Source organism: Podarcis bocagei (assembly GCF_964188305.1).
Source record: "Podarcis bocagei genome assembly, chromosome: 2".
Classification (NCBI taxonomy): domain Eukaryota; kingdom Metazoa; phylum Chordata; class Lepidosauria; order Squamata; family Lacertidae; genus Podarcis; species Podarcis bocagei.
This window is the reverse complement of record NC_138126.1, coordinates 75,646,816-75,935,173: the sequence shown is the minus strand read 5'-3', so window position 1 is coordinate 75,935,173 and position 288,358 is coordinate 75,646,816. Positions and strand designations below refer to the sequence as shown.

General features: G+C 41.6%; 3 protein-coding genes and 2 long non-coding RNA genes across 16 annotated transcripts; 4 read left to right on the top strand and 1 right to left on the bottom strand.

Moving 5' to 3' along the window:
- Positions 1-7,775: 7,775 nt before the first annotated feature.
- MEIKIN (meiotic kinetochore factor) lies at positions 7,776-24,900 on the top strand (the record flags this gene model as incomplete). Of its 2 annotated transcripts, none has more annotated exons than XM_081185628.1 (12): positions 7,776-7,959; positions 11,842-11,932; positions 12,374-12,452; positions 13,447-13,507; positions 15,123-15,263; positions 16,042-16,161; positions 16,794-16,830; positions 17,708-17,763; positions 18,524-18,618; positions 20,313-20,471; positions 22,840-22,965; positions 24,664-24,900. In XM_081185628.1, the coding sequence occupies 12 exons, from the start codon at positions 7,776-7,778 to the stop codon at positions 24,883-24,885; spliced, it is 1,371 nt and encodes a 456-aa protein (XP_081041754.1). In that variant the 3' UTR covers positions 24,886-24,900. The 2 variants fall into 2 exon arrangements, with proteins under 2 accessions (XP_081041754.1, XP_081041755.1); XM_081185629.1 differs by lacking the exon at positions 7,776-7,959 and adding an exon at positions 8,028-10,592.
- A 749-nt stretch (positions 24,901-25,649) lies between these two features.
- Positions 25,650-28,202, top strand: LOC308582316. Its single transcript, XR_014005622.1, has 3 exons — positions 25,650-25,675; positions 26,208-26,347; positions 27,821-28,202. It is a non-coding gene; the product is annotated as an uncharacterized lncRNA (long non-coding RNA).
- Positions 28,203-33,470: 5,268 nt separating this feature from the next.
- Positions 33,471-124,043, top strand: FNIP1 (folliculin interacting protein 1). Of its 4 annotated transcripts, none has more exons than XM_081185485.1 (18): positions 33,473-33,678; positions 76,240-76,366; positions 84,406-84,549; positions 89,534-89,634; positions 90,503-90,577; positions 90,845-90,936; positions 96,180-96,263; positions 97,260-97,331; positions 98,220-98,355; positions 99,613-99,814; positions 100,639-100,724; positions 111,134-111,280; positions 112,902-113,071; positions 113,801-115,223; positions 116,005-116,173; positions 118,341-118,538; positions 119,375-119,490; positions 120,854-124,043. In XM_081185485.1, exons 1-18 carry the CDS (start codon positions 33,584-33,586, stop codon positions 120,930-120,932), a joined length of 3,516 nt encoding a protein of 1,171 aa, XP_081041611.1. In that variant the 5' UTR covers positions 33,473-33,583; the 3' UTR covers positions 120,933-124,043. The 4 variants fall into 4 exon arrangements, 3 of the variants coding, with proteins under 3 accessions (XP_081041611.1, XP_081041612.1, XP_081041613.1); XM_081185487.1 differs by lacking the exon at positions 33,473-33,678 and adding an exon at positions 66,915-67,724; XM_081185486.1 differs by lacking the exon at positions 96,180-96,263.
- On the bottom strand, positions 94,267-96,173 carry LOC308582512. Its single transcript, XR_014005721.1, has 2 exons — positions 95,888-96,173; positions 94,267-95,840 (listed from the first exon to the last, which is right to left on the bottom strand). It is a non-coding gene; the product is annotated as an uncharacterized lncRNA (long non-coding RNA).
- A 23,602-nt stretch (positions 124,044-147,645) lies between the features above and the next one.
- RAPGEF6 (Rap guanine nucleotide exchange factor 6) lies at positions 147,646-286,880 on the top strand. 8 transcript variants are annotated; one of them, XM_081185473.1, is made up of 31 exons: positions 147,646-149,606; positions 168,814-168,884; positions 169,356-169,412; positions 171,097-171,180; positions 184,677-184,746; positions 190,154-190,297; positions 223,792-223,923; positions 230,028-230,208; positions 231,816-231,952; positions 232,728-232,886; positions 233,328-233,480; positions 233,840-234,004; positions 236,078-236,185; positions 236,783-236,986; positions 237,514-237,622; positions 239,384-239,627; positions 243,092-243,249; positions 244,710-244,724; positions 246,991-247,231; positions 248,856-249,239; positions 249,750-249,961; positions 252,130-252,253; positions 253,017-253,040; positions 258,341-258,561; positions 262,766-262,957; positions 263,785-263,919; positions 265,140-265,253; positions 269,797-270,025; positions 271,653-272,164; positions 278,901-279,212; positions 281,357-286,880. In XM_081185473.1, exons 1-31 carry the CDS (start codon positions 149,538-149,540, stop codon positions 281,380-281,382), a joined length of 4,986 nt encoding a protein of 1,661 aa, XP_081041599.1. In that variant the 5' UTR covers positions 147,646-149,537; the 3' UTR covers positions 281,383-286,880. The 8 variants fall into 8 exon arrangements, with proteins under 8 accessions (XP_081041599.1, XP_081041603.1, XP_081041600.1 ...); XM_081185477.1 differs by lacking the exon at positions 278,901-279,212; XM_081185474.1 differs by lacking the exon at positions 244,710-244,724 and having other exon boundaries at positions 147,647-149,606.
- Positions 286,881-288,358: the final 1,478 nt, after the last annotated feature.

The following is a 288,358-nucleotide window of genomic DNA, read 5'->3' as shown; positions in this document are numbered from 1 at the left end:
TCACTTAAGTTAGGTGTGAGCAGAGAGAGGGATTTCTTTGTTGTGGCACTACAATATGTCAAATGTCCTCCCCAGACTGCTACCTGTTGAATACCGTTTTTATTATTTTAATACATGTCCAGTGTAGATTGCTTTAAGTGACATTTTATTGGTTCTACTGGTTATTAATATGCACTATTATACTTCTGTTGATTTGATTTTCTGATTTTTTAAAACTGAGTTTTATTGTATTAGGTATTTTCTTCCAGCTCTTTTTACCTGATGGCTAGTATATAAATATTTTTAATTAAAATAAAAAAAATTGAGGGCAAGGGAACAAAAATGGTGATCCTCTCCAGTTATCACTCTGCAAGGCAAGACCATCCACAGATCAGGTGCTTAGGTGGACAAAAGAAGACTTCCTCAAGCTAGTGCCCTACAGGGGTTTTGGATTACAATTTCCATCAACCCCAGCCAGCATAGTCAGTGGTCAGGGATAAGGGGAGCTCTAGTCTAAAATGTCTGGAGGGTCCCAGGTTGGGGAAGCTTGAGCTAGCTCACCTCAGGTTCTGGTAGGAGGGATGGGAATAATGGTCATGCCCCATGACCCTGAGCAGATAAGATGAAGCAAGCTGGTTCTACGTTCCTAGAACTTAACTAAGGAAATGCACAGTATTTAAAGATGAGTTGTGTTCTTAGTTATTAGAGGGAATCTCTGTGTTAGCTGGTTCATACATGCATGTTCATCACTTGATGACTTGTGGTTATTGTGTGAACTGTGTCCACCAGAAAAGCATGGCATTTGATACGAGGTAAAGTAAGACAATATGGAGGTTTTGTTCCTGGTCAATGACATCTATTTTCCACACACGTCATCTCTTCATTTTGGAACCTCATCAAAGTGATAAACTTGCATGTGTAAATCTGCGATGGGCTGAACCAGGGCCTAAGTAAATTATACAAGAAAATTCAGTCATTACTGCAGGTTTAAAATCATATTACATAGTTTTGTATTATGAATACCTGTTGTTAAAGTCTTCCCCATAAAATATCAAAGCGCCAAAAAGCATATACAAGTGAAATAAAAAACACTATTAGGACCTATTTATTTGACAAATCACCCTGCAGTCAAATGAGGATTTTCAGCGTATCCTGCATGAAAAGAAGCTGCAATTCCTTTACAAACATTTTTGCAGCACACGACTGGTAATGACAGTAAAATCTTGTATCTTGTCAATATCTTGGATTTGATTATTATTGCATATATCAAAAAAGCAGCTTCTATCTTTTAACAGGTTTGTTTTTTTTGAATGAAACAAATTAACTTGAACATTATAAACTATTGTTTTCCATCTGTGAAAAGCACAAACTGGTGATCTATATGTAAATAAACTATGACATGAATGTAAACTTTAAAAGTAATAATACTATTTTTGCATGAAATCTGACAAAGAGATGTACTGGTTCTCACAGAAAACTATGGAAATATTTCATCTAGGGATTGTTAGTACAATAGATGGAACACTGTTTTCTTTTGAAGTAAACAAGCTTTTGCTAAAACAGAATTTTTCTTGCTTTGTAGAATTTACCAAAATGAAAGCTGGAAGCTTGGATGCTTTAGAACTAATGCTACCCAAGCACTAGTGAGATTCAATCTGCAATCTTATATATGTTTGCCTGGGAGTAAGCCCTGCTGAAAATAAGTGGAGCAGTTTTATGTAGAATTAGAAATTTGGCCTGATAATGGCCCAAATGACGTCTGCACACAATGAATCAGGGTTAGATATGTTAGGAAAAATCCCCCCTCCCGCCACTGAACTAGAATGCCTACTCTTTCTGCTGCTACTGGGGAGTTTTTCCTGACTACTGTTTTCCTCATAAGAGTTTCTATGCCACAAAAGTATTTATGTGAAATCTGTCTCTTTGTCCTTAAGAGTACACTGATTGACAGGGACAAAGGAATGAATGTCTTATGAATTTGCCCATCAAAGTCTCCCCCCACCCCCGCCCTTAATACCACTATGGCAGGAGGTGTTGTAAGTTAAATGATTGAGCTCTATTTTCAAACCAAAATGAGGTCAAATTGCCAACTGCCTTGTTCATTTCATCTCCTTTGGCTTGAATGTGTAGCAGAATGGGCTGGTGTTTTAACTCCAAAAATGCCAGAAGAGGCATTATAGAGGCATATGTAGTAGGCATGGTGGTAGGGTGGCCAGGTAATGGTGACTGGTGGGGTTACACACTACTACAACACTCATTCCACTCTAGGCAAGGCACTACACCCATGAACTTTGATCTTAAAAGGACTGCACTAAGTGCAATGAAAGCTCCCAAAATAGCTATAACCACCTTTTTAAAAAGCAAAAGAAAAGCGGGACAGCAGTTAGAAAAAGATGGAAGTAAATGGCTGGGGAGATTTACCTGAAATCTTGCAAATACTGTAAAGTGAATAAGCAAATGGCTTTTACTATAGAGAAAATGACTAGTGTGGAAGCATGTACTTATCAGTGCAGGTTAATGAGAACCACCACCTCCATACCACCAAAGTACTGATCTAGTATTGATAGCTTGATGAACTGAAATGGAGAGGCAGCATTGCTGAGTGGGGCGCTGAGCATATTCATTCTGCTTTCCTGTTTATAGCAGCATCCCTAAGTTCTGTAGAAGTAGTCAATGCTTCTTTTTTTATTTTAAAAAAATGAGGTTCTGATGCTTACATTGATAAAAAGTGCTGCCATGGACAACCAAAAAAGAGGTGATGGTACTCTGTACCAGAGAGTACAGAGAGAGAGTACAAAATTATTGCAAGTAGTGAAACTAAGTAGACCAATAGCAGCTCCTGCCAAAATCCTATCTTAAGTTCCAAAAGTTATCCTGGTGTGGGGGAAGCAGATAATCACTGAAGGTTGCTCCAATATCCAATAACACTAAATTAGCCAGAAAGCGCTGTACTAAATACAAATTCACTAAGATGGCAGTCTCTGTAAGCAAAAGGTGGCTGCATGTTTAGGCATCAGCAATCACTAGGAAAGTAAAGACTAAGTACCTGAACTCAAGTATGCAATTCTGCTTTGTGTGTGTGAGCGTGTGTATGTGTTTTAAGGCCAACAGCTTCAATAACTTGCAAAAAGCCAATTTGGACCTCTGTAGTAAGATGTACATATTTATTTCAATGGGATTTGCTTACAAGTAGGTTTTGGGCTTCTTAAAAAGTAGGGGCAGGGGGAGGTTAATTAGCATTACTTAGGTTGCAATCCTGTGCACTTACCTGGAAGTATTCCATAGGATTGCACTGTTAAGACTGTGAACCTGATAGATGATGAAGTTAAGCAATAAATAGTCTGTTTTAAGGGTGTCCAGTTGTAAGGGATAACAGAATTATTGTAACTTTAGCACTTTTGAAAAAAAAAGAGAGAAAGACAGTAATTTAAGCAAGTGTAGCTTTCCTTGATGCTGCATGATGAGTTGCATCTGCCAAAAATGTAAATCCCAGCAGCCATGGGGAATCGGTAGCTGTCCAGATGTTAGCTAATGCCTACCTGACCATTGGTTGCGCTTGTTGGGTCTTCTGGGAGTTGGGAGACAAACAAACTATGGAGGGCCTACATTTTCCCCATCCCTGTGTTAAAATGTGCAGGAGCTCAGCACTCTTTCACATTTGGTCACACTAAAGGACTTGCAGCAAAAGCAGTTCATAATCAGGGAAGAAAACAAAGAAACAAAAAAGACCCCAACAAACACCAGCCACAATTGTTCCCAATTAGGATTTTTCTGTGAGACAACAGCACTTCTGTAAAAACCTTACCCTATCTATCATACCACAATAGAACAACATGCCTGCATTCAAATAAGAGTAAAACATTGCAAGTCAAACAGCCATTTCCCCTAAATATACTGCTTATTCTATTTTCAACTAAAGAAAAATGAAGAGATTAAAATGCAAGGACTTATTTGTTTAAGAACAATTGTAATTAAATATTCTATCCTCCCTAGTTTTGGTATATCCGCATGTATACCTAAAATACAAAGAAGCAAATGTGGGATTTTTGTTTTGTAAAGAACTGAAAGACTGTCAGGTTTCTCAAATTTGTTAATATTCCTCTTGACTGACAAATAAAATATTTTATACAAAAATTGTTTTATTCTAGTATTTTGTCTGTGTGGTCAGTAACTAGTCATTCAGAAACGAGTGCCTATACCTATACTATATTATGCTTGTTTTCTTTTCTTTTTTTTAACAACCAAAGAAATACTGCATTCTGAGGTCCATTTCAGAAATCTATGCTTTCTGACTTCAATGTCTTTGCAGATAAAGAGGAACCTGTCTGCAGTCGCTTGAATTTATTCTCGTTATAAAACTGGCAGTAACAACAGAAGAAAATGTATGAGCTTGTCTAACATGAATAGATGGGAATGTATAGTATTTTTTCAGACCATGTGTTTAAAAGAATAAAGTCAATAGAATTATTCAGCTTATTTTCCCACTCTGTGTATTAATGTAGTCTTCAACTGATCCCCTTTTTATATATTTCCCCCCTCATGGTTTAACACAAACGGACAAGAGGCTCACTATTTTCAGTTGTTCAAAGTCAAAGCAGCCTTGTATGCTGTAACTTTAGCAGAGCAAGAGAAACAGATGCCCAAACAGGTGTGGGAGCACTCAAGGACTCAGAGAGGAAACTTCACGCAAAATCTATCACCGCTATATATAATTCAATTTTATTAGGTGTGCTTCATGCTGGTGGATCCTGTTCCATAAATTGAGAGTTAACTTTGGAACTCTCACATTGCACTGCTCTTCTAGGGCTTCCCCATCTTAGAAAACAGGTAGCGAATTGCATGTTTGAACACTTCCTCTGTAACAACAAACAACAACAGCTGTCTGTGGGATGCCCTGATTTGCACAAGAACCAGGGGGGGGGGCAGGAGATGGAGGAGAATTCCAACATGCAATATCTCACATGGATTCTGAAGTAGTACCATTCCAAGAGCTTGGGACCTCATGACTCATAATCACAGAGACAAGGAAATATCATACATCTAATAATACCATTGGTCTGTTTAGCTGAGAACTCTCTATAACTGGCAATGGGTCTCCATGGTTTCAGATAAGGGTCTTTCTAAGCCCCACCTGAAGTGGCTAAGGATGGAGTCTGTGACCTTCTGTATGCACCATAAATTCTCCATCTATTTAGCTATAGCATCTTCCCCTGAAGGAATTCAATTAAGAACAATTGTATGCCAGCCCTAGTATCTTTATAGAGTCACTAGTTTGAATACTGGAAAGATGTCATTTCCTCATCATGTCAGGATTACCAAATTTGAAACACATAGAGGAATTATTGTCAACACCAGTTCACAGTGCCACCTACTGAACAACAACATTGCTGTGCATATACATATGTGTGTGTGCATGCACACACCCCCACACACCCTCAGCTTAATTCAACATACAATTCACATTTCACATTTTAATTATTGTTTAGGTTTCCCCCTCAAAACTCAGCTTAGTATTTCATGCCAGTTTGGTGTTTGCAAATAGCAAACATACTGCTTTCATCAACACCTATTCACATAGCGTTTGATAGATCGTATGTACTCAAAAACACTGCCTCTATTCAAAACCTCATTACAACTTCTGCGTCAATTAATCTGTCAGCAAAATCACAATAAAAAGTAAAGGTTTGCCTATGTTGTTCCAAATTGGTCAGCACTACTAATCAAGACTATGCTATTATATTACTCCCTTAATCACACTCCCTTAATCATATGATAATTTCTGTGCAGACTAGCTTGATATTGGGAATGTACTGCTGCTAGTCTGAGGTTCTTTTGCCAGTGCAATACCATATTTACTAAAGTCTAATGCGGCATCAAATCTAATGTGCACCTCAATTTTCAGAACCTTGAAACCAAAAAATGTATTTGCTGGCAAATGTAAAGGTGCCATCAAATCTAACTTTAATTTTTGCAGCGTAATTTAGCCAAAAAAGGTGAGCATTAGATTTGAGTAAATACGGTATTTGATATTTGGTGGGATGGGCATGTATGTTGCCATGGGCAACCTCCAAGGACTCTGACCCTTCCTGGTTCTTTTATTTGCACAGGACTAATCCTTATTACTGGGTCCCAAGAAATGCCCTTGTGAAGAAACTACTCCTAGGCAAACAGCACCCTTCCTTCCCAAAACAAGCAAAACACACTAAGACAAAACCATACACATCAAACCACACACAGTTGGCCAAGCACAATGCCTGTCCAATAATCTAAAACATAAAGGAAAGGACACACAACCTTACCATGCAGTGACAGTTTTCTTTCTTACCAGACAGTGACAGTTCTCTCTCTTTTAAAAATTATATTTTTCTTCTTTTCAGTGTTTTTCTCTTTTCCATCCCAAATTTAAGACGGTTTGGCTGGGAGGCAAAGCTAACTCTTGCCCTCCACCTGCCCCACCCTCTTCCTTTCCTAATAAATTTGGGAGTCCTCCTAGAGGTATTCTGGGAAGAAGAAAGGAAAATGGCCGAACGGTTGAAAATGCCTCCTACAGGTAAAAACAGAATGGGCTCGAGGCCTGCAGGGGACCCCTGACTTAAAGTATTTATCAACACAGGTGCAGGTATGGATCAGGTCCTGTGACCTGCGTTTTGGTTTGACTCCTTTATTTCTGCCACGCCAGAAGCCTCAGGACCTCCTGGCTCTTTGATCTGCCATTTGTGTTCTCTCAGAATGGGGCTGAATTTGAAACCTGAGGCAGTTCTCAGTAGGGGAAGGGGAATAACCTGAGGCGAGACCGCCGCCTCCTCTCAGTTGCTCAGGCAGTATTTGTATTTATTTAATCCAAATGTTTCATTTTCTTTTTGCTTGGTTGCATGATCTTTTGCCCATAGCACTGCAGGCAGTTCCAGTTAAAGGCATATCCACGCTGAAACAAAAAGTGGGTTTGGACGTAGCTTGCAGCCTGAGGAACCTTGGGAAGTGTAGTTCTGTGAGGGAAGCAGGGCTGCCTGCCTGACAGAAAATAGTCAGCACCTTCAAAAAGTTATTATTCACAGAGTGGGTAGGGAACAGTAGCAAGTAGGTGATTTTTAGGTATGTGTTGCAGAAAGGGTATAAGTGTGGTGCGAAGGAGGTGGTAACATTCAGCAACAAAATACTATCATAACTAGATTTAAACCATCTTAATAGTCATCCCATTTCCCCATAGAACTTCAGGAAGCAGAAACTATAGTCTGAGGGATGGAAATGCTTGGGATCTTTAACCAATAACTCAGTCTTGTTTACTAATCGACAGCTCCCAGGATTCTTTGTGGATTCATGCGAGAGAAAACTGCCAAAGGTTTATATAGTAATTTGAGTGTAGGGTGTTTGGCGCTTGAAATTATATTCTAGCCAATGTTTGTTTTTTGAAGTGTGTATGTGTGTTTAATTTGGTGAGGGGATCTTTGATATTTGGGTTTAGAATTGAACATACTCTCTGGCACACTGAGCTCCAGTGAAAACATTTCTGTTCTGTGGGGCTGACAGCCCCTTTATACAGTGAGGTAATATTGGGTAATACAGGGGTAAATATGGATTTGTTTAATCCTTCAGGGCATAAACCACAGGATCTTAAACAAGTTTCAAGAAAGCCAGCAATCCACCAATAAGACTCTTCCCTTCCCTAAAGGTCATGGTTTTGGTTTTTCCTGGCATCTATGCTTAGATTATATTTTACTTGTCAGAACCTCTTTTCTTAGTATTGCCTCTTACCGCTTTGTAGGCAGCACTGCTGTGAGGAAAAGAAAATAAAGAGGATGGACTGGGTGAAATTGCGTTCCTATTCCCGGAAGAAGCGGGCTCAACAGAATGTCCATTGTGCATCTCCTATCCCAGCTGTGGCAGCATCTGCTGCTGTAGGTGCAAGGAATGCTAAAGCCAAAGGGAGTCGGCTGCGCCTAGATCTGCTTTCTGGACCTCGGCAGGAACCTCACGTCAGAAGTAATTGTTCATGCAACTACCTTGTCCTTCCCCATCACATCCCTGTTTGTCTGGATTAATTACAATATTTATTGTGTCTTTGCGTAGTGGCACAAAGGCCCTAACTACTCTACTATGTACTGTCTAAAAATATGTAGGGGTGAGAATATATTCTTAATGTAGTCACTTTATGTACTCTTAATGTAGTCACTCTTAATGGAAACACTTTATTGGTGAAATTGGTAGTGGGGAAGAGGGTGAGGTGTTTGTGAATGAGTTGGGGGCTTATCTCACCTGCTATGTCTTGATGAGTATTGTAGAAAGCTGCTTGGCCTGCTAAATGCATTACATGGGACTCACAGAGATGGGGCTCATTGCTTTCCTTAGCTTGGTTTGTATTCATAGTTTTTGTCACAGTTGCTCAGACCCTGACAACACTGAGCTCATTAGTCCAGCATGTGCTCCTTCCGCAACACTGAATGTTAACAGTGAACTCGGTCCTGATGTCAATCTTTGCCATCCCAGCTAAAAATCAGCAGCTGCAAATACAAATCAACTGTCCCCAGGGCACACAAGGATGAATCCTACCCTTTGAGCCACCTCACAGTGGAATCCTGTCTTAGGATGCAAGCACCATTGAACCTAGTGAAACTTACTTCTCAGTAAACAGGCATAAGATTGGGTCTTGAGCCAGTTGCTGTTTTGCTTTTTCCAAGGTTCTCACTGTTTTTGAAAGCAACACTCCTATCACCTGGTGTTTTTCCAAGCTGTTGAATCCCCACCCTCTCAGGCCACTTTCTAAATTTATGGTGCTTTCTGGGGCTCCTCTGCTCAGCGCCATTCTCTTACAGTAGGCAAAGACTCCTGTACACTACTGAGTATTCACATATGGTCTGCTGCTGCATGCTAGGATTTGTGGGGTGATGTAGTGTGCCCCAAACTGACATTAGAAGTCTCGTGGAGCAGCCCTATGTCTACTCAGAAGTAGGTTTGTAGCATTGTGCTGAAACACCTGCATTGGCTGCCCATGTGCTCCCAGACCAGGTTCAGGTTCAATGTGAGCCCAGGATACCGTAATGATGCCCTTAACCCTTATATACCAGCTCAGTCACTGAGATAATCTGGAGAAGTACTGCTGGTTGTCCCCCATATTTCAGAAGCCTGATTGACTTCAACTAGAATTTAGGCATTTAGGATACCTGGTTCCATTCTGTGAACTCTTCCAGCCTAGATTATTCAGGCATCCTCACAGTTAATTTTCAGACATCTCTTGAAGATCTTTTTATGCCAGAAGGCCTATGCAGCTACTTAAACTTTTCAAGATGAGCCACCCATTTTGTGATTATCTTATATTTTTATAGTATATGTTTTATTGTACATGCATATTTTGTTGATGCTTTATGTGAGGGAGTTTTCTATAAATATTATACATAGCATACATACGGTCTTTATGCAAACAGAGCACTGATGTTGCCATTCAAGAGTGGTGGTTCATCCAAGTCTCCTCTTTTGGAAATTTTTGGTGGTATTCACAATTATTTTCCCCATACCGGCAATGGTTATAAACAGCCATTTTTATAAATTGTGTGTGGGTGCCACTGACAACAACACCTGTTCTCATCTGTTGCCAAAATAATTTGCCCCTCTTGAAATGCAAAGAGCAGGTGGTAAATCTGAATATAGTTATGCACACTTAAGTCAGTGGTGGACTTTGGTCTTTCAGATTTCAGTGTCGCCTTGTGGGCGGCCAAAATTCAGCACCCCCCTTCCTCTCACCACCTGTTTGGCTCAATTCAGTACATCATAGTTGTGGTTCCCCCTATTGCGGTAGAACCAGTCATGCTGCCCTAAATCCACCTCTGCTTAAATCCTGTTGTTCCCAGAGGGATTTGCAGATTATTCTCAAACATTTTTGAAGTGAAGTGTTGCTTCATTGTGATATATCCCTCAGTCACATGACAAAAAGATCCTTGTTTGGGGGAGGAGGAGAAAGACTATGTATGGCTGCAGTCTTACCATATGGAGTATTTACCTGTGTGAAGAATAGGTGGAAATGTAACCTGTTGATGATTATTCTACCCAGTGTTTTTTTTCTGGGGGGACGCAGGGGTACGCATACCCATAAACATTTTGTGAATCTAGGTTTGGCCTCATTGAGGGGCAGTATTTCAATATGAGTAGGAAAATGAGAGTACCCCTAAACATTTTTTAAAAGAAAAAAAAGCACTGATTCTACCTCAACAGCTCTTAAAACTGCGCAGCAAAAGTCTTTGATCCAGATAGGCTTGGTTTACCAAGTGCATTAAATTGGACTGTCAGTAGGGGGAGCTTTTTGCCTTCTGATATTGTACTAAGTCTTGAGAGTATCAAGGGGATGGCCTTAATTTCTTTTTTAAAGAATCTGATAGCAAAACCTGATGAAAATTAAAAGGTGCAAAGGAGTTGTTCCTGCAAATCTCTGGAGAATGAGAGTTTAACAGGTGTCTTGATTTCACAGTTGTACCAGGACCTTCCTTTTGAGAGCAGTAATTCCATTCTAGTGGTTTTCTTTTGCTCATTCTTTGTTGACTTGCTAGAGTTGTGTTGTCCTTAGCTGATACACAAACAAAACAAATGTGGCGTAATCTACTGACCTTGAAGAGAATATGTTCAGGGTGAGTTAACTTGCTTTTTAATGCACCCAACTGTATGTGCATATGTCTTTGCTTTGTTTGCATGCCAAACTATGGTGTATCAGGGCTGTGCAGACTCCTGAAGAGAATCTCACAGCTGCCTTACTTCCCCCAAGTCATTTTACTCCTGTACTGTGATGAGTTTGGATTGGCTTAGCATGTCATACAAACCTAGGCTCACGGGTAAGCTCTTTCCTCGTTTACCATGAGCTGCAGCCAAGAACAAACCATGTAGTTACTGTGACATATGAACTAGACCTGCATATATTCCCATACATGCTAGGGAGCCTCACCAATTGCAGAGTGAGGAATGGCAGGCCAGCCCAGGCAAACTGTTTAATGGAGCACCCCCTTCCAATAAATGATCCCGCAGTGAGGTTTAACAGAAGGGTAATAGGCCCTTCACCCAGTGTTTTCAACCTGCTGGGTGAAGTGCTTGCCGCCCTCCATTAAATGCAGTTGCAGCAGGGAAGGGTGTTTCACCAAGCAGTTTAGCAAGAGGCTCTTTGAAGGCCCTCTCCATTAAACCTCTCTTCAGGCATGTTTGGTAATCTGATGGGTAGATGGGAGCTTGCATCCAGCGCACCATCTCCTTCAACCCTTGCCCCCAAGGTTTGAAAGCCCCGTGGGTCACTTGAAGTCCCAACAATCAGGGCTTCAAAGGGAAACATTGTCTGGTGTCACTATGATGTCAGGTGGGCAGCATGGAGGGGGATGGACAGACTATGGGGTTTATGGGTGAAGTTTAAAGAATGGGTAGTTGGCTAGGGGGTTGGTGAGCAGAGTGAGCATGGGCAGAACCCCTTGTGTGTGTAAGTGTGTGTGTATGTATCTATGGAAATGTAGGTTGAGTGGTTAATATACACTCAAAGAAAATGTGCACATAATCCATGAAGAAGAAACTGTGTACATTCCCTGTTCAATATAAATAATCTCAAACAGTCATGGAGGAATGTGCATATCTCGGTTTGAATTTTGTACATACTCGGGCCACCAGAAATAATTACATTGAAGCCCTTCACTCAGCACCTGTATACAAATTGGGTGAATGCCAAACAACTGTGACGTCTTAACATAAAGAAATGATTCTTACTCTCTCTTTACATCAAAACAAATCCTTTGGGTAATGTAGGACTTTAGGTTAATATAAGTTTATACAGTTTATACAATATTTGTTCTGTTGGATCATAATCCTGTGTTTGGCTAAGCATTCACTTTTTTATCCCTGTAGGACAAATTGGAAATGCCATTACAAAAGCATTGCCCGAAATTCAAGAAGCCTCTGGGGTGACCCAGATGGACTGCCTTTCAGTGGAACAAAGGTATGTTATAACAACCATTCCAGTTATTCTATTATTGGATCTGGGGAAAGGTCTTGGGCACTTGAGGCCCCAATTGAGTCCCCATAGATGTTGTTGGACTACAAATCCCATCAACTCTGACAATTGGCTATGCTGATGGGTTGGAGTCCAACAACTTCTGGAAAGCACCAAGTTCCACACCACCAGTCTAGAAACTGTCAATATGATGATGCAGTTCAGCTTTAATTGTATTTATAGGCGTTATGGCCAGGACAGGAAGGACTTACCTTGTTTTGGGCAACATCCCCAGAGCGATAATAATGCCAATTTCTGTTGTTAGTTGATTTAAGTTCAAATTAAGAGAAGTCATTCTTCTCAGAAATTCCAGATATCAGAGTTGGTTTGAAATTGCCTATGAAAAATACAGACCCGTAATTGTGCTGTATTCCCCCCCCCCCATAGCACTGAATTAAATGAAAATGAAAACAGAAACATGGAGGTGAATAAAAGTATCAATAAAATGGGCACTGCTGTATTAAAGGTATGTATTTAATTGTTAAGCCTCTTAAATCCCAACAAATCTATGTACTACTAGTAGGGTAAAAACGAAAGACTGCTGCACCTTCAGAGTCCAGCCAATCAAAATACATATACAGTATTTTGTATGCAGCCAGTGGTGTGTCATGGAGCTGGTTTGCACATCACACTAAGCCAAAATCGCAATTAAGCCATGCTAGCTCCTAGGCAGCATGGTAAGTGGTCCGGGATGATGGGAGTTATAATTCAAAATATATGGAAAGCACCAGGTTGTTTCTGTATGTATTCTGTGGTTCTGACTTTAAAGTGGGGGCAAATCCATCTCTCTGAGGTACGTGGAAATATCAGGGTTTGCAGTAGTCACCAGCATAATTAGTGTACCAGCCTCTCTGATTGCCGGGAGAATTTCAGTGTGGAGGAATATTAGAAGTCATACTGTTTCAAGTGGTTGGTGTGGAACAGATGAATTGTCATAAAGACCTATGAATATTGTCCAGGCAAGTTCATGGTTATGCTCTATTCACATTGACTTGGATAGTGGCTGGAAATGTGCATCAATCACAATGAAATTTATACAAGTTGACAATACCACTATAGAGGTTCAGTGCCCAGGAAATAACCACCATATGGGTTCAGCTTTAAATTATTCTCTCTGTCATGTTAGTCTCCACACAGAACCTCTGATCTTAACAGAGACTGTGCTTGGAAGAAATTCTGGGGCTTTGTGGTGAATGAGAAATTCTCCCATTCTGCTTGATGACCTTCTGCAGAGGAACAATTTGCATAATTTAAAATTGCTTCCATGTGGCCATTGATAATACATTTCAAATCCAAGAGTTGCTCTGATCAAGGTTAAGGAATATTTTGTTAATGACAAAACTGTGCAGAACTGTTTCTTTCTGAGAAATTATTTTCATGAATTTTGTATGGTCATAAGGGAAATCGCAGTTTTATCTACGTCATACCTTGTCATCTGCATCTTTCACTGTTGTTCTTAGGATTCTTTGCATTTAAGCTCTGCAAGTAAAGAGAGTGTGAGATACAGTGAAACTACATCAGGTGAGTATGCTTAAGCATACTGGATCAGGAACTGTATTCTTCTAAATATTATTCCAAGTTCCCTAATGTGACTAGTCCTCATGTTAATATTTTAGTTCCCCCAACCCAACTCTGTGGCCAGTGCTGAAGCTTTCCTCAGGAGCAATTCATATCACTAGTGTTTCTTGTTCAGCCTTCTACATAAGAAGAAGACAGGCAGAAAAAAAATGAATTATTGGGTGAACAAGAGTGAATAACCTTTGGCCCTTCAGATGTTGCTGAATTACAACTCCCATAATCCCATAATCCCTGAGCACTTGGACTGCTGGCAGTTGTAGTTCAGCAACCTCTGGAGGGCCACAGGTTCTTCACCTCTGATCTAGAAATACCAGTGGGTGTTCTAGATAGCTTTGCTGAATGCTTGGGCTTCAAGTTGGTGCTAGCAGCATTAGTTTAGGTCATGTACTTGGTTATGTATTATAACTAGAGATTTGCAGACCTTTAAAAAAAACACAGAAAAACGTTTTTCCAGTTTTTTCCTATTTCCGAAAAATTGGAGGAAAGGTTCTTCCCCCCACTATTTTTTCTTTTTTTGGGGGGGAGGAATTCCAGGCCTTCACATCACTAATTATAACAGACTTCTAAAAATTCAAGTAGATTCTGAGCACCAGTCTGTAGACCAGGATATAACTTTTAATGCCTTGCAGATCTGTATAGCTCAAATATGTGGATAATAACTTAATATTCATTCCCATCAACAATCCTTTTAATTGACTGCTCACAGTGGCTGATGGCACCTAAGTCCTAGTCTTATTTCCACCCTAATCATATTGTGCACTTTGGGTCATTTGGTCCACTGCCCATCTGATGAAGAAAAGGGATCGCCAGTTACTTTGTTGAAATCCTCAATATTCTTATGAAAAATTGTTAATATATTATAAACCTGTTCTGTTCAGTTTAATTAACCATTTTAAACCATGGCACTACATAGAAGTGGTGCTGTTTATCATTTCCAGGATACCTACGGTATTTCTTTTATATAGAATAAATATATTACTGCTTATGATGGAAGCTGAACATTGCATGTATACTGAAACAAGTGCAGAGGTTTGAGTATTGGACTAGGAGACTATGGTTCAAATGCGCTTTCAGCCATGAAACTCACTGGGTTACTTTGGCCCAGTTGCCATCTTTCAATCAAACCTCCCTCACAGGGTTATTGTGAGGGTAAAAGAGGGATGGAAAGAATCATGTGGATGTATGTCACCTGGAGCTCCTTAAAGGAAATTTAGGACATGTAACGTAATACAAAATGAAAACTAATCCAATTGAACCTATTACTGTTGCTCTTCTCCATCTTTCTCTCACGTGGCCTGCCTTCTGTTCTTCTGTTCGCAGGACTATATTGTATAACCTATTGCAACATACAGTCTTAACTGAATCACATTAAACGCATACATATATCTAATGTTTTTCCTAGTTCAGCTCTCCACTGGAGATGTGTATTTTTTTTTTCAAACTGAAGCCCAGATCTTAACATTTGTATGCATTTATAGGTGCCCAGCATATCAAGGGTACCTGAATGAGCACTTTCAGACTGAGTAGTGTCCTGATCTCATTTTGCCTTTATTTCCAGGAATGACTTTACCCACAGGTGTTTCACATTTTCTGCTGCAGTGTTTGGATGAAGAGTCTTCTCTGTGCTCTAATACAGAATCTAGTGATGGAGCAAGTACTTATTCATCACCTGAGATATTCAGAGATGAAAACACATTAGGTATGCATGCTTATGCTCTACATGTGGGAGTGACCGTTTGAGAAAAGCATATGTGCACGCATCTATATTTTTTAGTTGCAGAATGTAGGGCAGAAATTGGGAACCTGTAGCCCTCCAGATGTTGCTTTCTTTTCAGCCCCAGCAAGCACGGCCAGTAGTCAGGGATCATAGTATCTTAGAATTTGTAGAGTTTGAAGGGATCACGAGGGTCATCTAGTCCAGCCCCCTGCAATGCAGGAATATTTTGCCCAACATGGGGCTCAAACCCATGACCCTGAGATTAAGAGACTCATGATCTACTGACTCAGCTATCCCAGAGAGGAAAAACATTTGGAGAGCAATTGACTCCCCATCCCTGCTGTAAGGCCTGACTACGCTACATTTTTATTTGATTAATCAAGTCCATCATATAGTCAAGTGGGGAAAACTTTGCTAATTGATTGTTGCCAAATGCCTCTTAATTTGGTCAGAGAATGACCATTTAATCCAAGGCTAGAGTTCAGAGTGTCCTTGGCAATTCTTGACCTATACTACATTTTTTTGATTGGCTTAACCCCAGCAATGGGCAATCAACCATGCATTGATTGCTAAACAAGTGCTTCAAATTACATTCTCAATAATTTTTTGTAGGGAGGGGATCTAAAGTCTTTACACTTTATGCCATAACAAGCCAACTGAAATCTGTGGAGGTTCTTCAAGAGTGATCAGCTTACAAATGCAATCAGCTTACAAGCATTTCAGAAAGATGGTATCAACCATATTGTGTTATGTGTTTTAGAAAAAAGCAGCAGTGGTTCAGAAGAATGCCCTGGGCACAGGAATTCAACCCTCTTGGATACCAGCAAAGCCATCAACATAGACAAGATGCCACATCTGCCAAATCTTTCACAGATACTGGGTAACCTTGAACATGTTACATAAGTGTTTGGTTGCCAGCTTGAGTTTAAACCTTTCTTTGATGCAGAGGGCAGCAAATATGGGTGTTGGGAACTTGAGTTGGTGCTTCCACACTCCAAGTGGCAGAGCTGGATGTCTGGAAATAAAGCAGCTTGATGATGAGACCATGGGAAGACTAAAGTGGTTTGAAGAGGAAAGATTAAGCATCCTAGACACGACTGGTCAAGCTACAGGGTGGGGCCAATTCATATATCCTTTTCTTCAGTCCGTCTCCTGTGTCAAACCAGCATCTATTCAGGACTGCCCCAGCTGCCCAGCAACTTACTATAACAACTTCATGGTTAGCTCCAGCACCTATTTTTCTTGAAAAAAAGCACTCGGAACAAATGTCAGTTCGTTTTTCTGTGAATTGACGTTTGTTCCAGTTCAGGGCTAAACAGCTGATTTTCCCAGGGAAAGCAAGGGGCAAGCGAAAATCCTCTTGGACCCATGCTTTGAAAGCACAGGGCAAGCAGAAAAGCTCAGACCTGTGCTTTCTGGGCATGGGACAAGCAGAGGTGTGGATGAGTCCTGTGTTCTGCTGTATTGCTCTAGCTTACCTTGATCACACTCTTCACATTTGATCTCTTCTAGAAACCACTTTAGGAAAAAAAGACCAGAGCATTACAAGGTAATATCTAAGCAAAATATTGTTACATGCCACCCCAGTCTCCGAGCGGTGTGAGATTCCAGGGGTTCCAGGTGCTTGTCCAGGGATTGTGTTTCTAAAGAAATGAGCCACAGCGGAGACTGTGATGTCTTTAGGATATACGGTTTATTTACACATACTTTATATACAACCTGAGTCTGTGATGGGGAGGTTCTTTCCCCTCCCATGGCCATAGTCTTGGATGCCAGCAAAAATCAGCCATCACCCTCTGGTCAGCTTGCTATGTTTAACAGACTGCCACTTTTCTCTCGGGCTTGCTGACACAGCCGGCAACTATTTTTTCTCCAACCGACGTCATCCCCAACTGCAATCCTAAAAACAACTGCTCTCCTTCCAATTCTAAAACTCCACTTCAAAGGCTTTTGTCTCTCTAGCCAATTATGAGTTGAGAGAGGGGGCCGGGTATCTGGCACCCAGGAATTATAAGCAGGGTCCAGGAATTAGAAAGGGAATTCAGGCACCCCACAAACGCATAACAATATTTTTTTGTGACTGCTCTTTTTTTAGAGACAGTATATATGCAACTGCTTGGAGTAATGACTCTGATTGTGGCAACTACATAAAGCACTGCTTTAGCCATGGCCATTAAGAAGCAACAGCTGTAGCCAGGGAAATCCCCTCTCACAAAGAGAACACATTGGTGGAGCATCCCATTATGGCAAAATTGAAGATATTAATTGGTCTGTTGACGCATTAGCCAGTGTATTTTCACTAGATTTGAAGTGATATTAGCCAATTAGGAAAGAAATCACTTGGATCTTAATCGAAATTTTGTGAGCAGCTAAGCATATAACTACTTTCTTACTTCAGTCTTTTTTTTTATTTTTTACTGTGGCAGGCTATCAAAGCAGAAATCACGTTCTGAATTGACAGATGTTTCAGCTGTAGTTGCAGGTAAATAATGTTATTTAAAACAAACAAGTTGCAAGTTATGTGACGCGACTAGCAGATTTGTTTTTGCTGTGTGATTTTAAAATAACAAGTTCAGGCCACAGGGCCTGTGTATAATGATGGCCCTGAAAGGTTGCCCCTCTTTGCCTGGCTTGGTGGCCCTCCTGGCATTGAAATTCCCTTAGCTCAAACAGCTGCAGAGCCGAATAAGAGGTGAACATGGAAGCCAGCACTAAAGCAGAATGAGGGAAGTAAACATGCCATTGCCTCTTTCTCCTCAGTCAGGCAATTAGAACGCTGCAAGGCATGGCAGGAACACTGACTGCAAACAGGGAAAATGCTGGCGGTTTTTTAAAATGAAACGGCAAAATACTGTGGCTCCTCCTGGCTGCAGACTGCACCCCAGTCCTTCCTGGTTACCATGGCAACTGTGTTTGTGGACTCTTGAAAAGTGATTCATCCAGAGTAGCTCACCCCCACCCCATTTTCATACTTGCAGACACACATACCATTTAAGAATCTCTTTCCACTAAAAAAAAGGGAAAGAAAGAGAAAATTGAGTGAAAAGGACAAGCTACATAGTGTTAAGGGGTGGTTAAAAGCTCAGAAATTGAGGCCGAATGAATGGCTCTGCAGATCAGCCAGTAAATGACTGCAGATCAGCCCATGACCCCCAGACTGCAGCACAAAATTGAGACAGAGAAGTAGCTGGACCAATTTGCACAGTCAAATTGAAGAATTATTTTTCTTCCTGTTTTCTCAGGGAAACAAGTGTGCAAAATTTTGCCTGCAAAGGAAAAGACACCTGAATTGCAATCTTTTGGAGCCTCCTTATTGCCTCAAAAACAAACAAAAAAGGTGACGAGTTTAATGTTCATAGGTTGCCATTTGTGAATTGGGATAGTGGTGTGGTGGACAACTAACTGTAGTGACACAACAATGGAAAGATAGCTCGGTAGAGTATGAGACACTTAATCTCAGAGCCATAGGCCATGTTGGGGAGAAGATGCCTGCATTGTAGGGGGTTGGACTACATGACCCACATGGTCCCTTCCAACTCTACAATTCTATAATTTTATCCATCCTAGCTATAGATAAATCTGGACAGAAGTGTGATAATAATCTTCAGTTGACTTTAGTCCTTTCATTCATTTTTTAAAAAAATCCAGTAAGGGGTCATCATGGGTTTACTGGGGATGGGGCTATAGTCCTGGCACACTACCTGGCCCCATCTTTAGATGAGCATTCTGTTACCCTGGATCAGTCACCCTGACCAAGGGGCAGGAGCTCAAGCAGTAATCACATGACGGCACCTTAGTGCCAGTGATGAGTGAAGGGGGCTGCACTTGATGCTACAACTTCAGAATAGGTCATGCTATGATGGCGCAGTGGGATTGTTAACCCTTCCCCTGCTTGCTGACTCTGCTCTCACAGTTCTTCCCTGGTCCTCCCCACGCACTTTATGGGGCAGCTTTCTGTGTTCCATTGTAAATTGAATTATTTGGGTGGGTAATGATTAAGCACCTCTTGTTTTCTTTCTTTTGAAGTTGGATTTCAAGTTGACCTCGTGGAAATCATTGGAACATCCAATTATAAAATAGCAGAATTAAAGTTGTCCCTTTAACCTGTCTTAAATAGCCACCCAAATAAAAATGTTCTGGTAACTTAGGCTCTAAATTTGGTAAACCTTTGGAGAAGGAAGCTGCTATACCTGAGGCATCCTCAAAAGAAACTTACTGGGCCCTAGTGGTACAAATTCAGTTTTTTCATATATTATAGAAAGGTGCTCTCGGCTTATCTTTCAACTAATCTTTTTACATAATATGAAACCACTTCCCATCTAGAATCTCTAGTCAGTGGCTATTACTTGTTCTTCTAAGTGGGTGTGGTTATCTTTTCTTCTGTGTAACTCCTTAAATAGTTGACAGTGTGAGCTCAGTGAAGGCCAAAGTAGAGGGGCAAACCACTCCCTTGCAGAATTTTCCTTTTACAAATATGTTTGTGTGTGTGTGTGGTCTTGATCAAAATAAAGGGTGGCTTCTGTTCATGATGAAAGGAAAGCTATTTGTTAAAAGAAAAAACTGTGCAAAGACAAGCTTCATAGCAGATATCTAGATTGCTCCTCACATTGCCCTTTTGTCCTCACACTGAGATTTTGGAATTGGGAATTGTTAGTGTTCTTGTGCTAAGATCATTTGGAACAAATGTCATGTTTTTAGTGAACATAAAATGGGTCAAGCACTCTATTGGCTGGCCGTCTTCCAGGGACTGTCATGTGATCCTATAGTCCTAATGAAGTATAGTGCAGCGACTAAAACCTTGATCTCATCTCTCCTCTGCCATGAGATTACTAGTTGGCAAGCTGCTATCTCTTTCTACCTCCCCTGCAACATGAGGATAATAAGTGAGAATTTCATCATGCTATTGTTCATAAGAATTACTGAGATGTATACAAAGCGCTTCAATTGCTCAAAATGCTGTCTAAAACACTTTTAAGTACGTCCCTTACAAGTGTTGATGATACTACTATACAATTCTTCATGTTTCTGTAGACTAAAGATCAGCAACCTAGGAAAATGAAGTGCACAAAAAGAGTACTGTTTTCCTCATCCTCATCCTCATCCTCATCCTCTCCTTATGTATTGGGTCCAGCCAAATTTTGCGGAATTGCAGCTGAAACCTTAGGCTCTGCACAGCCAGGTACTGGCATGGTAAGTTGTTTTCAACTGCTAAGCTTTAAGGGGAGTGCTGCACTTGGGGGTTAGAGAGCTGCTGCAAGGCTAAGAGATGCAGAAACTATACTGAATGGTGGGTGCTATGGGAAATTACAACGCAAAAGCTGGCAAAAGACAAAAGTGGCACTAGTTAAACTAGGTGTCGGGAGACCTGGGGCTTTGGGATGTTGTTGGACCCCAGCTCCCATCGTCTCTAACTATTGGACACACTGACTAGGGCTGATGGGAGGCTGGGTCATGTTAAACAATATGAATGAGCCTTTTGTGGTCTGTGGGCTGAATTGGCTCTTCAAAATTGGGAGTCTCTCCTCCATTTGGCGTGGTTCCACTTAGAGGTGTATTTAGTGTTCAGGAAACAGGAAGTAGTGCTTCAGTTAGCTTTTCCATACTTCCATACTTTTGCCCCCTGGTTTCTAGGCGCAGGTCTGGGCTTTAAAGCTCATTGTCTGAGCACTTCCCACCCACCCACACTTTCCCCAGGAAAACTCTAATGCAGAATCAAAACAAATGGCAATTCGGGTTTTGGGCAAATTGCCATTCGCTCTGATTCAGTGATAAAGAGTGGGGCTTTGCAGGAAAAGAACTGGCGCAAAAATAAAAGTGCTTGGATGGGGGGCATTAAAACACAGACCTATGTCTAGAAACACAGCACAAAAGGAAGTCTGGATGAGCCCAGAGTCTTCTCAGACATGTTCACTTGACATTTTGCTTTCAGAATGAATTCAGAGTATCCTGCGATACAACCAAAGCATTCTGTTTACAGGAAAATCTGGTTATCTGTTTAAAATGGATTTCTCTCTTATAAAGGAATTCAATTTGGAAACTGGATGGGGCTGCAGGTAGATGTTTTATATGAAGGAAATTAAATATTTTAAAATTAACAGCAGAACAGATTGCTCTTCCTATTTGCTTCTGATAAACTTTTATGTCTGTCTATCGGAGAGCAGTTCCAGAGCAGTGAACATAGGAAAGAATAAAGTGCTGTTAACAAGTGCAGCACTTCTACAGACAGAAGATTTAGAGTTTAGCAAAATAAGCTCAAAAAAAATGTAACCATTTGCATTTATTTCCATGTGAATGATACAATGCAATGAAATGTGTTTATATTTAAAACATCAGGGTCTTGGTGTTGTTGTTTTTATCAGTTTAAGGCGGCCATTTTCAAACCAGTTTTGTGGGCCAAAAGCTATATCTCATTTATCTGCAAAATTTCCTGGCTTTTGAAATGTTTCTCAGTACTGTATGTGCTAGTAGCTGTTTTGAAATCTGGGGGCCACTTTAGGCAATACCTTTCCTGTGTAGAAAGTAATCATCATGCAGGAAGAAAAGTACTTGCATTCATATAAATATTGCACATATATAACCGTTGCGGCTTCCAAATATGTGGCAAAATAGATGTCGGTACTGGTGGCCAGAGTGTAGGGGAAAAGCTGTACATCTCCACTTACCTGTTGTTCAAACCACAAACTAATTTCTTTTCTTCCTCTTTACTAATTCATTATTATTATTATTATTATTATTATTATTATTATTATTATTAAACATGCATCTCTTAAGATACACAAAAGGCTTAAAAGAGATAGCGAATGGCTTCGTGGTAGTGTGTGGATTTCACTCTTGGTCTACTCCGTTCAATGTGCCACACTAGCTTTTTTTTAAAGGAAAGAAAAGAAGCACAAACAAACTGTAAGATTGCCTTCATTTGCCTTATCAGTAGTTTAGGTCATCCTGAAGACAGATAAGTACCGTATTTTTTGCTCTATAAGACTCACTTTTTCCCTCCCAAAAAGTAATTGGAAATGTGTGTGCGTCTTATGGAGCGAATGCAGGCTGCGCAGCTTTCCCAGAAGTCAGAACAGCAAGAGGGATTGCTGCTTTCACTGCGCAGCGATCACTTTTGCTGTTCTGGCTTCTGAGATTCAGAATATTTTTTTTCTTGTTTTCCTCCTCCAAAAACTAGGTGCGTCCTGTGGTCTGGTGCGTCTTATAGAGCGAAAAATATGGTATATATTCAGAGATTCTCAAGTATTACACTAAATGTTCCGCTCAATTCAGAAAAGCAGTATGCATGTGTCCTTTTGTCTTTCTTCTGACAAACAACTGCAGTTACCCCCTAGGGCTGTAGTAGTGTGCTGGGAGAGAGAAGCCGAGTGACCTGTGACAGTCACGTACTGACAAAGAGAAGGCTAATTGTCATTCTTCCTCATGACTCAGACAGGCTGTATATGCAAAGTATAGGATGCCAGGAGGGGACTCATTTGAAAGCTTGCTTCACCTTTTATTTGAAGGATCTTAGATCCGTATTAATGAGCGTGCTGTACATTTTTGTTTTGTTTTGATATAGTTGGACTCTTCATCAGTGCATAAAGTCTCACTCGGTGAAGCTTCCTTGCCAAGCACAAGTCGTTCAAATGTAAATTCAAAAGAAGTCATTCCTGCTTCCCTGTCTCCAGAAAGTGTTATTCATCAGGTTATATCTCTATTATATTTTTCCCTTTGCGGCAGTGCTAACCACACATACTTAGGAGAGAGAGAGAGAGAGAGAGAGAGAGAGAGAGAGAGAGAGAGAGAGAGAGAGAGTATACATACTTTTAAATAGACAGGGCAGGAGAACATATCAAATGATTCCAAAACTCAAAATTGCCTATCTATGGTAAGTGAGAATGGGATATTTAAATAGAAGTCATGTTGTGAGGCCTGTCCTAAACCTGTTTGATTATACAAGCTGCTGCCACAAAGAAAGTCCAATGTGGAGCTGCATTAAATATATATATATATATAAAAGCACAAGCAAGAGTGTGCAGTACTTGGCCACATCTTAATTATTTTAAACTTTAAGACAACAAGTACTCCTCCCCACCCACCAATAAGGGATTATGAAGGAAAATTAATCCCTTTGACTTCCATTCAAAAAACCAGCTGGACCAATTTGTCTTCTACTGGGAAAGCTTAATCCACTCCTGGACCCATAAATCTCATCCAAAGGCTAAAATAATAATAATAGATGTGTAAAGAATCTCTAGTACAGTGAATGGGGGAACACAGAGCTTTGTTTTATGCAGTGTCGGTTGGAACCCAAAGTATAGATTCAAGTGGAGAGAGTACAGAGTGTCTCAAAAACAGTTTGAAAAGTACAGATTCAGGGTGAATCGGGGGTGGGGCTTGGGCTGTGTACATCCCTACCTTTTGGCACCATCCATAATGCACTTTTGCTGAAAAAATAGCAGAACCAGGGTTTTTTTTCCACCCAGATCCTGTAGGGGGTGAAAAGAGTATGTTTGTAGTGAACATATTTAGGACACCTTCCTGTTGGCGGAATGTCCTACATAACATGGCTTTTTCCAGATATTAAAATTACAACCATAGTTTAGTGTTATCGTTTATGAGCAGCACCAAGCCTTGAGCTTGTGAACGCCCTTCTCCTTTTCCACAGCCTAAAGGGGACTGGACGCAGGGACATGGGTGGCGCTGTGGTCTAAACCACTGAGCCTAGGGCTTGCCGATCAGAAGGTCGGCGGTTTGAATCCCTGCGACAGGGTGAGCTGAGCTCCTGTTGTTCGGTCCCAGCTCCTGCCATCCTAGCAGTTTGAAAGCACGTCAAAGTGCAAGTAGATAAATAGGTACTGCTCCGGTGGGAAAGGTAAACGGCATTTCCATGTGCTACTCTAGTTTTGCCAGAAGCGGCTTAGTCATGCTGGCTACGTGACCCAGAAAAACTGTCTGTGGACAAACGTTGGCTCCCTCGGCTAGTAAAGCAAGATGAGTGCCGCAACCCCAGAGTCGTCCGTGACTGGACTTAACTGTCAGGGGTCCTTTACCTTTACCTTTAAAGGGGACTGGAAGCTTTTGCTTTTAAACCAATCATAATTCCTCATTATGTTCAAACTTGAGAGTTCTCTGACTAGCATAAATGATGCTTTGTCAGGATCAAATATGATTTACAATCCTGACTTTCTGTCTGTTTTTGAACTCTTGAGTTTCCTGAGTTAAGATGCAAACAAAGGAACTCTGCTTTGCTTAAGTGGAAGCAAATGCTTCCAGGTTCTTCCTCGTGGCCACTCTGGAGGAGAAAAGGGGAGCCCAAAGCTATTGGTTCATAATTCAGTGCTGCATCAAAGCCCAGTCTATGCCTTGTAGGTCGGCCTAAGTTTTGCTCCATTTCTTTCAGTGTCTACGTAACCCTCCAGAAATCTGCTGTATCATTAAAGCTTCACCAGGATCTAGACCACTGAAAGTTCTCCAACACCCACTGAAAAGAAAAAGAGAGTTTCCCCCACCAGGAGCAACTGAAGGTAAAGCAGGACAAGGGGATACAGAATATGTATTTATTGTGAGAACTCCTTACACAAGGAAGAGGTTTGGGGTGGTGGTTGTTGTTGTCAACTGTTGAAGTTCCTATTTTTGACTGAAGGAATCCTTATTTGTAAGTATAGGTCATGCCACAAAACTTCCCTTCTGTTTGAATCTACAAAACAAATTGCTGGGGATATAAAGGACATTGGGCTTGGACTTGGGTTCAAAGCCCAGCTCAGCCCAGAACTTGCCAGGTCACTGGGCAAACCATGATTTCTCAAACATTGTGAGAGATAAAAAAAATTCCTTCCAGTAGCACCTTAAAGACCAACTAAGTTAGTTCTTGGTATGAGCTTTCGTGTGCATGCACACTTCTTCAGATACACTGAAACAGAAGTTGCCAGATCCTTCTATATAGTGAGAAGGTGGGGAGGGGTATTACTCAGAAGGGTGGTGGGAATGGGAGAATGGCAGATAGCTGAGATGAGCCTGTTGACGACTCTAAACGAGAGATGTGAGAATTGTGAGAGATGTAACTGAATGGTAGAGCATCTGCTTTGTATGCAAAAGGTTCCAGGGTTCAACCCCAGGCTTGCCCAGGTAGAGCTGGAAATGTCTCTAGTCTGAAACCCCGGAGAACCACTGCCAGTGTAGATGAGATGCTTTCATGCAGAAAGAAGATCCCAGGTTCTGTCTGGCACCTCCAGGCCAGGTTGTAGATATGCTGGTGGGTCTCCTGGGTGGTAGAAGCAGGGAGATTGCATAGCTCTGTAAGTCAATTAAAGTGATATGTTTTCTCCAAAAAGTGAAATTGAAATTAATTCCCAATACAAACTGATTTCTTTTTCAGATCTTATTACCAAATACTAGATCTACAGGAACAATAGGTAAGCACTGCTGCATGTAATGTGGGGTAGGGGAGAGAAAGAGAGGGGAGCACTTTCTAGAAACCTCAGCAGCAGCCTTCTAAACCCGCTGTCCTCCAGATGTTGTTGGACTCCCTCCCAGTTCCCATCATCCCAGGTAGCATGGACAGTGGTCAGGGATGATGGGACTTGGAGTCCAACGACATCCGGAGGAAACCAGGTTGGGGAAGAAGCCTGCCCTGCAGCTGCATTGTATGGGCAATGGGTTCAGTTAAAAAGAAAAAAGAAATGGACACCTAAGTCCTATCTGAATGAATGGGATTTTATTTTATGCTGATGCCCCAGTGATTTCAGTAGTTATTTTCTTTTTAACTTTTCAAAACATTTTGTTTGTCAGTGGTACATGATCTTCTAAACTGCAGCTTTATTGTCACAGAGTATTTAAAACACCTGAAAAATATAGTTTGGGGGCCTTTATTGTTACTTTGAGGGAAAGTATTTTGTTTTTTTATGGACTGTTCTCTAAGGGTACATTTCCTTTACTTGTTAAAAGAGGGGAAAAACGGGAAATTGAGAACATGGAATGGTAGGAAGAAGCTGAGCTGCACGTTTGGACTTCATTAAGTTTGAAAGTTAATGACACCTTCAAAAGAGATTCTGAAAATACTTACAGTTCTGGAAATCTATATTCTGGTAGGTAAAAATAAGATCAGGAATTATAAAAGTTAGTACAAGTGTCATTCTTTTACCTCATGCTTTGTATGCACCACTATCCTGTATTGCAAAGCACTTCTTTATTGTAAAATGTGTGCTGAATATACTTCTGGTAGTTCTCAGCCTGATTTCCAAAACTTAAATTTAAGTTTAGGATAACAGCATCTACTTGTAAATCTTAATATTTCACATCAACGGGTCTTGTGAAACTGACTCGTGTGTGAATATGGATATGGATTTGAAACATTAAGCTAAGATGCGTATATGTAGAAAAACGAGATGCATTTTGTTAGAGTCAAGCTACTTGCATCTGAATTCAGAATGAAGTTCTAACCTTTAACATTTGGCATAAGAAATGCTCTGTTCCTACCTACTCATTTTGTGCAAGTAGACTCTGTGGTCTGCCCGCTTAGGACAAAAAGTGTACCCTATGAAGTTTTGTCAGTAGCGTGATATTGACTTTACAATTCTATGTGTAACTGCTTAACCTATTTTTTTAAAAATGTAGAGAGGTGGGCAGAAAGCTGCCCAAGTTCTGTACTGAATACAAAATCTGCACCACTGCATAAGCATACATAAAAGGAAAGTTCAAAGGAAACATTTTGAGTCTTCATTTGTTTAAAGTGGAAAACAATTTCCACCGGTGTGCACCCTCCCTACCATGAGTCACAAAGAGTAGGAGGAAGACTGGATTGTCTAACGCTAATTACTAACTTTCGCTTATAATATAAAGGGAAAGAGTAGTCAGGAGACTCAAGTGATGCAAACTGCCTGAATTTCAGTCTTGATTCCAGCCTGAACTTCTGGTATCTGCCTCTGCTTCCTGTTACTTATTTTCAGCTGCCATTCTGGAAGCCTAAGCCAGCCCCTGTAGCTGTGTTTTTACAGTGCATCTTGACGCATAAATATTAGCAGATCATATGTTGTCTCCATGCTGCATAACTTTTTACCTGTTCATTTCTTTACATCTAGTTGCAGTTAAAGAGAGAAGAGTAAGTGGCGCCATTGGGTTGTATCCAAGAAAGTTGTCCTGCCTACACAACAGAGCTTCCACTTCCTCTCTTCTCCCCTCCCCCCACCTCCCGGTTGGCTCTGGAGGGTTGGGAAAACCCCAGAACCGATTGGGAGAGGGGCGTGCAGGGAGAGCAGGTGCTGTTGCATAAGTGGGTGAAAACCACTTTTTAGGTCCTTCCAGAAGGGCACTGAGGCTGGGAATCTTTTTCCAATAGCTCAAGCTAGCAGCATTCTCTCTTTCATCCAATATTCTACTCTTCAAGATGGGGGTAATACAGAGCTGATGTAAGGTTTACAGTGTGTGAATTTGCCATTGTTCAGCTCTTCCCATCCTTGGAATATGAGGTCTCCTCAGTGGAGGAACAGGGACATCAGAATTCCCCAGCTGATCTCTACACCACCAGTGATCCTGAAGAGATTTTTGTATCCCTATTCCAGGTCACCATACCAGCTGACTGGGTTCCAGGCCATCTCCGTGTCCCACCCCTTGTCTCCCAACACCACAGGAGCCGGAGCCTAGCAGAAGCTTCAGAGCTACCACCAAAGTGCTCAGCTACCTGCACAGGAGGCTACTTGGGAGAAGGGGGAAGTATATGGAAGCACCTACGAAGATCAGCACAGGATGGAACCTCTGTCTCTTAGGGCTCATCCACACTTCCACTAGTCTCATGCCTAGAAATCACCTTGATGCCTGTCAAAACTGCTGATCACATAAGGTTCTGTGGACATCCCTATGAATGTAAGGAGAAAGATTTCAGCTAGCTTTATTTTGAAGACCTAAGATACATGCAAAAATAAATACATTTAGAATGACAATGAACGTTGATGTCTCAAAGCGGGTAAAAATGTAAACAAAATCTGGAGAACGATTCTTCTAGAATGGTGTATGGGTTATAGTGAAATAGTTGTCTACAGGTAACTGTTCAATCTCACAGTTTCTGTCTTCAGAATATCATACCTTGTCACACTTCTTATTGATAGTGTACTAGAACTTGGATTTGGAGACAGCAGCATTAACCAAATTAGTCTGAAAGAATAATTTATTGCATTTGCTCCACATCCTCGTGAAGACAAAGCTGACCTAGAAGTTATCTGTGCATTTGAAGAAAATATCCACAATGCTACATGTTCCTGTGCAAATAACACCAGTGGCGAAGGCGTTTTAAGATTGTTTCAAAAGGTGCATTTGATGAAAATACCAGATTTGATTAATATTTTACCATGAAGATGTGGTCATGCTAATTTAGGCCAAAGTACTTTTATGGACTTCAATCAGCCTTACATACGTTAAGAGTGTCTCCTTGATTATATTTGTATGCATGGGGCTTCCACGTTACAATATGTGGCTGCTGGCCTGCAGTGCTACCTGTCACTAAACTATAGGGTACTCCACATACATTTACTTAGTGGTACTTTGTTTCAGTTGTGCCACTAGTGTATATATAATTGTTGAAAACCACTTTTTGGAATCGGATTCTTAAAGCTCAGTAAGTACTGGGGGGTGATGTGTTTCTCTTGTCTGACTAAGGATGAATTTGGTAAGATATTATTTCTGGAAGAGTAATCAAGAAGGTGAAGATAATCCTCACTGATTGACGGTTTGCTACTTTTTTAACAACTTTATTTAGACTGTGGAGCTTAGTCTCTGCACGGTTTCCTTGATGCTATTTTCCAAAACATCAAACAGGACAAGGTCACCACACTAGGAAGATTCACCTCTGATGGAGGCCTTCAATGCTGTTGACACAAACACAGCAACGTACTTTGAATGACAACAAGTTTCTGATTCCAACCAGGAACCATCTGCATGAGGTAGCTGTGCAGGGTGTCAGTTTAAACTTCATCTTGCATAATATAAGCCTGGTGGAGATGAAGAGAGACAGAATCTGTTCCTAACAAAAGCCCTTGCTTATACAGAAGGGGACCCCTCCATCCAAACTCTAGTGCAAGACTGGCTGAAAATAATAATACGTACTCCTTGATAAACATGTCAACAAGCATCAAATTGATTTATGCAAGTCCTATCAGTTGATGACTGCACTTCAAGTAGTAACTTGTGTATGTGAATGACATGTCTTGAATTAAAGACCACCAACAGAAATTCTATCTTGCAAGAAACATGAGACTTTTCAATGGAGTAGCCAGACTAGATATCTCACCCTTCCTGCATTGTGCCACCAGTGGGTGGAAGCCAACTGGGCTCCTGAAGAGACAGAGCTGGCTGGTAGGAGCCAATCACAGGCCCCATCTAGCATGAGATGGGTATGTGTAACCAGAATGAGGAGTCTCCTCCAGTCTGCCTCACATGTATACTAAAGGTGGAAGCCAATGTCGATGTAACTTGTGTGAGAATTGGGTTGCTACTGAATTCCTGTAAAGCAAACATGAATTCCTTGTATTGACGAAGAGGTTTTTTAGCAAGGTAGGCAAGATTGCAATCCTCACCCTCATGGGCCATCTTAGGTGCAAGGAACAACTCGCCTGTCGACCACCTGACAAATGCCAGAGGATTATCCCACCCACCTATCAAAGTACCTTGCATGGCATGTGGGAACCACAGCATAAGGTGATTTGCCAGTTCTGTGCTTGGCAAAGTGCCAAATATAGGCTTCGCAAAACTGGCTTTCTGCAGGATTGGGCTGTGTGATCAGGATTCCCAGCTGATCTGCTTTAAACCGTCCGTGCTTTAAACCGTTCTTCCCTATTAAGTTATGAATGAAGCTACTGACTACATAGTCCTGTATTTTATTAAAATGCCATAACGAGGCATCTTTGCTATGCTGTGTTTTCCAACTCTGCCCTTCCCCTGCCCAGTTAAATTGGACTGGAAACAGAACATGATTTTGTAGTATCCTATTGGACACTTAAAGGTTGCGAGACACAATCATAGTACTCATAGAAGTAGCTGCTATTCCCTAAAGTCACTGGAACTTCTTGAGAAACGAGGGCTGAAAATAATCCTTTGAAGGATTTTAATGACATCATCTCAGATGAGTCACATTCCTAATTTGTGGGAAATGTGCAGTGCAGATTTGACGCCTGATCATTTTATGGCATATAATGGGATTTATATGCTGCGCCTGATGCTCATGGGTAAGTATTTGCAGAATTGGAGCCCCTCTAGACATTTTAAAGTGCAGCAGTAGAAATAATTGAGAGTGGAATTAGTAAATGTGTGATGTCTGCTGCTGCTTTCACGTCACCAGAAAAAAGGAAAGTGGGGGGATGCTTTCCTTCTTTCTATTCCGAGCACTGTAGGTTTGTGTAATAACACTTCTAGAGCATGCCAATGGACTTCTTTCACTTCATAGTTAGTTTGCTGAGCCCTGGGAAGAGGAAGCGCGGAGAGGAACCTGAATCTCACATAAACCTATTACTGTAAAGGTAATGAAGCTCTGCATAGGAAGAGATACCTAAGCTTGCTTTTGCATTTCTCTGTCATGACCCACATGCGTCACTATATACATTTGCACTGTCTGATCAGCAAAGTAGTCCGTGGTGAAGGGTCATAGCTCAGTGCCAGGGCATCTGCCTTGCAAGTGAAAGATCCTAGGTTCAACCCCTGACATTTCCAGAAAAGACTGTGGATGAAATCCTGGAAAACTGCTGCTAGTTGGGTGGACAGTACTGAGCTAGATGGACCAAAGGTCTGACTCTCTATAAGGCAGCTTCCTAGGTTGATTGTTCTGGTAATGCAACTGTACTTTAAGGGTAGCTGATGGGTCTCAAACCCTTGATGAGTTAGGGACTTCCCTGCATGCAAAGGCAGGATCTGGAGGATTGAGTGGATGAGACCAATAGTCAAGAAGGTGGTTTCTGCACATGCAAGTGAGGGCAGATGGAGCTCCTCAACCTGGAAATGGAGCCCATCTAGGAAAAAGAAAACTAATACTGAACTTCTGCCTTGTGGTATATCTTTGGGAGAAGAAAGGCTAAGGAGTAACCTTACACAAATCCAAAGTGGAATCCCTAAGACAGTCAGATGGTGCCTTGTATGCCTTTATCGCAACTTCTGCAGCCAAGCTGGTGCCAGATGTATTACTCTGCTTTCTTTTGGACCACATCAGCAAGGTTGAGAGGCGGTTCTGTCATCTGGGCAGTCCAGGACCCCATGCACACTGCCCATGCTTGTGCCCAGGGAGGTCACTTCGGTGCTGCTAATGCTGCGGTTTGACTACACCCCTGGAGGCATACTCCATTGTCTTTTGATGGATCTCAGCAACAAAATTAAGGGAGCAGTGTTCAAAAAGGTTTCAGCCTGATCTGGGCCTTTGCAGGTGTGTTTCAGAATCATTTTGTATAATACTTCCAGGGTATTACATACAGAACAAGTTACACTAATGCCAATTCTTTGGGCTCAATGGGCACTTACAGCTAGTGATGAAAGTGAGTAGAAGCTCTCAGTAGTGTTTTCTATGTGTTAGTTGGACATACCAAGGAGGATCAGGATGGTAATACAGTATACACACCCGTTATTAGTTTGAAAGGGCCTGTCACATGACTGGGAACCCTGATTGCCCCAGAGTTCCTAAACATGGGGAGCAGCCCTTCCAAATAAACACTGGATATTGGTGGGGGCAGGCCCCATTAGACAGGCATGGACTATTGTCCTTTCACATGCTCAGGGATTGCATGGGGGAGGACAACTAACACCTGTCAAGAACCCCTTTCCCTGCTTCCTTCAGCACTGGCTGCTGCCTAGTCACTCATCTTCCCTATGTCAGTGACCTGTCTTGGACTTGGAGCAACATAAAAGTCTGCATGTTCTGCTGCTTCAAGATTCAATGAAGCACTACCTGAGGGGTGTGTGTGTGTGTGTGAGCAAGTAGGAATACTTAAGCAGATCCACACATTTCAATCATAATCTGCATTTAGAGCACATAAAATATTATTGGGGAGTGTAGCTTGGGGTGCAGGGAAAGGTAGCTTTGTCAGGGGGGACTACAGTTTGCAAGATCCTTGTGCCGGGATCATGTGCTTTAAATGTGTGTTGAATGAAATTTAATTGCACAACTCGGGATTGCAGAGAAAAGGGGAAATTGTGGCTGCTGCAGTTGGAAGACTTCGTGGCCGTCCCAAGGTGAGCCTCGTTCATGGAAATTCGTTTAGTTTTAAACTGGGCCTTACTAAATTACTCTGAGAACCATGCATGTTCTTAATTAAAAGTTCATAATTTTTGGTGCTGATAAATCCAGGGTTGCAGGTTCTGCTGTTTCTGCATTGCTGGGGGTTGGATCAGATCAGAGCTTTGTGTGGGCTGCAGTGTGTACTGTGTGTCACGTGACTGTTCCTGCGCTGTTCCTGGGGCTAAGGGGTTAGTTTTGATTGTAAAACTGAATTACTGTGCCACGAAATGTTGCATGTCTAAAAAGTGTGTCACCAACATGAAAAGTTTGGAAAGCTCTGGACCAGGTGATCCTCATGGTCCCTTCCAATTCTACAATTTTATTCTAATTCTGGGGAAGCAGAACCAAAGCAAAAACACGGGGGGGGGCGCTAATAAGTCAAGAGTTTAACTGCGATCGTGACAAAATACAAACGGGGCAAGCTTTTAATTTTTTGCCTTCTTGCATCCCTGTTATTAACCCTTGTTGGGTTTGGGAGGGGGCGCAGATTCAAACATCTCCAGAGCGGCTCAGGAGTTCCACATCCTCCAGGGTCGTGGAATTCCAGTCGGGGTGTGGGGAGGAAAACCGGACAAAACACCACAAAGCCATCCCATCCAAAGCGCAAGGAGCACTCGGGCGTCCCCATTCCCGTCTCCGTCTTAGAATGCGGCCTGTTTCGTGCTCAGTAAGCTAAAACTCAGCGGATCGGAGGCGAAGTTGGCGGGAGAGCCCAGGCCGAGCGCCTCCCGCTTTCCTCCCTTTCCCTTCCCTCTCCTTTCTTGCACCAAAACATCCCCAAGCGCCGCCGCTCCACCAAAGCCAAGCAGGGATCGCCGTGTTCCCCACGTGGGCTGGGCCGGGCCGGGCCGCGCGGCCAATCGGCTGCCGGGAAGCCCGCGCGAAACCCCGCCCGCCCGCCTCCCCCTCCCGCCGCGGCTGCTCCAAGTGATTAATTTTTGTCATATGACTGTCACACCGAATGGAGTCGGGTTCGCGGAACTAGCCGGCCGTCGCAGCTCGCGCGCGGGGAGGAGGGAGATCGCTGGCTGCTCCGGGCTTGGCCCCGCCGGGGCGAGAGCGGCGCGCTCCCAAAATGCCGCCCACACCCACCTTGTTGCAGAAGCTCTTCAACAAAAAGAGCGGCTTGGTTTCACCCTGCAAGGAGCCCCGGGAAGAGTGCGTCTTCAGGTAAGGGGGCAGGCAGGGGGCGGGTGGAGCAGGGACTGGCCCTGGCTTGGTTCCGGGGTCGGATCGCGGCGGGGCTGATCCCCAAACCCTCTCTGGCTTGGGGGCACTGCTTGGCTTCCTTGCTGCTCTTTGCGGAGTCGCCCTCTTCGCCTACCATCCGAGCCACGCCGCCGATTCTTCTCTTCCCCATCCCTAACTTGACACATCAGACTCTCCTTCTCTCCCAGCCTCCCCCCTTTCCCCCCAGGAGGAGGCGGAGGGGCGGGCGGGGAGTTTTCCTGGCACCGTCTTGCCTTGGCGGCCACACAGCCGATCTGCCTCCCAGGCGGAAATCACACGGATGTGTCTCTTCGCCATGCGCCAAAACTTCGCGCAACGTTGTTTCTACTTTTTGAGGAGCTCCCTCTCGCTCCTCTTCCTCCTACTCGTGCCTCTTTCGGCCTCGGAGGATCGTGGCCGTCAGGTGCGTGCAGAGCCGAGTATTCCCCCACCCCCCAAAAAAATCACTTTCTTGAGTTGCAAAAAGAGAAACGGCTCCCCTCAAAAAGGGAGCCACTTCCCCTTGCTGCTTCTTAAGCTCTTCATTTGGGTTCTGTTGGGGAAAGAAAAGAAGAAGACCGGCTCTCTCTTCTTCCTCCTCCTTTCCCGGTGGTCCGTTCCCTCCTCCTTTCTTCAACTTTGAAGCACTAAATAGGCAATTAAATTAAAAATATATAATATGCCATCTGCACACACTCGGCTGTCTTGAAAGTGGAAGCGACGACGCTTGACTGCCTGGCAAGAGCCACCTTAAATCTTAAGGAGGGACAGTAAACGTGGACTGTCTGGCTGCCAGTGTAGTGTAGGGTTACCAGAGAAATCTGCTTGATCTTGCCATAACAGAACCCTGCCTGGCTGGGCGAGGGTACCGAATAAACAGGCTGCAAGCCAAGGATGGTTCTGTGAAAGCCCTTTGTGCCTCTCGGAAAGTTCCTTTTGCGTCTCGTTTCCCTTAGTAATAATAATAGAAACAAAACGTACATTTCAGCTCTGTGACTGTGCAAGAGACTTGCCGCTGAACACTTTGGGCTTATGATATCTTTCTTATCCTTTTGCCTGTTGATGGTCCAGTACAATCCTAGAGATATGCTGCTTATATTGGGGTCGCAGCAATAGTCAGAAATTGAATTACTGTTGGCACCCATATTTAAGCGCTGAGATCAGATATTACTTAGAAGCCTTTCCATTGTGTACTCAGCCAAAATTGTTTCTGAATGTCCTGTGCATATTTCTTGGACCTGGGTTCTACTGAGTTCTGCAGGAGTGACTTCCAGGCCTTAGGATGCAAACCTATGCACCCTTACGTGGGAAAACCTCACTGAATTCAGTAGGACTTATTTGTGAGTAATGAAATAGGGAACTGGGCTGCACATGACTTGCACAGATGAGGAATAGTATGCTTTTGGTGTTGAGTCTTCTATCAGCCCAATTCCACTGCTGCTGGAAAAGAAAGTTAGTTACCAACTTTGAATTCAGTATTAGAAGGCTGATGTGAGTGGAAATCATTTGCTTAAATTACATAACAGAAAATACTACGGTCTTGTAGAGGCTGCTAGGTGTTGCCACTGACTTCACTTTGACGAAGATTTCACTATTCCCACAAAATTTCTATTTGACATTCTCCACTTGAATTATTTTCATTGTCTAACCATTTCGTTCAGTTAAACTATATTTCAAAACATAAAATAGATTGCCCAAAGGCTTCTTTGTGGAACCACTTACCAGCTTTGTTTAATTTTATACACAACCGTGTTACTGTTTGTTGGCACTGGGCGTTGATATCACCTGGTAATACTCCACTGTGCCACCTAGTCTTCAAGAACACCTAAATTAGCCCAAACAGTCAATCCTAGCTGCATCTACTCAAAGGTGTTTTATAAGCAAACCTAATACTGTATCTATCTGGCTACTTCTAGTGCGCCGTTTTATTAGACTATCAGTATGCAAATAGGAATTCCTTAATGACATGTGAATAAACATGCAGAAGTCAATGAAAATTGTTTTGGAGGTTGACATATTAAAGTCCGTGTTTAAGAAGATACATTTTTAAGAACATATACTTTGAAATAAATATTTCCACAAATAAGAAGCAAGCGCAGCTTTTAACATGCTATGTATTCCTTTCATGGCTTGGTCATGTATTCTATGGTTTCTGCTCTCCCATTTGGTTCTCACATTTTCTACTGTATTTATAAAGTATTTTCAGGACAGTACATTGCAAAGCACGCAAAGCCATTTAGCTATGGTGAAATACTAGCTAAGCATCAAAAGATTTTCATGTACTTAATAGGCTATGTACTTTTCACAGTTGTAGATATTTCAGAGGTGGCCCTATTAACAAGGTGAGGTGGTCTTTTGGGTGATACTATTGTCACTTATTTAGAGGCATATGTCTACCATCATTATCGGAGGATGTTTGGATCTTCTGTATTAGGAATCGCATGCAGGTTGTTGGAAATATACATTGGGTTTAATCCAGACTTCATCTTCTGCAAATGGAAAGACTCCTGTCCATGGAAGGCTCTTGGTCCAGCAGAAGGATCTTGCAGATGTAAAGCGGGGGAGGTGACTTTTGCTGATTTTCTCTTCCCTTGATGCCACCTGTCATGCTGTTCTGGAGGGCCCTCATGTCTCCACATTTTTTCTGCGCATACAAGGATCTGTAAAGGGAAGGGGGAATCGACAAAAGTCACCTTCCCCATTTAGGCTGGAAGGAGCAAAGCTTGGATCCAAGCCATCGGTTACATCTGCTGAAGACATACCCTGCCATAAACATTGTGCACTTTATTTTAGTCTCCTCATTAAATAAGGGGTTGACATTTTTATTTGGTTACAACCAATACCAAAGCATACATAAGTAGGGATGGACTTGAGGGCCTACATAAGACTTTCAGCATTAAGTTATTAAAAGTTTGTTTTCTACCCATAGATACAGCACAGTTATATTAGTTAGGTAGCACGTCATGGAGAATAGGTCAGTCGGCAGTTATTTGGCTGTGGCAGCTAACATTTCAGAGGCAGCATAGTCCTTGCTACCAGTTGCTGAGTACCAGGGCAAGAGTTTCTTGTCCTCACCATTGAAATCAGAATGTGGGACTAGCTCCTGTATTATTTTCTAGCTATTTGGTGGTTATTGGTGTGGTTGCATATCCACAGCAGTGTATTTATTTCACCCAAAGAAAGCACTGGACCTGGCACAATTCTGTTCGGGTATGTCATCTGTGGTGGGCCAAAGTGTTCTGTCAGTGCGGGACATGCTTTTGACAGCATCTTGCACCCAAAGAAAGTGTTGAGACAGACATCCATATTGTAGAAGAAGACTCCAGGAGGTGTGTGTGTATCATTTGGGGTGTCTCAAATCCATTTTGGAGGTGCACACCTCCGGTTCCTTATTTCTTGCTGAAGTCTTTGTTGTGCATTTTGAGTGTTGAGCACATTGGGGGGAAATTATTGTGAAAGGGACAGTCCTCCATTCATGGAGATATGTGATACTGTGTAGATACTTAAAAACCTCCGTTCTTTTTTAAAAGATGTTTTGCTTGAATTGTGATTTAAAATGTCATACAAATAAACAACTGGGAACTAGGAGTAACCAACTTCAGCACTGTAGGGAAAGCAGCAGTGTGGTGTGGGGGTGAGAGCGTTGGATCTCAGGGGCGGATCTATATTCAGAATCTCACTTAGCCATGAAACTCATTGGATGACCTTGGGCCACTCACCATTTTTTAACTTCTCAGGTTTGTTGTGAGGATAAAATGGAGGATGAGTGAAGGAAACTGTGTATGCTGCCTTAAGCTTCTTGGAGGAAAGGCAGGCTAGAAATGTAGTGAGTAAATGTTATAAGTGGGTGAGCCAACGGGGCATTTCTTACGTTTTTGCGTTTGGTGCAATGCTTAGCATCCTGTAAATCCCTAATCAGTATTAGATTGTTGTTGTATAACATTTTTAAGAACAAGGATATTAAATCATTCGCAAAGTAGAAGTGAGTATTCTAGCCAAGTCCTTGCTTGCTTTTCTCATTCTTCCAGAGGAAGAAGGAACAGCAAGACATAAATTGTAGTAAATATCCAGATGTTAAGGTGGCTCCTTTATTTGGAAAGATCATTTTTCTTAAGAAAAATAGCCATGCATTGCATAAACTCAAGGTGGCTTGGAGTGGCTGTTGGCATTTGGATTGGGTTGGTTATTGACAAAAGAGGACAATCAAAATTATTATTGGAGGCCTTTTCTTTTACCTAAAGGATACTGGGTATCTTGTTATTCTCTCTAGTACAGATTTTTACTTCCCTTCCCCTGTCATCAGAACTGTTGCTTATGAAATTTATAGAGCAATCCTGTGCAATTTTACTCAGAAGCAAAGCCAACTTTGTGTAGTGGAGGTTACTCCAAAAAATTATTGTTAAAGCCTTAAGGATATGTTTTAGTTTTGTAGCTAAACTTACAAACCCACAAGCCCAGGTTCAGAGCTAACACTAAACCAACCAATTCCCCAACCAAATAATGTGTTCAAGAATGCATACGCTAGTGTGCGCTTCAAAATGCATATATTAGTGACAGCAACGTTTAAACACGTGGTATAGTAGGGGAAACTTTGCATTAAAATGTATTTTTAGGCAAATTTGCAGCTGAAATCTTTGCTCTGAGAATCTGCAAATTTGCTGCTTTGTGCTAAGCCACAGTTTGGCTTAGTGTTGCATGCGGATTGGGGTTGTTCATGCATGGCTAGTAAGCGGGAACTCAGCTGACTTCATTGACTCGCATGTGGGTTCATTACTTGATTAAGAGTTTTTTGGTTGCTGCACACTGTTCCCTTGAAGCAACTACCTGAGATGTTATGTCTCAATTGATTTTTCTAAAAGTGTTTAGATTCCTTCCTGGGTATGCTCACGAGCCAGTTTTATAGTTGTTCTAAGCATGTCCTTCATCAATGCTCCCTTCCCCCATTTTTCTTTACTTGAAGGAGTAATTTGTTTTATTATTTGAATCCTCTCAGCTGTTTCAAGGCACGATTCACCCTTGAGGGCACAAAAACTCATAGTATGCTAAATCCAAATTTGTGTTCTTGAAATGTTCTTACACTTCCTTTTAAAATGGCAAACACTGAAATACTTTTGTAAACACCAGGTTTATAATAGAACAGAATTTTCAGACAGTCTGGTAGTATGTTCTGGCTTTTTAAACAAATGACAAAACTTGCAATCAGTTGAAGGACATATGCCCAAAGTGATGAAAAATGCTTACTTTGGGCTGGGTTTCCCCTTATTTATTTAAACATCTAGAGTTGCATCCAGTGCTGCAGTTCTGCTTGTGAAACAGATTCCATGCAAGCAACATAACTTCCTTTTCTTCTCCTTCCAGTGCTCTGCCCTCCCCGCTTTCAAGGGTTGGAGAGGGGCACCAGGAGCAGATTCAGGGAGTGCTTAGGTGGAGGAGAGGAAACTGAAGTCCTGTGATGTCAACAAACCATAGTCTACCCTAGACTGGAGGCTGGGGAAGGGCAAAAACTCAAAATCTTCCTGGAGTGATTTTGACAGTGAGCCTACCTATGGGCTCAGAAAGAGAGAGAGAGAAGGTGGGGGTGGATCCTCTGAACATATATTTTCCTCCTTGCTCAATAGAGTCTTCTCAGATGCAGCAGAAATCACCAGTGCCCCAGGCTATGGATTCTTGGCTGGAACTCCAATAGAGGAAAACAAAAGAAAGCATAAAATAGGGATAGGAAAACAGCAAGGGGTCTCTTAAGCTTTTTATTCCACCAGCACCACCCAGCTTTCATATGTTCAACCCCACTGTAATCCTACTTCCACCCGGAATATGGGCATTAAGGCTTCTGTTCTTTACCTGCTTACCTGGGAATAAGCACCACTGAAGTCAGTAGACCTCTCATCTGAGTAGACAAGAAAGGGACTGCACTGTAGGCCTGGTAGCCTCTGAAGTGGCCTGTCTTCTGTTCCTTCTTGCCCCTTTTCTATACTTTTACCTCAGCTGTGGGTGAGCGGGCTCCAGGAATATTGTGGGATGTACCTAGGGATTGGCTTGGTTGGCTCCTGCCAAAGGCGCAGGCCCAAGGGAACGAAAAAATTGCTCCTCTTCACTCTGACTCGGAGTGTTTAGGAGCCTGACAGTCCACACGCTTCCTGGACCGCTCCACCACTCCACGGCCTGGCAAGGTGTGCAGGCTTCTCTGGGTGCCTTGGTGAAGGAATCTGGTCGCTGGCATGGCAGTTGCAGTAGCCCTGCCAGTAGGCTTGGGGTGGGTGGTCTCAGTTGGCCAACAGCGCTATTAGAAGTGTGAGCAGAGTGCCCAGTAGGGCTCAGAGGGAAGAAAGAAAGACAGTGGGCAAGAGTTACAGGAGGAGGGAAAAGGGAGGGAAGAAGGAAGGAAGGAGGCAGAAGGGTAAGCAGCGAGTGGAAGGAGGGAGACAGCAAGGCAGACTGACAGACCAACAGAGGAGGAGGAGAGGCTGAGCAGAGCAGACCCTGATGGCAGAGTGCAAAAGCAAACTTTCTGAGTTTCTGGTCCATGGGCTCTCCTGGCTTCAGAGCTCCTTGCCAAGGATGCAAGGGCACCTAGGTAGGCCTCTGTCCCTGTCCCCAGAGAGTGGTGCAGAAGTCGTTCATGAGGCAGTAAGGTAACGCAGGAATACTTTGATTAACTGCGCTTCAGCGGCATTAAGCTTTAAAGGCTGATCCATTAATTAATAAAGCAGCTGAAGCATCACAATTAACTAAGGCACACACTTACTTGGGGAAAAGCTTGCTTATGAATGGGTTGTGCAACTGCTCACAAACCAGTTTGCCCAGGGGCTCACCTTATCTCTCAAAGTTGCCAAAGGCTCTTTCTTCCTCTCTAGGGAATAGGCTACGCTCCTTTCTCTGACTTCTGCTTCCCCCTCCCCCTCCTTTTCACAGACAGTACATGAGGAGAGAAGTGACTCAGTACAGGCTCCTCATTAAGAGCTGTACCCATCTCCCCTTTTGGGGAATTCATAGAAGTGCATTTCCTTCAAGCGTCTCACCGCTTTGAGCAATAACAAAATGCCTGACCTCTAATAAATGCTACAGCGATGGAAGCCAACACAGCAGAACCACTTCCAGCATTTCGCAAAAGGAATTAGAAGTTGTGTCCAAAGCATGGGGTTTAACGTATTTCTTCTGCCTCAAGGGAGGGGAAAAAGTGAAACTGACTCATTTCATACTTCTGACTGTGGCTGGGTTCTCTGACTCTCACTATCATCACCATCCTGCTTTTTCAGTCAGGTCTCAGGGCCTGAGTTCATCGCAGTGGTCATGAGTTGTTCTTTTGCCGACGTGTGACACTATGCCATGTCGTCTGTGTTATCACTTCCTTGTCTGCCTGTGTGGTTTACTAAGATTGGACTGTGACATCTGACACGTTTGGGCTGCTTGCAGTGCATTCTGCCTGCATCGCACAGCTCTTTAGTTCAGTCTCCTTCCTCTTTGGGGTATAAAGCTCTTTCAGAAGAGGCTGAGCCAAAGCAGCAAATCATTTGGGTTCCCCTTTTACCCTCCTAGGACATTGCAAACAGTCATAGTGGCACTTGTAAGATAAGGCATTGATGCAGCCGTTTGCCCAGCACAGACACTATTTCAGTATTTGCTTAACGGAATAAATCTACTTCATGCCTTTGCCTAGAAATTCGGGTGCTTTTTCTTCTTGCTGTGGCCAGACCTACTACAGTGGTACCTCAGGTTACATATGCTTTAGGTTACAGACTCCACTAACCCAGAAATAGTACCTCGGGTTAAGAACTTTGCTTCAGGATGAGAACAGAAATCGTGCTCCGGCGGAGCGGTGGCAGCATGAGGCCCCATTAGCTAAAGTGGTGCTTCAGGTTAAGAACAGTTTCAGGTTAAGAATGGAGCAGCAGCATGTTTCTTCCTCCTGGAATAACTTGACCTGCATGACTTGGAAGCTGAACATCCATTTCCTTACCCTTTTGTTTGGGTCCAGGTTTTGATTTTGTTTTTTTAATGCTGCTTCCGGAGAAGTTTTTAAGGGGGAGGATGGTTTCGTAATTATGTAAGACCGTTCTCCTCTTGCTGCATTGTAGCTGAACGTGTGCAAGTAACTCAAGGAAGGAGCCACTAATTTGATCGGGATTACACTGGATTTACATGTATGACCAGTGCAAGTTAGGAAGGGTGTGCAGAGTTTTGTCAGTCAAAAACAGGAAGCAACCTCAGGCGTTTTGGGTGTGTTCCCAAGATCACTTGATATGGATTTGGTTGCTCTTAACACATGCTATTCTCTCCCCCCTGTTTGGAGCAACTTAAAGACTGGTGTTGTTGAGATGTGTATCTCAAGTGTGTTTCTGAGCAGTGAGCACTCTTTATCTTCCAAACCAGCCTTTGAAATGAATTCACTTACCTTGATACTGAATCCGTTTATTGATTAAATATTGATTTCCCTGGAAATGCTAAAAAGAGATCAGTCCAGCCACAGTTTTGCTGTTTTATGTCCTGTTACTCTTTTAACTTACACCTCTCCCACTGAGAGCAGTGTGATTGGTGTTCACTATGCACATTGACTCATTGTTATGAGAGCAGTACCAGCACCACTCCACCCTGCACTGATGAGGTAGCATGAGGAGCTCTGGACCACACATGAGGAGTCCACGTTGACTCCTTCCTCTGGAAACACCAACCTTCAGGAAATTGGATTACTACTAGCCTGAACAGGAGTCCCCCGCTGGACTCTTCCTATGTAGTTTTGGACTTATTGCATTACCCTACAGTGCTGCCGGTATGACTAGTGGACCAGTTCTGAATATTGACTGGACCATGTCCTCAATTTGCATGGGCATATGTATGGAGCACAACTATTCCGTTTCCACTGACACAAAAGATTCCATTCAGAAGGGGCTTCCCCTTTGCAAAGCAGATCCCTGGTTTTCAAAAAGCAAGACTAGTTCTTCTGTTTAGTGACCAGTTATTGCATGACTTTTATTTTATCAGATCCTATAAAGCACCCTCCATTTCCATAGCTTAACTCTCAGTGGGGATAGATGAATCAGTCCATTTAAGTTTCATTCAGTGTCTCATCTTTACAATCTTAAATTCATTTCACACCACTACTGCATGTGCTCATGTTTTGTTTTTTGTTTTTAAAAAAGACCCCAGGAAAATTCATACACATTTTGGTGATCATTTCTCCTAATATACATATTGCGTGTGTGCAATTATGCCTGGCACATGTGTTTTTGCTAAGATGCACCAATTTGTATGTATTCTTTGCAAGGAGACCTGCATTGCAAAAAAGTATGCATTTGAAGGAGACCTGATTTTCATTTTGTCTATTGGTTTGGGAAGTGTGGATTTGTTGGCATGAAAGTGCAAGCAGAATGATCCCCCCCATCCCTAGCGTTCAGACTAAGCTCAGATCTAGAGAGCTGTTACGCTTCCATCCAAGATGACTGTACACATCCAGCATGATTCTCTCCCCTTCCCATCCTTTAAGAGTAGGGTTCTAATCTGACCCCCACAACATGACTCTTTGGAAAGCTCTCCTGAGTTTCACAAATGGTTTGCTGTTAATTATGGAAGGCTGCTTTTCAACAGGCACAAATCCAAAAGCCAGTTTGATATCTGGCAGTAGTTCCTGGGCGTTCTTATCCTGGTCTACATCTTTGTATAGTTCTCAGAAGATATTCCATATATTTTAATGGTTATGTCTTTGGACCTTGTAGCAAAAACAAATGAAAATGAAAAATCATTACTGTACAAGATTATTTCATTAATTGTGATTAGTATACTTTATATCATGATTACGAATTTTGCTTTACTACTTCAACTACCAGTAATTTCTGTATTTATTTATTTTAATGCTTTTTATTGAGTTTTAAAATTATTATTCGTATACATATTCCATTCATTCTTTAACATATATTGTACATATATAAACCAAACAATAACAATATTTCTTCACAAGTGACTTCCACCCACCTCAATGCAGCTTCTTATTTCTTCCTTCTCTTTTTCAGCTGTGTTGTATTTCCTTATTACCTTTCTCTTACACAATATATCTTATTGCTCTGCTCTTTAATTTGAGAACAGTGTTTTCCCATATAATCTTTTGCACATTCCCACTCCTTTTTAAATTTGGGTTTGGTTGGTTCCTAATTGCGCCTGTCATTTTTGTTAATTCCAAATACTCATACAATTTAGTTTGCCATTCTTCCTTTGTTGGTTTCCTATCCCACTTCCAATTTCTAGCCATTAACATTCTTGCAGCTGTTGTAGCATATAGGAACAGCCCTTTTTATCATTTGAAATATCAATTGTCATAATGCCCAGAAGAAAGGCTTCAGATTTCTTCTCAAATGTTTGTCTGAACATTTTTTTAAAATTTGTCATAGACAGTATTCCATTCTTAAAATTTTTGTCACAACCCCACCACATGTGGTACATCATTCCTTCCCCTTTATTTATCCTCCCCTCATCTGCTGCATGACAGTGTTTGCCCCGACCGTCATTTAATGACAGCAACATGCTGGAGCTATACAGAACATAAACTGTCAAAATACACGAATTAATAGAGGAAGTAATACTATTGCATGGAAGGGGACACGGGGGGCGCTGTGGGTTAAACCACAGAGCCTAGGACTTGCCGTTCAGAAGGTCGGTGGTTTGAATACCCGCAACGGGGTAAGCTCCCATTGCTCGGTCCCTGCTCCTGCCAACCTAGCAGTTTGGAAGCACGTCAAAGTGCAAGTAGATAAATAGGTACCACTGTGGCAGGAAGGCAAACAGCATTTCCGTGCACTGCTCTGGTTCACCAGAAGTGGCTTAGTCATGCTGGCCACATGACCCAGAAGCTGTACGCCAGCTCCCTCGGCCAATAAAGCGAGATGAGCACCGCAACCCCAGAGTCGGCCACGACTGGACCTATTGGTCAGGGGTCCCTTTACCTATATGTACTTTCAAGCTCCAAATAATTTTACCTGCAGGTAGTGAATATCTTAAGCCACCCATCTCAAATTCATTGGGTGGAATACAGCATCATACTAAGTGGGGTATGCATACATGGAACAAGGTCTGCGCATGATCAATGAGATTTTCCTCCCTATCCTCACCCTGTGTGCCCCCTAAACATGTTCTGGGGTTTTCTTCAGCCCTCCAAAGCAGATTTAGGGGGCATGGTGGAGGAGGGGAACCCTGTGGTGTGTGCAGCCCTTACCATAAATTCAAATGCTATTGCCTGTGACATTTTATTGTTAAGTACTAATGATAGTGCATTTCCTAAGCAACATCAGTATGTAGTCTTGGCTCACAAGAGATCCATTTCTCAAATGAAGCTGTTATTTCTTGGGCTCTGATTCCTAACAAAGAAAACAGACTAATTCAAAATTCAGTTAGTGGGCATTCCAGGGCAGACAAATTGTCCATTGGAAAAATGCAGTGAACCCTAGGGGGTTGGCATCTTTTCATTTTTACGCTATGGTTTCCTTATCAGTTTTCATGCAGCTTTCTGTGGTTCTGCTGTAACATGTCTTGAATCAGGATATGGTGCTGCCTAGTAAGCTGTTTGCAGAGCAGGACTGCCTCCTCCCTTTCCTGAAGCCAAGGAGGCAGCTGGAGAGTTCTTACTTACAGTGATCAGGGAGGGTGGAGCCCTGACAATTGAGAGCTATTGTGTCAATGCAATGTGCAATGCTGATCTGATCTGATCTGCCTCAAGGAGTAGTTGAAACAGCTTAAAAATGGCAGTTTTCAACTTGGATAGCTAAGGAGGCCCATAGCTGCCTCTACCCTCACAGTTAGTCCACTGCATCATTCTGTTTTCAGGCTGTGGGTTCTCCCTCCACTCCGCAAAAAGGTATTGCAAACCCATGGATGCCAGGCTTCTGTTTACAGTGGTACCCCGCAAGACGAATGCCTCGCAAGACGGAAAACCCGCAAGACGAAAGGGTTTTCTGTTTTGGAGGCGCTTCGCAAGACGAATTTCCCTATGGGCTTGCTTCGCAAGACGAAAGCCCATAGGGAAATGCTGGCGGTCGGGAGCAAAGACTTTCGCCCACAGCCGGCCTTCAGAAGAGGACCTCTTCTGAAGGCCGGCGGGGGGCAAAAGTCTTTGCTCCCCCCCGCCTGCCTTCCCCCCACCTGCCCCGGGCGATCTTAAAATGCTGGCGGGCGGGAGCGAAGCGTTCGCTGCCGACCCCCAGCATTTTAAAATCTCCAAGGGACAGCAGAGAAGTCTCTGTCCCGGGGAGGTTTTAAAATGCTGGGGGTCGGGAGCGTTCGCTGCCGACCCCCAGCATTTTAAAACGATGTTCCGAAGTGGGAAGGTGGGGCGGGAACATCTGCCCCAGCCGCCCCACTTCGGAACGATGTTCCGAAGGGGGGAGGGGAGGCGGGAACAGCTGCCCCAGCCGCCCCACTTTGGAACGATGTTCCGAAGGGGGGAGGTGGGGCGGGAACAGCTGCCCCATCCGCCCCACTTCGGAACGATGTTCCGAAGGGGGGAGGTGGGGCGGGAACAGCTGCCCCAGCCGCCCCCCTTCGGAACGATGTTCCGAAGGGGGGAGGTGGGGCGGGAACATCTGCCCCAGCCGCCCCCCTTCGGAACGATGTTCCGAAGGGGGGAGGGGAGGCGGGAACAGCTGCCCCATCCGCCCCACTTCGGAACGATGTTCCGAAGGGGGGAGGTGGGGCGGGAACAGCTGCCCCATCCGCCCCACTTCGGAACGATGTTCCGAAGGGGGGAGGTGGGGCGGGAACAGCTGCCCCATCCGCCCCACTTCGGAACGATGTTCCGAAGGGGGGAGGTGGGGCGGGAACAGCTGCCCCATCCGCCCCACTTCGGAACGATGTTCCGAAGGGGGGAGGTGGGGCGGGAACATCTGCCCCAGCCGCCCCCCTTCGGAACGATGTTCCGAAGGGGGGAGGGGAGGCGGGAACAGCTGCCCCATCCGCCCCACTTTGGAACGATGTTCTGAAGGGGGAGGTGGGGCGGGAACAGCTGCCCCATCCGCCCCCCTTCGGAACGATGTTCCGAAGGGGGGAGGTGGGGCGGGAACATCTGCCCCAGCCGCCCCACTTCGGAACGATGTTCCGAAGGGGGGAGGGGAGGCGGGAACAGCTGCCCCATCCGCCCCACTTCGGAACGATGTTCCGAAGGGGGGAGGTGGGGCGGGAACAGCTGCCCCATCCGCCCCACTTCGGAACGATGTTCCGAAGGGGGGAGGTGGGGCGGGAACAGCTTCCCCATCCGCCCCACTTCGGAACGATGTTCCGAAGGGGGGAGGTGGGGCGGGAACATCTGCCCCAGCCGCCCCCCTTCGGAACGATGTTCCGAAGGGGGGAGGGGAGGCGGGAACAGCTGCCCCATCCGCCCCACTTCGGAACGATGTTCCGAAGGGGGGAGGTGGGGCGGGAACAGCTGCCCCATCCGCCCCACTTCGGAACGATGTTCCGAAGGGGGGAGGTGGGGCGGGAACATCTGCCCCAGCCGCCCCCCTTCGGAACGATGTTCCGAAGGGGGGAGGGGAGGCGGGAACAGCTGCCCCATCCGCCCCACTTTGGAACGATGTTCTGAAGGGGGGAGGGGGGCGGGAACAGCTGCCCCATCCGCCCCACTTCGGAACGATGTTCCGAAGGGGGGAGGTGGGGCGGGAACATCTGCCCCAGCCGCCCCACTTCGGAACGATGTTCCGAAGGGGGGAGGGGAGGCGGGAACAGCTGCCCCAGCCGCCCCACTTCGGAACGATGTTCCGAAGGGGGGAGGGGGGGCGGGAACAGCTGCCCCATCCGCCCCACTTCGGAACGATGTTCCGAAGTGGGAAGGTGGGGCGGGAACATCTGCCCCAGCCGCCCCACTTCGGAACGATGTTCCGAAGGGGGGAGGGGAGGCGGGAACAGCTGCCCCATCCGCCCCACTTCGGAACGATGTTCCGAAGGGGGGAGGGGAGGCGGGAACAGCTGCCCCAGCCGCCCCACTTCGGAACGATGTTCCGAAGGGGGGAGGTGGGGCGGGAACAGCTGCCCCATCCGCCCCACTTCGGAACGATGTTCCGAAGTGGGGAGGTGGGGCGGGAACAGCTGCCCCAGCCGCCCCCCTTCGGAACGATGTTCCGAAGGGGGGAGGTGGGGCGGGAACAGCTGCCCCAGCCGCCCCCCTTCGGAACGATGTTCCGAAGGGGGGAGGGGGGCGGGAACAGCTGCCCCAGCTGCCGGGCTTCGTAGCGCTGCTGCGAAGCCGGGCGGGGGGGGTGGGAACACCTTCTGAAGGCGGGCAGGGGGCGAAAGTCTTTGCTCCCCCCTGCCTGCCTTCCCAGGGGCTTTTAAATCGCCCCGGACAGCGGAGAAGTCCTCCGCTGTCCGGGGCGATTTTAAAATGCCGCCCGCCAGCATTTTAAGATCCCCCGGAAAGCGGAGAAGTCCTCCGCTGTCCCAGGGTTTTTTAAAATGCTGGGGGTGGGAAGAAAAGCCCTTGTCCCCCCCCCAGCCTTCAGAAGAGGTCCGGGGACAGACTGTCCCCGGACCTGGCCTGAAGGTGGTTTCCCTAGGAACGCATTAATTGATTTTCAATGCATTCCTATGGGAAACCGTGCATCGCAAGACGAAAAACCCGCAAGACGAAGAGAATTGCGGAACGAATTAATTTCGTCTTGCGAGGCACCACTGTATATATATATAAAGAGAGAGAGAGAGAGAGAGAATATGTAATCTGTGTTCCTCTTTCTCTAAATGATTTAATATAAAATTTCAGCCCTTTAAAAATCCAGCAGTTGAAAAACTAAGGCCTGGTTCAGATGTAATAGGAAACCATAGTTTCCTGCTATGAGAGCAGACTATGGTGGGCTTCTCTTTCTGATTTTGAACTAACTGCAGTCCCCTGTGACAGCCGAACTTGGGGAACTGAGGTTTGAGTAAACGGTGATCATGGAAATTCTGAAAGCAGAATTTGATTCTGGCTTGTTCAAACTAACCACAGTTTTCAAATCACAGTTCCTAAGTTCCAGTGTCACAGGGAACAATGTGTAGCTTAAAATGGAAAGCAGAAGCTTCTGGCATCCTCCTTGTGGATGTGAAAGATTAGCAGAGAGTGAGAGCCTGAGGCTCCTTATACGTTATTTTCTGATACAGCTGAACTTGACCAATGTATCTGAGTTTCTACTTACAGTGGAACCTCTGGTTACATACTTAATTCGTTCCGGAGGTCCGTTCTTAACCTGAAACTGTTCTTAACCCGAAGCACCACTTTAGCTAATGGGGCCTCCTGCTGCTGCTGCGCCACCAGAGCACGTTTTCTGTTCTCATCCTGAAGCAAAGTTCTTAACCCGAGGTAATATTTCCGGGTTAGCGGAGTATGTAACCTGAAGCATATGTAACCCGAAGTACCACTGTACTTACCTTCAGTTTGTATTCTTTTAGAAGAGATACTGCCATTTTTAGTTGTGTATTTTTAGTTGCATGAAGGATACAGTGTTGGTAGTCTATAGATGACAACAGACCATACGAATATAGACCATACAAATTCAGTTTAACAGCCATGTATGGTAGTCCTTTCTGGATTGTATGTAGCCTGCTTCTGCTTTAAGGTCATTTCTTTTCTGGAATGGGCCAGCAAGTAATTGAGCTTCTGTCAGCACTGTAGGCTTTTAATGATGCCTCCATGTATCTAGATGACACGTTCAACTATTAACCTTCCTTTTAATGCTACCACAAACACCCATACCTTTCATTTTGCTCAATCTGCCATTGCATACATTTGATATATAGCGGACAAGGAAGGGAAGCCAAATCCCATTGAGCTGCCACCTGTTTTAGGTGATTAATGAACAAACCGAGGAAGTTCCAACAGAAGCTTAACATTGTGGCACATTGCCCACTTATGCCGGGGTTCCATTTGGCTGCCTCCCACCCCACCCCACCCCAATCCCCGCTGTGTCCCGTGATGAAGTGGACTTTCTTAAAGTCTTCTTTCAAGACAATGGCCCAACAGTCATCTTCCGAAGCCTTCATTTTTAAACCATTGTGTTGCAATTCTTATGCCTCCGGGAGGTTTTTTTTTTGGTTGAAAATGGGCTGCATGCATCAGGGAAGTGGAACATAAAAGATTTATTGGCCAGTATGTGTTTTGGCTTACCTGAATGCTTGTATTTTCAAACAGATCTTTTGGTCATGAATAGCTGTGATTGTTGAGGCCGGGATATTAGAAATCTGGATGAGACGTGACACAGGTTCACAATGAATTACAATAGGCTCATGTACATTATTGAGAGAAAGGTCAATTTAAAAAGTACCTTGATCTAATGATCATGATTTTGTTTTTCATGTGTTTGAGTAGACTTTTTTATTGTACAAAGTTAGCAGAGACAGCACTAGTTGAAAAGGGAAGGTTTGTGCATGTGGTGGAAACCCAGATGTCCTGCAAGCAGCTGTGTGACATTAGAGTTTTAAGACATATATTTAAGGGATTTGAATGGGACTTCAATAAGAATGCATATATAGAGTGTAACATACCTTTGCACACTTCCCATTTAAATCAGATGGGCTTACTACTGGAACAAGAATTGATAGCAGCTGTAGAATACATTCTGGTATTTATGCAATCATTAACCCCATTCAGAAGCTATAATTGCTGACGTGATGAGGGATGGTGGAGACCAGCACTTTAACTCCATCCCCTCACTGCTGTCCGCATAGTATTCAGAAGATCCCCTTTTTTGCCCATGTTTTCTCATGTAGCCCATGTTTGGGAAACCTGTCTTGGCCCTTTCTCTTCTCTGTGTTGTGTTTGGCTCCCACACGCTGTGACTTACAGTACTAGCGTCTTCATTGTGAAATGCTATTTAAACGGCGCGCTGCTTTGGCCCAATAACAAGGGGGCATGGAGTAATTATGTCATCCAAATCCTTTTGAAAGAAGGGAAAGAAAACATCCAGAGTTTTGCGAGAGGCCAGCCCCTATGCCAAGTCAGATCCATCGGCCTGTCAGGCCTCAGTATTGTTGACACTGACTGGCGATCACATTGCAGGGTTTCAGACAGGAGTCACTCTCAGCCATACCTGGAGATGCAAGGGATTGAATCTGGGATCTTTTACACGCTCTACCACTGACCTTCAAACTGTTCCTGCCTCTGTGCTGTCTTGCCTTGCCCCCATTAACACTACCATATGAACAGCTCCTTGTCGTGGCTTTGTTTTGCTTTCCACAGCATAGCAGTGCCAGCAGTTTTCTTGGGGTTTCCTGTCTGCCCTCAAATGGCCAGGAAAACCCTGCTCTGCTGGTGTTTCTAAGCTGTGGTGACAGGAAAGCTAAATATCCTGCCGCTTTCCCTAGGAATACAGTGAGTCGCTTTTTCATGTGAACCCCTCACATTTCCTGAGAACTGATGCCAGCAGCTCTCAAAATTGCCTGCCCTGGTGCTCAGGAGAGGGAGGAAGAAAAGACTGCTAGGAGTTGCCCTAGCCATGAGTGTCTCGTGAAGTCAATAATAGCATGTTGGCCTGAGATGACATTGCTTTGAGCAGCCTCCTGCTGTGGTCACAAAAATGGGTGTGGTGTGGTTACATTTTACATATGGAAACAGTTTTTTATTCTGCAAATGGTAATTGTTATGTGGAGGGAAGTGCAATTCTTAAAGTGCCTTGGTGAATGTCACCCAAAATGATAAAACTAGGTTGAAACTGGTTATTTACTAAAGCATATTTTTGTAAACATTGACATGCATGAGATGTGGGTGAAATTGTATGATTTTGATATATCAGTTGCATCTGCATTATACATTTAAACCATGTGAACCCCCCCCCCCCAAGAATTCTGGGCCCTGAGGTCTGTTAAAGGTGCTGATAATTGTTAGGATTGTTAGGAGACCACTATTCCCATCTTAGAGCAACAATTCTCAGAGTGGTTTAACAGTCATTTCTTCTTCCCAAGTAACTCTGGGGGGAATAGCATATTTCAGGATCTGTGTGGGTCCAAACCACACACCAACACAGGCTTGGTGCTTTTGAATTTTCTAACTCAGGGCTTTCAAGAGGCTTGATCTTCAAGTGGATAACTAAACAGCCTTTGCTACCAGTGTGACCTTGTTTTTTGTAAGGGTTCTTTAAACCAGAACTCAGGAAATGACAAAAATGCCACTAAGCGTATGTCCTACTTCTCAAGTCAACATCATGATGGATAATCATAGCATTATAGGAAAAAATATATAAATGGTCTGCTGGTTCTAGATTGTTGGGATTTTGTAGGATTGAATGTTTAGACTTTGTTCTTGGCTATGTGCTCCTCCATATGATGTCACTTGTTCTTGGCTTGTTCTGATGTCCTTAAGGTTGCATAACACTAAACTAAGTACTTTCTTTCTGTGTCTGTGCTATATTAATCTTACCCAAAATAGTTTCAGGTCACTCACGATAGCTTAAATTGGAAAAGAGTCAAAGTTTCCTCTTCTGGGGAAGCTGAGTGGTTAATAGTGGAAGTTTAAGCTATTCAGTAGTTGAGTTGAAAGTGTATATAGCATCCTACCTTAGTGTCGCATATGGCATTAAGTTACTGGAATCCAGGGAAGTTAAAATAAAAAAATTCCTTCCAGTAGCACCTTAAAGACCAACTAAGTTAGTTCTTGGTATGAGCTCATACCAAGAACTAACTTAGTTGGTCTTTAAGGTGCTACTGGAAGGAATTTTTTTATTTTGACTATGGCAGACCAACACGGCTACCTATCTACTACTGGAACCAGGGAAGTTAGTTATTTAAATTTATTTTCCCACCTGCACATCTACCAGATAAGGGTAAGTCTAGACGATAACTTGTGTTTTGTTTGTTGCTTGCGAGATCAGTTACTGACATTTACACCAGTAGGGTGTCCACATCACACTGTCTGTACTACACGTCCCATGGGAGTTTTTGTTTTGTTTTGTTTTCTTGTTTTTGTTTTGTTTTCTTGTTTTTGTTTTTTGTTTGCAACAAAAACAAAAACATTTTGCTCATTTGTACATTTGGTAAGCGCAGAAGTCTTGTGGCATTCTGCTTCCTGCCTGTATTGTCGTGCTTGATGGCGATTTGTGCTATTATATCTTTTATATAGACCAGCAGCAGACAACCAGAGAGCTGAATTTTCCCCAGCCAAGCTACTGTGGGAGCTGGGCTCCCTGGCAATGATGCCATTACAGCTCATCTCAGGAATGTCCAGTTCAGCCTTTCTCAACCTTGGGTCCCCAGATGTTCTACAACTCCCACCATCCCTGACCACTGGCCATGCTGGCTGGGAATGATGGGAGTTGTAGTTCAACAACATATAGGGACCCAAGGTTGAGAATAGCTGGAGAGACTAGTTCCATGACCTGAAAAGTCTGTCAACCTGCTTCTTAGCTGTCATTGGCCGCTAGTGACATTATGTAGCCCCCTTTCCCTCTTTTTGCATCATGGGTGCAGAGAGGTACATGCCGCGATACTGTCGCAGCACCCATTTTTGTTAGCATTTGTTACAGGGGAAGGAATTAGATGCTGATGGCCGTTCTGGTTTTTTACTAACATCTAGGTTCGCTCTGACAGGACTATTACCGGAGGAACTGTTGTGTGTCTAAACTTCTGTGCTAAAACGTTCCTAAGTCCTGCATCCAGAGCTTCCTAATCGCACAAACAGAATAACTACACATGACCCAGTCAGAATGTTCAAATGCTGGGCAAATACTCCAGCCAAATGGAAATGCTTCTCTTAAGTCCTGAGAAGTTTAGTGGGAGGAGAGGCCAGCACATTCCTAAACTGCAGCGGGTCCTCTTCTTTTATCTTTCACACATCCTTTGCAATTTGTTTTGCTCCATAACTGGGAGCAGAAGGCTGCTTGGAGTTCCAACAAAACTGAGGGACATTTGTTGTGTTGAGGTCAAGGAGGCTTGTGCAGTTACCTCTTATTTTCCCTATAATTAGCAAAACCCAGCATCTTTTGCTAGTCAAATAGTATAAAACATTTTGAGCCTGTAGGGAAGTGAAGGGCATAGTAAAGAAATAGTGCGGGCCTGTGCATAGTTTAGCAGAGAAGTAAGTCTCCCGGTGTTGAGTGGGGCATACTCCCAGGAAAGTGTGTGTAGGACTGCAGCCAAAGAGCTTGAAGCCCGACTGTACAGTTCAAGCAAATCAATTAATAAATGGTGAATCAAGAATAAAAGGAGAAGGAGTTTTTCCAGGCAAGAGGATATGGCTGTTTCAGGGATTTGTTTGAAACAACAACTGAAGTTGCAATCCGTTCACCGAATTTCCCTCTTCTGTATTCCCTAATACAATAAACTGGCAGAACAGGCATTGCCATTCCTTTGAGGTTAGACCTTGCATCCTTGTTTGCTCAAGTCTCATTTGTGTCTCATGACTGAATGAATCAACACCTAATGAGGCAGTCACATGAGGGACAGAGTCAACCAGGACTCATAGGCTGCATGTTGTAAACCTTGGAAGCACCCTGCTTGCAACTTGCTTCATCCTTGTGCCTGAAAGCTTGGGTGGCAACCAAATGCTGTCTTTTTAATTCCTCCCTCTCTTCAGTCACCACCTCTGCCCCAAATCCACTGATTAACTTTATCAGTGCAGAGGAAAACTAAGGTCAATCTAGCAATGCCAGAAAAGTCCACATAATTGAGCATCCTTGTGTATAGTTTCAGGGACTTGTAAATGACTCCCAAGAACCTTTCCCACCGTACCATTTTGCTGCCCTGTCTAGTACCTATGAGAACTGATTCCAGAAAAGTAAACATGGTTCACCAGTTCCAGCAGAACTAGGGTCATTTCAAAAACCATGCTGCTTTTTTTTTAAAAAAAAAAAATTGTAAACCACCTCCAAGAGGACCTACAAAGAATAAACATGGAAAGGCAAACAAGACAAGTGATAAAAGTTCAAAACAAAGTCTTAGCATTTCATAAGTATTAAAACCAAATACATTTGTGTCGCTGCCAAAAAGGCAAAGAACATTCCTCACAAAAATGTTGAGAGAGCAAGAGCAAATACTGAAGTAGCAGATCCTCCTCCCAGGCAGGGTTGGGGCAAAGCAGGTGGAGAAGCTTGGCCTTGATTATTTATTTCTCCCCTTAGCCAAATGAGTTGCCCCCAAGCATCTCCTGCTGCAAACAAGAGCCTTCAAGTTCTTGGAGCAAATCCTCATTGGTTCATAGGAGGTTGCACCAGGACAGTGTCTGGAAGTATGGGCTCTTAAAGTAAGATAAACACATGCATGCACAGGTCAGACACATGACAGTGCAACTATTTTCATGCTCACTCCAGCTCTGGTGTGCCTGTGGATGCCTAATGGTTGGGTCCAGTTACATATTGTATGCAATATGCCTGCAGCCACTAGCTCGATGAACCAGTGGTCATCATGCCCCATATTTCCCTCGGTGTCCTATAGAATCTCTTTCCTTGGCTGTTGTTCTGCGAGTGCCATCAGCTGGGAAAGAAATACTGTGGAGGTAATGTATATTGAAGACCTCTGTAGCAGAGAATTGGTGGTGGTTTTTGCATTCCGTTTGCCTGCCTTTCTCTGCAATGTGCAATACTGCGAGAGATTTGAAGTCGCTTCAAATATTACTATGTGACATCTGTAACCACGTGAGTGGAGATGGGTGGTTGGCTCCAGCCTCTAACCATATAATTAAAGCCAGGGTTGCTGTACTTTTGCAGCTGTTTCACAATCTGATGAGATGGGCGGGCTGGGTTTAGCCATGTGGTCCATGGCTAAAGGCATCTCCTCCAGATGGTTACAGGTACCACACTTAAGTTTTTATGTGCCTTCTGGCAGTAACCATGGCAATGAAAGCAGAAACAAACGGCAGAGTTTCTCCTTGCATTGGATCTCTTAAGTGTGGGCTTGTGGGAACTTATGCCTTGTCTCCAATGCGGTTTAAAAGAGTCTGGAAGGCTCTAGCTTAACAGCAGAGCACAAAAGTTGCATGCCAAAGGTTCCAGCTTCAATTCATGACAACTGCAGCCAGGGTTGGAAAAGACTTATCTGAAACTCTAGAGCAGAAGTGAGGAAACTATAACCCTCCAAATGTTTCTGGACTCTAGCTTCCACCATCCCTGATTATTGCCATCTTGTCTGGGCCTGATGGGAATTGGGAGTCCAACAACATCTGTTTCCCCAGCCCTTCCCTAGAGAGCCACTGATCTAATGGAGCAGTGGGCTGACTTGATATAACACATGTTTCTATGCATTTCTGACAGTTGTGGTACACAGGGGCTGGATTGTTTTTGCTTTCCACCCAGCCCTGAAGGCCATTCTGCAGGACTTGCAAAACTTAATTTGCAACTGCTAGTGTTCAAATAGTCTACAGTGGTACCTTGGGTTACGAACAATCCTACTTATGAACTCTTCGGGTAACGAAATCCACAAACCCGGAAGCAGGTGCTCCGGGTTGCGAACTTTGCAACGTACGTATCTGCTTCCAGGGCCGTGGGAAGCCTATGTAGGGAATGGGTGCCTCAGGTTAAGAACACTTTAGGTTAAGAACAGACTTCTGAAATGAATTAAGTTCGTAACCTGAGGTACCACTGTAGAAGAAAAAGACCAGCTTTTTCAGCGGAGGCTTTTAATAGCTTTCATCTCAGTCCTCAGTCAGTGAATTGTGGCCTGTTTTTCACCATGTATTTTCTTTGACCACACACAAAGATAAACAATTTGGGAGGCAACTGTTAAAAAAACAACCATGACCACAGCATCTGGAAAAAGAACTGGCCGTTTAATCATGGGAACAACTGCCAACTATACAGGAGAGCACTTGGTTCATACACTTGGGTGCTCGGATCCTGGCTTACTAGGCCGCAGTTTAGCAGCCATTTCAAGCAATGGGACCACACGCTGCCTCTTCACCCCTCCCTTTCACTTGCCTTCTCCCTCCTTTGGTGCTTACACTCTAATTGAATTAAACATCTGGTTTCATTGCACCTGAAACAGGGAATTTTAGGTGGATGCCAGTTTTAGCAAGCAAGATCTTAAACTAAGTTCAAGCTGTAGTTTAAGATCTTGGTTAGTAAATAGACATTAAACCACAGTTCTCCGTCTCAGATGTAACAGCAAACAGCAGGAGGAAGGAGCCAAGATGAGGGGAAAGGAAGGACTGTCCAGTCCCATTGGTTGTTTGCAATTGTTAAAATGTGGTTTGATGGACCAAGAATGGAGTATTCAAATCAGCTTGTTATGTTTATTTGCATAAATGTATGCCTAGGGAAAGTGAGAGCTGTACATGTGTAGAAGGAAAAGTTGTGAACTGATGAGGGAAAATATGATGCTACATCATCATATATGTACCTTTAAGACCAAAAGGACATTTTAATGAAACACATCCAATTAACATGGCTCAAGATTGACATACCTACCTTAGTCCTTGACTTCTGTTTGCTTCTGGTTATGAAGAGGATGTGGGGTGTGTTTACTTAAAAGCAAGTCTGATTTAGAAGGCGATTGGGCCGGATCCAGCCCCCGGGCCTTGGATTGCCTACCCATGAACTATGCTGTATATATCTTCAGCATATACTCAAATCTCGCCTTCCATTAATTGTTGCTTTTAAAATTGAAGAGCACAGCATAGACTTGAGGTCAAGGAGGCTTATGCAGCTACCTCTTACCACAGCATAGACTTGATTGCACATGTATAATCTATCTTGCGCCAGTCTTGATGAGAAAAGACTTTAAGATGGTGTTTCTTTCCAATTTGTATTGAACAATACTTTGAACTTAAGGGAGAAACCACGACTTTAACAATAAAGCTGAAGTTGATGATGCTTTTTGAGAGACGAATGGCCTGGCCATAAAGCTAAGCTATGGAGATAGTTTGTTTAGCTAACCATAAGTTGGCCCACAGACGATCAGACAAACCATGACTTGCATCTCCAAAGCTTGGCTTGTTTTCCAGCTGCTCTTTCTTCATGCCTTTGCAGCTTGGTAAGCATGTGGGGTGGTGGTGTTATTTAGACTTATGACACTTCTTACCTAAAATGTCTCCAGGCAACTTACATCCAAGTGACTTAACAGAGTAGGCAACTGATGTCCACAGTCATTTTTAAAATGGCAAATTTTAGTTGAGAATTGTTGTTGTTATTATTAGTAGTAGTAGTAGCAGTAATAACATCAATATTGCTTCTTGTTTGGTGGTGCTGGTTGAAATGTAAGAGCTGGTATCATATTCTGTGCTTCTAATAGTGTCAACTTACCAACACTCTGTAACCGTCTCTTTCCAAATCTGACTGACAAATACTTGTCTGGAGATTGATTTGCTTCTCAATTATCACCCAGTCACAAGTGCAGTCCCTTTAATCAATTATATGGGTAGAGATTACAGCCAAGGAGAGCTCACAGGCTTCCATTAAGCCAGATCACTTTCGGAGGAAAGGCAATTTTCTCTATAAGATTTGATTAGTGATCAAATCTTGTGCTGCAGGGCATGTAAAATTATCCCTCTGCAAACAGGTTGGTTTTCCAGTTCTGACCACCTCTGCTGCATGGTTTGGGCTCCATGGGTGTACGTCTTTTGTGATGCTTTTACACTGAAGCAAAACTGTTAATGTACAGTGCTTTAAGGAAGAGTTCACACTCTGAGGATGAAGGAGAAAGTCCTCTATGTGACCACAGAGTGGCACCCACAGGGAACTATCAGCTATGCGACTTTCCCAGTCCTACCTGCAGTGGTGAGGTGGTAAATTCTGTAGGGCAGGAGCTTATAGATGTGCCCCCAAGAAGAGTCCAAAAATGTAGTCAGCAATATTGATTCCTCTGCGTGCACATACACTCCGCAACCCATTGTAATACACAGTACCTAACTTATTAGGATCAGCATGACAGCCATCCTAAGCATAGTTTCCTGTAAGACTCCTGCCCCGTTGAAATCAGTGATGTTTACTTCTAATTGCATAGATTCAACCTGTGAAACTCACAGAAGTGACTTACCTGGGGGGAGCTGCTGCAGCAATAACCACCTTCTAGGGGTATCACTACTGCTTAGCAGGGGGAGGTGCAAGTCAGCAGTGAGGTTGGGGCCACGCAGGTACAACAGAGGGTGCACCACATTGGCTCTGCTGCTACACCAGCTTAATCCTTCACCCACAGCCTCTGCCCTCTTCCTTTTGACAAGTGGCAGCGTCAATGCTGCCTGGAGGCTATTACTGCCACTCCGAAAACACACCTGACTTTAGCCTTTAGCTATGAATTAGATATATTGCAAATAAGTGTTACTATTTAAGCTGCTAGCCTAAAATAGGAACACCATCAAATAAAAGGGAAGAAGAATCTAGCCTCAGATTTCCCACATATTCTGACTTCCTCCCATGCTAATCTATCACAGAAAAAATGTGAAAGTCTTTTTATTACTTAAAGGCATTAAGGACTGTTACCCTGGTTTCCCAATGGATGGCTTTGTTGTTCCTGCTCTGTAAAAAAAGGTCCCAAAGTTGCATTCACCAGCATTTCCCTCTCCACTATACCACTGCCTAAAAATGAAGAGATGTGATTTTAAGCTGCTTCATAAAAGTAATCACTGTGACATGTTGGCAGATTTCCAGAACTGGGGCACCACCACCAAGAAGGTCCTGTTTTTCCAGTATTGCGTGTTTCTCATGCATTTCTTCAGGCACAAACATGGACACATTTTCACACATGCGTGTCGGTTTCATGGTCATTCCATATGCACCCTCAATTCCCAGTGAAATGCACAAGCGCAGATGCTTGTCCACAAAGAAGCAGATCCTTACAATGATCTCAGCAGGCCAAGTTAATAAAACAAGAGGGAAGCCTCCGGATTCCCCCCCCTCTCTGCCTTAGGTCATCAAATCAGTCTTGGAAAGAAAGTACAAGCACTCTCCTCTTTCCTTGTCATAGGGTCAATACAGTCATACCTCGAGTTGCGTTTGCTTCACATTGTGTTTTTTCATGTTACGAACGCAGCAAACCCAGAAGTGTTTACTGCTGGGTTCACCGCTTCACGCAAGCGCAGGAGCTATCTTCACGCATGTGCAGGAGTGATCTATCTCTCTCACACACAGAGAATCAGAACTCTACTTACAGACTTTTCAGGGCACAAGTGGTATCCCGGAACGGATCGCGTCCGTAAGTAGAGGTACCACTGTAGATGAAATCTTTTTCCTTGGAGCAGGATGGATGGAAAGCCACTATCAGATGTTTGCCCAATTCAGTTCTGCTGCTGAAAACAAATTCTTAGGTTCACAATATACTCAAAGGCATACTCATTTTTTTTTTGTTTTTTTAAATCTAGTTGTACTGTATGTCTTTTGCACCTGGCTGGAGTTGATAGATTTTGGGATTCTAGTAATAAAAGACAAGTCCACTCAGTGCCAACCCTGGGTTAAATTAACCTCTATTCTGATCAAGAGGTGGCATCGTTGTTGGCCTCCCCACTAACTCATTTATGCAAATTGTTGCTTATGAAAACAAGAATAGTAGTTTGTGCAAATGAGGGCCAGGTGAGCCATATCAGTGGCCTTTACTATAAGGACCTGTGCCTGCATCTTCATTTGGTCCACTTTTGCCCTTGTTTCTCAACAAAATATTTATTTTATTTTATTTTATTTTATTTTATTTTATTTTTACCGGCAGCGTGACTATTGTCTGGTAAAACGGGTTAGGAAATGAAAACAGAAGGGCAAGCAATGAGTTAAAACAGAGTCACCTGAATTGTACACAAAACCAACTTGCAAAGAAAAATGAGCGCACTCTTTTTAAAATGTAACAAGAAAGATCAGGATCTGATCTTGAGACAGGCAAGGTGTCCCTCTTCCCCATCATTGTGAGATGCACAGATAGCAACCTCAGCAAGAATGACCCAAGAGGAATTTTGCACTAGTATTTTTCCTTCCCAAAAATCTTTCCGTTAAAGGCACACAACACTGTACTATTCACACTTTCATTTTAATAGCTCTGGGGAAAGATTATTCAGCTCCCTGAATAGCTGGGGGGTGCACAATAAAATAACTGTTCGACTGGGGGGAAAATGCTCTGTTGTCTTGCAGTACCAGTTGGTATTATGTAGGCTTGTTTGGTGTCTATTTATAATAGATCGCAATTGGGAACTGGATACAAAACAAACACTGGCGCTCCAGTGTGGCTTAACTTTATATCAAATTCTTTCTTGGCTAGTTTATTTTTAGATTAGCTATCTTTGACTTACAGATGCAGCATTAAGCGACACACCTTTAAAGAAAGCTGTATCTTCTCTAGCATCCACCAATGATAAGTTGTGAGATAGGAAAATAACTCACGTCAGCCATTCCCATTTCTTCTATTTGAACTTTTGCGGATTGCAGAATAGGGCAAGGCCATTGAACTGTCAAGTTCAGGTAGAACACATAGCTTATTTTAGGTATTTGGGAGACTCTTTGGGACAATTATATGTCCTTTGCATCTTCTCTGCTGTTGGTTACTCTGTTTACATTTTTTTGAGTTTGGTCTCCATTCCCTAAGGCTTTAGCAGAAATCCATTCACATAGTTTCCTGGTCACTTACTAGACAGCAGTTGCGTTTTGGATTTTTAAAAAAAGCTCTTTTATGTCTATGCGTGTCAAAGTGAGGTAATATGGAAACTTACTTCTGTAAATAAATATTTACATAATGCACTGGGCTCAGTAACGTCTCACCATTACATTGCTCCCTGGAGAAAAGGTCACTTTTGACATCATTAATCTTTTGAGGGCAAGATACATGCTCGCAGATAACATGGGTTTCGTTTTAGCAATTAGGGTGTTGCTGAATATAGGCTGTGCTTGTTTTCCTTCCTAACAGAATGCAGCCGAAGTTAAACACTTCTGTGTGCCACTGATTTCATTGGGAATTAAACATTTCTAACCTTTGGCAGCATTGTGCCTGTTAAGAATGAGCTTTGCTGAGTCAGGCCAGAGAACTCTGGGAGCTGTAGTTCTGTGAGGGGAACTGGGGCTCCTAACAGCTCTGAGCATCCTTTACAAACTAAAGCTCTCAGAAGTCGTTTGGGGAAGCCATAACTGTTCAAAGTGGTATCATTGATAGCACAGTCCATAGACCACTACACTCTTAATTTCAGGGTTGTGAGATCAAGCCCCATGTCGGGCAAAAGATTCCTGCATTGAGAGGGACGGGTTAGATGACCCTCACGGTCCCTTTCTATTCTACAATTCATAGTGCTTTAAATGTATGGTGGGAATGTGGCCTAGATTTACACGACAGGCGAAATTGTATTTGTCCAGGTGTCTTTTTAAAAAACCTGATTATGTTGATGCTGTCTGGAGCTTAGACTTAGTGTTGCTTTTAAAATAATAATAATAATAATAATAATAATAATAATAATAATAATAATAATAATAATAGATGCACAATTTTATTCTGTTTCATTCTATATTGCTGTTTATGGGTGCATTCAGCTGTGGAAATTATTGTGTTTGTTTTCCAGGTTATAGTGCTAGCACATCTATCCCAGATTCTGTCGTTTCTTTTGCATTGTATTATGGGACACGCGTGGTGCTGTGGGTTAAACCACAGAGCCTAGGACTTGCCAATCAGAAGGTCGGCAGTTCAAATCCCTGCAACAGGGTGAGCTCCCGTTGCTCGGTCCCTGCTCCTGCCAACCTAGCAGTTCAAAAGCACGTCAAAGTGCAAGTAGATAAATAAGTACCGCTCCAGTGGGAAGGTAAACGGCGTTTCCGTGCGCTGCTCTGGTTCGCCAGAAGCGGCTTAGTCATGCTGGCCACATGACACGGAAGCTGTACGCCGGCTCCCTCAGCCAATAAAGCAAGATGAGCGCCGCAACCCCAGAGTCAGTCATGACTGGACCTAATGGTCAGGGTTCCCTTTACCTTTTTACCTGTTGTGTTGTGGCTTTGTGGTCAATATACTGCCATATTTTGCTAAATTTTAAATGGCAGGAAAGGACTGTATGCTGGAATACCACCCCAATTTTTGTCATGTGAAATTACACAGCAAATCCCCTCCATTTTCCTGGTTAACAGGGTTGAAGAAAGAGAGAGGAAGCAAATAACATGGAAATGAGCACTAAACTTCCACTAGTTTTCCAGAAGTGGTTTTTACATTGTGTGAAAGATCACATAACACTTGGAAATTATCAAGGAAGGAAAAATTGGTGAAACCAAAGAAGGTTGATGGAACGCAACCTATATTGTATGTTGTGTTGTAATCTGCCCTGTGCTCATAGGCGCCATCGGGGGGTGGGGGAAACAGTCAGCCAAGGGCTTCCCCCAAAATTTTAAGGAGTGGGCCGGGTTTCCCCAAACTTCTGTGGCAGCTGTGTGCGGGGCATGCTTATGTCACGTGCACAAGATGCGGAGTGTGCACACAACATGTTAGCCCGCCCTGTAGCATGTGTGCTTGTTGTCAGCATGCCGCACGGTGTGCGCGCACAGAGTGCTTACGTCACGCAGCCCCGACCCCCTCAATCGCAGGAGCAAGGTAGCATGCTTACCTGTGCTCCAGTCTGGAGGAAGGGTGGAATATAAAAACTCTGAAGCAAACAAATAGTGCTTTGGCATATGGCATGGTGGGGAGAGCTATTTGATATGCCCAAAACCCAGTTCTGCGTGAGAAACTAATGGCATGGTTCTTTGGAGCCTGGGCCATGTGGCTTCTCGGCAGGCACTTGCTGTTCTTCAGGGGAATTCACGAAAGGAGTTAGGAAATCCCTCGAAGTGGAATCTTAAGACTTCAGGACTCCATCAATGGCATAATGCAAATACACACAGAGTTCTCAGATGGAAAACTACTGGTGAAGTGAATTAAAAATGTGTTAGACTCCTGGGAAATTCCGTCCCATAATGTGTAAAAAGTTAGGGAGGGCTTCTCTCAGAAAATATTGACATTTTACAGAATACCTTTTTGAGGGGGAAATGGCCATTTAACATTTAAAAAAAATTCTTTCTCTGATTTATTGTATTTTAACCCTATTGGATAAATATATTTCTGAAAATGGATGTCAGATTAATTATGTCTTTAATTACCCCCATTAGATGTTTACAAATATTTTTGGAGTGTTTTAAGGAGGCAATTTATATTAAAGCATATGGTTGATTTTTCTTCTGACAATGTAATTATATTTTTCTTTAAAAGATAAAGATTTGTTGACAATCTCTCGTTTCAAGCTTTAAAAAACCAGCAATCCTGAATTACCGTATTTTTCGCTCTATTGGACGCACCGGACCACAGGACGCACCTAGTTTTTAGAGGGGGAAATCAAGGAAAAAAATATTATCCCTCCCCCCAGCCACAAAGAGCAACGGACAGGCTGTGCGCAGCCTGTCTGCTTCTCCCAGAGCTTCTTGGGGCTGCGGGGGAAGCCCGGGTTCCCCCACCAGCCCCAAAGAGCAAAGAAGCCAAGACAGCGCACGGGATCCATAGCCGCGCAACCTCTCCAGCCAGGAGCTAAACCTCTCCAGCGCGGCTAAAGAAGAAGACAAGGCAGTCCAGGGCAGGCACCCACTGCCCTGGCTTCCTCTTTAGCCTTGCACAGCATCTTTAGTCTTGTGCAACGGGATGGATTGCGCCCGCTGTCCACCGGGGCTGGACTAGATGACTCCTGGGGTTCCCTTCCAACCTTGCAATTCTATGACCTCGGAAGGTGTTTGGGGTCTCCACCACTGGAGGCTTTTAAGCAGCGGTTGGGGGACCATCTGCCTGGCGTTCTTTAGCTGTGATTCCTACATTGTGAGGGGGCTGGGCTAGATGACCCTCAGGTGGCCCTCCCAACTCTATACAGTCCTACAGTTCTGCAGCAGGAGATCCACAGCCACTTAGAATCATAGAATCATAGAATTGGAATAGACCACAAGGGCCATCGAGTCCAACCCCCTGCCAAGCAGGAAACACCATCAGAGCACTTCACACAATGCCCACTCCCAATTTTCATCTGAGAGACATGTGGCTTCAGTGTCTAGGTAGGTACCCCCCTACTTGCCACACTTCCCCCACCTCACTTAAGCTGAGGGAATTCCTGCCCAGAGAAGCTCCCAGGTGAGGCAAGGGTTAAGATCTACCTCTGGTAGATCTCTTGCGGCTGGAGAGGCACGCAAGGCTAAAGAGGAAGCCAGGGCAGTGAACGGGATGGATCGCGCTCGCTGCCCTGGCTTCCTCCCACCACCCCCCACCCCCGGAGAGGCGCGCAAGTCCAAAGGGGAAGCCAGGCAGCGAACGGGATGGATCGCGCTCGCTGCCCTGGCTTCCCCTTTAGACATGCGAAGCCTCCCACCCCCCCCCACCCCCGGAGAGGCGCGCAAGTCTAAAGGGGAAGCCAGGCAGCGAGCGCGATCCATCCCGTTCGCTGCCTGGCTTCCTCCCACCCCCCCCCCACCCCCGGAGAGGCGCGCAAGTCTAAAGGGGAAGCCAGGCAGCGAACGGGATGGATCGCGCTCGCTGCCCTGGCTTCCCCTTTAGACATGCGAAGCCTCCCACCCCCCCCCCACCCCCGGAGAGGCGCGCAAGTCTAAAGGGGAAGCCAGGCAGCGAGCGCGATCCATCCCGTTCGCTGCCTGGCTTCCTCCCACCCACCCCCCACCCCCGGAGAGGCGCGCAAGTCTAAAGGGGAAGCCAGGCAGCGAACGGGATGGATCGCGCTCGCTGCCCTGGCTTCCCCTTTAGACATGCGAAGCCTCCCACCCCCCCCCACCCCCGGAGAGGCGCGCAAGTCTAAAGGGGAAGCCAGGCAGCGAGCGCGATCCATCCCGTTCGCTGCCTGGCTTCCTCCCACACACCCCCCACCCCCGGAGAGGCGCGCAAGTCTAAAGGGGAAGCCAGGCAGCGAACGGGATGGATCGCGCTCGCTGCCCTGGCTTCCCCTTTAGACATGCGAAGCCTCCCACCCCCCACCCCACCCCCGGAGAGGCGCGCAAGTCTAAAGGGGAAGCCAGGCAGCGAGCGCGATCCATCCCGTTCGCTGCCTGGCTTCCTCCCCACCCCCACCCCCGGAGAGGCGCGCAAGTCTAAAGGGGAAGCCAGGCAGCGAACGGGATGGATCGCGCTCGCTGCCCTGGCTCCTCTTTAGCCTTGCGAAGCCTCCCACCCCCACCACCCCCGCTGGAGAGGCGCGCAAGTCTAAAGAGGAAGCCAGGGCAGCGAACGGGATGCATCGCGCTCGCTGCCCTGGCTTCCTCTTTAGCCTTGCGAAGCCTCCCCCCGGCTGGAGAGGTTGTGCAAGGCTTTTCTAGAGGAGGGAGAAGGGACTGACTGGCGGCGTCAGTCCCTTCTCCCTCTTGGGGAAAAGCCCGCAAGAGCCGCGCGAAGCTTGTGTGGGGCTCTTGAGGGCTTTTCCTGCCTGCCTCCTCCCTGCATTCGCTCTATAGGACGCACAGACTTTTCCCCTTAGTTTTTAAGACGGGAAAAGTGCGTCCTATGGTGCGAAAAATACGGTACTACTTTTACTCGCGTTAACCTTTTCATGTTGTCTCTTGAAATTATACATAGTTAAGGAAATGTGAAAGAGGGTTGGGAAAGATAGGGTATACCACCTTTGGGGCTGCAATCCCATATGGACCTACTTAATTGGGAGTGAACCCCATTGAACGCAATAGGACTTACTTCTTTGTAGACAGGCGTGTGTTGGATTGTACTGCCAAGCACACAGGACCCCATGGCTTGCGCTTTTCCTTCCATCCAAGATTTTAAGTCAAAGCCTAAAAGATTTGCTTTTTATTCCTAGAACAGCCCTCCCTCTATCTTTGTGTTTTGCCCCAAGAGCAGTTATGAAACCTTGTTTACAGCAAGGAAGCTGGGCACAATTTCTAAATGGGTCTATAGCTGTACATTGCTATCCAATTGTGTGTGTGTGTGTGTGTGTGTGTGGCAGTTTCTGGGGTTTCACTTGTAATATTAATGAGCCGTTAGAGAGCAAACAGTGCCTCCTTTGTTCCTATAGAAGATCCAGTCTGGGGAGGGCCGGAGGGTGAAGATTTCATGGGAGAGAAAAATAATAAATCTTTAAACTGAAATTTTCTGGCATGCTGCACTGGTCTGTGCCAGAGCTTTGAAGAAGAAGGCATAATCAGAAGCAGAGTTTCCCCACTCGTGCTAAATAATAAATCAGACACCCAAACAAGAGCCCCACATGGGTTAATGGCCTTATTTTCATGGTGAAATCTGCATGCATGTATCTAAGGCAGAGCTGGGATTGGCTGGCAAGCTCATTGCAGATCCAGGTGGCATATACTGACAGCTCCGGGTCACATGATGGCTATTAGGGCTTGCTTTTCCACTCATCTGGCTGAGCTTGTCAGCGAGGGTTGAACGCAGGCATCCTGCAGCTCCAAGGAATGTAGAAAATGAGAGGAGGGGAAAGGAGGGAGGTCGCGAGAGAGGAGGCTGCTTTGTTGTCTTTCTCCCTTCGATCAGTCTGAATTTCTGTCTGACAAGCGTGGACCACGGAGGTGCGGAATTGCAGCCGCAGCTGCCAGGAGACCCTGGTCATGAGGCTCAACCCATATCGGTTTCGCCAACGGAGGAGGATAGATTAAACTGGCATGTACAGTCTGTATTGGCTGCCAAGGGGGCACTTAGCTCGCTGATGAATTAGATTGATCTTCTGTCCTCTGCAGTAATACCCCCGAGGAAACAAAGGAGCTGGAAAAAACAGGCAGTGTTTGCTGTAGTAAAATTCTGGACTGATCAACAGAATGGAAAGGCGGGGTCCCGGTTATGAAACTATAAGGCAGCGTTCATATGTGGATCCTTGGGCAAACGCGTGGATTCTTCTTCGGGGACCTGTTTCTTTTCTTCAAGGGTTTTTCCCTTCTCCTCTCTTCTTGTAATCCTGCCTTTTAAGATTAAGGCTGCCCTCCTCGTCCTCGTGTCCCGTTCCCCCCCCCCCCCGGCCTCTCCTTTTCATGCTACAGCATGGAACATCTTTTGTTTCAGTTAAATTCAGTCCTCTCGGTCTGTCACCTGACAGTCTTGTGGTTCTGGATGAATGTGGTTCATTTCTATTATTAACCTGGGTTGGCAGCTGGTCCTCCTAACAGGAGTTTATAGAGATTCCGAAAAGTGGAGCTTGCTTAAGGGAGAAAGATGCTTCCCAGGTATGAAATAAATACTATGATCTGGGCATTCTTTTCAGTGGCAGACTTGCTAAATAAATATGTGTATATATTTGAAGTTGTCCTATTTTATACTGTAGAAATAATTATGTTCTTGGAGGGGGGGATAGCTCTGTACTACACCACTATTTTAAAATGAATGTATATAATCTTCTGTTGTTTTTCCTAAGGCATTTTGTGTTGTAGTGAAAGATTATGAAATGGTGCCTGGAACACTAGTGCTTGTAACCCTGGTGGATTAATCTTGTTTAGGTGGGACTTCCTCCGTAATAAGGATTATTTCCTAAAATAATCAACTGGTGAAAGTTTATCTGTGTAAAGCTCATAGAAATTGGGACGGGTGCTTTTTGATGGTATCTTTTTTAAAAACAGCTCCACAACACACACACCTCACCACCTGAATTTCTAACACCTGTTCTACTCAAAGTTAAACCTATTTAAATCCTATTAATTTGACTATGAGGCATTGAAGCACATGGTTCACTTTCCCATTTGAAATTAATGAAACTTAAAAAGTACTTAACTTTGGCTGGATAATGCCCCCCCTGCAAGTTTTTACATTTAATATTAAAGCAGTAGAATCGTCAGAGCATCAATATATGATTTAATTATACCTATCAAGAGCTGTTATATTGCTTTGAAAAACAGGGAAGAGGAAGACCTGACTATGGAAAATTTAACCTCAGAGCAAGGGAGAAAAAAGACTTGGATCCCTTAGTAGGGATGCAAAAAACCTGAATAGAGATCTGACTTTGAATCAAATTATCAAAAATAAAATAGGGACTAACAGGTGGGAGATACATATGAAAATAAACTGAAGTTAGTTTCATTTGCAATCAGCCATGTAGAGAACAGCCAGAAGTTAAGGTAGAGGAGTGTCTAGAGGCAGCAAATAAGATCTGGGTTTTATTGCTGTTCTTATTGCAGAATGCATTATTTCTTTCCATGTGGCAGTGAAATAGGATACGCATAGTCCAGGCTTCTTTGACCATAACTTGTGCATCTGTCTTTACAAATTGTTGCTAAGCTAATGGGCAAGTCCAACAGACCAGATTTTACACTTGCACCCTAAAAGGCACAAGTGTAATAAGCTTGTGTAATATTAAACATTAGTTGGAAAAGATGGTACCACATTCGTAACTTTAGATTTATACATGTGAAATGCAAGAGTGGCCTGTATCCGGGCAGAGACAGGAGTTATGTCTTTCCCCATCATCACCTCTGCCCTGCATAAAATAACCAAGCATTTTACAAGCCAATATGAATTTTGGAATAAGACCAATTCATTTCTAGCCTTTAAAAAAGTCTTCAAGAAGTGAAGCAGGATTCCTAGCAACCAGGTTATAGTTTTGCCACTGATTTTCATTCTCTTCCCCTAACTCAGTCCCCCCCCCCCCACAATTAACCAGACCTTTCTATGGGTGCTGAAGTTAGCCACTGGCTTTGCAACTTTGATCCAGGCCTAGTTCCATCTCAGGAGAAAGGGGACACATGCCCCCTGCGACAGCTATCTCAGGTTGGGAGTCTTTGTGCTGCTGGAGAGAGTCACATCCTCCGCCCTTGGAGGCGAGAGAAGATTGTTGAAAAGCAGTCAGGTCTCGCTAAATTTGGGAGGCTTCCCAGACATCGTGAGACTCCATATAGAAATTATTGTGCTGGCTAATGTTTCCTTCCTAGGTGATTGTTACAGAGTAATGACAATAAAGTGGGAGAGGTCTTAACCAGCAGGCACTGTGACTGTAAGAGTTTCAGATGAGGATAAAATGTCACCAATTGACTTTGTTCCAAGTCTGCTTTGGATTCTAACACTGTATAACAGTCGCCACAACTTTGCGTTATCTTGGCAAACATGGAACATAAAGCCACATTTGACAAGATAATAGCAATGCAGAAGTAGATTGGAACTTGCAGGGGAAGATTAGTTAGAGGGGCATCCGAAGGCTTAACCTTCCTTTGTCCACCGATTCTCCCAGGCAAACGGGAACTATTTTTCCCAGTTCAGAGCCCAGAATATGGGCACATGGTAGCAAACCATATAGGGGCAGGGTACTTAACCTTGGTGAGCAGATTGTGGCCTGCAGGTCCTGATTCTTGCTGTCTCAGCATTTCAACACAACCAACTACATAGGTCTTATTTATATCTCACCTTTCTATAAACCACATTTATATTCCGCCGTTCCTCAAATGCAGTCAAGGTGGCTGGCATGCACCCTCCCCCTTATTTTATCCCCACAATAACCCTGTGAGGTGGGTTAGGCTGAGAGGCAGTAACTGGCCTATTATCACCCAGTGATGTATATGGTGAGAGAGGATTCGAACCCTGACCTCCAAGGTCCTAGTCTGACAGCTCTAACCATTGTATCACACACTGTAGTGGCCTTGTCAATGCTGGGAGCTACAAATCCATTAGCAATGCTACAATCCTATGCACAATTTAAGTCCTTTTGAGAGACGTTGGATTTAAACAACATAAACATTTGTTAGTAACTACTGACATACTGTTATTGATGGTGAGTTTTGTCACTGTTTATTCCTCTCCCCTCCTTCATAGGAGGAAGTGTTCAATCCACAGGTCTCATAATCCACTGTTGGGTTCTAACTGATAATTTAGCAATCCCTGTGATATTCAACTCTTCCAGGTGCTATAGTGTTGTATTATTCCAGGCACAGGCAAACTCAGCCCTCCAGATGTTTCGGGACTACAATTCCCACCATCCCTGACCGCTGGTCCTGTTAGCTAGGGATGGTGGGAGTTGTAGTCCCAAAACATCTGAAGGGCCGAGTTTGCCTTTGCCTGTATTATTCCCATCTCAACCTCAGTTTGCCATACTTTCAGTCACAAATTCTACAAATGACCATTAACAAATGTGTAATTTCTAATCCTAAACCACCACCCCCATTATATTAACTTCTAAAAATCTACAGTGTTCCTAATTCCAACCCAAAGATCATCCTAACAGTAGCCTAATGCTGGCTGGTTTCCTATGCAGTGTAAATCATTGCACCTACATCAATATAATCCAAATGATAAATACTATAAGCCGAAGTGTAATTTGATCATTAGTTAGCAAGTGGATTGGATGCTTCCCTTGTTAAACAGTACTAGGTGCTTAGATGATTATGTCACTTATACTTTCCATTGAGGCGAACAGCTTTGGTGACTGTTGGAAAGAGTCAGAGGGGCAAGGGTACCAGACAAATGGAGCAAGAACCTATTCCAGTGTGCTTTTGCCTATCAACATTCCAGAAAGGTGCTAACACGAAAGGCATGCAGAACAGATAAGATGGCATAAACTATAAATATCATTTGCGTAGATGTCCTTTAAAAATAGTTTAAAGTGATTCATCACCTGGCAGTTTTCATAACTTTACTTAAGATATGCTGTTGGGAATAGTGGTTTGATAGCTTTATTTTTTATTTTTTGGAACAGCCTTCCCCAACCTCCAGATGTCATAGACTTCAGTTAGAATCATAGAGTCATAGAATTGTGGAGTTGGAAGGGACCCTGAGGGTCATCCAGATCAACCCCCTGCAATGCAGGAATCTCAAGTAAAGTAGCCATGACAGATGGCAATCTAACCTCTGCTTAAAAACCTCCAAGGAAGGAGAGTCCATAACCTCCCAAGGGAGTCTGTTCCAGCTTGGAACAGCTCTTACTGTCAGAAGGTTCTTCCTGAAGTTTAGTCGGAATCTCATTTCTTGTAACTCACATCCACTGGTTCAGGTCCTACCCTTCAGAGCAGGAGAAAACAAGCTTGCACCATCTTCCATGTGGCAGCCCTTTAGATATTTGAAGACAGCTAACATATCTCTTCTCAGTCTCCTTTTATCCAGGCTAAACATACCCAACTCCGTCAACTGTTCCTCATAAGGTTTGGTTTCCAGACTCTTGATCGTCTTGGTTGCCCTTCTCTGCACATGTTCCAGCTTATCAACATCCTTCTTAAATTGTGCTTAATGTGAAAGTGATATTTATCTTGAAAAAAGTCTATTGTAAAAGATCATTAACAGTGTAATCTAATGCATGCCTGTTCAGAAGCCTGGTTGTATCCAAAGGACACGTCTCTAAAATGTGTAATGGGACACTTACTAAGCCTAGACAGATTAAGTCATTTATTTTTATTGAATAAATTTCTATCCCACTCCTCCTCCTAAAGGAGTCCATGGCAGCAAACAAGTGATAAAAAAAGAAAATCTAAAACAATTCCTTTATAGATGCAGACTCAGAAAGAGCTCAACTTAAAAGGCTTGTTGAAAGAGAAAGTCTTTGGTAGGTGCATATTCAAGGGATGTCAAAGTCAATGTCACAAAGCTAAAAGCTTGATTCCTAAATTGGGCAGGATGGAACTCCTGATAAGAGACCCTCACCTTCAGAGTGCAGTGATTGGATATGTCAGCTCCCCATTAGGGAGGGGCTGCTTTGCGGGCGGGAACCGGGTCTCCATAGCGACCCTGGAGTGGGCGGAGGTAAGCTGCCCACGTCAGCAGGGTCCCCATCCCAGGAGGCCCTGTTTCATGATGATGGTGTTCACCTTTCTGACATGGGCAATGATTATTGGCTGGCTAATATCGAGGAGGGCATTAAGTGTTGGTTGCAGGTGTGAGGGTGTTGATGGCGAGCCTTTGGCTCGATTGGCGGTTAGGCATTGGGTGAGCCTTTTATGGGAGGGGAGGTTGTTGCCTCCACCTGCCCCTCCATGGTAAGGGTATCCCGTTAAAGGGATCCGGGGGTGTGGTTCCTGTCCGAAGCCTGGGCATGGGCTAGGGCCAAGACACAGCCCTAACGGTGACCCGGGGGGGGGGGGCTCATTTGATGTACATCAGAGGGCTCCCCCCTTCCAGTGGTTAACCCTTCAACGAGACTTCCTGCAGGCTTGCAGCAGTCAGATTATAGTCTTGCTTCGCCCAATTGCCTAAGCCAATACCGCTCACTTCTGTAACCAATAAAGTTGTGGCCTTATTTATCCCATTAAATCAATATCCTTGTTTTCGTGGGTTTATTCCGGGGAAGCTTGGGGTCCGGGTCCTTGCCACGCAAATAAGGGGTGAGACGATCTTTCAGCTATCCTGGCCTCAAGCTGCATAGGGCTTTATTTACCAAAACCAGCACCCTAAACTTAGCTCAGCAGCTAATTGGCAGCCATTCCTGATTTCTTCATGGAGCCTGTACGACCCATCAACCACATCATTTGTAATACTGAACAGTCAAAGATCAAGGTCACATCTGGTCCTCAGCTGATTGTGGAAGATGCTTAGGCATGAACAGGATGTTTCCCCACAGCTATTTAAAATGCATGGTATACAGTGTCCTGAACACAACTTAAGTCATTCCAAAATGCCTTACTGCCTGCAACCAAGGGAGAGAAAATCTCGGGCCTTTTGTTTTTATTTACCGTACTGCTTCTAATGTAATCCTTTATACTCATTTTCTGGTTATTATCTTTCACCTAATTACATACATTCAGCCCCTCCTCTGTTTATTGTACCTCCCGATCACTGTTACAATCTCAGCCTATGGGCAACAACAGTGTGTTGAGGTAGGGCTGGCAAAACACCAACCTATTTGTTAAGCAATTTAAAACCTAGATATTACACATTTGCAAAGTAGACTAAGTACTTCCTACACTAAGTATTTCCTACAAAGCAAACCATCCTTAAGGTACCCAGGAGCATCAGATTCCAGGAGCCGTAGAGTGTTTTGCCGTATCTCATATCTTGGGTGTTCAAAGTAATAATAAAGTATACTTCCCTCCAGATGTATGAAATAATGTGACAATATGTATAGGTACTGGATACAGTGATATATTTTCTTGGGTGGATCCATTGTTTTTAGATCCAAACAGTATAAACAGCTCATTAGGAGTCAAAATTCATTGAAGTTCACTCAGACAACAACTGACAAACAACACTGGTCTAGTCCAATGGCCCATTCAAGCCCTTTTCTTCATCTTACCCATAAAAGAAATACAAGCCACAGTAGTAGTAGTTAATAACCTAGCCACCATGCACAAAATGGTGCCTGATTCTCTAAAAGAGCCTTCCCCAAGCTGCTGCCCTGCAGGTTTCTTGCACTAGAAGCCCTATGAACAACTTTGACAGTGGAACAGACTCTCATGAGAAGTTGTGGATTCTCCTTTCTTAGTTTTTAAGCAGAGGTTGGATGGCCATCTGTCATGTGTGATCTAGTTGAAATTCCTGCATTGCAGAAGATTGGACTCTACAATTCAGAGTTTCCCAACTTGGGTCTCCAGCTATTTTTGGACTACTGTTCCCATCATCCCTGACCACTGGTCCTGCTAGCTAGGGATGATGGGAGTTGTAGTACAAAAAAACAGCTTAAGACCCATGTTTGGGGAACTCTGGACTAGATGACCCTCGTGATTGCTTCTAACTCCACAATTCTGTGATTCATGCAAAATCTTTTTCACACATCTTATATCTGCAAAAATATATGGTTGGCTCTTGGAAGGATAAATGTGTGGATTCAATGTGCCTGGGTCTTATTGATTGTTGCACTGAACCTGTTCCCTGAGCTCGTCTTCTCCACTTTCTCTCAATCCCAGTTGCCAAGGAATATTTTTTGGAAGACATGTTATGTAACACTGATAATAGTTAGCTGGGTCAATCATGAAATGTAATTTATGAGACACAGCAAAGCCTTTCAAGGATAGTTAAAATAGCATGTGCTCAGACGGAGGAGTAAACAGGTTCCTTTTACCTTGATCAAATGTTGATGAATGCGGCTGGGTTTTTAATATATATATATTTAGCTCACTCTCCTCTTAGCACGTAATCTGCTCTTGGAGCTTTTTATAAGCAGACTTCCCTAAAGATCTGGAACACTTTCTGCTCTTCCTTGCCAGGCAGCTGTCAAGAGTCAGATGTCAAAATACTACTAAATGGAAACCATGTCTTAAAGAAAGAGGTGGTGGGCTTATTGCATATTAGGTAAATGAAAGGATTTGTTTGGGGAGGGTTGGTGTAGAGTTGTTGGTTAAATAACAATTGCAAGATGAAAACAATATGGGTTTAAATGTAGAAATGCCACATCTATGCAGGTGGCTTTAAGCACTGCATGAAATACCAAGCTAACTTCAAGTACGGATATATATAAGAGTGTGGGCCACTTTGTATATATCAGGGATTATAGTTTAGGCGAGAATCTAAACATACGTTTTATTTGTTAAAAAGGTTTTCCAAGGTTATCTCAGCTTTGCTTTCATTTGTTCTCTCTGGCAATTTCAGTATTTGAGGCCAGTGTTGAGGAGTTGCAGAGTTTGCACCCCCATCGTGTAGGCGGCATTGGGGCTGCCCCTGTGGCCGACCCCTCTCTTACCTCCCCTATAGATGAAAACCTGGCTCAGCCAAAAGGGTGTTCACAAACACCACTGATCAACTGATGGACAGTGCCTGCCAAGCCCCTTTCAAAGCACCGCACAAAGACCTCTTCGGGCAAAAAAGGTCACCTGGTATCATTGTGACGTCAGGTAGTTGACACTCAGCAACCTTGGCCTGTGAGGGGTACAGGAGAGAACCATCCACTCCAGTGCGCTAAAAGGCTCCCCCACCCCTGGTTTTGTGTTTGATCTGGACCAGGGGCTGGCAAAGTTTTTGTGGCTTGGGCCGGTTCACGGTCCCGCAGACGCCACAGTGGGCTGGAGTGCTCACGCACACAAACATGCGCAAACACTATTTCTGACACTCCTTCTGGCGCGGAGGAGGCGTGTGCAGCTTCCCATTGGCTGCAGGAGCTTCCTGCAGCCAATGGGAAGCTGGCCAGCATCGCGGAAGGCAGTCCCCGCTCTGCTCTGCTCTGCACTGATTTAGCACGGCACACGGGAGCTGACCGAAGTTTTGCTTTTTTAAAGCATCTAATATTCCAGTCCCAGGAAGAGTATTTTTATTCCTCCTTTTTATAGGTGCAGGAGATGATTTCAGCGGCCTTTGTGCTCTTATAAATGTGGTGATAAAATGATATCTCAGATGTCTATGAAACAGGAACTGATTAGCCATGGCAATCCCGTGATCATGATGAATTCTTTGTGGGATGGTATAAACTATAAAAATCCAGAGACAAGCCAACGCCTCCTGTAGCTTTCTTCCCCATAAACATTGCATTGTTCTCATCTGGTATCTCCCTTTCCACTAATAATAGTGGCGTTATACTAGGTGCTTTTTAATGCAAACATTGTAATCATACTCTGCATTGTGTATTGACTAGGATTAGAAGTACCTTTGATTTTTTAAAAAAGAAAATGTTGTAGCAAAGATTATTGTTCCCAGACGAGTTACACCCATTTATTTATACCACTGTGCAAGTTGGATGAAGAGGTTTCTCTGTTGATATATATTTACACAAATTAAATTTGCATTTTATGTATATTGTTGTTACCTGTTGTTACCCCTTAATAAAGTCAGTGAAACTTCTTTTAATAAACTCTATTGTAAAAGCCACAGAGATAAGAAACTCTCTCTCACTTTTCCTCCCTATTAAAGCTGGCCTTTGCCGGAGTTTGATCCAAGTCAGATCCGACTAATTGTGTACCAGGACTGTGAAAGAAGAGGGCGAAATGTTTTATTTGACTCCAGTGCTAAGAGGAGAACTGAAGATGCATCCGTCTCGGTGAGCAATATTCACACTAGTATGAATTCCTTTACCCCTCAACCCCCCCCCCCCCCATTGCAATGCAAAGTTAATTCATGCAGGCTTCAACAATAAATTATTTGCATCAGTAGTCATGCTTTGAAGAGAGATATTCAAAATGCTATGTTTAAAAAGAGGTTGTGTTTGCAGTGCATTAGTGCTTCAGCTGTTCCTCCTAATTGCTTTACTGTTACAGCAGTCCCCTCTTTTTAACTTAGCCCTTTGTTATATCATATTTCCTCTCATAGGATCTCTCCTTTTCCTGTAGCTTTAGGAACAGCCTAGATCGTGAAAATGCCTTCTCTATTTATTCCCTTACTCGTCTTCTGGCAAGCCAGAATTTAATAAAGTTTGAAAATAATTCCAGTGAGGGTGAATCAGGTGCACTGTAGAACAACAGAGAGGAACCTGTGATCTTTCAGGTGCTGTTGGACTACAGCTCCTATGATCCCTGACCATTGGCTGGGTGGGGCTGATGGGAGTCCTATAACATCTGGCAGGGCACAGGTACCTCAGCACTGCTGTATAGACGATTATTAGGACACTTGCATGCTTGAGGGTTATGCATCCACCCAGTTTTCCCATAATGCTTAGCAAAATTGCGGCTTAGCACTGGGCCGGGGGAACTTCCAGACTGTGGGCCCAATTTTCCTCACAATGCTGTTTCCCCCAAACCACACTTGCCTGCCTTACCCCTGACATCATACGTGACATCAGGCAGGAGGCGGGGAGAGGCGTGGCCTGCGCACTTGGTTCATGGAGCTTGTAGAGACAAAGATCTGGTCCACCAGGCTAAAAAAGGTTTTGCGCACCTGAGCCTTATCATGAACAAGGAAATATGCAGCCTCCCAAAGAGAAGATTGTGGCTGGTTTGGTCCTGCCACACTGCTGCGAGCTAAGCCATGGTTTGGCTTAGCATTGCATCTGAACCTTGATCCATTGTTTATCTTGCCCCCAGTTAAATCACAAACTGTAGCTAAGGCTTGTTTTGTGGCCTACCGCTCCTTGTTTTCCTGAGGAAGATGAACCATGAGCCTGGGTTTGGACATAATGCTAAGCCAAACTAGCTTAGCTCACACCAACTCAGCAGCAGCAGGACTGGAGGAAGAGTGGAGCAGGTATGGTCACATGGGAACCCATACATGTGTTCAAGCTCAGCCATGGTTTGGCTTAGTGTTAAGTGTGAACCGGATTCTATCTCTCTCCTCCAATCTTCTCCCTTATACTGGCATTTCTCCCCACTCGTTATTTGATTACCCCACCTCCCCTGTCTCATCAGGTTGGGAAACATTGAATCTATTACTTGGATGTATAGATCGATCTTTTAAAGAAAGAAAAAACTTTTAAGGGAGGTACTGAAGAAGTCTGGAAATGTACTGTACTATCTCACAAGCATACCTGAAGGAGTGTCTCCACCCCCATCGTTCTGCCTGGACACTGAGGTCCAGTGCCGAGGGCCTTCTGGCAATTCCCTCGCTGCGAGAAGCCAAGTTACAGGGAACCAGGCAGAGGGCCTTCTCGGTAGTGGCGCCCGCCCTGTGGAACGCCCTCCCACCAGATGTCAAAGAGAAAAATACCGTATTTTTCGCTCTATAACACGCACCCGACCATAACACGCACGTAGTTTTTAGAGGAGGAAAATCCGTAGGCATGCCACCCGTAGGCATTCCCTCCATAACACGCAAAGACATTTCCCCTTGCTTTCTAGGAGGAAAAAAGTGAGTGTTATGGTGCAAAAAATACGGTAACTACCAAACTTTTAGAAGACATCTGAAGGCAGCCCTGTTTAGGGAAGCTTTTAATGTTTAATAGGTTATTGTATTTTAGTGTTTTGTTGGAAGCCGCCCAGAGTGGCTGGGGAACCCAGCCAGATGGGCGGGGTATAAATAATAAATTACTACTACTACTACTACTACTACTACTACTACTACTGGGGATTCCAATGATGGCATCTCTTCACATGCAAGGCCCTGGGCCTTAAAATAAGTGTTAGCCACATACTGAGCCCTTTTACCTGTAAGTAACTGCAGAGTACATTTCCGAAGCAGAGACATTATCTCTTTGTAGACAGTGAAGTTGTTATATTTCATCTCTTAGCAAAGTGGCAAATGACTCCTTCACTTGACGGCATACACAAAGTGCTAGCTGCATCCCACGGCACTTTTGCCCTTTGCAAGAAAACACTGTGTGGGACAGACGTTTTCTCACTGTGAAAAGAGCATCTGTTAGCTGCGTTTTAGAATTCAATGCCTTCTGCCTGTTGACCCCCACATGTCTCAGCATGATTTATAGCTCCTGGCCTTCTCCAGTAGAGTGTCGGCTTTGTTGGCTTAGGAACATGGAAGGTTTGGACTTGAACAAAGCTGTCCGCCATAATGGGTGGAGAATCAGCTGATTTTCAGAGCATGTATGTGTGTGGGGTTTGCCCGCCCACAGACACACACGATAGGGCTATGTCCGCTTCCCCACGCCTGCTGGAGTGACATTTCTCGCTTAGAGGGACACATGGCCTCAGGAGAAGGCCAGGCAAAAGAAAGTTAGACCTGCAATATATTGCCTGTCAACACTTCTTGATAACAAACAGTTCTGCTGAAAAGAACACTACTGTGGCAGTCAAAGCATGCGCTGTGCCTTTTAAATGTTGGCATGTTTCAAAAGGCAGTTCCATGTGCGCAGAATGAAAATATCTCTTAAGATCACAAACATTTACATAGACGTATGACCAAGAACGGCTTCTAATTTCATCTGGAGTGGCTACTCCTGACTTTCTGGGGACTGCGCTGTGAATTGCTTTGACACAGAGTTACAATATCTCTGCCATCCTGGTCAGCCTCCTCCCAAACTGGTGCCCTCAAGGTTTTGCTGGACTACAACTCCAAGCATCCCTGAACATTGGCCAGTCTCCAGGTGACTAGCTGCTGGTTCATAGAATCATATAATTGTAGAGTTGGAAGGGACCCTGAGTATCATCTAGTCCAACCCCCTGCAATGCAGGAATATGCAACTGTCCCTTACAAGGATCAAACCTACAGCCTTGGCAATATCAGCACCATACTCTAACCATCTGAGCTATCCAGTCTGGTTGCTGGAATTATTGTCAAGAATGCTAAACAATGTGAACCTTAGTCCATAGCTGTCAACCTTCCCTTTTTTTTGCGGGAAATTCCTTTATTCCAGCACTGTTTCCCGCTGCTATCCCAGATTGTTAGATATCTCGTAGACTGTCCCCGGGATAGGTGAGGCTGCTGATCCCTTATTTTCGAGGCTGCTGATCCCTTATTTTCAAATCTGAAAGTTGACAGCTATGCCTTAGTCTGATCCATCTAGCAAGGCTCTTACAGTTTTAAGCATGAATGTTGTTGTCAGTAGTAGCAGCAGCAAGAGCATCACACTTTTATTCAGTGGCATTAGTGAACAGAGTGCAATAATCCCTGCTCCTCCAAGTGCTTACAAACTAATTTTCAACACAGAAAAGCAGCAGAAGAGAAGGAAAAGTGGAGTCAGGCTTAAATAAGGAAGGAATATGTAATACTTTCAGATACATTTACAAAACTTTCACGGAAAAGGTTGGTTTTGGGAAGGAATTTGAAGGAAGAGTGGTGGCACCATTAAGGTGTTTGGGAGGCTAGACAGGATAACTAAACACTCATCAGTTGTGCTTTATTATCAAGAGACCCTGAACAGGTATTTTTGTTTTTTACATTTAAGATACAACATTAGACCATAGAGATTCATGGTTTGGGGGCTTTAACCTTGAAAGATTGAAGTCAGCCCATCCAACATCAAGGCAATGAATTATGCATGTCAGAAACATTCTTAGGCAACCTATCAATCATTAATAAACCCTTTATTTATAAACTGCTACTTTTAAAATGAACATTATGAAATTAAAACTCCTGCCTTCTGTTAGATGTGCGTATTTTTCAGGTCTGGGCAAATCTGGTTTGTATAAATATTTTTTTATCTTTGTCTCTTGAAAGTGTTACTGGCTTTTGTTTTGTTTTGCCTTTTTGGCTGTAATTCATAAACAGTTACCAGAAGCAGACTCAAACCCACCTACGTTATCATCCTCCAAGCAAAAGAAAAAAAAAGAGTTTAGCAGTCCAGACATAAGTAAAAATGAGTTTAAATTTGCCATTTATATTCCTCCTTTCTCTTTGCAAACTCTTAAGGCAGCTTACAAACACAACAGCAAAACAAAAAGCAGTTTTATGTTAATGAACATTTTGATTTCTTGTGTGTGTTTTATGCTTAATCACAAATCAGTGAAAGGTGGGGGGTAAATTGAATAAATGAATAAAATATGTCATTAATGACTGGCCTAAGTCCATATAAGGCACAAGTCAGAGGTCATGCCATGGTCTAGGGCAGGGGAGGTCCAGAGGGCAGCTATTTTATGTGGCCCTCCAGCCCCCATCTTCCTCTCTACCTCTTCAGTAGGTTGGAGGAGAGTTTCCCTTCACCCTGGCACTGTGATGCAGAGGGAAATTGCCATCTCTGCTGTTCAAGGATTGGCTGCCAAAGCCCAGGTGTGGCTTTTGTCCTCCATATTGTCCTCTCTATAGCAAGCCTAACACTGTGATGGGGATGAATGTGGTACATGTCTGGTGTGTGTGTGTGAGTGAGTGTATGTGTGTGAGTGAGAGAAAAAGAACCGTGTGGCTGTATTGGTGTATAGTCTGCATTTGTGACAAGGGTGTGTGCTGCATCTGTGATAGGGGGAGGCTATGTGCACTATGTGTTTGTCAATTGCGGTGTTTGTGTGCGAGAGGGAGTTATTTGCAGCAACTTGGGCCATGACTGTTGCTGGTATGCAGAGGGTTAATCAGTCTTCCGTGTGGCCCCTGTGCCAAGAACCTTAAGCTGGAGATGTTAATGGAAGAAAGATGGGCCTACAGCAAGGTGATAGGTTACAGCAAGCTTGTAGTAGAAAGTGCCAATGGGCTGACATTTGTTATTGGATAGCAACAGTGGGGATGCTTAGTGGATGCTTAGAGATATTCTAGAAGGGGGACTTGATCCAGATAGTAAGGTTAGGCATGGGAAGGAAGAAAAGGGAGGATCTAAAACAGAGGGGAAAACTACTGAGATGTAGTAGAGAAGGGTTGACTTCAAGCTGTGTGGATGAGGCAACACTTAACAGAGTTTGAACATGTTGAACACTCTGTCAACCTAAGCACTGAGTCGTAGGCCATAATTTTAAGCAGATTAATCGGATGCTTTGCAGTTATGGTTGTGAACACTGTACACCAAACACTAAATTACTGATAGGATCAGAAATGGGATATGCTGGCTGAGTCCTTTACCTTTAGGTGACCTGCCTGAAACCAAGACTGCTCCCTTGTAAGGTTTCGGTTTCTGGAGAACAAAGAATAGCCACTGCCATTGACCTCTTTGGCTGCCGAAAGTGCACAAGGACAGGGTTTGGCCTCAGAGGAGAGCCTTGAGGTCAAATAGCGGAGCTGACCAGAGTTAGAGTTCCCAGCTGTGTAGAAATGGAATTGCCAGCAAGCCTCCTTGTGCTGCTGCTTCAATGGGCACAGCAGATGGTGCTAGCAGGACACTGCCTGCGGGGTTTATTTATGGCACATGCGTGCTCTTCTTGGGGACAGGGATTCCAAAGTTCTTTTATGCGCTGAACTTATTCTGTAATCTCTTTTACAATGTTGGAAGCACGACTTGAGCTATGCCGGGAACACAAGTCGACCAGTTCCCTTTGTTGCATAATATCTTGTGGCTTGTTACATCTTGTATTTCATTGACATTCAAATCCAGAGGAAAAAAACCTCACACAGGAGCAGGGACACCTCAGATATTTGATCTAGGTGTCCGGCAGGTTACTCTTCAGCATATGCTGGGTTCTAAAATTGCACGTCTTAAAATTTGTCTGCGTTCTGCATTTTGCAAATGATTTGCTTGCTGGCAGACTGCTGACAGTTGGCATCCAAAAGATTGTGACCATTTGACCTCATTTTACCACGGGATCCTTAAGTTCATTGCATTCTACTGTAAAGGCCAAAGGTATAATCTTCCATAGTGTTTGAATCAGGAAATGATCACTCTTAAGACATTGTGTTCAGCTGTGGCTTTGAAGAAAGCTGTGTAGGAAGCTCATAAGAGGTTCGTGCATAGACTCGATTAGCTAGCTTGAGGAAAATGTTTTGCCATCATAGGAATTCTCTCTCTCTCATATATATATATATATATATATATATATATATATATATATATATATATATATATAATTTGTTACTAAGTGTTATTAAGAAAACTTTCAACATCAGCTGAAAGTTGCAGTGTGACTTGCCTGAGAAAGATGTTGTAACCCTGTGGACTCGGTGTGGTTTTATCACATGATGCTGTGCCTAGCCCAAGACGCTGTTGTTTATCAGAGATAAAATGCAATTCTAGTTCACGGGTTTCTAGTGAAGTCATATGATTGCCATTCACATGTTTTCAGCCATTGTCTGCCAAAAAAATTCAAGGCAGTAGCAATTCTAACTCTGCATGAGTTCAGCATTGTCTCTTTAATGATCAGCTTCTCATAATGGGAGGTTGTTCTTATGAGAAGAAATGAATTCTTGTGCTGCAGCCATAAGAAAAGAAAAGGGAGTTCTAGCTGGCTTTGCATAGGCTAGGCTGGCTGCCATGAGATCAGTACTGAGAAACCTTGTGGCTCTCCAGAGGTTTTGGACTACAACTCCCATCAGCCTCAGCTAGCATGACGAGCAGTCTGTGATGATGGGAGCTGTAGTCCAGCAACAACTGGAAGCGCACAACTGCCACCACATTTGCTTTAGATATTAACTTCTTTACCTTCCAATAGTTCTCACAATGGGTGAACTGCAGTGAAAACTGCTGGGTGGGGGCAGATGTAAGCTACTGAGTGAGGGAGCCCTTTTTCCTTAAAATATTTCTTTGCAATTGCAGTCCCCATTCTCATAAAAATGTTCTGTTCTGGTGTTTGCAAAATCTATATCACAGGGAGAATTTTAGGTGATGATATGATGAATAGCTGCACCTGTGGTTCTCTGAAAGCAGTCTGATTGCATGGGATTTTATTTTTTTTACCCCAAACTTAAATATGGAAGAAAAACGAAACCTTCCCAGGTTTTGCATATTTGTCCCTATTGAAATTCATTTTGTTAATTTGGACCCAGTTCTCCAATCTGTTAAGGTCATTTTGAATCCTGATTCTGCCTTGTGAGGTGTTAACTACCCTTCCCAGTTTGGTGTCATCTGCAGATTTGATGAGCGTCCCCTCAATTCCTTCATCCAAGTCATTTATAAAGAGGCTGAACAACAATAGGCCCAGGACAGAACTCTGGGGCACTCCACTTGTCCCTTTTTTCCAGGATGCCGAGAAACCTTTAGTGAGCACTCTTTGGGTTCGTTCAATCAACCAGCTACGGATCCACCTAGCAGTAACATTGTCTCTGAATCCTCTGAGCCCAATTCCCCATCCCTTATAGATCTCAAGTTGAAGAAAACCAAGTGAGAATCCACAGCCACATGCAGGACAGCATACAGAGGGAGTGATTATGCATTTTGATATCTGTGAGGTATCAAAGGATGAATTAACACAGACTTCTCCTTAGAAGTTAGAGCTCACTTTTATTTTCCACATTTGAACACCATTCTTCTTTGGCACAACTTCACTGCTATGTTTAAATATATAAACACTGATACCTGCATTGTGGGAGATTGAACTAGATGGCCCTGGGGCTCCTTTTCACCACTACAGTTCTGTGATATGATTTATGAAATGTTGAACATTGGATTTGTGTATTACACATCTATCTCCAAAGCAAAAAGATAAGACTTATTGAAATTATTCCTATTTTGCAAAATGGTTGGCTTAGCTTCCAATCTCCATTCTTTCACTAATGCTAAAATGCTTGTGTTCATCTCACTAGTTTTCTTTTTCTATGCCCCGGATGCAGGTGATCTGTATTCTCAGAACACTGTTTTGAGGATTACTAAACGCAATGTAACAAATACAATTTTTATTCCACCAGAAACTCTGCAGCGATGCTCAGGTGAAAGTCATTGGGAAATGTTGCCAGCTTAAACCTGGAGGGGATAGCTCTTCCTCTTTGGATAGTTCAATTAATTCGTCTTCTTCCTCTTCCGAAGCAAAAGAACAATGTCCAAAATTTCAGGTGAGAGGTCCCTCTTTTAACTGTATCATGCTGGCATTGTGACTTGTATTGCATGTTTGAAAACATTGCCTTATTAGGAAATGGCTTGGGCTCCTGGTGGAGGGAGTGAGCCCGGAAGCTATTCTTTGGTGGTTGTCCAACAAAACAGATGGCTGTTGTCATGTAGGACTGCAAAAGGAAACTATCAGAATATCAGCAGGATGAATGTTCCTATAAGTGGCTTATTTGAAAATCATTCATAAAGAACAATGGCCAATGAGCCACTAAGAAACCTGGGGCAAGGATGTACCAAACAAATGTGATAGTATAGATCAGTCCCTTCCTCTCCTTGTCCTCCAACAAAGATGAAACAATTTAACCAGGAAACAGCTGAAAATGCAGTTCCCCATTCTAACAAACGCCCAGGGGATGGATTTACATATGTGGCCAGTCATCCCACAATAAGTTGGCCCATTTCTAAATTTTCTTCCAGAAATGTGCTGCATGGGTTAAGTTTTCATACAGGCTGGTGACAAAAATCCTCGACTTACTTTCAGATGTTTGTGATTAACGCTGAAGTTTTAGCTTTCTCATGAGTTGTGAAAATATTGTTCACTCAAGATTCCATCCAAAATATTAATAATACAGCTTTTCTTAGAGTCAGAATCCGAATGGGACCAGGAATCCCTCTCAACTTAGTTTTTGCCAGTCTGCTTCAAATCCCTGTGACAGGGTGAGCTCCCGTTGCTCTGTCCCAGCTTCTGCCAACCTAGAAGATCAAAAGCAGGCCAGTGCAAGTAGATAATTAGGTACCACTGCAGTGGAAAGGTATATGGCATTTCTGTGCACTCTGGTTTCCATCATGTTGTGCCAGAAGCGGTTTCGGCATGCTGGCCACAAGACCTGGAAAGCTGTCTGTGGACAAACACCAGCTCCCTCGGCCTGAAGCAAGATGAGTACCGCAACTCCATAGTCGCCTTTGACTGGACTTTACCGTCCAGGAGTCCTTTACCTTTACCATCCTAAAGTGCTTCCTTTAACTATTTTGTAAAGCCTTATTCTGTAGGGCTTTTTTTTTGCTTTTTAATGTCTTAAAAAGCAATTTTAAAACATTCAACTGCAAATTTTTATTTGCTGGCAGTTTAAAATGCTTATGGCAGTGGCACTCATTGAACTTGAGTTACACTTTATATAAGAGGGGAGGTTTTGGCCACCAGTGTAGCCAGAGTCATCTGACTGGGTATATTTCTGTCATCTCACCTTGCACTGATCACAAGTGTTTTCTGTTAAGCCTTCCTAAAATAGAGCTGAGCCTTTACCCTTTGTACTGAAGTAATTCTCTGTTTTAGAGTGGCTGATCCCAACATAACATATTCTCGGGGACGTCTTTAATGTAATGTAATACTAGGCTGCCAAGCTTTAGTAAGCATACATTAGTTGCTGCATTTCATTGCACAGACGCACAGATGCTCACCCACCCACCCACACACAAGGTCATGCAACTGATTTTTATATTGTGTTATTGCGCCTGAGAACGAAGTTTATATTTATCTCTCTCCTCATCATGGAAGAGTATTTTGCTGTGGTTTGGACAGGAAGAGACATGGGTTTCTTTGAACAACATTGCTCTTGCGCAACGAGAACTGTGTACTGATGCCCAGAGTTGAGGATGCTAGCTTGTTTATGTTCCATACTGGTTTCCTCACAAAATCTAGCACAGGTAGCATTATCTGACATCATACTGTACATGCAGTTTTGAACAGGCAGGTCACATGTCCTTAGCATTATAATGCTTTGTGAGAGAGGGAGGAATTAGAATCTGCTTGAAGGTAACATGAATGAAGAAATAAGGGGTGCCTGGTGCAAAGTTGATGATGCTTCCCAAACTGAATGCTCACTAGCTGCTATGAGCTGCTTCCCAGAAATCATATTTTCCCCCTAATCAATAGGATAATCAGTTTTATTAAGATTTTAAAGTTTGGTATTTGCTTTAGGATATGAGGCAACCTGGAACAGAAGTGGTGCCCTCTTCCCTCACTCCTGGTGAGGAACAGAGATTGAGCAAGGCAGTGATGAGACTGGGGAATGCTCCCCCAAATTCATCATCACTTTATCTCACCCCATCCCAGCAGGCACTGCCACAGTGCCCCCCACCCCCTATGCACACTGCTCATGCCTGGAGAATAAAAACTACATTGTGAAGAATTTCAGCATTGTAGACATGTCACGTGACTGTTACATGCCAATATCCTATTATAAACAACAGGCATTTTTAAATAAGATAATACATTTTACTCAAGGAATTATTTTGTTCTCAAATTGTCATTGCCTAGAGTTGGATCTCGTTGCTGTCTAGTAATCAGTTTAGTTTTTACATTGTGGCTATTTCTCCTGTACCTGGTTGTGTACAAGATTTTGGTCATCTTTGACTGCTGTTTTGTGGGGGGGGGGAGGGAATTCCAGCCATAGCAGCTGAAAAGCGGGGTGGGGGTTGAACAAAGCCCCATCTTCCACATACCTTACACCGGGGGTCAGCAAACCTTTTCAGCAGGGGCTGGTCAACTGTCCCTCAGACCTTGGGGGGGGGCAGGACTATAATTTTTTTTGGGGGGGGGAATGAACGAATTCCTATGCCCCACAAATAACCTAGAGATGCATTTTAAATAAAAGCACACATTCTACTCATGTAAAAACACGCTGATTCCTGGACCGTCCGTAGGCTGGATTGAGAAGGCAATTGGGCCGCATCCGGCTCCCGGGCCTTAGGTTGCCTACCCATGCCTTACACTAATAGTATCGGGACTAATTTTCCTCAGTCCACAATGCAGTCTGCTGACAAGCTTCTGAAATACACTGCTGAATCAGATCAGCATCATTGCTTCTGAGGCGTGATGCAGAAGCATGTGATGTGCTTCTACGCAAACCTCTGCTGCTCTGATGATATAGATGGATGGGTGAAGTACTAGGTTCCTTCCATTAAATTTGTTGCAAGGGCTCATGTAGTTCTTCCATAATTACTTCATTGGACTAGCATAGGATGTGATCACAGAAATAATGTTCACTTGCTATGGCTGTAGTCTATAAATTAAGCTTAAGATAACCAATTTCGGTTTTGGGTCTTGCAGAGGAAAACAGCTGAAATCAGTTACAGATGACATAAGAACTTGGATACTTGCGTCCATTGTTTTGAAATTTAATAATCGCCAAGACCAGGCTTGTAAATGTCTAAAGCTTCATTTAAGCCTACATTCTATGTAAATTTCACTTTTAACCTGAATCACAACATCCTGCATGTCTAAAACTCTGCTATTGGTACTTGTCAGCTTAACAGGTCTTCCCTTGCAAGTAGTCCCTGCGTGGTAAATTTTTCTGTCCTCTTTATTTTTGTTCTACATGAACATCTGTTTAGGTAGTTTTCTTTACTAAACTTATTAAATCACTGTTTAGTATGGGATTTTTTTCCCCTGCCAGAAAAGACATTCCAAGCTCAGCCTTTCCCACTCAAGGTTTTTTTAAACTAACAGCTGCTGTGAGATTCTATGGCTATAGTCTTAAACATTAATATTATTGGAGACCTCACGCTGATCTACATGCAAGACTGTGTTTTGACTGAGGTCTTTGTCAGGGTTATCTTAATAATTAAGCACAGCTCGAAAACGTGAATAGCATGCTTTGAATTGTGGTTGATATTAGTTGCCATTCCTTCTCCCAGTTTTGTTTCATTGAATACCACATTTTTAAAAATTAGAATATATTTCAGATATGGTGGGAAAACAACCCAGGTTCAGTATAAGGCTTTTCTCAAACCCACTGTCCTCAGGAAAGCAACTCCCCCATCCTCTCAGACCCACTGCTCGCTGAAAACATTTACAGGAAACTCCCTGTTTGTTTGTTTGTGTGTGGGTTGCCTTCTGGGTCGTTGCATGTGTCGGCAGAGCACACGTAAGCCCGTTCTGCCCCATTCCAGGGCCAAAAATGGTGCATGCACCAGCAGTTTCATCAAGAAAGTATACATTACCCTGTGGAATGACACCTTTAACTGGTGCCAAATAATTGTACTTGCTTTTCAGTCAGGTGTGTGTGAAACTCCAAGCCCTAATATTTTAATGCAGAAGCTGCCAATTAAAGATTAAGAGCAGATTGAATGCAGTGAATTAAGGTGTTCAACTAATTTGTCCTATCTTTTTGCACTATTCTGCATAAATCCTTCATGGGTTTTAAAATGTACATGTGGCTGGAGAAAAGTATAACAAAGTATAACAGAAGTAGTAATGAGGTCATTTAGTGAAGGGCCAGTTCCAATAGGCTCCACCCCAATCCAGTTGCCTTCTCTGGCACTAAAACAGAGGAGGGGGACATGTTTCAACCCCCCCTCCCCACTTGCTTATATGCTGGTTCAGGATGAGTAGTAGGTGAGTACACAAACTGAGATCATACTCCGGTGCCAAAAACGTAAGATCAGCAATGGTGGGTGGGTGAAAGATGCATATACAGGAGAATTGAATCATAACTATACAAAGATTATTATAGGTGTCATGTGCGTTTACCACAGAGTGACAAATGCCTAACCACTCTTTAGATCTGAAGTGCAAACTGCACAAGATGTTGATCACATCATTTCCCTCAGGTGCAAGGTTTTCCTTGAAGAAATAGTGAGCACAGTCAATCCAGTCTCAAACAGGATCCTGGCCTGGGGCTTCCCCCCCCCTTTTTTTTGGCAGGGGTTGTTGTACCCTGCTGTGCTTCCAATCTGAATTGGCTTGCAAACCTCATGGAGAAAATTCCCATTCACTACAATGAGAATGACGTACCATGTACTTTGGCACTGGAATTTAGAAGTATTTTGGTACGCAACCTGCCAAAAACGTTGCATTTCATTTTTTCCCTTTATCATATTTGATGATTAAATGAAAACGATGTTTTCCTTCATTTCTGCAATGCTTCAGGTTGGTGCTCAAAATGATCAAGCATGCAAGATAATAATTATAGGCTTATTCTTTTTCAGGGCTCCCGGTGTTCCTCAGATGCAAATATGCTTGGGGAGATGATGTTTGGCTCTGTGGCTATGAGCTACAAAGGCTCAACCTTAAAAATCCATCAAATCCGGTAAGGTTTTACTTTCTTCAGTTTGAAGTTTAGAGCACTGGAAATAGCTATGCTAAACAGAATTGTCTCTAGTCCTGTGCACACAATCAAACAATATAGAAAGCATGTTGAGGAAGGAGATGAGAACAAGTTTGCAGGCCTCGCCCCTGTTCTTTATGAATTGTCCTTTGTACATAGATGTTGAAGCACGAAATTGATGTACCTTGATTTTTACAAGGTACAGGCTGCACATTCAACACCTGTACACTTTGGAGTGCACACCTACAGGCATCTGAAAGCATCTTCTGATCAAGATGTGGAAGATCTTCTTGCATTGCAAAGGGAAAACAATGAAAATTCATATAGCCTTTTTTATTTTCACAACTTAAACAAAGGAGAAGATCCCCAGGTGTATGAGAATTAACAGATGAGATCACAGGAACCCCAAAAACAATGAACATGGATATATAAAAACGAACATGGATGTATAAAAGCAAACATGAATGATAGCCACTGTTGTAACTGTTGTGTGACAGTTACAATTTATCTAAACCTCTCAAACGTTAGGTGAATTCTACTGGATTGCATCCTGTGTCATACTTCATCAGAAACAAAAATGGCGAATTTTTCACAGTTGGCAGCTGGAGTGCGTGTTGAATTTATCTGATTTGGCTGAAAACTGACAAAACTGTTTTTGACAAATTTACGTTCCGAGCTTTAATTGGGTGCCTCATTTGTCTCTGTAGTATTGTGGTCCTCCTGTAGCGTGTTATTTTAAAACCGTTTTTCACTTCAAAGACACACTCCGGTGTTGTGTTATGTCGAGAGATGTTTTGGTATATTCCATGAAAACACCTGGTTGCTCACTCTGTCTAACTTTGCTTCACAGCTCTCCTCCGCAGCTCATGCTAAGCAAAGTTTTTACAGCTCGAACTGGAAGCAGCATCTATGGAAGTTTAAACACGTGAGTACAATCAGTGTGTGATCTGTGTGGGTTTTAGGTATGAGGAAGGGAGGGAGTGGGGTATGGCTCAAACTCTTTTTAGCTTCTGAAGGGAAGATTGTCACCTAGCTCCTGTTTGCTCAGAGACCCCTGCCTCGCTGTCATAGGACATAAGAGTGGGGGGGGGCAGGGAAATGTGTGCAGGGCACAAGCAGAGATAATAATAAAATCAAAAAGTGCCGTAACAGAATACAAATAACCGTTTCTGTTTGTCCCCTCCCTTTGCAGGCTTCAAGACAGTCTTGAGTTCATTAATCAGGACAGCAATACTCTAAAGCCAGACCATAGCACAATTATGAATGGACTGCTTGGAAACATAGGTAATTAAAAGCGTTGTTACTTCCTTGGAATATTTGCACCGTAAGGCCTTTGCAGACTGATAAACACATTAATCTACACGTGTATAATAGAATATCATTGTTTTAAAGAAACGGTGTGGTCTAAGATTGGCACAACTTTTGGCCTGAACGCAGATGTAGCTCATTTCCAGGAAATCTGAAAACTGGAATATTCTGTGACTATTTGGCTTGAAGTTTATCAGTTCAAATCTATATATGGCGAAGAAAGTCATAGTAGCTGATACACAATTTAAGCTAATATGAATTTGATGGAAATGGACACGGTAGGCTCTACTTTAGAGAACTAAGCACAGAACAGCACAGATATTATTTCCCCTTAGGGCCTCATTTATTCTCAGAATTTCCTCCTGTAGTCATAAAAATCAGGAGCAGCTGGCACAGTGTGGCTATTTTACAGAGCCACCGTCCAAACATCAGCATCACTGCTGCTTGCTGGTGCAAGGCAGTAGCGAGATTGGTGCTGTGTTAGTGCACCAGGGGGAACACCAGCCCTGACCTCACTGATTCCCTGCCCAACCCCAGCAACACCTCACCCTGTTCCTGATAAAAACAACGTAATATGTGCTTGCAACAAATATACATTTTACAATGGGTGTGTCATACAGGAACGCACATCAGGAAACCAGTGGTGGTAATTATGATTGTTGCTGCCCCACAATTTGTAAAATGGCCTTCAGTCTTTGGGACTGAAAAGTGCAGAAGCAGGAAGAGCTAGCAGGAAGAGAAAGTTGTTGTATTTTTCGCAAAAATACCTGCAGGATGCTAGAGGGTTGACTTTTTTTTGCTTTTGTGATTTCCTTCTTACCATCTTGAAGACGGTTATGGAAGTGAGATGGTTTCAAGGAGATGAAACCTTGGGCTTAAAGCAGATGGACAGTGTGGTCTAGCTTCTTTAAATTCAGTGGAAATCAGTCATACGCAAACTCAGCCTTCCAGATGTTTTGAGACTACAGTTCCCATCATCCCTGACCACTGGTCCTGTTAGCTAGGGATGATGGGAGTTGTAGTCCCAAAACATCTGGAGGGCTGAGTTTGCCTATGCCTGGTGTAAATGCACCTTTGTATTAAATAAATACAAAGGATTGGGCGAAACATGCTCAAGTCTTGAGAGTTGTTTTAAGATTTGCTTTTGCAAAGCCATTACCTTTCAAATCATATACAAAAAAACCTGATGTTAAGGAACCCTTATGCACTTCGCTGCACTTCGCTGATGCAGAATTTTAAGATCTATTTTAAAAGAAAGGGTACCTTATCCAAACAGTACCTTGACCTGAAAAGTGTTTGTTTTTTATTTACCTGATATATTCACCCATCCCATTAATTAGAAATTAACCAACAAAAGAGCTACTGACACATAACCCCACCTGTACACCATATACAAGAATATGTTTCACCACCCTACCCCTCATCTCCCACCTCTCTTCTTCCCCAACCTTATACTGAATACAACACTAATGTCTCATATCAAATGATCCGTAGAAATTGATCTGTAGAAAAGAATTTACAACTTAGGGGGGAAAAGACAATGTATGTACTTTTGTAAACCAAGAAAATCTTTAATATTTTTTTAAGAGCCACTGGTTCTAAATATACATGAACTGTATTGAAAATTCTGTCTGTCTTACTCAGTTTTGCATCTCCTAAATTTCTCTATTGGAATTTGCAATGTGAATTTCCTAAACTGAATGTGTGGCCTCCGAGGCTACAACTGAAAACTGGAGTAACCAGAACTGTCTATGGACTCTATAAGTAAATTTTGTTCATGATGTAAGTCTGAATGAAAATCTAAATGAGTTACTCAGCTAATAAGCACCTACTTTAACATTTGGGGAAAAATTTGAATATTTGTATGCTGTATCACAGGAGGATTTTTGCACGGCATACTATTTGAATGTTATGTATGCCTTTTCCATTGCCACTTTAGAAGGACAGCAATGAAATGACCAATTAAATGAACTTCGGTGTAGGGTAGTTACTGAGAGGTTGAGTTTCGAATCAGGAAGTGGCTGGTTTGAGTCTTGACTGTTGTTAATTCACTTGGTGACTGTAGGCAAGCCACCTCTTAGCCTCAGTATCCACTTCTGCAATATGGGGGTAATACTGCTGAAGTTAAAGAATGCACATGAAGCATTGCGAAGCACATTTGGAAGGACTATAAAAATGTTAATTTTATTATTACCACTACTATATTGCACAATATTACTTCTAAATTGTTAATGAATGCCTGTTTAATTGCATTCATATAAGACTGGCCTGGTTCTTCTTAGTACTGTCTTTATGACTTTTGTTGCCAATTATTTTTAAGCATTGCTTAATCAATGTGAAGAATGAGCTTTATTAATCATGATTATTTTCGCTGTTGTGTTAGCTTCAATTAGGTGCCCTTATCCACGCAGGTGTTCCCCAGCAGCCTAATTAATCTTCCATAATTGCACTGTGCCAACAAACAGAACAATATGATGATCTTGTCAAAACTCTCTCCTTTCCCATAAGCTATATCATTTACATTTTCCTGTTTTGGTGCCATCTGTGTGAACAGAATTATTTCAACACCCACAGTTTATCAGATTAGTTGTTTGCTGTTTAGAATTGTGCTTTGGGCTTTCTAATGGCCAAATGAACCTGGCCAGCTAAAAGGTCAATCTACCGTGTACCCATATAGCACCAGTGGGATCACTCTGTATAGTTAAACCATGTGCTCAAATACCCTTTAAAGCAATTTCTTTAATCGATATCACTCAGCTTTTAGGAATAGATTAGCTTTTTAATAGGCGATTAGAAATCAAGAGGATAAAGCTAAAGTGATTTTCAAATTACTAAATCAGAAGTACGGTTATCGTGATAATGTTGCTTTGGTGTGAATTCTTCATCTTGCTATAGATATATATATTGTGGAATGCTCTCCCCAGGGAGGTGCGACTGGCATCTTCATTATACAGTGGTACCTCGGGTTACATACGCTTCAGGTTACATACGCTTCAGGTTACAAACTCCGCTAACCCAGAAATAGTACCTCGGTTTAAGAACTTTTCTTCAGGATGAGAACAGAAATCGTGCTCCGGCGGCGCGGTGGCAGCAGGAGACCCCATTAGTTAAAGTGGTGCTTCAGGTTAAGAACAGTTTCAGGTTAAGAACGGACCTCCAGAACAAATTAAGTACTTAGCCCGAGGTACCACTGTACACCTTTAGGCACCAGGCAAAAACCTTCTCTTCAACCAGGCCTTTGGCTGATTAACATCCTATACCTTTTAAAGGTGTTTGTGGGAGAGGGGATTATTGGTTTGTGGGGTGTTTTTGTTGTTGTTTTTATTATGTATCTTGTGTTTTTAGCTTGTATTCTTATATTGTGAACTGCCCTGACATCTGCAGAACAAATTTAATAAATAATAAGCAACTAAATGAAATAATACTCATGCAGTGGTTTCACATGTTCGCCATTTTGTCATATGCTGGTGTTTTAGAGGTGATCTCAAAGAAAACTTTCAGTAACTTCACAAGTATTGTTCCTGATTTGATAAAACTCGTGATTTAGAGTGGGACTGGGAAGACTGTCACCCTGTATATTGGACAGCAGGAATGGACCCTATGGGTATCACAGAGGTCCTCAGTGGGTACCACGTTGGGAACCATTACTGTTAGGACAGTGTCAATACCTAGGGAATGAGTATTATAGTCTTTGATTTATAGGGAATATATATGCAAGCCACCTTCCCTGGACTCACTATAACTGGAGTATAACTATCAGTGGGGCTTGCTATGGCCAGTAACAACAATTTCAGAAGAGAAGACAATAACATCTGTAGTGAGGGTGTGCCAAAATAGGGTCTACTCAGCAGTACTTGCTTACAGCTCACATTTTAAAGCAGAGCAATCGAAAGAGTCAGGCATAGCAAAAAGGAGTTAATCTGTAACCAGAACATTTCTAGAAACCAAATTAAATAAAAAAGAATACTTGTGACCCATCAGTCTTTGCCAGTTCTTCATTTGTAAAGGTTACTGTGTGCTTTAGTAGGTTGTTGTGTACATGCCAACTTTTCCCAGCACACCTGGTTTTTGGTGGAACGGTTAGTCCTTGCAATTAAGCTTCCTTTTAAGACAACTGATTAGCAAAAATGGAAAGAAAAGAAGGCGGATTTTGTGGCAATGCAGCCGTTTGAACTTTAAAAGGAAAGTGTTTGTGTGCTCGGGGTTAGAACTGCAGACACAACATAGAGCACAAGCTTCCATGTGCTCCAGTGAAAATATTACAAGTTTTCTGGTTAGTATTAAGTGAAAACCTTCAAGGAATTGCAAAGACCAAAGGAAGAGGAAGCAAAGGATACTTATTCTTCAGTTTCCCTGCAGTGAATTGATTATTTGAGAAGCTGAATTGAGTTAATAAAATGCTGTGTCTGTGACCTGTCCTTCAGAACAAGGAATGCTTCAGTGAGAGATTGGACTCTTACTTCTTTAGAAAAGAAAGAAAGGCTGAATCTCCTCATAGCTCTGAAGTGACCACTGGGGAAAGGGCAAGCCATAGGTGTGCAGGGTCTCAGTGCAGTTATTCTGCTGGCTCCACCCCAGTTATTTGGATGTCAAGATAGAACTCAGCCCTTAGGAGTAGTGTACCAAATGGGGCTGAGAGAAAATGTGCCAAAGTGGTTTGCGGCCTCTGATCCCATTATTTCTCATATACACACAGAGTTTTTATTCCCAAGATCACTTTAGATAATGAATTATGGGTTGTGAAATTGAAATAATCAGGGTGACAGAAAGTGCTACTGAATTGTCTTCAAAGATAGTTTGAAACTCTCCCACCCACCCCTGAATTGATTTATTGTGTAGTAAATTAGGACAATTTTGATATATAGAAAAACATTATATATCTATATCTCTATATATTTATATATAACTGAGGACATGGGCAAAGCACCTCAAACTCCTTTATCAAAGTAGATTATAGAATTGTAGAGTTGGAAGGGACCTCGAGGGTCATCTAGTCCAGCCCCCTGCAATGCAGGAATCTTTTGCCCAGCGTGGGGCTTGAACCCACAACCCTGAGATTAAGAGCCTCATGCTCTACCGAGGGAGCTATCCTAGGTGTGTTCTTTGCTGTCTGTGGGTCTGCATTTGTGTCGTCTTGAATCCTTTCCCCCCCTCCCACAGAATCTGTTCTGCTTTACTAACCTCATTCTTTCATATATATTTTACGTTTTGCCATGTAGGTTTTTCACAGCTTTGCAGCCCTAGGCGGGCATTCTCTGAACAAGGTCCGCTCCGCCTCATCCGGAGCGCCTCTTTCTTTGCAGGTTTGCTATGTGCTGTGTGGATAGTCTAGTTGGTGTGACAAAACTGAGTGGATTTCGTAGTTTGGCCTTGGAAATAAAATACCGTTTCTAAAAATCTCTCAGGCATAGTTTATGCAGTGGATATGGATCACTGCAAAGGTTATCATAACATGTTAAAATTTCAAAGAATGTAACCCTTAATCTCTATTTCTACTCAGGTAATGATTTGGATGGAGCTTATGAATTTTTCAGTAAAGTTTGAAGAAGAAAAAAGCAGGGGGAGCCTGTAAATTCCAGACAAAAGGAATTTGCCATTAACTGTTTAGAGCTTGATTCAATAGGAGCTCCATTTGCAAAAACATAATTATTTCACTGTTTGTATAACACTGAAATAAAGAGTATTTCCCCCCGCTTCTATTAGCCGTGTTTTATTTCCATGCCTGGTTTAGATTTTCCCTTCTACAAATCTGGCAAATTTATGATTTCAAAAATGAGTATGATCAAGAGGCTTTTGATCTGGTGGATGAAATCCTAGCTTTGTTGGAGGCAATTTGGCTAGGATTTCATCTCTCTGTTTAGTAAGGACTGGCTGCAAATGCAGATAGCTTCATGCTTAGTTGAAGAAGCGATAGAAGTCTAAATCCAAATTCCATCTGTCCTAGAGCACCCACTTTACAGCTGTTTGCTATAAATTTCTTCTTTAGCATCTGCTTAGAGCTTGCACTGAGTGCTTTTGCTTCGTAGCTAACTTGCCTTTTGTTATGTTATTCCACTTGCCTTGAAATAAAGAGATGGGCTTTGGCAAACACTTGTCTGAACACCGGTCCAATCAAGTGCATTGGCTTGATCAGCTTTGCAGCCTTTCTTGGTGATGGGTGTGTGTGCTTTGCTGTTACTTTCCGTGTCCTAAGTGAATGCAGCCAATGAGCATGATTTATTTTGATAATTAAACCGAGCACTGCAAAGCCAAAGAGAAGCGTCATGTTCTCGTGCTAACTGGTGACTTTATCTGCATAGTTCACAGCAACCCTATGGACATGCCTGGGAGAGAGCTGAATGAAGACAGAGACAGCGGAATTGCAAGATCTGGTAATGTTTTTATCAGGAATATAAGGCCATTACACAAACTTTCCCTACTGCATATTGATTTGGCCTGTAATTAAAGTGTTATTTGTTTCTGCTTCTTGACCTCTGTAATCAGATCTCCCTAAGATGTGTTTCCCTTAAAAAAAATAATTAACAAGTGATTTATGCTTTACATTGACCCAGTTCCTATATAAATCCTGAGCCAAGCTATATGCAATATTTCCCAAATATTGGGTAATACTTCTAAAATATGTGTGGCTTTTCAAAATAATATTTAATATTAAGAGAATATTCAGCACTTGGATATACAAAGTGAAATTGGTTCACCAATACTGGAAATTTTAAATAACGTAGGGCTAAGGTTGAAAGGTGGTGGAGGTGGCCCCAAGCCTGTGAGAAGTTAATGGGCATACCTAAAGTATCTTTAATGTAAGGCAGGGATTTTCATTGCCTCCTTGCCAAATCATCAATTCATGTTTAAACCCCTAGCTCATGTTCTGTCAAAGCTGACAAATGCATAGAAGCAAGTTCCCGTAGGCTGAATGCACTTGCTCTTTCAACTGTGCCCAAGAAATGGGTGCTGTAAAGGGGCCGCCATGTCTACACCCAGGGCACTACATGCTCCCCTCCAAACACCTCCTTGGTTGTACACAATACTCGGGATGCACTCATACAAATCTTGTTTGGTGAGGCTTCTGGGATGAAGCAGAAATGGGAAGCGTCTTGTGTGGACCTGCTTCTCACAGATCTCTCCTCAAGTCACCAAGGGCTAATGGTTTTTATCTACTGGACCATACTGTTCACATTATTACATGATCACCCAAGTAGCATTTTTCTTCTAGCAAGGAGTTTTTTAAATATAACAAATAATTTCCTTCTCTTTTGTCTCAGCGTCTCTTAGCAGCCTGCTCATCACCCCATTTCCCTCCCCGGGCTCTTCGCTAAACAGAAGTTGTGCTAGTAGCTACCAACGGCGCTGGCGCCGCAGTCAGACGACAAGCTTGGAGAATGGGGTCTTCCCTAGGTGGTGAGTTAAGCATTACTGCTGGTAGTAAATGGTTTTTCCTTCTTTCAGATTTTCACATGAAATATGTGCATTTGCTTAGTTTGGAGGGAAATTCAAATTCCTACAGCGGGAATCTCCTCCTCATCTCAATTAAATCTGCAACCAGAAGGAGCTCTTCTTGCCCACAAAAACAGTATTCTGCATGCAACCCAGTGATGGGATCAGTCATATGCTAATCGCATGATATTGGGTTATTTATTCAGATCACATGGTGAAACGCAAGTACAAGTAATCAGGAAATGAATATAGTTATCAAGGAATGGCCGGAGGAATAAACCTCACCTTATACTTAGATTTAAACAAAACCGTGATGGTTCCTTCTCCTTCCTTGCTCCCCAGGAATTGGTGGTCTTGAACAAAGTAGTAGCAGGGCAAGAGGGTAGTTAAACTATTTCTTATGAAGGGCTTCTCCACTCGAAGCTACCTCCCAAGCTGTCTCCCCCTTCATGGTTGCAAACATGAGTTGGCAAGTGGAAAGCACTCCTCCTAAAGCAGCTTCTCCTGGGGACGGGGAGAAGCAAATGCATTTAGGTTCTAAATGTGCTGGTTCCTTCATAAAGCCACAAAAAGAAGCTGTCTAATGTTGGAAGTTTTGCAGAACAGGAACATTTGCATGACATACATTTAAGCTTCTTTTTTCTCCTTTTCATGTTATGAAACCAAAATTGTGAGCAAAGCTAGACTGCCACACGCTGTAGACTGCAGGACTCGGAGAAGAAGCCTGCACATAAGAGTTAATTCACGTAGGATGGGAGACAGATGCTCACTGTTCTATGAAAATGGTGGTATACAGTTCGTTGTTCATCCTTGTAATAAGTGCACACAGCAAAAGAGAGCAAGCCCTGATTTTTAAAACATAGCCCATTAACGGCAAATGCCCAGAACAACCTGCAAATGCCAGCATGCCACATTTCTGCCATAGCTCAGTAGTAGAGAATCTGTTTTACTTGCAGACTGGGAATACCCCCTGTCTGAAATCCTGGAGAGCTGCTGTCAGTCAGTGCAGACAGTACTGAGCTAGATGGACCAATGGGTTTGACTTAATATACGGCAGCTTTCTATGCTCACAATGTTCTGAGATCAGCTACAGCAGACGTGGTTTTAAAAATGAAACAACTGCTTTGGGGAAAGGGGGCTCACTTCAGTATGTTTAAAGAAAATAGTTTTGAAATATTTTCTGAAGTCATTAACTCTGCAACCTTTGTAAACCCCCTAAAGGTCGGTGGAAGAGAGTTTTAACTTATCAGATGACAGCTCCAGCCCGAGCCCAGGAATTGTCAGGAAAAAGAAAATAGCGATTGGGGTGATTTTCACGCTCTCAAAGGATGAAGAAGAAAACAGCAAATTTAATGAGTTCTTTTTCTCACACTTCCCTCTTTTTGAGAGCCATATGAACAAGCTGAAGAGCGCAATAGAACAGGTAAATATCACCAGCTCCTGTTCTAATCAGAATCTCCATTTTAATATGCCTAAGCTTCTGTCATTTGGTTTTTCTGGATTGTATTGTGGGTCACACTAGTTTTAAATTAGGGGTGCTGGACCATACTGTGAACGAGGCATGGGCCAAAGCACACAAAAGTAGACTCAGTAACACTGATTCTGGGGAAAAGGCATAACTCAGTGGTAGAGAACATCCTTTTGGCCATAGTATGTGGCAGAGCTGCCCTTTCGACATGGGCTTCTGTGTGGCTTTGCTGGATTGGGCTGGAGCAAGTTGGTGACAGCAAGGTCAAGGTGGGTGCTTGAGTGTGCCCTATCTGACAGCCCCAGCCTTGCCACTCACTTCCAGGAGACAAGAAGAAGAGAGGTAGGATTACCTGGTTTGCCTAAGAACTGAAACTCGCTTCAACTTGAGTTTTGCCCCTATCTCTTAGAACAAATCCTATCACCAAAATGAGTGATGTTTACTGCTGGGTGCAGGCTGATTAATCCAGGGGACTGTTTAAACACTGCTCCTGAAGTGAAGGAGTCTCTGTGCGAAACCTTGGACCTCTTTATAGCCTTCTGCAAGCAAAAGTGTGGAAAAAGAAAGACAGTGCAAACACATATGCCTCATATATCTCTACCTTGATATGAAACTTGGAAAGCAGCCAACGTTTATCATGGTACAAAAACAAAACAAAAAAACCAACCCACTGTTTGCCTGTCCGGGTACACCTTAGATAGAACAGAGCACATGAAATTGTTTTTCATTTTCTGTTGCCCTGACTAATGTTAGTTATATATTTTACTATTGTTTTCAAGGCTATGAAAATGAGCCGTCGATCAGCTGATGCCAGCCAGAGGAGTTTGGCATATAATAGGATTATGGATGCCTTAAATGAATTCAGGTGAGTTTGTTTCAAACCCTTGTGTGTCGTTGCCAAGTATTTGAGTGCTTCTCTTGGAAACAATTTCAGGGTTTCTAAATCTGGAAAAACTTTCCATTTAAGCCCTTCATCTCACGGCTGAGATCTGTAGATCTAGTTCACTGCAGAGCAGCAAGGGAACCAGGTGGAATCTAGCTGTGAAAATGCTTTTTTAAAAAAACGTTTTGAAGAAGGCGTTGAATTTTGCATAGCTCACTGTTGCCATCTAGTGTCACATTTGTATATTGCACATAACAACACATTTAAAGCATTTTACTTGCAGCTGTGTAGCTGAATCCCCAGTGCCAGGTGGAGGCTAAAGCATCACGCATTGCTGTGGAAACCCACAATTCAAATCCTTGTTCAGCTTGAAGCTGTCCTGCCACCTCATGTTTGCTTGAGCCACGTTTCTGTGGACCTCCATCCTAGCAGAGATTGTCTTCTTAAAAGACCAGAACTGAAGCGCCCTTGAGAAATTTCCCCCGGCTTCCTCCTTTATGGCCAACATCCTTACTGAACAAATTGCTGTTTGGCATGAGCAAATTGTTCAAAAGTGGCCGCATAGTTTAAGATCTGAGTTTTGCCCCTGAAATATTGACGGTCATGAGCTTGCTGCAATGGCTGCCGTGCCTTTGGAAATCCAGGACAGATCTCTTGCTGTGCTTGGGAGCTATCAGTGTGATACTTTTTTTCCAACCTTGTGCTTAGTTGGTTCTTTTATGACTAGAGAGGTTAAAGGGGCTTGCTGTTCTATTTGTTTGTGCAACTTAAAAACACTTCAAGGAAGTTAGTACACAGATATAGTCAAGTATAGTCAGGATTAGGACAGAGATTTGAAGGACAGGGGATGCATACTTGTAGTGCATTGCATTTATTAAGACAGTCGGACCTTGAAAGTCCAACAGAATCCGTTCCGGAAGTCCGTTCGACTTCCAAAGCGTTCGAAATCCAAAGCACGGCTTCTGATTCGCCGCAGGAAGCTCCTGCAGCCAGTTGGAAGCCACGGAAGCCCCGTCGGATGTTTCTCTTCCAAAAATAGTTCGCAAACTGGAACAGTCACTTCCGGGTTTGTGGCGTTCAGGAGCCAAAACGTTCGGGAACTAAGCTGTTCAACTTCCAAGGTATGACTGTATTATCAGTTCTTCTGCCATCCTGGTTTGTGCAAGGAATGCAAACAGCTTGTGTGGAATTAATACAGTGGTACCTCAGGTTACATATGCTTCAGGTTACGGACTCCGCTAACCCAGAAATATTACCTCAGGTTAAGAACTTTGCTTTGGGATGAGAACAGAAATCGCGCTCCAGTGGCGCAGCGGCAGCAGGAGACCCTATTAGCTAAAGTGGTGCTTCAGGTTAAGAACAGTTTCAGGTTAAGAACGGACCTCCGGAACGAATTAAGTACTTAACCCGAGGTACCACTGTATATGAATCCCTGTGGACCCATGTCTGGGTGGAGGGTGAGATGGCTGGGTTCCTGGACTCAGAACACGGGATTAGCACACAGTGAGCCCCAGTAGCAGAATATTAAACTGGCAAATATAAGCAGCATTGGGAATATAAGTTGTTAAACCTTTTTATCCCATTCAGCTGCACACAGCAGCAGCTGCCCTCTTTCTACCCACCTTGTAATGAGCAAAGTAGGTTTAAAAGGCTTTACTTACAGAATCAAGGTCCCAGTCATGCATTGTTCCATGCAGCAACAAGGATAATACATTTGGGTAGAAAATAAAGAATATAACTCCAAACACATGCTGTAAGCTTGGGCACAAGCTTGAAAACACTCTGTTGGTTACATGGGGGGGGGGGGAGAGAAAGGAAGGAAAGAAGTAGAAAGGCTTCCTCGCTCTCTGAAGGAGAAGGGGGTGTAACCTCACTGACTCTAACAATACAAGTGTGGTCCTTTACCCCTTCATGCACTAACTAGCCCTATGCTTGCGAGTTGTACTGGGCTGCAACCTCCCACACAGCTGTCATTTTGGATTGGTTTGCAGTAGAGATTCGGCATGGGAAGGATACTTCCCTCCCTTTTATGCCTCTGGAAGGAATGATTTGTGTCTCCTTCTTGGTTCTGTTTCATTAATTAATTTGAGCATGGTTCCCTTTGCCCCACAGAGCAAATCCAAGTAGGGATCACTTTCCAACGTGAAAGTAGGAATATGCTTTAGGAAGAAGAAAACAATTCAGCTTTATACTGTACAACTGAGACTCTTGACTAAGCCTTTAAACACATTGTAAATACGTGGCACATTGATTGCATAATTTGTTGGGAGTGTGTGTGTTTGTGTGCACTTCCAGTTTTATGCCCCGGTTTCCATGGTGCAGCAACTATTGTTCCACAGCAGCATAATTGAGTGCACAAAATCCAGGATATTTTCATACAAATGAAACTACCTTTGGGTGGTTTTACTTTTTAACTAAGCATGTTAATGTGTGGAAAGGCTAGTTGCCAAGGTATTTTCTATGTTGAGTCCCCCTTTTTTTTAGTGCTACGTTGGGTTTGAGTGCTGCAAATTCCACAGCAAAAAAAGTATTTATTTATGTGAAGCAGGAGAATCACTGATTCTCCTTCCAACCTTCTTTGTAACAAAAATGAAAGAGGCCAAATGCTGAAATCAAATGGAGATTCAAATATCAGCTGGTTTGGCAGAATAAATTTAATAACCTAGCAGAGAGAGAGAGAAAATAAAACCATTTCTATGCTGTGTTAGGATAGCATTTTAAAGGAAGAAGAATGAATACTTTCCTTGCTTATGATATTGATGACATTTTGTAGTATCGCCTGTTACTTGCAAGAAGATAAAGCCAACTCAGGTCTTTAAGCTGGCTTCCCACACGTCAGTGGCCAGTACCAGCTGTAGTTTCAGTGCTCTGTTTAGAGGCCTTCTGACTGCTTAGAAATGTTTCACTCACTTCATTGGGCCAGAAAGTGGAAAGAAAACTAAATTATTGTACAACTATTTTTAACAGTATAATAAATTGGCTATAGCTGTAGGTTTACAGTAAACATATTCATATTTTAGGTTCTTATTACATATCCCCCTTCTTTATTTGCTTTATATATGGGCTTATTTTTTGCAATAAACAATGAATAGGGATGCATTCAAACATCAGCAAACTAGATTGATCCTTACTGAAGAAGCATTGATTCAAAAGGTTGCCAGTGACTTACCTGCATACTTATGTGAAAGTGCTATTTTATTTTATGTGCTTTTACACACAGGATAATCAGTTATGTTTTCCGTCCCACTGAGTCTAGAATGCTCTGGCAGCCTACCATGCAAAGTCTCTGTTATAGCATTTCAGTATCATTTATCGTTACATTTAATTTAGTTTTTTAATACTTCTGTCCTGCGCTTCATAGAAATTCATTCCAAGGCGGTTTACAACAGAACAAGCAGAACATTAACATGCAACAAACTGCACTACAACAAACAAACAAGCAATAAAAAGCAGGGTCTTTAAAAAAAAAACACAACACCCCAAAGAAACTGAATTTAAAATTTGCATGTGAATTTTTCCTGGCTCCTAGAAAAAAATCATGCTTCCCCTTTATGTTGCCCACCTATGCAGGTGTGCACTACCCACAAAGAGACGTTCACCTGTGTAATTCTGTAGGGAATGTTATCTTAGCAAAGCTACAGGATTTTCACTCATCCTACTGACTAGATATCTTGTATACCCATCCCCTTTCTTTCAAGACCACCTTGTACAAGTTACAGATGTGCTGCTGTCTCATTTTTAGAACAAGCCTGCACTGTTCATAAATGATTATTGGAATGTAGACATTTTTGACAGCACATCCAAAGCTTGTGTATCTGATTGCTCTTTTAGCTTTGCAGTGTTCCTTCTTGACAGTATGTGATGTCTTGCTGTGCTGATTAGATTTTTAAAAGAAGCTGCCTCCGAGGTTTAAATCTTGTTTATGCAAGGGGATGTTGTAGGCCTCTGTGAGACAATCTTTGCATTTTTGTATAGCCTTGTAAGGAAGATAGTCTTAGAATTAAGATATGGGCTATTTTTAGTATACATGAATGTATTTATTTGGGCCAAGGCAAATTAGTGGGTAGGGATGGTTTAGGGGGTGTTGGCCACAACTACCGAAAAATGTGTGCTTGTGCCAAATAATATCACATACTGAAGAGAGCTAAAGAAAATACCACTCCCTGGGATACAAACTACTACGAGCCAACTACTGAGGGTATTTCAGAGCTGCTGTAAAGGAAATCTGCCCCCTTGAGTTCTCTGCTTACATCTGAAAATTAAGACCTTTCCCTGCTGTTGTTTCTCACCAGTTCAGAAACGAAGGTAGGCTGTATTCTGAGCCACAGTTCCAGTCTCAAGGTATTTCCTGCTAGGAAGTGTTGATATTAATAAATATCTTGCTAGTCTTGTGATACATTGCAGATCCACCTTGCATATTTATTAGTTAATATAAATGCACAAAGCATTTAAATTCATTATAAAACTACTATTAGTACTCAAGAGGCTACACAGGCTTCTTTGACGTTGCAGTTCCTCTGGAAAACAAGCAACTTTGCTTGCACATGAGTTTGGTTGCTCTGAAGCCCCTGAGGGCCAACTGAGTGCATTAATGTTGATTTTGCTGCTGAATAATATCCGCATGGCATTCATTTCGGGGACAAAAATATGCAGAGAAAGGAGGAAACTCTGCAAATGGGACTAAAGCAAACACCTCCTGAGCCTCGACACTCCTTGTCCACAGAGCTTTAAAACACAATGCACCCTGAGAGAGTTTCACTTAAAAAAAATATCCATTGTGCAGTGTGACTCACTGTCTGATTTAGCTAGGCACCTCTGCATTTTCCAGCAACTCTTTCAGAGCAGCAGTGCCAAGAGGGAGAAAAAAGGTCTGTTGTACATATCCTGGCCCCTTGAATGCCTTTAACTCCCTTCCAAAATAAGCTATTTATTAAAAGGGGGGGGGGCAGAAGCCTTAAGAGATAAGAGCACAGAACAAATTGGTTCATTAACCAAATGGATGGATAAACCCCTTTTTATTCTCCAGTTTCAAAACAGTTTTTTACCAGCATTGGTAAAGTTCTCTGAAGTCCATGAAAACTCTCTTAAGTGCTCTCCTGCAACCGCTAAAAGAAGCAGGCCTGCCCAGGGAACAGGGACCCCAACTGAACAATAGTGGTGAGAAAGAAAATGCTTACAAGTCAGTCAGTGTTAAAATGTTAGCACTGTGGCCCAGTAGGCAGAGCAGGAGTCTTCATAACCTGCTCGTCCACAAATACACTGGCCATAGTCCAGAGGTCTGTGAGCGACAGAAGCAGCTGGGTGGTTTACATTTGTGACCCAGCACCCCCCATATCCATGTACTCAGTTGCCACAGTTCAGAGAAACTAGTCCATGATAGGAAAGACAGCCACTCTATAGAACCCCTTGTTTTTGATTAAAATTAACATTAAAAAGTTTCCCCCAAGGAAGGATTTGGGCCCAGAACAGTTATATCAAATACAGTGGTACCTCAGGTTAAGTACTTAATTCATTCTGGAGGTCCGTTCTTAACCTGAAGCTGTTCTTAACCTGAAGCACCACTTTAGCTAATGGGGCCTCCTGCTGCTGCCGCGCCGCCGGAGCACGATTTCTGTTCTCATCCTGAAGCAAAGTTCTTAACCTGAGGTAATATTTCTGGGTTAGCGGAGTCTGTAACCTGAAGCGTATGTAACCTGAAGCGTATGTAACCCGAGGTACCACTGTATCTGGAATTTCTCACTTTCCCCCCTCACAAATGGAAAAACAGGCTCCATTTATGGATCTCAGTCACTGAAAGCACCAAAGGATACTACAAAGGGTGTGGGTGTGGTTACCCATATCTAGTTCCTGGGGTGCATACGTGGTAGCATTTATTCTTGCACAAACCCTCCACTCACCTTAATTAGGGGCCCTTTTCCTCTCACCCACAACAAGTAAAACAGTGCAGTTATCAGCATTGCAAAAGAGAGTGAATGGGTTAATTTGCTTTCAACTGTTTGGGACATGAATGAGAGACTTCAATCCAATTTGCACTTGAGGAGTAGGTTAAAGCATCACATCCCCACACCAGTGCCCAAAGTGGGAAATTCTGAATTTATATTTTGCTGCAAGGGAACCGCTTCGTGAATGTGAAAGCCTACTTTTAGCTCCATTCTCCCAATAACAATTTTGACCAATGCAGTAACCAGGGGTGGGAAGAATCCAGAGTTTTTCTCTGTGCCATGAAAATATCCGAGAGGATTTTCCAGCATTGTGAATTGAATCTGCAGTATGTCACTACAGGGATTGATGAGGAAAGGTATGTGGCGCTGCCTTCAAACATTAATGGTCCTTAAAAAAATAAAAATAAAACACCACTATGTAGCTCTGTAACTGCGAAAAGTGCCATGTGGTGTTTTCTTTAGTACTCACTTTGTCAGGGACAGACTCTCTGTACCCCTGGAAGCCCATGGGGCTGGCTACAAATCCTCAAAAAATGTTCAGACTCCCATAATGATTTCTAAGTGTAGGCCCGTTTTCGCTTTACTGGAATAAAGAGCTTCCTAAATGAGATTTCCTAGACTCCCATTAAGATGCTGATGCAGATACAGAATTAAGGAAGTTTAAAATCCTGAACAAGGGTATTGCTACTTTTGTATACGGGACTTGGTTCAGACCTTCAATAATTTCTGGCTACAACTACAACTTCTCCTCCTCCTCCTCCTCCTCCTCCTCCTCCTCCTCCTCCTTCTTCTTCTCACTCATAGCCGAGTAAGACTGTCTTCCATGAACACGGTCTTAACAGTGAGTCTGCATGTGACTGTGGAGGCCAATTCTGGATCCACACGTCCTTCCACAGTGGGGACATAGGTTTCCAGGCAAGGGTTGATCATGGTGAGGGTTTGCCAAGCGTGTCTTCCTCTTAGGACGTTTCTCCCTTTCGTCCTGAGTTCGAGTGTCTTCAAAGCCCATTACACCTTTAGTAAAGGCTGTTCTCCAGTTGGAGCACTCGCAGGCAAATGTTGGTGTTTATACTACATTTTTTTAGATTTGCCTTGAGAGAGTCTTTAAACCTCCTTTGTTGACCACCAGCATTAGCAGTGCCTCAAAGGGGTGAAAAATATATGTGTGCAGTTTATATATCGGGAGACTGCAGGGAGAAATGAAAAAGCCTTTTCCCATTTGCCGAGCTGAAAGGCAGTTACTCCTCACCCTCGTGTTCAGTGCAATTACTTACATGTCTGGCATTGAGGGTTCCCTTTGCTGCAGTCACATGCCTGCTGGCAGGCAGCCAGCGGAATCTGATCTCTCTCTGAGGAAACACTATCAGTTGCAGATGCAGCCACGGTTACCAGAATAGTAAATAACGAGTCACAAGACTCGAGCTAGCCCTTCAACGAAAACAAATAGTTTAATATCTTGGTATCGGAACAGAAACTGCTTCCTTCCTCACACACACATGCACACAGTTCAAATTGAGTCAGCTTCCAGAGAGCTTTCTGTGGGGGTTGATGTTGCTAAACAAGAACCCAGAAGGCTCATTTTGGTTTGAACTTTAGATTTCACCTCAGGCTTTTAAGGTTGGCCGAACCTTTGTGAAGCAAAAGTTGGGCTCCACATTTTAAGCTCTCCTAAGGTGGTATCTCGTTTGCCCTTTGTTTGTTCAGTGGGTTGACCACAGAAGTCCAAGGAGTGAAAGTTAATCCTATGGAAAGCTTTCTTCTGATTTTAATGGGTCTGAGGTGTGGATGCCAGCAAACAGTAAACTGCAAGCTTTTTGTGACACTGAAGGCCACTTGCAACACTGCTCTTACTTATTCAATCATTTTGGTATAGTCTCTCGTTTATGACACTTTCGATAAAAAAATGTGGGTTTTTTTGCCCCTCAGCAATTACGCTGCTGAATCCCATTTAACATTATCCTAAAAGATGCTCTTAGTTAGCACATCCCTTTCCCCTTACAATATGAAGCTGTCTGTGAAATATTTAGTAGTCTGTGGAAATAAGCCTGTACTCAACCTAGAGATGCTCTCACAAGACGTTTCACAAGCAAGGGCATTAAGGCAGTAGCTCTTCTCACTTGTATGCCCTTCACTTAAACTTCATATTCACAGGTATACTACCAATGAACATGGAAGCTCCATTAAGCTGTTGCACCTGATAGCCATGGATAGACTTATCCTATGAATCTGTCAAACTTCTTTCTAAAGCCATCAAAGCCAGTGCCCAAACCATAACTTGTGGCAGTAAATCCAGTAAATTAATATGTATTAAAGAGGTGATTTTGTCTTCTATTGCCACACAGTTCCATTGAGGAATGTCTGATTGAGGAATAGGCACCTTTGGCCTATTTAGCTCAGTATTGTCTACATGGGCTGGCCCACCAGCATTTCAGGCAAGGTTATCCCCCATCTCCACCTGAAGATGCCAGTGATGGAACCTAGGGCCTTCTGTCTGCAAAGCAGATGCCCTTCTACTGAGCTACAGACCTTCCTCGCTAGTAATAGATTAAGGGAAATGCCTTCCCAGTTGTAAGAATATTTAAAAATTGTTCTAAGCTCTAATGCACTTATATCCAGGACTTCTGCAGTTGTAATGAGACTTGTGATGCTATTTCTAAAATGAAACTTGAGTCATCATTTCTGGCAACTACTGTGGGACCTTACTCTTTTCTCTGTAAGCAGCCTTTGGCTTGCTGTTTGAAGAATGTCCATCCTGATAGCACCGAGCTTAGAGGAAAATGCCCTTCACTAACCTCTGAAGATAAGGGGACCCGTGCAGTATGATTAGGAGAATAGGATGTTAGGCAATTCCCTCTTGCCAAACCTAAACCTCATGATAGTGATGCAGGGATAAATGACATAGAAACAGGGTGACATTTTGTAGTTTAAAAGCTGCAATAAGGATACTCATGAAATTTCCCCGGTCTCATTTTCCTCACGGAATTGGGAATTTCCATGAATTTGGGGTTTGTTTTTAAAATACGTTTCAGGTGAATTTGTTGAACTAAAATATTGTTTATGCAGTCCCGTTTATACACTTTACAAAGAATGGGAGGAGAGTTCCCTAAACCGAGGGTATTTCTATCTAAAAATAGACTCAGAGGGAGGGAACAGCGGCAGGAAAGGGACGTAGACTGAAGTAAACAGGGGGAGGATACAGTGGTACCTCAGGTTACATATGCTTCAGGTTACAGACTCCGCTAACCCAGAAATAGTGCTTCAGGTTAGGAACTTTGCTTCAGGATGAGAACAGAAATCGTGCTCCGGCGGCACGGCAGCAGTGGGAGGCCCCATTAGCTAAAGTGGTGCTTCAGGTTAAGAAGGGACCTCTGGAACGAATTAAGTACTTAACCCGAGGTACCACTGTATTCAGTTATTTCAATGAAGTGTTGTTCAGCTTCATTAAAGTAGAATTTTGGACCTTATGTGTTGTTCTGGAGGCTTTGTGAAGAAGGCGAGTCTTTAGCAGTGAATTGGAGCTGGATGAGGAACAGGGGCAGTCAGGGGTGTGTCGAGGTAAGAGCAGAGATATGCGGGGCAGGGCCTTTGAGAGTTTTAAAAGTAAGAATGAGAAGTTTGTGCTGGATCTAGGATCAGACAGGAAGGCAGCGTAGGGATTTAAAAAGGGGGTGTCACATGATTGTGTAGTGAGGGAACAGTTGTGATAACAGAATGCTGGATTGGCATGAGTGGACCAAGATAAGCAAATGGAAGGCCAGAGAGGCAAAGATTGTAGTAGACAAGGCAAGAAATAACCAGGACACAAAGCAAGGGTTTTTGCCAGGCATAGGCAAACTCAGCTCTCCAGATGTTTTGGGACTACAACTCCCATGATACCTAGCTAAAAGGACCAGTGGTCAGGGATGATGGGACTTGTAGTCCCAAAACTTCTGGAGGGCCAAGTTTGCCTATGCCTGGTTTTTGCCATGGGGACAGAAAGGAAGAGGCATAGGGATGGGTAAGATTAAGCGAGACTGAATAAGGGGAACAAAGGAGAAAGAGAAGTCAAAAAGAAAAACAAGGGTATGTGCCTGATCAAAAGGATGGCTGTCAGTGGATAAGGACGTGAACAAGGAAAGAAGGGATTGGGAAGAAAGAAGAGAAGACCAGTCTTAGACACATTGAGCTTGACCTGACAATGAAGCATACATGCAGAAGTACCAGAGAGGCACTTGGAGATATTGGAGTGGACAGAAGGGAACGTTTTGTGACAGTGAGACAGAGCAGGGACACCACTATGTCATTAAATTATAGGTGGTTCTGAAAGCCATGGAGTGGCTTGGGGGACATTGTATACTTTTCAGTTGCTAATCAAATAACCTCTTTTCTTGGCACAAATGGCTCTTGGAGCCATATATTATAACAGATGTGTCACTTTGGTGACCTATTGTTCTCTTCTTTCTACTTTAGAACAACAATTTGTAACCTCTACACCATGCCACGGATTGCAGAACCTGTTTGGCTTACCATGATGTCAGGAATGCCTGAGAAGAACCAGCTCTGCCATCGCTTTATGAAGGAATTTATTTTCTTAATGGAACAAGCCTCCAAGAACCAGTAAAGCATTTCTCGTCTTTCTCCTATTGGCTTTTTATTGTTGTAACATTAAAGGCAAAATAGTCCTTAAAAAAAGAGACAGTGGCAAAAGGTGATTTCCTTCCCTATGCTCCCTTGTAGTCCCAAGTAAAGAATAAAAAAAAGTATTATGTATAATGAAAAGAGAGGACGTGGGTGGTGAAAAGGGCATGTGGGAATATGTGGAGACCATTCCATCCAAAGGGATAATAGACACTATTACTAATGGTATCAAAATCTCAGTAAAGGCCCCACCTGTAACAATGTTTTGTTCTTATAAAAAGCTGCAAACCTCATGAAGGAAACAGAAGATGCCTTATCTCAAAATCCAGAGACATATTTTCAGTAACAGTATCTGGTGAAAATACATAAGAAATCCACAAAAATTAAATTTTTTTTGATTTCTTTAATGTATTGGCATTTGAATCCTATGCATGTGCAGTCATATGTAAGTTCCATTCAGTTCAATGGCACCTGCTCCAACTAAATGTGTATAGATTGCATCCTTCATTAATTAGCATCTAAAATATTTGTTAATTAACTTAGGTGTAGTTTTCAGTATTTTAAAAAATGTTTAATAGGCAATATTAATAGCGCCATTAATGATTGGAGAATAACAATTGTCTGATGCTGAGCCTTGGTAGAGTAAAAGTCTGCTTTAAGTGAAGAATTACTTTCATCTCATCTTATAAAAATATTATTCAGGAAAAAATATTTTATTCCTTAAAACCTTTTAACAATTTTTAGTCAAAATTATGCTGTGTTTGCAACTACAATTGGTTGCTATGGTATTCAAAAACAAAAACAGAAGTCTGAAACTTTGGCCTCCTTTTAAGACTTTGAGCCAATGAGACCTGATGGCTGACTGACAGAATGAAGATGTGCTTGAACAGAAAAGAAAATTAGAGACAAACTGCCAAACCTTATAACTTCAAAACAGTACTGAAACCAGATACTACGAAGTCACTGGCTGCCAGATGTTGAAATTGCCTTCTAAACTATCAAAAATTAAACCATGATAAAATTAGCACAGTGCAATACTATGGCCATATTTCAAAAGAACTACTTCAGGGGGGCTAATCCAGGGTTTGGCATAATAAGGTTTTCTTGCCAAGGCACCATGCAAGCTGCGATCTAGCTTCCGCCTTGCAGATCCAAAAACACCTGTCCGGTTTAACATTCTGGATTGCACGCAGGACATTTAAAAGATAGTAATACTGGAAGCTTTTTAAAAAGGCAACACGGCAGAGCAAAAATAAGTTTCAGACTGCGTAGCAGTTTTATTCAAGAGCCCCAGTTTAAGCACTCTAGGGAGCTTGTAAAACTCTAGTACAAGATGCAACGTAACTCTTCATTTTATGTCTGCATATATCCTCTGGAAATATGTCGCTCCTTCCCAATTGGAAAGCCAGTGTTGTTATGCATGGGAGCTGTGGGTGTGCATGAGACTCCCCACCCTCTCACCCAGCATCCCTGATTCAAACTTTACCACAACAAGAGGCGTGATTAGTGCATAATGGGGTTCCCTTTACAAAAGCGGATGGAAAAGAACCGTGAGTTGGGATTTTGGATTGTGAATGGTTTTGTTTTTTCCCCCTTACAGATTTTTACCAGCTCTTCTGACTGCAATTTTGACAAACCATCTAGCCTGGGTCCCAACCGTCATGCCAAATGGCCAGCCGCCCATCAGAATCTTTCTAGAAAAGCATTCCTCACAAAGTGTGGACATGTTGGCGAAATCTCATCCATACAATCCATTGTGGGCACAGTTGGGTATGTCTGAAATCACACTCGGATATTTATTCTAAGGACAAAAATTTTAAAGGTTGACTATACTGTAATAGAAAACCAGTGGAGTAGAAGTGTAGTTAAAGGAAAACAATGTAACAAATCACTGTGTCAACAATTTTCTATTGAATAAAATAAAATAAATAAGAAATAAACCTGCCTTTTAAGTAATTATATTCCCCCTTCCCTCCTCAGTGGCTCCACTTGTGCCTTCTTCCTGTTTCTTCCATGTACCCCTTATTCATACTTTGGGATGAAGCGTTCTCTTTTCCTCATAAAAGTTACTTTCTGAAAGACATTCCTTAAGGCCTTTTCAGTATTATCCTATGAGTGCTTACTCAGAAGAAAGGTGTATTATCTTCAAGCTGGCTTACTTCTAGGGAATTTTGTTTAGAATTGTAGCCTTTGTTACATACCAGCTTAGCAAAGACTCATATGAACAGGGCTGACGTTTATTGCAATTGAATGGTTTTACATCCCACTCTTGGAGTTGGCTCTGATTTGGTGTTATTTTTAAATAGGGCAGGGCTGTAGAATATTTTTGCAGATAAAGTTTGCGTAGTCATTCCAAGAAAATAATTTACAAATCTTATAAATCTGCATAAGCCTATTGTCCATTTTTGGAAATTTTCAAGGATCTAGTTTTTAGCCATGACACTGTATTTTTTCATGTGTTGTGTAATTATCATACTACTTTTATATTCCGTCCTGTAGGAGACCTGTATGGAGCTATTGGGTCACCTGTCAGACTATCAAAAACAGTTGTGGTTGGCAAACGACAAGACCTTGTGCAACGTTTGCTGTACTTCCTCACTTACTTCATCCGATGCTCTGAACTGCAAGAGACTCATCTTCTGGAAAATGGAGAAGATGAAGCCATAGTGATGCCTGGCACCGTTATCACCACCACACTAGAGAAAGGGGAAGTAGAGGAAACGGAGTACGTGCTGGTCACAATGCACAAGAACAGAAGCAATTTAGCCTTTCAAGAGTCTGAAGAAATGAGGAGTTCTAACTGCAGCTGTAAATATTGCAAAGGCCCTCTTAACCCTACCCAAAATACAGAGGCTGTTTCAGGACAGGAAAGAGAAAATACCCAGAATATCTCAAAAGTGGAGGTTGAGGCTCTTTCAGATGAATGCAGGGCTGCACCTGCTGACTGCCAAGAAAGACCTGCTGATGTCAAGCAATGCAAAGAAACAATGACCTCTTGCCTGGATATAAAGTTAGAGAAAGAGGTCTTCTTAGGATCAGCCTCAGTAGAAACCTGCATGTTGGCAGAATCCAGACTGGAACCAACAGGTGGATCATGGAGGAGTGAGGATTCATTAGATTCTGCTAATCAGGCTGTTGAAGTAACGAGATCTACAAGTGCAATGGTAGAGAAGAAGCCTCCCGACAAAATCTCGTCGGATGCAATTCCTTGCAGCACGGCTGAGGCTCAAACAAAGGTGACCTTCCTCATTGGAGATTCCATGTCACCTGATTCGGATATCGAGCTCCGAAGTCAAGCAGCAGTGGAGCAAATGGCCAGGCACAGCAACCAGTTGGATGCTGAAGAAAGAGTACCTGCTGATCAGAACTGTGAAGCAACACAAACCCTTGAGGACCAAAAAAGAGATCAGAATACGCCTGAAGTGTTTCCTGAGGTTGCCAGAGAGATCCAGAATTGGACACCTTATGGTGCAGAAAGTGCAAGCTTGCTTGATGAATATGAGGAAAGTTCAGTAGAAAACAGGACTATTGATGATATTCCAGTAAAAGGAACAACAGACATTCTAGATCCTAGCAGTAGCTTAGAGTTTCCCCCAAAAGTGTGTACAAAGAACAAAAAGCCCCCCAGTGAATTTTGTAAGTTTATGGAATCTGTTCGTCAAGAGACTTGCAAAAACTGCTTTGCAGAGCAGGACCAAAGAGACAAAATCTCTATGTGTGTCCCCCATGGGGACAGAGAGAACTTTGAGAAAAAGGCTGACCCAGGTGTGGATTGGGACATTCCAAGAAATGAGAGCTCAGACAGTGCCCTTGGTGACAGTGAAAGCGAAGATGCTGCTCATGATGTGGCCAGAATAAACAGTAACTATTACGGAGCAGAGCAAGAAGAGTGGGCAGAAGAAGAGGACATACCTTTTCCTGGGTAAGTATTTCTGACCGAGATTAGGCCAAATGTATTACATTCCTACGAAACAATGGCATTAGAGTTAAAAGGCAAACAGGGCATCTTAGAGACAGAAAATACTGTGTATATATTATAGAAATAGATTGTAATCTTATTGGATGGATCCAGTCTACTTTGGTCTTGCTTTAGCCCTATTGAAGTCAATGGGAATTAAGTTACCCATGACTAACTTGCACCTATGCATTTCAGTAGGAGTAAAGCATAACTTAGTCTGGATCCAGCCCTATGCTTTCATCATGCAAGTGATACAGCATTGATTATTTCAGCTGGACTCTCCCCCAGCTGGGCATTAATTTAAGCAATGCAGCAATGTAAGAGTTGCTTATTTCACTGAGGCTGCAACTTAAAAGAGGCTCTAATTACCTTTCACACTTTGTGGAGTATACTGCTAATTTAGGAAAGTCTATTAAAAGAACAGCACTTGACTAAGGGAACAAAAACTGTTACAATTATTAGTTTCAGCGCTGGTTCATATAGTTTAGGTGTTTGTACTTTATCCTGTCCTCAAACTGAAACTTTCTTTCAACCCATTTTCTAACATCTTCTACCCTTGGATCAACAATGAAGACAAAATGATTCCCCCAAAGACTGCCATCCAGCCTTGTGGTTTACGTGATTCCTGTCCCACTGAAGCAGAGGGTCTTAAGTGTACATAAACTGTGCACTAGATTGCACACTGAAATAGAGAGAAAACAGTGCTAGTTGTAGTATACATGCCCATGTTATACCTTTCTTTCAGGTCAAAATTAATTGAAGTGAACTCTGTCCAGCCCAGTATTGCCAATTTTGGAAGGTCCTTGCTAGGTGGCTACTGTTCATCTTACGTACCTGACTTTGTTTTGCAAGGAGTAGGAAATGATGAGAAACTGAGACACTGTTTGATGTCAGATTTGTCGCATGCGGTACAGGTAATTTAAACTATATCCAACAGATGAATTTATATTTGACAGTCAACAAAAGGAAATATTTCTGGAGCCTGCTGGAGTAGGAATGAAGTTGTAATTCTGTTAAGCATTTCTGATTTCCACAATCTCATTTAACAAAGATTCCTAACGGTCACAGAGATGAGAAACGTTTATGCAGTATAGAACAACAGTTTTTGAGACTTATGAGTTGGAGGGTTACTGCCAATATCCTTTGTAGTGTTGAGTCTGATATGGAAGTACTATGATTAACATTTTGGGAAGCCTCTTAAATTATACTTAAAGAAACAATAAAATATTGACAGACTGCTTGCTAATTTTGCAGCCAGTTAGGTTAAACAAAACCATTCGATATCAGATTAAGATAAGGCCCCGATAAAAGCACTTTAAAAGTAAGTGGTAAAAATCTAGAAAAAGCTTGTTGTCCTTAAGTCTTTTGGATATAGTGTTCTTAGAAATTGGCACAAATCCATTGGGGATGCCTTTTTTCCCATTGGCAGTCAAATTTCTGAACCTCTAAGTTCTATGACGATGAAGATCCTTTAAAATCAAAATCACCTTACCTTGTAAGCCACCTTGTCATTTGATTTAGCCAGGAGCTGAATGCAGTGTCCATGTAAAAGTCTGGAAGGCACAAGGGTGGGGAACCTCTGTCCCCTCTAGATATTGCCGGACTACAGTTCCCATCATGGCCTTCCAATGACTATGCTAACTGGAAATTACAGTCCAACAATACCTGGAGGACCACAGGTTCACCAATACTGTGAGCTACTGGAGGCAAGCAAAAGGATGGCTGCCACCATCACTTTCTGGCTCCTAAGACCTCCAAGCTATCTGTTTCCCCACTTGATCTCATCCACAGAGGGATTTTTAAAATGTTCTTATCAAATCACTGGGGGGGGAAATGGTAAATGGTTAAAAAAATCATTACCAACATATAAAATTAATAATGGACTATTAAGAAGGCAATATATATTGAACATTACAATTAGAAATGTCTATTTTAAATGGCTTTTTAAGACAAACAGTTGGCTTAAACTTATCCTTCAACCATTTTTGGTGTTACAGGAGCCTTTAGATCAAAAGTACACTGGATGTAGAAACTAACATTTTGTTTCTAGAAGTACTGTGTCTTTTTACTTGAAATGAATGCTTCCCACCCCCTTTTTATACCAAAAAAGAGAGAAAACTGTTATGTTTCCCCCCTAGACTATAATTTAACTTCAAACATCAACAATAGTCATGGGGAATATACATAGAGAATATTGTACCTTAGCTGTGAAAATTAAAAGTATCCTTGTTTGCTCACATTGTTTTTCTAATATTGGGAATTAAATCAGTTGAGGACCCCAAATCTGAATAATGCAGACATGCTTAATCTGTGTTTGTGCGTGTGTTTTTAAAAAGAATACAAATGAAAAATACTTCAAACCCATTATTACATAAGTGTTTCCTTGCACCCTCTGCTGGTCTTCTCGCAGTATCAAGTAGAAGCTAACTGAGCCATATCTAAACTGATCCTACTTGCTCAGACCAGAGAAAAATGCAAAATTAGCAAGGGGTAATTTTGCAAAGAGAAAAGGGCAAAACAGTTTTAAGATGTTTTGAGCTTTTAACTAGTTACAGGATTTTAAATTATATATCTTTTCAATAACCCGTGAGACTTGGAAGTTTCCTTATACATCAGAAGCGGGCACGTGTGCACACACAGAGAGAAATTCAAACAATATTTTAGGCATGTCTAAGGGTTTGCTTTTCTCCATGGTTCCATGCCATATCACAAACTGCCGTAGAAGCTTATAGCAGTTGCAGAAATGGCTTGCCATATGGCATCTGGGACTGCTGTCCTAGAACCTTAAGCTCAAGACTCCCGTGGGCATGCTGGCTAGTTTCACAGTTCTTAGGATCCTGGTTCTTGGCTGCACTGAATGCAGTGAAAGTTTAATCGCTATATTTTATAGTGCTAGGATTTAACCCAAAGCACATGTGGCAAAGTGCATGCACAACTACTAAATTCTTCCAAGTGTTCATGCCAAGGTTCCTTTTTTTTCAAGGAGTGTTCGCAAATCCGACTGATGCTCAGAAAAAAATGTATTTATTTATTTACAATGTTTATTGTGGCTTACGCCTCGTATTTTTCTTTGCCTTCTAGCACCCTGTTCTGGATGAACCAATTGCAGAAGCTGTCTGCATTATCGCAGACACGGACAAATGGACAGTACAAGTGGCCAGTAGCCAGAGGCGAATCACCGATAATAAACTCGGGAAGGATGTGCTAGTTTCTAACCTTGTCTCCAACCTGCTTCATTCCACTCTTCAGCTTTATAAGCATAATTTATCTCCAAATTTTGTAAGTACCCAACCTGTGAGGCAAGATGAAATCACAAAGCCTAATCAGAATGAGGGTATTTTTTTCCTGGCACCACTCTGATTGAAGATGGACAGATAGACAGACAGATAGATAGATCTTGCCATTCAGGATACAAATTCTACTAAGAGGGCTTACAAGTAATATACAGTGGTACCTCAGGTTAAGTACTTAATTCATTCTGGAGGTCCGTTCTTAACCTGAAACTGTTCGTAACCTGAAGCACCACTTTGGCTAATGGGGCCTCCTGCTGCCGCCACGCTGCCAGAGCACGATTTCTGTTCTCATCCTGAAGCAAAGTTCTTAACCTGAAGCACTATTTCTGGGTTAGCGGAGTCTGTAACCTGAAGCGTCTGTAACCTGAAGCGTATGTAACCCTAGGTACCACTGTACAATTATGTAATTTTAAAATAAAATAAAAATAGTCACTTGTGAAATGAGGTAAATATTACCTCATTTCACAAGCTTCCACAAACAGTGGCTGAAATAGAGTGTATAAATTCCACATAGGCAAATTTTTCCACAACACTTACATTTCCCTCTTTCAGCTCATCCCTGGTTATATTCAACAACATAGCCATCTGGTTACAGTAGATGATAAAGGCCCAAACAGAACATAACCTGTTAACATCTAATCAGTCACTTTGGTACTTTAAAGAAAGAAAGATGTAATTTGATCTAACTCCTCAATGGAGGAAATAAACTCAGAATGTATTTACGTTGATGTACCTTGAAGGTAGCATGGTTGGATGGACTGCCATTTTGACTGAGATTAGGGACTGGTTTGTGACATTGTTTCTCTTTTCTTTTGCCTCCAGTGTGTCATGCACCTTGAAGATCGATTGCAGGAGCTGTACTTCAAGAGCAAAATGTTGTCTGAATATCTCAAAGGCCAGATGCGAGTGCATGTGAAGGAGCTGGGAGTGGTACTGGGGTATGGTCCATATAGCTTCCTTGTCCTCAGCTCTTATGTAACCTTATCCTGAACACACAGCCTAGACTAGTAAACGAAGCTGTAGGGCTATTTGTGTCAAGATTTTGCTCATTGTTAAATAGCAGTGCCATTGATAAGGCTGTACTATAAGGTGCAATCTTCTCATTTTAAGCATACAGTAGTACCTCGGGTTAAGTACTTAATTCGTTCCAGAGGTCTGTTGTTAACCTGAAACTGTTCTTAACCTGAAGCACCGCTTTAGCTAATGGAGCCTCCTGCTGCCGCCGCACAGCCGGAGCACGATTTCTTTTCTCACCCTGAAACAAATTTCTTAACCTGAGGTACTATTTCTGGGTTAGCGGAGTCTGTAACCTGAAGCGTCTGTAATCTGAGGTACCACTGTATTCTACCCAGCTGCAGAATTCTTCAGAACTTGAAAGGTTTTTAATGCACATGCTGCTTAGGAAATAAGTTAGTTTTCCAGCTGTGCTTGGAATCAGCAACTAGGGCAGGCATAGGCAAACTTAGCCCTCTAGATGTTTTGGGACTACAATTCCCATCATCCCTGACCACTGGTCCTGTTAGCTGGGGATGATGGGAGTTGTAGTCCCAAAACATCTGGAGGGCCGAGTTTGCCTATACCTGAACTAGGGTAACAATTCCATTCTCATTTCCTTGCGCATTGAAGAAAGCATGCATAGGATTGTGCTGTAAACCTCAAACTACAACCTACCCATCAAAACCTAGCCTACTGCTGTCCCCCAAGAACAATGAGAAGTGGTCCTTGAAGATTAGCAGCTGTTTGCCTAGTGAAAAGTGCACACCACCTCTTTACAGAAGAAGCAAGTCTTTTTATAGACTTTAGACAAGGAGGGTCTGTAACAGATGGCCTGTTGAGAAATTAAAGGGGAAAGTGCAGAGGTGTTAATTCCCATCTAGTTTTAAGAATGCAATCTAAATTTCAACCCAAGGGTCTAATCTAAGATTCATTGGGTCTGTTGGAATTTTTTCATTTGCTTCAGTTAACTTTGGGTCCCAAGACAGCTGGAAACAATTAAATCTTTAGTAATACAGACCTGTCGCCAGAGGGAATGCTGCTTGTGACAAACAAGCTGGTCATGTGTGTTTATGATATAAATTAGCATGCTCTTTAATTATATAAATGCATATGGGCTACTGCAATATATTTGGAGTGTCTTGACAGTTCAAAGGCTTTATTTCTTTTTAAACATACAACTGCTGATGTTTTAATAGTCTAAGTGCAGGTACCTTGACATGAGACAAATATTATGCCATGTTAATAAGCTGCGGAATATTGAGATTGCGAGCTTGGATTGAAAATGCCCATCTGTCTTTCTTTCAGGATTGAATCCAGTGACCTCCCTTTACTGGCAGCTGTAGCAAGCACCCACTCTCCTTACGTTGCCCAGATTCTGCTCTAAAATACCAAAGGGCAAAGACAATAACTTTATTTTTTATAAAGTGGAAGACAAGGAAGCAAACATGAACCGTTCTTGTCCGGGCTCTTTCTTGCCCTCAGGCAAATAGGCTGAACAGCTTGCTGACTTGACTGTGTGCCTCTGCAACTGAATACATGATGTGCAAACAAATGAAGTTGTTTCCTTCCTTCCATCCATCCTTCCTTCCTTCCTTCCATCCATAAAAAAATAAGTAAAAGACCAGATCACTAGAGAAGACACTAGAACTTGGAGGGCTGGCTTGGGCAATAACTTCTGAAATGCATATAACTGCAAACTGTTAAAATGACAGGATTACTGGAGGTTAGAACTCTTCATAACCATATGCAGTGCTGTTACTGTTTATACAAGAGAATAGAACCAGCTGGCTACTTGGTACAAATTAGGAGAGCATTTAAAACAAATAACAACAAAGCTACAGCTATTTGTAACAGTTTTAACCATTTCCGTGCTAAAAGTTGAGACTGCTGAAGATTTCTTTCTTTCTTTTACTGGGGGGAATGTTCAATTTACATGGAGGTAAGGGACTTGGATCGTAGCCTGCTAATAGCACTCACCTCAGAAATGTGTCTGCAGGCATTTCCCCGTGGATATGATGTCTGGGAGTTCAAGCCAAGAAACACATCTCATTTTACCATAATTTGGGTGTGTAATCGACATTATGCTTTTGATGTTGTTCTGATGTTGTGTTGCTGTCTAAGTACTCCAGAAAACAGAACATTTGGCCTAGGAAATGTTAAATGAAATTTGTCTCCCACATTTTGTTAATGTTGATTTAAAACACAAACACACACACAAGACTTTATTTACTTTGATCTTGTCCTGTTTGAAGCACAATAAATAAAAGTTGCCTGCCCTCCAGGCCCTTTAATATCTAGGTGATTCAGGTGCTTAACTTCATAAAACATAAAATTTGCAGATTTCAATATGAAAGAGAGATAATGTATACCATAAGAGCCAAAACTGGATACAGAATAAGAGTACTGAAAAAACGTTGCCCTTAACTACTTAAGCAAATTTTGTTTTGAAGCATCAGATTTTGTTTTACACCACAGTTTAACAGTTGCATCAGCATCATTTAGTAGAAGCTACTCTGATGATGCCACCATGTTTGTTAATAATTGACTTAAATAAAAAAGAGTAGCTATGTAGTCCCTTCCCCCTCATAGTTTTATCCTTGATTAAGCAATAACATCAAATATTTCTAATGAGGGAGCCATAATTTATAAGACATGCATATAAGTAGATGAATAGATAATATTCTGAGCAGGCTCTACTACCTCACTTTGAATATTGGGACATGCGGGCTCATTTTTCCTAGCATCTAGCACCACTAACCATATGTTCGTCATTAATTAATTTAATTATTAGTGTTCTGAATTTCATATGTCATCCCACAGGGAAAATTAAAAGTATATATTTCCTCATTTACTAAAATAACACCTGCCATGCCAGACCTTTTAACTGTTTGCTCTCTGTGCAGGTGAAAATTGCAGTCCTGGAAACAATTGCATGCCCGGCTGATTTTTGGTTCCGCTCAAATCCTGCAAATAGTTTCGTAATTTAAGTCTCACGCCACCTTCGGTTGAGACTATTGCATTTGCTCAAGTGCTTTTGCTTCTTCAGGCTGAAGTGTTTAGACATGGGTACATAGGTTGAAGATTACAATTGTGCGCCCTGATCTGACAGCTGCGCCATATAGAGCAGGGGTTGTCACACAGCTGAAGAAGCATCCTGTACAAATGGACCAAGAATGCCCTGCTATGCTTTCTTAGGGATTTCAGACAGAAGGAGCTAGCCCATATCGAATCAAAACTTTTGGTCCACTTAGTTTAGTAATCTATATTCCGATTGGAATTGACTCTCCCAAGGTCTCAGAGAGAGGTCTTGCTGTGCCCTGTCTCTAGATCCTTAAGTAGAAATGGCAGGGATTGAATTGGGGACTTTCCATTCAAAACATTTGCCCTGCTGCTGAGCAATACCTCCTCCCTAATAAATTGCTTACCCCAGAACCCCAAGATTTGCACTGTTCCTAGATTTAATGGTGGCATATGATGTCTCCTGTCCTTCATCCCACACTTCCTTTCCATCCATTTCTGCATTGTTTTACAACAGTCTGCACAGCTGCTAGGCTACATCACTTGATGGTGGGTTTTGCTGTTTCAGAAACAGCCGTTCAAGTTGCTCCCTAGGTGAGCTGACACTCTGAAGTGTGGTGTTCCAATGTATCAATCCTACACACCGACTTGCAAGTGCAGTTGCATGTAGGATCAGTAAGGCGGCCTGATAAAATCTTCTATTCAAGCAGTAATAAGTGTTGCCATAGATGTAGTCTCTCACATGCCTTCAAAGGCATTTGATAACCAAACGCTACCCATCTCTCCCCAGCATTGGGTTCATTTGAGATGCAAGAATAAATATTTTTTATGCTTGTCCGAATGATATTTCTGGAATGGTTACTGTGCAAAAGACATTGTAGCATGATGGCATGCTTTCCTGTGACTGATAATTGTTTATGGTACATGCAGAATCAAGGTACTACATACACCTGTTTGTTTGGATTTTTTTTTTTTTAAAAAAGGGAACTATAACAGCACTGTAGTGTTGACCTCTTAATGTATCATGCTTTTCAGAACAATGTATATGCAAAACTAATCTCTTTGATTTTTGCAATATTCCCAATGTCCATTAATATGTCTTAATTTTAAGGCTGAGAATAAATTTTAAGTGTATTACACATACATACTAGCAAATGTCTTTCTACCGCAGCCTGCAAATGCAAGGCTGCCAAGAAAAGCGGGGAAATCCAAAGCCGGATTTTAAATCTCGCCTTTTAAAACCCGTTAGTTAAGTTAGATGTTTCAAGAGGGTTTGTTTGTTTGTTTGTTTGTTTGTTTTTGGTCTCCTCTAAATTATGTAGATGGTGGTATGTGTAATATGCTGGGCAAAATGTACATACTTGTTATCTTTTGTGTTTTTGTATATATATATTTCCCAAGATGTGCACTTGTATTATAATAACCATTCCCAATTTTAGGGGAACTTTGTGCAATAAATACAATATTGTCCATTGAATTGCTAGTTTTCTTTGTCTTGTTTCCACAGGGCTGTTGGTGAGAGAGTATTTCGCAAAGAAAAATGTTGCAATCCAGAAAGTTGCTTCAGGTACTCCAAGGGCCTTGAGGCACTCTGTGAAACCTTTAATTTTTTTCCCTTTGAAAAGGCAGATCCTCCCTCCTACCAGGGGCGGAGGAAGGGGTGTGTGGTGGGGGCGGGCAGACCCGGGTGTCACCACTGAGGGGAGTGACAAAAAGCTGGGTGGCACTCACCACGGAGCCTGCAGCGCACCTGAGCCACGCGTCTCCCCTGGGAGTGACGCAGTGGCTTGGGCACCTGCAGGCTCCACGCTGCCCCAAATGGTCTGCCCGTTGCCTCCCCCTCAGCTGTAGGGCGGCTGAGTGGGATGAGGCAGGCAGACTCCTCAGAGGCCCGAAGGAGCGTCCTGCCCTGGTTTGCCCCGCCCCCACGGTGGCTGGCCCCACCCCCGGGCACCACCCCAGGTGCCCGATCGGCTTGCTCCACCGCTGCTTCTCCTACCTGTATCACAAAACTCAGTCCAACTTCTCCAAAGTGATTGCCATAAAGCAGGGAACACTGCTGTTGAAGCCCAAAGTGCGTCTACCACCTGGGTTTGGTCATGCTTCTTGTTATTTAAATTTTGTACTGTGGTGCCCATGTTGAACGTGAGATACCTGCAGTGCTGTGCACATCCACCTGATTCACCCACCCTCTTCTCATGTGATGTTGTAGGTTCCCCATGCAATTTAGAACATAGATTGCACAAAGTTTAAAATCACTTGGGGATTCTGCTAACTTACAGCCAACTTCTGTCCTCCTTCTCCTACAATGACTGAAAAGCAGGGTCTCTGGCTAGCAGGAGACATGACAGTGAGGACAAGTGTGAGCCTGTTGTCCCCGCCCCCCATACAGTGGTAATTGTGTGGAAGAAGAATGAGAGGAATAGTTCTAAGGATTCGAGGCCCAGAGGTTCAGCCAGTCTGCTCCAGATGCTTCACCACCATGAACATACGTTTGCATCTTCCAGTGCAATGGAAGGGCGGAATAGTTATTTTTACCACCAGCATAGTCATGACATAGATGTAACATGAGTCTATCTGAATGGAGACATTCCTTCTTTTTGAAAATACCAGCATTAGTAAATGCTATCTTCTCAATGAAACTTTGGGTGTATACTTTTACCATTCAGTTTACAGTACCCTAGCTGCGGTCTAGAAAAAGTGCAGATATGCGCTATTCTTGCCATTCAGTTTACACTACCTGCTTCATGAGCTCAAGCACAGGGGGTGGGTGAGGTTGTTGCTGTTGGGGTTTTTTTTGCATCTTTATTTTAGATCTTGTGGTTGTTGAGGAAATTGTTTAGTTAGGTTGTGGGTTTTTTAATGTTTTATTTATTGTTTATGACTTCTTATGTTGTTAAGGGATGCAGGTGGTGCTGTGGGTAAAACCTCAGTGCCTAGGGCTTGCCGATCACATGGTCGGCGGTTCAAATCCCCGTGGCGGGGTGAGCTCCCGTCTTTCGGTCCCAGCTCCTGCCCACCTAGCAGTTCGAAAGCACTCCTAAGTGCAAGTAGAAAAATAGGGACCGCTTTATAGTGGGAAGGTAAACGGCGTTTCCGTGTGCTGCGCTGGTGCCAGCTCGCCAGAGCAGCTTCATCATGCTGGCCATGTGACCCGGAAGTGTCTCCAGACAGCGCTGGCTCCCGGCCTCTTGAGTGAGATGGGCGCACAACCCTAGAGTCGGACACAACTGGCCCATATGGGCAGGGGTACCTTTACCCTTTATGTTGTAAAGGTAAAGGGACCCCTGACCATTAGGTCCAGTCGTGGCTGACTCTTGGGTTGCGGCGCTCATCTCGCTTTATTGGCCGAGGGAGCTGGCGTACATCTTCCGGGTCATGTGGCCAGCATGACTAAGCCGCTTCTGGCGAACCAGAGCAGCGCACGGAAATACCATTTACCTTCCCGCTGGAGCGGTACCTATTTATCTACTTGCACTTTGACGTGCTTTTGAACTGATAGGTTCGCAGGAGCAGGGACCAAGCAACGGGAGCTCACCCTGTCGCCAGGATTCGAACCGCCGACCTTCTGCTTTGCAAATCCTAGGCTCTGTGGTTTAACCCACAGCACCACCCGTGTCCCTTTCTTATGTTGTAGTTATGTGTGTTTTTTTCTTGTTGTGAGCTGCCTTGAGTGTGATTCGAACAGTGGGAAGGCGACATACAAAAAAAAATTATGAATGAATGCATGTATGTATAATGCATGTATGTACTGTATAATGCATAAATTTAAGGACAGGGCAGAGGAAGGGTGTTTCAAGCATGATAAACACAGTCTAACTCAGGGATCAGCAAACTTTTTCAGCAGGGGGCCGGTCCACCGTCTCTCAGACCATGTGGTAGGCCAGACTATATTGAGGGGGGGGGGGAATGAATGAATTCCTATGCTCCACAAATAACCCAGAGATGCATTTTAAATAAAAGGGCACATGGTCTAATTGTTTCAGCAGTGCTGGCGGTGTTTCGTTTTTTCAGATTTCTATCGAAGGCACTACTGGATACTCTCCCTGAAACTGTATTGAGGAAGCAGCTGCAAGCAGATAAAGCTGCCGACTTTTGACCGAGCATGTTTCATTTTTGAGAAACGGTTGCTCATGGGTGCGACAGGTGCATTCTGAGCGCTCAGAACTTTTCTGGAGCAAGGCAAGGCTGATAACCTAAGTATCTGAATCTGCCACGAATCAGGTTTCTCTGCTTTCCCTCCCGCCCCTTGTTTTTTTCTGTGTAACATTGCATTGCTTGTTCTTCAAGTAACACTCCCTTTTTAACTTGCTTTTTGTCCTCAGTCAGATCGTTGGCCCATCTAGCTCAGTACTATCTACATCAGGCATGGCCAAACTTGGCCCTCCAGCTGTTTTGGGACTACAACTCCCATCATTCCTAGCTAACAGGACCAGTGGTCAGGGATGATGGGAACTGTAGTCCCAAAACAGCTGGAGGGCCAAGTTTGGCCATGCCTGGTCTACACTGACTGGCAGCAGCTCTCTATAGAGTTTCAGATGGGTCACTCTGAGTCCTTCCAGGAGATGCCGGAGATTGAATCCAGGAGCTTTGCATGCAGTGGATTTGCTCGACCACTGGACCATGGCCCTCCAGATGTTATTGGATTCAAACCATCAAGCAAAGCTGGATGCTCAGTGGTCAGGAAAGATGGGAGTTGCAGCTGCATAATATCTGGAGGACCACAGGTTCCTTCATCCTTGCGCCATAGGATGCTTGATTTTATAACGGCCTTATAAAAAGGGATGGTTGCTAGGTATTCACAACCCTATATGTTTTGTTATTTGCATGGCATATTCATCTGATGAGCAGTGCCTGTGGCATAGAGTGGAGGCATCCTGGACTTGGTCAAGTCATTTGCAACATGTAAAAGTGGAGCTGGATTAGAATAGCAACTGCCCCGTATCCCATCATGGAAACTATGGATGAGAAAGTGATGTCATCATCAAGTTTCTGAATGGCCTCACATGAGCCACCTCCTGCTTGTTGCGCAGTAGCTGCTTTTAAATATATGTGTATATATTAAAATCACATTATTAAAGTATTTGGTTTATGAATGCAAAACAGCACAGGTTAATCTTGCTCTGCAGAATGGAGATTCTCCACTTCAAAGCATTTCTCCCACAGTTCACTGTCCATCATGCTTTGAAGAGAAAGCTGAAGAAGTGGAGAGACTTTGAAGAATTAGAGGCTTTAAATAATCAGTGGTTAAAAAAATTATTTTAAAAAATTCCTTGTTTTTACATGCTGATAGGTAGGAGAGAATGAAGCACAAACTCTAGCTTAGAAGATTTGAGGTGGGTAGGATGATATCTATTGCTTTAAAATTGTTTTCTTTTGAATATCTCAAATTTATATTTGAATATTTCGAAATTATGAAGGAGACCTATATATATATGACATATTCTACCTTAGTCAAAATAAGAAAAATCCTTCCAGTAGCACCTTAAAGACCAACTAAGTTAGTTCTTGGTATGAGCTTTCGTGTGCATGCACACTTCTTCAGATACACTCACTTCTTCTCACTGGACTTGATATACCCGGTACTGACTTGCCGCCGGATAGGCCAGGGGTTTGGGACAAGATTTCAGGGCAACACTGTGCACAATTGATTTCAGATTACTTTTGCCATCCAAGGAACTAGTGTGTTGTTAGTAGTGTGAACTAGTGTGTGTATCTGAAGAAGTGTGCATGCACACGAAAGCTCATACCAAGAACTAACTTAGTTGGTCTTTAAGGTGCTACTGGAAGGAATTTTCTTATTTTGACTATGGCAGACCAACACGGCTACCTATCCAATATTCTACCTTGCTTTCTTAATGGAAACAGTGTCACCACAGTCCAGGAAATTAGCCAGCTGAGCAGCTGTCTCCTGTTGGACATGTACAGTACTCCTTTCACTATGCATATTTTCCACTATTTTTTGTGGAAATAGCAATAGTTTCCCCAATATTCTACAACAGCTCCTTATCCCCACCCAACTGGGAAATGCTTACCCGGTGACAGACTGTTGATTGCTATTGAGAAGGCTTCTACTGAAAGAGAAGTACTAACAACTCACTAGTTCCTTGGATGGCAAAAGTAATCTGAAATCAATTGTGCACAGTGTTGCCCTGAAATCTTGTCCCAAACCCCTGGCCTATCCGGCGGCAAGTCAGTACCGGGTATATCAAGTCCAATGTTCAAAGTCCAGGGGTCAGTCCATGTAAGCAAAGTCTAAAGTCCAGGAAGTACAGTCCAGGGTCAGTCCAAGCAAGCCAAGTCTGAAACCCTGCAGTCAGAATACAGTCCAGAGTCAAACGGAAATCACAGTCCCATAGAGGTCCAGGAACATCCAATCCAAAGTCCATCGACATGGGCAGTTGAGCAGACACAGTACCTCAGCTCTGCTGCCTTTTTGTACTTTGCATGCTGACTGTAGCATCTGGGCTTGATGAGGCAAGTGAGCCTCACCTGTTCTCAGCCTACTCCAGCTAAGGAATCACATGCCTCCCCTCAGAGCTAGCGAGCCCCACCTGGCCAGCTAGGGAGCTGGGCTGTGGGCCTTGCCTGCCTCAGCCTCCTGGAGTGTCCTGCCTGCTGCTCCCTACAGGTCAAAGCCTGCTGTGTTTGCAAAGACAGGGGCCCCTCTGGCCCTGGAGATGGGTCCTGCTCCTCTGGTTCCTGTGCCCTGACCCCCATCACCCAGTGAGTATTCAGACGCCTCTGAAAAGTACAGTGGTACCTCAGGTTACATACGCTTCAGGTTACAGACTCCACTAACCCAGAAATAGTACCTCGGGTTAAGAACTTTGCTTCAGGATGAGAACAGAAGTTGTGCTCCAGCGGCACAGCGGCAGCAGAAGGCCCCATTAGCTAAAGTGGTGCTTCAGGTTAAGAACAGTTTCAGGTTAGAACGGAGCTCCGGAACGAATTAAGTACTTAACCTGAGGTACCACTGTACTGTGCATTAGGCCAGCATGAGCTTATTGAAGAGAAGGGCCGTAGCTCAGTGGCAGAGCCACCTGCTTTGTACACAAAAGGTCCCAGGTTCAAATCTCAGTATCTCCAGGTTGGTCTGGCGAAAAAAATCTGAAACTCTGTAATAGAGCCACTACCATTACTAAGCAAGGTGGACCAGTTTTATAAGGGAGCTTCCTTCTATGTCAATCTATACTCCCATTAGGAGGATTCTCGGCCCTGCTCAAATGCTAAATCGGTTTTCTGAACTGGATTAACAAGTAAAACTGCTTCTTTAACTTTAGCTAAATAGAGTCGGGAGCAAATGATCACAGTAAGTTCTTCTGGACACTGAAGGGAAGTGCTTGGCTAATCGCTCCTGTGGCGCCTCTTTGGGGGTATGTGGCAAGAGTTTGTCTTGCTGGGAGGCCATTTAGCAAATGATTTTATGGCAGCAGCAGAAAAGCACACGTGTCTCTCATCAGCCCTTCCCTCAGCACCTCTGCAGGGATACAACTTTTTTATTTTATTTCCCCCTCCCTGGCCCCAAAGCCTTCTTTCTGAATGCTGAATGAGATACCCATAGGTATCATTATTATAATTTCTACTTCTGGCCATTCAGAACACATCCAGCTCAATGTTACCTGCTGCAGATTAACATGGGTTTGCCTGGTAATCTGCAAGCCCAGGTACCATTTAACATGGGAAAGCCTGACCACTTGCTGTGGCCCCTAAACTTTACACTCGTTAGACAATGTGGCAGGGGGGGGAAACGGCACAGCACACTTTCATTAATAGAAATGACCAAGCAGAACCATGGCAGAAAAACTATCAACTTGGAATTCTGTAATTGGCCATAGTCACCAAATGCACATATCATGTATCACCAGATTTGAAAGACCCATTAAACTGACATTTATATATTACGAGGCACCCTGCTTGAATTGAGTTTTCCCTTATAAATCAGTCACTAACGCTAGTGCATTTACAATGTTTCTGAATTGTAGTTCTCCAGTCTGGAGTGCCCTTGTACATTTTTATTTTTATTTTTGCAAAGGTCTCAGCATTAAATAATGTGCAAGGTAAATTTCTGATTATGAGACAGCATGAAACTATATTAATTAAGCTTGCAGGTTGCCCTAGAATAGTGTACAGATTGTTCAAGTCTTATTTACTATCAGGTAATAAAGTTAAAGGGACCCCTGACCATTAGGTCCAGTCGTGACCGACTCTGGGGTTGCGGTGCTCATCTCGCTTTATTGGCCAAGGGAGCCGGCATACAGCTTCCGGGTCGTGTGGCCAGCATGACTAAGCCACTTCTGGTGAACCAGAGCAGCGCACGGAAACGCCATTTACCTTCCTGCCGGAGCGGTACCTATTTATCTACTTGCACTTTGACGTGCTTTCGAACTGCTAGGTTGGCAGGAGCAGGGACCGAGCAACGGGAGCTCACTCCATCGCGGGGATTCGAACCGCTGACCTTCTGATCGGCAATTCCTAGGCTCGGTGGTTTAACCCACAGCGCCACCCATGTCCCTTGCGCCACCCGCGTCCCTTATCAGGTAATAGGTTTTCCTTAAATTTAATATACACAGTTCTTAGAGCCCTGGTGCCTGTTCTCCCAAGAGAATCCACAAACAGGTGCATTTACATAGGTGGGCAGCATAAGCTAAACCTTAAGATGAGCATTTATTTTAGTGCATGCCCCTATGTTGACACACCTGCAATTGTTTCAGAACCATTTGCTTGCTTTTCATTAGGCTAAAGGAAGCAATGATGGCTGGTGCCATTAGTTTGGACAGCTCCATCCCTGTAGAATTAACCTTGCTCCCCTTTGCTACAGGGATTGACTTACTGCTGTTATGCAAAGGGAATGGTAATAAATGCATTTTAAAAGTCTCCTCCCCCCCCCCCCCATTTTCCCACAGAAGGATAGGCAATATGCAGCTTAGGGATTTGCATAGGTATTGAATGACAAACTGTGTGCAAGGCTTGTGACAGAGAGCTGGAACTTCCTTCCGTACTGGATCTTCTCACGCTGATAGGGGTGCAGAACACATGTGAAGTAGAACACATTAGGAAAATGTAGCTTTCCGGGAGTGTGATCAAAAGGGGAACCGATATTGTTTTGTGGGTAGGGAAGGGCTGCTGTGTAAGACCTGGATATAAGAGCATCCGAGCTCGGAACAGTCATTAAAGATCCTGACAACTAGAAATGGTATGGCTAGAGGCATTTTCCTTCATTGGTGGTAGCTCATTTGCTTTGCATAAAGAATGTCCCAGGTTCAACCCCCAGCCACCTCAGGTAGAGCTGGGAGAGAACCCTATCTTTTTTATTATTTATTTAAACATATATTTATTAAAGATTTCTTGGTTTACAAAAGTATGTGCAATGTCTCTTTTTTCAAGTTACATTTTCTGCAGATCAGTTTCATTTGTTGAGACATTAGTGTTACATTAGGGAAAAAAGCGGGGAAAGGTGGAGGGGGCCATGGTGTGTGGGGGTGGGGTCGGGTGGCAATGTTTCTATTTTACTTAATCTATGTGTGGGGTTTTGTGTCAGCGTCACTTGTGCAGGTTCACTTTGCTTTTCGCTTGTGTTCCTTTGGTGGTGTGAAAGGTTGGGGTTGTTCTAGGGTGTGGTTGTTTGTGATTGGTTGTGGTGAATTTTGTTTTCCTGTGTGAGTGGGGTGGATGGGTGTTTTTGAATCAGCTTAGCCATATCAATTCGTATGCTGTTGGTGGATTTTTGTCGTTGTCTTGTTAGGCTGTGTATGTGATAAAGGGGAGCCATACCGGGGTGAAGGCGTCTTCTTCTATTTGTCCCTGTGTCAGTTTCAGTTTATTGGTTAATTTTTCTAGTAGGGCTGTTTCCCATACTATTTGGTACCATTGGTCCATGCTTACTCCTGACAGGCCTGGGAGAGAACCCTATCTGAGATCCTGGAGAGCTGCTGCCAGTCGGTATAGACCAGGGGTAGGCAACCTAAGGCCCGGGGCCCGGATGTGGCCCAATCGCCTTCTCAGTCCGGCCCATGGATGGTCTGGGAATCAGCGTGTTTTTACATGAGTAGAATGTGTGCTTTTATTTAAAATGCATCTCTGGGTTATTTGTGGGGCATAGGAATTCATATTTCTTTCCAAAATATAGTCCGGCCCCCCACAAGGTCTGAGGGACAGTGGACTGGCCCATGGCTGAAAAAGGTTGCTGACCCCTAGTGTAGACAGTAGATGGACCACAGGTCTGTCTCAGAAATTAAAAAAAAAACCAGATTCCAGTGTTCCGAATGACCCAAACCATCTCTCGATGGGTGGTTCTGTGATGCCACATTTTTTGAAATCTATCAACTCTCTTAATAAGCATAAAATTTTAGGAAAGGTCAGTTAGGGTAGGATAGAAAGGGATTCTTTGCATATATAAAGGGGTTTTGTAATTCAGTTGTTTAAAAATGCTGCCACAGCAGCAGCAAGATAACTCTCCCCTTCACTTCCACCTCCCTCCACCCCCACCCCCCCAGCTGCTTGATCACTTCTTTTGGGTTGGGCTGATATGCAGGGACATCAAATAGTATCCCTTTCAAATAGATGACGGAAAACATTATGGCTTGTTGCTGCTTTTTAAATGTGATCTCTCATTATCTGATGGCAGCCTTGCAATCCTTAAAAAAACGTAATGCAAGAAATTCAAGATTCATAGCAAAACCCAAACTAGAATAAACAGTGGTCAGGAGCAGATCCAAGCCCCAAAGGTTCTCAAAGAAGGAAGATGAAAGATAATTCTGCTTGTGTCTGAAAAAGGCTGGGCAGGATAAAGCAATACTCAAAAGATGTGCTCTATGTCTATACGATGCAGTTTCATACTTTATATTTATAAGCCTGATTATTACAAAATATGGTGGAGTGAACTGTGCTTCCTTCTTCCACATCCAGTTAAACAAAAAACCCTCTTGTGACTGTTCTTCGTGCTTCCTTTAATACCCCCACTTCCCTAGAATGGTCATTTCTGTTTAATTCTCTTTGTTACAGTAACAATAAGCAGAAATTAATTGTAACCACCAGGGGTCAGAATTTGCATCTATGGTGAGCAATGGTGTTCTTAGCCAAACCAGGACTCGCTTGGTTATGCAATGTGATTTGTTTCCTCAATCTGAAGCCAGCTTTGTGCATGAGCAGACAGAATGACTGGCAAGCCTTTTGGTCTTTTTCTGAGCTCCGGAAACCATAGTAAATAAGGAACTTTAGATAACCACAGTCATATTTGTCCATTCTTCTCCTGCTCCCCGGTTTAAATTCATGTGGCCTGAGGCGGCTTGGCTGGTTGCAATGTGTTCCACGTTTCTGTTCTTTTAAAACTTTAGCTCCTCTTTCGCCGCCTAGGGCAATAGCTGAGCAAACTGCTAAGCTGTGCACTCCCATAAAAATGAAGTTTGCTACTTGGAAACATTTTAAGAACACAATACACTTAAGAGATCCAGCTGGATCAGGCCAAAGGTCTGTCTAGTCCAGGATCCTGTTCTCACAGTGGCCAACCAGAAGCCTGTGGAAAGCCTGCAAGCTGCACATCAATCACTCTGTGATTCCCAACTGGTATTCAGAGACAGCACACAGACATCGTGATCAGTCTTATTTAGACTTATAGCCTTATTTGCCATGAATATGCAGCACTCAAATGGCATAAAACACAATAAAACTATAATAAGAAAACTTAAAGGCATTTACAAGCAGATAACCAGCAAATAATGGAAGTTTCCAAGCACAATTCAAAGTGTTGGTGCTGACCTTTAAAGCCCCAGGAGGGTCTTTACCCCCATCATCCAGCCCGGATACTCAGGTCCAGCTCCAAGGTCCTTCTGGCAGTTTTGCCACTGTGGGAAGTGAAGTTACAGGGAACCAGGCAGAGGACCTTCTTAGTAGGCCTCTGAAGTAGAGCTTCATGGCCGAGTGAGATTTGAACCCTGGTCTCTCAGGTCCTAGTCCAACACTCTAACCACAACACCATACCAATTCCAGTGGAACTCTGCATACATTTAGATGTGAAGCACTGTAAAAGCTTGCTCCCATTTCTTTTTCAGTACTGCAGTCTTCTAGCTGGAACACTTCAATTTAAGCTGTTTTAGTTTAGACTAACTAGTTATTTCAGTTGACAGGGTGGATGCAGATAAAGGTAAAGGTAAAGGGACCCCTGATCATTAGGTCCAGTCATGACCGACTCTGGGGTTGCGGCGCTCATCTCGCTTTATTGGCCGAGGGAGCCGGCGTACAGCTTCCAGGTCATGTGGCCAGCATGACTAAGCCGCTTCTGGCGAACCAGAGCAGCGCACGGAAACGCCGTTTACCTTCCCGCCAGAGCAGTACCTATTTATCTACTTGCACTTTGACATGTTTTTGAACTGCTAGGTTGGCAGGAGCAGGGACCGAGCAACAGGAGCTCACCCCGTCGCGGGGATTCGACCTGCCAACCTTCTGATTGGCAAGTCCTAGGTTCTGTGGTTTAACCCACAGACATTGGTTAATGTGTTCTTTTCTATGTCAGAAAATGCTTCACGCTTGCTACAGAGAATCTGGCTTGTGGGCACTGATCATTTCTCCTTTTTTATTTATTTTTATTTTAATAATATTATTTTTTATCATTAATACACATATACAAGCATACAAACATACATTTCATACAATCTTTAAAAATATTCAAACATACTTACACTCAATCCCACAAATAGTTCCTTTCCCCATCACCATCCACCGACCCTTCACCCCACCTTTGTGTTGACTTCCAATCTACTCAATTACAATATCTTTCCACTTCTATTACTTTCTTTCACACACCTTTACCCTAATTTCATACTTCTTTTTCTATTACACTGATCATTTCTCAAACCTTGTCATCTCTTAAACTGAGTTCAGTTTGCACTATGTGTGTGTCAACAATACCAGCTTAAATATGAAGAGCCTGATTTCATATTGGTATATAATTTATTTACAAATAATCCAGGGTTCCAGAGCATTGTAATTCTTGCTGCAATACTGTTGGACACAGTTCAGGATTGAGGTTTTTTGTTTTTAACTGTTGTTATCATCATCACTATTATTATTTAGCAAAGGAAAGGCTTGAGTGTGTCATAAGAACCCCTCATCTACTAGTACTACCCATTTATTTTAACGGAGGGAGCACATCTCTGCAAGCATTATTTGCACAATGGATGGAACAGATCTGTGCTCACGTTACTTTGCACATGTGGGTTTTTATCTGTACTGAAGTTAAAGGGGTACCCTGGGTACATTAAAAGGCATATACCATCCCAATTCATCTGCACCACGTGTGAGTAAAAGTAGGCTAGCTAAATGATGGCCTAATATGAACATGGGTACTGTATGCTGGGGCTGAATTGTGCCTGTCATCCAATTGGGAAAGAGGGGCTGCATTCAGCTCCCCATGAACAGATGATCTCTGCTCCTCACAAACAGATGCTTGGCTATTGGCCATGGCTATGTACATGAAGACTGGGATCTTGGTGCCTGCTGTTGATATGACCAATTTATGTAAAAATAGCACCAAATGTTTTGTTTGCGGAGATTGCGTTCCCTTTCACAGCAATGCATCCAGCAACGTATAAGCAAAATCTCTATTCTCTCGAAGTCACACTCGCCCATAGAGAGACAACAATATCCTTGACAGAACATGAGACCCACTGAACCTTACAAAATTAACTAGCACATCTTGAAGCAGCAGGCTTATTAACAGCAGCTGAAGCTGGAAATCTTGCACAAGGCCAATCACTTTCAGATGAGCACAGCAGAGAAATAAATGCTCCTTTTCTGCATAGATTAAACATCTGACAGATGAATTTTTCAGGGACATGTTCAGAGGGAGCATGATAATTGCAGCTGTATAGCTTATGCAGCAATAATTAATGGCTGCGCTCCCTTCATTTCAATGTTCCATTTTTCTAAAATAGTGCAAATGGTTCAAACAATGGTCTTAATCTTTGTCGTTTCAAATGGCATCGCTCCGAAAGTTCGTATTCTATAGAAAGTCAATGGACTGGAGGCAAGCTATATTTTCAACATGGAATAAAAATGTGTTAATTGCTCCTGAAATTAGAGGTTAGTGAAGAGGAAGAACGTTTTTCTCATTTGCACAAATCTGATACTGCTTTGTAGGTCCTAAATATTTAAGACTTAACTGATCTGTTGCAAAGTGGAGTTGCTTTCCAATGATTGTTCTTTCTCTGTACTGTGTGAAGCACCAGCTCAATTGGCATAACATGTTATGAAAAGGTTAGTATTTATGAAGCAGGACTTTGTGTAACTTAATTCTTTTAAGATCCCCGTGTGTATTTAGGGTGAGGCAACGGGGAATAATAATTTGCAGTAGGTAACCATCCCAAAATGATCGTAATGAACATTGGACCACACGGTCTAACTACCTTTGTGGCTTCACACCATCCTATGAAGTACACAATCTTATTTTATTCCCAGAAGTTAGCATTTTTTCTTCACATTTTTGCTGTGATACTTAACCATGTTCTTGGCAGCAAACATTACAGTAGTACCTCGGGTTAAGTACTTAATTCGTTCCAGAGGTCCGTTCTTAACCTGAAACTGTTCTTAACCTCAAGACCACTTTAGCTAATGGGGCTTCCTGCTGCTGCCGCGCTACCGCCAAGCGATTTCTGTTCTCATCCTGAAGCAAAGTTCTTAACCTGAAGCACTATTTCTGGGTTAGCGGAGTCTGTAACCTGAAGCGTATGTAACCTGAAGCGTATGTAACCCGAGGTACCACTGTAATGTCATTGCTTTGCAAGGAGCTATGGGTGAGCTTAAGACGGCATGGGGAATTTTTTTCAGCCCAATTGTCACATTCTCTTATTGCGGCCAAATTTCCAGTGGTGGGTGTGGCCAATGCAAAGCAGATGGGCTGGACTTAGCACTGGATGGGGCAGCCCTCGAGGCAACTTTTCGTTTTTATTGGGGGGCAGGATAGATATGGCCCTGTGTCACCTCTGCTCTCATCCTCGTAAGAAGCTTGAGTTGTTCGCAAGTTACATATCACAGCCAATCTCCAAAATTATCTTACATTTCTTTAAGTGGGAAGCTTTGTTTGTACAATAAACTATGTAAGCTACTTGAGATGAAGTGTGGCAAGGGGGAGAGAGAACTGAACGGAAACAGAATCAGGAGCAAATAGTTTTGCCTAGAGCACAATTTTTTATTATTAGAATGAGAAACTTTTGAAAATATATGTAGCCTTTATATGGCTCTGGTCTGTCTGGGTGGAGCACAGAACAATGCCTTTGATAGCTTGCATCAGAATATGACTCATTCGGTCATATGATCTGCTTCCTATTTTTCTTTCTTTCTGCATGCACTTCCAGTGCTCTGCTCTATCTGTGGAAATGACTACATCGACTCCTCTCGTGATATTTTATATATGGCATGCACATAAAGGGCTGCTTCCTTTGGTCTAGGAGGACCTACACGGCAGGCTGAATTGGTTTATTAGCACTGTGCATAAAATCTGAATCCTATGTCTTTTTACATTGGAATGGGCTCAGTTGAACTCAGTAGGAGTTAGGATGCATATTTCTAGGAGTAGTTCCCAATGCAGCTGAAATACCAGTTTAAGTGCTGCCCTGCACCTTTTCCTTCTGCTTGCCTTTCTGTGTGTTTTTTTGAATGCAGAAGGTCCCAATTTCAATTGCAAGCATCTCCAAGTAGGACTGGGAGAGACATTTGCCTGGAAACCTGTTAGCCATATATTTAAATATGATCCTAATGCTGGTCTATGCATCAGAATTGGCACTTGACTTCGCTGTCTATAAATGGTATTTTATTTAAGGTGTGTGTGTGTGTGTGTGTGTGTGTGTGTGTGTTTAAAGAGATTGTGTCAAAAAATTGGTGAATATTGATACCCACAGAATGGATGTTGACCATTGTGTAATTGCTTGTCAACAGACACCAGTATATTTACAAAATATGTGAGGAATACATGTGAGCATAAATGCTCACATTTTGGACATTTACTGTAATATTCATCCACACATAGGTGAGTGTGGTATGTGTATGCCTGTGTCCCTTTGTAAGTGTGCAGTACACAATTTGAAGGAAGTTTGTGCTGGGTACATTGTGAAGGGCAGTCTCTGAGATCTGATTTGTTGCTTCACATCTACCACATGTTGCATTTAAAGCATTCAAGTGTACAACTTTAATCCTGGGAACTGAAGTTCTCCCCTCGCAGAGCTGTAATTCACAGTGCCTTTATCAAACTGCAACTCCCAGGAATTTTTTGGAGAAGCAATGTGTGTTGGCAGTGCTTTAAAGCTATGGTGTGGATCTGTCCCAGCATCTGGAGGATTATAGCACAAGCCAGAAGAGCAGTCAGCTGTATGTGTATTTTTAGAACTGAAAATAATAAGATTTTATGTACATGCTGAAAAGTAATTTGTTTTGTCATGCTACGGCTATCATGTGATTATCCGGTACGTTTCAGCACCTCGGGACTGGAGCTCAGTCTCACAAAAACAGGAATCTTTGAAAACTCCCTGGGGTTGATATTTTAATAGTCTGACTGTTTCTTTTCTGATGCTTGTGCAGGGTAAAATAACTCTCCAGTAAATTGCGTTATTTCTGCAACAGCTCTAGGAAATGAAATACATAGGCACAGGGATTGCCATATAGAATAATGAGGCTGGGTGAAAGCAAAGGGAAGGAAAAACCTAACAAAACCGGGAAATCACTAACAATCCTAGGAGGGGTTCGGTTCATAGCTGTCAACTTTTCCCTTTTCTTGTGAGGAATCCTATTCAGAATAAGGGAATTCCCCTTAAAAGGGGGGAAACGTTGACAGCTGTGGTTCGGTTGGGTCCTGATGGAAGTATGAAGGGGCCCAGCATCAAAAATGACAGCTACCTGCAACTGATTGTAATCAGTGGAAGATGCAAATGTTAAGAACTTTATCACCAGTGTTTAACTCTCCACCCACCCCACCAAGTTAGAACCTGCTTTTGCAAATACTACACATGGAATTGAGGTCCATTACTTAGATGACTGTATTATCCAGCATGTCTATGAAGTTTAGTGACATGTTTCTGTGTCTGCAGGTAAACTGATGCTGATGCTAAATAGAGCTGTAAGAAAGTGAAACATACAAAGGTGACATGAAACACACATGCCCATTACAATATAATGTGTGCAGTACCTACCAGGATGCAGCCTGTGATCCTCGTGCACAGATCGGCTTTTGTTTGATCATCATATCTGAGGTCCTGTTTTCTTTGTAATATAAGCGGGATGCAAATAGGACTGACAAGAGTAGAACAGGGAATTATTACCCTGCATGTTATGAAAAATGCCCGGTTCCTTCCACTCTTCAATCTAATTTAAAAACAATTTAGGCTGCATTCCCAACCCTCTTACTTGGGATTAAGCCCCTTTGAATTAAACAGGACTTACTTCTAAGTGGACATGGTTAGGATTGCGCCATTAGACAGATTTCTGTTTCTAAAGTAGAAGTAGGACTGATGTTTGTTCACAAATAAAAACAGTAAGAGGTGATGGCACGTTTAAATTGCACAATGTATTAATTTTGTAGCATATTTATGGCCAAAACAAAGGCATTCATTCAGTTAGCAACTCTGCAAATAGTTTTTAAGAAGTAAATTGCAGAAACAGGGAGCTTGATCTGGATCCAAAAGAAGCCAAAATGCAACAAGCAACAGGTGTGAGGCCTCCAATTTGGATTGTGAGAGAACAAAAGGCTAAAGACCCTGTACACACCATGCCAGGATTCCAGTCTGGATCAGACTCTGCATGCCTGCAATTTACATTTTTTTAAAAAGCCGTTAAAATTTTATTCATTGTATCCAGCTTGCCTGTTCTTGACACAGGAGGGGAGAGAAAGTAGCAGGTAAATGGTATCATGTCCAAAATGGTGTTACCTTAAGGTTACCAGATATTTTTCAATGTATCCATGGACACTTTTCAACTTCCTACTAAATAGATGGATTTTGTCAGGGGTCTGAATTGCAAATCCGGGGACTGTCCCCGGGAAACGGGGACGTCTGGTAACCTTATGTTACCTAGAGTTTGGCCATTATTAACACAGAGCAGGGAGGAAATGGACAATGGTATGAGGGATGTCTTTTGATGCCCCTTCATGGCTGAGTGGGCCCTAGTCTACTTTTTGGTCCTAAGGGACCCCAAAGCAGTGTACAAGGAAAGAAAATGCACATTTAACAACACCAAGACAAAGCTAAGCACAAGACGACAAAAGAAATACAAAAGCAACCACCTCGGGGCCAAAGAGCTACCTAGGAGGAGGGAGCAAATCAATTGATATCCATCAGCCTTTCATCAACTTCCTCAAGTTCAGCAGGTGAGGAGCAAGAGAGGCCTCTCATGGGAGGGAATGCTGCAGCTAAGAAGGCTTGCATGCTCACTAACAGCACTGCAATCAGAGCCTTAAAGAGATCAATGGATGGGCAAGATTGGGGGGGGGGGCAGATAGGAATAACCAGTCAATTTCAGGCTATAGCAAGTTGCTAGGAGGAGGGAGGAACGCGGGTGGCGCTGTGGGTCGGCTGTTCGAATCCCCGCGACGGGGTGAGCTCCCAGCTCCTGCCAACCTAGCAGTTCGAAAGCACATCAAAGTGCAAGTAGATAAATAGGTACCGCTCTGGTGGGAAGGTAAACGGCGTTTCCATGCGCTGCTCTGGTTTGTCAGAAGCGGCTTAGTCATGCTGGCCACATGACCCAGAAGCTGTACGCTGGCTCCCTCGGCCAATAAAGTGAGATGAGCGTTGCAACCCCAGAGTCGGTCACGACTGGACCTAATGGTCAGAGGTCCCTTTACCTTTTTAGGAGGAAGGAGAAAGCTTACTGAAACCAGATCAGCCAAACCAGAACCAGGTTAGATGGGGGAAGGGATGTAGCTTCACTTCCAAAAGGTCCCAAATTCAATCTGGCATCTCCATGTAAGAAAGACTGTACCAGTGTTGAAAATACTGAGCTAGATGGACCAATGGTTTTAGACCGCTTTCTATATGTTCCTATTGGAAAAGTGGGTGTTCTGCTGACTTGAATGGCTACTCAGCTTCATATGATGATGGATGACAGGCATTTGACCATATGCCTGCTCTCAAAATGTCAAGAGAAAGGCAGCTGGAGCTTTGCAATGCTGCAGAGGAAACCCAAACCGTTAGCTTGAAAGATCAAAACAGATGCAGGATGTCTTTCATAATGAGGAATGCTTGCAAGACATAGTTAAGAATACGACATATCTTTCCATACCATTGATTGTAGAACAATGCAAGGAGAAGGAAGGAGGCCATCTGCAAGGCAACAATGGGATGCCTGCTCATAGAATGAAATGAGGAGTGGAATACATGAGGTCCAGTGCTATGATATGCTTACCATAACTGCAAATCTAGCCCTGGAAAGAAGGAGACATGCATAAACAGGGCTGTGCTATCTTACAACTGAATGCCTAGAATTTGTCTTGGGTGAGCAATTTAGTATACACAGGATCACAGCATACATTTATAGAGAGAAGTTTCTAGCCCTCAGGATTGTGAAGACTGACTTGAAACTAAAGCATGCTAGTAACACTTGGCAAATTCTCAGAAGTGGGAGGAAAGGAAAGAGGGAAGGAAGTGGTTGTGGGGGCCGCATAGCTCTTTCCATTTTCCCCAAATTAGCAAAAGCAAAGCATACTATATAAAATAAGCGAATGTGCTGATTTATAATTAATTAACACAGGCTCCAGAATCTAGCATTTCTTTATCAGGTATTTTTGTTAAGCCGGGGTATTTAGAGCCCTGCATTAGAAGCCTGAGTTTTGTGTCCAATCCACCCAGCCATTCCTCCTTCTGCAGAAGTGCTTCTATGGTCTCCATTATGAAATGGAGCTTCCTTGCTGAACTTTTTCTACATTCATCGGCATTTGCCATCCTGTCACTTGACAAGGTCGTGTAGAAGAGGGAAGCCTTGTCAGTTTTACTGACACCCGACCATCCTTTCCCCGCTCTGACAATGGTTAAAGATCAGCAACTTTTAATGCATCTGTGATATTGAGATGACTCTTCCTTTTTCCTTTTTTCTTTTTGTTTCACCCAAAAAACAAAACAAAAACCCCCTTAACCATTTCATTGAAGACTGAAGAGTAAAAATATGAAGGAAATGGTGGTGGAATGCAGGAAGGAAGGTTGCACGCTCTTAAACTGTCAGCAACCACATCATGATGGGATTGCATCCAATAATAGTTGCAGGGTATTATTGGCCAGCATCCAAAGTAACCAGGTGTGAGATTTACTCTCCAAACTGGAAGGTGTTTGGTGAAGCGGGAAAAGTGCAAGTTGCTAATGATAGTAATATATGTTAATGTGGGTGGGGGAAGATTCCCAAATGATAAATTTTATGTGCTTGGAATTGCATGTGCAGTTTTGAATTTAGTTAGGTCCCAGCTTCTGGGTGTGGCTTTTTATAGCTTGAAGTGTTCCTACACAGCACCCACTTGCTCACGTGCTTGTGGTTACTTGTCCAGTTGGGGCTATGCATGTTAAAGCCTGCTTTTGCAAATACATACTGCAGACTGGATTGAGGCGTATATGTTTTCAGTGTCTCCACCTGTCCACGAACCAGTTTGCCTTGCAGATACATCATAAACTACTTTGAATTGCAAATAGCTGGGCAGAAGTCGTGAAAACAATAGACACCTTTTGCCAGAAAAAAAATTAGTTCATTCGTTCTTTAAGTAAGTAGCTTGCCATTTGCAGCTCCCATTTACTTCAATGTAAATGCAGCCTTTTACATGTTTAACCCTCACTGTAGTCACTGAATGGTCAAACCTTAGGAGCCAGCACTTCAGAGACAATTCAGAATGGATGACAGAGAACAGCACCATTTCAAAAGTAAAATATAGTATCTGAATTGCCCTGTATTATTGTTTCAGACTTAGAGTTACAGAGTTTAGGTCGGATGGTTTTTTTTTTTTACAGGCAGTAGAGAATAGAAATGATCTGCTGATATTCTGAATAGCGGACACTTGGCAAAAAGAAAGGAAAAAAGTTATTTCTAGGTAAATCTGCATATAGTAACTGGGAGAAAAACACATTGAAATTCAGTGGTGCTTCCTTCTTAATTGACATGTTTAGATTTCACAGAAAATGATTTATTTCCATTTATAAAAATGCACTGCACAGTTATAATTTTAGTCAGAGAACCAAATATTATTTGTTACTATTATGGAACTAAAATAGTTGGAACATGCGTTCCTGGGGCTCCTTCAACATTCTTAGTCTCATTGCCATCTCTGTCAAGTTCTGGTTGATATGATAGTGATCAAACGTTTTGTGGAAATCTGTGCTTACAGCTTACAGTACTTCCTGACATGTCCAAATTGGCAAAATGTCTGGGAAAACCCAGATGTATGGTTGTATGGTTTCAAAAATAAAATAACAATTCAACATCTTGGGTGTGTTTCCTTAAAAATGCTCAGGAATGTTACTTTTTGAAATATGGCAACTGCAACAGTGTGACTATGTGCAGTGCAGTGTGCAGGCATTTCATGCAAGATTCATGCCCATATCTAGGATTTTCACCTTACATTTTCCTAGTAATGTCATGTGAAATGCTAATGGGAGTTTGCTTCTATTCAGGACTGTAGCCTTCTTGTCATGTTTCAAGTTGCCCTAGTTGTTGCTCTTGTTGTGATTACTTTCTTAAATGATGAATCACATTTCATACGGTGTAGCACTGTTTTGCCATTCATGACCTTTCTGTCCATTAACAGTTGGTGAACATTCCAGAGTTGTCAATGGAACGCCACATCAGACCACCCAACAAAAACAAATGGGGAAAGAGTTGAATCAGCTGCTGTCTGTAAATAGATTTGTAACAAAAGGAATGTTTAGTAATACAGGGATGATACTCTTTCACCACCTTTTCATTCATCACTAAGAAATTTTGGCACTCCAACTTTGAAAGTGCAGCAAATTGATTTTACAAATAGTTATTCCAGTCATTGTCCAGACTTTCAGGGTTCTGTTCCAACTCTTATTTCCCCCAGAATTTCTGCCATTCACATAATTGTGCTCTAGGAAGAAGATAAGATAGGTAAGAAAATAAGGAAGATAGGTAAGAAAAAATTGCTTTTGGTTACACAACTGATAGCAGTTTCTGACTTGTACAGCTGGGTTACATATCCAGCTTTCTAGATTTTAGAGTTAAATCCCACAATTAAAAGTCATAAATTTCCATCATGTCACTCTCTTCCCAACTCAGTGTCAATTTGAAAGAAAGAAAAAACGTTTTATGTATCGTGCATTAGCAATTGGTCACTGAAAATAGTTGTATGAAATACGATGCCATGTTCTGGATCTTCATGTTTATGTGTATAAAAGACCTATAGCTCACTTGTATTAAGGAAAACACATGTATAAGCTTATAGGCTACAATCCTATACCCTGTTCACACTTACCCGAGCTTAAGGCCCATCAAACTCAATATGACATACTTCTGAGTAGGCATTGCATTGTTATTCCTCAGAAATATTAGAGGGCATGACTGAAAGAGGCTTTTGTTGCTAGAACCCATACTAAAGAGCTGCTGCTAATGAGGCTGATGTTAGAAAGATGGACCACTGGCAAATATATGCATCAGAAAGTATCAGTAAAAATATTTTACTGTCACTTATTTTTCTGTGATTGCAGAGCCCTCTCCATACATAGAGGCCATAGTTTATGCTATACTAGCTAGGGTCAGATCAGTGTTCTACCTATATCCCAAACAGCCCCCCCCCTTTTAACAATGGCCCTGTCAGGGTGATTCAGAGGAAATATGCAGGAAGCAGAGGCATTAAGGAGTGATTCATTTACCTCCTGTTATTCACTCCCACATTCCAGTATTTTGTGAATTGTAGACACCCTGCTTATGAGGATGAGCAGTTTGTAAGTGTATTGGCTAGACAATAATGCACCTTACATAAGCCTGGCAAATGTGTGTATGTGTGTACATCTGTGTGTTTTAATCTAAGTATAATACAGTGGTACCTCAGGTTACAGATGCTTCAGGTTACAAACACTTCAGGTTACAGACTCCGCTAACCCAGAAATAGTACCTGGGGTTAAGAACTTTGCTTCAGGATGAGAACAGAAATTGCACGACGGCGATGCAGTGGCAGTGGGAGGCCCCATTAGCTAAAGTGGTACCTCAGGTTAAGAATAGTTTCAGGTTAAGAACGGACCTCCAGAACGAATTAAGTTCTTAACCTGAGGTACACTGTATACTTATTCAAAAATATGTTTTACAGGTTAAGTGTCCTTAGTATACAGTGGTATTTTGCTTTTCAAACATAATCCGTTCTGGAAGACAGTTCGAGTTCTGAAACGTTCAAAAACTGAAAACTCAGTAGCTGACAGCTGGGCCTCAGGATCTTGCACTCAGCAGATGCCGCGTGGCATGTTTGACTTCTGAGGCGTGTTTGAAAACCGAAGCATTTACTTCCAGGTTTACAGCGTTCAAAAACTGAAATGTTTGTCAATGAAGATATACAACAACCGAGGTACCATTGTATTACAGAGGATGCTTACTTTTCAATCTGTAAGAAATTATTCTGGTATGGTTTTCCTTAATTCCAGAATAAGCAAGTAGCAATCGTATTTCTTTTTATCAAGCAATCTTTCCCAAATGTCTTTTCTTTGCTTGGAACTACTTGTATAATGATATAACCTCTTAAAACTCAGGAACTGAACTAATGTTCCTCAGCCGTGCTAACAACCTATTTTTAGGAGCCTGGTCAATCTATTACCAGACTTCAAAAATACACTCCACACTGGTGAGTTGGCCAGTGTGGGCTGCTGATCATGATGCTACCATGTTCCATACGTGCAGGGCTCTTTTTCAGTCGGAACTCAGTTCCAGCATGTCTCAGGTGGGTGGGTGCCATTGCCATTATAAGAGAACATAGACAGACTACAACGATAGTTTGACAACCAGATTTCGTCATTACTTTTAGCACCAATAGTTGCTCTGTAAATGCTTTCTGCTTCACAAGAAGAATAAGCTTTAAAATATCCTTGCCTTCTTGCCTTGTTGGAGATGGGCAAGCAGGGTGGTGGAGGCTGCGGCTGAGAGTAGTTTATGACAACAAACTTTCATTGTAGTCCACTGTTCATATTTCCACAACACTGTCATGCTATTATTCGAACATTTCAGAGGTCGAGGAGTAAGTTTATCACTGTTCACATCTGCACATCCCAGCAATGCCATTGTTCCTACGCTACGTTTTTGGGGTAGGGATGGTGCTGAGAAAAGGCTACTTACAAGAACCCTGCAATGTGCCCCCACATTTTGATAGTGGTTTGCAACAACTCTGCCGCACAGCCACTGTTAATAGCCCCATATTGCTGCTGTTGTTAGCATCCGTCTGTTTCGGGGGTGGGGGGAATGGAGGAGTGTGCCTTCAGGAGTGGTTGGAGAGTTACAGTCAGTGCTTTTTTCTGGGGGGACACAGGGGTACGCATACCCCTAAACATTTTGTGAATCTTTGTACTTTTGTCCATTTATTTATTTTCTCCAATTTGAACTATACAATGGTGCATTTCTTGAGTCAAAATGAGAGTATCCCTAATTTTTTTTTATAGAAAAAAAGCACTGGCTACAGTGCCTACTGTCGTTGTAGAGACCAATCTGTCTCCAGGCACTGCAATATTCTTTAAGGGATTCCCGTATTGCAGACAGGAGGACTAAGGGAGCAAGGTAGTGGCTTACAGCAACCCTGCTAGATAGCCTTAAGCAGGCTTGGCTAAACTTGGCCCTCCAGCTGTTTTGGGACTACAGTTCCCATCATCCCTGACCACTGATCCTGTTAGCTAGGGATGATGGGAGTTGTAGTCCCAAAACAGCTGGCGGGCCAAGTTTGGCCACGCCTGCCTTAGGGGGTATCTCCATATTGCACTTTGAGGTGGGTGTTTTGTATTATGACGATATGCATTTTTAAAAAAAATACAACAACAACAATAATGGTATTTCAAGTGCACTAAATTCAGCCAACGGTGTTGCTATGAATGAGTTATCAACGCTCCGCAGCAAGAGTTATCCTGGTTAACTGTCACCGCCACCGCTCCCTCAGTCAAAAGCTGCGGTCAACCAAGTGCAGGCGCGGCTGTGCTCCGCTCGCTTCCACGCAGACATATTACGCGGCTACCACATTCTAAATGGAACCGGAAGCCAGGGTGTGTGTGTGTAACGTCCCAACTCTATGGTGTTACTCTAGCCTTTCAGTTTCTATGATTCTCCATTCCACGAAGGAGCAATGGTTGTGGGCGGGGTCTAGATCATGCCCCGCCTTTCCCACCAGCCCATTCTGAAGTCGAAAGTCTTATACTTCTCCTCCTCCTCCCTCCGCTAATTGATACTCCGTGTAAGGCGCCCGCCTTCGCGGCTTCTGAAAAACTCCCTGGCTCGGGTGCGTTTTTTGTGGCGAGTGTGAGAAGGGATGCCTTTATCCCCAATTTTTATTTCGGCGAATGACGGTGGGTTATCTCTCATTTTGTTTCTCTAGAAGGAGAAGCAGCGGAGGAAGTTTTGAGTCGCCGGTTGAACTTGTGCGACTCAACCCCCGCCCGCGCAGAGGATGAGCAGTGTGTGAGAGGACGAGAACCGCGAAGCCAGCCACGTCCCTGCGAGCGAGCGAGTGAGCGAGAGGCAGCGGGCGGGCCGAAGAAAGTCCGGAGACTTTGGCCGGTAACTTCTAACCCAGCAAGTATCCCGCCCGCTCCCGAGCCGAAGGAGGAGGAGGAGAACGAGGGAAAGGACGAGCGGACTCCCTCCGCCTGTGGAGGATGAAGCAGCCGCCGCCTGCGCCGCGCGCTCGTCGGGCAGCCGCGGGAGAAGCCTGGAGGAGCCCCGGGCGGGCACCGCGCCGCTGAGGGGAGGAAGGGAGCGAACGGGGACCCAGCCCGGGACCCCCCGGCCGGACGACGTGCCTGCTCGCCCCACGGAGAGCGGTTTGTGTCGCTTCAACACCCTCAACGGACACTTTCTCTCCGCCCCCCCGTTGCCCTGCTGACACGGGAGTTCCTTGCTTCGCGTGACAGAATTTCACACACACACACGGGTCAGTCAGCCAGCGTCTCTCCTCCCCACATCTTTTTTTCTTCTCTCTCTCACTCCCCCCCCCCCATTTCATTCTCCGCCCCAAATTAGCAAGTCGCAGCGAAGCTTCCGTTTCTACGAGCGGAGTCCCAGCCACAACCCCTTTTCCCCTCCTCCCATTCCTTCTCCTAAAATTTCACCATCGGATTTAACACCCCCCTTCATCCCCGCCCTCCATATTTCTGGAATCCGTTGGCTCGCCTTCCCCGCTCCGTCCCTCCCTCTTCCCCATGGCTGAGCCACCCCCTCCCCTCCCAACACCTGGATTCGGCCATGCCTCCCCCCCCCACTGACCCTCTCGCCAGGTTTCCCGAGCCCTCCATGTGCTTAATCTGACCCTCTCCCCCCCCCCCCACCGGCGGCTCTCCCTTGGCGCGGATTCTGGAGGAGAATTTGGCCACCCGACTTCCAAACATTTTTTCCTTCCAGAAACCACAAACACTCCCCTCTTTCTCTTTTCCAAAACATTTTCCTCCTTTGAACCTTGTGGCGTTATGAGGTCTTTTCTTGGATCCCGCTCCCAAGATCCCTGCTGGAAGAGAAGTGGCTACTGTTTTCATTCCTTGATCGTGCTGTAAAAAGTTTCTAAACCTTGGAAGGAGATGAAACTCTGGATGTTTTCTTCCCTGCTGGACCTCTCTGGGGATGCGGAATATGTATTGGAGGTTCTGAGATCTTCGTGAAACCTTTCAGTTCCTCAGATTTGCCCGTTGTCTGGAATTACTTTAAAAAAAACCACCACAACCTCTTCAAGACCATTATTGTTGTAACAAGGAGGTTTGGCTGGACTTGGGGGGAAAAAACCTTTTGTGAACTAGGGCAACTGGATAACAAGAGTAATAGGATGACATCTCTTGTGGATCCCAGGATTAAACAAGCACTGCGGAAAAAGCCATCAGAAAGAACTCAAGAGGTATGTTATTCTGTAAACTTTTCACTTGGTTTCTTTATGCCTAAATGTTGGAGCTGCTTCACATAAGCACTCTTTTGCTTCCATCTAGGACTGCTCACGGAATTTGGGATTGTATCATCACACGTGACAAAGCACGCATGTTTGTTTTGCAGTGTGGGATACACTGGTAGAAATGCCTATTGGTTGTTCTTTCATGATTGTGACATAAGTATGGGTGAAATACATGTCTATATGTACATTCCTAAGAAGTGACAAACAACAAATTTCTTCCAGAGGAATACAGTTCATGTAGGAAATAGTTTTGTGTGAAATCATTCCTTATACACACAAATGCAGTGACACACTTTGGGTAATTTTGCAAGAGTTGTAGAAAGGAGAGTTGAATACCCTCCTTTTCACTTTAAAGTTCTTCTGTAGCCTTTTGTGAACTTTAAAAAGCTACAGTGCTTAAGACCATAATTTCTTAGTCTCAGAAACACAGTAACTTAGGCTGCATGTTGTTGATGTGTCTCAGTAAAAGTTGAATGATACCTATTTTTCAAACATAGATCTTCAAGATTAAAATGGGTATCTAGACACCTAGTTTAAAATACTTTTTGTATCCCCATATAAATTGTTCACAAAGCATGTGTGTAGAAATTTACAAATCTAATGTGTAGTTGTACGCATGTCTGCTCAGAAGTGTCCCATTGAGTTTAATGGGACTTATTCCTAGGGTAGTGGATATTGGGTTGCAGTGTAGTTATGCTTAAGCACTGATGTGGTAATTAAAACTCTTAATCTGTAACCAGTAATACTTGGGGTTTAATGTAAATTATGCAAGGCCATTGTTGTTAGGCTGTTGTATTTTATTCTCAGCCTGGGAATGTTTTTGTTAAAAGTTCTGAATGGAGTCTTTTGAATCATACTTGCTGTGATTATATGTGGCTGAGAGAGGGGGGCACTATGGGAAGATAACCATGCTACAGTTGGCTCTTTTTGAGACAGGGAAGCATCTGTTCTCTGTTGCTACTTCGGTTAGCAAAGAATCCTGGAACAAGAGCCTTCTAGAAAATGTGTTGAAATAGGACATAGAAAATAGTCGTTGCCAGTAATCTTAATCAATCTCATGTGCATTTCTCACTATCTTGTCTTTCTATAATTCTTTGACATTCAGATCTAAGAAATTAGGCTTCACATTACTTCATTTTATGTTTCCTGAACTGGCTTTTTTGGAGACCATACTTGGAAGAATCATTGATTGTAGGGTAGACTGGTTGTTGTTTTTTAAATTGTTCTGGTTTTTAATTTTGTCCTTATCCCTGGTTTGCCATCCTTCAGTTGTATCCACTTCCTGATAAATGCACTTGGATCCCAGTGGATATTTAACTAATTGATGGGAAATGCTTCTTTCCCAATTCAGTTGAAGGATAGCCAGGGTTAAGAAGAATAATCTTTAATTTCTATCCAGTATGTGTATATGAGGTTCTGAGCATGTTTCTTTACTGTTTCTTGTTACTTTTAAAGGGATGAGATGGAAATTGAGCTAACCATATTTGGATAGTAGCAACAGATGCAACTGGATTCTTATTAATCCAGTACTTCTGATGCTAGTGTTGTTTAGTTTCTTGCTGAATATTTGAGCATTCAGCAGTCAAGTTACAGAGATTGCCATTCAATCCCCCCTTCTTTTTTTTTAAAAAAAGAAAGTTTATAACCAAAACAGAAAACCCAAAGGCTGTATCTGTCTAAAATGGTGTTAGCTAACTAAAGAGACCTGCTAGAAATAAAAAAAGCTTGCACTGTTCCATAAAAGATAAGCAAAAGATGTTTGCAGATATCTGGGGGGTGAATATGAACCTTGGGGTCACTAACTACTTTTGGGTAGTTTGTGGAACACATGCATTGTTAAATCAAAACTTAGATCACTGAAACTCTGTATTTAAGTAAGTGGTAACTTGAAGCTAGAAACAGTTCAGGTACTTAAGTGCTAAAATGTAGTGGTGGTATAAAATGATAAATCTATATATTCTTCCGTTCAGGTCTGTGTTGGAATAATTAAAGTAATTCCAATGCAAAGTGATAACTTCACATATGTAAACTTGTTGGTGATAATCAAAATTCAGGCTTGACCATTTTTCAGTCATTTCTTCCTCCTTGCTGATTGACCTGAAAGGAATTTCAGGCTTGGTTTTATGTAGGTTGGTAACAAGAACTGTTGTATTTGCTGCTTTTAGACAAATAAAACCAATGGTGTACTGCCAAATGTAGTCAAAAGATTTAATAAATAAAAGTTCCTTCAGCATCTTCTGTTCAAGTTTCCTTATTCAATATCTCCCTCAACTAGGCAATAAGCTACCACATACCTGTGGAAATGAAAATATGCTACATATATAGTAGTGACTCTTCTCTTATAGAGCTTTCCTTTTGTGAATATAGAAGTACACCAGTGGGGTGAGTATCAAAATAGTGAATATCTAAATAGAGCCTAACATCTGACAGAGAGAAATACTTGGTCTCTTATCTCTTCCAAAATGGTGCCATCCAGATGTTGTGGACTACAATTTGGTCCCAGCCAGTAGACAGAGATGATGGGATTGTAGTCGAACAATATCTGGAGGACACAATATTGACTCATGCTGGTTTAGGGGAACAAGCCAGGATTGTAAACCATGACTTGAAGTTGGCTTGCTCTATTATTGTGTTATATATATATATATATATATATATATATATATATATATATATATGTGTGTGTGTGTGTGTGTGTGTGTGTGTGTGTGTGTGTGTGTGTGTAAATACAGCATGGTTTAGGTCAGGCATACCCAAACTTGGCCCTCCAGCTGTTTGGGACTGCAATTCCCATCATCGCTGACCACTGATCCTGTTAGCTAGGGATAATGGGAGTTGTAGTCCCAAAACAGCTGGAGGGCCGAGTTTGGGGATGCCTGATTTAGGGTGTTTATAGTTTCTCCAGGTTCAGTCATAATAATTAACTTTCTTAAAATAGAAGCAAAAGTTTTCTATCTCATATTGCAGCCGCAATTAAACAAGCTACCGGTACTTTGAAAAGAAAGTGGAAGCAAAATCTTCTGAACTCCTTCTAGTTGAATGGGAAGGGTCTGGGGAATGTGTGAGCCCAAAGCTCACTGCAACTCCTTCTAGCTTGTTTGTGTTGCACTTGGTTTAGTGTGATGTGGAAATGATTTAGTGTTGGATGAAATAGCTTCTGGCTCATGGATTATGGTATTTCCTTTTTTCCCTCTGTTATGACTGCAGTGATGCAATGGGCAGCTTTTACTTCCATTTTAAACTTCTTGCAGTTACTTGTTACATCTAAACCCCAACAAGCCATAGTTGGTCTTAACCATGGCTTATTCAAACAAGCCAACTTTAAACTGTGTCCTATGATTCTGGTTGTTTCTGTAAACCATAGTTAAATATTAGCCACAGATACAGCAATAAACCACAGTTAATTGAAGACTGCAGCTACACTGAGGGAAGAGAAGGAAAACATACGTATTTAATGTTATGCAAAGGCCCATAAGCTTTTATTATATGGGCTACATATGAGTGGCTTAGATCCAAATAAACACATAGGCAGTTTTCTACTCCTAAGAAGGTTTGGGCTTGTGTTTCTCAAATAGAAGTCCTCATGGAAAACCACTTTTGAAACTGATGAAAAAAGGAAATGGGAGTCTGCCATTCAAATAAAAAAAGGAAGATTCTTTGGGGTGTGCTCAGTTCCTTAGTTTGAAGTTTGGTCTTTGAATCTTAGCCAGTACACAGACCTTAGGGCTATCATGCAAAACGGAAGCAAATCATTTCTTTATTTTCTTTAGAAAATAAGCATTCTTACAATAAGCATTCTTAGCAATAAAATTGGATATTTAGTTAAAACTATGATCTCTTTGATGATATATTGTAATTCTGTGTATAGTTTGCCTGGAGTAAGAGAACTGAATTGGTAGTGCATGCTTCTGAGGTCAAACTAACATTAATATTTGAAAGATGGTTAGCTGGCCTTCAACAGTTACATTTAACAAGATGGGTATGGCACTGCGCTTTGTCATGTAACAAGCCTTTCTCCCAACTTTGAAGCTGTAAAGGTGGGTAAGGATTGTCTTGACAGCTTTGTTGTGATCTGTGTCCCTTCACCAGCTCTGAGGTTGGGTGGAAGAGTGTGTTGATTTGGCAGCTATTTGGTCACTGGCCTGGCCCAGCACAGCTTTTCTCATGTTTCTCTTATGATTGGAGTTGTAGTCCAGCAACTTTGGGAGGACACTATGTGAGCTACCTCTGCCCTTCAGCATTATGTGATTGATAGGTGGGAAACTGGCACATTAAAAAACAAACAAGCCAGATAAATAGGTAGATACCTTGGCAAGTTTTACCACTGTTTTAACTTCAAATAATAACAGATTGTGTAATAATAGGAATAATATCTGTGACATTTCAGTTATCCCTTTTGTAATTATGTAGTTAGGAATTTTATTTGTAATAACTGTCATAAAATCTATTGGGTAAATTAAACACATTCATGCATAGGTCTCTACCCAAATTAAGGTGATAATTATCAGTGATAGATGCATTACTAGTAGAAGCACTGCTGTTGGTATAAGTTAACCTTGCTTTAACCTATTAAAATTGAAACTATTATGATTGTTTAGTCTACTTTAGGGTTTAAGGTGTGATACTAAAATTCATCTAGGTGTTACATATTATTATTTTTTCTTCAGGAGCAAGTTCTTGTTTTTCTGGTAGAGTTCCAATTCTTAACTGTGCAATATGCAAAACATATATGCTAACATGTTGGCTCATGTTTAAAGAGATGGAAAACTTCATGAATGTGTGTGAAATTACCGCAAGAGTGATATTTATCTTTAAAATATCATTGGAGCATTTTTGGGGGGATGGGGGTAATAGTAGATAAGTTCTTAAACTAATGAAGGCCTATATGTCCCTATACTGAAGTGCTTTGAAGTGCCTACCTTGTAATCTCTGCAAATTTTTGGGCTACTTAAGACAATGTTTTATTGCTTGAGGCCAATTTTGTAGAAAATCTTTTGAAATATTTTTATTCATAAAGTACACTGGCAGCATGGAAAGCAGGGCCTGAAATTACCTGCAACTTCACTGTATTTCACTAAAATATGAAAACAGGTCTAATGGCAGGTAACATTGGGGCTATTTTTGGCTCAGTTTTATTCAAATAATACACAGTTTAATATAATGATTGATAACATATTTTTTACAATACAAATATATTAACAGTATTCAAAATGCTGTAAGGAGATTTATTTATTCTGTGAGGGCAGAGGATCAGGTTGTGATCCTCTACACGCTTACCCTGGAGTTAGTCCTATTAAACTTAATATGGCTTATATCTGTGGATGAATAGACTTGTGCTGTAAGAGACATGGACAGCAATCCTAACTATGCTTATTAGGGAGTGAGTTCTGTATACCTCAGAGTAAATATGGCTAGTATTGCACTGTTAGATTCCCCTGTCTGCAGGGTACACCAAATGTAGATGTAGAGGAGAGGCTCTTTCATCACTGTTGGCATTGATAATGCTGATCATATAATACTAACTGTGAGGAAGAACTAGAATCTAGACCCGCTCCGTACACACAATCTGCATTTTACACTTTTTCATTAATTTGTATTACAGTAGAGTGCCTTCTACCCTTGACAAGATATGTGCTACTACTTGAGCATGGTGAAGTTGTAAAAGTAGTACTTAATTTGGCACTGGGACTGATTGAATGAAAATTAACAAAAAATGCATGCACATTTACAATTAACTTTGGTGTATTATGACTAATGTTTATTAAGAAGGTGTCCAGAAAAAAATAGAATGTTAAGAAGTATTTATTGATCATCCTTATTTTCCTTCGCAACAGAAAAGCATCAGTGGGTATTCGCTTCTTCAATTTTGTAGTGATGAGTTCCGAGGTTTGGATTTTCTGATACAGAACTCTGGAAAAGTAATGGGATGCATTTCTCTTTATTTACAACAAACCAAATTGAAAACAAACACGGGGCTGTATTCAGCTAAACAGTTGTGCCAGCAGGAGCTAGTGCAACAAATCCTGCTAGTGCAATGAGGCTTCCTCCTGTGTGTTCCCCACACTTCCCAATTTAGATCTGAGGGGTTGGGACAGCCCCCCCAAATAACATGCCGGGGGAGGAGAGGGGAGATGGAGAGGACTATCCGAATAGTGCAACACTGAATTCTTCCCACTGTTTGCTACTTTCTTCTAAAAATATGTAATTTTATTTTACTATTTCAAATAATACTGTATACAGTAGATGAGAATGGGGAACATAAATACATGTCAGCTAGGCTTTCTCTTTTGGTTGCACACTGCCTTTGAAATTACTTTTCTGTTGCAAAAAAGCAGAGTTACAGCTTTTCTGATTTTTTGGAAATTATTTTGTCACATCCTGTTAAAATACCTTTTTGGTGGATTATTGCATGGTTCTTTCTTTTGAAGGACTAATTCCTCTTTCTGCCATTATTTAAAATCATGGAAGACTACTAACAAAGTTGCTCTGGTTGCAACTGTTGTTTTCTGTTTATGCCATTATTATGAATTCTTTTTTAATATGCAAAGTGTACCATGCACCCAGATTCCCTAGTGATGAACGCTATAAAAAAGGCTGTAATACAATTCTTGCTGACAGCATAACAAAAGGCCTGTTGTGCTGTTGCACAGCTGAGCCAAACAGAGGAAAACATCTGCTTCTTGTTTCCAGAAATAACTGGTATTTTGAAGTAGAGGTTTTTTTTTCATGGGTCCAATAACTTCCATGCTTAAATCTTTTAGGTGCACTAAGGAGTTAGTCTTAGCTAATTGTTTCCCTCCATGACCTATATTAATTAAGCAACTTTTATAATTTACTTTTAAAATAAATCATCTGTTATTTCCAGAAAAACCTATCTCCCCAAATAGTTTTGAGCATTTACAAATGTGTGGTTAAAAATCAACGTGAAAATGTGTTCAGTTGAATTTTGGCCTCCTTTAATATAAAAGTTTTTTTCTTCTCAATTGTGAGGTAGGGATGATGGTATATTTTATCACTTGCATCCTGTTTTGTTTGTGACAAATCCTGTGTTAGGGCTTCCCGTTCTAGAGGTCATAAAAGTCAGCTGGCAAATTTGAGCCAGTGAGTCAGGATGTCCTGAATTATAGGGCACATCCCTTGGAAGACTTTCCTTTGCATAACTGTATGACGGATGTTTTGGGTTCTATATGTATTTGTACATTTCAGTAGCTATCGTGAACCTATTTTCTATATGGAATATATGCTTATAATGGAGCTTTGCTATCCTTCATCCCATATGTCATGAAAAAGAAAGCTTTAGAATTAAAGATGCTTTAATGATTACACTTCCCTGTGTTATGAAGGTAATAGTCTTGATGGAGCTATTTGATACCTGTCTACATAGTTAAAGCAATCTTTAGGATGCATCATTGCTCAGTAGGTCAGCCAATCACTAATGGGGAGTGAGGTGTTGACCAGTTATAGCATAGCTTAGTGACAAACATTGTCATCGTATTAGGACAATAAGTGATTGTTAAAGTAAGAGAAGCTTTGCTTCTGCCTATAATACTGTATATTGAATAACTGACTCAAAGGCACTGTATACTTCCCAGAGAAACAGGGACTTCATAACAAGTAGAACTGATTCTCACCCCACCCCGTACTGAAATAATTAGACTGTGGGCTGGTAGTTGTCTATAAGCACATAGTTTTGTGCTTAGTGTGGTGGGAACTGTCAGATGGTCCACTTCTGAAATTCTCAGCTTTTGGTTTAAAAGAAATATAACTTTGGTTTTGAAAGCACATTTTAGTCCTCATTATTGTGTTCAATTGTGTCTCCAATTGGGTAGTATTTACATAAGGGTTTGGTATTCAAGGCTGAAATTTGTTGACTTCCATTTATCCCTTCATTTGTGAAGAGTGCCCTGCTACATTATTGTAATAAATAAAAGCCATCATGTAGATTTTTGGTCACTCTCTCTTTTGTGGGCAGATAGCTTTGAGTATACTATGTGTATGCTTACCCATGCCAACTGAGGGTGAGTTCTTAGGATCAGAAGAAGGGGTTTCCTGGTGGCTCATTTTCTGCACATCACAGCATAGGACTGGACTTAGGCCCCCTTCTGACATTACCTTTGTGAGAGAACAGCAAAAGCTCTTTCAATTCAAAAGTAATTAGCAGGGTTTTCTTAGCTGTGGCAGTGGTACTGTAGAACGTTTACCCAAGCTGGTAGTCTTTTATTCTGATAGCCCTGTGGGGATTGACAGTGTAATATGATTTTAGTTTTGTGATTGATTTTTTAAAAAATAATTTGGAATTCTAACGTTTATGATTTTACATTTATTTATTTTTACTAACTGTACTTGAATGAGCGCTTATTATCCACATCTGTAGGAAAGTGAGATACAGATTAAATGTAGAAGATGTTGAACACGGCACTTGCCTTCTTACAGCACAGTTAAAAAAATACTTTAATTCCATATTTCTTAATATCCCACTGTCTTTTTCTCAGGCAATTTATTAAATTAGGTATCTCTTGCTATGAGGCTGATAGGCAGGGTAGGTTTGTAGTTCAGAGTCTTTAACTGGAAAAAGTAACTTGTGTTCCAGTCAAAACCTGATTAGTGGGAATTGAGTATCTTTAGAGAAGCTTTTAGAATTATCCGTCAGGATTTTTTTTTAAGGATGTAAGGAATGAAAATAAAATCATTTTTCTTACTCTTTTATGGAAAGTTTTGTGAATCTGTGCTATAAACAAAATAGCTGTTTTCAAATATCTGTTGGTGAAGGTTAGGTGGTTTTTAATAAACAATATTCCACTTTTATATGTAGGGAACACAACACAGTACTACAACTGATAATTGGAGCTGGGCTCATTTTACGTATACATCCTTGTACCTAAAAGCTAGTCACTTTTTGCAAGAACCAGCTTGTTAGGCTGGTTAGACCCATCAGCACTTCTGAAAAAGTCATGAGAGAGTTCTTATTATAGTGAAACAGCATTACCAGTTTAGAAAAAGAAATAATAGATTTTGGTGGTCTGTAGAAAATCACATATAAACTGGGATAGAATTTAGTCCTTTTATGAGGGAATCTGGATTTATTAACACTATGCCAGTTCTGTGCTAACCAGCTGCCTAAATCTAAGGTGGTACTGGGGAAGCACTTGTGAGCTGCCCTGACAAAGTTGTTTTGTCCTTCTTAAAGTGAAAGTAGTAGTAGGCTGTTGAGAATGCAAATATTCTAGGCAAACTAAGGCCCGGGGGCCGGATCTGGCCCAATTGCCTTCTAAATCCAGCCTGCGGATGGTCCATGAATCAGTGTGTTTTTATATGAGTAGAATGTGTCCTTTTATTTAAAATGCATCTCTGGGTTATTTGTGGGGCATAGGAATTCGTTCATTTTTCTTCTTCAAAATATAGTCCGGCCCCCCACAAGGTTTGAGGGACAGTGGACCGGCCCCCGCTGAAAAAGTTTGGTGAACCCTGGTTTAGGGTTTAATTCTACGGAACAGACTGGATTAAGACCAGAATCTCAGCCAGAAAGTATACATGTGCCTCTCATCATAGGTTTCAGTTTAAAATTCTCTGGATAGGGTTCTGAACAAAATGCTTTCTTCCAATTAAGGTGATCAATTTAAAGCACTAAATCTGCTTAAGACATGCAAAATACTTGGAACTTCTGTAGTACATAACACATAATTAGTAAACGATTTAGCTTGTTTCAGACCTTTTCGGAAATCAAGAACAGGCTGTATGAAAAAACTGCCACCAGTGCCCCACTTTAAACATTTGTTGCCAAGTGGTTCTTCTGTTTGTTCTCAATGTTTGCATTGTAAAAATATTGTTTTTTATTGTTGTTACTATGGTTTGGTTAGATACCATAATTTTTGGTCCAAAGGTCCCAAAGAGATTCAGACCTCTTGTAGATTGCCATGTCAACATGACAAACTACACACACGTTACAAAAGTCATGAAGAAAATGTCACATTTGGTAATGGCCCGAACTCATATTGGGAAATCGGAGGCATTATGTTATGCCAAATTGATTAAAACAGAATTGGTAATAGGATGGATGGGCGAGGCCCACCAAGAGGTATTACTGTGACAACCAGTGAGACTGCTTACTCTGCAGTGGCACCCTGCCTATGGAACACCCCCCCCCCCCCCCGAGATATATGAATGACATTGACTCAGAGTTTGGCATCAGTTGAAAACTCTCTTAGTCCAGCAGGCTTTTATTGGGACTTAATAACAGTAGTGTTTTTTTTATAAAAACATTACTGATGTGGCTTTTACCTGCATCCTGCATCCTGACTCCAAAAGATGGATGCAACTGCAGTAGATAAGGCCTAGTGCAATCCCAAGCTTATTGCTTAAAGGAAGCAAGTTTTCAGCATGTCTTTAGGTTTCTATTTCTTGTTATCAACTACTGGGTTTTTTAAAAGCATAATGAAACCAGAATTTTGTGCCTGTTTTATATTCCTTAATAAATTGCTTGTCTAAATCTGATTTCTAAGTGAAAAACATTTTGCAGGTTTCTCTGGGTGACTTTAATCATGTAATCAATGAATATTAAATATTTTGTACAACCAAGGGGCTTACTAGGAGCCCTTTGCAACTATGCAGAACTTGTGGTAGTACAAGAAGAGCAATTTGCTTTCTTAGAGTAGTTATGACCAGGGTCCTGAAGTGCTGAAGTAAACTTATTTTCATAGCCTTCAATGTGGTTACTACATTTCCAGCAAAAAAAAAAATATTAAGAACTATTTTTAGAAGTGGGCCTCAGCAGGAAGTAAAGGAAATCAGATAGGTTCCAGCCTCTGCAAATTAAGCAAAGGGGAAGTAAACACTTAAAAACATTATATTCTTTCTGATTTTCCATACAGTCCTAAAATATTTTTTGCCTCTAAATCGTGTTGAATTGCTTTGGAACGTACATGCTCTTTTATCTAGTTGAAATGATACGTCAGCATCATTTAGATTGCTAATAGATTAGAGCCACACACCCCACCTTCTATAACCAGAAATTCCCTCTTCCTCCACCTGAGGACTGTAGTGCTGGCACCCTCTCAGTCTTGCTGATGCCAGTGTGCTAGTAAACATTGGAAACAGATGTCCTTCCACTTTTAACACCTGCAAATGGTCTTGGCAAGCAGCCTCTCCCTTCAAATCCTCTTCCTCTGGTTTACCTTTAGTTGAAGGTTCCCCACAGCTGCCTGGCTTGAGTGGAAGTTACCTCCAAAATGGGTTGAATGCCCTTTTGGAATCTTGTTTCCTTTCATTGTTTGCAGCCTAAGAGTATTTTGATAAAGGTTCCTTTTGGATATAACCTGGGTATATAGCATCTTCAAATTTTCTGAAGGACAGACTGGGTAAGTTATGTCCGTTTTCGAGAATCACACTAGTTCTTCTGAGCCCAAAGGTCTATAATGACCAGGGACAATCAAAGCAGGGTCTTTAAGCCATATCAACCCTCCCAAGGCCTTTATTCTCGAAAAACCTTATCCTGGGCTTCTGTTCTTAAAAAATTATGCTAGGTAAATTCCCACACAGCACCATAGGCTGAAGGCCATAGACAAAACCTAGGGCTGGATATGCCCTATATTTTACACCTGGTATATAGTAGCAACAGCATGTAATTATACTGTACAGTATCTGTAAAACCTGCTAGTGGGAGATGCCAAAGGCTATACAGTACCGTGTTTCTGTAGGCATGTTTAGGATTAAATACTGTAAGATCTTAACAATTACTATTTTACAGTATATTTAAATGTTCAGTAGTTTGCTGAGAAGTTTTCTGTCATTAAGTTTTAGCTAAGACTCAAATCATCCTGTCAGAATAAGGGCTGCAATTAGTGAAAAGAGAGAGAATCTTCTCTTTGTGACGATTCAGATGCAGTATCAAATCATGGTGTGCAGTGTACGTGAACAAGTAGTGAGAAACATCTGATCTTTCCCTCTACCCTCCATTCCATATGATCTCGGTTGAGAAAAGACAACATTTTGTCATTTTGTCAAACCATGGTTTGCATACAACTGGAACAATTGCAAATGATAGAAGTAAATACTCAAAGGACTGCTTGGCGTTCTTCAGGAAGAAGCTGGGCAGTCAGTTTTTGTGGATATGCTAGCTCTGGATTTCCTGCATTGGAAGTGTCATTGCTTCCTCAGTCTTCATGCTTCTGTGAAAGGGGAGGAATTGTGGATGAAAGAAATGAGGAAGCATTTTAGCCTGAGGTTCCTCACTAGTGATATGAAGAATGTTCTCTGCATATATGTTTATGTATAATATGTGTGAATGCATTTTTATTGTATACTACAATGTGCTTTCGTATGTTAAAACTAGTCATAGAAGTTGGCACTTACATATAGCTGAGATCCAAATGTGGAGATGCTCAGCAATTTGGAGGCTTTTGATTAATATTTATGTAAGAATCCGTGTGTTGAATTTGTGTATAGTGAATTAACTAATTTATTCATTTTACCTTTTTGACTTTTCCCCTTCCTCCTGATCTCTTGGCTCAGGCAAAGTTCAGCATCCCTCATTAGTACACAAGAAAGATGAGTTTAACAAGCTCCAATGTGGAGCCTTAATTCTTTTAAAAGGTTCAGCAGACCATATTTGATTTCAGAGTGGGATATCTCATAACCCTTACAGAGCAATATAGAAGATTTGTCACCTATGAACTTTGAAACTGAAAACACAGCACATAACTGGGTAAGGTGGAAGGAGCTGTTGGAGCTTATCTTTACAAGATAAGAATGGGATGCGTTATTACTATTAATAAAGTGTTATCAATGTTCATGATAAAAGTTTATCAATGTATCTGGCAAAAAATCAGGAATATAGGCAGGGCATGGAATCTAGTGGCAAGTGTGCCTCCTGTAAATAAATTGAAGCTGAATCCCAAGAAGATGGAAGTTCTGTGGGTTGGTGGTTCTAGGGTGTGAGAATTAAGCAGATGCCGTGTTGTGGATGGGGTTATACTTCCATTGAAAGAGCAGGTTCCTAAAATATATTATTGCAGAGGAAAACATCCCAGGCAATAAACTAGGAAGTACCAGAATCCTCCTGCGATAAATCTCAAAAGAAATAAAGGAAAAACTCAATCTGCAGGACTGTGTAATACTATAAAGACTTCTAGTTATCTAGAACATATGAGATATCTCAAGAACTAATAGAAATGCTTGCTGCTAACTGTCAAAAATGTGGATATGATGCAACAAAGAGATAAGGATGCAGTTGAGAATTTTGCCACACAGACTGTACTAAAATATTCTGGAGGCTTGCAGATGTACACCGTAGCATGCAAAGGGAGAGCTGTGTCAGACGCCAGCAGTAGGAAAAATATGCATGAATTGCCACAAAGTAAATCAATTTTCATGAGCTTGCTGTCTAAATTGACAAAGGAGCAGAGGAAGTACAGTGAACATATGCAAGACAACAACAACAAAAAAGATTTCACAATAATGATACAAGAATGTTCTCAGCCTTCAATTCATGGGAAAGAATGGGGGCCTGTGTTACAAAGGGACTTAAGGAAACACCAATAAAATTCATGATTGACACTGAAGCACAACTGCATCCATGAGAGAGAATACAGGAGTTACAGCTTAGGGCACAAACTGATATGTGAATCTACAAAAACTAGTACAGTAGAATGAAAGTGGGGGTGGGGATATCACCCTTTTTGGAGTGCAGTGTTTAGTGCTGATAACAATGAAAAATGGCAAAATCCAGTTTTTAACATGGTAAAGTTCCAACAGTCACTAAACCTAATAATAACCACAATGACTGTACAATCTACTGGAACTCAAAAGGGAACCTTCAGCTAACTTGAGGGCATGGGATGTACACCAGGATGCTACAGGGTCAAGCTAGTTGCAAATACTGTGCTCGTTGTGAATGTCACATACAACTGGTACCAAGCCAAAAGTCAGTATGAGCTTCTGTATATGGAGATGGTTGAAGAATCTTCAGAATGAGTTTGTTTTGTGGCTGCAGTAGACCCTGCACCCTGCAGTACAAAATAGAAATCTTGAGATCCGAACAAATAATGCAAAAACAAACCTGCCTGTACTGCTCAATGGGTCGGATTCAGAGCTTGCTCTTGCTGGCAGTAGCATTCCTTTAGTGAAGTTCCAGTTCGCATGCCCCATTGACAGAAAGGTGGCAGGGGAGGTGATTTTATGCCAACTTTCCTATGCCTCTCAAACACCTGGAGGAGGGTGTTATAAGAAACTGCAGTGGAGGAGGGAAAACAAAACAGGATTCTTCTGCTGGATTATAAGGGGTCCTTCTGTTCATGTAAGGCAGAGTCTGGATCCAGTCCTATGCCAGTGGAAGCTTCAAAAGAAGTTGAAAGCTGTGTTGTAGAGAATGAGCTTTGTCCCTTCCATCTTTTTGTTGCCTTCTAACACATTCCCCCATATCCCCCTCTGGCTCTTAATCCTTGTACTGAGAGCAGAACTAAGTATGGTTAGCCTGGATATGGTTGCCCTAATAAAGTACCTCAGAGCTACCCTCAGCAGCTTGAATCACTTAATTTTCTTTTCTTTTTATTGTTTTACTTTTTTTTCAGTATGGCTTTGAGATTAATGGGTGGTTCATGCAATATTCCCTCCTTCAGTATCATGTGACAGCTCCTGCACTGCTGTGGAAAAAAACACAAAACGTAAAAACGGCAATTTATTATTTTGTTTTGTTTGCAATAGTTTGTATCCAGCATTTTCTGCAAGGAGTTCTGGGTGTTGTATATAGCATTATCTCAAACCCCATGAGGATTGTTAGAGTGAGACAAAAAAATAGTGGTATGGTTCATACAAAGTGGGCCACAAAAGTACTATGATACAGAACTCATGGGCCTCACATTACCTTGTGTGTGTGGGTGGGGGGAAGCAAGGCCAAAATTTAATGCCCCCTTAGCCCTTGCTTCCTACCCAAAGCTGGCCAAGAAAGGGTTCAACAGCCTCCCCCATTTCCTTTTCAAACCTAGGAAAGTACTAACTAGGCTTTGGGAAAGAGGCAGAAGGACTCTAGGATTCTGTCAAAGCCCTCATGCCTCCTTCCCATAGCACTGGGCTTTGGAAAGGCGGCTGGGAAGGATGTCAAATGTTGAGGGCTGCCAAAAAAGGCATTGTGGGCTGCTTGTGGCTTTCAGGCCATGTGTTGGACCACCCTGGTTTAGACGTTTACTGTATGACTGTGTTCTTTGCGACAATTGTATGTATGACCTGAATGGAACCTGGCAGAAAAGCCTTCAGTGATACTTACTCCAAAGTATGCATGCATAGGATTGCAGTCTCAGTAAGACTTGCCCAAGACACAGAAAGCTTCATGGCCTGAGCGGCCATTTGAACAGATGTAATTTCCTGTGATCCACAGTGGTGGACTGGTAGGACTGAATGGTGACTAGCATGGATGGGGAGAAGGATTTATTAAAGGGGGGAAATCTGCACTGTATATTGTATGTGTTGATGCTCTTTTTTCAGTGGTTTTTATCCAACTCTCTCACAGTTCTTATTCCCAAGCATAACTGATTGACACCATTCTAATATGTTTAATGGAGGCATTCTCTTAAAAAGTGCTCTTTAATGGTTTCATTTTGTCAAGTGTCAATGTTGAATGAAGTTGCTTGGTCTTCCCACTAGGTGGCTCACACAAGCTACAATTCATCTTGTACTTCAAATGTATAGAATTGTCATATTTTAGAACTAGTTTTTAAAACAATCTGAGAAATTATGGGCAACAGTCATCAGATCCTAAAGTGAAGTAGAACAATACTGTGGTAATAAGCAGATGCTGCTTAAATAGCACAAAATTTAAAATTTGTTTGAAGCAGTACATTAATGTCTAATAAACTTGTGTATGGAGTACGAACAGCAGTTGCTGACCATGGCTTGTTAAGCAGAAGCAAGCGATGATCCAGGTTCAGATGTAATGCCAAGCAAAGCTTCGTGGCTTATTTATTGCTTCTGCTTGCAGTGATTAGAAGCAAAAAGCAACTGACTGGGCAGAGTGCCTGAGTCATCTGTTCATTCATTGGAAGCAACTAACTAACGATGACTTAGCATAATCTATAAACTAGAGCAGAGGTTTGATTCAAAGCATAGCTCAGTTTCTTAGCTGCTTTGCAACAGCAACTCTTGTAGCATAACTATTTGCAGTACAGTTCCAGTGCATATAATTTGGTGCCCTGGAATAGGTAACACATTTTTGGGCTGATCCTAAACATGTTTAACTAGAATAGAATTCTTCTGAAACCAGTGATACTTGTTTGTATGTATATGAATTTGTTTTAGGTATACTATGCATTAACTAGGAAAGATGTTAGGAAATAACAGGTGTTAGGCGATCCCTCCCTCTTAGGCCTGGGTGAAAGTGCCTGCTGCTGAGCCACTGCCACCTGATTGGCTGAGCCTAGGCAGGTCAGTGTGTGACTGATTCTTCCTTCTCAAACTCTGGTCTTTCTTCTCTTTGTGTCCCATCCTATTCAGGCTTCCTTCTCTCAGTAGCAGGGGTGGGAGGGTGCTGAAGACTTTATTCCCTACCCCACCATAACCAAGTAAAGGAAGCCTGTGGGTTTGTCTGTGCCTCCCCTCCTCACCACTGGCACTGAGAGAAGGAAGCCCGTTCTCTTAGTGATGTCTAGGGGCATGAAGTGAGGCAAGACTTCTGGGTGGTGATGGCGCAGATGATGGTGAAGGGGAGAAAGCATTTCTGTCTTGCCCATACCTGTGGCAGCAGCAACAGGGGAAGTGTGGAGATGAAGAGGGTTATCTCAAGCTACGGGGCAGGGAGGTTGGGTGAGATCTGCCATCATGCTTTTCTCCTCTCTTCCATGCTGCACCCCTGCTTGCCACCCCCAATCTGCTGCTCAGGGCATGCGCCCTGTTAGATGCAGGGCTGCAGCAGACTGCAGAAGAGGAATGTGAGGTGAGGAGCAAGAGGAAAAGGGCAGAGAGCATAGGGAGAGGAGACTAGATTTTAACCACAGCATGGGCCTGGGAGCTTGCAGAGACAGATTTTTCAGTTCTTAAGATGAGAAAGGGGTCAGAACCTTTTTCAGCCATGGGCCGGTCTACCATCCCTCAGACCTTGGGGGGACGGACGGACTATATTTTGAAGGAAAAAGATGAACAAATTCCTTTGCCCCACAAATAACCCAGAGATGCATTTTTAATAAAAGCACACATTGTACTCTTGTAAAAACACGCTGATTCCCGGACCGTCCGCGACTGGATTGAAAAGGCAATTGGGCCGCATCCGGCCCCTGGGCCTTAGGTTGTCTACCCCTGCTCTATAAGCTATGTTTTGGGGTGAGGGAAATAATGCAATATGGATATAGGTAATGAGAAAAAAGTGTTGAAAGGAAGTGGGACCCACTGAGTGGTTTGAAAAGATGAGAAAAGTAGTAGATGCAGTGAAAGGAATACAAAGCGAAAGTTAGACTGGGTCCAAACTGCACACAGGACTTGTTGAGACAGTTAAGTCAGTGCATTGTTGGCAGGAGGAAGTGGCCAGGCAGTCTGAGGTTTCTGTATCTACAAAGCAGACAGTTCCAGGATTTTTGCAAGTTGTGGCTTCTCCTGTCACTGCAGTGTTGCTTCCTGGCAAGGCTAAGAGGATTGTGGTATAATGAATTTCGCTCTCAAATTGTGAATTAAGCATCCAGTACTTTGTCTGAGAAATTCTAGCATGGAAGATGTAACTAAGAAAAATGTCTTTTAGAACATCAGGTCCCAAATGAAAAAATAATTTTATTTTTTTTGCATATTTATAGATTGTGAGCTTGTGGCACTGACAGTGGCACTCCTATGGGGGGAAAATGTTTCTGTTTACTGAAGTCAAATTTTATACCACATTTTCCACAAAAAGCATCCACAAAAAAGTGACTAATCATCAATATTTTGAAAGACAAAACCAACATATTGTCGGTCCATCAGACAGAGACAGGTTGGTAGATTATAATCAGAAATTTATACCAGGTAAATTAGAAGTTAAACAGCTAAATGAAATACTTGTTAGAATGAAAAAGCATTGAGGGGTCCACAAAAATGTAATTCGGAGGGCAGGCAGATCTATCGGGACAGTGAATTCAACAAACTGGGCCAAGCCATCTCTTGCATGCTGTTGCTAAATGTACCTCAGATTTGGGGTGTCAATAGAGCTACCCTGGTAAATCTTAAAAGACAGACACATCGTATGGCAGGAGACCGTCCTTGGGTATCCTGGCCCTAAATTGCTGTCTGTCTCTTGGAGCTGGCCATATAAATTTTCATAGCTTCTATGACAGGGCATGGATGCTTACAATTTTGCTAGATTTGAAGTCCCAGGTTCCCATTAAAAGTGCGACAAATTATCTTCATGCACTAGTTGCAGAGAAGACTTGCTAATTGCAGTATATTTAAAAATGTAGGTGAATAAATCTTTCTATGACAGCAGTATTTCTAGGTAGGAAGAACAAGTTGACAAAGAGATTCTGAAAAGGACTAACCCGTGAGATTTAGGTGTTTAGCCATTCACCACTGGAGCTCTAAATCACATTTTGACTAATAAGCTCCCTGACAAGTTGCTAACACCAACAGAAGATAAATGACATTTTAAGCAGTAACTTTTCCTTGGTGATCTGAGCATGACTTTGTTTTATGAGTGGTGAAGCATTCCTGTGTTTGTTACATCCTTTGTATTCCTGTCTGCCATGTAACTAAAAGTTATTAAGCCAATGTTGATGCCACTGAATACATTTTTAAATTAAAAAAAATGAATTATATCCTTTAGAAAAAAATATTATAAGGTGGTTTACAATAATATGTAAATTAAACAAATTTCTGATGATTATGGCTTATCAGTGGCACACCCTGCCCACCTTTTTCCATCACTTGTAAACTTATCTTTCCCTTCATTCCTATAAACAGAGCCCTGTAGTAGAAGAGACCTTCAGGTACACAAAAACACTAAAAAATTTAGTCCAATATGTTTTGAACAGAAGTCTTTCTCAAAGGCACTCTTGAACAACCAGTTTCAATCTGGTGTCTGCATACTGTTGATAAAATTTTAGGTTTTCCTTCCCTCTTTATCCCTAGACTGGCACCCTGTCCATTACACTGTACTAACTAATGTACTACTCAAAATTCTGTTGCTGAATATAACATTTTATTTTATTCTTTTCAGGAATTAAATACTATCTACTACTATCTTCATGGAATGGACATACTGTCTCATCTCAGGGAGCATCAGTTAAGGTAAGAGCAGCTGGGCTAATGCAAAAGTGATTTTGGCTGTGCTAGTGAGAGCATTCTTTGCATTCAGGCTTGCAATACTTGACTGTTTTGAGGTAAGATTAATCTTTCTGATTTTGTAAGAAAAAAGCATGTATGCTCTGTTTTCTGCATGGAACCTTTTGTATGATGCATTATGAAATATAGTCTGACATGTTGTTAAAGTAAAAGACTACAAATCGTAATATGAAAATGATAATCACAATTTGTCCAGGGGTTCTAAATATTGTATTCATTCTTGGGGGATCTGGGTTTAAATCTCAGCACACCGAATTCTCTTAGCTTTAATTCCTCAATGATAAAGCAGGAATATTAATTTATTACCTTCTTGAGCACTGGTATTGCATAGAGGAGAACTGTATACAATTGATAGTGCACAATTATCCAAAATATGATAAGCATGCTTCATAATGATACTGAATTTCTTTTTCTCAGAATTATGACTTCCAGTGCACGTTACAAAAGGTACGATGGAAATCAAGTTTTGTTTTGGTAAGTGCACTTCACCATTACCTAAACTGAAAATTTAATACATCTAGGGCAGTTCAACATTTATTTAATTTCCTTAACACAGCTCATAAAACACATTCTTGTGCAATAGTCCCATATTTTTGCTGTGTACTCTATATAGTTTTGGGGTAAGTCATATGAAAACATTTCAGTACATCACATGTGCAGAGTTAGGGCATGAGATTTCAAGAGATTGCAATTGGCTCGGTGGAGCCCTGTCTTTTCCTCTCCATTTATCTCTGATCATGGATGTGTACACAGACAAAGCCATTAAAGGAAAAAGGAGGTGTGAGAGCACCTTGCGTTTCCACTCCACTCCTTTCTGCTTCATGCTTAGATAAAAGCAAGGTTGGTAGAAAGCTGTCTAGGGCTATGCTTCCTAGTAACACATACTTGCTAATAACACATATGTTCCCTTCTGCTGCTGGTGGTGGTGGTGGTGGGGTGGTGGGATGTGGTAGGGAAAAACAGGAGTGTACTGAGACTATGGAATTCTTCACACAGATGCTGTGCCTTCAGTCGACTGGACCATGTCCTATCTGATAGTCATTTAGTAAATTATAAATAGTAATACTCAACATTTATGTAGCACTTTCAAGTTTACATATACAGTGGTACAGTTGGCCTTGGTGAAGATTTGGCGTTTTCATCCCCAAAAAGTTTTTGATTTGAGTTTCCACTGAAATGAGGCTGCATTTTAATGTTGTACTTTAATCTTGTTTCTAAGTTGTATTTTAATCAATTGTTTTTATACTTTTTGTTAGCCGCTCTGAGCCCGGTCTTGGCTGGGGAGGGCAGGGTATAAATAAAATTTATTATTATTATTACTATTACTATTATTATTATTACTATTATTACCTCAGGTTACAGACACTTCAGGTTACAAACTCTGCTAACCCAGAAATTGTACCTTGAGTTAAGAACTTTGCTTCAGGATGAGAACAGAAATCGCGCGGCAACGGTGTGGCAGCAGCGGGAGGCCCCATTAGCTAAAGTGGTGCTTCAGGTTAAGAACAGTTTCAGGTTTAGAACGGACCTCCAGAACGAATTAAGTTCTTAACCTGAGGTACCACTGTACTTTCAATGCATTATAATCCTTACAGCAAATCTGTAAGCTAAATCAGAAATGTTATCCCCCATATTTCAAATTCTGAGGCCTAGAGGCTTAGAGGGAGTGGTTTGTCTAATGCTGCCTATTGATTTAATAGCAGATACAACATCTGAACCAGACACTTCTGATTCATACTTGGTTTTGTAGCCAATTTGCTACACCACCTTTCTACCCTTTCTTTAAGAGCTGCCCGGAAGACCCAACTGTAACCTTAGCTGTCACCAGAAGGTTCAGAACCAAATCCTTTTTATTTGTATACTGTTTCTTTGGCTCAAGCAAGTTACGAATTCAAAGGAATTACACTACTCTCAAAATTATTTACCTTCTGTGACTTGTCCCCAAAAAGAAACTGACACCTTGGGACAGAGCTCCCACGTTTAAAGAGCTTCACCACTTGTTATATATTTGAGAGGCTCTCCTTTTCATGTTTGAAATTTGCCCTGATAGGGCAGTGAATGGCGAAAGACATGCTTTTAAAGCTTTGATTATATGTTTTAGATATATAGTGCACTTCACACTGATAGGATGTAGCTAATACTTGTTCCTTTTCTTTAGCTCAGACACTATTGCAAGATGCTGGTATATTCTTCTTTCTGGATCTGTGCTTATGAAGGACTCCATGTTTTTGCCACCTTGCAGGTATGTAAGAAGTTAGCATCTTCTTTAGTACAGAGGGGGAAACCCATAAAACTGGATGCCTAGTTAAATACATACTTTATAACACTAGATTTTCAAGTATGTAGTACCTAATTTTGATAAGCTATATGGTAAATCTTTCATTCTCCTATTCAGATATTGTTTCTGAACTTGGATAATTGGCATAAACTCTACATTTTCCTCCAGTTTCTCTTCCTGCTTGGTCCATCCATCTTTAAATTTTCCCCAAGGATAACTGCCAAGAGTACTCATTGTTAACTCCTTTTCTGCCTTTAAAGTCAGACATGGGGAGTCTGAATGGGAGCTATTGTTTGTTACCAGCAAGCTCTGTGCATGGCTCCCTGTTTCCTTTGTGTTAAAGGTAAGCATAAATCCCTTGCATAGTTTGACATGTTAGCCGCCATTCATGCCTTTTTCTCTTGAGAAGTGTGTATGGCACTTACTCTGCCTGAGTAGAAAATGTAAAGCAGGGCTCCTAGTTTATAGCCCACCCACCCACCCACCAGTCCTATAATGTCTTAGACAAGATGAATGAATACACATTCAAAATAATTGATTTAGGTTTCCTTGATAGCATTAATCTTTGGAAGTGATAATTGTGTTTGCTTATGAACATTGAAGTAAATGATTATTAAAGGTAAAGGTATCCCTGCCCGTACGGGCCAGTCGTGTCCAACTCTGGGGTTGCGCGCCCATCTCGCTTAAGAGGCCGGGGGCCAGCGCTGTCCGAAGACACTTCCGGGTCACGTGGCCAGCGTGACAAGGTGCATCTGGCGAGCCAGCGCAGCACACGGAAATGCTGTTTACCTTCCCGCTAGTAAGCAGTCCCTATTTATCTACTTGCACCCGGGGGTGCTTTCGAACTGCTAGGTTGGCAGGCGCTGGGACCGAGCAACGGGAACACACCCCGCCGCGGGGATTCGAACCACCGACCTGACGATCGGCAAGTCCTAGGCACTGAGGTTTTACCCACAGCGCCACCCGCGTCCTAAATGATTATTAGCTTCTGCCTATTAGGGAATATGAATTTATCCTGCCTATATAGCATGAATTGCACCACATTTTTTATCCTTTATCACAAGGCAGATAGTAGTAGAGCTGTTCTGATGCAGTAGCACCCAGGCTGTGTTGAACTGTCCACAAGAGTTTTTCAGGTAGCTGCTTTTTGTAGCAATTAAATTATTGCATAAAAATTCATTGAGTCAGCAAACCACGTTGCATCATCTTAAAATTCTAAATAGAGTGAACAAAAACACAGTATAGCATGTGCCTCAAACTGGGTTATACCTCCCAGCCGCCTTTTTGCTCCCCAGCTGTTCTAGATGGGGCATTACAAAAAGAGGTGCCCCTTCAGGTAACAGTTTCCCAAGCTCTTTAAGGCTTTATATTAAACTAACACCTTGAAATTTGGCTCAGTGATCTACTGACAGATCTTTAAAAGCTAGTGGCACATGATTGTGTGCACAAAAGCCTATCGACACTCTGGTTGCTGCATTTTGTCCCTGGTGCACTTTTTGAACAGTCTTCAAGAGCAGACCCAGGCAGAGTGAATTGCAGTAGTCTAGCCATGAGATTATTAGAGCACGGATAACCATGACTTGGCTTGGTCCAGGAATGGTGGTAGATAGCAAACCATCTGTTGCTGAAAAAAGGCTCTCCACATCATCCATGCCACTTTGGCCTTAAGTGACAGTAGAATACCACATTCTGTATACTTTGACCCACTGTCTCTCAGAAACTAGCCCTATAGATAGGAGTGAAACCACCAAAATCATGCCCTCAACCCCTAAACCACAGGGCCTGCCCATATCATGGCTGATGAAATGAAAAGCTGCCAAGGAAGCAAGGAGAAGCAAAAGGGTTGCACATAGGTAAATGAAAGTAATTACAGTACTAAAATAAGGCCTGAAGCCCAATTGAAACGGGTCAAGATAATCAGCTTCCACCAAGCACTCTTAATTGCATGGCCACCACTCTCTGTAATTATTCTCTGTAATAATTGTGAGGGTCCTCTTACTGGCCAGTCTTCTGGGTCCAGCATGTCCTTCAATGTAGCTGATACCACTTCCTCCCACAGTGAAGAATTAACTCTCCCTGGACTCACCCAGTCAGTCTTCTGCTAGATGCACAAACCAAGAAGGGCAAGGGGTTGAGATCACAGGTGAACGCTTTCAGGCATTTTGTCTACATTTTGGTGCCTCTGCTCACCCAAAAGAGGCCAGATAAGAACATAAGAACAGTCTGCTGGATCAGGCCAGTGGCTCATCCAGTTTAGCATCCTGTTCTCACATTGGCCAACCCTCCAGACTGAGCAGGATTCAATGCAGCATTCAGAGCTGCGGTTGGAAAGGAAAATGAGAAAAACTCACTGTACCGTAAGTTATTTCCAGTTTTATATAGGGCTCTTTGGATCCTGGCATTTGCTTCTGTAGCAGATAATAGATATTGCTGCTCCTAGACCTAGAGTGAAACTTGCCTTACATTTAATGGGTGACTGTACTGAGGAAGGTTATTCTTTGAAGAAACCCAATAAAGATACCTAACAGATGGTTCTTGGAATTGCGGTGTGAAAAGGAAGTGGGTCGGTTCATTTTCAACCAGACTGTACTTGAACATAATAGTTTTAAGGAGCTATCGTGGCAAGGGCAGCACTGTATACTCGAACAAAGGTTGTTCATTGATACCTAAAATTCTTAGTATCCTGGATTTGTTGAATTTGTTCTGTGGTGTTTGTATTGTTCTTTCTTTTGACACATCTATCTGAACATAAAATAAGTGTGTTCATACAAACCTAGCTTGTGGTGGAATAGTGTTTACTTTTAACACTTCAGTATACTGTGTGGCAAGCATTGAAGAATTTATTCATAGTATGTTCATGTAAGCACATTTTCTACTTTATTATGCTAAATAGCCAACACTACTAAATGAGATGCTGCTGTTGCCATTTGTTGCCAGCATGACAGCTTCACCCATAATTGTGGGAGCATTTCAGATATATCCTATGTATTCTTTTCTGCACTAGTTCTTTTCCTGTAAAGGAGTTGCATAAGTATCTTCCCACTTTATCTGGAAGCTTTTAGTGAAGCATAATTTCCCCCCACGTGTGTAGGTGTTCACTTTCAGGCAAATGTACCTTAGAGCCTGGATTTTTGCTAAAGTGGAGGATACCCATTTTCTTGTGTTCTTTTCTTTAATAGCACTTTCCCCCATTTCATTTTGAACATTGTTTACAGACTTTCTAGTTCTGTAAATAATGTGATGCTTTTATCTCACTGATTGCCACTAAATGTGGAGAAATAAAAGTTTTTATATTTCACTCCAGGGACACCGCATGTGAAGTATGCTGCTAACCTATTGATTATGTGGTTCTGATATCCCTTTATAATTCCACTATCACTATAAAACTTAAATAAAACTTTTCTCTTGGTGTTCTAGTAGAGTAGCAGGGCAGGATATTGGGCTTCAGGCATTGGATAAACAGGCAGATCCATATTTAAAAGATAAAAAACAAATTTATTAATATTAGATTCGATATATGGCTATGTTCCAACAGTTAGTTTACCGTATTTTTCGCTCTATTGGACGCACCGGACCACAGGACGCACCTAGTTTTTAGAGGTGGAAATCAAGGAAAAAAATATTATCCCCCCCCCAGCCCCAAAGAGCAATGGACAGGCTACATGCAGCCTGTCCACTTCTCCCAGAGCTTCTCGGGGCTGCGGGGGAAGCCCGGGTCCCCCCCCCAGCCCCAAAGAGCAAAGAAGCCAAGACAGTGCGCGGGATCCATAGCCGCGCAACCTCTCCAGCCAGGAGCTAAACCTCTCCAGTGCAGCTAAAGAAGACAAGGCAGCAAGCGTGATCCATCCCGCTCACTGCCTTGGCTTCTTCTTTAGCCTTGCACAGCATCTTTAGTCTTGCGCAACGGGATGGATTGCGCCCGCTGTCCACCGGGGCTGGACTAGATGACTCCTGGGGTTCCCTTCCAACCCTGCAATTCTATGACCTCGGAAGGTGTTTGGGGTCTCCACCACTGGAGGCTTTTAAGCAGCGGTTGGGGGACCATCTGCCTGGCGTTCTTTAGCTGTGATTCCTACATTGTGAGGGGGCTGGGCTAGATGACCCTTGGGTGCCCCTCCCAACTCTATACAGTCCTACAGTTCTGTGGCAGGAGATCCACAGCCACTTCACACAATGCCCACCCCCAATTTTCATCTGAGAGACATGTGTCTCTCAGTACCCCCCCTACCTGCCACACTTCCCCCACCCCACTTAAGCTGAGGGAATTCCTGCCCAGAGAATCTCCCAGCAATCAAGGAGGAGGAATCCGCTGCAGCCTCCAGCAGCGGAGGATCCATGGTCCCCTTCCTTCTCTCCTCCGTAGTTGCTTTGAAGCAGGAAAGTGGGAGAGGAGCTGCTTACACGAGTGTAAGCTGCTCCCCTCCCACTTTGCTGCTTCAAAGCAATCACGGAGGAGGGAATCCGCTGAAGCCTCCAGCAGCGGAAGATCCATGGTCCCCTTCCTTCCCTCCTCCGTGGTTGCTTTGAAGGAGGAAAGTGGGAGAGGAGCTGCTTACACGAGTGTAAGCTGCTCCCCTCCCACTTTGCTGCTTCAAAGGGAGCCCGGGAGGAGGGAATCTGCTGCAGCCTCAAGCAGCGAAGAGGATCCATGGGTCCCCTCTTTCCCTCCTCCGTGGTTGCTTTGAAGCAGGAAAGTGGGAGAGGAGCTGCTTACACGAGTGTAAACTGCCCCCCTCCCACTTTCCTGCTTCAAAGCAATTACGGAGGAGGAATCCGCTGAAGCCTCCAGCAGCGGAGGATCCATGGTCCCCTTCCTTCCCTCCTCCGTAGTTGCTTTGAAGGAGGAAAGTGGGAGAGGAGCTGCTTACACGAGTGTAAGCTGCTCCCCTCCCACTTTGCTGCTTCAAAGGGAGCCCGGGAGGAGGAAATCTGCTGCAGCCTCGAGCAGCGAAGAGGATCCATGGGTCCCCTCTTTCCCTCCTCCGTGGTTGCTTTGAAGCAGGAAAGTGGGAGAGGAGCTGCTTACACGAGTGTAAGCTGCTCCCCTCCCACTTTCCTGCTTCAAAGCAATTACGGAGGAGGAATCCGCTGCTGCTGGAAGGAATCCGCTGCAGCCTCCAGCAGCGGAGGATCCATGGTCCCCTTCCTTCCCTCCTCCGTAGTTGCTTTGAAGGAGGAAAGTGGGAGAGGAGCTGCTTACACGAGTGTAAGCTGCTCCCCTCCCACTTTGCTGCTTCAAAGGGAGCCCGGGAGGAGGGAATCTGCTGCAGCCTCGAGCAGCGAAGAGGATCCATGGGTCCCCTCTTTCCCTCCTCCGTGGTTGCTTTGAAGCAGGAAAGTGGGAGAGGAGCTGCTTACACGAGTGTAAGCTGCTCCCCTCCCACATTGCCGCTTCAAAGGGAGCCCGGGAGGAGGGAATCTGCTGCAGCTTCCCCCAACTCCCATGGAAGCCGCACGCTCTTTAAAGGGGCTGTGCGGCTTCTCCTGGCTTTTCTGGGAGGTGGGGGGATTCCCCCACCTCGTAGAAAAGCCCGCAGGAGCCGCGCAGCCTTTAAAGAGGGTGCCGCTCTTGGGGGCTTTTCCCCCAGGAGGGAGAAGGGACTGCTGCAGCCAGTCAGTCCCGTCTCCCTCCTAGAGAAAAGCCCGCAAGAGCGCACGAAGCTTGTGTGCGGCTCTTGAGGGCTTTTCCCGTCTGCCTCCCCCCTGCATTCGCTCCATAGGACGCACACACATTTTCCCTTGCTTTTTAGGAGGGAAAAAGTGCGTCCTATGGTGCGAAAAATATGGTACATTAAATGTGTACTGTAACTTTAAGGATGTTAGGTCCATAACTAAGGCTGCAGTCCAAAACCTTGGCCAGTAATGATGGCATTTGCAGCAAACAGGGTGTGGGGTGCAGAGGAAAAAAATTGGGCTTTGCTGTAGGCAGGGACAGAGTTCTCTGCAATATTCACTGGACAGCTTAGAAGATTTCAGACAGGTTTAGTCCAGTGCCATAGCATGGGAGGCTTGGGGTGCCATGGCCCATGGCATGTATTTTTGAGGGGGTGTGATCAGGTGCCCCCACAATGGGCTCACTCATCGGAGCCTGGTCCTGGCGTACAAGGGAGCTGCAGGGACAATTTCCTCATGCAACAGTCCAACGCCACTAGCTGCAGATCCACTCCCAGGTCAAGCCTGACCCAGGGGCAGAGAGAGGCTGCGGAGCACGAGGCACCTGGCTGTGGCAGGCCCCATCCTTCTCGAGGGTGTGCCCCATGCACCCGCCTTGGGCACCGTTAGCTTACTCCCTGCCACCGGTTCAGACTCGAGGAAGGCTTGGCAATTCCCTAAGGAGGATTTGGAGCACCTTTCCTCCCCAATGCTGTCCCTAGCTATTTTAGTTAAGGTCACTCGTAAGTGGTGCAACAACCTCCTCCAGTGGATCAGAGCCTACCCCCGAGTTGGGAGCTCTGTTATTTGATCCTCGGATCTGCACTTTTTTAACCAGGATAAAATAGTGCTTAGAACTGATGCGTCATTCTTGCTCAAGGTAAACTTGTTTTTTTGCAAAAGGAGGTATGTGTGCACAAATGGAGGGCACTCCATATTTTTATTTGGATAGGGTTGTGTCTGTAAGGAATTTGGATGCCTGCTTTATATGATTTTGGGAGAAGATCTTTAGTGAGAAGGTGACAGCATCCACACTGTCTTAGTGGCTGAGGAGGTATGTAGTTCTTGTGTATCAGTCTCTTGAAAATCTCCTTGGGCCCATTTGGGGGTAGCATTGGTTTTTATATACAAAGGTCTTGGAATGTTCTCTGGGAGCCACAGGAAAAAGGGATGTTCCAATCGGCAGGCGTGAAAAAGCCATTGCACACAGTTGCTTTTCAACTTCAATTTCTCTCTGTCTTATAATGAGTTTCCTTATTGGTCCAAAAATTCTGAGGTAGTAATTCTTTCCATGTGTGTTTGTTCTTCAAATAGAACAGAGATGCTTGGTTTTTTTTCTTGTGAATCTCTCTTTCAGTAGTAAATTAAATATTTAGTATTTCATATTTACTATAAATAGTCACGTCTTCTTCTTTTTTTACACACCCAGCCACCTCACAAATAGTAATTGTTGAAATGAGGGAGCAAGGAATTATTTGTTGGAAATGTCTGGTTTGCTTGAAGAGTGTGTTTTCATTTTTTGAGGAAAGTTATGATATCTAATGTATATCTTGTGGATTTCACATTTTCATATGGGAATGCAGGCATTAGTCTGGGAGTTAGGAAATCATATGCAGGAATGCTTCCTTGTGGCATTCACAGTCCTACTGAAAATACTGCACCCAGCAGAATCACATTCATAAGGGAAAGCTGAATGTGGGAAAATGTAGGATTAGCAGTCTGAGACCTGCCAAAGGTGCTTATCAGTTTTATTTCCCAATCCATTAATCAGCTAAGTTAGAATGCTGTGTTCTGAATTTATTTGCGTATTCCAGTTTATACGGTTTGTGAAATTGGCTGGGAATCGTTTCTATTGTATATTGTTTTACTATTGGAGTAGCAGATTATAAATGAAAAATGATGTGGTTTTATTAAATTATGTGGTTCAGAAGGACTTCCTGATCATTTTCTATTGTAGCTTGGCATTTTTTTTTAAAAAAAAAAACTTGAGTTTTGTAATTCTGGCATGAGTACTTGTATTCTGGGATATACAAATATAGAAGGAATAGCTGTTGCATAACAATGCATGGCAGGAACTGGAGTTTTAGTGAGAAGATGGATGTAATCTGAGTAATAAACATTTTGTGAATTCCTTCTCAGTGATTTAACTGCATGTGGTGGATTCAATTGTTCTCTGGTGCTTTTTTCTTGTTTTTATCTGTTATTTAAAGCAAACTTAATGTTGTTTAATTGAAATAAATTACAGCTTTTATTATTTTGTTCCAAGCAACCGCTAAGTCAAAAGATAAAACTGTAGTTGTTAATAGAATTGCTGAGCATTACTCTGTGCTCGTAGCTTAGAAGTCCACAGAACTCCCAACCTGCTGTTTGAGACCTTCTAAGTTCACAAAGATTGTGATGAAGCACAGACCAGTTTTTCCCTTTAAAAATGAGTCCTACAGACAAAAGTTTATTTTTATATACTGTACTGGTTTGAATTGTCCGGCCATGCCATTGGATTCAGGTATCTTGTAGTATTTTAAGAGTCCAATATAATCCTTCTGTGCTGGTTGTGACAAGAAATATGCTTTTGAAAACCAATCTTGTCAAAAGAACTGGAGTGCCTCTGTTAATATTATTTATACTGTATAGCAACAACAAAAAATCGATTGGCTCTCTAAGTCAAAATAAACAAAATTAAAAACATACAAACAACAAAAACTGCCATAAGATGAAATGCATCATTAGAACAGAATAATATAAGATCAGGAATGAACAGAGAATCTAAAATTAAGAATTGGTGAAACTAAAGCAGTTATGTTTAGCAATATTTTAAAGGCTGCTTCAGACTGTTCAGTCTCTGTAGAGCCTCACCACATGTTTGATGCTCCACACTCAACTTGTAGCTGCTTGACTTCATGGAGGCTCACTGAGAGTGGACTGCTTCAGCTAAGTTCCTTCCCTTGCCTCTTTTACCCTGTCATTGAGATACATTGTAATTTTTTGCCACCATTTACCACACTTCCTAAGACTACCTTCCTGTGAAAGGTAGTTCAGGCACAGAAAGCTGCCTTATATAGTGAAAACAGATGCAAATAATTCATTTTCTGCAATCTCGTTTTGACTTCCTTGCCATCCAGTGGTCCTGTTGACTCTCTTAGTTGATTTCCCAAACCTAGATCTACATGGAAATGTAGGATGTGATCTACTAAGTGCTGATTTTATGGAACTTCCTTATGGGCATTACTTGTAGATCTCCTATAGTTGTCACTTATGTGAAGCCTAAGCCTTTTGAAGGGGTAAATATTGGAATATGGAGGCTTTTGTCTTTTGCTTCTTGTAGGAACAGTAAAATGTTTGCACTATAGATAGATACTGCAGTTTTTCTTCAAGGTCATAAAAATTATAATAACTCTCAGGTATGAAACCTTTTCTGCAATCTAATAATGAAAGGCCTAAAAAAAGAGAGATTTCTTAAGATGTATGTAGCACCACAGAGACTGGGGATAAGAAACAGATTTCCTCAAGCACAAGAAAAGGAACTTGTTGGCAGGGCATGGAGGGCAGCAGGGGAAGAAAAAATGTTTAAGCTTAACAAATACATCCTGCTTAGTGTGTCAGCATGCATGCAATATTTTTTCTTCCACATACATATGCGTGAGCATTTCTCTTGAAGTAGAAGAAAGGTTAAAGCGTCAGGGGAACAAAGCACAATAATGCACTGAAGCAAGAGCATGTACTAATTGAAAAAGGTTCTATGATAATAGAAAGCTTTGCTCATGTTAGTATAGTAACTTTTGGATGCCTTAGCAGATTGCTCCCAATGATCATTTTTTAAATTGCAAACACCAGACTGAGCTGTAATATTCAAACAAGAAGGCACTGATATTTTTTTGAAGGTTGAAATTGTTCAGTAGAGCTGAGGATGCTATCTCTGGGTCAGTATTGTCTACACTGACTGACAGGGACCTTCAGTGGGTTCAGTTGAGGTTTTTGTCATCCATACTGCAGTTAGATGATTGTTGGAGTATTTCCAATGAAATTAATGGACTCAAGTTACTTGTCCACTGATGTCATTGGGTCTACTCAGAGTATGACTATCATTGAACATTCTACAGTGGTGCCTCGCAAGACGAAATTAATCTGTTCCGCGAGTCTCTTCGTCTTGCGGTTTTTTCGTCTTGCGAAGCACGGCTATTAGCGGCTTAGCAGCTATTAACGGCTTAGCGGCTATTAGCGGCTTTAAGAAAAAGGAAACAAACTCGCAAGAACTCGCAAGACGTTTCGTCTTGCGAAGCAAGCCCATAGGGAAATTCGTCTTGTGGAACGACTCAAAAAACGGAAAACTCTTTCGTCTTGCGCGTTTTTCGTCTTGCGAGGCATTCGTCTTGCGAGGTACCACTGTATATGTACCAGCCCTCATTGAAACACTTTTAATGCAAACCCCTCACAAGTAGATGATAAAATGTTTTAATAACCGTTAATGTCATATATATTACTATTTCTGATAATTTCAGAAAATATGCTTCTAGAATATATATCCTATTATTTGATTCATTAAATCTGTACATCATCCAATTTGAAACATATTTCTTGTTTAGTCCAGTATGAGACAAAGCTTTAACAAGGCTGCCTTTTCAGTGGTAGCCACTGAGCTATGGCACTCCCCCCCCCCCGCAATATTATATAGGTTTTAACAGCAAGTCAAGACTCTTTGCACTGGTTTTTGGTGAGATGGGGCATTTTTACTTATCCCACTTGTTGCTGCTTATGTGTGCTGCTGCTTTGCTATATTTTACTGTGGTTTTTAAGTATTGCATTTTATATACTGCAAAATTTTTGTAAACCTGAATTGTTCAGTAGAAGCTTGTTAATGGAAGGTTTGCAATACATGTTTCCTTAAAAGTAAGTTTCACAGAGTTCAGAGTAGCTTGATCCCAAGAATTGCCAGGTGGGGGATGCTGAACTTTTTCCATTCCTGCCTGCTCTGTTCTGTAACCCTTGCCTTGGCAACAAGAGGTAGTGTATGGTATAGTATAACCTGGGAATTGCCTACTTGCCTCTGTAATGCACAGCCTTGGCACCCAAGCTGGTTTTTTATTTCTATCTCCTAGCCAGACACCAACACTAGAAGAAATCTGGAAAAACAGGGTGGAGTTATCCTTCTGCAGAGATTAATTTGTGTTTGTAAAAAGGATTAAGTACACTACTGCCCCTGCATATGAGTAATCCAGAAGGCATTGAGTTTTGCTAGTATAAAATGTAGTTCTGTGTCCTGTCACCATTTCAACTTTTGGAGATCCCCACTCTGACCCGCTTATTTCAATATAAATCTCACTTCCTGTGCTTTGTTACAAAGAGGTGCATTTAGTCATATTTATAAGTTTTGTACAGTTAACACATTTGAGGGCTCTGTGTTCTGTGATAGATTATTAAAAAGAGATTTGACAGTTCTAATTACAATGCTCTTGCCTCCTACTGATCATGATCATAATTCGTTATCACGATGACTCTTAGTATTAAAACTTATCATTTTGAAAGAACTGAGGCATTCTTAGAATAACTTCAGGAAACATCTGTTCTTGATGAATCACATCTGTCTTTCCTGGCAATTTTTTTAAATAAAAAATTATTCTGGAGTTTAAACTGTTTCCCTGCATGGAGACTTGATCACACCCATTTTCATACTATCTGAGTATATATGTTGTGTGTTGGCTACACAACACTATTTTAAAGAAAAAAGGCCTGAATAAGAGATCTTAGTTGAACTTGAAATATTTAGGAACTAATAAGATTTTCTTAATAACTCACAAAGTTCTGTAATACGCATAATAATCAAACAATTATGCATTCTCACTACCCTGATATTGAAACGTCAAATGATTAATTGGGTATTTTCAATTAAATAAATAATGAAAATTTCAAGAAAAGGAAGGGAATTGCAGCAAACAAAATATTTAAATCTTCGCTGTTTAACTTAGGTCTTTGACGCTTACCTGGTTTCCTTGTGCTGTATTTCACACATTTTTGGAGATGTGGTTAAATGTTTGCTCTCAATTTCATCATCAATAAGGAGACCAAATCTAGTTCCATGTGATTCAAGTGATCACATAGAGCAAGCTGTTGATTGTGGTATTTTGATTATTGTAGATGAAAGCCAGTTTGACAAATCCATGCAAATAATTACTTGTGTTTTATGAGAAGAAAATAAACACTGTATCAGCAGGGATCATAAAGAGAAACATAATATGCCAGGAAACCTTCACACATTCAAATGTAGCTTTAAGTCTTTCACACCTCCCTCAGCTGGGGGATAACTAACAAAATTTCCTAAGGACACTTCTGTTTTTTCTGTCCAACTAGAGAATTTCCCCTTGCTCTAAGATGTTCTGCTGTGTTTAGTAGCGACCACAATGTTTATCATACCATATAGGCAGTTATTCCAGTTCTTTGGCTCCTTGCATGGACTGGAGCTGTACTCCATAAACAGCTCGTTGTTGTTTGCTGTTGTTGTTTGTTGTTGTTGTTGTTGTTGTTGTTGTTGTTGTTGTTGTTGTTGTTGTCACAGTCGTGTCATGTCTTGTGTGGGTGTTAGGTTCTAGTGGTGGTGATGATGGGGAGCGGTTAGTGCATAAAGCCAAAATTGTGTCAAAAACCACTCCAAGGAACAGCTACTGTGCAAACAATCTTACTTTTGGGCACAAGAGTTTCCCAGAACAGTAAGCAAGGCAGAGAGTTAAAAAGTGTTTTCCGTTGCAGGAAAACCTGGTGTGCAAAGAACTGTTTAGCTCTCTGCCTTGCGTTTGTGTGATATCAGCTGGTTTGCCACCAAGCACAGAAAGCTGTGACCCTACAAGTTAAATGCGCAGCAGCTGCGATCCTACTGTGTTTCCATGTACAGTGGTACCTCGGGTTAAGTACTTAATTTGTTCCGGAGGTCCGTTCTTAACCTGAGACTGTTCTTAACCCAAAGCACCACTTTAGCTAATGGGGCCCCCTCTGCTGCTGCGCTGCTGGAGTATGATTTCTGTTCTCATCCTGAAGCAAAGTTCTTAACCCGAGGTACTATTTCTGGGTTAGCGGAGTCTGTAACCTGAAGCGTATGTAACCTGAAGTATATGTAACCCGAGGTACCATTGTATGGACCACTTGATAGCTTTAGATCTTGAAGTGGGTTACAGTAGCTACACTTGCATTATAGATATACCCACAATAAGAGCAATAAAAACAATGTAAAATTATTTACATTAAAAATACATGAACAGTATCCATAATAACCATATCAGGAAAGTCGCAAAGCATTACAAGGCAGAAAAATGTAGACTCCCTAACCAACATAAAACACACTGTTCATGTAGCCCTCCATCCAACCACACTCTCACTATCTGTTCCCATAACCACTATGATCATTCACTCCTTCATATGGTACCTCTAGCAAGCAGCCATTCATGGGCAAACTACTCACTCTCAACATAATTACAACCCACATACCAAGGATTGCTGCCAAGCATATACATATAAGAGTGTCTTTCCATCACTGAAGAACTAATGGACTTATGCCCCACAGGATCGTCAATACTCTTCTCACATCTTTCACTTGGGAGTGGCTCAGTTCTATGCCACAACAATCTCTGATGGTTGAACAAGCTGCATAATGTGATGGTGCATCAAAAACACATATTGCCCCTTTAATAGGCATGTGAAATACAATCAAAGGTACTGTTTCACAGTGTGCTGTTACTAGTATTCCTATAATTCATCCCTACTCTGTTTGATTTTGTGGTTTACTATTAATGTGTAATAATACTTTCCTTCTTTTTTCTTCTCAGCTTTGGCAAGCAGTCTGGAGGAAAACGAGGTTGCGAGTGTATTGTATTGGAGCCTTCTGAAATGATTGTGGTAAGGATAGACTTTTAAAAACCAGTGTGCATAGTCCCCCTTGAAATAGTCATGTTCACTTTGGCTGCAGTTCTAGAGAATTCTATCACAAATCTTACCATGGCTACCATCAATGAGTGGTGTGCTAGTGCATATTGCTGAAGCACTCCTGCCTTGCTCTGCATTTTCCAGAAACAGGAGCAACAAACCCATGAGTCTTGACTTAGTCTGTGGGGTGTTCCTCTCCTGGCTATGGTAATAAACCAAGGTTTGTTCTTGGCTTACTGGTGGCAGCTTGTTTGGCAGAAACAAACTAGGAGTGCTAGTTCGTTGCTGCCAGCACCAAGAAGGAGAAAGTGAAATGGGAGTAATTTAATAGTGTGCACTTAGCACACTGCTCATTCATGGTAACCCAAGATTTATGGCTTACTGTGACGTATGATCTGAGTGACTGTTATCTTCTTAATGAATGCTTCCCTGTCATTATGGATACCATGCTCAATATGTCTCAGCTAAATTGTTTGTGTGTTTGCTGCAATATGGCACTACTGGCCCACAATCCTGTTATGTTCTACAGGTATTCTGATATCTTTTCTCCTTTCTCTAAACCATGGGTAGGCAAACTAAGGCCCAGGGGGCAGATTAGGCCTAATCACCTTCTAAATCCGGCCCGCGGACGGTTCGGGAATCAGCATGTTTTTTTCATTAGAATGTGTCCTTTTATTTAAAATGCATCTCTGGGTTATTTGTGGGGCCTGCCTGGTGTTTTTACATGAATAGAGTGTATGCTTTTATTTAAAATGCATCTCTGGGTTATTTGTGGGGCCATAGAAATTTGTTCAATCCCCCCCAATATAGTCCGGCCCCCCACAAGGTCTGAAGGACAGTGGACTGGCCCCCGGCTGAAAACGTTTGCTGACCCCTACGAGTCTAAACGGATAACTAATGTTCCTCTGCTTTAGCTAACTTCTGATGTTATTTAATTTTATTCTGTTTTTGTTATTCATTAGTACATGTATGTTAGCCGCCCCAAAACTGATGCCCTCCAGCCAGAGTCAGCATGGTTAATGGTCAGAGATGACCTCAAGGTCAAGGGTACCAGGCTGGTGGAGGCTGACACACCTAGCGCTTCATAACTTCTATTTGCTTTGGAACTTGTAAAATGTCATATATTTTTGTGTAGTCTGAGAGATATGTGTGCGCATGTATGCATGTGTACACTTAACTTGGGAATTGAAGCAAGACATCTTGACCACTTTGAAATATTTAAAAAGATACTGAAATGGAATTCTACAGCACATTCACTGAGTGTGGGCAGGAACTTCCCATCTGCAGTACTGTATAGAAAAATGGATTAAGCTGCTAAACTGTAAGAGCAGTTCAGAAATAAAATACCCTCCTTTCTCTGGATCCTAATCTCTATTTTATAAAGAGCTTTGCTTAAAAAAAAAAGCCTTTCATTTTTAAAAACCTAAGATATGGCTTATGAAACCTGAGCTTTTGAAGTTGTTTTAATGCTTACTGCCCAGTGCTGATGCTTTGATATATACCTATGACCTATTATTTTCTTTTTTTTTGCCTCCTTTTGTGTATTGCCAGAAAGTTTAGGTTAAAGCTGGATCATGTAAGATGTTACTGAAAATATCAACCGCCTTATTTTTTCTGTGGCTGTATTGTTAGCGACATTTACATGGAATATTGCCTTTGTATGGGTCACTTTAAGCCATTGCTTCCTTGAACTCAAATCTGTTACAGCAGTCACCATATATTTTGGTCATTTGTGGGGGTTTTTTGGTATTACTCTTTGATCCAGCCTTTTGATTCTTGGATATATTTCTTGTCTGCATCTGTAACGGAGAGGAATGAGCCCATAAATTTTGATGTTGTCTCTTGGAAATGTGCTCCTTTTTGTTCTGAAAGTAATTGTGCACAGTGGGAAGATAGGATGCATTTCTTATATTGGGTTTTTATTTCTATCACTTTTTAATACCAACATATTAAAAGTCATGGCGGCTTTCCTTTGGCAACCTGGCGTTCTGATTACTCCTCACAGATGGCTTCTGCTACCGTCATACGCAAACACTTCTTTGTTTCTTTTGGGGAGCAACTTGTAGTTGCTCTGTTTGCAGCACTGAAGGATGCAAAATGCAGACTGCTATCCTCCTGACCCCCCCCCCCCAGCCCTCAGAAGGCAGGGAAAGTAGCACAGAAGGTTGCCATAACTGTTGTGCTCAGGGAACAGTATTAATGTCTTGGTTTAACTGATTGTATTGCAAGCCACTCTGAGAGCCTTTTTTGGCTGAAGTATGGGGTACAAATGCACTAAACAAATGAAATATTTCTTTTGCTCTCTGTATGCATTCTGGCCTTAAAAGTAAGAGGAATGGGAAGTAATACTGGGTGACACATTGGGCTCACTACTGTCCTATCAGACTGAATGCATGGCTCTTTCAGACTTTGATTCAAGCAGGGTGGGGTTGGAGACCCCATTTAGGGTGGGTGGGTTCCATGCCAGTGGTGGGCAGGGCCCAAGCCAAGTTGTTTTCTTTTCTCCCTGCCACCTCTCCCTTCCTTTTTTTTTTTACTTGCTTGTCACCTGCATGAAATTAGACCTAGCACCACAGGTTGCCCACCCTTGGCTTAAACAATGGAGCTTTGCCATCTAGGCTTACAACTTTGCATAGCACATTTTGCCACCTGGATGCCTATTGAGGCAACTAGTGCAATTGAATACATTTACCCTTGATTTTGGTTGCCATTGCTAATGGCCCATTTTTAGAATTGTTGCGGCTACTGCTATGTCCTTTGCTGTCTTTGTTTTTAGAAATGTTATACTGTTGCTTTATTCTGCTGTATGATTTCAGCTTTCTTGTATGGAATGTTTTATTGGTTAGTTTTTGTTAAATTTGGAAGTTACTCTGCCTAAGAAGCATTGTAGTATAGAAAGCAAGAGAAATTGTCAACAAAAGCTGTTTGTTATAGAGATTTCTTAGTTCCTTTGACTGTATTTTTCAACTGCATAGTACTGGCAATATCTGAAGGAAGCAGGTGGGCGTAGTTACTATAGTTCCTGCTAGCAGTTCATTGTATTTGCCTTTTGGGTAACAAACACACTTAACCTTTTGCTTTCATAGTATTCAGCCTGTGTTGTGTATAAAAAAAACCTTGTTTCAACTGGAAAACTGCTTTGCATAGGTCCATAATTTCCTAAAAAACTATGCTATATTTCCACTTGTGAACAGAATAATAGTGCTTGATTGTGAAGGTACTGAGAGTCCACAGTTTTTACTGAAAAACCTATGAGCTTAAGATATTTTTAGTCTTTCAAAGGGTTTGGGCTACATGGCAATGACATTTCCTATTCAGATAGTAAAGTACTAGAAGTGTTTTTGGGGATTCTAGGTTTGGTGAACTACAGAGTGAGCTTGGAGAAAATGTTTTGATATATATTGGTGGTTGTCAAGCTTTTTGGCTGTCAGGGACATATGCAAATAAGAGACACTGTCTTGGGCACCCCCGCCCCCAAATAACCTACCATACACCACAGCCTATTTTAGCTACAATAGAATTCTTCTCTCAAGCCTATTTTCAGCAGGGGATTAAGAACCTGCAGGTGCCAGGGAAGGCCTCTGTGGCACCTCTACTATATACAAACAATGAACTCATTTCACAAGTGCCAGTCTTTGTGCCTTATATCGCATCATAAGCACAAAAAAGGAACATACCAGCAGGCTTGAAGAATAATAGACTTGAAAAAGTGTGTGTGTGTTGTAATGTGTATGATCCATGAAGCGTAGTAACCTGTACTTTGTAATCTCTTACATACTTTTTAAAAAACTTTGTACTCAGTCGTCACTACCAGAACAGCTTCTGGCATGAGATAATGACATCATCATACTGCGCAAAATCACAGCTAAAGTATTTGTAAATATGAAGACAGTCAAGTGCCTTTGCTTGCTTGGTGCGCAAACGGCTGAAAAAGATAAGAATCAGAAGAAAACAAATAAGAATCATGCCAGTGACTAGGAATGAATATAATTTTTGTAATCATTTTCTACATTCCATGTAGAAATATTCTCATAACTACATAAACACATCTAAAACAACAATAATTTTATTATTTATATCCCACCCATCTGGCTGGGTTTCCCTAGCCACTCTGGGCGGCTACATTTCTTCAGATATATTGTTCCTCAAATAACTATTATAAATATTTTTTAGTACAGCCTACCCATACTTTAAGGTCCATTGATTTCAGTGAGAGAAATTTAAGTAGCTGCTTTAATCTCCTTTGAAATCCATTGGAATTTATTGTGCACCACCTTGCTTTATGATCTAATTCTTTCAAATATTGATACCTGTATGAGTTGTGTGTTTTTCAGTGCAGTGGATCACTTGCGTTGGTAGACGAGGATCGTAAGACCTTTTTCCAGTTTGAAAATGAACCTTCTATAAGTGTTTTAAGTGCAAATGTTCCTCGCTAATTTCTCAGTTCTTTTTACATGCCAGCCAGTTGCAGTGATAAACTAATTCCTTCCCTTGGTACACACTTACATGTAATATACAGTTGAAATACTGAATAGACACTGTTGCCAGTGGCGTAGCGTGGGTTGTCAGCACCCGGGGCAAGGCAAGTAATTTACGCCCCCTAGCCCGTGGATTTGCGCCCCCTAACCCTAATCCCCAGATGTTGAGCCCGGTGCGGCCGGCCCCCCCTGCACCCCCCACGCTACGCCACTGACTGTTGCCACTTGTTTCTTGTATATATGTGTCTGTCTGTGTTGTTTCCTGCTGAGATTTCAAAAGGAAATGTGAAGATAGGACTTGCTTTTTATAGACTAAATGATCATGAAGGGCAGTAAGCTTTCAGCCTGAACTACTGTAATATGGTTCAAAATGTTGTTTCAAAAAGTTAGCCTTGTCACATTATAGCTGCAGCTAAGGTTTTAACAATCTGATCTATGGAACACCAGGACTTTTTTTAAAAAAGTGTTTTGCTGCATGATTTTGAGGTATTGGAACATTGGTGAGTGGAAGAGAGCAAATTGTGTATGTTGAGGTTGTAGTTTAATATGTAACTATCAAACTGACAACTTTTACCCTGTGACTATGCAACTGTTTTAATTTTAAACAGTCTGAGTTCAATGAATAGTTTTTTTATTGCTGGTAAGGTAGTCTTGCTTAGTTTAGGGGGGGGGGGGAGCTCTTTCCGGGAAGGAAATTGTGGCCTTCCAACTCATTGTAATAACACTGCTGAAGACGTGTAGCTCTAGTTTCAGGATCTTGCAGTAGGCTGCCTTCAGATAAACTTCCCCAGACGTTACTAGCTCACGTTGAGCTTTTTCTCATGAGTTTTTTAAGATTACACAGACTTTCAATGATATGGAAGAATTGGATGTTTAATCAGGATCCTGAACATGTGTTCCAGGTGGATAACTCGAAAGAGAATGAAGACAACATCCTGCAAAGGGAAGTGCCCCTCCGACAATCTCGACGGAGGTTTAGGAAGATTAACCAGAGGGGAGAACGTCAGACCATCACAGATAACGTGGATGTTAGCAGCTATCTTTCGGTGAGTGTACTTATTTCCATGTTCCAACCTGTTTGTCTGGGGCTTGCTCTTTCTGTGGGAAATATTGATGAAGTCAGAGATGAAGAAGTCGATAAAATTTACAAAGGTGATTTTGTTGGACTTAGAGTTGTAGATGGCTATTTAGGAGTTGACTGTAATGCAGCTGTAGCCTTTAAAGAATCATGCTAATGTACTATCCGTTGGTGAAGACTACTCCAGACCAAATCACTCTGTGGTCACATTTAGTAAGTTTAGACTGAGACTGATCAACTGGAGTTGTGTTCAGATGCATTTTCTGGTAGCCCAGCTGCTACCAAAACTCCAGATATTTAGTATGATTAATTATTTGTTGGACTCTATTATGCATCATCTCAGTTTTTTCTAGGTGTTTAGCAATCTCCATTACAAAAGGTTTAGGGCTGCTAACCAAAGCACACACATGTATAAACTTTGATTTAAAGTATAATTTGATTAGGTTCTCATCCACTTTTTCTCAGCCTAACCCTGAATACCAAGAGATTGATCACAGACAACTGTTCAGAAAGTTTAAGCTTCAATTTTGGATTTATTTATTTTTTAAAAGAAGACATGGACATATTTGCATCCTCTTCCCTATTTTGTTCAGGCTGTAAATGAAGGGGATCTGTAGGAAACAAGCCTCAGGCTGCTGCTTGGTGTGCCTATAGGGTAGAATCAGCCCAAATCAGGAAGAGCTGTCTTGTGCGAGTGGATGCCTCCCTTGGGGATTCCTTGCCTCACACTGTAGCCTCACTGTTAGAGAGCAATCCTAAACTCTGGACAGTGTTTTGGGGCTGAGTACAGGACAGAGAAGGGAGAGAACAATATTGGTTGATACCATTTGCTTGAAACCGCAGGAGGGGAGAGTTCTCCTGACCAAGGGACCTGCTTGCAAGCTTACCCCAGGCATTGGTTGGCCACTGTGAGAACAGGATGCTGGATTTAGATGGTCCATTTGCCTGATCCAGCAGGCTCTTCTTGAATATGTGCTGTGTTCTGCTCGGACAACCATGGGAAAAAAGCATGCGCACCCACAATAACTGATCCCACCTTTAGGCAGAGTTTTATCTTTGTTACAGTTCTGATAAGGGTAAGATAAAAAATGTCCTCTGAGTGCAATCCTATTCTTTCTGGGAGTAAATTCCATGGAACTCTTATGAGTAGACATATAGAGATTTACTCCATACTTGCATGCTGACATAAAATTATTTGATATCAGTGGTAAAAATTATTACAATAAGTAATTGTAATTATTAAAGTAAGTAACTCAGATGATAACATAATAAATTGTGACTGGTAGGGAGAATTTGTTGCTTGTTTTGAGAGTTCTAGGGCAAGACTTTTTTGTTTAAAATGTATAATCCTTGAAAAAGATTGGTGTAGTGAATACAGTACTGTGGTAATTTTAAATGAATTGAAGTGCATATTTCAGGCATATTTTCACTGAAAAAGGAAAAAAAGGTTTTCATATTTGCCTTTAATATAAAATATATAGTAATTAACTTCAGAATATTGGCCGTATGCTCTTGTACAAGAGTTACTGTAAAAGCAGGAAAAGATGATAATTGTGATACTAATTAGGAATTGTCTGCAATACTTGCATTATTTTTGATAGTGAATGTATGAATATCCTTAAACACATCCTTCAATCAGATTGACATGTTCTTGTACTTGGGATGTATTTAATGTTTACAGGCTGTGTATTCATTTCCCCAGTATGTAAAGTAATAGCTGTTTCAGATCTTTTCCCTCTTTTATTTATCAGTCAGTCTTGTATGGTATCTTTCTATCAAGGGGCACAGGATAATTTACCTGTTTGTTTAAAAAAATGTCAGCATAAGAAGTCAGTGAAGCATAAGGCTATGGGAATTTGAACTTTGGATTAATGTAATCAAGGCAGAAAGATGAGATTTCCCTTTTTGCAGTAATTGAGGGAATCTTACAGTTTTGGTCAAGTTGAGGCTCTTCTGTATATTCTACCTGAGACTATTCCATTTTATGTTGGGCAGTTATTTAGCCCAGTGGTGATGGGGAAGGATTCCCCCTTCCCTGTAAATATCTCCCCACTGTTGCAGACATCTGAGAGACCAAACAACCAGCAGATGATTCTTTTCCTGTTACTAAGGAACTAACTCTAGTTTTGTGTGGGATGCATTTAACCAGGATGTGAATTTTTCTTTTATTAATTTAAAATTGATTTAGCAAGGACTTGCCATTGGAAAATGCTAATCATTCCGCAACAAGGACTTATCTGGTTTCAGTTCCCATATTAAATACATTGCAAATTGTCCTGCTGGGAAACCAGCAAGTTGTCCTTTATGCTCAAGTACTGTTTAGACCAGTAGCTTTTATATACCAGAATTTTAATTTCTCGTAAGTTTACTTTCATCTTTTTAATGCATTCATCTCCTATTAAATTGATATATTATTGTGAGCTTCACCCAACCCTAACAAAAGATACCCAAGAATAGGATAGGGAATCTCAGACTCAGGGGTCTAATGGCTGGCTCTGAAGCACCAGTCACTGCAATTTTTAGTCTTACATCTCCCATTGACCCCACTCCTCAAATGGTTTGACTTGGCTGGAATGGTACTGTGAAAAAGCCTCTTGCTTGCCTAGATGGTTTCACTGGCTGAAAGGCAGCCTACAATGCAAAACATATTTTGCCTCTGGTTGCACCCACTAGTTGAAAGGTTCCTCATGAGGGAATGCAAACCCAATGGAAAAAAAGGGTTTTCCCCACTCCTACTGTGAACCATACCTTCAAGTAGTTTGTTATGATATCATGAAATACTGTAGTAATTCAGTAACTGCTCTCTGATTTTCCCATCCCTGAAGTTTCGGGCAGTTTGTTTCAATCTGCCTAGAATGTCTTGCTCTCAGTTTAACCGCTTGAAAAGAGCTGGTATCTCACTTCTCATCTGTGTGAGATGAAGACTTGGGTAAAGCAAACTAGCTCTTCGTCTCCTTTTTTTAAAAAAAATAACGTTTGCTAGCTCTCCAAAGTCCCTTTCATCCATCTTACTCTTTGTTATCTGATGTTCTTTGCTCATGAATGTACCTGGGCTCAAACATGTAATCAGAAAGGACTTCAGTGGATACTGGTTAGTTCAGCAGTCAATCTTCTGTTCTTGTTTTGTTTTTTGGTAGGGGAGCTAAGCAAATATGTCTGACAGTTGTTTGGTCTCTTATTTTGTGGTTTGTATTAATGCTTCAGTCAGATGATTGTTAACCTTGTTAGCAGAAAGAAGCCGTGACTGTGGTGAATTAATTTCCTGAACAGTCTAGATACAGTAGTAAGCTACTTCTGTATGCCATCTATGAACATGTAATTTACTGCTTCATTTGCTACTTTGGTACTTGCAGGAAAAAGATGTTTGTCTGGAGCTTATACGGAGAATTGCAATATATTGTACAGGAATGCTGCAAAATTCTGTGATGGTTTTTTTTTTGTTTTTTTTTTTTTTTGGTGGAGGAATTCCTTGAACTTTAGTCAGGCTCATTTAGCAAGATGTGTGGAAGACTGATAGTCATATCTGTCATAGAGTGCTGTTAAGCGATGTTGTCAACTGTTACAGGAAGCTGCTTCTCTGGCTGAATGCCTGGTTAGTAACTCAAAGGGAGCATAACAGGCTTAAGATGGCATCCAAAAGAACAGCATGAAGAACCAGGCAAACTAAACTCCCTGGTGAGGTGACAAGGAATTGTCTCTTCTGATTTCTTGTTCTAGTTTTATATCTAAAGGAATATAAAATTATTTTGATGCAGCTTTGATTTATTATGACCTAAGCCTTTCATTTCTGTCTCTAAAGTATCGTAGTGCACACCTTTTCCTCTTAGAAACTAACATGATATTTTCAATTTTAAAATGTGGCTAATGTTACTCAATGTATATTCTTAATTTAGTGGGCCACTTGGCATGAAATGCTAAGCTAGACTATAGCTTAGCATGATCAAACACGTGTGGGTTTCTGGAGAGAAGATTGTTGTGTTGCTGCTGCTGTGCTCCTTATTGTTTAGCTCAGTGTTGTCTCTGAACACAGCCTTGTGATTTGTCTTCCCCAGCTCTTGGTTTCAGCTCATGGAATGAGACAAACCATGATCTGAGCTCTGACTAACACTAAGTCAAACCATGGCTTAGCCCAGGTAGTGTAATGGCAACAGTACTAAGGGAGTTATGCAGTGGCTGAAATTTTAAATAATTGTTCTGTTGTATATAGTGAACAAAACACTGAACTTTGGGGTATTATACATATATTTATTGGCTTATCTAAAAATTTGAAAAATATAGCAACTAAGTTGCTCCCAGGAAGAATGTCAGTATATTACACTTTGTACTGTTCTAGCCAGTGCAGTTGAACTTTTAATGGTAATTTAGAAAATGTAGGAATGTAGAAAATGGCCCAGTTCTCATGAATATATGGGTTCCTGAAGAGACTATCTCTGTGTTGTCAATGCTAGTTGGGCTTTGTAGAACATTACTAGTGATGCTGTAATAAATATATTAAATAATTAAAATGTCCTGTGAGACTCTGGATGTGCTTCCTTCCAGTCAGCCTCCTACAAGGGCATCCGATTCTACTGTGTCTTTTCATTTAGGAGTGACTGATCTCCCATGACAGAGAAGTGTCAGAATTCTGTGGCCTCAGAGAAGGTCATCTGCTGCATCTGGGCATAAGTGTTAGAGTGAAATGCTTCTTAATTTTTAATTTAGAAAAAGTATGTGGCTTGGTTATTGGAGACATTGTAAGAGAATGTTAGAATAGGGAAATTATGGCCCGTCTTTTAAAAAAGTATTAAACAGATACTGCTGAAGCCCGTCCATTCTATTAAGTGGCTGTGTCTAGTTTTTGCCATCTCTTTTGTTGTTTAGTCTCTACACACTGCTTACATTACTTGTGGAGAAAGGAAGATGGAAGGACCAGTCCATGATTGTCTGCTCCTGAAATGTGATCAATAGTTGCAAATCATTCAACTTCTTAAGAGCAAGCATGCCAGGACTGCATATTGAGTGCAGAGTACTGCTTCTATAACTAATTGGAACAAAAGATTTATTTGATTCCGGCCAAAGTATGTATCACAATTGGAATGCAGCCAGAATTCTTGGTTTAATGTTCATCCATTCTCAGCACAGAAAGAGTTAGCAATATATTTGCTTTTAAAAATATCTTCTTTGGTGATTGTCTTCACAAGCATCCTAATGCTTATAGCCATTTCGCTACCTATTTTGAAAATATTTGTATTATAAGTTTATATTGTTAACGCTTGACTTTCGGAACACTGTGGCGTTCAGTTGCTTTGTAACCCTTATTCAAATCCAGTTGGATCCAAGGTTCCATGAGCACGAGTGGAATATATTGCCATCTGTATATGGTGTATGCAAATTTCCCTTTTGGCTGCATTTTTAGCACTTAAAATTTCAGAAGGCAAGTGCAATTTGTAGGAAGAAATGCTCATTTATTGTATGACCATTTTGTGCATCCAGCTGCTCCTGGAAACCAGTAGGTTTGTAGCTCTTATAAGTGTTGAGATGAGCCTATAAGAATGGAGTCAATGGAAATTGTGGCTGGACAGGTAAAGATGCAGGTACTGGCTGATGGATGTCAGCATCATGGCTTTGATTGTATGAGACCCCTGATTAAGAGCCTCAATGTAAGAATCTGCTCTTAGCATCAGTGTTCAGGGGCCAAGAGCAGGGCTGAACAACTGAAAAAGTAATTCCTTGGTTATTACATAAGGTCCAGGAAGCCAGGTTCTAGTTGTCTCTTGGTCTATTTTTCTCAGATTGTCTTCTGTCAAGTGTTCCCACTGGGCAATGTTTTTAAATCAACAGTACTTGTATCAACTTACAATCATATCTTGGTTTAATAAGTTGAGATAGGAACAAGTGTTTTGGCCATGTGTGCAGCCCCTTTGCTGCTCCTTTCCTGGTAGAAGCAAACAAGCTAGGGTGTCTTCCAATACACTGTCTTCTTCTGAACTGGGAAATTCTGGTTAGCAGCTTTGGAAAAACCAGAATACAGTATATAAGTCAGCTTCAAACAATGGCTTAGCAGCTTCAGAACATGCATGAATATTAACTGCTTTCCTGGTTGGGACAAACTGGGAAAGTAATGTTAATAGAAGACTTCCTTGTTTGCTTGCACAAAGGAAAGCATGAGAGGGTTTTGAGCACACCCAACATCTCCATTCATCTTGGCTTATGAACATGACTGCTGTGAAGTTCCACCAACTGAAATGCCTTAGGTGTTTGAAATGGTATGCTGATTGGTTCACTTACTTGAGCCATCTCTAAAATGATTTACTGAATAATTTTATCAAGGCACTTTTGGTGTAATTTATTTCTTAACCTTTTAAAGAGGTTTATCACAGGCATGAAATTCAACACAGATTCTTCATGTTAGGAAAAGCTTCCTCTACTCGATTTGTGTCATGAAAGTCTTTCAGTCTCCATAAGATAGATCCACTTTTACAAGACAGGCCAGGAAAGCTTTTTGTTCCCTATATAGAATATAGAAACTGTAATTTAAATATATCTATATCTATATCACACAGATGAAACAGAATAGCTTGCCTCGAATAAACACATCTCAGTTTAACTAGCAGAGATGTAAATGGACCTTTTGCCCACACATGTGAGCTGTTATTAAAGCAGGAAATATCTAATAAACTATAGTGTTCTGTTTCATCCAGACTGGGAATCCATGGCTATTGGCAATGGAAAAAGTCAGAATCTTAAACCATCTTCAAACTGTAGCTTAAGATCCTGACTTGTATGCAACCTGGTAACCATAGTTTTCTGGTACTGATGAAATGGAAAACTATGATTAATTGGAGACTGTCTGGTTTAATCACTGCTTGTATGAAGGGAAAAGTGAAGGCACTGCTTATGCAGGAAACATTTGTTGTTGTTGTTTAGTTGTTTAGTCATGTCCGACTCTTTGTGACCCCATGGACCAGAGCACGCCAGGCACTCCTGTCTTCCACTGCCTTCCGCAGTTTGGTCAAACTCATGCTGGTAGCTTCGAGAACATTGTCCAACCATCTCGTCCTCTGTCGTCCCCTTCTCCTTGTGCCCTCCATCTTTCCCAACATCAGGGTCTTTTCCAGGGAGTCTTCTCTTCTCAAGAGGTGGCCAAAGTATTGGAGCCTCAGCTTCACGATCTGTCCTTCCAGTGAGCACTCAGGGCTGATTTCCTTCAGAATGGATAGGATGCAGGAAACATACTTATTAATACTTTGGCTTGTTAAACAAAGATACGATTGTCCGAAGTTTAAATATCTGTTTTCAAGCTGATATTGTTTTCTGAAGCTGATAGAATTAGATCTGAAAAGTAGGACATGTTCAGACCAGACATCCTGTGATCTCCCTGTGTGTAACAGGTTAAGGTCTTCCATATTGATGCTTTACACACTCCTGGTGTTCAGGGAAGCCAGCATTTCATAGGGACCTGTGTTTGGTGGAAGTTTAACTCCAATCTCTAATTTTGTGGTGCTCCAGTATGTATGCAGAAGTTAGCATTAGCAAATAAATGTGGTGCAATAAATGTGGACGCCTATGTTTTTGCAGAGCTCTGTTTGTGTGCATGCCCGGACACCTGCATCATCAGAGTAGCTGTGCTTTGATGGATTGCACTTGGTCATACTAGTCTAGCTGCTCCAGCATCCTTACAGAATTTCTTAATATAGGTGTACAATCCTTTTAAGAAAAATGAATTGTGTTTCCCTAGCAGTAGTGCTTGGGGAATTATGTTTGCTATGATTTGAGAAAACCTATTCCTCCTAATAGCAGCAGTTGTAATAACCATGTTTGAAGAGAACTGTTCATGCAGGCACATGAAGTTTGTGTATGCCAGTCTAGTCAGTGTGACTGCCTAAGGATGCACCAAAAGGCATTGGCTGATCTATATGTAACCTTTATCATGCAGAGACTGCTTGAATTAACTTCTGCATATGTCTGCTTCCCATCATCAGTATAACATAATATGGCTGATTATGTCAGTTTTCCATATCACATGGACAGGTAGCTGCCGAAATGGAAAGCAGTACAATAGAAACTCTACACTTGAAGCTGGTAACAACATCACAAGGAGGCAGTTTGAAATGATTGCCTGTGCATTGCAAAATAATGTGTATGTCTGCCTATAGATTCACTTGTGGTTTGTTTCCTAAGCCAAACATTTGAGACAGCATCTCTGATTTTGTGAAAGAGATAGAGCTTTGGATTGAGAAAATGTGATTTGGGTCTATGCTATCAGTCATCCCTCTACCAATTCCCCAAATAATAACTGATTCCCTTTATGCAGTTCACACGCCATGCCTAATAGTTCTCTTGCTTGTGTTGCATTCTGTTGAGGCAGTCCTTCCACACTGAGATTTAATATTTTAACATTAATTAACATATTGATTGTAATCATCAATGAAACTCTAAATACAAATATGTGTGTTGTCTTTGCAGAGTTACACAGGGATGGACTTTTCATGTTGATCATGTATACACATGGGTACAGTTAACATTTGAAATAGACATGAAACAACAATTAAGCCATTCATATAAATTTCTTATTAGTTTTATTAAAAATATAAATGTCAAAGCTCTAAATGGGAGATGACCTTTTCATGTATATCACATTATCTTAGAGGAGAAAAGTAGCTACAAAGCCTATAGAGAAATTGAATCTGTGGTGCCTTTTTATTGTTCCCTCTGTATCGCTGATTCTAATTTTAGAAGCTTACATCATTTTAGTTCTAGTGACAGCCTCTCTCTTACATTCTCTCCCCCTCCCCTCCCCTCCCCTCTCCTCTGCTCTCCCCCTCCCTCCTAGGATGGCTTACATTTTCATACCGCTGTTGAATCTTTCTGTGCCTTTTGATAGGATTTTAGCTGCAATGAAAACTATTGTACACTTGCTGTTTAATGTCAGAGCATAATGTCACTATGGAAGAGGAAATGAGGGGAGTTCATAGGGGCTGTTTTTAATGTCTCACCTGTGCAAAGACTGAAGAATAAAATCATCTTTAAAAATCAAAGTACAGTATAGATCTAACCTTGCTTGAAAATATTTATGAAAGATATTTAAGTGCAGTTTGTGTGTGTGTGTGTGTGTGTGTGTGTGTGTGTGTGTGTGTGAGAGAGAGAGAGAGAGAGAGAGAGAGAGAGAGAGAGATCTGCCAGCAGTATGAAGTCACTCAAGGCTTGCCAGTGCAGCATGAAGATTCTCTCAGATTCTTTTCCATCTGCCAATATTCATTTCCATCATTGGTCCTTTCTGTTTTGGAATACATTTCAAACACTTTTGTATGTAACTTGAAACTCTTGAAACTCTTCTGTTGAAACACTAAAATGTTAGGAGGACCCATCACTATTCATTCATATTCTCTCCCTCCCTCTTTCTCCATGTATAATATGTATTAAAATACTGCTGATTAACATTGCCTTTTGCTGCCAATTACCAAGGTATTTTCAAGTTATCAACTCCTGAGTAGAGTGGGTTACTGAAGCCGCGCTACTACTTTACACTGCGTTGGAAGTAACCTGCTAGCTACTGTCCTGGCATTTCCCCTATCACTTGCTTTTTCATGTAGTAGTGCACCAGGGAATTAATTCAAACATTCATCTTCAGGGCACAAATAATGAATTAGGAGAGTTGACATTTTTTGGACATCTGGAATGAAAAGTAGCTGCTTGGCTAGAAGTCCTGTGATGGGCATACATTCACTTGATGGTGGGTTTGCATAATTATTGATTAAAGTATATATTCTAAAAAAAAGAACAGGCCTCTAGTCCTGTTGAAAAAATGTCCAAAAATAAAACTCCAAACAGTATTCAGATTAAAAAAATACAGTGTTCTTTCCATCATATTCACATCACCCTGTTGGGTTTTCTCTCCTACTTCAGTATGTAGATGGATTATTTTAAAGTGTTTAATAAAAGAAAAAAGTCACTTTATTTCATTTATAGCCCTTTTTAAAAAAATGAAATAAATAATTTACAGACAAATACATATTTAATATAGCCTTAGCTCTGATTGCATTCATTTTAAAATCCTACTTGGTTATTTTCCTCTGTTGCAGATAATGAATTTTGATCATTTGACATTTGTCTTCAACAGATAATTTATTAAGGAATTTATGTAAGAGTGGCATAAAGACACTTCGTTTTTTAAAAGGGTGCCAGCATAGAATTAGGTCAGTTTTTCACCCTGCACATAGCTGTTAGGCTGGCAGGATTGCATGTAGGGGCTGAGATACATTCCCCAGGGTGTTGCAGTAGCTGCAGTCTGATTTGTAGGAAAAGGAAAAGGATGATGTCATCTTCACTTAAAGGGGAAACTAGAAAGGAAGGAGAGAAAATCCCCTTATTAAGCTTATGTTTACAGTAGTTGGGAAATATTGCATTCACTTAAAAATCTTTGGTGGAGTAAATTCATGCACAATGCAGCAATTTCAAAAGGCAGTTCTGAAACTAACACACATAGTTCAACTGAACAACAGACTATGTTTGTTGTTAATCAGGCATCTTTTCTTAAAATAAAAATAAACTGCATGTCTCTTAATATGATACAGCCTGTTTTAGTATAGTTACATGGCATCACTGAACAATTATTTTTAAGTTGAACTCTTTGGAAACCTAGTTTTTTACTTGGGGTTTATACATGTTCGCTTTTGAGCAGTGTTAACATGAATCATTTAAAAAGATGTAGGTACAGTAGTGGGGCTGCTCATCTGCTGCCTTATTATGAACAAAAAAATTAGTTTAAATGCTGAATACTTTCTCATTTTTCAAGCAGTACTGAATATATTTTAAAAATAAATAAACATACGAAAAGGAAAATTATTTAAATAAAGCATACTCTAGGTACACATCAGTTTTATCCAGTGCTGTTCTTCTGTTCATGGAAGGCTCTTTGAGACCCAGAGGAGGCTTTGGAGAGCAAAAGGAAAGTAATTTCCTCTTTCTCCTGGTGGGTTCCCTAATACTCTGGATTAAATCTGGGAGCCAGTTAAAGGGGCTACACAGAGGGCAAGGTGATTAGTGAAAAATCACCTCCTCCCATATAGGGAAGCCTCCACTGGATCAAACAGGGTCTCCTGTGAATGGAAGGATGCTGATGGATACAACACTATGTTTTAAAAGTTATTTTCAAGTTGCTGCCTTCGAATATAGAACCCAGTTTCTACACAAGATCTCAATTGCATGTATATATTTCTGTTTCTCCATTTCTGGCCAGTTCAAGCTTTGATGAGTTCTGCTCTTAACTAATATATTTTGGGAAGATACAAATCGAATGTAACTTGCAGGTTGATGTAAACTTGTGGGTGAATGACACCCATTTTCAACCACAAAGTGTTTCGCTTTGGTCATAAAAGCAAATTTGGTCTGCCTTTTGTAGTATACCTACTGTAAGATGGTCACCCTGACTAGTGATTAAAATTATCTTTCAACATTACTGGAGAAAGTTTAGTCTCTTCAATAAAATTCCTTGCTATGAGAGGGTGTGGATAGGCACAATCTGTAGGGAGATAATAAGCAGCAGGTCATAATGAAGGAATTGTCAGTGCCAAATTTTATCACAATGATAAGAAATATGCTTTGTCCATAATGCTACTTAGAAAAAAATGTGAGCTGATACACACATTTCAAGAGTAAGTGCTAAAAAAAAACAACAAAAACGCCCAAAGGAATTGTGTGCACAGTCAGATCAGCAGAGTGATATGAAATGTAACATAGAGTATGTTTTGCTGAATTGTTGTTGTACAGAGGTGTGTTTATACTAGGTCAATAAAGATGCTCTGGCTGCATCTGCAGATACAGTAGCCAATTGATCTAATGCAGTTTCTAAAGGCTTTCTATACAGGTGATGTCATCCTTTTAGCTCCATTCCCCTCCCACTCTCTCCCCTCCTTATTAGATATTTCATCTTGCTGCGGAGCATCCAATCGATGAGAGCTTCTCCTGAGGGAGCTGCTGAGAAACGAGCAAAGATAGTAGGAATTAGGACTCGAGCGTTCAGTCTTGCTGTGGATGTTGCCTTTTGCAATGTATTAGAAATGTTTTAATTGGTAAATGCTGGGTTTGGATTAACCATGTATCTGGCTGTGCATTAGAATTCTAAGCTATACTGCAGCATTTTTAAACTCTGCATTGGAGGGGGTTGGGAGGGAAATGGCTTTGATCGCAGAGGCTTTGAGCAATTCTGTAGTGCAAACCTGTTAAGAGTACTGTGTATATTTATATATCTTGAAGATACTAGCTGAGAATGGATTTACTCTTGTCATGGTGGGCAAGAGTATAAAGAAGGAACTTTAATATGAAGGATTCCACAGACATCCAAGATCTGCTTTAACAAGAATCTTTGCAAAACTATACCTGCATTATAAAATGTGAAGATGAGGAAATGGGACTCTGAAGACTAACCAGCTTTAACCTGTGCCTTGCAATGGGAAAATACTTAAAAGGAATTCAGCTTTCAGCTTTCCAGAGACTGTTGCATTTAACTTGTAAACCTTTCTAGAATTTATTCTAGCTGTTTCAGGTATATTTCCTGCCTGGGGAAATCTATTGACCTTTGTATTTGAATAAGAAGCAGCACTGAAAATTTTGAATGTGCAGTTATGTACTTGTCAAAATTGGACTGTTTTTGCAGTAATTTTTGCAACACTGAAAGCCACTGAGATACAGTAGGAATTTAATTTTTAATTAATCACTGTGAAATTAAAGTCTACTTGATTTTGTGCCTGAAAATCCATTTCTTTGGCTTATGGTTTCTAAACTTCTAAGGATCTTAATTTCTTGTTGGTGAGTGGAAACTTTCCCTTCAACCCAGGAAATGGCTTTTCTTGTTCGTTGTTACGCCAACTGCCTGCAGCCTTGGGCCTCTAAAGTAAGTAAGAATTCATATGTAGGTTTTTCTCAAGCTGAACATAATTTGAAAATAGCTATTACTTAAGAACTTCTTAAAGTTTAAACATACAATTAGTTTGTTTTCTAGTTTTGAAACTCTCTAATACTCTTGTGGTAATCTTAGGATGCTTCAGTTTGGTGTAAGATAAATCTTTAAATCTAACAGGATATATATTAATGCTTGAGCTCTTTGGCCTCCTTAACAGTCACCTAAATTCGCAGAAAGCTGTGGTTATGGTTTCTTCATTTTGCTTGTAATTAGGAAATGATCGTGTCTTCAAAGTAACACCATTATGTATGTGAAGACAGTCAGTTTGCAATACAACTGTTTATGGCTGTATTTCTCGCAACATATATGACATTGCAAGAGGAAGCAATTATCTTTAAAGCTACATATTTTGGATATCCTTACTCTTGCTTTTTAAACAAAAGTTATACCTCCATGAAAGTTCCACTGCTTCTGCACAACAGCAAACTTTAGTGTCCTAGAAGCTATTTTCTGGTTGTTAAGGCTGAAGTGAAGTAATTGACTTGTGGGTGGAAAGTTCATAGAGCTCCTGAGCTTGAAAGTTCTTCTAGTATTCTCCCTCTTAATATTATTATGATAATGGAACATAGTAATAATAAATATGTACAGTACACAAAATTTGTTGATGTTTTGAAAATGAAGAACTAAAAATCAACTAAAAATTGTGTCACCCCCATTTGTCTCTACAATTTCAACGTGCTGTGTGCTAGGAATAGGTAGCATCCCCCTTTAGTATTGTTCTTGGTAAGGATTTAAGATAGCAAATGTTTCTTTAAAAGTTGGTGGCTGTTTCATGTGACCAGCAGCTTTTATATTCAGTGCATCTTTATTTATCTCTTCATCGTTTTGAGGTCAAATTTTCAAACCTATTTTTCTTACCAGCCCTGCAAATAAGTGATTTGAAAAGGTGAATATCCACTTTGGTCTTGTATTGTTGTCAGGCTGGAGGCTCTGTTCTTAGAATTCTCCTGTATCCATCTTCTGTTTCCTGTCTTTCCCCCTACCCTGAATAACTATCACAACACTGTATTTCTTCAGCTAGGAAAGGCAGCTGTGCTGTGGCAGTGCCCAATATCAGCCTACATGCTCAGGTGTGCACCACCCCCACCCCCAGTATGAGACTGAAAAAGGAGAGAAGACATACAGCCAGCATAGTGAAATTGACACCCATGACAGGAACTACTTTCTTTTCTAATATGCTTGCTTAGGAAAACATTTCTGCCCCTGCTCTTTGTTTCCTGGGATTCAAAGTTCAGTGACCCTGTGACACTAGAAGACTTGAGTGCTGCTTTCTTAGCACTATGTGTTTTCTAGCTTAGAGAAGTAATGTAGCATACTAAATCCTGACAAGATGGAGTCTCTGTGGTTAGGTGGCTATTATGGTGGAGAAGTGGGGATATGACCAGCTCTGGATAGGGTTGTACTGTTTCAGAAGGATCTTGTGGGTGTTTGTTGATCCATCATTGCCCTGGAGGCCTAGATGGCTGAAGTGGCTAAGTTTCAGTTCCAGCAGATTTGCAAGCTATGGCTTTACCTGGAGTGATCAGTGACTGATTTGGGACAACGTTTAAAAAGAGTGTTTCTTTTCACTGGGTATGTGTTATGGACTGGCTGGATGCAGAGGAGTGGACCAGCTGGGGTACCCCCAAGGGAAGAAGACTCAGAGCCCCAGGGGGTTGGTGGTAGGGCGATGATAAGTGCTCAAAGGAAGAAGAGGGAGCAGACTGGGAGGAGGAGGTGTTTGTAGCTGAAGGGTTAACAGAGCAGGAAGAGGCTGTGACAGGGAAGAGTTCAGAATCAGAGGCAAAAGAGGAGGCTAGTGAGGAGGGGGCCCAAGAAGTAGAGTGGAAGCAGGCTGCTGAAGAAGCCAGGGAGTCTCCCTGTCCGGCTGTGACCAGCTCCCCTCCTCCCTGGTCTCCCAGAACATGAAGAGGAATGAAGAGGGGTGGAGCAAAGAGAGACAAGACGAGGGACCCTCAGTTTGCTGGGAAGGACCAAGGGGAGGAGGAGCCTTAGAGAGCGGTGGGAAGGCAGGAACCTTCAGTCCTCACAACTGCCTCCTTGGGGCAAGACCTACTGGAAGACTTGCTGTGATCACTAGGCCTGAGCTATCTTGTTTCTTTGAATAAAGAGTTAACTTCACGGACACCTTGTGACTTATTGCTGACTTGCTTCCAACTCCTGCCTTGATAGTATGTTGGGGATCACGTGGGCAGTCACATTTCACTATTTTGTTCACAGTTCTGTCACTTTACTTTAAAAAATGATATTTTAGACTGGGAAAGATGCAAAAAAGAAAAAAGAAGAAAAAGGGCAACCAAAGGGAGCCAAGGGCTGGAACAACTCCACAATGAGGAAAGATTGCAACTTGGGAATTTTTAATTTAGAAAAAATGTGAACAAGGGGAATGATAGAGCATAGTGTGATGAAAGTGAATAGAGAAGTCCACCCCCCCTTGAAATAATAGAACTTGTGCCTTCCTGTAAAGCTGAATGTTAGAAGACAAAAGGAAGTACTTCTACACACAGCGGACAGTTAGAAATATAGAATTTGCTCTTACAAGATGTAGTGGTGGCCACCAATATGGCTTTAAAAGAGAATTAGATGGATTCAGGGCTATGTTTTACCTTTACTGTCAGAGACAAAATGTGACAGCGAATACCAGTTGCTGGGAATCACAGGTGGAGTGGGTGTTCTTGCATTCTGGTCCTGCTTGGCCAGGACTAGGTGGACCATTGGCCTGATCCAATAGGATCTTCCTTATGTTCTTACATAATGATGATGTGAATGAGTCAGAATGGCGGCAATACATCCTGTCCTCACTCTTGAGTGGACAGATCCTTTTGCCACATTGTACAGCACTCCATCACCAAAATGTTTTACAGAGTGGTCAAAGATTTTTGTGAAACACTTCAACCGTATTCCCATTTTTGCCCCAGGCCTACTAGATGCTGCTTTATTCAAGGGAAAGGGAAAGGTAAAGGGACCCCTGACAGTTAAGTCCAGTCGCGAACAACTCTGGGGTTGTGACGCTCATTTTGCTTCACAGGCCGAGGGAGCCAGGTAAACATACCTTATTGCCTGAAACCAAGAATAAAAGTTTGTGTTAATTAGGAATCTTAAACTATGTGTTGTAGTTCATTACTTTTCTTTGGTTGTGCTGTTTTCTCCTTTCTTCTCTTAGTCAAGCTTTTCTAAATGTATCATGTAGTAAATATGAGTTTGACTGTATACCTCTGGCCATTTCCCATCATACATTCTAAAATACTTCCAGGTTCATTCTTGGGTTGTTTGTGTATGGCATTCAAAATTCCTTATCACCTCTTATCAATGTACCACTGTTAAGAAATATTACTGCTTACATGACCACTTTTTTATTGGCATGTAGGATTTTATTTAATTTAAGAAATTTTGCTTTTCAGACGGACCTCACAAAGCAGTTTACATAAGTTGTGACTGATGGACCACCAAAGATTTTTTTTTACCTATATTTCAAGCCATTTAATGTCTGTTTCATCCCTGGAATGTTAAACCCCACCCCATAAGTTTGAAATAGGAATGGGTTTTCCCAACTTAAATAATCTATTTAACTATACATTACCTTCCAAAGCCTTGACTGTGTGAAGCAAATTAAAGTATAGTATAGTATATAATGTTTAAATATTCAATTGTGCTTCTTACTTGGAAACTGTATATTTTCTAAGGGCTTAGACCTAATTGAGATAATGTAAATACAACTTGTAAGGGTATCTTGATCTCTGCAGAAGTGTTGATGGAATGAATAGTGCAGGTATTATAATAATGTAAGTACAGTGAGTACAGCACTGCTTTTATGTTTTTAATCTGTTAAAATCAAATGTTTCACGTGTTACTGAAGTATCACTGTGAGACATTGAAGGGATTTGGTCTGTCTGAAACAATTTATCCTAAGAGTTTCCCAGGATAAAACTCTTTAAGTCATAAAACATTTTGGGTCCTTGAGCACATTTGCAAACTGAGAAACTATTGAGAAACTGCCGTGTGTGCACAAGGAACTCTGGTGGCATGAAGGTAGCACTCTATAGGCACGTGTGACCCTGTGGATGTCATATTGGAGACCCCTGAGTTATGTCAACTAGTCCATCCTTGCAAGGGTGTAATTTCTTGACCTGGTCGTGATGGGATCCACTTTCCCATACATTTTAAGAATACTAATAAGAAATAGCATTGATGTGGGAACATAAATCTACATAAATAAAAGTTTATTTTAATAATAAAAATAAAATCTCTTTGCTTTTTTATAATACCATTTGTAGTAAGTCTCTTTTTAGAAAGAACTTACTTGAAGACGAACCTTTAATTTAATGCAGAGATCTTAATAATGTAATCATGACATCCTAACAAGCTGATTGAGTTAAAAGATCTACTTCTTGTACATGGGAAAGCAATTGTGAAGTAAGATATTTTACTCTTGAGGTTAAATATTATAAATAATACAGTAGGCCTGACTCATACCTAATAGTCAATCTGTTGTTGGTTTTCTATTGGACAAGTGTACTCTCTTCTCCTGATCTCCTCCTCCTTCCATCCCTCTTTGGGACAAACTGTAGTTTTCCTTTCTGATCAAAATGGGCAAAAAGCAACTTGCCTCCAAACCTAAATGAAAAATCCATTTCAAGCTCTAATTTCTAGGCAAATTGTGGTTTGTGCAAATCAACGGCAGCCAAGATGGTGCTCTCCAGATGTTGTTGGATTCAAACTGATTCAATTTGAATCAAATTAGGTGGAGCCATTGTTCAGTGGTAAAATCCATGTTTTACACACAGGAGGTCCCAGCTTCAACCCCTGGCGCCTCCGGGTAGAAAAGGCTCTTGACTCAGATCCTGGAGAGCCACTTGCAGTCAGTGTAGACAATATTGTTCTAAATGGACCGATGGTCTGACTTGTGTGTAAAGCATATTGTCCTATGGTTAAAAAGCAGCCTCTGTCATAAAAATTACATTTAGAATGCTTACATTCAGAATTGTTACTAATTAATAGTATTTGACATTGACTTCTTGTGATATTACTACGTTAAAATATTATTTGACCACATAGATAATGTACAAGTTGCCTATTTAAATCTGACTGCTATAGATGAAAGTGCAATCCTGTGCATGTCTACCTGGAAAAAGGTTGTATTAATTTCAGGGGACCATATTCCGTGGTGAGTTTAATGGTGGCCGCAAAACTCCCACCCTCCTGGACCACTTGAACATAGCTGAGGATCTTGGTGAACCACTTCATGATTTTTCCAGACTGTTATAGCAGTTTTAATGTACTGTGCTAGATGCTGTATGATTTTTAATTGTATTCTTATTGCTGCTTTTATTTCTTACGTATTATTGTATCACAATCTGAATTCCATAAAATTCAAATTTGTAATACAATAAGATACAATGTAAGAAATAGAATATAAGAAGCAGTAATATTACAATTAAAAATCAATGTATATTTTTAATACGATGGGTGTGCTGTCTTCACCCATAAATCCACAGACATAACAGAGACCGCCTGAATGGTTTGCAGGCCACAGTTTGGGAATCCCTTGGGTATAGGATTACAATCTTAATCTATACTGCTTCAGTTGGTTCCTTGTTGGGATTCTTAATGGAAGCACCCCACCTTCCAAGACAACCATGTACCTTCTACTTGTCTGTTGTTGCTTTTGCTTTCCTTCTGTTCAACACACTGTATAACATTCAGAAAGATGATTTGGTTCCCACAGACCATTGATGTCACCAGTTTTAGTTGAATACAAATTTCATTTCCTTGTTTAAAACAAGAGTTCCTAGTAACTTGAAATAAATCACTCTGTTTTTATTGCTTTTGATTTTCTTTGCATTGTTTAAAGTGGTTTAAAATAGGTAAAAATGCTTGGGCACTTACTGGAACAAATTTTCACAGCTCTTACCGTAAGGTTGCTATAATCAAAGACAGATGTAGAAAATTATGTAGCATAAATGCTTTTATATTCTCTGGCATTTTCGCTCTTCTTAATTCTGAAATGGTACATTGCATTTTTGTCCTTCAAGGCTTAATAATAGGAACTTAGCCAGCTTGATCAGATAACTAATTTTATCCTTCTGTAGTTTTTAAGGAAAAAATATTGGTAATGTTTTTATTGCTTGTGAATGTTTAACTTCTGTTTTCTTTTATATGTTGCTCATTGTCAGACGTGTGTGTTGATTTATATAAAATGCTTTGTACCATGAAAGACTTTGAAGGCTTCTTTGTGAGAGGGGATACAGTCGTACCTTGGTTTTCAAACAGCTTAGTTCTCGAACGTTTTGACTCCCGAACGCCGCAAACCTGGAAGTGACTGTTCTGATTTGCAAACTATTTTTGGGATCCGAACGTCTGACCGGATTTCCATGGCTTCTGATTGGCTGCAAGAGCTTCCTGCAGCCAATCAGAAGCTGTGCTTTGTTTCCGAACATTTTGGAAGTCAAACGAACTTCCAGAACGGATTCTGTTCAACTTCTAAGGTACGACTGTACTAAGGAATAAAACAATGAAAACAATCACTTGGTAACTCTCTGACTTTGTGTTTACACATATGACTAGATTGATAGTTTGGACACTTGGACATTGGACAATCACTGATTATTGTCACATTAAGACTTGCATAACTTGAAAGAGACCTGAAAGATCATCTCACCCCTTATACACCTCCTGCAAATACGATGTAAAATTTTCAGGTCAGATTTGTTTTAAAATTTGTTGTTGACATAAATCATTGTTGTCAATGTAGTCTCCAATAAACCTTTGTTGCTAATTTTTAAAAGAAAAGTATTTTCACACAGTTTGAGAGTGATGGTTGGGAGTGTGAGCCACAAGCCTTCAATTGACATTCCATCTCAGCTGTGAATTCCCTAGGTGATAATAGGCTATCCACTAATATGACGGCCAACCTATTGGAAATTAACGAAGATAAGGTTGTGCTTATGATGTTAACTTCATGAATGAATTATTTCAGTGCTGCTTATGTGGAGGTGTCTTTAAGTTGGGACCAGAAACCACAGCTAGACTTGTGTGTGAAGCAGACCTAAGGAATTGTACTGGTTGCCAGTATGCTACTTAGCCACGCTCAAGGTTTTAAAGTTGGTGCATAAGGCCCTATATAGCTCAGAACTAGGCTACCTGCAAGAACATCTCTGCCCTCTACAACCCTGTCCAACCACTATGGTGTGCTGAAGAGACTCTGTTGACAGTACCTTGTGTTTCGGTTGCTTGGATTGTCTGTACATGAAACAGGTCCTTCAATTTGGTGGCACTGGTTCATTGGAACTCCATCCCTCTTTAAGTACACCAAGCATCTATGATCTTGGGCTTTCACTTATGCTTTACAAATTTGTAGAGGTATTATTAGTTTGTGTGCAACAAGCTCTACAATAATGCTGACACTTTTAATACAGTGGTACCTTGGGTTACATACGCTTCAGGTTACAGACTCCGCTAACCCAGAAATAGTACCTCGGGTTAAGAACTTTGCTTCAGGATGAGAACAGAAATTGTGCTCTGGCGGCATGGCAGCAGTGGGAGGCCTCATTAGCTAAAGTGGTGCTTCAGGTTAAGAACAGACCTTCGGAATGAATTAAGTACTTAACCCGAGTTACCACTGTATTAGGAGTAATGATTATAGCGTCAAAATAGTTATTTTGTGGCTGTTACATTGAAGAAATTCAAATTTCAGGTTGCAGTTCACTACCAACAATAACATTAGATAAACACATATATTTAATAATATTAGTTGTCCTCTTCTTTTTAAATTGTATGAAATGTGCCTTTTAAATCATGCAGTTCAACATACTAAATATTGAAATTTTAGAAAGGAGAAACTGCCTGTTTAAATATCTCCCGAAGACTAATTTAGTAAAGCTAATCATGAAAGTTAGGCAACCGATATATAACAATCTGTCAAAACTAATAAGCATTCAGTGTATGCACAATTTATTTTTTTAAAAAGGCAAGTTTACTTCATGAGTGTAATCTCAATATTAAAATTTATTGCTCATTTGAAAACAACGAAAGCCATTCTATACATATATGTATAATTTGTCCCTCTTTCATCAGTATAGAATAGAATCATAGAATCATAGAGTTGGAAGAGACCACAAGGGCCATCGAGTCCAACCCCCTGCCAAGCAGGAAACACCATCAGAGCACTCTTGACATATGGTTGTCAAGCCTCTGCTTAAAGACCTCCAAAGAAGGAGACTCCACCACACTCCTTGGCAGCAAATTCCACTGTCGAACAGCTCTTACTGTCAGGAAGTTCTTCCTAATGTTTAGGTGGAATCTTCTTTCTTGTAGTTTGGATCCATTGCTCCGTGTCCGCTTCTCTGGAGCAGCAGAAAACAAGGAACATCGCAGTTACATTTCCTTTCAAAAAATGAAAGCTGACTTAATTAGCAGTCAGCTACTTAATTTCCCAACTGAATGGGTGTACACTCATGGGTGTAGCTTCTTATTCATGATCAGGGATATTTATGTAAATAAGTTTACAGTGCCCATATTAAGAAACATCTTTCATATAAGTAAATAGTACAATACTGTTTCTAGCTACTGAAATACAAATGCTAAGCAAGTGGACCCGTACACAAAATTCATTTATTAATAGTGATCATAAAGATACAGAACTAATAAGCAACATAGAAAAATAATAATAAACATGTAATTCTTTGATACTCTCCGAAAGGTTAAAAAAATCTATATACAAAATGGAATTTATTGAAAACTTTATAACTGAACCTTTTTTTTTTAAATGGATGCTAACTACTGGCCAGAGTGCTAAAAGGAAAGGAGCAAACCCATATGGGTGCTGCCCCCATTGCTTTTGCTGCTTCCCAGGGAAAGAGTGAGGGTGTTTTGGAGAGGTGATGGCAGCAGGAGGACTGGTGGTGAGGTAGGGTAGCTTACTTTTACTTTGAGGTGGGCTTTCATGAGCCGCCCAAGTTCTTTCTTAAGTATAAGCTCCAATAGGTTTGTGGAATCCCTAGTTTTATGTCAGCAACCTATGAGAGCGAACTTTTGGAATATACTTGCATTTGTAGCAACTTTGAAAAATCATGACATTTTGGATTTACATACACTGGTGATTTGTGATAGATAAATACAGAGAAGTAATTGAATGAATGAAGCTAGTTTGCTACCAAGTTATAGATAAACATGAGCCTGCCCTTACTATTTTCATAGCCAATTGGCAGCTGCTCTCTAGCAATTTGGGAGAAGAGGAGGGATGTACGCATACAAGCACCTAAGAAGAGGGGATCGGACAAGTCTATTACCATGAGGGGGTGGAGTTTAGTTGTGCCTGTTTCTTGCTTTAGTTTTTGTCTCTGGAGTAGAATGGTACCCAGAAAAAGCTTTGATTGGCTCAGAGGTCCTGATGCTGAAAAAGAGTTCATGTGTCTTTTCTGTAAATGGTGTTATATCCTGAGCACCCATTCAGAATGCTAGGCTTTTGACTCACAAAATGTACACATTAGGACTGCTGCCCAATTAAAGATATCTTAATTGATTAATGCAAGTGGGTAAAATATAAAGCAAGAATCATACTTGCTTGGTTTTTATGTTGAAAACATAAGATGAGCTCCGCTGGGCCAGGCCAAAGACTCACCTAGAGCAGCATCAGGATTTCACAGTTGCCAGTGTGAAGCCCACAAGCAGGGGCAGAGTGCAACAGCACTGTCCTCTCCTTGGCACTTGTGAGCAACTGGTATTCAGAGGGATACTGCCTCAGACACTGAAGGTAGAGCATAGCTATTGTGACCAGCAGCAATGGATAGCCTTATTCACCATGAATTGGTCTAATTGTCTTGTAAGCCATCAAAATTAGTGGCCGTTATTTCATCTTGTGGGAGTAAATTTCATAGTTTATTTTGAAGAAGTATATGTGCATGTCATGTAGCAGGCAGCTTGGAAAGAGGCATTTCCTTCTTTCAAAGAGAAAAGGGAAAATGTCTCTTTTAAGATGGTGTTGTTGATATGCTGTCAAAAATATGGAATTTGTCACTATATTCTGCATCTGCATCTTTACTGAACATTTGTCAATGTAGTAGCAAGATAGATAGATAGATGGAGTTGGAAAGAGGACCCAGGAAATTACAGACTCATCAGTTTTAAATTCTGTCCTACATAAAGTGGTGGGAAACTGCTATGGAGAGTTTTCTGACCCTCTTGAGCCAGTGGGGCGGCAGAAGTTATGGTAATGTGCCATTTTTACTGCATGTTAAAGGCACTTTTTCAGAAGTCCACACTGAAGAATGCTATCCAATATGCAATACAAATTCTTCTGCAAAGTATGCAGCTTTAGTCTTTGAAAGCGCAATGCATCTGTTTCGGGATTATGACCCCATATCAGAAAACTAACTGCTTGAGTTATTGAAAGTTTCATTTAATCAGTTATTCACTGAATTGTTCAAATGAGGGGTAGCGAAATTGTGGCCTCCAGATGTTTCTGACCTATAGTACTCATCATTCCTGATAACTGGAAATGTTGACTGGGGTTGATGGTAGTTGGAGTACAACAACTTATGGAGAGCCATAGGTTAGCTGCTCTAGCGGAGAAGTTTTGTTGTTTTTGTTATTAATATCTGGTGTTAAGATATTTTAGAATTGTATATTAAGAACAGCCTACGTTAGTAACAATTCTGTAGCAGATAGTTTTGAAAAAGTAAATTTGTATAGAGGAAAGAGCTAGGTGAAAATATATCCCATAAGCTTGAATTGTTTGCGTTTTGTATATAAGGGAAACTAGTTTTAAATTGTAATTTTGGGGTAGAATATAAACATTTAAGCTACTGAAAACATGTCTTGAAAAGAGTTATTCTCATAACAAATCCTCAGTATGAAGTAGGTTACTTGTGGGTCTTCAAAAAGGCCTCCTTGTTCTTGGTCACATAGGTGGCATAATGCATTCAGTGTATTAAATGTTAAGAAAAACATGCTGAAAACATGGAACAAAGCAATACAACATAAATTATAATGATAGGTATATTTTAAATGGTCGTGTTTTGTCATGTTTCTTGGCTAATAAAAAATAAAGAAGCTTCAAAATGGTGAAAGATAGAAAATCAAGTGGGGATTACAGTCTCTCCAATCAATTTCTTAAAGCAGGCTTCCTCAAACTTGGTCCTCTAGATGTTTTTGGCCTACAACTCCGATGATCCCTAGCTAGCGAGAGCAGTGGTCAGGAATGATGGGAACTGTAGTCTCAAAACATCTGGAGGGCCGGGTTTGAGGAACCCTGCCTTAAAGAGAGATTGGTGAAGCAGCCCATGTTTTGTGGGGGAAGGGGCACAGTCCAGTGGTAAAAGAAATTGGTTTGCATGCAGTAGGTCCCAGTTTCAATCCCAGTGTCTCTTGGTAGGCCCAGGATAGATTCCTGTCTGAAACCCTAGAGAGTAGTTGCAGAGACAGTACTGAGCTAGATGGTACCAGTGGTTAAACAATAGAATTATTTCAACTCCCATATGTCCTAGCCAGCCTGGCCCAGTAGTCAGGGATGATGGGAATCGTACATCAATAAAATCTGGAAGATCACGGATTCCTTATATCTGATCTAAATATTACATTCAACTACCTGAGTATATAATCCTCACCACCACCACCATCATCATCCAGGTTGAATTATTGAAATATGTTTTACAAGGGACTGTGTTTGAAAACAGCCCAGAAGCTTCAATTACAGTGGCACCTCTGGTTAAGAACTTAATTCATTCTGGAGGTCCGTTCTTAACCTGAAACTGTTCTTAACCTGAGACACCACTTTAGCTAAAGGGGCCTCCCGTTGCCACCACCACATGATTTCTGTTCTCATCCTGAAGCAAAGTTCTTAACCCGAGGTACTATTTCTGTGTTAGCAGAGTCTGTAACCTGAAGCGTCTGTAACCCGAGGTACCACTGTAGTGCAGAATGTGATTGCCAGACTGCTGACTGTTGAAGGTTGAAGGCAAACTGATCTTGTAACACCAATTCTGTTCCATCTGCACTGGATTCTGAGGTCACTTCAAGGGACTGATTTTCACCCTTAGATATTTATTCCCTTGTTGAAACTTTTCATAAGTTAAATCAGTCTATACAGTGGTACCTCAGGTTAAGAACTTAATTCGTTTTGAAGGTCCGTTCTTAACCTGAAACCTTTCTTAACCTGAGGTATCACTTTAGCTAATGGGGCCTCCTGCTGCTGCCACGCCGCCGGAGCACAATTTCTGTTCTTATCCTAAAGCAAAGTTCTTAACCTGAAGCACTATTTCTGGGTTAGCGGAGTCTGTAACCTGAAGTGTATGTAACCTGAAGCGTATGTAACCTGAGGTACCAATGTACAATTTTATCATTTGAATCACATATGTTTGCTTTTTTATCATTCTGAAATGAATTATAATTCATGTTCTCTGCTTGTCTCTTTTCCTAGTTTCCCTACCCCATGCCTCAGCTGTCAACCTAGAACACGGGCTACAATGACAGCTTTTCTATCCTAAGGGCCATGTGTGCCACCCTTAGAAAAACAAATTTCCAGACTGCTGTCAGACAGCTATTATTCTAGGTCTGGGTCACAAACCAAAGGTCCTGTGCCATCAGGACAGACTTTCTAAGAATAGATGTATTTTTAGCTAGCACATATGGATAAATAGCTTGCACATATAGCTTGCTGGTATTCTATCATAGGTTAGTTAATGAAGTATTTGTGTGTGATAGGAAACGCTATCTAGGCTAGAGAATATAATTAGGTGGCTGTGGGAGCAACGTCATTGAATGCCTTGACTCTTAATGCATTCAGGCACTCAGCACATTAGCACACTTTCATGGTCTCTTGCATTTTAATTTCCTCTTGTTAAAAAGGTCAGTAGTGGTGATTCAAGGCTGAAATGAAATGAAAGAATGTGGTTTTTGTATGTGAAACCTGTCACCTTAACACTGTCAGTTGTCTGATTCTAATCTGCCTTTTCATTAAATAAACAGTCCATATTTTTGTATGACTATTTTATTAGTTACATGGATATAAGCCTGCCATCAGATCATTTCACACAGTTGACAAAGTAGGATAGTCAGTGAATGTCCATGTGCAATAAGAACGGTTATTTATTAATCATCTTCCACATATGCCCCAAAGAATGCACAAAATATAACAAAAACAGTTGCAAAACAACACAAAAAACAGCAGAAGATTAGTTATGAACAATACCTGTGTCAGCGATCTATTCACCCAGATGAGAAGGCTTAAATGTAAATAGCTAGATGGGAGAATACTGTGTTTTTCCATGTATAAGATGATGCTTTTTGCTAAAGAAAATTAGGAAAAATTTGAGTGTCATCTTATACATGGATAGTGAATGCAGAGGGGGGATGTGCAATTAATGGCAGCAACAAGCAGGAGATTGGCAGCGGCGATTGGGTGGGTGATTGTGGCTGCGGCAAGGCCTGCTGGCAATTGGCTGTAGCTGCAGCAATTGGGCAGGTGTTTGGCGGCTTTGGCAAGGCAGGCAGGCGATTGGCGGCTGCGGCAAGTGGGCGGGTGGGCTGTTGGTGGCTGTGAGCAGGCAGACAATTGGTGGCTGTGGCAAGTTGTGCGAGCAGCAGTGACAGGCAGGCGGGTAAGTGATTGGCGGAAGTGACCTCCCCCCCCCCCCAATCTAAACAACTTAGTTTCTTAATTTTGGATTAAAAGAAATAGAGGCCATCTTATACATGGGGGCATCTTATACATGGAAAAATATGGTATCTAGGAAACATATGCATTACAGAATTTGTTGTTGTTTAGTTGTGTCCGACTCTTCGTGACCCTGTGGACCAGAGCACGCCAGGCACTCCTGTCTTCCACTGCCTCCTGCAGTTTGGTCAACTCATGTTGGTAGATTCGAGAACACTATCCAACCATCTTGTCCTCTGTCGTCCCCTTCTCCTTGTGCCCTCTATCTTTCCCAACATCAGGGTCTTTTCCAGTGAGTCTTCTCTTCTCATGAGGTGGCCAAAGTATTGGAGCCTCAGCTTCGGGATCTATCCTTCCAGTAAGCACTCAGGGCTGATTTCCTTCAGAATGGATAGGTTTGATCTTCTTGCAGTCCATGAGACTCTCAAGAGTCTCCTCCAGCACCACAATTCAAAAGCATCCGTTCTTCAGCAATCAGCCTTCTTTATGGTCCAGCTCTCACTTCCATACATCACTATTGGGAAAACCATAGCTTTAACTTGACGGACCTTTGTTGGCAAGGTGATGTCTCTGCTTTTTAAGATGCAGTCTAGGTTTGTCATTGCTTTTCTCTCAAGAAGCAGGCATTTTTTAATTTCATGACTGCTATCACCATCTGCAGTGATGATGGAGCTCAAGAAGGTAAAATCTCTCACTGCCTCCATTTCTTCCCCTTCTGTTTGCCAGGAGGTGATGGGACCAGTGGCCATGATCTTAGTTTTTTTGATGTTGAGCTTCAGACTATATTTTGCACTCTCTACTTTCACCCTCATTAAAAGGTTCTTTAATTCCTCCTCACTTTCTGCCATCAAGGTTGTGTCATCTGTGTATCTGAGGTTGTTGATATTTCTTCCGGCAATCTTAATTCCGGTTTGGGATTCATCCAGCCCAGCCTTTTGCATGATGAATTCTGCATATAAGTTAAATAAACAGGGAGACAATATACAGCCTTGTCGTACTCTTGTTCCATACCCAGTTCTAGCTGTAGTTTCTTGTCCCACATAGAGATTTCTCAGGAGACAGATGAGGTGATCAGGCACTCCCATTTCTTTAAGAACTTGCCATAGTTTGCTGTGGTCGACACAGTCAAAGGCTTTTGCATAGTCAATGAAGCAGAAGTAGAAGGTTTTTTAGAACTCTAGCTTTCTCCATAATCCAGCGCATGTTTGCAATTTGGTCTCTGGTTCCTTTGCCCCTTTGAAATCCAGCTTGCACTTCTGGGAGTTTTGGTCAACATACTGCTTAAGCCTGCCTTGCAGAATTTTAAGGATAACCTTGCTAGCGTGTGAAATGAGTGCAAATGTGCGGTAGTTGGAGCATTCTTTGGCACTGCCCTTCTTTGGGATTGGGATGTAGACTGATCTTCTCCAATCCTCTGGCCACTGCTGAGTTTTCCAAACTTGCTGGCATATTGAGTGTAGCACCTTAACAGCATCATCTTTTAAAATTTTAAATAGTTCAGCTGGAATATCATCACTTCCACTGGCCTTGTTATTAGTAGTGCTTTCTAAGACCCATTTGACTTCACTCTCCAGGATGTCTGGCTCAAGGTCAGCAACCACACTACCTGGGGTGTACGAGCCATCCACATCTTTCTGGTATAATTCCTCTGTGTATTCTTGCCACCTCTTCTTGATGTCTTCTGCTTCTGTTAGGTCCTTTCCACTTTTGTCTTTTATTATGGTAATCTTTGTACGAAATGTTCCTTTCATATCTCCAATTTTCTTGAACAGATCTCTGGTTTTTCCCATTCTATTGTTTTCCTATATTTCTTTGCATTGCTCGTTTAAGAAGGCCCTCTTGTCTCTCCTTGCTATTTTTTCGGAAATCTGCATCCAATTTCCTGGCTTGAATAACTCAGAGAAGCTATGAGCTATGCCGTGCAGGGCCACCCAAGACAGACAGGTCATAGTGGAGAGTTTTGACCAAACGTGATCCACCTGGAGTAGGAACCGGCAAGCCACTCCAGTATCCCTGCCAAGAAAACTCCATGGACAAAGACAACAGGCATTACAGATTAGTGAAAACTTAATACAGTGGTACCTCGGTTTACGGGACGCGAGTGGCGCTGTGGGTAAAACCTCAGCGCCTAGGACTTGCCGATCGCATGGTCGGCGGTTCGAATCCCCGCGGCGTGGTGCGCTCCCGTTGCTCGGTCCCAGCGCCTGCCAACCTAGCAGTTCGAAAGCACCCTCGGGTGCAAGTAGATAAATAGGGACCACTTACTAGCGGGAAGGTAAACAGCGTTTCCGTGTGCTGCGCTGCCTCGCCAGAGCAGCTTCGTCACGCTGGCCACGTGACCCGGAAGTGTCTGCGGACAGCACTGGCTCCCGGCCTCTAGAGTGAGATGAGCGCACAACTCTAGAGTCTGGCAAGACTGGCCTGTATGGGCAGGGGTACCTTTACCTTTTTTTACCTCGGTTTAGAAACTTAATCCATTCCAAAAGTCCATTCTTAAACCAAAACCACTCTTAAACTGAGGCATGCTTTCTTTAATGAGGCCTCCTGCCACCGGTGCCCTTCCACCATTTGGATTTCATTCTTAGACCAAGGTAATGTTCAGAAACCGGGACACTACTTCCAGTTTTACGGAGTTCATAAACAGGACTGTTCTTAAATCGAGATACCACTGTAGTTTTATTTTAGTATTTTTTCATTTCCATTAGTGCATAATAGTATTAGGCAATATGTATCAACTTTATTTGCATGATGAGCGTGTGAGCTAGGGCAATTATACAGTAGGGCGCAAAGGCTGAAGTAGGGGTTGCCCAGCATCACCTGGTGAGTTACTGGGACTTGAACTGTCACTGAATGCAGCTCTATCACTGTTCACTGGGCTACATTGACATTGGCAGCAAGATGTGTGGGAAGTACCTATTTGTGTTTTGGTCCTGTCCCCTGTTAAGTATACTTGGTGTCTATGGAGCAATTGTCCCCATGTAAACCCACAGTTATAAGGTGCAAATAAATATTCTTGAAAAGATTAGTCTGTTTGATGCAGGAAGTCTGGAGCCTATAAAACAAAAAGTGACTGTATTCCAAAGAAATGTGGTTGGCAAGTAGCCCAGTGCAGAGCTAATTTAGTGATCTAAGAGTTGGCTTGGTATTCTTGAGTAATTTCAGGATTTGTTTCTTATACTGATTAGGGCAGGAAAGCTAGAGGAAAATAGGTAGGGGAGACAGTCTTTCAGACTGAGCAACAAGTAGTAGAGATATAGGCAACATGAGAAGTTTTTAAATGAGGTCCATTTGGATGTGCCATAGAACCAAGAAGAGTAGAGTAGCCAGAATGAGTACAATAGCCAGAATATATATAGAAAATCACCAATCCTCGAGTTGTAACTTTCTTCTATGCATGCAGTATTAGGAAAAAGAAGTACTTTTCCTGCAATAAATACAGCTTTAGGGAAGGCAATGGACAGTAGGATCTGCAAGGTTTCTAGTGGTAGGAATGGCAGTAGAACAATATTTCATTGTTCAGGCAGCTGAACAAATAATTGTATGTTTGCAGCATTATTATAAGAATTCTTGATGCAGGTAATGATCTGGCTGGAGAGGGCAAATTGCTCCTGGAAAACATGTCTTTGGTTTACACAATCTCTCATTTGAAACATTCACAGTTGAATAAATATGTTATATTATACTGAGTAAACATGGCTCAAACCTTATCCTACATTTCATTTTCACAACTGCTACCATCATGTTACAAATTCATCATATCAGTGCGGTTCAACATAGTGAAGTATGTAAGGCAGCTCAATATGTGTGGATAATAAATGTGATGTATATAAAATAGAGGCAGAGATTTATGTTAAAAATGGCAGGCAGCACAAAGGTTGCTTGTCTCAAATAGGTATTTTGTGCATTCATGCACCTCATTTCAGCTTTGGAGATTTATTAGTCTGTTTTCTTAAAAATAATTCACATTTGCTCGTTCAGTCTCTTTCACCCACTATACAAATTCCGTTTGGTACCACACGGTTCAGCATAGACGTTGCCAACTACTGATTTATAAAGAGGAGGGACCAATATGCTTTTAGCAGAATCTATTACAATCTGAATTATTTTAGTTTATAAAGAGAAGAGGAGTAATTTTGGATTCACTTGTCAACTGAACATAAAATACTGATTCTATCTTGAGGGAAATGTAGCTCTGCTTACAGTGATAACTACTTATTCGCTCAGTCAGAAATATAAAGCCAACTTTTACAAATGATATCCAATAAATGTAGACTGCATCTGAATTTTATTTTCTTTAAAATAGCAAATATTTCTAGATTTCACTGTAATAGCACCCAGAGAGATGGTGCTGGTGTTAGTATGTGGTACAGTTGACCATGCAAATGAGATCCAGCCACTTCTTAAATGAATTTGCAGTCCACTGAAGAATCCAGTCCACTATTTTAACTTTTAACTTTTAATAAAGGCTTGCTAATGGATGCCCAAATAACATCCATGGCAATTTTCACCAACTTCAATAGGTACTGCAGCTTTAGCCCTTCTCGAAGAAACATGATCTTGCTTTGGTGAATCATGCCATGATAACATTTTACATGGGGTTGTCTTTGGAAACTGGCAGCTGGTTGAAAATATAGTTGCTACTATATTTATCTGGTGATTTAAGCATCTGTACTGGTTTTAGGTTTGTTTATGGGCATAATTAAATCCCTAAATCAGGGATGAGAAACCAGCTCTCCAAACGCTGCTGAACTCCCAACTCTCATCAGTCCCAGCCAGCGTGGATAGTGGTCAGGGATGATAGGAGTTGTAGTCCAACAGTATCTGGAAGACCACAGGTTTCTCACTGCTGCCCTAAATGGTCTGGGATATTGGTATCGTCTGCTTCCAATGAACCTCCAAACAGTTAGGATCTTTGGAGCCTCTGCTTTGAACATCACTCCCTTCAAAAATAAAGGGCCTGGCTATCTAAGGACAATGCTTTCTCTGGGTGGTGCCCTAACTGTGAAACCCCCTCCCCAAAATTATTGGCCATGTATTCATGCACTAGATTAAAAGTTTGTGTCCCCCCCTTAATAACTTAAGTTTTTTGCATCTCGGTTAATGGCTAGTGCATAATTGTTGACGTGATGTTTGATTTAATGTTTTATTTTGTAACTTGTTATGGAAATCTTACAGGCAGAATATAAGATAAAATATAGGCAGATATGTCATGGATATATTTATTTACATATAAGTTGACTATGTGATGATGTTGGCTAATGGGCATTTATGTCTGCTCACCTTCAGTGTTCTAGAATGGCAGACATGCAGGTGCTACTGAATTTAGTATTTCCCCTCCACACACACACACACACACACACACACACACCAAATAGAATACCTAGGACTTAGTAAATGTAGGTTGTCTTGCTTCAGAGCTGCCTTTGTGATTACATAAAGAGGTCATGCAAGTATATGCCAGGATCTCATCTAATGTGCTGACAGAAAGCCAATTAATTCTCAGCCAGGGGATTTATCCCCCCCCCCCTTTGCTTTCTTTCTTTAATATAAGCAGCCTGACATTCGGGCCAATCTGTTAGCTGGCTTTTGAAACTACTATTCAAATCTGGAAACTTCCTAATGTCCTTGGAACATGTTCACTATTTCGCATCTGCTGTTCTTTAGCAGGTGTTCAGAAAAATACAACTTGCAGATTCTCAATCTGAGCACATTGCTTCTGTTCACAGTTATGATTTTCTCTTTTAAAAAAGAAATACAGTTTTAAGCAGGTTGTTTTGAAATGTGCTAAAATTGAGTTAACTCAAGGTGTGCTTTAAATCTTTCCACTTATTCTTTCTATTTTTAGGAACAGTATTACAACATTTGGAGCACAGGCTCAAATGAACACGATGTCTTAATAGCTGTCATTCTGCTTCTGAACTAAATATTTTATTATTGTAATTAAATTACAAATAATCATTTCAGGTAGTGGTTCCTCCCTTATATTTATTGTGTTAACACTTTTGTATTATGCCAAACACACTGTACTAATAATTGTTGCATAATGTGATAGTAACAGATGTTTGCAGAATGCATTTGCAAAGAAGCATGTGGCAGCAGAGGCTACTGAAGTATTATTGTTTCCCAGCACTGGAAAATGGAGGTGCTTAGGTTAGAATGTGGAACCACTTGCATACAAAGCATTTATTATTATTTGATCCAATTTATGAAACACTTCCCATAAAACATCTTAAAGCAATTTCACAGTAAAAACATAACCAATGAAAACAATTCCATTATATAAAAACAATGAAACAATTTCATATGTAAAATTCATTTCCTATTCAATACAGGTATAGCCTAGGATATTGATCTCCTTTTGAAAGGCTTGTTTTAAAAAAGAAGGTCTTTAATTGGCACCAAAAAGGCAATAGAGACTGTGCCTGTTTGATGTATAACAGGAACGAGTTTCAAAGGTTAGGTGCCACCACACTGAAGAACAGATCTCTATATCTTATGGAACAGATCTCTTGATCTGCAGGAAAACCTCATCTGTAGAAAGAGTGACCAGTTGGGTACGTAGAGGGTAGGATGCTCTTTTAGCTTTTGTGGTCCCAAGAGGTGTAGGACTTTGTACACCAGAACCAACGCCTTGAACTTAGCAAAGTGCAATTTTTACATGCACAAGTTTTCACTGTAAGTTGTTTTCCTAAACTCAACAAGGCTTAATATGTAGTTGGTAACTGACAATATTTCAACCAAATTTTAAAAAATAATGCAATGTATATTGCATTTTCTCAGTCAGCATTAAATTATATCAAGTTAAACATAGCATGAATTGCTTGAAATTGAAAGCCTATTTAACTTCCCTTACATTGCACTTTGCTTCCAGCTTCCTGCAGACCTGACCAAGATGCATCTCACAGATGGTCAACATCCACAGGTGACACATGTCCCTTCAAGTCAGTCTGGTTGCAGCATTGCTAGTGATTCTGGGAGTAGCAGTTTATCTGACATCTACCAAGTAAGTCCAAAATTTGTTTTAACATTCTGTTTTCATAAAAAGAGGGAGGACCTAAATGGTTGAATCCCTGTATGCTAGCAGAAGCATAAGATTGCTATCATATACTTTTAAAGTTTGACAGCACAATGAACAAAATACAGTGGTACCTCAGGTTAAGTACTTAATTTGTTCCGGAGGTCCGTACTAAACCTGAAACTGTTCTTAACCTGAAGCACCACTTTAGCTAATGGGGCCTCCTGCTGCTGCTGTGCCGCCGTAGCACAATTTCTGTTCTCATCCTGAAGCAAAGTTCTTAACCCGAGGTAATATTTCTGGGTTAGCGGAGTCTGTAACTGAAGCGTATGTAACCCGAGGTACCACTGTAATATGTTGGGTTCAGTAAGACCAGAGGAATATTAAGTTTTGATTTGGAAGATAATGATGTTATTTGTTTCAAGTTAAAATCTTACTGAAATAATAATAAAATCATTGTTTGTGATAATTGGTAGTTATTCAAGTGATACCTGGCTATTGTAACCAATGGAGGTTTTCCCCCCATGATGCCTAAAGAAGCAATGTATCAACTGAGATTTAGGATACAATCAAAGGTGTTTTGGTGTCCTGAGTCCCAAGCCACTGAACAATCACTAGGCTCAGCAGCAACTGAAAAGGAGGGCAGTGCTCTTAATGATATGTGTGTGTGTTGAAGTCAACTTAAGCAAATGGCAGATTAGAGGGAGTTTGGCTTAATTAATTAATTAATTATTGTCAACTGTTTGACAATAATAGATTGGGTAAAAGCTGGGTTGCTTCCAACATTAGGCCTATTCAGAGTAGACTCACTGGAATAAATTAATATGGGTAACTTAAATGATCTAGGTTCAATTCTTCTACACTAACTTTGTTGGATACAACCCTTTATATTTTACATTAGTCTCATTAAATGTGCATATAGAGCTGTTTGCGAAATAGGAAGGAAACAGTGCTTAAACAATATAAATAGACTTAAGTATGTGTTTCTAGTTTGATGTAGGCACACTTTGTATCATTGGGTTATTGAGAGTTTTTTATACAGAGCTTCAGGCTTCTGCATTGCTAGGGGAACAAATGACATGAACCCTACTAAACTCTTCAGCCTCCTTTTCTTCTTCTTTCGGTTGGCCGGGGGGGGGGGTGGCTTTTGGCTATTTGAACCCATGTGTCTTTATTCAACTTAGGGGGGGGAGGCCTTGGGGGTCTTGACACGCAACTTAAGGCTGCCTTATAATGAAACTTGTGTCTCACTAAAGAGCTTGTAGTACAAAAAAAATTGTGAAAGATTTGGATCAAAATTCCTATGACTACAGGGAAGATTATTTGAATTCAAGAATCAGACAACAATATATAGTAGGACAGCTACATCTCAGTGGTAGAGCAATTGCTTTGTATGACAAAAGCCCCAGATTCAACCTGCCACATCTCCAAGTTCATCTGGAAAACATCCCTGTTTTAAACCCTGGAAAGGTTTAAAACAGTGCTGAGACAGTGCTGAGCTGGATAGACTAGCGGTTTTACTCTTTGTAAGGCAGATTCCTATTTTCCTATATCTGTTCCTGCTTAATTCTCTCTGTGGATTCAGACAACTGCTTAAAAGTGAACTATGTGGTGGCTCCAAATATATAGAAAGCCAGGCATCTATACCTTACGGCCATGCAGTAAGACCAGAATAATTAGTCTCCTGCCCGGACCATCAGCTTCTAGACATTCATGGTGGGAAAGACTGTAGAAGAGTCTATGTATGTGAGCTTTAAAAAAAAAAGACAAAAGAAAAAAAAAAGATTGCACAGCTGGGTTAAACATGTCAGATTCATGCATTCCTAAGTCATGGAATAGCTTGGGATATGTCCTGGAATATTTCCAGCCCCATGTTTCAGGCCCCATTCATGTAGTGGTGGATAGAAAATGACCAGAGTTTCCAACCAGAGTTTTCACAAGGCCAGCTGATGAGCAACAAATTGCCTTCCATTTGTGTTTCCCCTGAGGCCTTTTGGATGTGCTGTATTATTATTATTTTTATATAATAAAGTAGTTGTCAAAGTTAAGAGGCCTGATTAAGGCTGAAGTCCTATGCATACTTATCTAGCAGCAAGTCTACTATAATTGGTTAGATTTAAACAAGCATAGAACTAGGTGGTAAGGCAATATCCAGCAGATCACGATTCTTTCATAAATTACAGAGTAATTTCTCTATTAGTCTGAACACAATCCAGCCAAGGTTTAAGGAAAAGTGGTGGGCAGGAAAAGCAATAGATGTGGGAAAGATATGTTATTCCTCCTTGCTACTTCTTGCTCCTAATTACTTCTTCCTGTTTGGTTCTTGTTACGCACATGTGCATTTAACATTTAGCTCCACCCTTCTTCCAAATTAATATTGTGGAGTAAGTCACACAACTTCTTTGATATATGCTGGATTCTATAAAAAGCAACTTAATTATTTCACTTCTGTTTAGTCTGTATCTAAATACATCTTGGAGGTTATATTCATCATTGATCCACTATAGGTTAATAATTAATGTTCCCTAAAGTACATTAAGTGACAGTGGATGACCTTGGCATAATTGATATGCTTTAATTGTTTTGTTGTCATCTACTACTTCTACTGTAGATTTTTCTTAAGCAGTACACAATGATAGACTGAGTTTTAAAAAGTAATGTTAAATGAGGCTTATTCCATCCAAAGGTACATAAAATCAATTAACAGAGTGTTTCAGAATATCAAGAAGTCGATCTGTAGTCTAAAGATTGTGTGCTAACATTCCAAAGTCTACATATGCAGGATGAATATATTCACATCGATTATTATAACTTTTATCTGATATCCTTGATAATGTATGTATTGAAGCTGACACTTTATGTAATCTCTGTGTGGTTGGGGGATCAGCTGTTAAAGTAGTGGTTCTGTCACCTTACATGAGCTGCTGTTAAGGCTGACTGTGAAAGAAGTCCGTGAATGTAACCTCATATCTCTCATTTGAATAGATCCAGGACCTCAGTTTTAAAGTCCAAGGTGTAACATCTCTTGGGTCTATGATTTACTTACAGATGTGAAAAAACTGACCTATGCGCTGCTTACTTGAACTGAATGTGGCACAGAGTGAATGTTTTTACATACAGAATAAATTATGTGTAGGGTTGAGATCTTTTACAAATGTTAATTTGACAGCATAATCCTTGCAGCAAACATTTTAAATAAATATTTATCAGTACTGTTTCAGAAAACGTTCTTACTTTCTTAGCTCATAATCAATGTGTCTTCCTTCTATTTCATATTTACAACAGCAGAACTGGAATGTTTTTATTGCTTTCTATCTGCTGTATAGGTTGATAATCATGTAACTGAATCTCTTTCTGTTGTCATGTAGTAAGCACATTTGTTTCCATATTTATTTGCCCTCTTTAAATTGCTTAGGGCATTTGCCCTATAACCATATGTTAACAAAATTGATCTGCAACTGGATTTCATCATAGCTAATGGGACAAATACAGTATTTGTTCTGTCCATGCTGATCACTGCAGCTACTGCTTTGTGTGAATTTGAGACTCTGATCCTTTGATCATTTTTTCTGCATCAAAATTATCTATCATGAAATTACTAGATGAAAATATGTAAGTTTCGTGGAACACTGAAAGAGGATGTGGTGTAAATAGGTGTAAATAGATTTCTTTGTGTATCTTCTCCCACAGATATTAAAATAAATATTGTACTTGGGACTCCAAGTGATCTCTCAGTTGCCTCCATCTTCTTTGGTTCAATACTACTGATGCTCTAAGACTGGATCCCTGAATATCCATTTATATTTTCTGAATGTTTCTTCTTTCCCTGAAGAAGAGACTATTCCTTTAATATATAGATCAGGGATGGGGAATTAGATCCAGCTGTACAGTTGAATCCAGAAGTAGCCAATCTGCTGTAGACCATCAGATTACTTAAACTTTAAACTATATCTGTAGAGAAATTTGAAGTTCAGTGTGCTTAGTCAGCAGCTTTTGAAAGTGGTCAGATACACATGAGAGCAAACAGGAGCTCCCAAGGGTATTTTGTTCTATCACTCCTGAAAGTGGTGTGGCAGGGTAATATTCCTTTGCAGTTGTGGCTTGAATTCAGCACAGTTTGAAATTATGTCTTTACTTGTCTTGTTCCTGATGTCATATGATGGACTGGTGGGCATGGCTTGGAATAAGCAGCCAAGTGGGCCAAATGGGGGAGCCTAATGGGGCCAAATTGGAGAAGACCTCTTTGTTCAAGAGGTTAATAAACTACCTAAGTAATTAAAATAAATTCTGTGGGTCTTATTCATTGTGGGTCTGCTAGAAGCCAGTATAAGAAATTATCACTAGCATAACACAACTTCCTCCCTCTCTTCCCCCTACCCAGTGTTTCCCTGCACCATCCCCAAATCTGCTTTGGAGAGTCAGGACATCATGCAGAGGAGAGGGGGTGATGGTTTCCTTGGGCAAGCAGAAATATTTGTGCTGACAGAGCTATCTCTGCAGATATATTGAATGCAGCTTTAACTAATTAGGCCCATGGGCCAGAAGTTCGCTACAACTGATCTAGATGTACAGAAATCATGAGTTGAGTTCCTTCTCTCAGAAATGTTGACTGTCCTTCACGAAGGCCATGCTTGGCAGTGAACTAAACCCTTTCCCCCACGCAACCCACATGGTTTGTTCATCTAGACCTTGAGTAGCTCCCCACACCCTCAGCGGATGAGCATGCTGAAAATTGGCCAACCTCCTGGGGGCTGCATATTGGTGATGGCTGTGGTCAAAGTGGCAAACACATGTTTTGCTGTGTAAACATACATACATACTCTCCAGAACACACATACAGACCCTCACACGCACTATACATTCTGACAGATGCAGAAACAGACACAGAGAAACACCAAAAATGCAAGTTCATATTCAGCAGTGCTCTCTCACTGTGTGTGTGTCTCCATGGAGTTGGAAAAAGCCCTCTTTTTACCCTACCAATCCACTCTTCTTCTTCTGGTGTGGTGCCATCAGAAGGAGGTCCTTTTCTTGAGGCTTTTTGCAAGACCATCTTGCAATAGTTCCAGAGGGAAAATAGAGGCTTTTCCAAAGTAAGAAGAGATGCCAAGTTTTGAAGAGGGGCTAGTGGGCTGACAGAGACCTTGTTCAGATGATCTTTAATGTTACCTGAATTTACCTTTCAACTTTTGGTTGCTTTTACTATTTCTGATTTAGTGTTCCATAAGTTAAATTGTACTTTTATTACAATATTATTTTAAAAATACAAGCTATAAACGGTGATTCTGCTTGACAAAACCATTTGTCAAAGGAAATGCTGCTGCATCGTACAAAGTGCTAGATTGTACAAATGCTAAATCTTTCTATTTTTAAACTGCCACTTGACCTTACTTGCCAGGAGTTATCTATATATGTTAGCCATATAGGAATCAAATGAGCTGCTGCTTTGATGGACTGTTGAGAGTCTCTTGAAGGGCTGAGTTTTATGTTCCCCACATATTCAAAGAAACTCTGAACCTTTTAGAGAACAAGCTGGATCTGCTGAGGTTAGTTGACCTTGCCTAGCTTGAGTTTAAATCTACCGGCATCATATGACATGGCCTAGTTGCAGATAATAAATGCTTAAATCATTCTGTTTAAATGTACAATCACTCTTTTAGCCATCGTAACAATTTTTCCCTTTAGGATATAATATTATTGTTTATGTTAAATTGGTTATAGGGTAGAACTTGTCAGTTTTGTTCTGACTTACTTTCTGCTGCAGACAGCACCAGCTTTATGGTCCTGAAAATCTGTTAATTTCTGTGTTTGTTATTGATGGAATTTGGATTTCACAAATACCTATGCAAGTGGAATATTCTAGTCCTGCTCTACTGATTATCACCAATCCCATTCCCCCCCAAAATCACAAGGGTCCATTAGTGATGAGTATAACTTGTTTGCCCACAGGGCAGCTGGAGGCTATCCACAGAGCTCTTCCAGGCTGTTCATTTGGCTGGTAGTTGATATTACCAGAACAAAGTGGATTTGTGTCAAAATTTATGTGCTTAATTTTCAGCCACTTAAAGAACTTGCATTGATTTTATGTACAGGCTACCGAAAGTGAGATGGGAGATGTAGATCTAACTGGTCTCCCAGAAGCACCAGTTGATTCTGAAGACGATGAAGAAGAAGATGAAGACATTGACAGAACTTCAGATCCACTGCTGGGGAGAGATGTTGTACGGGAATGCCTTGAAAAGGAACCTGCTGACAAAACAGATGATGACATTGGTGAGACGTAAAAAGAAAGAAAGTACTTCTACATAGTTTCAACAGATTATCCCTAATAATCTAGTAATTTGAAAGTTAATGACAAACTGATATAGTAGCGTATTTTACAGACACATGCCAATCCTTATGTAGCCAAAGTGGCACCATTGACATATATGAGAGAGATAGTAGCAGGCTTGGGAGAACCCTAAGGTTTGCAGAGGTACATTTCAAAACAAAACAAAAGAATGACCCCCTCCCACAAAAGAGCCCCAGCCGTTTTGGTTGACATTTGGAGAGGGAGAGAATGGAACTGAGAATCCTTGAAGAGAGCGTGTCTGTCTGGCTAAAACTCTGAACTGAAGCAATTCACAATGCAACATTTTGTTGCAGGTCTCACTTACCGTATTTTTCGCCTCATAGGACGCACCAGCCCATAGGACGCACCGAGGTTTTTTTGGGGGGAAATAAAGAAAAAAAAATTATTTCCCCCCCAGGTGCGGGGCTGGGGCGGGGGGAAGCCCGAGCTTCCCCCGAACCCAACCCCAGAACAGGCTGCTATCCGCAAGCCGTGGGAGAGCTGCGCGAATTTGCGCAGCTCTCCCACAGCTAGTGGAGTGCTGCGCGAAGCCCGAAGCTTGGGGCGTGCTGAGCTCAGCGCACCCCAAGCTTCTGGGTGCAGGCAAGCTCTCCGCTAGCCGTCGGAGAGCTGTGTGACTTCACGCGGCTCTCCCATGGCTAGCGGAGCGCTGTGCGAAGCCCGAAGCTTGGGGCGTGCTGAGCTCAGCGCACCCCAAGCTTCTGGGTGCAGGCAAGCTCTCCGCTAGCCGTCGGAGAGCTGCGTCTCCCACGGCTAGCGGATAGCTTCCTGAAGCCTGGAGAGTGAGAGGGGTCGGTGCACACCGATCCCCTTCGCTCTCCAGGCTTCAGCGAAAACCTGCATTCACCCCATAGGACGCACGCACATTTCCCCTTCATTTTTGGAGGGGGGAAAGTGCGTCCTATAGGAAGAAAAATACGGTATCTATTTACACACATTCCCTTTGTCTTTATCTATAGCTAACCTCATATATTGCATAAAATATATAGATTGTGTGTGAATGTATAGGCAGGGGAAGCAACCACCCACTAAATGTTATCAATTCCTAAGCATATAGGACCCAAGCATCTTGCTGCACTTCCAAGTGTGCAGATTGGGCCATTCTAACACTGGACTGGTATTTCTTACTTTCCTCCTTGTGTACTATTAACATGGGGTTGGATCCAAATAACTATGAGTAATAGAACAATAGTTGCTGGCATAGTTTTGCAAAGTCTTTCACAAGAGTTTGCATAATGCTAAAATAGCTCTATAGCAGTTCTCATGCTTCTGCTTTCATAATAAGTTTCACTTTTTCTCATTCAAAAGTCCCATTTTTGAGTAGAAGATGCCTTTGCATGCTCAAGGTCCTCTTTGATTCCAACTCATTGTAACCACTCTTATTAACTAACATAAATTGATGAGTGACACAAATACAGATTGAAATCCATTTTTGATATATTAAATACTACCAACCTGCATAGTAGTGAAACCTAAGTAAATGTTGACTTGCTTTGTTTCTCACATATATTTATTTTTGTTCTTATAGAACAATTACTGGAATTCATGCACCAGCTTCCAGCATTTGCAAACATGACTATGTCTGTAAGGAGAGAACTCTGCTCAGTGATGATATTTGAAGTTGTAGAACAAGCAGGAGCCATCATTCTTAATGATGGGCAAGAAGTAAGTACTGAATAATGCATGCCGTGATCATGTTGCTATGTGATCATCAAACACCTATAATATATATATTTTTACCATGCAGATAAGGGTGAAATGTTTTCAGTTTTACAGCATATGTAGCAGTGCATAACTCCCCAGTGTCAGTGCATATTATCAAAAGCTCCAAAAACATTTCACAGGGGTTTTTTATGACCTACTGCTTGCTTATTTCAAATGTCAAACCATGTTTCTATCCCTTAGATATAGGCCTGGTTTGTACATCATGGTAACACAAACTATGGCTTAGTGAAACTTTGCAAACGTGGGCTCCCAGAGAGGTGATTGCAGCTGTTTTGTTCCTCCCTGGACTTTTTTATTCCTGGATCACAATGATTTGGATCTGGGCTCATGGTTAAGTTTTCTTCTCACTGGCCATGAGTTTGTAACTAAGATGTGCCACGCGAACCAAGCCATAGTTTCTCAAATGCACCTGATGAATGTTTTGAACTCAAGCAACAATACCACATCCTGAATCTTGCATTAGAATGACAATCCTAATTAAGGATTTCTGTCCGAATATCTCATTCATCTCTGTGTTTCTTCCTGATCTGGTCATGGAAGATGGGTACCGGTTGTTAACATTACTACTAAATTAATCATTTTTATTGTTACCCCAATGGTTATATTGCTGTTGCAGAGGCATACTAAGCATCCAGTGAGCCTTCTGTTTAGCTTATTGTTGATACAGTTGGATGCTTAAGATAATTGAAATGCTTTTATTGGGTTTTCTTTCTAGCTTGATTCTTGGTATGTTATTTTAAATGGCACTGTGGAAATCAGCCATCGAGATGGGAAAACGGAAAGTCTCTGTATGGGAAATAGTTTTGGAATTACTCCCTCTCTGGAAAAGCAATATATGAATGGTGTAGTTCGGACCAAAGTGGATGACTGCCAGGTAAGATAACTTCATAGTAAAACATTCTTCCATTTTCTCATTAAAAATTCTATTTAATTAATCATCCCAGAAATAAAATAGTGCAATTTTGGCTAATGGTAACCACTTACAGCTTTCTTGCTCACAGCATAGGTTATTCAGCAAACAAGAACTACTGCTTTCCTTACTTATATATCAAAGTCTGCCGAAACGGGCTCAGGACAATTTTACTTTTTGAATTCAAGTTCTCATCTAGACTTCTTATCTATATGTATCAGTTGTAGTAATCACTGAAGGTATTACAAAAATAAATAAATTATGAGGTTGAACAAGATGGAAACAGATTGATTTCTAATTACATTTTGCCATAATTATGTTATATGTGTCTAGGCTTGACTGATGCATTAAAAAAAAACACAACTGTTTGCTTGTGTATTTATACCCCTCTGTTATTTTGGATAGTTTGTATGTATAGCCCAGCAGGATTATTGGAGAATTCTGAACCATGTTGAAAAAAATACACACAAGGTTGAAGAAGAAGGAGAAATTGTTATGGTGAAAGAGCACAGAGAGCTGGACCGTAGTGGAACCAGGAAAGGACACATTGTCATTAAGGTGATCAAAACATAATCTTACAAAGAAGTTGTTTTATTATATAGCATTTTTCAGTTTCATAACAAAGTGATCTAGTTTCTCATCTTCATCGAAGTTCTCTTGTTATGCAGTCAAATGGCTATATATTGTGGAAATAATATGCCTCTGGGCAATTAGACATCACTCAACAATATAGTCTTTACAGACATAGATCCAAGTTGTAATGCTGTATTGGTATGCAGGAAGTATTATGAAAATAAAAGTGTGTCTAGGATGAAAGTTAGGAATTGGATTTATGAATATGGCTGGGTGGTGATATTACAAAATGGTATGTTGTTTTTGTGGAATTATTTTATTAACTGTCACCTCTTGTTTTTAAGGCAACACCTGAACGCCTGATTACACATTTAATAGAAGAACATTCTATTGTGGATCCAACATACATTGAAGACTTTCTCTTAACATACAGAACATTTTTGGCAAGCCCCCTGGAAGTTGGGGATAAACTGTTGGAATGGTTTCAAGTAGACAGTCTCAGGGACAAGGTTAGTTTCTAGATGAGAGATAACCAAACCCTGACTGGTAATTTTCTTGTACTGGAAGATAGGTCGGTGGCCTATCCAGGCCAGCACCAAGTTCTCACAGTGGCCAACTGGATGCTTGTGTGAAGCCCACACAACTGGCATTCAGATGCAGAGCATAGCTCTTATGGCTAGTATCCATTGATAGTCTCCTCCTCCTTGAATTTGTCCAGTCCTCTTTAAAGCCCCCAAGTTGGTGGTTATTACTGCCTCACCCCCGTGGGGGTGAGTTCCATATTTTAATTATGTTCAATACCCTGAATCTTTCAACATTCAGGTTCAGGTGTTATGGTGGAGGGAGAAAAGCTTCTCTATCCACTTTCTTCATGCTGTGCATGATTTTATAAACATCTATTGTATTACCTCTTGCTTGCCTTTTTTTCTATTTTAAGAAGTCCCAAATGCTGTAACCATAAGGGAGCTGCCCCATCTCCTTGATCATTTTGGTTAACTATTTCTGAACTTTCCGCCCTAACTGTACAATATCCTTTTTGAGGTGAGGCAGCCAGAACTGTACCTAATATTCCAAATGTGGTCTCAACAAAGATTTGTGTAATGGCATTGTGACATTGACAGTTTTATTTTTGGTTCCATTCCTAAGGATCCATGTCATAGAATTTGCCGTCTTCACAGCTGCCTCACAGTGGGTCACTCTTCTTTATGAAGTCTTATCTGAACTTCTTGGTGTGGTGACTTGCAGTACTGTGAAACACAGAGGACTTAGAAATCATCTGAAAAATAATGTATTCACTATATAAAAATTGTAGTAATAATAAAGCATGTAAAGGTAAAGGTACACCTGCCCGTACGGGCCAGTCTTGCCAGACTCTAGGGTTGTGCGCCCATCTCACTCAAGAGGCCGGGGGCCAGCGCTGTCCGAAGACACTTCCGGGTCACGTGGCCAGCGTGACATCGCTGCTCTGGTGAACCAGAGCCGCACACGGAAACGCCGTTTACCTTCCCGCTTGTAAGCGGTCCCTATTTATCTACTTGCACCCGGGGGTGCTTTCAAACTGCTAGGTTGGCAGGCGCTGGGACCGAACGACGGGAGCGCACCCCGCCGCAGGGATTCGAACCGCCGACCTTTCGATCGGCAAGCCCTAGGCGCTGAGGCTTTTACCCACAGCGCCACCTGCGTCCCCCATAATAAAGCATGTACAATGTTTTAAATTCGGAGAATGCTGAGAACAGGCAATATTCCTAAATATTTTTGGGCTTGCAGTTGGTAGAAGTTTCTATTGCCTAATAAAAGTCTCTGCCATCATATACCAGAGCTGGGGGATGGGGAAAACATGTGAGAAATAAACTCATTTATGATTCAGATATTTATGCTGTATTTTGAACTTTTATTCTTGCTTCATATTTATACCTAGGTATTTCAATTCACACCCATGAACCAGTCACTGTTTTAATTTTCAGCTAGGAGATATCCCAAGTAAAATGATTATCGCTAAACAAAATTATAGTCATAATTAGTATGACCTCAGAAGTTGTGTATCATTATACGTTTACACATATAAAGGCATTGCCCTCAGAACAGGAAGTAACATTTTATGCGGTTAGAGAACTTGGATAGATCTCTTTGAAAAACATTTTTGTTTTAAACTGACAAGGTATCTGACAGACTGCCAGTTGTGCAGTAATTTTATAGCCCAATTGGCTACTTTGTCAAAAAAATGAAGATGGAAATTCTAGCTTTATTAGTGTAAGTTTCATAGAAGCAGCCATTGCAAATGACAAATATTTTGCAAGGGCAGCAACTTTGAAATACTGATTCATAAGAAAACCATGGAAGAGAGATAGTACTCCAGGTGTTGAGTTGTAGGCCTGTTCTCTATAGTAACAAAGATAGTCATTTTATTTTATTTTTTAAATGTATAAAAGCATAGACAAATTGGCTCATAGTGTGGAAAGGTATATAGTTGGTACAAAAGCTACTTGACTAGTTGCTAGTGCCAAAACTATATTAAGAATAGCAACCTAATTTCCTCTTACAAATAAAACTTGTATTAACTTCACATATGTACTTGTTCTTAGGTTACCCGAGTTGTACTATTGTGGGTGAACAACCATTTCAATGATTTTGAGGGAGATCCAGCCATGACACGTTTTTTGGAAGAATTTGAAAAAAACTTGGAAAATGCGGTAGGAACCTAAATAAATTGAGTTTTGTACTGCATCATGCATTTTTAAGAGCAGCTCTTACTACAGCAAAAACATTTGTAGAAGGTTTTTTTTTTAAAAAAATATTTATTAGATTTTTATGGATACAGCAAGAAAAAAAAAAGAGTAAACACAAATACCGAATTACACACAGGAATAACAATAAACACCAAATTTTCTTAACAAACAATAAAACATAAATTGGTCTTAACACTAAAGACCCGACCTCCCATCTATTCCTTATTTCAATTTCCTATTACTTATTGCGAATACACACTTTTATCATAATTTAACTTTTTCTTAATATATCTTAATTCTTATATCTGCCTTGCAACTATTACTGAAGTTCCTCGAATGCTGCAACCATTTGTAGAAGGTTTTAATTGAGCACTGCAAATTTCTTTCAAAGGGCCTTTTATTATAGAGATAATACAGATAATGCTGTTTCATGGCACTGTTATGGCAAATAATGGGTTGATGTGAATAGGTGGTGAGGTAGTTCTGTGTAATTTTACCATTACATGATTTGGTGTCACCTAATTCTAGATGGGAGATATTCATGTGTTTTACAATTTACAGAAAATGAAGGGGCACCTCAGATTACTAAACATTGCCTGTGCAGCCAAGGCAAAATGGAGACAAATCACATTGCAGAAGCCTTCTAGAGACTCCCCACTTTTCTTCAGCCTCCTTGGAGGAAGTGAAAAATGTTTTGGTATTTTTGTGGAGACAGTAGAACCAGGAAGCAAAGCAGCAGAAGCTGGGCTTAAACGCGGTGATCAGGTAAAGTAAAACCCGGTGTTTCATTTACAGTCATATATCTGCTTTGGTTAAGTGAAGTATATTCAACCAAAGAAATTGACTTCAGATATTTGTTGTGTTGGGCTGGTTTAGAGATCTCGGCTAAAACCACACTTTTCATACCACATCCCTCTCATGTTCCTTGGTTTGTTTAATGATGGTTTGACCTGTTTTCTAAATTAATAGTTTTGCCTCCATAACGTGATGAGAAATTTATATTGTGAAAAAACAAATTATTCTCAGGATTAGTTATGGTAGTCAAATGGAAATGTAACATTTGAAAGTGAAAGACAAACATATGTAAACAGTCTAAGCAGGGGAGCAATTCTTTCTGCCATGTTGTTTTGTAAAAATGCTGCTTTTGTAACTTCTGAGGCATTAAATAAGGTTGTTTCAAAACATATTTTTAGAACTGAGCTGAATTTCAAAAAAAGTGGATTAAGATTCCATGTTGGTAATACTCCATCTTTCTTTATAACAAAATTCTCTTTTCCTGCATTATTTTAAAGGTAATGGAAGTAAATGGGCAAAACTTTGAGAATATTACATTTGCAAAAGCCACTGAAATCTTGAGAAACAATACTCATCTTTCCATCACTGTAAAAACAAATATTTTTGGTGAGTACCGTTGTATAAGCCATATAAATGATATCGCTTAGAGACATTGGCCAAAGAACTACTTTGAAAGTTTTAGTGAGTTCATGAGGTTTTTGAAAGTTATTTCCTTTAAAATCTAAGAACTGCATGCATACACACCCATTACATTCCCAAGCTGCTTTTGAAGCCCCCACCCACCCAGTTTTAAATTTCTTTTATACACCAAAGGGATGGTGGAGGAAGGTGCTGGTTAAGAAATACAGTAAGCCTGCCACTTACATGCATTTAACTTGAGTGCATCCAGCTTTAGGCGTGTGGCAAAAAAAGAAGGAAAGGAAAGGAAAGGAAAGGAAAGGAAAGGAAAGGAAAGGAAAGAAAAGAAAAGAAAAGAAAAGAAAAGGGCAGGGCTCTGCAAAAAACAGCTTTAGCAGCTTGAGCTGTCCAAGAAGCAAAAACGTGAACGATCAATACTTAATTGCTTGTTGCATTTGCAGCAGGGGAAAAAACATTTGAACTATAAATTATATGGTAAATGTAGTCTTATCTCTGCAACTTCAGATGCACAATAGAGTCTTAGATAAGTTAAGCCACATCTTTCATATTACTGTAGTCTGCTCTTACTCTGGTTTTCACACTAAAATAATTTTTAGGAGATAATGGCTGGGATCCAAGGGATCTCTTGCATCACATTCTCGCACACTCTTTGAAACATCATCCCTGAAGGTTGAGGATATTTTAGAGCCACATTCTGTGAGGTGCAAGAGACTGCAAATCAGAATGGAAAGTTCAGCCTTTGCTTTTTTCCCAAACCTCTTTGGATCCTGGCCAGTATTTGATTACTAGTTATAAGTAATATATTTGAAGAAAGATATTGGATTAGGGCTGTATTGAAAAGTCTTTTAGGATAAAATGTTGTTGTCATGTATGAGAATTCATTGTGAAAACTATGTTGAAGCAACCAAAACCAGCAACAAACCTTGCTACTTAAGTCGGGGGAATAGACAAGGAAGGGTGAAGAGCAGAGGAACTAAGGTCAGATTCTGTCTAAATATGATAGGCTGCCTTAGTGGTCAACAGAATTACAAACCAGGTTTACCTGGGGATATTTGCTCTTCTTCAGATTGGCCTAGATTTTAGCATGGCACCATATGCAGACTGGCTCCCAGGTGGTTCAGCTTAGAGATGGATATTCATTGATTTGTTACACATCTTACATACCTCAAACTGACATTCACCCATCTACGTCTAAAAGCTTTTAGACATATATTGTGTATGGAGAAATATAATGATATCAGGAATGCATTTATAAAAATTATAAAACTTGTTAATAATTTTATACTTGTTAGAATAACCATACTACTTATGTAAACATATGATGTATTGTACCGCAGTTTCAAGCACATTTTTCTTTTCTTTTGACTTTTCTCCACTTCATTTTTCTACTAAAATAATATTTCTCTATTGAAAATTTATGTTTCCAATAAAACAACTTTTTTTTAAAAAAACACCTGACTTTGACCCATACCAAAGCTTCTATAGAGTTTTGAATCCTAATATTCTCTTTCATTTTTGTGCATCTTATGCTGTGCTCTCTCAAGGTAATATATATGCATTAGGATTTCGGCCATTTGCTGCAGATTTGGATCCTTAAAAGCAAAATTATGATAAAATGGAACACATTTTTAAATGTTCCTTTTTAGGATTTAGCACAATCCTAATAATAATAAACAATAAAAATACTGGGTGAATGAATGTGTAACATTTTGACTTTCTTTTCTACAGTGTTCAAAGAGCTGCTTAGCAGGATAGGGCAGGAGAAGAATGGAGTTCCTCATATTCCAAAAATTGCAGAAAAGAAAAATAATCGCTATTCCATCCCAGATATTCCTGGAGATGTGGAACAGATGTTTCCACGCGAGAAAGGAAACAAGAAAATAAAAGCAAACACTGTGTCTGGTGGAAGAAACAGAATAAAGAAAATTTTAGACAAGACGCGATTCAGCATCTTACCTCCGAAATTGTTCAGGTATGATAAAATGCTTTCTCATAAACTAGGATTTTTCTACAACCCTTTCTATAACTAGACAAGAAAAGACTATATTTCCTTCTTTCAGTTTCCTTCCTTTAAAGCTGCAGGCTGTGACAATCCCTCTCTTTTCCTTGCGGTGCACTAGGGAAGGCAAGTGGTATATGCCTTGATCTATGCTGCCTAATCCAAAGCTCCACAACTAAAAGTCTTTTCTGTTCATTTCAGCACCAAAGGCACTTCGACACAAGGGCTGTTTCCTTCTCTGTGCCCTATTCCTAGAAATAAGTCATTGCTTATTTCTCTCTTGTTGTTTAATCTCCCTTTATTTGCATAGTCTTTTTTTTTTTTTTGCTAACTATAAATTGTATAAATTTGCTATTCATCTTGATAATCACTGCTCAACAGTAGTCACCAGCCATTTAGCAGTCATGATCCCCCACCCTCACTACATTCTTTTCCTCCTTAGAAACAAACTTACCGTATTTTTCGCCCTATAGGACGCACCGTCCCATAAGGCGCACCTAGTTTTTTTGGGGGGAAATAAAGGGAGGAAAATTATTTCCCCCCCAGGCACGGGGCTGGGGCGGGGGAAGCCCAAGCTTCCCCCGACCCCAGCCCCCAGAACAGGCAACTCTCCACAAGTTGCTGGAGCCCAGGGCCGGGCTCCCGCGCCTTGCGGAGAGCTGCTCGAAATCTGAGCACGCTGAGCTCAGCGCGCCCAGCCTTTGGCATGCAGGCAACTCTCCGCAAGCCATGGGAACCCGGCGCGGGCTCCCACGGCTTGTGGATAGCTTCCTGAAGCCTGGAGAGGGAGAGGGGTCGGTGCGCACTGACCCCTCTCGCTCTCCAGGCTTCAGCGAAAGCCTGCACTCGCCCCATAGGACACACACACATTTCCCCTTCATTTTTGGAGGGGAAAAAGTGTGTCCTATGGGGCAAAAAATACGGTATGTCCATTATTTGGCCTCTTTGGCTGTGCCTCCAAGGGGTGTGTGCACAGCAAATCAAACCTAGTGTTTCTTCATCTAAAGTGACCAACAGCTTAGTCAGCTAACCTGTCCTCTAGCACGCCCAGGAATAGTTGGAGTTTAGTTTGCTAGACATGTTGAAATCCCACTAACAATAATATTAAGAAGATTGCTGATTTGTGAACTAGATTGTGCATCCCTTCATCATTCCCCCTTTTGTCTTTCTTGTCTAGGACAATTCCCAACCATCTAATTTTATTACTTGCATTATTCCTTGTTATTTTTTGTTAGTATCTGGAACATTTTGTAAACCAATTTAAATAAGCATTCTGTGTTTCAAAAGAAGTAGTCTACTACTAGAGAGTCAGATAGAGCTTCTAGAGAAAGTTACAGACAGTGCTAAGACCTACAGTTTTTCTCACAGCAGTCATTCTCTATAGCTTTTTGCACATCAGTCTGTGAATAGTTACTCTCTGTGGCTTGGTGTTTCTTGACCTCAGTTATTTTCCATTGCTCTATTAATGGATTGTGACTGACAGAATAATAATAATAATAAACAGGCAGAAATAGGATGAAAGACTCACTTGTCCCTACTGGAAACATACTTTTATTACCTGGTAGCACATCCCATGTATTGACCTTGGTTTTGGCACCTTTTTGTACCAAAAAAAGTAAGTCTAAAACCTCAGTTGTATTATTGTGAAGTTTAATTATGAGATAGTTTTTTTCTCTTGTGTCTGTGTAGTCACACGTATGGGAATATGCATATACTTCCCCTTATGCAGAGCAATATTGACTTTTGTTATGGTCTTTCAGTTTTTATTTATTTAATTAATTTAGTCAATATATGTCACATTCTTCCTCCCAAAGGAGCCCAGGTCACCAAACACGTTACTTACAATATCATTAAAAACATCTTAGCTGAAACTGGACCTTTCAGAATATGATTACTGAGACTAACCTGTGCTGAACACAACTTATCTTTTACTTTTGTACTCACTGCTCTCATGTTGCTACTGTTACCGTGTTGTTATTATGATTCATTGTTTTTTAATTAAAAAATTCCTAAAGATAAAACTTAAAAACTTGAAAATAATAATGAGGGGGACAGATGCACCTCATCAGAGAGGGCATTCTGCAGATGGGTGGAAACCACTGCAGAGGACTTGTCATGGGTCACTGCCAACTGGGCAGTCCCCAATGGGCACCAACAAAGTCTCACCTGCTGATGGTATAGTCTGAGGTGGGTGATATAGGAGAAGATGCTCTTTTAGGAACCTGGTTTCTAATCCACTTAGGGTTTTGTATGCTAATACTTATACATTGAATTAGGCCCAGTAGCTCACTGGCAGCCAGCAGCTTCAGGACTCAAGACCTATGGTCCCATCAGGCTGCCCCACTTACCAGCTTAGCAATTTCATTCTGTACTAGTTGCAGCCTCTAAACCATCTTCAAGGATAGCCCCATATATATCACATTATATGCACAGAAGGCAGATCATGGACAACTCTATCAATCCCAGGATGGTCATAGCTGATAAATCAGCCTAAACTCAGCATAAGCAATCCTAACCAAAGAAACAACTTGAGACTCTAGTGAGATCTCTAACGAGTCCAGGAGTATTCCCAGGTTATGAACCTGTTTTGAGAGTGCAGTCCCTCTCAGAACAGGCCTTGCATCTTTTTTAAAGACACAGGAACCACTCACTCACAGCACATCCATCTTATCAGGATTCAGCCTCAGGTTATTGTTCCCCATTCAGTCCATCACTAAGGAAGACTAAAGTAAGCCAGTCTCTCAGCAGAGCTGGTGGAATAGGTGCCATATTGCAAAATTCTGATATTCACTCTGAAGTCTATTGATTCTCCAGAGCCTTGTGAAGGCAGTGAAGAACTTACGAGAGAATCTGTCCTCTGCCAGTGAATTTCCTTATTATGGAAATGAGCCAAACAGAACACAGTGGGCCAAAAGGCACCCTCCCCTTTTACAAGGAGTTCCTTGTGAGATGAGAGGACTTCAGATATTATTCTCTTCCTGAAAAAGCAAAACAGGAGGCCAGTAAAGGACAGACCAAGGCCCTGAAGCTCATCAGTCTGCATAGGAGAAACACAAACCAACAGTATAGCCATCTTCTTGACCTTCATGAGGTAATATGCATCAGATAATCAGATGCTGCAGAGAAAGAGAAGTGTTAGCAGGCTACAAGTGCTGTAACTGCTTCCAAGATACAGAACCTTCTGCATTAGCAGCCCTGCACTCTTAAATCTATGGATGTGCAGTGCATACTCTGAAAGGAGGTTTCGGTAAGCAGTTCAGTTTTACCTTGAGCCTTAGAGACACAGCAGCCTGTAAACAACAAGAAGAGCAGGTTATTATTTAAGATCTCATGCTTCCATTGTTAGTGAAAATTATACCTTGTTTTGCTTCATTTGTGTAGAATAACTATGCTTTTGTTTCATTTAAACACTGACACCTTCTAAAACTTCCTTGCAGTGATGGTAGTGTAAGCCAGTCACAGGACGACAGCATTGTGGGGACAAGGCAATGCAGACACAGTTTGGCAATTATGCCTATTCCTGGCACGCTCTCGTCCAGCAGTCCTGATCTCTTGCAGCCTACAACCAGCATGTTGGATTTTTCTAACCCTTCAGGTAAAAAGACCCTCGGTTGTTATTCACTACGTTTCCCACCATGTTTTTGTAAATCAGCATTGACAATCCAATACGTGGTTGGCTACTTATGGAGGCAAGTTAAATGCAGTTGCCAGAATTTGTGACTCTGATGCACACCTCAGGAACTGCTGGGTTAGTATTTTGGAGCCAGCCTTCTGAAAGCTGTGTTGTTGTTGCTGCTTCTTACCAGTATGGGTTGGGGTGGAACAGCAGTAAGGGCAGGGCAGCAGGGAGGGTTCTGTGGGTGCACAAAATCCAGCATTCCCATCTAAACACCTACGTAGCCCCAACCTCATCACTACCCTGCCCCTCCTCTACACTGTTCCTGTAAGCAGCAAAAGCAATGCCACTGTTGGGACGATGGCTCCACCACACAGCCCTGCTATGTCATCCTGACACATCTATACAATTTGGGTTTGCCAGATTATTCTAGATACGTGTCTAGCAGTGTTAAAAGAATAAATGAAAAGAACAAAGAAGAAAACAATAGGTTTCTATATTCACAGAGGCTTCCTCTGCTCATTAGTGCTTTACACAGTACAGATTTGTTTCTAATGGGGCAAGTTAATGCATTTATCATCATGCTTTCATAGCTACTACATTTTTAGCCATATACCGTTTGAAGTGTTTAAAGAAAATGGAAGACTACGCCCCCAAACCTTTTATGCTGCCAGCATGTATATCATCCCAGAGATACCTTTTCTGACACAAATGAGGTGCTATTGAGGAAGCCACCAAATTTACCTTTTGTAAAAGTCCATAAACTGGATTATAGGAGTGCTTCCCAAAAGTTTTGTCCTGCCTTCAACTACCAGGGGGAGATGTTGCCCAGCCTGATGACCTTGTAGTGCCAGTGGGAAACCGCTCTTCAGATAGGTACCAATAGTACTTTCTGTCAGTAGAGAAATATCAGCTGGATTCCACCTACCAAAGTTAATTAATTGGCAGTGTGCATATCCAGACGCTATTGACCCATGATCATTGCTGACCTAAACACCTCTTCGTTCCTTACTGTGTCAATCTCTTTACAAAACTTAGTGTGCGTCTTCTACTGTCACATCTTTTCACTGCAGTAATCTAAATCACACCTAGGCCTCTTAGAAACAAAACAAGAAAAGCTTTTCTTTGTTTTTATACCCAGATCACATTTTTAGCTTAATTATGCACTCTGACAACACATTGTGGCATAACTTTATGTTTATGTAACAGTTTATGTAGCAACTTCTGTTTACACTTGAAGAGATTTCTTTTCAATTATGTTAGCTGTGATTAGCTAATATTTCTCAGATGTAACAAGGAATCAGATTATTGGTATACAGTTTTTAATAAGAGGAAAATCAAAGTAACTTGTTTTCATATCCACACATATACAGTGTGTGACTAATGATGTCAGTGTAAAGTCTGGATCCTGACTTTCCCCCCTTCTTTTTATCCTGCAGCGGTTGGTTTTTACTGTAAGTATTCCAATCACTGGCAACCTGATGATTTTATAATGTGTTATTTTTTAAAAAAATGTATTTTTGAAATTCTACTTTAAATAGTAACATTTTTTAAACAGTCAAAGTGGTGAAGCCATTTTTCAGAAGTATAGCTGAACCTGTTTTGTTTCAGTGTCTATAATCCTTCAGTGTCTAATCTTTCAACATATGTGTGAGTCAGACTATGTAATAATTCTTTGATCGCTGTGCAAGTATTAGCTTGCAACATACTCTAAATTATTGCTCCTTTGAGGGTTAGAGATGGCTGACTTTTGTTCCTAAAGTTTCTCATAAATATAATGGCACTTTCCTATAAAATACCTACCTTGTCATGACAGTCACGTTTTGAGAAATGCATCTATGCAGGACAGAGATTAATTCAGTGGAGTACCAAAAGTACATGAAGTACGTGGCCTACATGGAGGTGCAAAAATTGTGCGGAGGAAGGGTGACTGTTGCAGATTTTTTGAAAATAGTTCTCCATGCCTGTCCATGCTATCTTTGCTGTTAGGATTGATAGAAATAACTCCATTACAGCCATTGTGACTTAGTGGTAAGATTGCCGGACTAGGACCGAGGAGACCCAAAATTACACCTTCTAAGGTATCTTTGGAATGAAGAAGGTGTAGCAGTTATACTCCTGTTCTTCAGCCTTGGTGTTTTGTTTTGTTGATTTGGAGGGGGGCAGTTGCAAAAGGTTACAGGACTTGCTATCTTATAGTAGGGTAGTTTTAGGGTGCTGAAAGTACAATTATAGCACAATCCTATACATGCTTTCTTGGATATAAATACTACTGAGTTCAAATCATTAGAATGATTCAGAAATACAGTGGTACCTCGCAAGACGAATGCCTCGCAAGACGAAAGAGTTTTCCGTTTTTTGAGTCGTTCCGCAAGACGAATTTCCCTATGGGCTTGCTTCGCAAGACGAAACGTCTTGCGAGTTCTTGCGAGTTTGTTTCCTTTTTCTTAAAGCCGCTAAGCCGTTAATAGCCGCTAAGCCGCTAATAGCCGCTAAGCCGCTAATAGCCGTGCTTCGCAAGACGAAAAAACCGCAAGACGAAGAGACTCGCGGAACGGATTAATTTCGTCTTGCGAGGCACCACTGTACTGCTTTTGTTGAACGCTTCAAACAGGAGAGAGAAAGAGGGTGAATTTATAGGGCTTGTGCTTTTATAGCAAATTTGAATGCCAGCTGTTCGGAACTAATTACTTGTGTAACTGTCTGATTCAGACATGCAGCCAAAACATGTGGTTGAGTCTTTCCCATACTGTACCATTTCAGATTGCAGGTGGAAGATAGCAGATTTCAATGTTGCCCTATGCCAACCTTTGCCAGCCTATTGTCCTCCAGATTTTGTGGACTACAACTCCTATCATCCTCAGTTGATAGGAGTTGTAGTCTAAAACAGTTGAAGGGTACCAGGTTGACGACAGCTTGTCCTATGTAATAATAATAATAATAATAATAATAATAATAATAATAATAATAATAATAATAATAATAAAAACTTTTTGCTCTTGGAAAGAGAAGAGAGTTGTCTTTGTCTTCTCTTGCTATGCTAGTTTTGTTTTTCCAAGAACAGGGATTCTACATATGTGGTTCTCTACCACCACCTGCACCACGAGCCATGTTTTATCTGCATGTCAAAATCAGATCTGTCTGACATTGAGTCACATCTGGCTCTGTTCTGAAAAGCCCATTTTATAAGTTTTTTAATTGACTTTGGTGATACAGGGCAACATGAAGAAAAGAAGCACGTGGTCATTTAAATTATATAGCACTCTGCACCCCATCAGCTGAATTTTCCAAACCAATTCAGCTTCACAAAGAGTAAATTGTCTATAAGAAAAATGAATCAATAAACTAAACTTGAAGCTTAGAGCCTCATTGATTTATGATACACTTACTACTTGTCATAATCCACATCAATCGTCAAGTGCAGTTATTTTCTATGTAACGCTGAAGGTCCAGAACAAAGAGCTACCTATTTGGTCAGTGGGCACAGGGAGAATCAAAACCTTAAAAATAAATTTGTGGCTGTAGAAAGAAATAATATATTTTTTTAAAGATACATGCAGTGTAAATTTTCATTGCTTTTGCTGAGCAAACAATAGTACACATATGCTTACATGAATCAGCCATTTATTGTGACAGAAAACAAAGCTATATATATATATATTTAAAAACTAAACACCATTTTAAGGGAATAATTGTATACTTCTAATTTTTTTAACCTAGACATTCCAGATCAGGTTATAAGAGTTTTCAAAGCCGATCAACAGAGCTGTTACATTATCATAAGCAAAGACACTACAGCAAAAGAAGTCGTAAGCCATGCAGTCCACGAATTCAATTTGACAGGAGGCTCAGAGACCTATTCTCTCTGTGAGGTTTCTGTGAGTCCCGAAGGAGTTATCAAACAGAGAAGGCTTCCTGATCAGTTCTCAAAGTTAGCCGATCGGATTCAGCTGAATGGAAGGTAGGTATGCTTGCATCTTTAAGTAAAGCACAGAAGTAAGAAAATGGTAGAAAAATAAAATAAAAAGAGGACTCTCTTCCAATGAGCATAACACTACATTTACTTTCTCTAATGTTAGAAGAGCCTGTGTATAGCGGTTGGATTAGTGTTGAGAGACCAGGGTTTTAATCCCTGCTAAGGCTGTGTGATAAATCGCCATATTGTTGAATACCGGTATTGAAATAACATTGTGATAAGTGTTTCAACAAGGCAATATACCGGTGAACAAAAGATGGAACTTAACAGCTTCCCAGGGTGTAGCCCAGCTGAACCAATACTTTACAGATAAAAGGTAAAGGGACCCCTGACCGTTAGGTCCAGTTGTGACCGACTCTGGGGTTGCGGCGCTCATCTCGCTTTATTGGCCGAGGGAGCCGGCGTACAATTTCTGGGTAATGTGGCCAGCATGACTAAGCCGCTTCTGGCAAACCAGAGCAGCGCACGGAAATGCCGTTTACCTTCCCGCCAGAGTGGTACCTATTTATCTACTTGCACTTTGAAGTGCTTTCGAACTGCTAGGTTGGCAGGAGCAGGGACCAAGCAACGGGAGCTCACCTCATTGCGGGGATTCGAACCGCCGACCTTCTGATTGGCAAGTCCTAGGCTCTGTGGTTTAACTCACAGTGCCACCCGCATCCCGTACAGATAGTTTTCAGATAAATTGCAGGCAGCTTGTCTCCTTTGTTTGTTCTCTCCCTCCTCCCTCCTAACCAATAAGAAATGACAATAAGCTCTCGCACAAACCAGCAAACTCTTTAAGTGGAAATATATTGGTGAAACTGAAAGTGTTTGCTGGTTTGTGTGAAGGCTTATTGTCTTCTTACCAGTTCAGCTACTTATGCAGAGCCTACTAACAATTCAGGATGAACCTCACACAGCTAGAAAATCAAAGATCCAGCGGCAAAGTAAACAAAGAACACAAACAAAGAAATAGAAAGCACTTCTTTCTTCCCTCACACTCACCCCTGCCAGGGAAAAAATGGGGGAAAGAGTTTTTATTTTTATTTTCTGGTGGTGTTTATGTTTGTTGGTTTCCCCTAAATAGCTTTCATCCATATTAAAATGGAAGGTTTTTTTTATTATTATTTCAAGGAGACTATCTTTTTTGCTTGCTTGCCCTCCCTCCTTCACTTTGATAAAAAGGGAACGATTGCTAGGATGAGAGCTTTTGGGGGCCCTTCTCTCTGTGTATGTGTGTGTGGGGGTAATGGAGGGGAGAAGATTTAGCTGGCTACCTTTATGCTGAAATGGGAGTTTGGGTACTATGTGGGAACGATGGGGAGGGTGTTTTTTGGCAAGCAGTGCAAGTGAATGTGTGTCTACTCACAAGCAAGCCCTACTGAATTCCTTATATTTTAAGGCCCTCCACCACTGCAGGGAGCCTTGTCAAGGCCCTCTGCTGCTGCGGGGAAGCGTGGCACACCCTCCACCATGGCGGGGAGGTAGGGTGGCACACTCTGTTGCCGCAGGGAGGTGCAAGAAGGCCCTCTGCTACTGCAGGGAAGCTATGTTTAGCTATGTTGCTCCTTTTCTGAATTTGTATTAAAAGACATTTAATGTTTGTTTCTCTAACAATGCTTTTTAGGTATTACTTGAAAAATAATATGGAAACTGAGACTCTATGCTCAGATGAAGATGCTCAAGAATTGCTTAGAGAGAGCCAGATTTCCCTTTTACAGCTGAGCACCATTGAGGTAGCTACCCAGCTATCAATGAGAGACTTTGAGTTATTTCGGAACATTGAACCTACTGAATATATTGATGAACTATATAAACTTGAATCTAAAACGGGGAATGCTAATCTAAAGCAGTTTGAGGATGTTATGAATCAAGAGACATTTTGGGTTGCCACAGAAATTTTATCAGAGCCAAACCAGCTTAAAAGGATGAAGATCGTAAAACATTTCATAAAAATTGCTCTCCATTGTCGAGAGTGCAAGAATTTCAACTCTATGTTTGCTGTTATAAGGTAGGTTATTCTCTTTTGATAGATAGCAGAGAAGTAGAAAACTAGAATTAAAATGAAGTGCCTGATCATAGCCTTAATGTCATAACATACTGACAGAAGTTTACTGAAAAAGAATGTACTTATGACTCTTTGGGGTTATTAGGTGGAAATGTGTTGTTTATAGACATGGACTCCATACATTTTAGTTAAATGTACAATAACATCTTTAATTGCAGGAATATAATATTATTGATAAAATTTATTAACCAGGTTCCAGATAATCAGGCAACTCATTTTTCATGTGGACAAGCTAGCATACTTTGTACCCAACCTCATGGAAACCTTCACTTCAGAAAGCATTCTTTTATCCACACTATTTCATTTGTATCACAATATTTTTGTTTATGGTTTGGAGGAGGCTCCCTTCTATAGCCTGGGATATTAATGTGGGTCAGGAGCATCCTCTTTTGAATAGGGTGTATGAATTTGTTTTTATTTGATAACTGGTAATGTGAGAGTTATTTCTTGCAGTGGTCTTAATCTGGCACCAGTAGCCCGACTTAGGGGTACATGGGAAAAGTTACCAAGCAAGTATGAAAAGCACCTACGAGATCTTCAAGACCTTTTTGATCCATCTAGAAACATGGCAAAGTATCGCAACATCCTTAGCAGTCAGAGCATGCAGCCTCCAATTATTCCACTTTTTCCTGTTGTCAAGAAGGATATTACATTTATGCATGAAGGTAATGCCACAGAGAAGTAATGAGCCAGCTTATTAAATTGCATATTAATACTTCATTGGTTTGCGCCAAGGGATCTGAGGTTTGCTGCCAAAGAGGACATGATTAGGGCTAAGATTAAATATACTATGGTGCACATAGAAAACTGTAAGCAGAGGGAGAGCATTTCACAAATGGGGAACCACTGCAGAAAAGTCCCATTCTCATGTTGCCACCCCTGGACGTCTCTTGGAGGAGGCAAATGAAGAAGGGCCTCAGATGATGATCTTGATGATCTCAGAGTCTAGGTAGGTTTATTATTATAGAGCCTCATGAGACACAATGCCCGCAATTCCTTATTTTTTATTGGCTTATAATGCTGATTATTTCTAGTAGCAAGCATCCAACAGAATCTGTCCTCTAGGAGTCACTGAAACCTTGGCCAAGCGAACATAACACCGATTGACAGCATGTTATTAATGTGAGAGATGTCAGGTTCTTGGTCATGACAATTTAAAACCAGATGGTAGCAAAGTAAATACAGAGAATGGTGGTGGGTAGATGCGTTTGATTGAATTCAGGGGTGGGAAACCTTCAGTTGTGGGTCAATATTTGCCCATAATGCCCTTTTGCTTAAACCATGCCCATGTGTCAAACAGCTGACATCACTCATGTCAGCTGGTGAGCAGCAAGTTCAGTCCTGCTGGGTCCTTTGCGACGGCGCAATGGCACTTTCCCCCCTGGTGCCGTCGGGCTCGCCCTCACTTAAATATAATGCACCCACCTCACAGAACACTAATTCTACCAATTCCTACAAACTACCCCAGATTATCTTGTGGGGGACTTGTGTGAGGAAAAAATTAATAATTTGGAGTGTCAGGCAGGATTTGATCAAATAAACAAGAGAGCTTTTATTTAACAAAGGAAGTTTATGACACAAAATGGGTAAAACATAGGATACTTCAGATTATAATGCTATTTCACTCAGTTCTTTCTCAGTTGTTGCACAGCTGTTGCCACTTAATACTTTGGTTCTTAAACAAGGTGGTGTTTTCTGTCATTTACACACCCCTTTGACAACCCTACTCCTGAGGTACTCCAAGTAACAGACCCAAAGGATCACCACACCCCTCTTAACTGGTTTGGGAATATTCTCTTTTTGTAGAAGAATCTTTCCCCTCCTGACTGGAATGAGTCCTAAGTAGACTGTATTCTCACGGCTTCTACTTCTTCTGGCTCAACCTCAGCCTCCCAGTTAATTCCTGGCCTAATTACTCTTACAGGACACCATACACTGTCCTTCACACTAAGCTCAGAAACTCCTTTCTCTAGCTTTTGATATATTCCTTAGAGTGGATGTTTCTACCCAGAACCAACTTTCTCTCCTGTCACTCCCTCTCTCCCACCCTATTCTCCAACCTCTATCCCAACCTACCGAACTGTCCAGCAAAACAAACTTTCCCGTCACATCCTGCTTCACCAGCACATTCTGTGTGGGAAACACATTAGCAAACTGGACCCCTCCCTCACCCACATATTAACCTTGACAGTCACCTGATGTCATTATAACATCAGATGTTTGACTATGCAGTGAAGAAGGAAATTCAGCAGGTACAACATCACCCCGATCAACAAGCTACACATGTCAAAATCCCCACTTTATATCCCCACTTTATATAGCTATTGCAGTATAGGGGCCCTGCCTCCCTACATCTGCCACCCTAACTCTCAAAAAAGCTGAGAAAAATGAAAATTAACAGTAAAAAATTAACAGTATATACCCATATTTGGCTTAGCATTGGCTCCTGTGTCTGAAAGAACTGAAAACTGTTGAAGATGAATTCTTTCCACCCTAAATTAAGAGGTAGAACCAATTTTTAAAGGGCAATAACCTTGTTGCTATCAGTTTCGCGACCCTTTTATCATTGGAAAATCAAAGCGAACACAGTCCAATTGTAACATTTTCTTTCTGCTGACAGCTGCCACTATAAAAACAACTGAGTGAGGGTAAAGTTAGCATTTTGACTGGCATCCATACTCTACCTTACATCTTCTTGTGGTTTTAACGACACTTGAATTTGAGACCTTTGACATCTGATGGTGGCTTGTGATATATGAGAGAAATAACATGTCAGTCTCTGAAGTGTTGTGAACCCTCTTAAGGTTTTCTTGCACATATTTTAATTGTATAGGAAATGATTCAAGGGTGGATGGCTTGGTAAATTTCGAGAAGCTCAGAATGATTGCCAAAGAGATTCGTCAAGTCATCAGAATGACTTCTGCTAATATGGATCCTGCAGTAATGTTCAGACAAAGGTATGGCATTTAAAATGGAAATTTGGGTGCAGGGAGGTGTTCTTGTGTGGTGGAAACAATATGTGTATGTTCACATGTTTGTTTTTTGTTTAATTTCATTGTTTGTTAACATTTATCATGGGAAAGTGAATATGAAACAAATGTAGATTAATGCTGATTGCAATGCTTAAGTGAAGGTTTACAAAAGTTTTTAAATAACATTTGGCGTACAGTATTTCAATATATGAAGTTTTTAGCTTAGGGCTCTTTCCATCTCACCCAGGATAAAGTATCATAATAGGAAAAACACAGGAATATCTTAAGTCAAAGAGGTTAGGCAATTCAGAGTAATCATTGGCATTGAAAATGTAACCCAGTAAAATGGAACTTCTTATTAAAAATTCAGTTGTAATATGATCAGTGCCAGGATACAATAGATCATTAATTTGTACTGTCCTTGAGATCAGGTTGTAGGGAGTGAGTGATGTGTGAAAAACAGCACATGCCAACCTAAGTGGAGGTTTCCTTCAAAATCCATGGTCTTTTAAACTCCCAACCCTTTGGTTCTCTGTGCTTGTGTATTCACTGCACATAGTAACAAATTCTGTCTCTATTCCACTGAAAAATGTGTGTCACTGTTTAGAGAATTGTTTTACTTAATTGAAATTTTCATTTCTCTCTTTTCCTGTCTACATCCTCTTCCTTTCTGACTCTCAACTGTGATTTCCCCCCTTTGCTTTTCTTTTTAAATACATGCTTCATTGTATATGGCTCTTGCTTACAGGAAGAAGAGGTGGAGGAGTTTGGGGTAAGTGTAGAGATTAATGCAACTAAGACTCAAAAAAAGTTATGCCAATTTTAACATGCTGCATCCTCATTAATGCATGCATCTGAACAATAGCATGCATTTTATTAACTCTGCAACAGTTGTTTCTAACTATTCCCAAAATTAAGGAAAAACAGGCCCATGACGATAACATGGATTCTTAACAAACCTGAATGCACTCATGGGTGGGGAGGGCTTTTCTATTGTTCTTACAAAACAAAATCATAGTGAGCTTATCCTTTTCACTTGAGGTTAACATAACTTTAAAACTTTGGCATTAAACGTCTATTAAAGAATGTCCAACTTCCCCTGCCCCTACCATGGAGGCATTCCATGGTTCTAAATCATAGATTTACTTAGAAAATCCAGCTATGTGCTTGAAAATGTCACTACCTTGGGCTGTAAAAGAAGGGGAAACAGCTTGATAGCCACTTGTATGAAGGATCCTGGAAGCCACAAAGTTCTGTCATCAGCACCTAGAGACATCCATGCAGTCTGCGTACCAGGAATGGATCTCCAGTGAAGAGTCCTTTGACAGAGGGCTCAGTCCCCAAAACTCTGGACACAATCTCTCTGGAAGTCATGCATCCTGTTATTACTCAGTGCTCATTGGCACTAGAGACCTCTGTGTCAGAAAGGCGTGGTTAACTTGAGTTCCTCCAGATATTGTTGGACTCCAACTTCTATCAGCTCCAACCAGTATGACCAAAGGTTAGGGGTCATGGTAGCTGTCATCTGTTAATATCTGGAGGGCCACAGTTTAACCACCCCAATGTAGGCTGAATTGCCAACCAGTCCAGCCATCACAACTGCAGAAGAGGACCTGCTGACACCCACAGGAATTCCAGCAAGTCTTCTGGAAGTCCTGTTCTAAATTCATATGACTAGAACACAGCAACCAAATCCCCATTTTGATGGAACAATCTTACAAACACCAAATCCTTGAGATGAGTAATCCACTTAATGGTTTCTCCTTTCTACTTCTTGTCTGCATGGATTTGGTTAAACAGAAGAGCTTCAGTTTCTTTGTCTTTTCAATAAGTAACACAGCTTACTTGCTATATCCCCACATGTTTACTGTGTCCAATTGGACCCTAAATTAATGCTTTGACAATCTCAAATCTTGATTACTGCAATGCTTTCTATGTGGGGCTACCCTTGGGTCTGGTCCAGAGGTTCCAGCTATTCCAGGATACTATGGCTAGACTGATAATGATGCCACCAGGCCACGTTCAAGGTTCTTGTATTAACGTACAAGGCCCTTAGCAACTTGTGACTGGGAAGCCGCAGGGTCTGCTAGACCCCTTCCATGTCTGCTGGAGGTCTTTGGGGGAGTCACTGTTACTGGTTTCCCATTGCTCAAATTGCATGGCTCAGATCCCCAAGAAGTATGCATTCAGTACTGTGGGCCCAATTTCATAAAACCCTCTGCTAGTTGAGGTCAGACAAGCCCACTACCTACCTATTGAACTTCTGGCACCCACAAAAGACTTTTTAAAAAATTCAAGCATACTTTTTAATTGAATTCTGATTTTATCATTTTAATTCATTTTTAGTCTTACTGTATTGGGTCTCCTGTACACCACTTAGAGATGACTGTGATTAAGTGGTTTTCATTTCAAATTGTTGGAATAAAATAAATAATATAGAGTATATTATGGCCTGTTTGCTACCGTAACACAATAGTGTTCTCTTGCGTCTTGGCAACACATGGCTCCAATTCTGGATGGAGGACCTTGAATCACTGTCTCCTTATTAAGGCAAAATTTATAAGCCCCTGCTTCATAATTATAGTGTCTTTTCTTTTCACATTTTATTGGAAGTGCTGGTCATTCCTTGAATGTATGCAAGGGACCAAGATGATCACTATAATGCAGCCTAAAATTTCAGCCAGCATGAATAAGCTACTTAGGTGTGCACACATGCATAGGCTCCTGCTATTGGGCAGTTAGACCTAATTGCTCCAGTCCAAAGTTTTGCATGCATTTTGATATTGGGGTTTCATGGGGTCCATGTTAATTTAAATCCAGAGGACCAATCTATTCACACAGCGTATCACACATTTAATGACTGCTTCTGTTTAAATGAATATGAAGTCATTCCAAGTAGTTAAGCTATATATGGGTATATTGGCACTTCTGTGCCCAGACCATAGCACTGGATCAGAGTGATTATGTGTGTATGGTTTTCTATGCTGTCTTGATAGTAATTTTCCATTGTCTTATTACTAAAGAGGGGGAAACTTAACAGTAACTAAATGAGATCATATTCCTGAGATATGGAATCTGCAGAGAAGAACTTGAAATTATTCCCCTTTTATAACATTCCAAAAACTCAGTTTTGATTTCTGGGATGGACAAAATTGAGATTTCAATTGTTAATATTGGGGGAAGGGCAAAGAATAGATATTTTTTCTAGATCAGTGGTGGGAAACCCCTGACCCTCCAGATATTGTTGGACTTCAGCTCCCATCAGCCATAGCCAATACTGTCTATAGTCAGATATCATGGGAATCAGGGATCAGGGTTCTGCAGCAGTAGCTGGTGGGCCAAAGTTTAGCCAACACTCTTCTTGATTTTCCATATTCAGATGACAGTAAAGAACAAAAATACATTTCCTTCTTGTATAGCGTGCATTTAAACTTTTACTTGGGAAAATTAAAGGAACATGAGTTAATATGATGCTTTAATAAAAAGGATACTTAAATGTTTAAGTTAGTAAGATTTAAAAACACACCAAAAGCATGGTGTATAACAAACCAAAGTCACCAGGTTACATAACTTGTATTTCCATCTTGTGGTTTGTGAATGTTTATAGTTACGAAACTTTCCCATGTTAAATCTGTACAACATTCTGAGCCTGTTGCTGCTCTGATGTCAACAAGTCAGTGATCAGTCTTCATTCTGTTGTGAATATGTGTTATCTAAACCTGTTGTTTCTTTATATGTATTATTTGACAAGTGTGTCCCTTGTTCTTTCGATATCATTTCTACTTCTCAGAACTCATATTCTAATGTTTATTGCTGTTTGAAATCTTGCTGCTTCTGTTGTTAAGCTTATGTATTTCAAAGCATTTTCTGTTTGGCTGTGTCCCCTGTTGAAATATTGAGCTAATTTGTTTAACAGTTTAAAATTTGTTTCATAAAAAATTGGTGGTCCACCTTGTTTTGCTATAGCAGTACTTTTGTACCAAATGTCATTCAGTCAGAATATGTATATACAATTAGCCTGCAGTTCAAAGTACTTTTTGAGACATATACTGGAATTAGATCATCCTTGAAATGGAAACATACTCTCAAAGTTATTAAAACTGCAAAATCCCTGACAGGGAAGAAGCCTGAATATACATGGAATTTTTAGTAGCTTCCATTGGAAAAGCAGGTTCTTTCTTACTTGATATACTAGATTATACTTGTCAGAAGCTTTCCCAAGATAAAACCAGAAATTTCACAAGTTCTTTCCCTCACCATCCATTTCCTCATTGTCTTCACAGCTTCTCCCTGCTTTGTTTACTAGAAATCCTCCATCACTTCCTTTCCCCTTCCTGTTCCTGTTGCGGTGTGATACAGAGGCCCTAAATCTTTCTCCTTTTCTATTATTCAGTCTAGGGATCTCTGGAAATTTACCCAAACACTCACTTAAGTTCTCTCATTTTCCATTTTGTTGTCCCGGTTTTTGCTTTACTGACTCAACAGTAAAGCCAAAGAACGTTAGATCTGCGTATCTTCCTCAGAAGATCTCTGGGCCTCACGAATATGGAGTTTTTATATCTGTGTCAGCTTGTAAATATGTCTCTACTTTCTTTCTGATTACTTCCTATTTGGTATTATAGAACATGCTGCTTTTATTGACGCATAATTTTTCAAATTCAGACTCTTTCATGACAATAATTAAAAAACAACAGCTCCCTCCAACTGAGGTATCTTACTTGCTTCTTCCCCAGCAGCAATAGTTCTCTGTACTGAATTGGAAGGTATTTGTCTAGTTCTCCAGATCATTGTGACTGCTTGTTAGATGGCTCAGGGACAGATTATGGAAGGAATCGGAGCTCTCACAGTTTAAGTGCATAATGCCTAGAATTGTTTAAATGGCCACAAACAAATTATCGTTCCTGTCTCACAATAAAACAGGAGAAAATTGCAAGTTTGGAAGGCACACACTTTTAAAGACAATCAGTCTTATTTTCCATTTAACTATTAAGGCACTTTGTTCAATGAGAGTAAAGTTTGTTTCTGTCCAAAGGTAGTAATTTTGTTACAGGTGTGATGAGAAGGATTTTGTAATAGTTGTTGTTGTTGAAGACTGCATGTCTTCACGGGAGATAATCATCTTTAGAATCCCAGGTTCCAATTCTCCAGGCGCTGATCACTATTCAAAGAGTCCACCTTATGCATGCAGCTGGGTGACATTGTTTCCACGTCCTGTCCAGCAGTTTCCCTCCGCACTGAACTGCTGTGCTTCAAAATGCAGTCTGCTATTCAGAGAGTGACTGCTGGAATAAAAACATAAAGAAAAACATCTAGCAGTGTGCCTGGGTCTTCCACACACAAATCTCTTGATCACAGCCGTCGTTGTTGCTCCCATTTCAGAAGCAGAATAGTAAATTATAGCAGCTCCCAGCAAAGTCTTACATTAATCTCTCTTGGCAGACTCACCTTGTTTATCAGAGAACATATTGCTGTCTTCTGATAAATACAAGATATTCCAGTTTTTGGAATATGGTAAAAATAATGAAGCTCACCTACCCCTATGCAAAGTATTGCTACCAGAAGTTATTAATACAATGGAACTATGATTTTTGTTTTACTGCAAACATTTCCCCTCCAATTTTGCAAGCTTTTGAACAGCTCAGAGAGAGAGAAGAGAGGGCTATTTCAACCATCATTTTGCTCATGCTCTAATCTTCTGAGACCAAATTGCGTTAACACCGAATTCAGAACTGTTAAGAAATTTATCTTCTGTCCCAAACACAGTATTGGGGTTTCCAGTGTAAGTCTGAAGAGTCTTAGTTACATCTGTTAGGAGGAGCTTTCATAGAAATTTTCCTGGCTCCTGATCATTGCACACTTTTTGTTTTATAATTCTCTTCTGGACATATTAACTCAGTAGTCTTGCAAATCGCTTTAGAACAAATGTTGTGTTAACACTATTCATCTCCTTTTTTTAAACTTGACATCAGCATGCGCTTTTAATGGAAGAGTATTTGTGCTTCGGTGTCTGTTGCTTTGGTTCCTCACTACTAAAGTGGCTGCAGCTTATCTACCTGGTGTCTTCTCTTGCAGATCACTAAGTCAGGGCAGCACAAACTCAAACATGTTGGACGTTCAAGGAGGCGCACACAAAAAACGTGCCCGGCGCAGCTCCCTTCTAAATGCAAAAAAATTGTATGAGGACGCTCAGATGGCCAGGAAAGTCAAACAATACCTCTCCAATCTGAATGTGGAAACGGATGAAGAAAAGTTCCAGATAATGTCTCTTCAGTGTGAACCTGCGTATAGCACTTGTAAGTAAAGCAAACTTTTAGGAAGGCAATTGAGCTTGAACAGTCTGTGGTGTTAGTTAGGAAGAATGTTTGTGTCATTCTTTAGACTTAATTTTCTATGGTTACATAATTATGTGCATTTCTATGGGCTTTCTCTTAAGCATAGTTTTAATGCAGGCTAAATATATATTTAAAAGCAGATACTGCAAAAGCACAACAACCTCAAAACCCTTGATGAATATTTGGCATCTTGTCAATTTACGTTTTGACTGAGTTTGCACAAACTTGAAATTATAGGTCTTACCATTGACCTTCAGTTGTTAATCTATGCACCTATCACTAGCCTGCCAAAAAATCCCATACTATGTTGCATTTTTTTTTTTGCCAAGTTAGCACTTTACAGAATTAAGAAATGGTATTGGTAAGCCTAGTGTAAGTGATAAGAAAATGAAAGGATAAAATATTATCACAGACAAATAGTTAGAAAGACATAAGTAAAGAAATTATTTCATTGGGAAATGAGAAAATAGTAGAGAGGAGAGTGATATGCCATGATGGTCTGACACTTTTTGAATGCCTTGGCTATTAACAGAGGTTGTTGCAGAGGAAGAGTTTATAAACAGACCTCTGACCTGTGCTATTCAGGAAATAACGAACGTCTTAAGACAGACTCCAAAATATAATGCACTATTAAGGTTATTTAAATTTTGGCAATCAATCGTAATTAATAGTCAACATCTGAAGGGCACCAGATTGGGGAAGACTGTTGTAAACAATCCTCACCCTGTTTGCATTTTTTTTGTGTCTGGGTGTTTGTGTGCCTTTTTGTTCTTACCATTTGGGAAGACTTTCGTTTTCTGAAAGAAGCCTTCTTGCACCTGATCATGCTCATTAACCACACTAATGTTCTCATGAAATTTGCTGGCACCTTTTGTGATCTGCAGTAAATATACCTAAGCTTCTATTATTGTGGTTTTTAATAACCTCCAAGTTTTCTGGCGATATTTGACTCTTCTGACATTCCCTCGCAACTTCCTTTTCGCTAGGCTTCCCAGTTTGGAAAAGTTCCCTAGGTGACCTTGGGCAAGTTTCTCTTCATCAGCCTTGGCCCAAAATTGTCCGTAGGGGGATGACAAACTGTTCTGCCTGGCACAGTGGTTATAAAAATTGCAACTGCCTTTGGCAGTTTGTCGGGTGGTAACCAGGAAGGTGCTTTTTCAGTGATGGCACACTGCTTATGGAATTCTCCTAGTACTGAATGTTACATTTTCTAACACCACAAGACCATGTTTTCCCCAGTACTTTTAGTTCCATTCCTATGCTGCTGATCTTCCTAGACTCTGCTGCTTTTTCAATTATTAGTTGTTCAATTGTTTTATTTTTGTTTTTAACTGTAAGCAGTCCTGGAAGTTTCAATATTTTGTAGTAATCTTCATCATCACTGTAACTAAATTTATTTGTTCTTCATCCCTTCTTCACCCACAACATGCACAAAACCATTAAGCTGAACCCTAGCCAACTCCAGATATATCCCTGAAGATTTCATGAGCTGCCATTCATCAACCACCAGTAGTGCTGCAAGTGGCTCGAGTATTCACAGCAGCTCCCTGTCAGAGAGGTGCATACTACAAAACATGCAGTACTGGGCCAGGAGCTATTGTGACTGCTCACAGGTGTGCCAGGGATTTGCCAGATCTGAGAGAGCAAAAAGTGCAGCAGAGTTGTGGACAGTGTCCTTGGGAGAGCAAGAGGGTCCTGCCAATGTTGGCTCCCAACCCTTGCTCTCTACTTCCTATTTTTGCTGGGATTTAGCTTACTGAATTAAAGTTTCTTAGTGCCAGTTTTTTGCCTTCCTGGCTGCTGAGAGTTTTCTGATCTGGAGTGCTCTGAATTTTTGGATGGGTAGTCTGAGACAGAGGTATACAAATGCTTCTGTGCTTCATCTCAAAATGTTGTATCTTCTCTGACAGTAAATTAACAGAAATGTAAAGATAAAGTTTGAATGCGCTGTTTGCTATTTAACTTCAGAGGTGATTTAATTGTGCGCAGATGGTAAAAGGCAAGCATCATGAAGTTATTTTCCAGTAGAGGTTTTCAGCTGTATATCCTGTTGGAGAGTACCAAATGCACATATTTCATTGAACTTAACGGAAGCATGTTTCCCTCATTGAAACAGAAGTTTACTTTCCTTATGAAATCAGGAACAGGGTTTCATATATAAACAGTTATTTTAGCTGTTTAGAAAACCTGCCCTCTGGAAATGCATAACACAGTGGAAATGCATAACACTTACCGTATTTTACGCCCCATAAGACGCTCCAGCCCATAAGACGCACCTAGTTTTTTGGGGGGGAAATAAAGAAAAAAAATTTTATTTCCCCCCCCCCCCCAGGTGCGGGGCTGGAAGAACCAGGTCGGGGAACAGAGGGAAGGCACGCTCTGCCTCCCCGCTGTCCCCCGAGCTTGTGGGGCTGGCGATGGGGAGAAGTGCACCAGTCCCGGGAGGGCAGGCAGCTCTGCCCTGCCATCCCGAGCGGGGCAGGACTTAGCGCACCGCTCGGGATGGCGGCGTAGACCCGCCTGCAGTCCCGGGAGGGCAGGCAGCTCTGCCCCGCCATCCCGAGCGGGGCAGGACTTAGCGCACCGCTCGGGATGGCGGCGTAGACCCGCCTGCAGTCCCGGGAGGGCAGGCAGCTCTGTGCCGCCATCCCGAGTGGGGCAGGACTTAGCGCACCGCTCGGGATGGCGGCGTAGACCCGCCTGCAGTCCCGCGAAGGCAGGCAGCTCTGTGCCGCCATCCCGAGCGGGGCAGGACTTAGCGCACCACTCGGGATGGCGGCGTAGACCCGCCTGCAGTCCCGGGAGGGCAGGCAGCTCTGTGCCGCCATCCCGAGCGGGGCAGGACTTAGCGCACCGCTCGGGATGATGGCGTAGACCCGCCTGCAGTCCCGCGAAGGCAGGCAGCTCTGTGCCGCCATCCCGAGCGGGGCAGGACTTAGCGCACCGCTCGGGATGGCGGCGTAGACCCGCCTGCAGTCCCGCGACGGCAGGCAGCTCTGTGCCGCCATCCCGAGCGGGGCAGGACTTAGCGCACCGCTCGGGATGGCGGCGTAGACCCGCCTGCAGTCCCGCGAAGGCAGGCAGCTCTGTGCCGCCATCCCGAGCGGGGCAGGACTTAGCGCACCGCTCGGGATGGCGGCGTAGACCCGCCTGCAGTCCCGCGAAGGCAGGCAGCTCTGTGCCGCCATCCCGAGCGGGGCAGGACTTAGCGCACCACTCGGGATGGCGGCGTAGACCCGCCTGCAGTCCCGGGAGGGCAGGCAGCTCTGTGCCGCCATCCCGAGCGGGGCAGGACTTAGCGCACCGCTCGGGATGGCGGCGTAGACCCGCCTGCAGTCCCGCGACGGCAGGCAGCTCTGTGCCGCCATCCCGAGCGGGGCGGGACTTAGCGCACCGCTCGGGATGGCGGTGTAGACCCGCCTGCAGTCCCGCGACGGCAGGCAGCTCTGTGCCGCCATCCCGAGCGGGGCAGGACTTAGCGCACCGCTCGGGATGGCGGCGTAGACCCGGGATTGCAGGCAGCTCTGCACAACCCTCGGAGCCGGTCTCCCGAGGGTTGCGCAGAGCTTCCTGAAGCCTGGAGAGCGAGAGGGGTCGGTGCGCACCGACCCCCCTCGCTCTCCAGGCTTCAGCGAAAGCCTGCATTCGCCCCATAAGACGCAGGCACATTTCCCCTTCATTTTTGGAGGGGAAAAAGTGCGTCTTATGGGGCGAAAAATACGGTAGCTACCAAAAACATTTAGTGCTGATTCATAAAGCAGATTCTCTCCATTTTTAAGGGCTTTTTTTTGGGGGGGGGGAGAGATAGTCACAAATCCTGCATGATTTCACCTTGCAAAACAGGTCAGAGCTGTAATGTGTTGCACCATTTTTGTGCTGGGTGCAGAAGTAGCAGCAGATGAGGCTACAACATAGATGAGCATCTTCAGATAATGAAATTGAAGTAGTATAGCTTATTCTATGAGTTAAGTGTGCCACCTAGTGGAACACTGGGGTACCTTTCTAAAGAACAAGTGGATAAGAATCCTTACAGATTTCGCTATGGATACAAAAATACCAGCTTGCCATCTAGTGTTTCAATACACATTCCATTTTAATTGTGGTTTTTATTAATATTGCAACAGATTATAGAAAAAAAAATGACTTCTCTTTTTCACCATGTCAGTGACGAAAAATCTAAGTGAAAGACGAGGTGGAAAAGCTGTAGAAATGTCTCCCATGCCACTGAGATCTGTTGGCCAAACTACAAAAGTTCATCTACATCAGCAAAACAGAATGAGTCAAGTCCTTCAGGTTCCAGCTGTTAACTTGTATCCCATTAGGAAAAAAGCACCAGCAAAGGACCATGTGACTTTTAGTGAGTATTTATCTACAGGATTCACTTCTTAAATCAAATTACTATATAAAATGGGCAGATAGAAGGTTTTGCACGGCTAATGTTAAGCTATACTTACGGCATGTCAGTTTCATTTCCATTTTGATATAGTCATATCCTAGCATATATTTCACTATACTAGATTATAAAACCCTACAGTTTCAGCAGCAGATTGGATATGTTTAAATTTTTCAAACAAAATCCTTAATTTTAGCCTGATTTTGATAATGTTATATTATCCAGGACTAGTATTACTAAGTTTTGAAATATTGTTAAGATATATTTTTATGGTTTTAAAATGTATTTTATTGTATGGTTGATAAGTAGTTTGTATATTCCTTTGAGAATATTACTTCTTGAAAAATATATTAAATAACATTTGTATAGAGATTTGAGAAGTCAAATTTTCCATAAAGACAAATTAAGCCATACCAAATGTTTCCAAATCTCCTGCATTTCATGGAAAGGGACACTGAGAATGTGAATTGTTTCTGCTAACTGTCTTGCAACTTTTATCAAATTCATGTAAACAAGAATGGGGTGATTCAAAATTCTGTTTTGAGGTTTGGGGACAGTATAAGTCAGTGTGTTTTATATATATATGAACATCTCCCAACATAACTTGAGGGCCTGCTGAACATGGCTGGCTTTTAAAAGTTGTCTTCCAACAAAGTAACCTTCACAAAGGAGTCCAGGAATAATTTTGGTCATAGTTCAGTTGCCTTTGGACCATAAAAGATGCTTTTGTAGGAACTCTTCAGTTTGAATTGTGTGTATAAGCTTGTCTTGTTTTGTGATTGCTCTCATAGGTGCAGGTTCTCCTCAGAAGTCAATGAGTTTGTCTGAGGAAACAAACAGTAAAAAACAAGCAGAAGACAATATATCTATGGCATCTTCTTTGCATTCCAGTCCTCCTGCTTCTCCTCAGGACTCCCCACGCAAAGGTAGGAGTAGGCACAAGTTTAGTCTTAACATGTCTCAGCTTAACTATATTTTCGTTTTCTTCTCAGGATCTGTCTTTCCTTTCCTCAGTAAACTCAAAAGATGGACTTTGGGTATTCACAAAAGGCATAACTTATTCACTGGGGAAATGAAAAGAAAATTCATGTGTTCATGGAAAAGACCATTGTGCCTGAAACCTTTCAGGAAAGTTTTTAACATTGGATATTATTATATTTCATTTATTGAAAGGCATTTATAAACCACTTAATATTTTACAAATCTCTTAATTGGTATAAAATATAAAAATAATGTAATTATAAATGCAACCTAAAACAAGTAGAACAGCTGTATGAAAACATGTAAAAGTGTATAAAATAAATAAAACAAAAATTCAGGGGATCACGAACATAATCTGATGTTATGGATCAGGAAAAGCTAGGGGGCGGGGGGAGATGGGACCGCTATAAGTAGGACAATGTGTTTTTATGTGTGTTGATTCAATATACTATTTAAAAGGCCATAGATTGTTTAATTAGCCAAAGGCCTGTGAGAAGAGGAATATTTCTGCCTGGTGCCTAAAGATATGTAACAAAGGCGCCAGGTGAGCCTCCCTGGGGAGAGCATTCCACAAGCTGGGAGCCACCACAGAAAAGGCACAGTGTCGCCACCCTCTACACCTCTTGTGGAGGGGGCAAATGAAGAGGGGCCTCAGATGGTGATCACAAGGCCCAGGTCTGGGTTGCAGGGTCCAGGCTGGTTCATATACAGTAATTCAAAGAACCATGTCTGTCATTTTTTTAAATATATATATTTGATTATTCTTGTTGGATTGCCAAAAGTTACTCCTGCTAGAATTCTTCTACATAAGCATGCTACTTTCATTAACTTTGATGTGACTCCATGAGGATTGCTTTGTCTCCTTTGATTTCAGTTGTTGGATACGCATTCAGGGGTTGTTGTTTTCTTTAAGAACAACCTTGTTTTGATAAAAGTGGCCTCTGCCCTGTTTTGTATTTGTTAACATCTCATTGCAGAGCTAAAATTAGATTACTTGTTCTCTAACTAATTAAACAGGCACATCATTTTCCCCACTTTACTTAACTGCAGCTTATGTTTCCTTTTGTGCTGCATCCAAGTGTAACATTACGTAGATTAAAAAACAAGAAGAGTGTTTCTTTTACTGCCAGTGTGTTATTTACTTTGCGTGTTCCTTTCTTTGTAGCTGGTAATCCCCAGAGGTCTGATCACTGCAGCCAGATCAACCTCTCTGGCTCGTCCTCATCTCTTGCAAGCGAAGCAAGCAACAAGAACAGTGGACAGCGCAGCTACGGAATAGGTGGGGCTTATTTGCAAAAGAAAATCCAGCAGATGACTGGCAGGACAGCAGAAATATCAGTCAGTGCTGAAAAGAGGCAAAGTGAGGATGCCAGAGACAAGGCAGAGCTTCAGTATAAGCCCAGGAAAAGAATGGTCTCTCCCTTTGCAAGATTCAGGGAAAGGAGTATCTCCAGGGAAAGATCAGCTGTCGCCCGTGACGTGGACGCAAAGTGCATGCAGGAGGAAAGGGATAGAGCTGAGAAACAAAAGGACATAGACAGTAATGTGTTGCATACAGCCAGTAGCCATGGAAACAGTAGCTCTCTAATGTGGTTATGTCCACAGCTGAGGCACAAGAGAAGGAAGACTGTGTGACATGCCGTTCTGCCTGTGTCAGGCTTAAATCTGTATTTATATTGTAAATATTTATTCAGATATGTTAAGTATGTGTGACACCATTTTGAGTTTTTTCAGACATGGAAGCCGATATTAGCAAGAAATTCATTTTTACTTGTACATTTTCAGTATTAAAGCTGGAAGGACCACACTCCCTCTAGGAGCTTCTTAGAAGACCACCCAACCTCTTCTGTTGGTGATGGTTGAGAAAAGACTAGAAATAGACTTGTATCACAGCTTAATAGCGGATTAAGCCTTGTTCTGCAGGCTTTGTACGGAGGATGAGAATACAGCGAGTGACAAACGGGTCATGCTTTCTGGAGCAAAATACTTTTTAAAATATGCTTTATTATTTTGCTTTCTAGCCCCCTGCCACATACATGGTGACATGCAATTTCCAGTTCGGTTGCTGCATGATATGCAATTACATACATGCAGTTTTACATGGCAAGCAAATTGTGTGAAGCAGCTCTGTGTGCACTTCCTACTATTCATACAGTTCATATAGTGGTGTGGATGAGATAAACAGAACCGTAGTGGAGTAATTGCTTCACACAAAAGCCTTCCCATGTGGCCAAGCACATGATTTGCATCTAGGAATCAGCCCTTGTAGCTTGACCCCTATACATAAGGACCATGGCACTTACTTTCAAGAAAGTGTGCCTAAGCTTGTATGTACCTTTTTCATTTTTCTTTTGGAGAGACCTCAGCCTGTTTGAAATATACAACAGTTCTCAGTATTTGCCCTCTTGTAGGGATAGCCTTTGAACTGTGTAGCCACAATTTACAATTATCATTCATATCACATCAGTGTGCACTACTATTCAGTTATATGTAATTTGTACCCTTTTGGGATTTACAGTTTCATTTTACTTAAAAAATAATAATAATACAGGTGTGAGTGTTTTATGTAATCAAAGGTTTTAACTTCACTTCCCAACTGCTTTCATGATAAAGAGGTTTCTGCTTTTACTATATACTTAAAATGTTTCACAAATTTTCCCTAACATGTTGTGAGTAGATGCATTTTGAATTGTTATTTTTAGGCAAAATGTATCTGTTTACATTTAAGCTATTAGATCTATCATCTCATAAAATATCACACATGGTTACTTCCCGCTAATGAAAATATTTGTAAATTTGTGCATACCTCAAAGTTTCTGGATTTTATATCCCAAAATGCCAGCTTGCTTATTAATTGGAATTATTTCCATCTGTTTTGTATAAATTCATAGAGGTAAACACAGTTTTTTTATGGGAAGCAGTTCAAAGAGTGTCTCCTTTCAAAATAAATGCATTAATAAATCTTGGCCATGTATCACAGAGGGCACAGATAACATACATATTATTCTGGGAATTTCCCTTTCAAATAAGCAAGACAGCAAGCTAGTTTTTAAATTTGGGTGTTCTATATATGACCAGCTACAGCAAGAAAAGCTCAGCACTTATTTTTCCTGGATCATAAGCAATATGTTGAGACCAGTTTCCTACCTTCTTTTTACAAGCAAATTACCGGTACTTTAAAAGCCCATATCCAATGAAGATAAGGGAGAAAAATAGAAACATGAAAAGTGCTAAGACATTGCAGGAATATACTTTAAAAAAAGAAAAGGCCTGTCAAGGATTGGGAGCAGTGAGGAACCATGTTACCATGTGTTCTGAACCGTTGAATAAGTGATGGTGGTTTTGTCTGGAGTTGCCTGCAGACAAACTTGCTTGCTTGTTTTTTCAGTTGACAAATGGAAAATTGCTTATCTGATTGGCCCATCAGATTCTATAGCTTCACTCTGGAAGTCTCCTGGTTTACTTAATGGAGGCATTTTCAAAACTGCCAGTACTTACTACAATTAGCTGAAGCAAAAGAAATGTGATAGATAGATAGATACCCTTAATGTTCTTTTCTGCAGTGTTAAGATAAATGTTTTGACTTGTCACTATTTTTGATATACTTACTGAGTGCCATAGTGCTTAAGTTGTGGACCAGGTTTCAGTAAGAGTTGAACATCAGCATGATATCACACAGCTTAGGAAGTTCACAAGTATGAAATGTGTATTGGTTATTGTTTTGTTGGCATCAATCTGTCTCGGGAGACAATGGAGGACTGCAACTTTGAGGTTGAGGTCAAGTTGTTGGACAGTTGCAGCTCCTGCTGTGGCTGTAAAGACAGATGCAGAAAAGACATGTTTTGTTGCAACTGGGGCAGATAAAGGCTGCTGCAGATCCACCATAGTTTTTTCTCTCCCTACGCTCCTCCCAGTGATCATTTCTCCTCTGGCCACAGCTATGAATTCTTGACAGCTTGTCTCCAGGCACTGTGGTCATTTGCAAGGGATTCCCACGTGGCAGGGTTAATGCTGCCAGCCTTTTATGTTACATTTGCAGACATCTTTGTACTGAAGCTCGTGTTATCTCGTATGACGTTAAATCTGAATCTTATCTTTAAAAAATCCATTTGAAATGTAATGCACCTTAAATTGAACATACGGGAGTAGACAGTGCAACACAGTAAGGCTTAGCAAGAATATTGGTATAAAAATTCTACTTGAAGCTCATATTTGACTGGTTCACCACCAAAGTTAAACCACAGTTTAAAGCAAACTATGGCCTAAAGTGAGTAAACAGTGTGCTAATGGGATGCTGCTCAGTTGTGCCTGATATCCTCTGCTTCTGCCCTTACTTCACTGGAGAGGCAACAAACCACAGGCTTTAGAATTAATTTGTGAACCCATTGCTTCTGGGGGTTTTTATTGCCTCTCAGCCCAGCAAAGACCGGAACAGGTACTTGTTTTGTTCAGATTGCCAGATAAGAAAATTACCAGCACGTTCACCTTCTAAGGATTTGCCACAGTTGCCTGGGGTGAATGAGGTTTTAGCGATCCTAGCCAGCTTACTCTCAGCTGCAGTCCTAGAAAAGCAGTTCTGTCCGCACTGGGAAAACCCTGTGCAAAAAGAGCTTTTAAGCGCTCTGCCTTCCATGCTTATAATTTGTGTGATTTTAACCAGCTGGCCTCCAACTGTGTAAAGTTGAAATCACACATGTTAAGCAGCTGGAGAGAAAAATCAAGCTGTATCATATGATGGCCACTCTCAAATACCTGTCACATGGAAGATGGGGCTAGCTTGTTTTCTGCTGCTCTGGAGGGGACAACCTCAATTGATAGATTCAAGTTGCAAGGAAGGAGAGTCTGACTAAACATCAGGAAGAGCTTTCTGGTCGTAAGAGCTGTTTGATGGTAGAATAGGCTCCCTTGGAAGGTGGTGGACTCTCCTTCATTGGAGATTTTTAATCAGAGGTTGGATGGCCATCTGTCAGGGATGCTTTAGCTGTGATTCCTGCATTCCAGGGGACTAGACGGCCCTTTGATGTACCTTCCAGCTTCACAGTTCTGTTAGTTACCTGTATCATTTTTTTTCAGAACAGCAGGTAGAACAAAAATTGGAACTGTCATTCTAATGAATACTTTTCCTACGTAACCTAACTGAAGTAAATTAAAGCCAAACCGTCAACACAGTATCTATAGCCTATTTCAATCTAGATTTATGAACAGCTTAGATTTCATTAATGGCGGTGGGGAATGTTAGTGCAAATGAACATAAAATTACTTTAAACTGTTTGCGGGTGTATCTTGGGTGAAATCGTTGCAGATTCTTGATCGCTATTGACTGGCAAATTACTTTTCCTATGTATAGCTTCAGAATCAGAAGAATCTTTATTTGCATCAGCTACTAGCCATAGCGATAAAATAAAATACAATGTACTGAAGAGAGAGGTAAAAACATAACTATACAAAATACATTCTGGTTTATGTTTAGCTTTCAAAGAAGCCTTATCTGCAAATCCCATGTGTTGTTGTTTTGTTTTTGTTTTTGCTTTGTTTTCATTGTATATTATAGCCATTTGAAGGAAAGCATGCAAATTGTATCCTTGTGACAAATGTTCAGAGTAATTAGTGAAGCGTTGCTCCACTCTACAGTTGATTTTATTCTCTTCTTTTGAATGAAAAGGAAGCTCAGTAACGTAAAATGAACAATTAAAAAGCCATTCAAGGGAGGAGAGAGAAGTGGTGGAAAGCATCCTTGTCTTTAAAATACCATAGCAGTGTCATAAATTAGCTGTCTGAACTCTTTAAAAAAGTTGAATCCTTTCTTCCCCTGTCCTCCTTAGGCTATGCCCTGATACCATCTGCAAAATCCGAGAATTTTTCAGATTCCAGCCACAGCGAGATCTCTTCACGGTCCAGCATTGTGAGCAACTGCTCTGCTGACTCCATGTCTGCAGCCCTTCAGGATGAAAGATGTCTGGCTCAGGCTGTCGTAGTTGTGGATTCAGTAGGAGCAGTTGAAAGGAAGGAGCACCCTCATCTGTCCTCTGAATACAGCCAGCCTTGCCCTGGGTAAGAAGTGATTGACACGTGAGAGAGTAGCGAAAGGATTTTCTGTTCAAGCCATTTACTGCCTATGCTGTAATCATGCTTACAGGTGCTATTAGCCTGCTGAAAACCACTTTTAGAAAGAGCAAAGTATGCTCCCTGCTCGGGAAATCTCAAGTTAGAATTTTAAACAGGCTATGATTTTCCCTATATTGGTAGGCCTTTAAATTGGTGTATTAATGTACATCCTAGAAAATGCATTAAAGCTGCAGGATTTAAATAAATTGCCTCTGGTATAGCACCAGGCACTGAATGTTCAAAGATGCTATCCTGGAAAGCCCTGAAAAGATTTGCCATTTAAAATGTGTTCAAATGTACAGCGTGACCATGGTGTTTCGTGACAGTGCTTTAACAGCTCTGCTAAGCAAGTGGGAAATGTGCTTCCAGGCTTATGCCTAAGGCATAATGGTCAGAAACCTGGTTGCCGCTCTCAGAAGAGAAGATGGATTCTGCCAGTGGAAGGCTGGACAATACCAATTATAACTAAGGCCTCCAGGGTCTGTAGAACTTTTACCAACATTTATTTCTTTTGTAAAAAAAATTAAAATAAAATCTTCCCATGTCGATTCAATTAATGTTGCTGTTCACTAATCAATATTCAGTTAATCACTGATTCATTTAATAACTGTTTCTTGAAATGCAATAGCACTTGGTGCTATGCCACGTCAGCATAGGTTAAAACAAATCGCATAAAGATTGAAAATATAAGTTGTTGAAATTATTATTTCCTACAAGCAGGTAAAATTGTAGCATTTAGATGTGTAATGGCCTGATGCTTGTCTTGAAGAAAAGAAAGAAAGTAGATCATAGGGTTGTATTTAACTAACTTTCCTCATAGTAGACACACTAATATTAATGATCATGACCAACTTAGGTACGTTAATTTCAATTAGCTGACTACCACCCATAGAAATCAACATTTGTGGTTGGCAGAGCCTGTCGGAAGACTTGGCTAGTGGAAATACATTGTAATGCAGTTGTAGACAATGTGGTTCCCTACAAATGTTATTAGACTATAGTTCCCATCAGCCTTGTCCAGTACCCATGTTGGCTGGGGCTGTTGGGAGTTGGGAGTCCAACAATATTTGTAAGGCACCACATTGGATAACCCTACCATAGCATTGTATTAGATATAATAAGACATAGATAAGTCTTCAGTAAAGTAGTACCTTGGTTCTCGAACAGAATGTGTTCCGAGAGTTGGTTTGACTCCTGGAACCATTTGAAAAGCAAGGCGTGGCTTCTGATTAGCTTGAAAGCCACGCTGGATGTTTGGCTTCCGAAATAGTTCGAAAATCGGAACACTCACTTCCGGGTTTTGATCATTCGGGTGCCAAGGCATTTGAGATCCAAGGTACAACTGTATAGACACAACCAATGGTTAAGGCAAAAGCAGTCATATTTTGAACCAACTGGACTCTAAACTTAATTTCATACCTTGAAAATTTCCAAGAGTTCTGCTCAACGTGCTCAGATGCAAAGAGGTGAGCAAGCATTTTACAGACTGTCTTCAACCCTGGATGTTGTTGCCATTTGTCGCCATTGAATTGCTTGCATGCTGCCTTTATAATGCTGTGGTCTTCAATTTCAGTTGGCCACTGTCCAGACCTCCAGTGATCCGAGGCCTGCCTGTTCCATCTTCCATGAGCACGGAGGAGATTTCCCACGAACACATCATGATAGAAGCAGCAGATAGTGGTCGTGGGAGCTGGACCTCCTGCTCCAGTAGTTCTCATGATAACTTCCAAAATATCCAGAACCAGAAAAGCTGGGACCTCTTAAACTCTTACCGCCACGCTCACTTAGAAAGGGCCATTGCTGAAGTAGAACCATCAAGCAGCTGCCCTGAAGAGATTCACTTGCAGCCCCACGCCCACTCAAACAGCAGCCGGCAATCCAAAACGGGCATGGACTTTGACCAATCCCGGCAGAGCTGGGCTTCATCGAGTTCTCTGTCAGACGCATATGAAGCAAACTGTGGGACAGTGAAGCGGCGAGGACTTGACAGCTTAGCAGTAGAGCAGGCTGAAGTTTTGGACTCCAAAGCAGGTGGCGATACAACATACAAAACTGTCACTTCCAGTACCGAGAGAGGCCTCATAGGTAAGCCGCCCAAAGGCTGTGGAAGCTCCCACAGCTGCAGTGTATTATGTTATTAAGCTGTTAAGAAATGACATCAGCAGATTGCATGTTAAAATCCAGTTTGTACACATGTTTTCAATCAAATAAATCCACAACGCAAAGTGTTTCCAGACCTCCTTGGGAGTAGGGATGGGATTTAAAGTAACAGAACAGCAAACTTTTTTTTTTGCCTTACAGGGAAGGGAGCAGGCTTATGCAGCAAGCAGAGGAAATCTTCCCTATGACCTTTTTTTAAAAAAAAACCTTTCTGAGATATCTTTTTTGCAGTTTTCCAATAAGAATTTGGGCTGTTCTTTCTTGAGCCCTCTCATGCATTACACTGGAGATGACCAAGTTGGTGCAGAAATTGTCCACGTTGCAATGCTTTTTCCAGCCATTCAGCCCTGCCTACCTGCTCCCCTTTGCCCTTAAGGCAGAAAGAAAATATTCCCCAGGTGTCATTTTGCATTGCCATCAGCTTGGCCATCCTCCAAATGCTGAGTATCCCAGGAAGCATTTTGTGCCAAAACCAAATAGATGTCATACCAAAATGACATATCAGGTCTTATTATTGAAGTCGGGAAATACGGCATAAAAATATAATTGTACACAGATTGTAAATCAGTTAAGAGAATACATAAATCGTGGTGATTCTTTTATTGAAAAATATATATATCCCACATTGTCTTAGATATGAATGCTTTTAGCATTGAAGAAAAGGATATGGATATATTTTCTCAGGGGACTTCTCTCTCTTGCCTGCCCTTTCTTCCAATGTGCAATGATCTCTGCTCCTAAATGCTATACTTGCCCTATACCTCTTTCCTCCCTTTAACTCATCCTCAGCTGTACCATGTTACTTCATATCTCACACCCACATCAGTGTCCACTCCAGGCATCTTGTGAAAGAGGGTGAGATATGCATCCTCTTCCACCCGATAGATTGCCTTACATGCTCAGCTGCTGGTAGCAGTGCACATTCACGTACTGCTACCAGTACCTTCCTACTAATGTTCTCAGTCAGGTATGAAATATAGGACGATACGGGAAGAGAGTTGTGTTTTATGACATTGGATATTTTGGCATGGTGTTGGCTGCATGTCTGGAATATGCTTTTTGGAATCCTTAGCTGACTGTTTTTTTAAAAAATATTTGAAAGCCCTGCAAGGGAAGTTGTTATAGTGGGTTTGAGGGTATTGTTGCAGTTTTTCTTTTTGTGCGACCTCTGTGCATTGATCAGCTGTTTGTGATATTTGGGGATAAAGTGGGGGCATCCTGGCTTGGACCCTAGGTTGCTCTTCTGTCAATGTGAGGGACTCCAATCCAACAGAGGCTTCTGCTGGTGGAAGCAAGGAAGGAAATAAATTTTTGCCAGTTCCTCTTTACCTATACAGCTCCCAGTGACACCTCCAGAGGGTCTCCTAATCACTTGGAGTATATTATCTTAGGGCACTGGGGAATAATAATAATAATAATAATAATAATAATAATAATAATAATAATAATAATTATTATTATTATTATTATTATTATTATTATTTTATTATTATTATTATTATTTCTACCCTGCCCATTTGGCTGGGCTTTCCCAACCAGTCTGGGCAGCTTCCAACAAAAGATTAAAAATACATTAAAACATCAGTCATTAAAAACTTCCCTAAACAGGTGGAATTGTGAAAATTACCTTCCCCTTTCCCCCAGTAGGGGGATCCAAGTCTTTGAACACAGTTTCCTTTTCCTCAAAGTGCATTTGAAGCATATTTAACTGTAGGAACAATTAAATTCATGCCACTGTCAGCTTTTAGCCATTTTGATAAATCAAAATGGAATTAATGTCAACAAGGGGGAGCTGCTGCAAAATATTACAACTGTGCGGAGTGTTGCTGTTCAGTATGCCAACCAGCTGTGCATTCTTTTGGGATTCATAATTTCATTTTTCCACCCAGCCAGTTTCTTATTCAGCTCTCCCCCCCAAAAAACAGTCAACATTATGTAGCCTTGTTTAGTTTGTATCTGTCTGTCCATCTATCCATCCATACACACATTTCTGCAGGACTTGAGGTTCCCATATGCCTGCTAGCACATGGGTAGGCAAACTAAGGCCCAGGGGCCAGATCTGGCCCAATCGCCTTCTAAATCCGGCCTGCGGATGGTCCGGGAATCAGTGTGTTTTTACATGAGTAGAATGTGTGTTTTTATTTAAAATGCATCTCTGGGTTATTTGTGGGGCATAGGAATTCGTTCTCCCCCCACCCCAAAAATATAGTCCAGCCCCACACAAGGTCTGAGGGACAGTGGACCAGCCCCCTGCTGAAAAAGTTTGCTGACCCCTGTGCTAGCACCTTCCTCTTGTGTGTGCATGGTCCTCTTTTGGCTTACATAGGGCTCCACGCTCACCTCTGAACATTGGAAACAAAGGGAATGAGACTATCTGTGAAAGGTTTGTGACATGGCGCAAGCTGGAAGAGGAGAAGGAAAGAAAATGGCACGTCTGTAGACCAAAGAAAGGGAATTCACAATTTTCAAACTGAGAACCACCTCTCTAGTAGCTGGCCCATTTTGTCCTTTTGCCCCACGCCATTACAGTTTTAATTCACATTCTTATTAGTGCCAGTGTAAACAGGATTTCCACAGTTCAAAATTAAAGGAAAACTAACAAGATCAAAGCAGGAATAAGCAGTTTTGCAAAGAGGAATTGTCAGGAAGTTAAATGCCAGTGAAATCTAATTAACAAACCTTTTCCTAAGGGCATAGCTTTTTCATCAGAGGGTAATTGCGTCTCCTCAGATCACCCCCCAAAATTTGGGCTTGCATTACATTTCATCCTCTGCCTAGCTCTAAGGCAAAACCAACATTGCCGAATGAATGTTTGGGTGGGGCAGGGGTTACACACCCAGTCTATGTAAGCCCAGCATTCTCTACTCTGAGGAACGTCCTCTCATGTTCCTGTCTGTTCTTGCCACCTTGATCAGTCTTGGCATTTTGCCAGCTGTCTGCTTTTCCACAGACCTGACATGCAGACACCGCAGAATCACAGAATTGTAGGGCTGGAAGAGATCCTGGGGATCATCTAGTCCAACCCCCTGCAATACAGGAATTTCTTGCCCAACATGAGGCTCCAGCTCACAACCCTGAGATTAAGAGTCTCATGCTCTACCGACTGAGCTATTCAGTTTAAACCATCTTTATCTTTTATCAAAGGATATCCCCAAAGCCTGCTCCTTGTTTGATTTTGCCATTTATTTGCTAGCAACTAAAAGGGCATCACAACAAATGTCTGTAAATGATATTAGTTTATCAGTATATAATCTAGTTTTCACTTTTGCACTTGATTTATAGAAGCCAGCTGTTTTGGAATAGAAACTTAGAGGGGGGGAAAACCTGTTGCAAATTGTGTTCCTTGGCACTGTGAATAAACTTAATGTTGGAATTTGGCATAGTTTAGAACTGTCAGATGAGACTGGAAATGCATGACTTCAGCTGCCCTTTTTTGTTCCTTTCCAGTGCTTACATTGCCACTACTTCAAGGTTTCACACTAGCAAGTGGTAGGACTACAGCTCTGTACCAATCTGTCGATGGAGTGTAGTGAGCTAACCATTTAGAGTGGTCTAACAGTGGTAAACTACAGTGGTGCCTCGCAAGATGAAAAGAATCCGTTCTGTGATTCTCTTCGTCTAGCGGTTTTTTCGTCTTGTGAAGCAAGCCCATTGACAGATTAGCGCTATTAGCGGCTTTTAGCGGCTTTTAGCGGCTTATCTGCTGATCGGATCAGCTGATAAGCGGCTTAGCGGCTTAGAAAAAGGGGGGGGGGAGGAAAAAACCCCAGCAGGAACTCACAAGACATTGTCATCTTGCGAAGCAAGCCCATAGGAAATTCTTTTTGCGAAGCACCTCCAAAACGGAAAACTCTTTCGTCTAGCGAGTTTTCCGTCTTGCGAGGCATTCATCTTGCGGGGTACCACTGTATTGGAATATACCTTAGGAAATCTATGTAAGAGCTGTAGGTTTTGAATTGCAGAAAGGGCCTTCCAGTGGTATTACAGAACGAATGTAACACATAAAATTGCAACTTAAGAGTGTGTTGAGTTGATACATGCAGCTTCTTAACTGGCAGAGTCCCTCTTAAAAATATAAAGAGGTATAGAAATGAATTGAATAATAATAATAATAATATGTAACTTATTAGGATAACATTGACATTCCCGCGTTAACACCATTTGTCTGGCTTAGACTACCTTGGTTACCTACTTTAGGATAAAGAAAAGTCATATTTGAAGATGAGAATGGGGTAGTCTTAAGACAAGAGACAAAAGCTTCACAAACTAAAACTTACATAATTTTAGCAAAGGCGAATGTCAAGGTGAATTGTAGGTATTTTAATTACATTTATTGCCAAAAATGCTGGCAGTATGACATATACAATAATTGAAATTAATGCTGTAGAATTCTCTTATATATCTGTGGGTGCCGGAATATAAAAGGTTTTGAAAGTTATCGATCAGGAAATTTCACTCACATAGGAACAATGAAGTAAATTCTCAGGTTTGGAAATGTCAAGAATGTTTGTATTACAGATAAGTTACGTGTGTGTGTGTGTGTGTGTGTGTGTGTGTGTGTGTGTGTAAAGTGCTTTTTCTAGTACAGTGGTACCTCGGTTTTTGAACATAATCCATTCCAGAAGACTGTTCAACTCCCGAAATGTTTGAAAACTGAGGCACCAAGGGCTGGCTGCAATTGGAGAAAATTGGGAAAAAAAACCTCAGCGGAAGCCGTTCGACTTCCAAGACGCATTTGAAAACGGAAGCATTTCCTTCCAGGTTTCTGGCATTCGGCTTCTGAAACATTCGGCTTCTGAGACATTGGAAAACCGAGATACCGCAGATTTCAGATTGTTGTAATCAACTAGCCTAGGATTACAAAAAAATAAATAAAATAAATACCCCGTCTCTAATCCAGTAGTGGACCATGAATTTGAGGTGTCGAAAGATTGGGGGTTGTTTTTTTTTTGGTTCTTTACTAAAAGATCTGCATATTAAAATATTCTGCACAGTTCATAATTAGTTACATTTTTATAAGTACCGTAAATAATTATGTGTCTTTAGAACACTTGTATACTTCTACACCAACAGCTATTGGGCCAAGAACCAAGGTAACTTTTGTTTCCTGAAGCCAATATAGCTGCTACCTCTGCCCTGTTAATGGATCCTATTATTACAAAGAATGCATTTAGGAATGTGATGCTTAAATAAAGAGGTTATACTCTTATCTTAATTGCTAGGAGTGTAATATAACCCTTTTTGAAAGAGGATTGGGCAGTATCCAACTAACTTGTTCCATCAGCACAAGGAATTTTGCTTTTGCAACAGATCTCCCTCCCTCCCCACTTTCCTCTCCCCATGTGCCCTCTAAATTTGTTCTGGGTTTTTCTCTCCAGAGCGGATTTGGGGAGGATGTGGGACTATTAGAGAGGGTAAGTTTTGTTGCATAAGGAAAAATCCTAGTACCAATAGAAGAAGCTTGTTGGATACTGCCCATTGTCTCCAAGCCAGATTTTCACAACTGAAATAAATTATTCCACCTAATATAAATAGAATTAAGAATGGCACCAGAGCTCATGAATAGCATAGCTGTAAGGTCACGCAGGGGTCAGCAAACTTTTTCAGCAGGGGGCCAGTCCACTGTCCCCCAGACCTTGTGGGGGGCTGGACTATATTTTGAAGAAGAAAAAGGAACAAATTCCTATGCCCCACAAATAACCTAGAGATGCATTTTAAATAAAAGGGCACATTCTGCTCATGTGAAAACACGCTGATTCCCGGACTGTCCGGGGGCCGGATTTAGAAGGCGATTGGGCCGGCTCTGGCTCCCAAGCCTTAGTTTGCCTACCCATGGGTTAGGGAATTTTTAAAGAATAGCCCCAATGCAAAGGGTTTGGTGGATGGCACCTTGTCATTATTTTAGAGGAACATTTCCAAGAATATAGCTGGGGGAAAAATCAGGAACGTGAGAGATTAAAAATTAATTTTACATGTTTTAGCTAGAGAGTTGGTCCAACTGCTGTCAAAAGATGTTCTAGCAAAGTAGATTTGGAAAGCTGGGGACATTGTATACGGCATGGCTATGGTCAAAGAAGGCAAATTAATCACATGGCTGTTAGAGATAACTTCCAGAAGCAACTAAACAGACTTATTTCGTGCAAACATCTTATCAAAACCTCTATTTTCACATATCACTGTATATGAATTCTTTGCTGGTCCTGCTAAAATTCTTTGGACTTGGTTTTTTCTTTTTTCTTTCTGTTTTCAAAATGCAGCTATTCCCTGCCCCCTCCACCTCATTTTAGGGATATTTGATTTTCGCACTTGAGTTTGTGGAGGCTACAAGATAAAATGTATTAATTGAAGTGCAGGTTTATAACAGTTGCCTATTTGCTGTCTGCCTGTTTGCCAACCGTTGAGATCAGGGAGCCTTTAAGGACCGCTTCAGCTCCTTGAATTTAGGAATCTTGCCTCTTTATACTGTGAATTTTTTCAGTACGTAATGTTTAAAATCCTGCCGGTGGCCTTTTATAACAATCAATTCTTTCATTTACTTTTTTTTGTTATCAGTTTTCAGTTTAGCCATTGTAACATTTCACTGTTTTTTTTAAAAGAAATGCTTTTCCCCTTCTCATTTGTTTTCTCCATTAACATTTCCATTGCTTATTTCTTGTGCCAGTGTACTGTGTCACCTCACCTAAGGAAGACAATAGGTATAGGGAGCCACCGCCCACCCCGCCAGGATATATGGGGATTTCCTTAGCGGACTTAAAGGAAGGATCACCTCACCACCCACACCTAAAACCTCCAGACTATAGTGTGGCGGTGCAGAGGTCAAAGATGCTGCATAGCACGCTCTCTAGGCTCTCCTCCGCTCCTCTGAGTAGCGAACCAGTGGCTTGTTTTCCAAAGAAGATGCCTCAGTTGCATGGCCGACAGCCGTCCCATCCTAAGCTAGCAGATATGACTGACGCAAATAGTGAAGAGGATGGTATGTTGAAGATCTAATTTGACAGCTATTGAGTAAATTGGTGTGTGATTTGTAAGTGTGGCCAATGCACGAATTGTCTGACCTCACAAGGATCACCTTGAGTGTGCTTCAGTGATTCCCCCCCCCCCCCGCTTCTAAATCAATTGCACACGCTTTACAAGTGCGTACTGTGAAATGAACAACCCTTAAAAAAATCCAGCACATTAATCACTGTGTTCATGATTAACCAGCATGTGTCCAACAAATGCAAGTATAAAGCCAGGTGCACAGAGTGGTCCACAGTTCTTGTCCCTGAAAGGCAGATGAAACTCTCCCAAAGAGCCTATAATATATATATATATTTTGTACGTAACAGAAAGATGCTTCAGAAATAAACCAAACTAGGTCTACGAAACTGCTAGTGCATACAAGCAACTTCTGTCTCGGTTAGGGGGGGAAACAGATGGGCCCCTGCCACATGGTGGCCATCTGTAAGCTCCTGTCATGTAGTAAGCTGGGCATTTCCTCCTGTACAGCTCTGTGGGGCTATAAGGCTGAGTGTCCCAGATATCCAGAATCAAGATATTACTGGCTGCCCAGGCAGCTGGAGCTGTAACGAAGTGCAGTTTAAAGTCGTGGCTGCACATTAAATGGCCATTAGTTTCCACCCTTACGTTTTTGAAGGGAATGCTATCAGACTGAAAACAGCTGAGACTTTAAATTGTAGTTTCAATTATTTACAAGCAAGAGTTGCAAACCTCACGAAATTGCTTAGTGGGCACAATCGAGCCCAGAGGGACCCACTAATTGGACCACGCTGGTACTTTGCACTTGACCCCTTTCCCAACCTTTTTACACCTCAACAATCATCTCCTAAAGGGCTTAATTCCCCAAATCATGAAGATTTAAAAGGGGTATAAAGTGAAGGTTTTGCTTGCCCCCCCCCCCCACTTTACCTAATGAAAACAGGCAACTTTGATTTTGCAATTTATTCCATTTGTTGTCCACTTTCTGTTGTCCACCACTCTTGGTTGTTTGGCACAATCGCCTCCCCCATTTTTAATTGAATGCATGAATTGAAATTCCTCTTTGAGTGTGCTTTTACAAAATTAGGAATTTGGCACAAATTTTGCCTGACATGCTCCCTTGAGTTGAGAAAGCTCTTAGTTGTGCTATACGCACAGTGCTGTGTTTCAGAAGAAGGGGAATGATGGTGGGTGAAAGGAAGGAAATGTATGTGTATATACATAGCAGTGTGGGATCATGTTCCTAATCTCTCGGATACTAAAGCGCTCTAAAAATAGCACATTACGATGCATTCCCCAGCTTCAAATTCAAAATAATCCATTATTTTATTTTTGTATTATAATTTTATCCCGCCCGTATAGTTCTTTCCCCATCCAGGTGAGCCAGATGAGGCTCAGAGTGAGGGTGCATCAGTGACTGATGGGAAATTTGGATCCAGTCATCACTGCACCATGCTGTACCTCATTAAATGAGTCCCAGTCAACTGACCCCTTCCAAACTTTGGCTGAGATCAAAATACCTATGTTAGATGTACCCATGACTTGGGCATATGCAATGGGATTTTTAACTTTATGTTGAAACTCCCCATATTGGTCATTGTTTCCACCATATGAAGTGCCCAGTTTCCAGACGTCTTTTGAATTTGTATTATGATTGAAAGCATCCCATGCACACATTCTGTTGCTTGAGAACACACACACACAAAAGAGTTTTGTGTGTGTGCTCAAGCAGTAGCATGTGTGCCTTGTAGCTTATCTGAAGAGTATATAGTAAAGGAAGCTACTGGGGGGAAGAAGGCTGATAAGCAGTGATGTTTCCATAGGTCTAGCATACGCAGCTTCCCAAATCCTTTTAGGAAAAAAAATAAAATCACTGCATGACAGAAAGGACATGTAATATTTTGCTTAAGCTGACAGCATGTTTCTTTTCATTTTTGTTCACATGATCAAAAGCATTAAGGATGGCTGCAAGGGAGGATTTTGAGTGCTTTGAAAATGCATGCCACTCATTTGATTTTGAGTCGGGGAAATCCGGTGGGGAGCAGCTTTCACGTCCAGAGTGGGTGTGGTCAGTGTATTGACTAAATGTGTTGCATGTTTATGGAACAGATGGTTTACTGTGTTTCTCTTGCTTCACAGAAGATGAACAAGTTTCAGCAGTCTAGCCTTTGCGCTGCCTGTGAAAATTGCCCCAAGTCACAGAAACATTGGAAGAAGGAATTGTACAATATTGTTAGCTGTAGCTGACAGCTTGCTGCTATTGACTTCAAATGTTGCATTTGCTTGTCTTCTGAATAATATGACGGACCTAATCTGGATCCTAATTTTGAACTTCTTTTGCTTCACTGCAATCAGCTTCACAGCCTAAGAAAACTATTTATATCTTGAGAGAGACAGACAACAATTTCCAAGGAATACTGACCCTGAATTGCAGAAAGCAGAATCCAGAAGGACCTCCCTTTTAAAGAAGTGGGGCCAACTTGGAAACATTCTTCTGCAGGAAACCTGTAGACACTTTTGGTAGACTTTGCTCAGATATTTTCTTTGTGACCATTACGGCTCTCAATTGAAGAATGTTATTTTACGTGCTTACGGAACTGCAACACTTCAGCGAAACCAAGGATACATCTGCAGCAATCTGAAGAGTAATTTATTAATTTGGAGTTTATAATAAGGCTTTGGTTTCTTTGTTTGTTTATATGTGTATTAGAATGCTCTGGTTGGCTAATGTGAATGCTTTTACAAAGAAAATAAGGTAACAAATTATCTTGGTGTTAATGACATGTTTAATGCTAGCAAAACACCGTGGATTTCTGAGGAACTGGATGTCATGAGTGCAGCTAGAGGTTTACACACATTGCCACATAAACCTCTCTTGTAAAATGCCAAGCCCTGACGTGTGTATTGAGTGTGCTTTAATGTGCATAGTGTAGTGGAACACTGCCATCTGTTGGTCCTGTATTTTAAAACCGGTGAAGTACATGTGACCGCCGTCCTTTCAGCTATCAAATGAACAAGGAAGTACCTGCAGTTCTTTTCTTTCCCGCATTCCATTTCTTGCCCTTCCGTCAAATTCTATCATGCTGTGTGTGTTACGTTGTATTTACAGCGCAATCTCCTGTGAACCCGTCCAGTGCAAGTTCCCTTGCAACAAATGGAAGAAGCTGCCAGGTCCTGAACTTTTGAGCTGCATCCAGTTTGCACTGGAGAAGTGCCCGTCAAGTGATGCTCAGCTTGAGGTGTTCAAAACTTACAAGGAAAACCTTGGAAATTGGAACGGAACGTTAGGTTTTTGTTCTTCTCCTTAAAAAAACAAAGCTATATATGCACAATGCTGTGCTTGATTCTCAGGCCTCAGATTTACCTGGAAGCATCCCCCCCCCCCCCAGTTCCAGAGTTGAAAACTGGATGCAGTTACTTGCTCTGTAGCTGCTGTAACACACTCTCCACTAGAGTGAACTCATATGATCCTGGCTGAGCCTTCATATCTGGAAACGACTTTGAGGCTAAACCCCAGTGAGGCTTGCCTCCGGTTAAGCTCTGCACTTGAACTGTCAGCTTCCTTGCAACCACAATGTCTTAGAGAAAAACACAAAAGAGGGAAGGTGTTTAGAATTTCAGTCTTCGGGAACAAAAACTCAGCACAAAATGTGTGGCCATCAATAACTTTGAATATTTGCACTGCAGACTACTGTATGCTTATCTTTCTGTCTTTGTGGCCAGGACTAAATTTAGTGTGTTTCAGCGTCCAGATTATTCCATATTCTACATCCTCACCCCACTTTGAATACTTGAGGTATAGGGTCTTTACAAACGAGATAACCCACTCTTAGAGCGAACCTGTAAAGTGTAGCCTTTAATTTATTACCATCCATGGGAGTCCATAAATACTGCTCACTAATCTCCAATGCTGAGCACATTTGTGGGTGTTTAGAATGAGAAACAGCTGGGGACTCGTGCCTTCAGTTGCTCTGGGATATGGAGGCACTTGGAAGCAGCTGGACTCTTTAACTCTCAAGTGTCTCAGAAACCTACTGTGACTGCAGGATCAAGCCCTTCCCCTTGTCCAAGGCTTCGGTGCAGGGCTACAAAGATGCTCAGTGACTTTGAAGCACTTCTGAAACCCAGGGCAACTGCAGGCACATCATCCCATCCTTTTACGGACCCTGAAAGCAGTTCTATTGTTGGGCTTTGGAGGTGCTCTGATGACCCAAGTTAGGGGAGGAGCAGGGTTGTTTATGACCAAATCTTTGGAATTGTTATCAAGGCACCATCCTCCAAAACATGCGGACATCTGGCCGTATTAAATATAGTCTGCATGTGTGTGTGTGTAGAAAGATATATCTATCTATCTAAGTACATGCATATGTAGAATACACACACCAGCTAAGGAACAAAGTAAGTCACTGTTTACAGTTAGGCTAAGCTGAGGTTGCAGCTTTGCTTTACTTAGCCAACCAGAGTACATGGAGAAGAACTGGAGTTCCCTGCATTTATTTTCTTCCTCTAGCAATTACCCAGTCAAAGATTATAAATGGATGTATATTTCAGGTTTACCTGTAAATCCTATTACCTTAAATGTTTACAATCCAAGCTAGAAGGAAGATGTTTGTCAATTTTAAAGGTGCCTCAGAGTAACTTATTTTTTTACTGTTCAAGTTGTACTGAGCTTTCACGTTTTCTTTTGAGTCTGAGGCAGATGCAGAATCCAAACACATGTACCAAAAAAACAAAATGTAACTCCCTAAGCCTTCTATATGCATGAGCCATACTGACTTAGGGCAGTGCTAGTGAACCGGAGGGCGTTTGGACAAACCTATGCCATTTCTGGCAGCCCGCTGAGGTATTCCGTTGATGCCTTGTAACATGGAATTACAAACCAGAAAATAATAGAAGGAGATGGAGAGGCTCTCTGATTCATCATTTAGTTGGCTAATCACATGTTAATACTATAGCCTTAAGTATCTGAGAAAAGTAGCTGCGCAATCAGTCTGCTCTCTTTTCTTTGCCTCCAGGGCCTTAATGGGAGCGATCAACTTGTATGGGCCTTAATGAAATAATATCAAAACCTGACTCAAGTTGGCAGCCGTGATTTCTGCATATACGGCAATGTCGCAGGCACAGACCAACCCACAGTGACATTTTCTAGCACAAACCCCACTAGGAATTCCACATTATTGCAACTTCATCTGTTGAGTGAGACTTGTTTAAGATATCGTCTTGGTGGAAAGTGAACTGTACATTGGCCACAATCCATGAGTGCCATAGCAGAGGCGGGGAAAAAGCACCTGCGCAGCTAAATAACGGCGTTGGATCCAGATTAAGCCATTCTTTAGTCCTGCGGTGGGGAGCCTTATAGCTCTCCTGATAATGAACTGCAGTTCCCACTAACCTCAGCCAGCATGGCTTGTGGTCATAGGAGTTGCATTCTAGTGACTTTGGGAGGACCCTAGCTTTCCCCAAGCCTGCTTAAGTCCCCTTAGGCATGATTAACTTAGTCTGGATCCAACCCACGGTGAAGTTTTTACGGTGAGTTTCACCCCCTAGAATGAGCAAGCTGCTATTCTGTTTAAGACTTTAAGACTTCTGGTTTCCTGTTCAGCCAGCAGACCGCAGTGAAGAACCTCAATGCCTCTAGCTCTGCATAACATGCATAAAGTGCTAAGGATGCAACTATACTTGCCATTAAAAAGTTTGCAGACCTCAAGCCTTAGCTTCAGTTTTCATCTTAAGTATCAAGTGGTGCATAAGTGCTAACATAACTGCAAAAGTAATAGGGAATACTGATGTTTTGGGGCCAATAATATAATTTCTCAGTAACCTCAAATACTGTTTTAGCTTGCAGGAACAAAACTAAAGGATTAAGGCCTTCTCGCTTGAGGGTAATCCTCCATTTGATAATCCTGATACTCCTTTCATTTACATTATTGACAAATCTCAAGGTCTGCTCACCTTGTCTGAAGATCATCGAACCAGCCATTTGATAACAATCACCCTCTTAAATTTGGTTTTTCCATATCTACAGCATCAGTAATACTCTTTTTTTAAAAAAAGTACATTGGTGTTCAAGCCACTGCACATCTTGTTAATCATGTTGTCCTATAGAGCCCATATAGTGTAAATATGCTCTGGGTAAATGAACTCTTTTGACTGCTTCCGATTTGCACAGTGTGAATTGCCTCAGTCTGTCCTTGCTCTGATCTTCATTTGTTTGTTTGCTTCCCGCCCCCCTTTTAATCAGCTGGTCACATTGATCAGGGACACTAGCCAAAATGGGTGGATACAAAGAGACAGAATCACCTTTTTTAACCAGTTCACATGAAAACTTTTCTTAATCCTATTCTATGCTGTTTACATGACTTTAATTCTTAATGTTTATGAGTACATTGTTGGCATGTTCTGTGCTTTTGTCCCTTGCTATATAATTTCTAAGATCATGTGTTTGAAATGGCTGCCTCTTCTCTGCACATAGCCTTTATTATTGTTTTTTTACAATATATTGTGAGGAAATGTGTCTCAAACCAAACAGGATATGCCCTTTAAAGCAGGAAAGTTTGGAAATCTGAAACATGGAACCAATGTCAACTTTTGCCTCCATGTGGTGACATGGGTAAGAAGGAGGGGAAAAGTCCTCCTCACGTGTAAGTAGACCAGTGAACTGTACATCATTTTAAGCTTGCCCGTTGAGTGCTATTTGATGCTGGGCTTATAATGTTGATGAACTACATTGTGGAAATGTGCATAATATTGGGGTAGAAAAAGTGTACTAGATGTACTGATGTTTTCCAGTTTTGTAATTTTGAAGGTGCCCATGTATTTATATGCACTCTGCTTACCCTGAGACACAGTGTCAACCTAAGGTAAACTAAAACATTGTGTTCTCACCTGAAGAGTCATTCTTTCTATGCTAAAGATGAGAGGACTTTGCACAGACACTAGTAGAGGTGGTGTTTACTTAGGCTTTTGAAATCACTTCTTAGGGCCTGATCCTACTGTGATTTGAAGTAAGAGGTGATCTGCTCCTCTTTATTAGCTTCTCTGAGGAGGTAAAACCAGGACAAAAAGAAACCTGACCCATTCAGCCATTCACTTATCAGCAACAGCACAGTTACCGGTAAGTCCCATATAATTGGCATTATATTAAATGTAATTTTAAAGAGGATATTACTTGCCTTCAAAGCTGATTGGGAAAATAGGGGTGATCCCTTGTTGACGAAAGCTTTTTAAATGCCAACAATATAAAAATCAAGTAGGAAACAAATTTGGCTCTGGTTCACCTCTCTTTTTTGTCATTGTCTTGTCTTTTAATTTTTATATATATATACATGGAATGCAGTTTAGCTTGGTATTAATGACTTTTTGCATATGTGAGCATATGGGCAAAAACTGCACAGTTGTAATGGTATTCTGATAGCAATTGTAAAACTGCACAAGTCAGTGATTGTAAAGTATTCTGTAACAAGCAATGTTTGTCTTCTATTTTTTGATACCTCTTACACTTATGTCTTTTAGAAAGACAGTGCCTCTGTATGCTTTTTTTGTATTTTTACCGAGTGATTGTAAATATTTGTTATATTTTTGGTTAAGAGAATGTTTAAAAGTACTGTTTAATATCCAATCTACTAATGTTGTTGGAATCAATAAACGACTTACTTAATATGGATTATTGTGAATGGTTTCCTTCTATCTTCATATTCGCACTCACCCCAGGACTTATCCACTCACTTGGGAAACTGTGTCCAGCCTACTTCTGATACTGGGGTCTTTATAGAGGAAATCTTTCTTTTTGTTGTTTTTGCAGGCACTTAATACAGTGGGTGGAGAACTTCCAGATGTTGCTGCAATACAGTTCCAACTTGACCATTGGCCAAACTGGCTGGGGCTGATGGGATTTGGAGTCCATCATCATCTGGAGGGCCATGGGTTCCCTACCCTTAATATTGTGCAATTGCTTCCTCTAGTCCAGACGGTCTTGGGCATATTTAATTTCATTGCAAGCAATAACTTGGGTGCAAAGGTAGTGGAAAACACTATGTACAGAAGGGCTATCTTTTTCTTTCCCTAGCAGAGGTGTGCTACATGAGAAAAGTGACCCTGGATCTAGAGAAGGCTTTTCACAAGCTCCTTATTCAAAACCTTTTCATAGTCCATTTGAGCTTGTATTCTACAGCTTTTCTTTTCTGGCATGTTTCTCAAACTGTATCACAACCCCCCCCCACCCCAATATCATGCAGCGATAGGAGAAGTATTCTGGGTAAGAGTTCACAGAACAGCACTAATATATTTTCTCCTTCCACCCTGTTGGTTTGGGCCAGCGCAATGAGTTTAAGCTGGCGCACCTGTGCCAAATTGTGATTATAGAGAGCAACCCTGTGCATCTTTACTGGCACTGAAGTCCCACTGCATTCAGTAGAGCGTAGTCAGGTAAGTGTGTTGAATCACAGCCTTCTTTAAAGGGGCCTACTTTAATATTAACAAACAAATAAGGATATTTTGATCATTCAACACCATCAGCCTGAAGCAATTACTTTAACCACAAGTAGTCACTTATCTGTGCAATATTTACTTCAAGCTACTGTTGTTTTGAGTGCTTGTTGACTCATTAACTTTTTTATTTTTATTTTTAAAAAAATATTTCTATCATTTTGTTTGTAACCTGAAGTTTCCAGATTTGGTATGCTGAAATGGAAGATTTGGACTAGAAAACATTTATAACTGTGCATTGAGCACAGTTATAACTACACCCTTCTGTGGTTAAAACCGATAGCAAAGAGCACACAATGTGTGCCAATTTATAAAATCTAAGATACAAAATTATTTGCTGCTGCAATATTTATACACCACCAGAGGGCAGCATGGCACGTCTTTTTCTCCACTCACTAATCAAGGCTGTAGCAAGAATGGCAGTAGCATGAACGGTCAATATGTTTTAGACAAGTACTTGTCAAAACATAACCTTATCCCTGAACTAGCTACAAGAATACACTGCAGCCTTCTGCATCTGACAAGATTCCTAGCCTTAGCCCCTGATTCAATAGGCGAGAATTTGGAGCATCTGTTGTACATAACAAAACAAGGAATAGGCCTGAGCTAAAATGGCCCCACATTTTGCCACCCTATTAGCGGGTGGAGATTTTGACA

Excerpts from the sequence above, each read along its gene's own strand:
- FNIP1 (XM_081185485.1), top strand. The coding sequence starts at position 33,584 with ATGCCGCCCACACCCACCTTGTTGCAGAAGCTCTTCAACAAAAAGAGC. Across the intron at positions 33,679-76,239 it reads CGGGAAGAGTGCGTCTTCAG|CTGGCCTTTGCCGGAGTTTG; the intron begins GTAAGGGGGCAG and ends TCCCTATTAAAG. Across the intron at positions 90,937-96,179 it reads TGGACTGCTTGGAAACATAG|GTTTTTCACAGCTTTGCAGC; the intron begins GTAATTAAAAGC and ends TTTGCCATGTAG.
- RAPGEF6 (XM_081185473.1), top strand. The coding sequence starts at position 149,538 with ATGACATCTCTTGTGGATCCCAGGATTAAACAAGCACTGCGGAAAAAG. Across the intron at positions 231,953-232,727 it reads TTCTTAATGATGGGCAAGAA|CTTGATTCTTGGTATGTTAT; the intron begins GTAAGTACTGAA and ends TTTTCTTTCTAG. Across the intron at positions 263,920-265,139 it reads TCAGGACTCCCCACGCAAAG|CTGGTAATCCCCAGAGGTCT; the intron begins GTAGGAGTAGGC and ends CTTTCTTTGTAG.